A 277913-nucleotide genomic window follows, 5' to 3' on the forward strand; every position below is an offset into this window, starting at 1 on the left:
TGTGTGTGTGTGTGTGTGTGTGTATACACACATTCACGTACATACACATATACACAATGGAATATCACTCAGCCATAAAAAAGAATGAAATAATGCCATTTGCAGCAACATGGATGCAAGTAGAGATTATCACACTAAGTGAAGTAAGTCAGAAAGAGAAATACAAATACCATATGATATCACTTTTATGTGGAATCTAAAATATGACACGAACTTATCCATGAAACAGAAACAGACTCACAGACATAGAGAAGAGACTTGTGGTTGCCAAGGGGGATGGGGGAGGGCGGAGAGATGGAGTGGGAGTTTGGGATTAGCAGATGCAAACTATTATACATAGAATGGATAAACAACAAGGTCCTGTTGTATAGCACAGGGAATGATATTCAATATCCTGTGATAAACCATAATGGAAAAGAATATGAAAAAGAATGTATATATATGTATAACTGAATCACTTTGCTGTACAGGAGAAATTAACACAGCATTGTAAATCAACTATACTTCAATAAAATTAAAAAAAAAAAGCTCAGACCCTAAATCCTTCAGCAATCCCAAGCTGCTGTAATCATCCAAGCTTGCAATTATGATACTTTTTATTATTTTTTTTTGTTTTTGTGGATGTATTGTACAAATTAAGCACTGATAAATATTTACAAGGCACAGACTCACAAATAGTATTTTATCCTCTTTATTCTAGGTTATTATAATTTTACAATCATATCTTTATTTTTAGACTTCATGGGATAGTATAACAAAAATAAATTCTGGCAATGAAAATGAGCTGTGTTTCAAACCTCCATATGCCAACTACCATACCTCCTTCCAACTGTGAATAAGGAATGTTATATTATGCATAAAGCATTTCATATAATGTTTTGATATAGTTACAATTCAGGTATTCATAACTATGTAAAGCACTTGTTAAAATTGTGAGGGTCTCCTAGGAACTGAATCTGGGGAAGGATAGGATGGGGGGACACACACAGTGAGAAGATTTCCCCTTTTGGCATCACTACAATTATGATACTTTTGAATTCTTCTTTAGTCCATTTATTCCCAGCTACTACAGCACAATGGCATGACTCCTGTTCTTCATAGGAGAAATTTAGGCACCCAGCAAGCATCAGGCAGATGTGGGAACAGAGCAAACTTTGTGAATTGCAGGCTAACTTCTGTCTTGCCACCTCTGTGTGTGGATTAGGCCAATGGACCTCGGCAGAGATATTGAGACAGGGCTGGCTAATGTTGGACAAGCATTTGAAGAGAAGGTGGTGGTTGGTACATGCACCCCTCCTTGTGAGGTCCTCCCCCATTTTCCTGGGACTCCCTCCTTCTGTCTCCTGAAGCACCCCTGATACAATCCAACATGCCCTCAGGGCAGGAAATGACCTAACAAAATGAGCTGGATAAAGCTATAGCTGGAAAGCAATTGCTTAAGGATTTTCCCCACTGAGGGATATTTACAAGACCAAAAAGACTTTTTTGGGGATGTATTTCTTAAAGTTAAAAAAGTTATTTTGAAATAATTATATACTTAGAGGAAATTGCAAAAATAGTACAAGTTCATCCTTCACCCAGCTTCCCCCAATATCACAGCTGTAGAGTAATATCAAAATTAGGAAACTGACATTGGTACATTACTCTTAGACTACGGACCACATTCAGTTTTCACCATTAAAAAAACCCTGTGTGTGTGTGTGTGTGTGTGTGTGTGGTTCTATGCCACTACCACAAGCAAGATACAGAAGTGGTTCCCATCACCACAAAAGAACCCCCTAATATTACCTCTTTGTACATATTCACTCTACCCCCAACTCTTCTCCAGACTGGCTGCACCATTTTACATTCCCACTAACAATGTATAGAGATCCAATTTGTCTGTGTCCTCACCAGCATTTGTTATTTATCACTATTTTTTATTTCAACTGATATCTCATTGCAGTCTTAATTTACATTTCCCTAATGGCTAGTGGTGTTGAATATCTTTTCAGACACTTATTTGCCATCCGTATCTCCTCTTTGGTGAAATGAATGTTCATGTCTTTTGCCAAGTTTCTAGTTGGATTGTTTCCTCTTTTTTTATTGTTGAGTTCTGAGAGTTCTTTATATATTCTAGATATAAGGCCTTCACTGGGTATGTGGCTGACAAATATTTTCTCCCAGTCTGTAACTTGTCATTTCATCTTCTTAACAGTCTTTCAATGAAACAAATGTCTTTAATTTTGATAAAGTCCAATTCATCAATTTTTCCTTTTAAGGACTGTGCTTTTCATGTCAAGTCTAAGAACTCTTCACCTAGTCCTAGGTCCCAAAGAGTTTTTCCTATATTTTGTTTCTAAAAGTTTTAGAGTTTTACATTTTACATTCACTCCTTGATCCATTTTGAGTTGATTTTTGTAAGGTTTGAGGTTTAGGTCAAGGTTCGTTTTTTTGCTTATGAATATCCAATTGCTCCAGCACCATTTGTTGAAAAGGCTATCCTTCCTCCATTGGATTGCTTTTGCATCTTTGTCAAAAATCAGCTGGCTGTATTTGTGTGAGTCTATATGAGATTTTGATTTTGTTCCATTGATCTATGCCCATCTCCCTGCTAAGACAATAATTACCTTGATTACTGCAGCTATATAGTAAGCCATCAGGTAAGATCCCTCCCAATTTACTCTTCTTTTTAAAGATTATTTTAGTTTAATATTTTAAAAATTAAAAATTAGGTATGTCTTATTTAAAATTTTATTTTAATATTGCTATTCTAGGGCTTGTACCTTTCCATATACATTTTAGAATAAGCTTTTTTGTGTCTCCAAAAAAACTTCAGTAGGAATTGCATTAAACCTATAGATCTATTCGGAGAGAATTGACATCTACAATATTCTCAGTCTTCCAATCTATGTACATATGTTTCTCCATTTATTTAGGTCTTTGATTTCTCTCATCAGCGTTTTGTAATTTTCAGCATACAGATCCTGTACATGCTTTTAGGTTTATATCTATTTAATTTTCTTTAGCACACACCATAAATGGTATATTTTTTAATATATATATATATATATGTATTTATTTATGGCTGCATTGGGTCTTCGTTGCTGCCCGCAGGCTTTCTCTAATTGAGGCGATCAGGGGATACTCTTCGTTGTGGTGCACGGGCTTCTCATTGTGGTGGCTTCTCTTGTTGCGGAGCTCGGGCTCTAGGCACGCGGCCTTCAGTAGTTGTGGCATGCGGGCTTAGTTGCTCCGCGGCATGTGGGATCTTCCCGGACCAGGGATTGAACCCATGTCCCCTGCATTGGCAGGCAGATTCTTAACCACTGTGCCACCAGGGAAGTCCCTGGTATTGTGTTTTTAATTTTTCTTTCCACCAGTATGTTGTTAACATATAGAAATGTGATTGATTTTTAAGTGCTGATCTTGTATTCTGAAACCTTGCTGAATTCATAAGTTCTAGGAGGGTTTTGTTTTGTTTTAGATTCCTTGGGATTTCATACAGTATAGACATCTGCAAATAGGGACAGTTTTATTTTTTCTTTTAAAAAATATGTATCTCTTTTATTTATTCTATTTTTTGGGTCTTATTTCACTGGCTAGAACTTCCAGTAGAATGTTGAATGAGAGTGATGAGATGCATACATCCTTGCCTTGTTCCCGATCTTAGAGGGGAAGCATTCAGTCTTTCACAATTAAATACAATATTAACTGTAAGTTTTTGTAAGTACTGTTTACCAAGTTGAGGAAATTTCCTTCTATTTCTAGTTTTCTGAGGCTTTTTTTTTTTTAATCATGAATGAATGTTGGATTTTGCAGATGCTTTTTCTGCCTCAATATCTCTTCTTGGTGAACTGATCCTTTTATCATTATATAATGTCCCTCTTTGTTTCTAGTAATTTTCTTTGCTCTGGAGTCTAATGTTAATATAGTCAGTTCTGCTTTTTAAAAAGACATAATGTGTTGTACATATTTTTCCATTCTTTTACTTTTCTGTGGTTGTATTCGAAGTGAGTTTCTTGTAGACAGGATATGGTTTGATTAAATTTTTTAATCTACTTTGCTAATCTCTGTCTTTCAATTGGTGAACTTAAACTGTCTATATTTAAGGTAATTACTGATAGGTTAGGGCTTAAGTCTGCCATTTTATTATATTTACATAGTCATAAATATGTCAACACTGAATATTGCTTTAACCCCAAACCATGTTATAACTATGCTGGGAAGGTGGAAGGGAAACTTTTGTGTGCAGAATGCTGGAAGAGGAGAGGTAGATCATCGTCTTCTGTAGTAGGAAGTCAACTCACAATAAATAAAATTGAAAATAAATAAGGAATATCAGTATAATGATAAAAGATGTAAATAATTTAAGGGAATAGTTAAAAGGGTTGAATATGGGGCATCCATGGTGGCACAGTAGTTAAGAATCTGCCTGCCAATGCAGGGGACACAGGTTCAAGCCCTGGTCCGGGAAGATCCCACATGCTGTGGAGCAACTAAACCCGTGCCCAACAACTCCTGAGCCCGTGTGCCACAACTACTGAGGACCACGTGCCTAGAACCCATGCTCCACAACAAGAAAAGCCACCACAATGAGAAGCCCGCGCACCGCAATGAAGAGCAGCCCCTGCTTGCCTCAACTAGAGAAAGCCCGTGTGCAGCAACGAAGACCCAATGCAGCCAAAAATAAATAAATAAATAAATTTATTTTTTAAAAGAAGAGTTGAATGTGGTTGCCTCTGGGGAATGAGGATTAGGGATGGGAAGGGGTAGAGCAAGAAATTGCTTTCTTAAAAAGCTTTGTAGTAAGTACCATTTGTCTTTTAGAACTTTATATCTATATTGCTTGTTAAAAATATAATTAGTAAATCTAAATTTAAGAAATACTGAAGTCTTTCTTAGTGCAGTTTTCATCAACCCTGGCTGCCCACTGGAGTTGCCCAGGGGAACTTTTAAAAAATATCAATTTTCAGGCCCCAACCTATACCAATTAATTGGGTCTGGGGTTCAGGCATCAATATTCAAAAATTATTTCCCAGGTTATTTGAATGTGTATCTAGGGTTGAGGATGGCTGGTTTAGAACATATATTAACAGTAGACCTTTGGTAAAATGTTAGTGGCAGTGAGAAAGGTAAAACATGAAGCTCTTACCATCTTCAAGTCAACCCATTTATTGGAGATTGGTAGATCAGACAGTTTGGGGAAGCCTTGCTTGAGAGAAATCAAACACAAGCTACATATTTGTAGATGGTGAAGCAGAGAGAGCTAAAGGGCATTAGGAATGCAATTTTGGGCCTTCTGGGTTTACTTCATGGGATTAAAACTAACCAGAGGCTATGACAATTACATTTTCTCAGTCCATAGAGGAAAGCAGAAGAGAAGGAAAGAAGAAAACATAATTCCTAAATTTAGGGTATTTTGTAGTCATTACAATATGACCTGAAATAAGTTATTATACAAAGTGGCCCATGATACATTCTCAACTCCTCTATTTGGGCCTCCATCACCATTTGGCAGTCATAATTAATGGACTAAGATACCAAGATAGGAAACATTGAAGCTGTGTCTGCAGAAGAACATGGGACAAAGACAAGAAACACGAAGAAGGTCCATTTTGTACAGGTGTCCAGAAGCATATACATTCAGGAAGGCTTCAAAAGTTAAAAGATATGCTTCACTCATCACAAGAGGTAACTAGAAAATGTGCCCCTAAAGGGAATTATAGGATTTTTAAAAACTGTACAATTTAGTGGGTTTTTTTTTAGTATATTCACAAAGTTGTACTACCATCACTACTACCTAATTGTAGAATATTTTCATCCTCCTCTAAAGAAACCCAGTACCCATTAACAGTTATTTCCCCTTCTCCCCTCCTCCCAGGCCCTGGCAATCACTAATCTATCTTCTGTCTCTAAGGATTTGCTTATTTTGGCCATTTCATATAAATGGAATCATAAAATATGTAGTCCTTTGTGCCTGGCTTCTTTCACTTTGCATAATGTTTTCAAGGTTCACCCATGTTGTGCCATGTATTACTACTTCATTCTTCATTATGGCTGAATAATATAATGATATACGACATTCTGTTTATCCATTCATCAGCTGATGGATATTTAGGCTATTTCCACTTTTTTTTAAATGATTAATTGAAACGCATTTATTGGTTCTAAGGAAAAAATGTGATTTTTTTCTCCCTTTCAATAATCATTTTTGTTTCTGAGATGGTTTTTGTTACAGATGTATTTTTTTAAACATCTTTATTGGAGTATAATTGCTTTACATTGTTGTGTTTGTTGCTGCTGAATAACAAAGTGAGTCAGCTATATGTATACATATATCCCCATATCCCCTCCCTCTTGCGACCCCCTCCCACCCTACATATTCCACCCTTCTAGGTGGTCACGCAGCACTGAGCTGATCTCCCAATGCTATGCAGGTGCTTCCCACTAGCCATCTATTTTACATTTGGTAGTGTATATATGTTCATGCCACTCTCTCACTTCGTCTCAGCTTACCCTTACCCCTCCCTGTGTCTTCAAGTCCATTCTCTATGTCTGTGTCTTTATTCCTGTCCTGCCCCTAGGTTCTTCAGAACCCTTTTTTTTTTTTTTAGATTCCATATATATGTGTTAGCATATGGTATTTGTTTTTCTCTTTCTGATTTACTTCACTCATATGACAGATTCTACATCCATCCACCTCACTACAAATAACTCAATTTCGTTTCTTTTTAGGACTGAGTAATATTCCATTGTATATAAGTGCCACATCTTCTTTATACATTTATCTGTCAGTGAACACTTAGGTTGCTTCCATGTCCTGGCTATTGTAGATACAGCTGCAATGAACATTTTGGTACATGACTCTTTTTGAATTATGGTTTTCTCACGGTATATGTCCAGTAGTGGGATTGCTGGGTTGTATGGTAGTTCTATTTTTAGTTTTTAAGGAACCTCCATACTGTTCTCCATAGTGGCTATATCAGTTAACATTCCCACCAACAGTGCAAGATGGTTCCCTTTTCTCCACACCCTCTCCAGCATTTACTGTTTGTAGAAATTTTGATGATGGCCATTCTGACAGGTGTGAGGTGATACATCATTGTAGTTTTGATTTGCATTTCTCTAATGATTAGTGATGCTGAGCATCCTTTCATGTGTTTGTTGGCCATCTGTGTATCTTCTTTGGAGAAATGTCTATTTAGGTCTTCTGCCCATTTTTGGATTGGATTTGTTTTTTTGATATTGAGGTGCATGAGCTGCCTGTATATTTTGGAGATTAATCCTTGGTCAGTTGCTTCCTTTGCAACAATTTTCTCCGATTCTGAGGGTTGTCTCCTTGTCTTGTTTATGGTTTCCTTTGCTGTGCAAAAGCTTTTAAGCTTTTAAGGTTCATTAGGTCCCACTTGTTTATTTTTGTTTTTATTTCCATTTCTCTAGGAGGTGGGTCAAAAAGGATCTTGCTGTGATGTATGTCATACAGTGTTCTGCCTATGTTTTCCAATAAAAGTTGTATAGTGTCTGGCCTTACATTTAGGTCTTTAATCCATTTTGAGGTTATTTTTTTGTATGGTGTTACGGACTGTTGTAATTTCATTATTTTATATGTAGCTGTCCAGTATCCCAAGCACCACTTATTGAAGAGGCTGTCTTTTCTCCATTGTATATTCTTGCCTCCTTTATCAAAAATAAGGTGACCATATGTGCGTGGGTTTATCTCTGGGCTTTCTATCCTGTTCCATTGATCTATATTTCCGTTTTTTGCCAGTGTCATACTGTCGGGATTAATGTAGCTTTGTGGTATAGTTTGAAGTCAGGGAGCCTGATTCCTCCAGCTCCGATTTCCTTTCTCAAGATTGTTTTGGTTATTCAGAGTCTTTTGTGTTTCCATATAAATTCTGAAATTTTTTTCTACTTCTGTGAAAAATGCCATTGTTACTTTGATAGGGATTGCATTGAATCTGTGTATTGCTTTGGATACTATAGTCATTTTCACAATGTTGATTCTTCCAATCCAATAACACAGTATATCTCTCCATCAGTTTGTATCATCTTTAATATCTTTCATCAGTGTCTTTTTTTTTTACCATCTTTATTGGAGTATAATTTCTTTACAATAGTGTGTTAGTTTCTGCTTAATAACAAAGTGAATCAGTTATACATATACATATGTTCCCATAAGTCTTCCCTCTTGCGTCTCCCTCCCTCCCAACTTCCCTATCTCACCCCTCTAGGTGGTCACAAACCACCGGGCTGATCTCCCTGTGATATGCGGCTCCTTCCCACTAGCTATCTATTTTGAGTTTGGTAGTGTATATATGTCCATGCCACTCTCTCACTTTGTCACAGCTTCCCCGTCCCCTTCCCCATATCCTCAAGTTCATTCTCTAGTAGGTCTGCATCTTTATTCCTGCCTTGCCCCTAGGTTCTTCTGATCATTTTTTCTTCTTTTTTCTTCTTTTTTTTTTTGATTCCATATATATGTGTTAGCATACGGTATTTGTTTTTCTCTTTCTTACATACTTCATTCTGTATAACAGTCCATAGGTCCATCCATCTCACTACAAATAACTCAGTTTAATTCCTTTTTATGGCTGAGTAATATTCAATTTTATATATGTGCCACATCTTCTTTATCCATTCATCTGTTGATGGACACTTAGGTTGCTTCCATGTCCTGGCTATTGTAAATAGAGCTGCAGTGAACATTTTGGTACATAACTCTTTTTGAATTATGGTTTTCGCAGGGTATATGCCCAGAGGTGGGATAGCTGGGTCGTATCGTAGTTCTATTTTTAGTTTTCTAAGAAACCTCCATACTGTTCTCCATAGTGGCTGTATCAATTTACATTCCCACCAACAGTGCAAGAGGGTTCCCTTTTCTCCACACCCTCTCCAGCATTTATTGTTTCTAGATTTTTTGATGATGGCCATTCTGACTGGAGTGAGATGATATCTCATTGCAGTTTCGATTTGCCTTTCTCTAATGATTAATTGTGTTGAGCATTCTTTCATATGTTTGTTGGGAATCTGTATATCTTCTTTGGAGAAATGTCTACTTAGGTCTTCTGCCCATTTTTGGATTGGGTTCTTTGTTTTTTTTGTTATTGAGTTGCATGAGCTGCTTGTAAATCTTGGAGATTAATCCTTTGTCAGTTGCTTCATTTGCAAATATTTTCTCCCATTCTGAGGGTTGTCTTTTGGTCTTGTTTATGGTTTCCTTTGCTGTGCAAAAGCTTTTAAGTTTCATTAGGTCCCATTTGTTTATTTTTGTTTTTATTTCCATTTCTCTAGGAGGTGGGTCAAAGAGGATCTTGCTGTGATCTATGTCATAGAGTGTTCTGCCTATGTTTTCCTCTAAGAGATTGATAGTGTCTGGCCTTACATTTAGGTCTTTAATCCATTTTGAGCTTATTTTTGTGTATGGTGTTAAGGAGTGTTCTAATTTCATACTTTTACATGTACCTGTCCAATTTTCCCAGCACCACTTATTGAAGAGTCTGTCTTTTCTCCACTGTATATGCTTGCCTCCTTTATCGAAGATAAGGTGACCATATGTGCGTGGGTTTATCTCTGGGCTTTCTATCCTGTTCCATTGATCTATATTTCTGTTTTTGTGCAAGTACCATATTGTCTTGATTACTGTAGCTTTGTAGTATAGTCTGAAGTCAGGGAGCCTGATTCCTCCAGCTCCATTTTTCGTTCTCAAGATTGCTTTGGCTATTCGGGGTCTTTTGTGTTTCCATACAAAGTGTGAAGTTTTTTGTTCTAGTTCTGTGAAAAATACCAGTGGTAGTTTGATAGGTATTGCTTTGAAGCTGTATATTGCTTTGGGTAGTAGAGTCATTTTCACAATGTTGATTCTTCCAATCCAAGAACATGGTATATCTCTCCATCTATTTGTATCATTTTTAATCTCCTTCATCAGTGTGTTATAATTTTCTGTATACAGGTCTTTTGTGTCCTTAGTTAGGTTTATTCCTAGGTATTTTATTCTCTTTGTTGCAGTGGTAAATGGGAGTGTTTTCTTAATTTCACTTTCAGATTTTTCATCATTAGTGTATAGGAATGCCAAAGATTTCTGTGCATTAATTTTGTATCCTGCTACTTTACCAAATTCATAGATTAGCTCTGGTAGTTTTCTGGTAGCATCTTTAGGATTTTCTATGTATAGTGTCATTTCATCTGCAAACAGTGACATCTTTACTTCTTCTTTTCCGATTTGGATTCCTTTTATTTCTTTTTCTTCTCTGATTGCTGTGGCTAAAACTTCCAAAAGTATGTTGAATAATAGTGGGGAGAGTGGGCAACCTTGTCTTGTTCCTGATCTTAGTGGAAATGTTTTCAGTTTTTCACCATTGTGGACGATGTTGGCTGTGCGTTTATCCTATATGGCCTTTATTATGTTGAGAAAAGTTCCCTGTATGCCTACTTTCTGCAGGGATTTTATCATAACTGGGTGTTGAATTTTGTCAAGAGCTTTTCCTGCATCTATTGATATGATAATATGTTTCTTCTCCTTCAATTTGTTAATATGGTGTATCACGTTGATTGTTTTGCATATATTGAAGAATCTTTGCATTCATGGAATAAACCCCACTTTATCATGGTGTATGATCCTTTTAATGTGCTGTTGGGTTCTGTTTGCTAGTATTTTGTTGAGGATTTTTGCATCTATTTTCATCTGTGATATTGGCCTGTAGTTTTCTTTCTTTGTGACATCTTTGTCTGGTTTTGGTATCAGGGGGGTGATTGTAGCCTCATAGAATGAGTTTGGGAGTGTTCTTCCTTCTGCTATATTTTGGAAGAGTTTGAGAAGGATAGCTGTTAGCTCTTCTCTAAATGTTTCATAGAATTCACCTGTGAAGCCATCTGGTCCTTGGCTTTTGTTTGTTGGAAGATTCTTAATCACAGTTTCAATTTCAGTGCTTGTGATTGGTCTGTTCATATTTTCTGTTTCTTCCTGGTTCAGTCTTGAAAGGTTGTGCTTTTCTAAGAATTTGTCCATTTCTTCCAGGTTGTCCATTTTATTGGCATAGAGTTCTTTATAGTAATCTCTCATGATCCTTTGTGTTTCTGCAGTGTTAGTTGTTACTTCTCCTTTTTCATTTCTAATTCTATTAATTTGAGTCTTCTCCCTTTTTCTCTTGATGAGTCTGGCTAATGGTTTATCAATTTTGCTTATATTCTCAAAGAACCAGCTTTTAGTTTTATTGATCTTTGCTATCGTTTCCTTCATTTCTTTTTCATTTATTTCTGATCTGATCTTTATGATTTCTTTCCTTCTGCTAACTTTGGGGTTTTTTTTTTCTTCTTTCTCTAATTGCTTTAGGTGCAAGGTTAGGTTGTTTATTTGAGATGTTTCCTGTTTCTTGAGGTAGGCTTGTATTGCTATAAACTTTCCTCTTAGAACTGTTTTGCTGCATCCCATAGGTTTTGGGTCGTCGTGTCTCCATTGTCATTTGTTTCTAGGTATTTTTTGATTTCCCCTTTGATTTCTTCAGTGATCACTTGGTTATTAAGCAGTGTATTGTGTAGCCTCCATGTGTTTCTATTTTTTACAGATCTTTTCCTCTAATTGATATCTAGTCTCATAGCGTTGTGGTCGGAAAAGATACTTGATACGATTTCAATTTTCTTAAATTTACCAAGGCTTGATTTGTGACCCAAGATATGACCTATCCTGGAGAATGTTCCATGAGCACTTGAGAAAAATGTGTATTCTGTTGTTTTTGGGTGGAATGTCCGATAAATATCAATTAGGTCCATCTTGTTTAATGTATCACTTAAAGCTTGTGTTTCCTTAATGATTTTCATTTTGGATGATCTGTCCATTGGTGAAAGTGGGGTGTTAAAGTCCCCTACTATGATTGTGTTGCTGTCGATTTCCCCTTTTATGGCTGTTAGTATTTGCCTTATGTATTGAGGTGCTCCTATGTTGGGTGCATAAATATTTACAATTGTTATATATTCTTCTTGGATTGATCCCTTGGTCATTATGTAGTATCCTTCTTTGTCTCTTGTAATAGTCTTTATTTTAAAGTCTATTTTGTCTGATATGAGAATTGGTATTCCAGCTTTCTTTTGATTTCCATTTGCATGGAATATCTTTTTCCATCCCCTCACTTCCAGTCTGTATGTGTCCCTAGGTCTGAAGTGGGTCTCTTGTAGACAGCATATATACGGGTCTTGTTTTTGTATCCATTCAGCCAGTCTGTGTCTTTTGGTGGGAGTGTTTAATCCATTTACATTTAAGGTAATTATTGATATGTATTTTCCTATTCCCGTTTTCTTAAATGTTTTGGGTTTGTTATTGTAGGTCTTTTCCTTCTCTTGTGTTTCTTGCCTAGAGAAGTTCCTTTAGCATTTGTTGTAAAGCTGGTGTGGTGGTGCTGAACGCTCTCAGCTTTTGCTTGTTTGTAAATATTTTAATTTCTCCGGCAAATCTGAATGAGAATCTTGCTGGGTAGAGTAATCTTGGTTGTAGGTTTTTGTCCTTCATCACTTTAAATATGTACTGCCACTCCCTTCTGGCTTGCAGAGTTTCTGCTGAAAGATCAGCTGTTAACCTTATGGGGTTTCCTTGTGTGTTATTTGTTGTTTTTCCCTTGCTGCTTTTAATACGTTTTCTTTGTGTTTAATTTTTGATAGTGTGATTAATATGTGTCTTGTTGTGTTTCTCCTTGGATTTATACTGTATGGGACTCTCTGTGCTTCCTGGACTTGATTAACTATTTCCTTTCCCATATTAAGGAAGTTTTCATCTATAATGTCTTCAAATATTTTCTCAGTCCCTTTCTTTTTCTCTTCTTCTTCTGGGACCCCTATAATTCGAATGTTGGTGCATGTAATGTTGTCCCAGAGGTCTCTGAAAGTGTCCTCAGTTCTTTTCATTCTTTTTTGTTATTCTGCTCTACAGTGGTTATTTCCACTATTTTATCTTCCAGGTCACTTATCCGTTCTTCTGCCTCAGTTATTCTGCTATTGATCCCTTCTAGAGTGTTTTAAATTTCATTTATTGTGTTGTTCATCATTGCTTGTTTCCTCTTTAGTTCTTCTAGGTCCTTGTTAAATGTTTCTTGCATTTTCTCTATTCTATTTCCAAGATTTTGGATCATCTTTACTCTCATTATTCTGAATTATCTTTCAGGTAAACTGCCTATTTCCTCTTCATTTGTTAGGTCTGCTGGGTTTTTCCCTTGCTCCTTCATCTGCTGTGTGTTTTCTGTCTTCTCATTTTGCTTATCTTACTGTGTTTTGGGTCTCCTTTTTGCAGGCTGCAGGTTCGTAGTTCCCATTGTTTTTGGTGTCTGTCCCCAGTGGCTAAGGTTGTTTCAGTGGGTTGTGTAGGCTTCTTGGTGGAGGGGACTGGTGCCTGTGTTCTGGTGGATGCAGCTGGATCTTGTCTTTTTGGTGGGCAAGTCTACATCTTGTGGTGTGTTTTGGGGTGTCTGTGGCCTTATTAAGATTTTAGGCAGCCTCTCTGCTAATGGATGGGGCTGTGTTCCTGTCTTGCTAGTTGTTTGGCATAGTGTGTCCAGCACTGTAGGTTGCTGGTCGTTGAATGAAGCTGGGTCTTGGTGTTGAGATGGAGATCTCTGGGAGATTTTCGCCATTTGATATTACATGGAGCTAAGAGGTGTCTTGTGGACCAGTGTCCTGAAGTTGGCTCTCCCACCTCAGAGGCACAGCACTGACTCCTGGCTGGAGCACCAAGAGCCTTTCATCCACATGCCTCAGAATAAAATGGAGAGAAAATGAAAGAAAGAAAGGGAAAGAAAGAGATAAAAAAAAGAAACAAAGAAAGAAGATAACATAATATAAAGTAAGATAACATAAAATGAAGTTATAATAAAAAGTAAAAAATAATTATTAAGAAAAAATTTTTAAAAGTAAAAACCAAAAAAAAAAAAAAAAGAAAAAGAAAACAGATGCACAGAACCCTAGGACAAATGGTGAAAGCAAAGCTTTATGGACAAAATCTGACACAGAAGCATACACATAACACTCTCACAAAAAGAGGAAAAGGGTAAAAATTAATATATCTTGCTCCCAAAGTCCACCTCCTCAATTTGGGTTGATTCGTTGTCTATTCAGGTATTCCACAGATGCAGGGTACATCAAATTGATTGTGGAGATTTAATCTGCTGCTCCTGAGGCTGCTGGGAGAGAATTCCCTTTCTCTTCTTTGTTTGCACAGTTCCTGGGATTCAGCTTTGGATTTGGACCCGCCTCTGCTGGTAGGTGGCCTGAGGGCGTCTGTTCTTTGCTCAGACAGGACGGGGTTAAAGGAGCAGCTGATTCGAGGGCTCTGGCTCTCTCAGGCCGGGGGGAGGGAGGGGTACGGATGCAGGGCGAGCCTGCGGCGCCAGAGGCCAGCGTGATGTTGCAGCAGCCTGATACGCGCTGTGCCTTCTCCCGGGGACATTGTCCCTGGATCACGGGACCCTGGCAGTGGCGTGCTGCCCAGGCTCCTGGCAGGGGAGGTGTGGATAGTGACCTGTGCTTGCACACAGGATTCTTGGTGGCTGCAGCAGCAGCCTTAGCGTCCTATGCCCGTCTCTGTGGTCCGCGCTGGTAGCCGTGGCTCGCGCCTGTCTCTGTAGCTCCTTTAAGCAGCGCTCTGAATCCCCTCTCCTCGCGCTCTAGGAAACAAAGAGGCAAGAAAAAGTCTCTTGCCTCTTCGGCAGCTCCAGACTTTTTCTCGGACTCCCTCCCAGCTAGCCGTGGCGCACTAGCCCCCTTCAGGCTGTGTACACGCCGCCAACCCCAGTCCTCTCCCTGCGATCCCACCAACGCCCGAGCCTCAGCTCCCAGCCCCCGCCCATCCTGGCGGGTGAGCCGACAAGCCTCTCGGGCTGGTGAGTGCTGGTCGGCACCGATCCTTTATGCGGGAATCTCTCCGCTTTGCCCTCCGCACCCCTGTTGCTGCGCTGTCCTCCGTGGCTCCGAAACTTCCCCCCTCCTCCACCCGCAGTCTCTGCCTGGGAAGGGGCTTCCATTGTGTGGAAACCTTTCCTCCTTCACAGCTCCCTCCCACTGGTGCAGGTCCTGTCCCTATTCTTTTGTCCCTGTTTTTTCTTTTTTCTTTTGCCCTACCCAGGTACCTGGGGAGTTTCTTGCCTTTTGGGATGTCTGAGGTCTTCTGCCAGCAGTTCAGTGGGTGTTCTATAGGAGCAGTTCCACGTGTAGAGGTATTTCTGATGTATCTGTGGGGAGGAAGGTGATCTCCGCATCTTACTCTTCTGCCATCTTCCATCTCCTCCTCATCAGTGTCTTATAGTTTTCTGCATAGAGGTTTTTTGTCTCCTTAGGTTGGTTTATTCCTAGGAATTTTATTCTTTTTGTTGCAATGGTAAATGGGAGTGTTTCCTTAATTTCTCTTTCAGATTTTTCATCATTAGTGTATAGGAATGCAAGAGATTTCTGTGCATTAATTTTGTATCCTGCTACTTTACCAAATTCATTGATTAGCTCTAGTAGTTTTCTGGTAGCATTTTAGGATTCTCTATGTGTAGTATCATATCATCTGCAAACAGGGACAGTTTTACTTCTTCTTTTCCAATTTGTATTCCTTTTATTTCTATTTCTTCTCTGATTGCTGTGGCTAAAACTTCCAAAACTATGTTGAATAATACTGCTGCGAGTGGACAACCTTGTCTTGTTCCTGTCTTAGAGGAAATGTTTTCAGTTTTTCACCATTCAGAACAATGTTGCCTGTGGGTTTGTCATATATGGCCTTTATTATGTTGAGGCAAGTTCCCTCTATGCCTACTTTCTGGAGGGTTTTTATCATAAATGGGCGTTGAATTTTGTCAAAAGCTTTTTCTGCATCTATTGAGATTATCATATGATTTTTATCCTTCAATTTGTTAATATGGTATATCACATTGATTGATTTGCGCATTTTGAAGAATCCTTGCATTCCTGGGATAAAACCCCCTTGATCATGGTGTTTGATCCTTTAAATGTGCTGTTGGATGCTGTTTACTAGTATTATGTTGAGGATTTTGACATCTGTGGTCATCAATGATATTGGCCTGTAGTTTTCTTTTTTTGTGACATCTTTTTCTGCTTTTGGTATCAGGGTTATGGTGGACTTTTAGAATGAGTTTGGGGGTGTTCCTCACTCTGCTATATTTTGGAAGAGTTTGAGAAGGATAGATTTTAGCTCTTCTCTAAATGTTTGATACAATTCGCCTGAGCAGCCATCTGGTCCTGGGCTTTTATTTGTTGAAAGATTTTTAATCACAGTCTCAATTTCAGCACTTGTGTTTGGTCTGTTTATATTTTCTATTTCTTCCTGGTTCAGTCACAGAAGGTTGTGCTTTTCTAAGAATTTGTCCATTTCTTCCAGAATGTCCTTATTATTGGCACATAGTTGCTTATAGTAATCTCTCATGATCTTTTGTATTTCGGCAGTGTCAGTTGTTACTTCTTTTTCATTTCTAATTCTGTTGATTTGATTCTTTTCCCTTTTTTTCTTGATGAGTCTTGCTAATGGTTTATCAATTTTGTCTACCTTCTCCAAGAACCAGCTTTAATTTTATTGATCTTTGCTATTGTTTCCTTCATTTGTTTTTCATTTTTTCTCCTCTAATTTTTATGATTTCTTTCCTTCTGCTAATTTTGGGGTTTTTTTGTTCTCATTTCTCTAATTGCTTTAGGTTTAAGGTTAGGCTGTTTATTTGAGACTTTTCTTGTTTCTTGGGGTAGGATTGTATTGCTATAAACTTCCCTCTTATAACAGCTTTTGCTGCATCCCATAGTTTTGGGGTAGTTGTGTTTTCATTGTCATTTATTTCTAAGTTTTTTTTTTATTTCTTCAGTGACCTCTTTGTTACTTAGTAGCATATTGTTCAGCCATGACGTGTTTGTATTTTTTACATTTTTTTCCTTGTAATTGATATCTACTCTCATATTGCTGTGGTCAGAAAAGATACTTGATACAATTTCAATTTTCTTTAATTTACCAAGGCTTGATTTGTGACCCAGGATATGAGATATCCTGAAGAATATTCCATGAGGATTTGAGAAGAAAGTGTATTCTGTTGTTTATGGATGGAATGTCCTATAAATATCAATTAAGTCCATCTTGTTTAATGTGTCCATTAATGCTTCTGTTTCCTTATTTATTTTCATTTTGGATGATCTGTCCATTTGTGAAACTGGGGTGTTAAAATCCATTACTATTATTGTGCTACTGTTGATTTCCCCTTTTGTGGCTGTTAGCATTTGCCTTATGTATTGAGGCGCTCCAATGTTCAGTGCATAAATATTTACAATTGTTACATCTTCTTCTTGGATTGATCACTTGATCATTATGAAGTGTCCTTCTTTGTCTCTTGTAATATTCTTTATTTTAAAGTCTCTTTTGTCTTATATTAGAATTGCTACTCCAGCTTTATTTCGATTTCCATTTTCTTGCAATATCTTTTTCCATCCCCTCACTTTCAGTCTGTTTGTGTCCCTAGGTCTGAAGTGGGTCTCTTGTAGACAGCATATATACGGGTCTTGTTTTAGTATCCATTAAGCCAGTCTGTGTCTTTTGGTTGGAGCATCTAATCCTTTTACATTTAAGGTAATTATCGATATGTATGTTCCTGTTACCATTTTGTTAATTGTTTTGGGTTTGTTTTTGTAGGTTTTTTCCTTCTCTTGTGTTACCTGCCTAGAAAAGTTCCTTTAGCATTTGTTGTAAAGCTGGTTTGCTGGTGCTTCATTCTCTTAGCTTTTGCTTGTCTGTAAAATTTTTAAATTCTCCATCGAAGCTGAATGAGATCCTTGCTGGGTAGAGTAATCTTGGTTGTAGGTTTTTCCCTTTCATCACTTTAAATATATCCTGCCACTCCCTTCTGGCTTGCAGAATTTCTGCTGACAGATCAACTGTTAACGTTATGGGGATTCCCTTGTACGTCATTTGTTGCTCTTCCCTTGTTCCTTTTAATATTTTTTATTGTATTTAATTTTTGATAGTTTGATTATATATATCTTGGTGTGTTTCACCTTGGATTTATCCTCTATGGCTCTCTCTGTTCTTCCTGGACTTGACTGACCATTTCTTTTCCCATATTAGGAAAGTTTTCAACTATAATCTCTTCAAGTATTTTCTCAGTCCCTTTCTTTTTCTCTTCTTCTGGGACCCCTATAATTCGAATGTTGGTGCATTTAATGTTGTCCCAGAATTCTCTGAGACTGTCCTCATTTCTTTTTATTCTTTTTTCTTTATTCTGATCTGCGGTAGTTATTTCCACTCTTCTATCTTCCAGGTCATTTGTCCGTTCCTCTGCCTCAGTTATTCTGCTATTGATTCCTTCTAAAGAATTTTTATTTTCATTTATAGCATTGTTCATCATTATTTGTTTGCTCTTTAGTTCGTCTAAATCCTTCTTAAACACTTCTTGTATTTTCTCCATTCTATTTCCAGGATTTGGGATCATCTTTATTATTTACTCTGAATTCTTTTTAGGTATACTGCCTATTTTGTCTTCATTTGTTTAGTCTGGTGGGTTTTTAACCTTCTCCTTCATCTGCTGTGTATTTCTCTGTCTTCTCATTTTGCTTAACTTACTGTGTTTGGGGTTCCTTTTTCGCAGGCTGCAGGTTCGTAGTTCTCATTGTTTTTGGTGTCTGCCCCAAGTGGGTTAAGTTGGTACAGTGGGTTGTATAGTCTTCCTTTTTGAGAGGACTGGTGCCTGTTTTCTGGTGGATGAAGCTGGTCTTTTCTTTCTGGAGGTCAGGACCACATCTGGTAGTGTGTTTTAGGGTGTCTGTGACCTAATTATGATTTTAGGCAGCCACTGCTAATGTGTAGCATTATGTTCCTGTCTAGCTAGTTGTTTGGCATGGGGTGTACAGAACTGGATTTTGCTGATTATTGAGTGGAGCTGGGCCTTAGCTGATGGAGATCTCTGGCCAATTGATATTTCATGGGGCCAGGAGGTCTCTGGTGGTCCAGTGTCCTGAACTCTGCTCTCCCACCTTAGAGGCTCAGGCCTGACACCCAGGAAGAGCACCAAGACCCTGACAGCCACACGGCCAGGTACATGGGGAGTTTCCTGCCCTTTGGGAAGTCTGAGGTCTTCTGCCAGTGTTCAGTAGCTGTTCTGTAGGAGTTGTTACACATGGAGATGTATTTTTGATGTATTTGTGGGGAGGAAGGTGATCTCCACTTCTTACACCTCTGCCATCTTGAAGGTCCTCCATCTTTGATTTCTTTCATCAGTATCTTATACTTTTCTTAGTACAGGTCTTTTGCCTCCTTAGGTAGGTTTGTTCCTACGTATTTTATTCTTTTTGATGCAATGGTAAATGGGATTGGTTCCTTGATTTCTCTTTCTGATCTTTCATTGTTAGTGTATAGGAATGCAAGAGATTTCTGTGCATTAATTTTGTATCCTGAAACTTTACCAAATTCATTGATGAGCTCTAAGAGTTTTATGGTAGCATATTTAGGATTTTCTATGTATAGTATCATGTCATGTGCAAACAGTGACAATTTTACTTCTTTTCCAATTTGGATTCGTTTCTTTCTTTTTCTTCTCTGATAGCCATGGCTAGGACTTCTAAATCTATGTTGAGTAAAAGTGGAGAGAATGGGCATCCTTGTCTTGTTTCTGATCTTAGAGGAAATGCTTTCAGTTTTTCACCTTTGAGAATGATATCTTCTGTGGGTTTGTCATATATGGCCTTTAGTATGTTGAGGTATGTTCCTTCTATGCCCACTTTCTGGAGAATTTTTATCTTAAATGGGGTTTAATTTTGTCAAAAGATATTTCTGCATATATTGAGATGATCATACGGTTTTTATTCTTCAGTTTGTTAGTGTGGTGTTGCACATTGATTGATTTGCATATATTGAGGAATCCTTGCATCCCTGGGATAAATCCCACGTGATCAGTGTGTATGATCCTTTTAATGTGTTGTTGGACTTGGTTTGCTAATATTTTGTTGAGGATATTTTCATCTATGTTCATCAGTGATATTGGCCTGTAATTTGCTTTTTTTATGATATCTTTGTCTCATTTTGGTATCATGGTGATGGTGGCCTTGTAGAATGAGCTTGGGAGTATTCCACTTTCTGCAATTTTTGGAAGACTTTCAGAAGTATGGGTGTTAACTCTTCTCTAAATGTTTGATAGAATTCACCTGTGAAGTCATATGTTGCTGGACTTTTGTTTGTTGGATATCTTTTAATCAGAGTTTCCGTTTCGGTATTTGTGATTAGTCTGTTCATATTTTCTATTTCTTCTTGGTTCAGTCTTGGAAAGTTGTACTTTTCTAAGAATTTGTTCATTTCTTATATGTTGGCCATTTTATTGTCATATAGTTGATTGTAGTAGTCTCTTATGATCCTTTGTATTCCTGTGGTGTCAGTAACAATTCCGTCTTTAAGGCATGTTTCTCTTCTCACATTTTATTATAGCCAGAAGGAGCCAAGCCACTCTTTCAGAACTTTGCTTAGAAATTGCCTCAGCTAAATATCCAATTTTATTTCCTATGAGTTGTATCTTCCAAAAAACACTAGAACACAAACCCAATTTAGCCAAGTGCTTTGCCACTTTATAACAATGATTACCTTTCCTCCATTGTCCAGTAACATGTTCCTCATTTACAACTGAGACTTCATCAGAATGGTCTTTACCATCCATATTTCTACTAACATTCTGTTTAAGACTACTTAGGTATTCTCTAAGAAGACTGAGGCTTTTTCTAGAGCTCTCCTGTTTTTTTCTGAACCCTCACCAGAATGCCTTGAAAGTTCCCTTCACGAAAATGTAGGCTTTTTCTAGCATGCACCTCAAAACTCTTTCATCCTCTACCCAGTACACAGCTGCAAAGAAGCTTCCACATTTGTAGGTATATGTTATGATAGCACCCCAATTCTCAGTATTAGTTTCTGTCTTAATCTATTCTGGCTGCCATAACAAAAATACCATAGACTATATGGCTTAAACGACAAACCATAATTTCTCACAGTTCTGGAGGCTGAAAAGTCCAGGATCAAGGTGCTGGCAGATTTACTGTGTGGTAAGGGTCTGCTTCCTGTTTTATAGATAGCCACCTTCTCTCTGTATCCTTTCATAGTAGAAGGGGTGAAAGATCTCTCTGGGGTCCCTTTAATAAGGGCACTAATTCCATTCATGTGGTTTCTTCCTTCATGATTTAATCACTTCCTAAAGGTCCCCACCTCCAAATACTATCATGTTGGGGATTAGATTTCAACATACAAATTTGGCAGGGGATGGGGAAGACACAAACATTCAGTCTGTATCAACATCAACACTAGAAATATTCTCAGAGATAAAGAGACACATTATATAATGATGAAGAGATCAATTCTACAAGAAGACCTAACAATACTAAATGTATATGCCCTTAACAAAAGAACTTCCAAATACATGAAACAAAATTGATAGAACTATAAGAAGTAGACAAATCCACAATTATAGTTGGAGACCTCAACACTGCTCTCTCAATTTATAGAACAAATAAAGAGAAAATCAATAAGAATAGAGAAGTACTGAACAACACTATCAACTAACTGGATCTAACTGACATTTTTAGAACACTCTAACCTGCACCAGCAGAATATATGCTTTTCTTCAAGTGCACAGGGAATGTGCACCAGGATAAACCATATTCTGAGCCATAAAATAAACTTAACAAATCTAAACCAGTTGACAGCATGTAAAGTGTGTCCTATAGTATAATGGAATTGAGCTGGAAAACAATGACTGAAAACTATCTGAAAAACAGCCAAATATTTGATAATTAAACAACACCCATATTTGAAAGAGGAAATCACAAAGAAATATAAATACATTTTGAATTGAATTTAAAAAGCATATATATCAAAACTTATGGAAATCACCTAAACCAGTGCATCAAGGGAAATTTGTACCATAAATGCTTTTATATAAGATTTAAAAGATCTCATATTAATTATCTATGATTTAATCTTATGAAGGAAGAAAAAAAGAGCAAACTAAATGAGAAGAAAACCAGATAGGAAGAGACCTTCAAGACAGTGGAGGAGTAAGACGTGAAGATCACCTTACTCCCCATAAATACATCAAAAATACATCTACATGTGGAACAACTCCTACAGAATACCTACTGAACCCTGGCAGAAGTCCTCAGACTTCCCAAAGGCAAGAAAATCCCCACATACCTGAGTAGGGCAAAAGAAAAAACAGGGTCAAAGAATAGGGATGTGACCCACACCTCTGGGAGGGAGCTGTGAAGGAGAAGAAGTTTCCAAACACTAGGGAGCCGCTTCACTGGTGGGGGCAGGGGGTGGTTGCGGGAGAATGATCAGAGCCACAAAGGAGAGTGCAGCAACAGGGGTGCAAAGGGCAAAGCAGAGAGATTCTGGCACAGAGGATCGGTGCCGACCAGCACTCACCAGCCCAAGAGGCTTGTCTGCAAACTCACTGGGGCAGGCAGCTGCTGGGAGCTGAGGCTCGGGCTTCAGTCGGATCCCAGGGAGAGGACTGGGTTTTGCTGCGTGAACACAGCCTGAAGGGGGCTAGTGCATCACGGCTAGCTGGGAGGGAGTCCAGGAAAAAGTCTGGAGCTGCCGAAGAGGCAAGAGACTTTTTCTTGCCTCTTTGTTTCCTGGTGCGCGAGGATAGGGGATTAAGAGCACCACTTAAAGGAGCTCCAGAGATGGGCGCGAAGTGCGGCTATCAGCGCGGACCCCACAGGTGGGCATGAGACGCTAAGGCTGCTGCTGCTGCCACCAAGAAGCCTGTGAGCAAGCACAGGTCACTATCCACACCTGCCCTCCCAGGAGCCTGTGCAGCCCGCCACTGCCAGTGTCCCGTGATCCAGGGACAACTTCCCCAGGAGAATGCATGACGTGCCTCAGGCTGGTGCTATGTCATGGCGGCCTCTGCTGCCACAGGCTCGCCCTGTATCCGTACCCTTCCCCCACCCCGGCCTGAGTGAGCAGAGCCCCCAAATCAGCTGCTCCGTTAACCCCGTCCTGTCTGAGCAAAGAACAGACACCCTCAGGCGACCTACACACAGAGGTGGGTCCAAATCCAAAGCTGAACCCCAGGAGCTGTGTGAACAAAGAAGAGAAAGGGAAATTTCTCCCAGCAGCCTGAGGAGCAGTGGAGTAAATCTCCACAATCAACATGATGCATCTGTGGAATACCTGAATAGACAACGAATCATACCAAATTGAGTAGGTGGACTTTGGGAGCAAAGGTATATATATTTTTTTCCCGCTTTTTTCTGAGTGTGTATGTGTATGCTTCTGTGTGTGATTTTGTCTGTATAGCTTTGATTTTACCATTTGTCCTAGGGTTCTGTCTGTCCGCTTTTTTAGTGGTTTTTTTTTTGGTATAGTTTTTAGCATTTGTTATCATTGGTGTAATGGTATTTTGGTTTGCTTGCTGTCTTCTTTCTTTCTTTTATTTTTAAATTTTTTAAAATAATTCTTTATTAATTTCATTTTAATAACTTTATTTTATTTTAATTAATATTATTTTACTTTATTTTATTTTATTTTATCTTCTTCCTTCTTTCTTTCTTTTTTTTTCTAACTTTTATCCTAAGCCATGTGGATGACAGGCTCTTGGTGCTCCAGCCAGGAGTCAGCGCTGTGCCTCTGAGGTGAGAGAGCCAAGTTCAGGACATTGGTCCACAAGAGTCCTCCCAGCTCCACGTCATATCAAATGGCGAAAATCTCCCAGAGATCTCCATCTCAACGCCAAGACCCAGAACTATTCAATGACCAGCAAGCTCCAATGCTGGACACCCTATGCCAAACAACTAGCAAGACAAGAACAGAGGTACACCCATAGCAGAGAGGCCTAAGATCAAAATAAGGCCACAGACACACCAAAGCACACCACCAGACGTGGACCTGCCTACCAGAAAGACAAGATCCAGCCTCATCCACCAGAACACAGGCACTAGTCCCCTCCACCAGTAAACCTACAAAACCCACTGAACCAACCTTAGCCACTGGGGGCAGACACCAAAAAAAACGGGAAATGCCAACCTGCAGCCTGTGAAAAGGAGACCCCAAACACAGTAAGTTAAGCAAAGTGAGAAGACAGAGAAACACACAGCAAATGAAGGAACAAGGTAAAAACACACCAGACCAAACAAGTGAAGAGGAAATAGGCACTCTACCTGAAAAAGAATTCAGAATTATGATAGTAAAGATGATCCAAAATCTTGGAAATAGAATGGAGAATATTCAAGAAACGTTTAAAAAGGACCTAAAAGAACTAAAGAGCAAACAAACAGTGATGAACAACACAATAAATGAAATTAAAAATTCTCTAGAAGGGATCAAGAGCAGAAAAACTGAGGCAGAAGAACGGATAAGTGACCTGGAAGATAAAATAGTGGAAATAACTACTGCAGAGCAGAATAAAGAAAAAAGAATGAAAAGAATAGAGGACAGACTCAGAGACCTCTGGAACAACATTAAATGCACCAACATTCGAATTATAGGGGTCTCAGAAGAAGAAGAGAGAGAGAAAGTGTCTGAGAAAATATTTGAAGATATTATAGTTGAAAACTTCCATAATATGGGAAAAGAAATACTTAATCAAGTCCAGGAAGCACAGAAAGTCCCATAGAGGATGAATCCAAGGAGAAACACACCAAGACACATATTAATCAAACTATCAAAAATTAAATACAAAGAAAAAATAATAAAAACAACAAGGGAAAAACAACAAATAACTCACAAGGGAATTTCCATAAGGTTAGCAGCTGATCTTTCAGCAGAAACTCTGCAAGCCAGAAGGGAGTGGCAGGACATATTTAAAGTGATGAAGCAGAAAAACCTACAACCAAGATTACTCTACCCAGCAAGGATCTCATTCAGATTTGACAGAGAAATTAAAACATTTACAGTTAAGCAAAATGTAAGAGAATTCAACACCACCAAACCAGCTTTACAACAAATGCTAAAGGAACTTCTCTAGGCAGGAAGCACAAGAGAAGGAAAAGACCTACTATAACAAACCCAATTAAGAAGATGGTAATAGGAATATACATATTGATAATTACCTTAAATGTAAATGGATTAAATGCTCCAACAAAAATATGTAGACTGGCTGAGTGGATACCAAAACAAGACCCATATATATGCTGTCTACAAGAGACCCACTTCAGACCTAGGGACACATACAGACTGAAAGTGAGGGGATGGAAAAAAATTTTCCATGCAAATGGAAATCAAAAGAAAGCTGGAGTAGCAATTCTCATATCTGAAAAATAGACTTTAAAACAAAGACTATTACAAGAGACAAAGAATGGCACTACATAATGATCAAGGAATCAATCCAAGAAGAAGATATAACAATTGTAAATATATATGCACCCAACATAGGAGCACCTCAATACATAAAGCAAATGCTAAGAGCCATCAAAGGTGAAATTGAGAGTAACACAATCATAGTAGGGGACTTTAACACCCCACATTCACCAATGGACACATCATCCAAAATGAAAATCATTAAGGAAACACAAGCTTTAAGTGATACATTAAACAAGATGGACTTAATTGATATTTATAAGAAATTCCATCCAAAAACAACAGAATACACTTTCTTCTCAAGTGCTCACAGAACATTCTCCAGGATAGATCATATCTTGTGTCACAAATCAAGCCTTGGTAATTTTAGGAAAATTGAAATCATATCAAGTATCTTTTCTGAGAACAGCACTGTGAGACTGAATATCAATTACTGGAAAAAATCTGTAAAAAATACAAACACATGGAGGCCAAAAAATACACTCCTTAATAACCAAGAGATCACTGAAGAAATCAAAGGGGTAATGAAAAATTACCTAGAAACAAATGACAATAAGAACATGATGACACAAAACCTATGGGATGCAGCAAAAGACGTTATAAGAGGGAAGATTTTAGCAATACAATCCTACCTTAAGAAACAAGGAACACCTCAAATAAACAACCTAACCTTACACCTAAAGCAAATAGAGGAAGAAGAACAAAAAAACCCTAAAGTTAGCAGAAGGAAAGAAATCATAAAGATCAGATCAGAAAGAAATGAAAAAGAAATGAAGGAAGCAATAGCAAAGATCAGTAATAATAAAAGCTGGTTCTTTGAGAAGATAAACAAAATTGATAAACCATTAGCCAGACTCATCAAGAAAAAGAGGGAGAAAAGTCAAGTCAATACAATTACAAATGAAAAAGGAGAAGTAACAAATGGCACTGCAGAAATACAAAGGATCATGAGAGATTACTACAATCAACTATATGCCAATAAAATGAACAACCTGGAAAAAATGGACAAATTCTTAGAAATGCACAACCTTCCGAGACTGAACCAGGAAGAAACAGAAAATATGAACAGACCAATCACAATCACTGAAATTGAAACTGTGATTAAGAATCTTCCAATAAACAAAAGCCCAGGACCAGATGGCATCACAGGCGAATTCTATCAAACATTTAGAGAAGAGCTAACACCTATCCTTGTCAAACTCTTCTGAAATATAGCAGAGGGAGGAACTCTCCCAAACTCATTCTACGAGGCAACCATGACCCTGATACCAAAACCAGACAAAGATGTCACAAAGAAAGAAAACTACAGGCCAATATCACTGATGAACACACATGCAAAAATCCTCAACAAAATACTAGCAAACAGAATTCAACAGCACATTAAAAGGATCATACACCATGATCAAGTGGGGTTTATCCCAAGAATGCAAGGATTCTTCAATATATGCAAACCAATCAATGTGATACACCATATTAACAAACTGAAGGAGAGAAACCATATGATCATCTCAATCGATGCAGAGAAAGCTTTCAACAAAATTCAACACCATTTATGATAAAAACCCTGCAGAAAGTAGGCATAGAGGGAACTTTCCTCAACATAATAAAGGCCATATATGACAAACCCACAGCCAACATCATCCTCAATGGTGAAAAACTGAAACCATTTCCACTAAGATCAGAAACAAGACAAGGTTGCCCACTCTCACCACTATTATTCAACATAGTTTTGGAAGTTTTAGACACAGCAATCAGAGAAGAAAAAGAAATAATAAGAATCCAAATAGGAAAAGAAGAAGTAAAGCTGTCACTGTTTGCAGGTGACATGATACTCTAAATAGAGAATCCTAAAGATGCTACCAGAAAACTACTAGAGCTAATCAATGAATTTGGTAAAATAGCAGGATACAAAATTAATGCACAGAAATCTCTGGCATACCTATATACTAATGATGAAAAATCTGAAAGTGAAATTAAGAAAACACTCCCATTTACCATTGCAACAAAAAGAATAAAATATCTAGGAATAAACGTACTTAAGGAGACAAAAGTCCTGTAGGCAGAAAATTATAAGACACTGATGAAAGAAATTAAAGATTATACAAATAGATGGAGAGATATGCCATGTTCTTGGATTGGAAGAATCAACATTGTGAAAATGACTCTACTACCCACAGCAATCTACACATTCAATGAAATCCCTGCTCAAATTGCCTCCGGCATTTTTCACAGAACTAGAACAGAACATTTCACACTTTGTATGGAAGCACAAAAGACCCCGAATAGCCAAAGCAATCTTGAGAGCGAAAAATGGAGCTGGAGGGAGTACTCCAATTCCACGGAGGAGAGCAAATTTCATCACAATGCCAGCCACCAGGAAGAGAGGTCCAAACACTTCTGCCCACTGCATCTTGGTATAGGAATCGCCAAGGAAAACACAACACAGTCAAGCACTGGGTGGAAAAATGCTTTAAATAAGGAAGAGAAGAGTCAGAGCAAGATCAGCACCAATAGTGTGCATAAGTTTCTACATGGCTAGTGGGTCCTCTTGGCAGTGGAAACAGGGCAATTAGCTTAGCACCCCTCTCTTATGCAGTAGAAGGACCCCTTCTCCTCCTGCATGGAGTCTGAAATACAGAAGCCTGTGGGACACTGACACACATACTAAAGCAGAACAAAGGAGGGCTCACTGAGTCTGAAATAGAGAAAGATGTTCCCATTCAAGGTGATAAACCCTGCATAGTCTGTGTAGGCACTTTATCTCTAGGTAAAGAAGTGTTCCAGGCCGAAGATCTATTCTTCTGTGGTTGCATGGGTGTCTTAAAGACTGCCCATGAGACTGTGTTCTTTCCTAACAAATATGCAAAAAAAATTTTTCATTAGATCACTAGACAAAGGGGATCTCAATAAAGTAAACATATTTTTTGCTGTATGATATTGAAGTCCTTAATAGGCTATACATTTACTCTTTAACTTTGTAAGCAATATAATTTTTAGCAAGAAATCCAAGAAAAAAAGGTTTCAAAGTAGATTCCTGTGTAACTTAATAAATCAGTCCACTTTACAGGTTTATTGACTGTATGTCACTTAAATTATTATTTTTTAAATTTTAGGCAGTATGTAGATAGCATAATTGACTGTCTGCCAGTGGCATTCCAGTTTCACAGTAGTAAAACCAAATTGTCTTCACATAAAGAGAATGTTTAGCTTTTTGCTTTCTATAACTGGCAAGATGGACATAGGAAAAAAGAAATACATCAAGTATATCCACATGTGGCATTGTTATTAAACCATAAGTACTTTAGAAAAAACTTTCAATTTACAACTATGCTTTTCCCCCAATCAGTCAAGTGAATCTTCCTTGTGACTGACTCTCAAAATAGTAACTTTGACTTTCATTTTAGTAAATTCTGTCATTATTTAGCACAAATCAGACAAATATTCCACTATATTGCAGATCAATATTAACTTAATCTTTGTTATTTTTAAGATTATTTTTGACTGGAACTGTATATCTAACATATATAAGGTATAAATTTATGACCCTGAAAAGTAGTCAATTCCATAATCCCAGGACACTGTGAAAGCTTATTTAACCAACTGCAACATGACCATTGGCAGACATCTAGATGAAACCAGAAGCTTATATTTAGTGTTGGGACATAAAATAAATGCAGACTAGAATAAATCAATATGAGTAATCCAGTTTTCATTATTAAATCAGCAGTGGGAAAAAGCAAAAGGTTTAAATTCCACTCAAGTTTTTGGGTTCAAAATCATCTTGTAATAAGAGAAATCTCCTAACCTATTGGTTGGTCTAAACTTCCTTACCATTTTAAAAAACTGTTAAATCCTCTTAAAGATGAACTTGATTGGAGTGAACGTGAACACATTATTATTAAAGCCACTAATAGTAAAGTAAAATATCAAAAAAACAAAAAACAAAAAAAAATGGAGCTGGAAAAATCAGGCTCGCTGACTTCAGACTAAACTACAAAGCTACAGTAATCAAGACAGTATGGTTCTGGCACAAAAACAAAAATATAGATCAATGGAACAGGATAGAAAGCCCAGAGATAAACCCATGCACATATGGTCACCTTATCTTTGATAAAGGAGGCAAGACTATACAGTGGAGAAAAGACAGCCTCTTCAATAAGTGGTGCTGGGAAAACTGGACAGGTACATGTAAAAGTATAAAATTAGAACACTCCTTAACACCATACACAAAAGTAAGCTCAAAATGGATTAAAGACCTATATATAAGGCCAGACACTATAAAACTCTTAGAGGAAAACATAGGCAGAACACCCTATGACATAAATCACAGCAAGGTCCTTTTTGACCCACCTCCTAGAGGAATGGAAATAAAAACAGAAATAAACAAATGGGACCTAATGAAACTTAAAACCTTTTGCACAGCAAAGGAAACCATAAACAAGACCAAAAGACAACCCTCAGGATGGGAGAAAATATTTGCAAATGAAGCAACTGACAAAGGATTAATCTCCAAAATTTACAAGCAGCTCATGCAGCTCAATAACAAAAAAACAAAGAACCCAATCCAAAAATGGGCAGAAGACCTAAATAGACATTTCTCCAAAGAAGATATACAGATTGCCAACAAACACATGAAAGAATGCTCAACATCATTAATCATTAGAGAAATGCAAAACAAATCTACAATGAGATATAATCTCACTCCGGTCAGAATGGTTATCTTCAAAAAATCTAGAAACAATAAATGCTGGAGAGGGTGTGGAGAAAAGGGCACACTCTTGCACTGTTGGTGGGAAAGTAAATTGATGCAGCCACTGTGGAGAACAGTATGGAGGTTCCTTAAAAAACTAAAAATAGAACTACCATATGACTCAGCAATCCCACTACTGGGCATATACCCTGAGAAAACCATAATTCAAAAATAGTCATGTACCAAAATGTTCATTGCAGCTCTATTTACAATAGCCACGACATGGAAGCAACCAAGAGTCCATCAACAGATGAATGGATAAAGAAGATGTGGCGCATATATACAATGGAATATTACTCAGCCATAAAAGAAACGAAATTGAGTTATTTGTAGTGAGGTGGATGGACCTAGAGTCTGTCATACAGAGTGAAGTAAATCAGAAAGAGAAAAACAAATACCGTATGCTAACACATATATATGGAATCTAAGGGAAAAAAAGGGTCATGAAGAACATAGGGGAAAGACAGGAATAAAGACACAGACCTACTAGAGAATGGACTTGAGGATATGGGGAGGGCGAAGGGTAAGCTGTGACAAAGTGAGAAAGTGGCATGGACATATATACACTACTAAATGTAAAATAGATAGCTAACGGGAAGAAGCCGCATAGCACATGAGATATCAGCTGATCAGGGAGATCAGCTCGGTTTTTTGTGACCACCTAGAGGGGTGGGATAGGGAGGGTCAGAGGGAGGGAGACACAAGAGGGAAGAGATATGGGGATATATGTATATGTATAACTGATTCACTTTGTTATAAAGCAGAAACTAACACACCAGTGTAAAGCAATTATACTCCAATAAAGATGTTAAGAAAAAAAAAAAAGATGATCTAGATCTTGGAAATAGAATGGGGGCATGGATTGAGAAGATGCAAGAAATGTTTAACAAGGACCTAGAAGAACTAAATAACAAACAATCAGTGATGAACAACATAATAACTGAAATGAAAAATACACTACAAGGAATCAATAGCAGAATAACTGAGGCAGAAGAAAGGATAAGTGAGCTGGAAGATAGAATGGTGCCAATAACCGCCATGGAGCAGAAAAAACAAAAAAGAATGAAAAGAAATGAGGACAGTATCAGAGACTCTGGGACAACATTAAATGCACCAACATTTGAATTATAGGCGTCCCAGAAGAAGAAGGGAAAGAGAAAGTGTCTGAGAAAATATTTCAATAGATTATAGTCAAAAACTTCCCTAACATGGGACAGGAAATAGTGACCCAAGTCCAGGAAGTACAGACAGTCACATACAGGATAAACCCAAGGAGAAACACACAAAGACACATGTTAATCAAACAAACAAAAATAAAATACAAAGAAAAAATATTAAAAGCAACAAGGGGAAAGCAACAAATAACATACAAAGAATCCCCAAAAGGTTATCAGCTGATTTTTTCAGCAGAAACTCTGCAGGCCCGAAGGGAGTGGCAGGACATATTTAAAGTGATGAAAGTGAAAAGCATAAAGACATGATTACTCTACCTAACAAGGATCTCATTCAGATTCAGAGGAGAAATCAAAAGATTTACCAACAAGCAAAACCTAAGAGAATTCAGCACCACCAAACCAGTTTTACAAAAAATGCTAAAGGAAATTCTCTAGGCAGGAAACACAAGAGAAGAAAGAGACCTACAAAATCAAACATAAAACAATTAAGATAATGGTAACAGGAACATACCAATTGATAATTACCTTAAATGTAATGGATTAAATGCTCCAACTGGAAGACATAGACTCGTTGAATGGAAACAAAAAAAAATGCCTGTATATATGCTATCTACAAGAGACCTACTTCAGACCTATGGACACATACACAGTGAAAGTGAGGGGATGGAAAAAGATATTGCATGCAAATGGAAATCAAAAGAAAGCTGGAGTAGCAATACTCATATCAGATAAAATAGACTTTAACATAAACAATGTTACAAGAGACAAGGAAAGACACTACATAATGATCAAGGGATCAATCTAAGAAGATATAACAATTGTAAATATTTATACACCCAATATAGGAGCACCTCAATACATAAGGCAAATGCTAACAGCCATAAAAGGGAAAATTGACAGTAACACAGTAATAGTGGGGGATTTTAACACTCCACTTACAGCAATGGATAGATCATCCAGACAGAAAATTAATAAGGAAACCCAAGCCTTAAATGACACATTAGTCCAGACAGACAATTGATATTTATAGGGCATTCCATCAGAAAGCAGCAGAATACACTTTCTTCTCAAGTGCACACAGAATATTCTCCAGAATAGATCACATCTTTGGTCACAAATCAAGCCTCAGTAAGTTTAAGAAAGTTGAAATCGTATCAAGCATCTTTTCTGACCACAATGTTATGAGATTACAAATCAATTACAGGAAAAAAACCTATAAAAACACAAACACATGGAGGCTAAACAATATGCTACTAAATAACCAAGAGATCACTGAAGAAATGAAGGAGTAAATCAAAAAATACCTAGAAACAAATGCCAATCAAAACGCGAAGATACAAAACCTATGGGATTAAGCAAAAGCAATTCTAAGAGAGAAGTTTATAGCAATACAATCCTACCTCAAGAAACAAGAAAAATCTCAGATAAACAGCTTAAAGCAACTAGAGAAAGCAACCTAAAGCAACTAGAGAAAGGAGAAAGAACGAAACCCAAAGTTAGTAGAAAGAAAGAAATCATAAAGATCAGAGCAGAAATAAATGAAATAGAAATGAAGAAACAATAGCAAAGACTAATAAAACTAAAAGCTGGTTCTTTGAGAAGATAAAATTCATAAACCTTTAGCCAGATTCATCAGGAAAAAAGGGAGAGGACTCAAATCACACACTCAAACCTTGTGTGTTATTTGTTGTTTTTCCCTTGCTGCTTTTAATATGTTTTCTTTATATTTAATTTTTGATAGTTTGATTAATATGTGTCTTGGCGTGTTTCTCCTTGGATTTATCCTGTATGGGACTCTCTGTGCTTCCAGGACTTGATTAACTATTTCCTTTCCCATATTAGGGAAGTTTTCAACTATAATCTCTTCAAATATTTTCTCAGTCCCTTTCTTTTTCTCTTCTTCTTCTGGAACCCCTATAATTCGAATGTTGGTGCGTTTAATGTTGTGCCAGAGGTCTCTGAGACTGTCCTCAGTTCTTTTCATTCTTTTTTCTTTATTCTGCTCTGCAGTAGTTATTTCCACTATTTTATCTTCCAGGTCACTTACCCGTTCTTCTGCCTCAGTTATTCTGCTATTGATCCCTTCTAGAGTATTTTTAATTTCATTTATTGTGTTTTTCATCGTTGCTTGGTTCCTCTTTAGTTCTTCTAGATCCTTGTTAAATGTTTCTTGCATTTTGTCTATTCTATTTCCAAGATTTTGGATAATCTTTACTATCATTATTCTGAATTCTTTTTCAGGTAGACTGACTATTTCCTCTTCATTTGTTAGGTCTGATGTGTTTTACCTTGCTCCTTCATTTGCTGTGTGTTTTTCTGTCTTCTCATTTTGCTTATCTTACTGTATTTGGGGTATAAAATTAGAAATGAAAAAGAAGTTACAACTGACACCACAGAAATAGAGGATCATAAGAAAGTACTACAAGCAACTATATGCCCAAAAATGGACAACCTGGAAGAAATGGACAAGTTCTTAGAAAGGTACAACCTTCCAAGACTGAATCAGGAAGAAATAGAAAATATGAACAGCCCAATCACAAGTAATGAAATTGAAACTGTGATTAAAAATCTTCCAACAAACAAAAATCCAGGACCAGATGGCTTCACAGTTGAAGTTTGTCAGACGTTTAGCGAAGAGTTAAAACCTATTCTTCTGAAACTCTTCCCAAAAAATTGCAGCGGAAGGAACACTCCCAAGCTCATTCTACAAGGCCACCATCACCCAGATACCAAAACCAGACAAAGATACCACACAAAAAAAATTACAGGCCAATATCACTGATGAACATAGATGTAAAAATCCTCAACAAAATACTAGCAGTGTGAATCCAACAATACATTAAAAGGATCAGACAACATGATCAAGTGGGATTTATCCCAGGATGCAAGGATTTTTCAATATCCACAAATCAATCTGTGTGATACACCACATCAGCCAATTGAATAAAAACCATATGATCATCTCAGTAGATACAGAAAATACTTTTGACAAAATTCACCACCATTTATGATAAAAAAAACTCTCCAGAAAGTGGACATAGAGGGCACAATCCTCACCAAAATAAGGGCAATATGTGACAAAGCTACCGGTAACATCACACTCAAGGTTGAAAAGCTGAAAGCATTCCCTCTAAGATCAGGAACAAGACAAAGATGCCCACTCTCACCACTTTTATTCAACATAGTTTTGGAAGTCCTAGCCGTGACAATCAGAGAAGAAAAAGAAATAAGAGGAATCCAAATAGGAAAATAAATTAAACTATCACTGTTTGCAGATGACATGATGCTACACAGAAAATCCTAAAGACCTTACCAGAAAACTACTAGAGCTCATCGATGAATTCAATAAAGTTGCAGGTTACAAAATTAATATACAGAAACCTTTGCATTTCTATAGACTAACAATGAAAGATCAGAAAGAGAAATTAAAGAAACAATCACATTTACCATTGCATCAAAAAGAATAAAATACCTAGGAATAAACTTAACTAAGGAGACAAAAGACCTGTACTCCTAAAACTATAAGATGTTCATGAAAGAAATCAAACTTGACACAAACAGATGGAAAGACATACCTTGCTCTTAGATTGGAAGAATCAATATTGTGAAAATGACTCTACTACACAAGGCAATCTACAGATTCAGTGCAATCGCTAGCAAATTACCAGTGGCATCTTTCACAGAATTAGAACAAAAAAATCTTAAAATTTGTATGGAGACACAAAAGACCCCGAATAGCCAAAGCAATCTTGACAAAGAAAAGCGGAGCTGGAGGAATCAGGCTCCCTGACTTCAGACATTACTACAGAGCTACTGTCATCAAAACAGTATGGGACTGGCACAAAATCATAAATATAGATAAATGGAACAGGATAGAAAGCCCAGAAATAAACCCATGCAGATACAGTCGATCTATGACAAAGGAGGCAAGACTGTACAATCGAGAAAAGGAAGTCTCTTCAGTAAATGGTGCTGGGAAAACTGGACAGCTACATATAAAAAACTGAAATTAGAACATTCTTTAACACCATACTGAAAAATAAACCCAAAATGGATGAAAGATCTAAATGTAAGACTGGATACTATAAAACTCTTGGAGGAAAACATAGGCAGACCACACTTTCACATAAATTGTAGCAAGACCTTTTTTTCATCCACCTCCTAGATTAAAAACAAAAATAAACAAGTGGGACCTAATTAAACTTGAAAGCTTTTGCACAGCAAAGGATATAATACACAAGATGAAAAAACAACCCTCATAATGGGAGAAAATATTTGCAAATGAAGCAACTGACAAAGGATTAATCTATAAAATATACAAACAGCTCATGAAGCTCAATATCAAAAATCAAACAACCCAATCAAAAAAATGGGCAGAAGACCTAAAGAGACATTTCTCCAAAGAAGACATACAGATGGGAAACAAACACGTGAAAAGATGCTCAGTGTCAGTAATTATTAGAGAAATGCAAATCAAAACTACAGTGGAGTATCACCGCACACCGGTCAGATTGACCATCATCAAAAATTCTACAAACGATAAATGCTGGAGAGGTTGTGGAGAAAAGGGAACCCTCTTGCACTGTTGGTGGTAATGGATTGGGATGGAGGTTCCTTAAAAAACTAAAAATAGAGTTACCATATGATCCAGCAATCCCACTCCTGTGCATATATTTGGGGAAACCTCTAATTCAAAAAGATACATGCACCCCAATGTTCATAGCAGCACTATTTAAAGTAGCGAGGATATGGAATCAACCTAAATGTCCATCAACAGAGGAATGGGTAAAGAAGATGTGGTACATATATATATGATGGAATATTACTCAGCCATAAAAAGGAACGAAATTGGGTCATTTGTAGAGATGTGCATGGACCTAGAGACTGTCATACAGAGTGAAGTAAGTCAGAAAGAGAAAAACAAATATTGTATATTAATGCATATATGTGGAATCTAGAAAAATGGTACAGATGATCTTATTCGTAAAGCAGAAATAGAGACACGGACGTAGAGAACAAACATGGATACCAAGGGGAACAGGGGGTGGGATGAATTGGGAGATTGGGATTGACGTATATACACTTTTGATACTATGTATAAAATAGATAACTAATGAGAACCTACTGTATAGCGCAGGGAACTCTACTCAATTCTCAGTGGTGACCTAAATGGGAAGGAAATCCAGAAAAGAGGGGATATATGTATATGTATAGCTTATTCACTTTGCTATATAGTAGAAACTAACACAACATTGTAAAGCAACTATACTCCAAGAAGATTTTTTTAAAAATAAGAGGTAATGTAATATTTCATTCAGATGTCTATTCTGGGAATCAGGATATGAGTTCTGGGGTGTCAGAGATGAACCAGATCTGCATGATGGGACCCCAAGGAGCTCACAATCTAGCATGTAGGAAAGAGAGTAAACAGTAAGCCAGTAAACAGAGAGCTCTCACCCAGTTTGTTAAGTGCTCTGACAGAGCCATGCAAAAGAGCAAGGAGGAAGGAAAGACTAACTAAGCTTGGGGTGATCTAAGATGGTTTCTTGGGAAAAGCAGCATTTGTGCCAGTCTTTATAGGAAGGCAGGCCTTTTATTGGCAGGCATGGGGTGTGGGAGAGGAGAACAAAGACATTCCAGGTAGAGGACGAGTTTGAACAAAGGTATGGCATTGGCAGGAGGCAGAACATGAGTCATCCACTGTGACTGAGGCCTGTGAGGCTGTCAGGGGCTGACTGTGGAGGGCCTTGAATGATAGGCTAAGGAGCTTGGATTTAAACCTGCAGGCCAAGGGAACCCTTGGTGGCTATAGATATGGTCAGCTTTGCATTTGAAACATGGCTCTGAGGGCCTCTGTGCAAGTGGAGCAGGTGGGAAGCAGGTGCATTAGAGCAGAGACCCATCTGCCACCGTCCCATGTGCCCCTATGCTCAGCAGAGACTCCTCAGAGCCTGCAGTCCTACAAGAACTACTCCTTCTTCCCTTCTCTTCTGCCAATGTTCTACTCCTCCCACAGGACACACCCAGCTCAAATACACCCTATCTGGAAGCTTTCACTGCCTTCTAGAAGGTGATTTCCTCTGTGAGGCCCCTCAGTACCCTGCTCTGGGATTCTTCAGTGACATGTTGTATTCTTATGCATCCCAGCCAGATGGAGAAATCTTCAAGGACACGTTGTGAATCTCATCCAGTTTTGCATCTCCAGTGCATACACAGTATGGGTTTTGGCACATGGAAAACCACTGGGGAACTCTTCACCAGTGAATTAGAGAAAGAGAAAGTACATGAAGAGAAAGAAGAAATGGGAGAAGGGGAGGAGAATACTTGGAGAGAGGGAAGGAAGGGGGCAGAGAGATAGGGTGTTGGTATGGTCAAGGGAAATAAGAGGAAGAGCGTGGAGGAGAGTACAGGGCCAATGTGGGTTCTTTCTTCTTCCCATCAGTAGCACCAAGTATCAGACCTGCCACAGTGAGTGTCAGGCTTTGGAATCAACCAGATGTGGGTTCATATTCTGGTTCCATCACTTAGTGACCATGTGCCTTTAGACAAGACACGTCACCTCTTGGGCATTAATTTCATCAACTGTGGAATGATGATAATACTAGTCCTTCCTACATGGGTGTTTTAGAACTTAAGAATAGAGTCTGTCATACAGAGTGAAGTAAGTCAGAAAGAGAAAAACAAATACCGTATGCTAACACATATATATGGAATCTAAAAAACAAACAAAAAAAGGTTCTGAAGAACCTAGGGGCAGGACAGGAATAAAGACGCAGACGTATAGAATGGACTTGAGGACACGGGGAGGGGGAAGGGTAAGCTGGGACGAAGTGAGAGAGTGGCATTGACATATATACACTACCAAATATAAAATAGATAGCTAGTGGGAAGCCGCCGCATAGCACAGGGGGATCAGCTCTGTGCTTTGTGACCACCTAGAGGGGTGGGATAGGGAGGGTGGGAAGGAGATGCAAGAGGGAGGGGATATGGGGATATATGTATACTTATAGCTGATTCACTTTGTTTTACAGCAGAAACTAACACAGCATTGTAAAGCAATTATACTCCAATAAAGTTAAAAAAAAATAGATGTGAGTTCTTTGAGGGCAGGGATCCAACATCCAACAAGGGCCTTGGCACAACTGTGTGCTCAACAAATAATTACTGACTGAGTGAGTAAGTGATTGCCCAAGAAGAACTGTTTTCCACACTGCGGAGCAGTGCTCCATTCCACAAGAGAGAGAGGTTAAGCACCTGTGTACCAGTGTACCAGTAAAGGAGGAACACAGTCCCAGTAAAAATTTTCAGCTAAGTTGATATACGTTAAAAGCATCAATATAGTCATTGGGGGATAAATAAGAACTTTTGGTAGACTTTCTTACATTTACTGATTTTATTCTGAATTACATATGATGCAGGGGGCACCCTAACTTTTAGAGTTTAGAGACTCTAAATGTCTTAATTTGGTCCTACTTAAGCAATAGAAATTAATATGATTTAGTCCCCTACCCCAGAGCAGCTCCTGGGGAGAGAGACCCAGACACACAACACACTACAACAACACACTACGTAACTAAGGTTGGCATAGAGGGGTCTGTAGGAAGCATTGGTGTGGGAGCCCAGAGAAACACAGTCCTCCTACGGGGAACAGAGGAATCAAATAGGAATGGGGATACAGGGTGGGGGATAGAGAAATCAAATGGAGAATAGAAAAGAATGATTGCTGAATAAGAGGTAGTAAGCAGAAAAGAGATCACATTGGGGAGAAAGGAAAGCTGGACGTAGGGAGTGAGGGAGGAGGCTGACAGGCAGGGAAGGAGACCCCTCTGGAGGCGGAAAGAGGCAGGATCACTTCCGGCTAGGGAGGGGGAGCAGATAGGCTCAGACCTAAGGAGAGGCTTGGAGAGAGCGGACGCCTTCTGGACAGGAGAGGTGAGCTAAAGTGCCCTGCTTTACTGAAGACCTTGTGGGGGACTCCAGGCTGGGGCTTTGACGTGCTTGACTCCACACACCCCTAGGGTTTGAAGGAAACCTGCTAGAGGTTCAGGAGCTAACCGCATAGAAGTGGTCGGATTTAGAGGTGCCTGGACTCGGTTTGCAAGGGAGAAAGGAGGGGGCAGAATCCCCTTTGGGCAACGGGAAGAGAGATCTGGACTCTGTTCAGGCTGCAGAAAGGAGGCATGCAGACCCGGTTGGGACTACAGAAAAGAGAGATGGAGAAATAGTTCAGGCCGTAGAAAGAATGGAACACCATCCAATTAGGCAGGGAGATAGGCGATAGGAGGCTTCGTTTAAACTGGAGAGAGGTCGCAGGACCTGGTTTGGGCCACAGCAAGTAGAGATTGGGAGCTAGAAAAAGTAAGGGGCAGAATCCTTATTATACATCTGAAATGACCTGGCTCAGAGGGGAGAAAAGAGGGGCTAGGACCCGGTTGATACCGGTTTGAAAAGAAAAGGACAGAACCTGGTAGCGTTTGGGAAGGATTACACAAAAGCCTAATACCATAGGATTTGTGGGTGGGGTAACCATGTTGCAGTAAGGGCGGGATGGTCACTTGCAGACATGGAAGTAGGGGTGCGGTGTTGCGGAAGGGGCGGTGCAGGCACTTACTGCAGAGCGGAGGGAGGGGGCATATAAAGGGAAGAGGAGGTGCGGAGAAATACTGCAGAGCGGAGGGAGGGGGCGTTTCGGGAAGGGGCGGTGCGCTGCGTGGCTGTACTGCAGAGGAGAGGTGTATGGTGTTGGGGAAGGGGCGGAACGAAGAGGTGCTGCAGAGCGGTCTGAGAGGGACCGGTGTTGGGGGAAGGGTTGGAATGAGACGAGATGCAGTTAGAAAGAGTGGGTCAGGGGTGGCGTCAAGATGTTCTGCTGCTCTGAGGGCAGAGGGCTTATGTGAGATTGAGGTGGTCAGGCTGTCCAGTCCACCAAAGCACATGCGCGCTGAGCGCCTGCGGTTGCCCTCACGCCTCTGGTTGATGTGCATGCACACTACCGAGTTGTGAGTTGCGGTAAGGGTGTTTGTAGGGTAAAGGGGTGGGGTCGAGAGCTGACTTGCGGTTTCTTGGAGGCAAAGGGAGCTAGGATTTGGAAGCCAGATGGTCTGGGCTTCTAGGTATGAGAACTCAGTAGTTGAAGGGTTTGGGGCTCAAGGTTTGATCAGAACCCCCTCCTTCAGGATTGGCAGGAGACCTGATGAATGTCCACCTCCCTCTTATTCTTTCCTGACTCAGGCCCCTTCCCATCAGTCTCAGCTGTTTCTCGGCCTTCCAGAAAAATGGATAGGAGAAATGACTCCGATTATAAGATGACCCCGTTCCAGGTGAGGCCCCTCTGCATTCTTGTCAGGCCATCTGCCCTATTCTGAGTTCATTTAAGGCTGTTGAGCCCTTACCACTCTGTAGTCACATAATTTCCTGCCTAACCTGTTTCAGTCCTCCCCTGCATGGTGGAGGAGGAGGTGAAGAAAACCTGCCTATTTCTTGCTCCCTTCCTCTTCCTTCACCGTCCCCTTCAATCAGTCACCATTCAGAGGAGGGGGAGGTTTTATAGAAAGGGTGGGTTGTAGGGAGGCCAGATGGCTCAGCATGTTATAATCTTAAGTGTGTAGGGCCCTCTGCCTCCCCCTGGGAGCCTGGGGCTTCACTTCCCTCCAGATGTACAGGCTGAGACAACAGAAGAAGACAGTGTCTTGCTGATGCATACCCTCTTGTCATCAACCAAGGACCCCCTGGCTATGGACCCACCAGTTGCCAACCGGCCTAAGAAAAGCAAGACCAAGAAGGCCCCTATTAAGGCTATCACTAAGACAGTACGCGCTGCCCCTCCAGTTCCATCTGCCAATGTGATTACCACCAACAAGCCTAAAATAACTTTTCCGGCTTTAAACCTTCCAATCATCCCCCAGATCAACCAGGCTTCAGCTACCACTGAGGCAGCCAATACTCAGGCTTCTTCATTCACCGCTCAGCCTAAGAAAGCCAACAAGACAAAGAGAGTTACTGCTAAGGCAGCCCAAGGCTCCCAATTTCCAACTGGCAGTGAGAGTGTTACTACACAGATCAAGTTACCCTTGCAGGCCCTAAACGTGCCAGTCATCCCACAGACTATCCAGGCTCCAGTTGCCACTGAGTCAGCCAATTCTCAAGCCTTGTTAGCCTCCATCAAGCCTAAGAAAGCTCTCAAGGCTAAGAAGGCTAACAATAAGGCCATAGCTAGTGCCACTGAGATCTCACTGGCTCCATCCACCACCTACACAGCTACCACCCAAGGCCAAATTACCTCCATCCGAACTAAGAAAGCTCTCAAGGCTAAGAAGGCTAACAATAAGGCCATAGCTAGTGCCACTGAGATCTCACTGGCTCCATCCACCACCTACACAGCTACCACCCAAGGCCAAATTACCTCCATCCGAACTAAGAAAGCCTCCAAAGCCAAGAAAGCAACTGTTAAGCGCACAAATACTGACACTGAACTCCTAGAGGCCCCAGATGCCACTGAGACAGCTACCAGGCAGACTGAGGCCTCAGCAGCAGCTATCTGGCCCAAAAAATCCAAGGGCAAGAAGGCTGCCTATAAGGGCCCAAATTCTGCCTGTGAGATATCTGAGGCCCCACCTGCCAGTCAAATGGTCACAAAACAAGCCCTAGCAGCCACCGTCCGGGTCAAGAGAGGGTACAGGGCTTGGAAGGTTGACACTAAAGCCCGGACAACTGAAAGCCAGACTCAAATTGACGAAGGGGCCCAGGCCAAGATGTTTACCCCTCAGATCAACATAAGTGTCCTTGAGACTCAGGTTGTTGCTGCTGTCCAGGCCCTGGCAGATGACTACCTGGCTCAGTTGAGTCTGGAGCCCACAACCAGGACCCGGGACAAGAGGAACCGAAAGGTGAGATCTCTGACATCACCATCCTTAACTCTGTACTTCTTTTCCATTCCTCTCCTCCTGGTTTGTTCACTTGTTCTTTTAAGTTTACTGAGCCAGTCCCCACATTCACATTGGCTGTGAGAGATGCTGAGAAGAATGTGATATAGTTCCTGCTGCTTGGCAGTTCACAGATTGGTGGGGAAATAAGACATCCATACACTTAGCTACAAACTGGATATAAATCAACTTGTATTTATCAATACATAGTAGTTAGCATGCACCAGGCTTTGCATTGGGTATAGTCACACAGGTTATGCTTTTATGTTTTAAGGTAACTCTTACCAGCTAGGTCCCAGTGTTACAGATAAGAAAACCAAGTCCCAGAGAGGTGAAGTGACTTGTTGAAGGGGTACAGCTAGTAGAGCCAGTGGTGGCCAAAAGAAGAAGAACCAGACCCTGCCCTTGGGTTGCTCCTGTCTTGGTAGGGAAATGAAACTCCTGCCCGGAAGGCAGTGAAAGACAAATCTAGAACTCAGTGTGGCTAATGGTAAGGTAAGGACCCCTACAGGGAGGGTTTAGGGGACTTTCAGGAACAGTCAGCGTGAGGAGACAGAGCCATCTCTTTCACCTGGTGATTTTGGACCTTCCTTCTTTCTGATGATGCAGTCCAAGCATCTGAACGGGGATGAGAGAGGTGGTGGTAATTATAGGTGGATTCCATGGGGCCGGAGGCCTCCGCTATCCCGAGATGTGGCCATTTTGCAAGAAAGGGTAAGAATCCAATGCTGCCCAGTCTCTTCTCTTCTTCACCTGCCCTCTTCTCTGTCACTCTTCCAAGTTTTATGAAAACATATTGAGATGTCCCCATGTATTCCTCTTCTCCCAGGCAAATAAGTTGGTGAAATACCTGTTGGTTAAGGACCAGACAAAGATCCCCATCAAGCGCTCAGGTAGAGTCATACCAACCCTCCTCCCTGAGCTCTCCTTTCTACTCCCCTCTCCTCCCTGCCCTGGGGGTAACCATTTAGTTTTATGGCCTCTTCATTCTCTCATCTATCCTCCCCTGCCCTTTTCACACTCTGTCATGGCTGGCATCTCCCATTAACACAGTTCAGGACTCAGACCACACTAACCCCATAGGGCTGGCAAAAGGGCTGCAGCTCTGTGGCCCCTTCTCAGCCCAGCTGCTCCCACCTCTCCCTTCCTGCAGACATGCTGAAGGATGTCATCCAAGAATATGATGAATACTTCCCAGAGATCATTGAACGAGCAAGCTATGCTCTGGAGAAGGTGAAGGGACATCCTCTGTGGGATGGGGAAGTCTTGAATGGAACAAAGGTGTACACGTCCCTTTGGGGGGACCACAGAGACTCCCTAATCCAGCCCTATCACTGTGCAAATGAGCAGATGATGGCCTAGGGAGGGACGTAGACTAGCCTCGGGTCACACAGCAAGTACAACTAGGACCCAAGCCACCCAGCTTAGTCCTGGCTTCTGTCTACTGCTGGATATGTCCTGTAGTATATTTCAGATGCTCACCTCTCCCTTCCATCCCCCATTCTCTGTCTCCCTAGAGTCTCACTAAGCATAAAGACTATTTTGATAACAATAGTACATTTGTTACCTGTTTGCTGTGTTAGTTAAGTGCTTTACATGCATTATTTCACTGCCTAGGCTGAATTTTGTGACCTCACAGGCTATTCTTTTACTTGGCAGATGTTTCGAGTCAATCTGAAGGAAATTGATAAACAAAGTAGCTTGTATATTCTCATCAGCATTCAGGAATCCTCTGCAGGCATCCTGGGAACGTAAGCTGGGAAAGGGCTGGGATGGGAGGGAGGCTTCTGCTTTTGTCCATGGTACTACTCCATCCCTGTCCTCTCCCCACATCCCCTAGGAAGTCAGGAAAGACAGAGCCTAAAAACCCCTTTTCCATATCCCACACGTAGTTGGAGCCCTACACATAGTAGTGGTGCCTGATTATGATTGACTGGAGGTTGTAGAAGCCTGAGGCAGGTCATTCCTACTGTCAAGTTTTCTGTACCTCCAGAAGCTTCCCTGTTGTTGCTTGTCTCTTCCTATTGACCTTGGTAGAGTGGTTCTCAAGGGAGGGCTTCCTGGTATGGGTGAATCATGAGGGTTGAAGGGCAGGAACATCAGTGGGGCCGTGCCTAGAATTCTTTTGGAGCTGAGGGGTCTGGAAGAGAAAGAAGGGACTCACATTGGCTGGGTGTCCGGGTTGTACTGGGTTGACAAGTACAAGTACAATTCTATCCTCTCAGCAACGTGGGGAGAGGAGAATGTGATTTTCCCATTTTATGAATAGGAGAGTCTAAGTGCCTCCTTGCCCAGGGTCACATAGAGCTTGAAGCATAGACTGGGCAGAATTCTCTCATATCTGAAGAATCTGGGAGAAGCTAGCCTAGTAGGCTGGCTGGTGTGTATTTTTTTGCAGATGGCTGCTGGATGTAAACCTTCTCTCTGTCCCATTATTCCCCTAGGACCAAGGACACACCCAAACTGGGTCTTCTCATGGTTATTCTGAGTGTCATTTTTATGAATGGCAACAAGGCCAATGAGGGTGAGTTGCTGGGCTGGCAGCTGAATGGGGGGTCATGGTCGGAATTCCACATGTTCATTTTCTATCCCTGTTTCCTTTTGCCTCCCCTTGCAGCTGTCATCTGGGAGGTGCTGCGCAAGTTGGGGCTGCACCCTGGGTATGATTGGGCTCTGTCAGCACTTGCTGTCCGTGTTGTCCTTTGGGAAGAGAGGATGGTCCCAGGATTGCATCAGCCTGGTGGTCTGGTGGAGTGGGCGGGGTTGCTGGACTGGGTAGAGGGTCCATTGTTCTGACCTGAGTGGATGGGGAAATGGTCCTGAACTCTCTGCTTCCCCTTTCTCCTATGTCCTTTTTCTGTTCTAAGCTGATATATAAGATAGACCTTCAGGGCACCCCTGATAAAGAACCATCTAGCCTCAACTGCCTGCTTCTAGTGACCATGTGTTCATTACTTTCCTGAGTTCATTGAGATGGCCTCCTGTGCTAGAGAGGTCTCTTCCATGTTGGGAAATGCCTCTGCCCTCATGTGGGAAGTTCTGATCTTGGTTCATGGGTTATTTTTCCCATTGTCAGGGTAAGGCATTCGCTCTTTGGGGAAGTGAGGAAGCTCATCACAGACGAGTTTGTGAAGCAGAAGTAAGTGGTGTTTTGGGGCTTTGTCAGGCCATGAAGTGTTCTGAGCGTGCCGGTCTGGTCCAGAAAGTGCTCGATTGCCCTTTTCTTACACTACCTTTAGAGGTATGGGCATCCTGTTCCCTAGAACTGAGTCCATGGTGGACCATACCAGGGCTGGGCCAGACCAAACACAAGGCCCTTGCTATGGGGTGTGCTCAGAGCAGAATGCCCAAAGAATGGCTCCTCTGTTTACAACACACCCGATAGAAACTTGGGTTTACTCCTCACAGGTGGCAGGATACTTTGGCCTCCCTGTGACACCATGCCCTATACATGCGTCCCCTGCAACACCAAGTGACTACTTTGCACAGGGCCAATGGGAAATGGCTCAGTATTGGAGGTCAAGACCATGAACTGTGTTTTGGAGTGAGTCTAGGGAAGGAGGGCCTTGGAAATCCTTCTCCAGGAGCTGAGTTTAGTTTTTCTTTGGAGGAGGTCGCCACCTGGTCCCAAGTGGTTAGACAACAGGTTTGCTTGGTTAGAAGCAAGTTTCATTTCCTTTCTTCAAGGTACCTGGAATACAAGAGGGTCCCCAACAGCAGACCACCTGAATATGAGTTCTTCTGGGGCTTGCGCTCCTACCATGAGACTAGCAAGATGAAAGTTCTCAAGTTTGCATGCAAGGTAATAGGAGAGCTGCCCTGACTTGGCATATTAAGGGTACAGGATGTCCCTGGCTGGGGTAGGCAGTGTACAGGGATGGGCAGGTATAGGGCAGTCTGCAGTTCATATATAAGCATGTGGAACTTCATTTATGTCCCCGAATGCTGCTTGGCATAAAGTTTACATTGTTTCATTCATTGTTCATACTTCGTATTAGTCTCCTCAATTGCCATAACAAAATACTATAGACTGGGTGGCTTAAACAACAGAAATTTATTTTATCATAGTCCTGAAGGCTGGAAGTCCTGGATCAAGGTCCAGCAGGGTTAGTTTCTAGTGAAGCCTCTCCTCCTGGCTTGCAGATGAATACCTTCTTGCTGTGTTCATGGTGGAGAGAGGGTCTCTTCTTATAAGGACACTAATCCTATTGGATCAAGGACCCACCATTATGACCTCATTAAACTTTACTTCCATAAAGGCCTACCTCCAAATATGGTCACATTCGAGGTTGGTACTTCAAAATATGAATTTTGGGGGACACAAACATTCAATCCACAACATACTCTCTTATCGTTTCCCATATTACAGATGAAGACACTTAGGCTCAGTGAGATTAAGTAGCTTGTCCAAGGTCACACAGCACCTAAGTTATCGAACTGAAATTGGATCTCAGGACTGACCCATGATAGAGTCCCAACAGCTAAGACTTTTTTTTTAATGCTACTATTAGTTTTATACAAAGCCCATGGTAGGTATTTAATACATAATTACAAATGTTATTTTTCGTATAATGATTGTAATTCTCATTTCAGGTGCAGAAGAAAGACCCCAAGGACTGGGCCGTGCAGTATCGGGAGGCAGTGGAGATGGAAGTCCAAGCTGCAGCTGTGGCTGTAGCTGAGGCTGAGGCCAGGGCTGAGGCAAGAGCCCAAATGGGGATTGGAGAGGAAGCTGTGGCTGGGCCCTGGAATTGGGATGACATGAATATCGACTGCCTAACAAGGGAAGAGCTAGGCGATGATGCTCAGGCCTGGGGCAGATTTTCACTTGAAATTGAGGCCAGAGCCCAAGAAAATGCAAATGCCAGCACCAACATTGACTTCAGCAGAGGAGCTAGCACCGGGGCTAGCTATAGCGATGGTGCTAGTATTAGCTTCAGTGGTGTACCCAGCCCCAGTAATGGCTTTGGTGGCACATGCAGCACCAGTGCCAGCTTCAGCAGCGTAGCCAGCATTTGCTTTGGTGGCACACCCAGCACTTGCTCCACTTTCAGTGGTGGAGCCAGCATTAGCTTTGGTGGTGCAGCCAGCACCAGCTCTAGTTTCAGCAGTGAAGCCAGCATTAGCTTTGGTGGCACACCTTGCACCAGTACCAACTTCAGTGGTGGGGTCAGCTCTAGTTTCAGTGGCCCACTCAACACCAGTACAAGTTTCAGTGGTGGAGCCAGCTCTGGTTTTGGAGGCATGCTCAGTATCCCTGCTGGCTTCAGTGATGCACTCAGTATGAGCACCAGCTTTGGCAGTACACTCGGCACCAGTGCAGTCTTTAGTGGTGCACTTAGCACCAGCCCTGGCTTTGGTGGCACACTCAGCACTAGTGTCTACTTTGGTGGCTCTCCCAGTTCCAGTGCCAGCTTTGGTGGCACACTCAGTACCAGTATCTGCTTTGGTGGCTTTCCTAGCACCAGCACTGGTTTTGATGGGGTACTCAGTACCAGTGTCTCCTTTGGTAGCTCTTTCAGCAATAGCACTGACTTTGCTGGTACACTAAGCACGAGCTTCTGCTTTGGTGATTCTCTCAGCACTAGTGCCAGCTTTGGTGGTACACTCAGCACCAGTCTTGGCTTAGGTGGTGCACTCAACACCAGTGCTGGTTTTAGCAGTGCTGTCAGCATTAGCACTGGCTTCAGCAGTGCACCCAGCACCAACTCTGGCTTTGGCAGTGTGTTCAGCACCAGTACTGACTTCAGTGGGGCACTTAAAACCACTACTGACCTTGGCAGTGCTCCCAGCACCAGCATTGGCTTTGGTGGAGCCCCCAGCACCAGCTTCTGCTTTGGCAGTGTGTCTAACACCAACCTATGCTTTGGTGGCCCTCCTAGTACCAGCACCTGCTTTAGTGGTCCTACCAGTGCCAGTTTTGGTGATGGACTCAGCACCAGTGCTGGTTTCAGCTTTTGTGATGGGTTAAGCACCAGCCCTGGATTTGGTGGTGGACTGAGCACCAACTCTGGCTTTGGTGGTGGACTGAGCACCAACTCTGGCTTTGGTGGTGGACTGATCTCCGGTGATATCTTTGGTGGTGGGCTGGGCACCAATGCTGGTTTTGGCAGCACACTTGGCACCAGTGCTGACTTTAGTAGTGGCCTCAGCATCAGTGATGGCTTTGGCGGTGGGCCTAATACCAGCTTCGACGGAAGACTGAGCACCATCATTGGCTTTGGCAGTGGTTCCAACACCAGCACTGGCTTTACTGGTGAACCCCGCACCAGCACCGGCTTTATTGGTGGACCCACTTCTATTGTTGGCTTTGGCAGTGGACTGAGCACCAATGCTGACTTCAACGGTGGACCAAGCAGTAGTGTTGGCTATGGCGGTGGACCGAGCAATGCTGCTGGCTTTGGTGGTGTAGCCACCAGCCTTGGTGCCTGTAGCTTCTCCTATGGCTAGTGAGGTTTCAGGTAATTACAACACTTCCACAGCCAAGGCCGATGGGGATGGGTATAAGAGCTGGGAGATGTTATAAGAAACCCCCAGGTGGGAGGGCAGGGTGGGGAGATGAGTACAATGAAGGAAGTATGAGAAAATAGTATACTTGGTGCTAAAATGTGTTTCTGTTTGGTGTTTTGTTTTCAGATTTATTTCGCATGTTTACAGATACCGCTAATGAATTGCAGCAGTCCTTCCCATGGAGCCAAGGTACATCCTTGGAATCTTTGTCCACACAGCAATCTAAGCAGATATACCAATCAGCTGAGGGTGACACGCTATGAAAAATATCTGTTTGCCAATCCTGCTTTGTTGTTTGCTTTCTGTGTCCTGTCATATTTGATATGTTACATTAAATTTGAAAAATGAATTGCAGTTTGTTCTGTCTTTTAATGTGCCTAAGTTGTTGTGAGTGACATTTTGGGTTCATAGAAGAGCTAGAGATCAGCATAGCTCTTTGGGGAAGGTGGGCTCCAGCTTTAGGCTAAAAGGCAAGTATGACTTCAGTGGGGTAGAGACGTGGGGAAAGCATAGCAGGCAAGGGGATAATACCTTAAGTCAGGATCTAGAAGGGGAAATCCTGGAACAGAAGGCAAAGGGAGAGGGTTCTGGAGAGTAAGTATAGATTCATTTTGAGATATTTGTGTAAGAATGGGAGGGATATAGAGGGACGTAACTAAAGGTGGACATGGGAACAAGGGAGGATTTTCTTGGGATAGGAGAGAGACCTGGACATGTTGCATAGACTGTGGGGGCAAAAGCCAATAGAGAAGGACAGGATATAGATATGGAATAGTCAGGAACTGACTGAATCAACCCATCCTTGGGGAGGTGGGATGGATAGAATACCAGAGAATAGAGGGTGACCTTGACTTTGAACAGGATTTAAGGGTGGCTCTAGAAGGAGATAAATGTAGATTTGCTTCAAGCAGTGATCCCAATAAAAAAGGCGATATGGATTATACAAGGTTTGGGTCTTGCTGGCGGTTGTGATGGAAGGACAAACAAAGGCAGGGGGTGTATGAGTCTGTCTCTTCACAACTGGGTTGCTGCTATCTGCCCACAGTAGCTGCATGGAGATTGGCTGAAGAGATAGAATGTAGTATCCAAGCTGGCCAGGTATGGAAGAACAGTGAAGAGGAAGAGGACTGGTGGATTGGGAGATAATGGAGGAATCAAAGAACTATACTCTTGATGCAGTACAAGAACAAATATTGTTCATTCAAGATATACTACATACATGCCTGCTGTGTGGGAGGCATGCTGCTAGGGATCCTGTGGATGACACAGAGAGTTGTGAGGACTGGGGGGCCAGCGGTCAGATAGTGGGATGCTTGTATTTAAGAAGTCAGACTGGAGAGAAATCTAGATGGTGCCAACCAAGGAGTGAGTGGCTGAAGGGAAGATGATCACTGAAGTTGAGGGGGCAGGGCACTAGGAGACCAGGGTATTGTCTGAATCATTTATATGGACAGTGAAATCACTCAGGATGGGAACAAGAGTTGGAGAAGGAAGGAGAACTGTGGTCTGAGTGCAGATTCTTCTTTGAATGGAGGGATGAAGGTGTCATGTTCCCAGCCATGTTGCCCACGAAGGAACAAGGCCATAAGCACTCACATGGACCTATATCCACCCTCACATTTGGAGGTACTACTCCAAAGCGCTTCTCTCTAGGAAGTTCTCACCCAGTCCATACCCCGACAGCACCAGAGCCATTTCATAGGGTCAGGATCTTAAGAGGATCTTGTGGGAAAAGCCTCACAATGACCTCCTTTCCCCTTTTGTAGGCAGTAAGAGAAGTCTTTATTGATCAGGGAATAGGAATTAAGAAGGAAAAAGTTTCATCCTGACCTAGATAGCTCCTTGGTTGTAGCTAGAAATCAAGACCTGTTTTGGAGCTGATGAGGGTTTCTTCACTGGAAGCAGGTCTCTTCCAGTGAGGCCAACTCCAGAGTGTTCTCAGTGTAAGAGAAGAGCAACAATAGTAGCTCCTAAACGTGAAAGATAGCGAGGACAGAGGCAGTTTTATGTCTTAGAAAGGGCTCAGTAGTGGGCAGGGACAGTGTCCAGGGCTTCCTCAGGTTCCCGGCTGACGTCCACATTCTGAGAGGAGAGAACCCAGTATTAGCAGGAAGCAGCCAGCAGTGTGGAGCCCCCGCCCCTCCCTGCCTCTTGTCCTCACTGCCAGGCTCCCCTCTTTCAGCCAGGCCTGGATCCTGACCCTCTTCTCAGGCAAGCCTGGGGGAACCTCAGCCAGAGGCCTTTTAGGCAGGGTTGCTCTAGCTGTGCGTGTCTATGGTGCCTCGGGTCTGGGCTGCGGTTCCTGCATTTCTGGGTGCTGGTTATTCTACCTATTGGTGGAAACACCCAAGCTCTGTGGGACTGGGGCTGCCTTTCTGCAGGGGAGGGTGCTTTCACCACGTGCCAGCTTAGGCCACAGAGTCCCTCACCTACCTCAGGCTTCTCCCGATGTGTGTTTACAGCCTCCACGTTCAGGTAGATGGACTCCACTTTGCAGCCTCAGAAAAGAACAACCCATTCATCCATAAGCCACCCGGGTAAGCACAGGTCTTCCCTGAGGTGTCATTCCCTCCTCCACCCGTCACCACCGACACCCCCAGCTCCACGCTGTGTGCAGACTGTGACTGCCCTTTAGGGAGGGGAATTTAGACCACGTGTGTGATGTCAGGGGAAGACACTAGGCCTAAGAGACAGGAACGGGGCATCCCCCCAGCTCTGCCCCTAATAGTCTCAGATTTCTCTGAGCCTCCCTTGCCCAGTTGTCAGTGGGAATGAGAGATGACAAGAGATGATTTCTGCACCCTTCCCCAGCTCTTGTCTGTGAGACAGAAACCTAATAATAACAATGGAGCTCCGTGCATCCTCCCAGCTGTGTTAGGTGCTAAAGTGGTGGAAGAGTCCTGGGGCCTCTGCCTTGCGGCGACCAGTCCCAGGTAAAGTTTATTTCCAGAACTATGCGGTTATGGCAACATCAGAGGTGTGGAAGGTCACAAGGGAGTTCTAGGGAGTCTGAAGAAAGAGGAGGGTGGTATCATTGGGGCCTGGAGCTGGCAGAGGAGGCCCAATGCCTATGGAAGCCCCCTTAGCTCCATCCCTGTGGATTGAACCCTAATCCAGGCTTCAGTACACCATCTGCCCTGTTCATACCCCAGAAGAGATTTAATTCTTTCCCTTCACTGCTCATGAACATTCCAGAGCTGATTAATGCCCCCAAAGAGAGTCTCAACTGCCCGGGCTGGTCTTTGAACCCTTTCTTCAAATCTGGCCCCAACGTACGCTTATTCATCTGGTCCCTTTTGGGGACCCCCTCTTCTACAGTTTTGTGCTGTATGATTGGCCCTCTGGTAGAGACAGAGAAAGCTGGGGCCAGGTCCCAGATTTAGAGGCCACCTCAGTCCTTCCCCATTCTCATCTTGCTACCACCAGTCTTGCCTCTACCAAGACATCCAACTACCCACCCAGGAAATCTCTCTCAGGACTCTGCTGGGCAAATGCTAGGCACTGCAGGCATGCTCATGGTGTCTATGTGCTTTTCCCCAGATGAAGGTGGGGCACTCACCGTAAGCCACAGGTGTAAGTTTGAGCACTGTGTGCAGAGGGCACCTGAGATACGGCAGCTCATCTAGAAAGGAGGAGAGAGCAGCCCTCAGAGACAGGGTGCTGGGGAAGGCACCACCTCCCCAGGCCTCCAGGCTTGCAGCACTCTCCCCTTCCACCCCCTTCCCCATGGTTGTCTTCACCTGGGCCCTACTCCCCCACACTCTGCAGAGACAGTGCTGAGAGCAGGGTGGGGAGGGAGGAAGAGAGCAGAGAGGCGGCCTCAGGAGCAGGGAGGAAAGAGGGCCCTGGGGATCACGGACAGACCCTGGGTCCCCCAGAAGCTGAGGATGGTCACCTCGGAGGTGGCCGACCTCCTCACCCACAGGGCAAACATAAGACCAAGGCAGGCCTCCCTCCCGGCCCCAACCTCAGCCCTTCCACGGGCTCCCCCACCACAAAGGCCCACAACAGGCCTCAGCAAGTGTTTTCTGAGGCCCTACTATGCACCGGGGCCTTGGCTGAGGTGTGCGTGCACCTTGGCAACTCCCACAGCTTTCTCCCCAGCCCAGGCCTGTGCCCTTTGACTCCTGGGACACTTGTCGATGAACAAGCATTCACCAATTCACTTGTTTCCAGTTACTGAGGATTATGTATAAAGTCGTTCTGAATATTCGCATGCCACTACTCGTATGGCCTTGATGACATTCACCAGACAGCCCTGATGGGAGTGATGATCAGGCCCATTCCATGGATGAGGACACTGAGGCTCTGAGAGGGAGGACACTTGCCCCACATCCCACAGCCAGGAAGTGGCAGTGCTGGGACTCGAGCCCAGGATGTTTTGAGGCCAAATGTGTGCTCTGCCCACTGCAGTCTGCTGCCACTGCCTTCGAGGGGCTCACAGTGTTGTGGGGTGACACCCCCACCTCACTCCTCTCTGCAGACACCCACCCTCCTGACCACTCAGGCAACCTATACAGCTCCCCATCTCCCTTCATTGAGCCAGAACCCCACCCCTCACGGCCTCCCTGCCCCTGAGGTTCACCCTAGGCTTTTAAGGCCTGCCACTGCCCACTCAGCCTCCTGACACATAAGATTTGGCAATTTCCTGGGCAACCAGTCTGCTCCTCCTCCTTGCTTTTGTCACCATCATCTTCAGGTGCTGGGCCCAGTGTTTTTGGTGCACTATCTCATTCCACCCTCACTGATACTCTGCGGGAGTTACTGTTCCTCACTGCACACATGACAAAATAGACTCAGAGAAGGGAAGCGACTTTCCTGAGGTCTCTGACCCAGCTCTGCCACTGCCTGGACAAGTGACCTCAGCCTTGTCTTTTCTCTTTCTGGTCCCCGAAGTTCCTATCTTTCATAGCACAGGATTGGACCCAGCTCTGAGGTCTTATGGGTCTGAGTTCTCAGTCACACCATCTCTCTGGGTCTCAGTTTCCTCACCTGAGTGATAGAGGCAAGAGCATGTGCCCAGCCCTGCCTGGCCCAGCTCTTAGGACAGCTGTGAGAAGCTGGCATGACCTGTGCATGAAAGTGGGTAGTAAGTGGGTAAAGCAGTGTGCAAACGAGAGATGCATGTGTTTCCCATGCACCTCACATGTGTCTGAAGTGAGGGGCCTCTGGAATGCACCTGAGATTGGTACCTCTCCCTGCCCCCACTGAGCCCTGTGATCTTGGGCAATTCCTCCATCCCTCAGAGCTTCCATTTCCTCTTCTGCACAGTTGGGGTTACAGGGCTGGCCTCACAGTCTCAAAAATAGTACTGAGCAGTAGCGATGTGGACAGTATCAGAAATCTAGCAGCACCACCCCAACCCCTGTCATCTTTTTTCCATTGAAGAGATTGAGGACCAAGCAGAGGAAATTACTTGTCCAATGTCAAGTTTTCAAGTCCCAAGTGTTCCAATTCTAGATGACTCCATATTACAAGTGCCCTTTGTTTGGAAGCTAGCGTCATAGAGAAGATCCAAGTCTGCAGGATATTGTACACTTCAAATATGACTTTGCATTGTCCTCACACTCCCTCCCTCCAGTATCCTGGAGATGTCAATGCTTCAGCATCCATGTCAGAAATGGACTCTCCCACCTGAAGGTGACACAACAGTCCCTTGCCAGGCCAGCTGCCTTAGTTTGCAGTTCAGTATTTGTAGTCAGTGTAGATACTCGGTAAATTAAAATACCTAGATGTTTTTCTCCCACCTGAAGGTGACACAACAGTCCCTTGCCAGGCCAGCTGTCTTAGTTTGCATTTCAGTATTTGTAGTCAGTGTAGATACTCGGTAAATTAAAATACCTAGATGTTTTTTATAAAAAGAAATTATCATTTAAAAATTGTAAATGAAAACATCAATATCTTGGGGAAATCATCCCTATAGCAAAGACAGAAACCTATAATCAAAATCAAGCGGCCACAAGAGGTCCCATTCCACCTGAGAACAGCATGCCGCAGACAAATACTGGCTCAGCTTTTTCAGGTTGAGGCAGACTGTTAAGGTTGTCTTTGAAAATGTTATCTCAGAATAACACTGATATTAATAATAGCAGCTAACACTTATATGGCCCATACTTTGTGTCATGAACTGTTCTAAGCTATTTATGTTACATATGTTCATTTATTTAAACTTCATCATTATTCTCCCCATTTTACAGATAAGGAAACTGAGAACAGAGAGGTTAAAGTAATTTGCCAAAGGTATTATGTGACAGAGCAAGAACTTGAACACATGCACCCTCGTTCTAGATCCTGTGCTCTTAACTATTAAGATATAAACCACCAATTTCTGGTGTTAGGGTCTCAACTCACATGCAGCTCCCGTGCCAGGAACAGAGAGAACAGTGGTACCTGAGCTCTTGTCCAGGAAGTAGGCCAGGAGGCACCGCATGACAGCCTGGTGGCAGATCACCAATACATTTTCCTGCCGTTCTAGCTCCATTATAACTGGCTCCAGACGCTGGACCAGATCCTCATAGGACTAAAAGGGAGAGAAACACTTGGGTAAGAAGAGGAGATGAGGCACATTTGCCCAGAGGAGAAGAACTCTACACTAGGAATCAGGAAAACTTGGTTGTGGTGCCAGTTCAGTTGTTGGTCCAGCAGTATGACCTTAGGCAACTCACTTCCTTCTCAGAGCCTTAGTTTCTCATCTATTAAATGGGGCAACCAATATAGTGGAGTAAATAACAATAACAATAATAAAATTTCCACTGAAATTCCCTAGAAAATCTGGATAAAATAAATGTCTGCACTGCTGATCTTTCAAGAAAATGAAGGAAACATTATGAATATATGGTTCCAAAATGAAGAAAAACTGGAAAAAAGAGTGATAAATGGATATAGAAGCCACAACTCCCATGAGGGCATTTGCCAATCACAGTATCCAAGAGCTTTGAGCTTTTAAAACCTTTTAAAACACGAGACAAGGCCTTAGGTGTATACGAGGTGGGGATTTGGGACTGAGATTCTCACAAAAATCTGAGACCTTCAAAGGACTACATCCTCAGCAAAAGTATAAACTAAAAAATATATCCACAGGCAAAGGGAAACAGTAAGAAAATATATCTGTCTCTGCCTGACTCTTGGTGGAAAAAATTAGGAAAAGCCTCCTGTAAGAATGTATAACCACAAGCCTATCCTCAGGTAGATTTGTGGTTCAGAATTATACTACCTATGTGCTTTAGAAAATGCTAAGCTGAGAGTTTAATAAAAAGTGATTTCAAGTCATTAGCTGCCAAGAGTGTCTGGAAGAAGCAAATGGAAATTCTCTCTGGATTCTCTCAACTCAGACTGCATGAGATTCCCATGGATAAATTTTCATCAAGCTGAAGCTCACATAACATGCAAGGAAAATAAGCTATCATGAGTAAAAATAAGCAGAAACAACAAGAACCCTAACAACTTAAGATAAAGGATCCACAATATAAAATGAATATGCTTGAGATTTTGAAAGAAATAAAAGATTGAATCAAAACTGTAAGGAAGAAATAAGTTGCTATTGAATATATGATCTAGATTTGAAAAAGAACTAAGTAGAATTTCTATAAATGAAAGGCATAGTCATTAAAATGGAAAACTCAATGCATAGAGTAAACAGCAGATTAGACACAATTTAAGAAATACTGTTCTGGAAGATAGAGCTGAAGAAATTACTCAGAATGTAGCAAAGAGATTGAAAATAAGAAGAAGTTAGGAGACATAAAGGATAGAGACAGGACTAGCACACATCTAATTGCATTTCAAGGAGATAATAGAGAAAATATGAGCGAGGAATAGTTAAAGATATAATGTCTGGGAATTTTCTAGAATCGATGAAGAATCCTAGTCCTCAGATTCAGGAAGTCCAATTAACCCCAAGCAAGATAAATGAAAAGAAATTAATATCTAGACATATCAGAGTGGAACTTAAAAGCAATAGAGACCCAAAGACCCTAAAAGCAGCCAGAGAGAAAAGAAATGACAATTAGACTTGCAGGAGACTTCTTAACCATGTTAGAAGCCAGAAGACAGTGGGGATAATATCTCCAAAGTGCCGAGAGAAAACTGTCATCCTAGAGTTTTATACCTTGCCAAAATACCATCTAGGATTAAGGACCATCCCTCCCAAAGACATTTTTAGACAAAAAGAAAGGTGAGTCTACTACCAACAGATCCTCCTAAAGAAACTTCTAAAGGAAGATAGACATTGAACCCAGAAGGAAAACTTGAGCTGTAAGGAGAAAGAATGATCAAGGGAATTGGTAAATATGTGGTTAAATCTAAATAAACGCTGACTGTATACAATATTATTTTTTAGCTAATAAGAATTATATTTTAATTGGATAAGTGATTTTACCCCTTTTCCACTATATAAAATCCATCTAGAACAGTATGGAGGTTCCTTAAAGACTAAAAATAGAACAGTCATATGATCCAGCAATCCCACTCATAGGCATATATCCAGAGAAAACCATAATTCTAAAAGATATATGCACCTAATGTTCACTGCAGCACTATTTATAATAGCCAAGACATGGAAGCAAGCTAAATGTCCATCAACAGATGAATGGATAAAGAAGATGTGGTATACATATATGATGAACTATTACTCAGCCATAAAAAAGAATGAAATAATGTCATTTGCAGCAACATGGATGCTTCACTTCACTTACCATATTAAGTGAAGTAAGTCAGAGAAAGACAAATATATGATATCACACATATGTGGAATCTCATTTTTAAAAAATGATACAAATGAACTTATTTACAAAACAGAAACAGACCTACAGATATCAAAAACAAACTTATGGTTACCAAAGGGGAAAATTGGGGGGGGGGGGTGGGAGAATAAATCAGGAGCTTGGGATTAACAGACACACACTACTATATATAAGATAGATAACCAACAAGGACCAACTGTATAACACAGGGAACTCTACTCAATATTATGTGATAACCTTTATGAGAAAAGAATCTGAAAAAGAATGAATATATGTATATGTATAACTGAATCACTTTGCTGTATACCTGAAAGTAATACAACATTGTAAATCAACTGTAATCCAACAAAATTTTAAAAAAACAAAAAAATCCATCTATGTGGGTACAAAGTTTATTACTCGTTTGGAAGTAGCTCTATTTTGTCTAGCATTTATAATAATTCTACTCTGGTAATATTGATTTAACTTAAAAAATATAATATGTTGATATTATAGGAACAAATAGTGATATATTCTGATAGATTGTTGTAAATTGAAGTGCTTCAGTAAGCATTAATTCAGTCAACATCTACTTAGTAAGTTGTGCTTACAATAATAAATTTATTAATAACAATAATAATTCATTTGGGGGATAAGACACAAGTTTGAAGTAAAATACAAAACAACAATTAACATGTAAGTTAAGAGAGGGAGTGACCAGAGTTGTAACATTGTTATATCGTTTTAGGGGGTGGGTGGAGATATTGATTTTTAGATTTTGTCAATCACACATATTAAAATGTTAAGAGTAACTCTAAAAGAATGGAAAGAGATTGTGTAAGTCAAATATAGATGTAAAAACTCTATCAATTCTAAAGAAGGGAGGAAAAGAGAAAAGATAAACTAAGCCTAGAGAGCTCAAAATAAGAGAATAGAAAGAAGTTCAAATAAATCAGTAATTACAATAAAAGTAAGTGTACCAAATTTACCATTCAAAAGACATACGTTTTCAGTTTTTATTAAAACCAATAAAAGCCAACTATACGCTGTCTATAAGAAACAAAACAAAAATACACAGAGAAGTTGAAAGTAAATGACTAAAGATGAACTAGGCAAATACTGACCAGAAGAAATCTTATATAGCTATATAAATATCATATAAAATACACTTTTAGGCAAAAAGCATTATTAGCGGGAAAGAGGCTTGCTCACTATGTAATAATAAAATATACAATTCCCTAAGGAGATATAATTGCTTTAAATTTGTATGCCTCTAACAACATAGCTGCAAAATATATAAAGGAAAATGAGGGCAAAGTCAGACTGACTTCATAATGTCATTTTTGAGGATGAAAATACAAATGTGAAAGTGCTTTGTAACACAGGATATCTATTGTTTCTTCTTCTCTGATATCCTGCTTTCTGATAATTGTTCCCTGGGATCTGTATCAGAAATGGAGTATGACTAATAAATATTCTAACATGTGGAACTGGCTAAATGGAGACTGGGTTGAAAACAACGAGGATTTACCTCACATGGGAATAGGGAATTGATAGTCTGGTTCATGTGGTGGCAAAGAAGTTGGATAAACCGTTAGCCATTGTCCCTTGGGACTCCAACCCACAGTCCAGAGAGGCTGGAGCTTTAGGCAACTTGGCAATAAAATGTCAGGAAATTAGAGTATATTGAACTATTTCAAATACCTTTAGTGTAAGGATATCAAAGACAAAGTCTAGGACAAAGTGAGCCCTCCTGAAATAAGACAGGAAAATAATCAGGCAAATGTGTAGCTTTTAAAAAAAGAGGAATCTGTTGCCTATAGCTAAGAATGAGACAGCCAAGGGCCAGATAATCATGTGCCTTGTGGGATGGAAGATGCTGCAAAATTTGCTTTACCCTGTTTTTAAAGCTGTCTGGGAAAATATGGAATCCTGGTAGTTGGAATAGAGATACTGGGGAGGAGTCCTAAGAGTCTGGCCACCCCTCCAAACCTTACCTCTCCCTTGGGATAGCGGTAGCGATATTTATCTTGGTCTCGTAGTGCAAATTCTTCAGGGTAGTGTTCTTGGATTTCTTCGTAGGTCATCTCCTCACAGACACCCTGAGAAAAATTATTTGGGAACAAAAGTATTCACAAGTTGAAATCCCCACAGCCTTTACCATAGTTCTGAAGCCAATGATTGTGGAACGTTAGCACACAAGCACCTGGGTTTCTGTGAACACAGCTCTAGGTCTGCGTCTGTTGTCAATGTATGTGTGTATGTATGCACAAGGTGTGTAGCTGTGTGGATGTGAGAATGAGTGCCTGTGTATAGGTGTGTTCAGGCTGAGTGTATGGTGGGTATCTGTGGTGTTTCTCTATGGTTGTCCCAATAGGTTTATAGGTGTACACTGTATATATGAGTGTGTATTTTTATAAATTTGTGGGGATTTGTGACTGTGTTTATCTGTGTGTGTGCAGCATGCTTATGGTGTGTAGTTGTGGTATGTTTAAGGTCCTATGCTGTTGGTTGTGTATTTGTCTCAGCATATGTATAGTGTATTGGTGTGAGTGTGTGTGTATACAGACTGTCTGATCACCTAAGAATGTGCCTGCATGGGTGTCTCTGTGGTCTGTCTCTCCATGTGGGTCTCAGTGTGTCTGTGGTATGTGTATCTGTGAGTGTGTATGTCCCTGATTATATGTGTGAGTATCTGTGTACCTATGTCTGAGGTCTGCGTGAATCTGTGGTAATATGATTGAGGTTATGTGTCTGTACTGTTTATATGTCCCCGGTATGCCTCTATGTGTCTATGTGATGTAGATATATGCAAAGACTACATGTGTGTCTACAGTGAGTGTGATATGTATCTCTAGGTGTGTCTCTCTGTAAGTGTGTATGTGGGTGCATGAATGGTGCAAATATGATTGGTAGATGCATCTGAGAGGGAACCTGTGTTTGACTACTGGGTCCATGTGTCTGTGAAGTGCAGGTCTGTGAGTGTAAACATACCTATGGTGGATGTCTGTGACTGTGTAGGCAGGCGCACGTATGTGCACACATCCACAGCAGTGCTTTCTTGTGTTATAGCATTTCCCATCCCTCCTGCCCACACCTCTGCTCCAGGACCTCTGGCAGATAAAGAAACAGGTATCCACAAACTTCTCAGAAGGCAAGAATTAGTAAATTCCTAACAGTTTCAGAGTGGTCCTTGGGGAGATACACTCTCCACACCCAAAGAAGGAATCAAGGGCTCAGAGAATGAGTTCCCACTGAGAAATCCACAGAAGTGAGGTGGCTGCTGGTAGAGGTGGGAAGTGATGTTGGGTTTGTAAGATTTCCTTCTGGTTGTGTAGATTCCAAGTAGACCTTCCTGTAGGGGAGCAATGTGCTCTGGTTGTTGTCTTTTGAGCCATCAACCAAGCTTCCCTTAGGGTTTAGGTTCACCCCTGCCCCAACCTACAAGAAGACAGGCAGTGTCAAACCTGCAACTGACACTGTCCATAGGAGAAAGTACACTCTGTATATACACAAGGTCCTTCCAGATTGGCTTTGACTTTCTATTCTGAGGCATGCTGGGAGCCTGTTGCCTGTGGAAGTGGCCACTGACTCTTTATTGACTTAAGGAAAATTGCTTAACTTCTCTGAATTTTATTTTCCTCATCTGCAAAATAAGGATAATTATAACTACCTCACAACAGTAGTTTGAATATTAGAGATAATATATGTAAAAGAGACTAGTACAGAATGTACAAGGCACATTTTGAAAACTCAATCAATGGAATATATTATTATATTAATTAATATTATTTTGATTATATAGCAATTTAAATAGATTAATTTAATCTAATATTATTAGATTAATATATCTAATTATTAATATATTACTGAATGGAAAAGCAACCAGAAAATTAGACATCATTCTAAATTCTTCCTTCTTCCTTCCTTACCCATCCCCTCATAGCTAATTTCTGAGATTCTACCTCTTAAATTTCTCTCAGATCTATTCCTTTTTCTTCCCTCTCCATCTCCACTGCTATGACCTTAGTAGTTCTATACACACACACACACACACACAGAATTCCCTCTTTGCTTATGCTGCTTTCTCTGCGTGACATACTATCCCTGATCCTCTCTATCTGGCTCACTGTTACTCAGCCCTTAGGTTTTAGCTAGGCATCACTTCCTCTAGGCAGATCATGGCTGGGTCAGATGCCTTGCCCCAACATCTGTGTGCCCACATTCTAACTCATCAGAGCCTGTATCACACACGCTATTTTGCATTCCTCTGTCTACCCTGTTTTTTTCTGAAAACCCAGTGAAGACAGGAACCAATCTCTGTCTCCAGCACTACTCCAGAGCCTGAAATGGAGTAGGTATCCAATAAATGTTTACACCACATGTGGGCCAGAAACAAACAATAACTGAACAATTATGATGAACTGTTGCTTGCATGTATTTTATAACAAATATATGTGATATGTATAACAATGCTGTATATCCCTTTTCTAAATATGTGTGTCTCTGTACATCTACAGTTAAGCATATATGTATTATGTATACACAAACATACTTCTCTGTATTTATCTAGCAGGCAATCAGGTTAACCTACCTACACACAAGTTATCTACATCTGTGGTGAAGCTTTTACTTTAGTGTCTAACCTGAGATCAGTGTACCTATAGTGCAGGTGAGACAATGGAGAGGAAACACCTTCTCAAAAAGCTCATGGAAAAACCTGACTCTAAAGAGAGACTGCCATGTCACGAGGGTCAGGTGAAATATTTACCAAATTTTTCTTCTTCATTTCATCTCCAATATACATATTGGCCATCACACCCTCACCTCTTGCCTAGACTAATGCAGCCATCTCCATACTGGTATGCATTCTCATTCTGGCCTTCTTCTCACCTAGTCTCCACACATGACCAGAGTGGTCTTTTTTTTTAAGAAAATGTGAATCACATTCAGGCCACTCTTCCTTGACTTCGACCACATCAATGGCTTCCCATTTTTAGGGCAGCATCCAAATCCCTCAACATGGACTATAAAGCCCTATAAGCTGTCTTCCTTTCCAACCTCATCTCCCTTCTCTCCAGACCTCACACTCATTGTCCCAGACTCTCTGCTATTTTTCCTCAGTTCCCTAAACATGTCATGCTCTCTTCTCACCTCTGGGCTTTCACATGAACTGTTCCCTATTTCTCGAATTAAAATTATTCCCTCACCCCAGCCCATTTTGCCTGCTTCTTGTCTCATCTCCAGCTTCCTCTAGGAAGCTTTCCTTCTAAATCTTCCACCACTGTCTTGTCAAGAGTACGCTCACCTTCTGAGACTCTATAGTCCCTTGTACTTCCCCTCTCACAAACTTTTGTCACATGCAATGCAATGTCTTATTCACAGTCTGCCTTTGGGCTCCATGAGAGTAAATACCTTGTCTGTTCTGGCCTTCACTGGATCCCCAAGACACAGAACAGTGTTTAGCGTAAGAAATGTTTGTTGAATTAATTAGGTTCCCCATATGAGCCAGAGTAGAGGCAATCCAGGGGATAAGCCTAGAGTCAAGCCTCACCACCCACCAGGAAATCCATCCCCCTCCATCTCACCGCATCAATCTCATTCAGGGCCTTCCACTGCTCATAGGGAACACCCAGGGCTTCAGCTGTCTGGATAGTCCTCTTCATGTGGCTGGTCCACACCTTCAGGGAGCTGATGCCCTGGGACTGAATGAAGTTGGCCAGGGCATAGGCATACTGGGGAGTAGGGGTGCAAAGGAGGAGAGCAGGGGAGAAAGAGAGATGAAAGAAGACAGGGTGACCATGAGAAGAATTTCAGATCTGCCACAAATAATGGAGTGATGATGAACAAGCAAAAGTAGAGTTTAAATATTCCCAATTTATAAAAAGTCATACTCTTGTCCATGTGACTAAGGACCAAGGGAATAGAGAAGAATATGTGTATTTATGTGTGTATATGTGCATATGTGTGTGTGTGTGTGTGTGTGCTCACAGAACCCCCTACTTGATTGTTCATTCATTCAAACAACCCACCTCTAACATTTGTGGAGCCTGAGCCTGGGACAAAAGTACAAATGGAAGCACTCCACTCATAGTCTACTTCCCTCCTTTTCCCATTTCTGCTCCATCCTGCACTCCTAGGTGCCTTGAGTACACGCTTATGGATAATCCAGTCACAGGAACAAGTTCTGTCCATACCATTTCTCCACCAATCTCCATGACACACAAACAGTAACCCCTTGGCCACCCCTTTGCCTAGGGGTGAACACTTCTGTGACGTGGCCTTTTCTCAGGTGAACAGACTCTGGGATGTGCCCGTGTATGTAATGGAAGCAGACTCTGGGCAGGAAATTCTAGTGTTCTGGGTACTCTGAGTGTGGTCTGGAAATGTATGGGGGTGGGATGTGGGGTACATTTCTCTTTGACCCTGTGAATTCTCATTGTTTGAGCAGGGGACCTGGTACCCAGGTTCTAAGGGCGTTCAAACATTTACTGAGTGTGTGTGGCCATGTGCTGGGTACTGGGGTGTCCTGTTATTAAGACATGGCCAGTCCAGTGAGGGAAACAGTGACAGCATCAAAAGGAACCACTTTTAGGTTTGTGGGAGCCCAGATGAGCAAGTGGTTCGCTTTTCTTCTGCATATAGGCATGTTATTCATCACAGATGGTGTGTGAGGAACATCTGCACAAATGTACAGATATAGGCACACATTTTTATGTACAAATATAGGCATTGTGTACACACATTCTAATTATGGATTATGAGTCAGCAGTCAGTGTGCTCTGGTGGAAGGAGTGCTGACTGGGAGACAGGCGATGGGGTTTATGCCTGTGTGGCCTGGGACATGTCTCTGGCCGTCTCTGGCCTCATATCTCCTGCCTATAAAATGCAAACAGCATTAGCTCACTCAGCCTGGTCTCTGTGAGTGTCACGTTGGATAGTGGACGGGGAGAACCCAGAGCGCTCCCTGGCACATAGTAAGTGAGAGCTACTGTGATTGGTGGTGGGTGACAGTTGATGGGAAAGTGCTTTGTAAACAATGCATGGTGCACTGTGTCCTTTATCATGAAGGTTGGGGCCAGGCGTGTGCATGTACATGCGCACACTTGTGTTCAAGGAGGCATGTTGGATGGAGATGGCCATGTGTCCAAACTGGGTGCTAAATTGTGCAGGCAAAGCCACGGACAGCCCTAACCATGAGACCCCTGGCTGTAGGAGGTGCCACGGGCTAGGGTGGCTCCTCCAGTGGTCTCTGACTCTGCGAGAGAGGCGAGAGTCAGAGGTCAGAGTCTACCTCGAGGGGAGGCTACCAGTCTGAAGGTAAGAAAAAATGATCCAGGAGGACCAGGCCTTCCAGTGCGATGCCTTGCCTGTGACACTGCCAGCTCTGCAGTGGGGGAGGCTGAGGAGCAAGCATGAAGGCCTGGTTTTCAGTCCTGGCTCTGTCCTTTACTGGTTGTGTGACCAGGGGCCACTCTCTGTTCCTGTGTGGGCCTCAGCCTCCTCATCCATAAATCAGTGACGGTAATGACCACCCCACAGAGCTGTTGTGAAGATTAAATGAGGCCACACATGTGGAAGCAGATGGGTTCCATGAATGTGCAGAGGTGTCCAATAAAAGAGGACACTCCCTCCCTCCTGCACCTTATTTTCCCACTTGTTCCACCCCAAGCCATCCTCCCAGAAAGAACAATAACTGTGTTAACAAGCCCAGGGACAGGGCCAAACATGGGAAAATGTGTCTCTTTAATTGGCCAGCATCCATAATGTGTAGCTCACTATTCTCAGCTACAAAGAAGAGACTCCCACCGTGAGGGTCAGAGATGGGCCAGAACTGGGGGGGGGGGGGGATGGAGCCCAGGTGACCTGCCTAGGAGGGCAGGAAAGGACAGGGGGAGGGCTTCCTGGACCAGCTCATGGAGCAGGAGATGGGTCCTGGAAGGGGTGGAGGAGGGAGGGCAGAAAAGAAGCGGTAACTGGTGGGGGACAAGTGCTGACCCTGTGATGACCTGTAGTGGGGGATTGGGGGAGTAGCATCAGCCCTGAGTAATGGAGGAGAAGACGGATTCAAAGGTGGGGCACTTTAAGGCAGCTATCTGTGCAAATGATGGTCACCAGCTGACAGAGGGGACAGAGGAGGACAGCCTCGGTGGGGAATCTGCACAAGCAAAAGCACAGAGTTGTGAGAAAGATGAGGGGACCAGTCAGGCAAGAGAGAGGGTGCTTATTGTAATGGGGCTGGAGGACCAGCCAGATCTGGGAAGGCCTGGAGCACCAGAAACAAGCCATCGGACTTGCAGATGCTGTTGGCACTTGGGAGCTATTCAATGGGTCAAAACTGAGTGGCTGATGGGGTGGAAGAGCAAGAGTGACCAGAACCTGCTTTTATCCTGCCACTGAGTACCCCCATCCTCAGGACCCAGGCAGCAGCCACCCCACCAACCCGCAGCCCACCTGGACCAGCTCAGCCAACACCTCTGAGTGCATGGGGCCATCCCTACCTGCTTGCCCTGAGCTGAGAGGCCAGAGTCACCTCCGATGCGGCCTCTGAGGTTGAGTTCACTCTCACCGTGCCGGCATAGGTAGATGGAGCGGGGTGTGACGTGGATGTTCATGAGATAGTAGACTGTGCGGCTCTGGATGTGGTCCTGCACTCGGTTCACCATGTAGCGTGTGCCCACGTCGAAGATCTTGATGTAGGACAGGTGGCTGGGCCAGCCCAAGCAGGAGCAAGGGCAGCTCAGGGGCTGATGGTGGAGAGGCTGATCCCAAGAGAAAGCCCCAACCACACACCCTGCCTTCAAGCCTCCTCCATAACCCAGCTCTCACCTACCTTTCCTCTAACAAGGTGCTATGCCTTGCCCTGTTCTGGGTACCTGTTCTAGAGACTTGGTTCCTGGCCACTCTGAGGAGCTCACTGCCTGCTACCATCTCCTTTTGTCTCCTTTCCTCAATCTCAGTTTGAGCCAGACTGTCTTTTTACTTTCACTCCTCACACTTCAGTCATCTAGGGTTCCCTCTTTTGTGGTTCACACTGCTGACATACTCAGAGAGAAACAGTAATCCTTTGTGTCCCTGTCTCCAACATCTCACAGGCCACTTGCATTTGCTGACCATTTTGTGTGTGTGTGTGCATCTGGCAGGGGTGGGGGCTTCAAAGTGCATAAATCCTCATAACCATCCTAGGAAGCAGAGATTATTATCTCTGATAGGTGAGGCAACTGAAACACAGAGAGAGGAATTGATTTGCCTAATGTCAAACTCTCCAACCATCTCATCTATGACTCTCAGAACCTAAGTAGGAAATATCTGATGTAGCCTTGTTGTCTTGTTCCTGGCACTAGGTCCTGAGTGGCTCTAGGAGAACTTCCAAATTCCGTAGCTTAGTCTGACATTCTAGGTGCCTTCACACACTAGTCCTGCTTTGCCTCACCTCAGTGTTCCATGTCCATGCTCATAACTTCTCTGATTCATTCTAGCCTTAATATTTTTGCTTAAATATTCTCTGTACTCCTCTACTTTTATTCAGATTTAACTAGACCATTACAAGGTACTGTTCTCTTTCCTTGGAAAGATGTTATTTGCCTGATTTCCAAAGTTGAGCTCCTATGCATCCATCCTTCAAGAACCAGTACATTCACTCTCTTTAGACAGTTTTCTTTGAGCCCAGGATTATGTGAAGTCATTTAAATATACTTCACATCAAAAGTATTATAGTAGCTAATGCTTACCCCCATCATGTGTAATTTAAAATAAAAATTATAAGCTATATTATAACATGAAGAAATTCTACTGAGTTCTGGTTATATTTTTTTCTGTTTTGACTACCTTGATGCTGTTTTTGAAATACAAACTATTAAAAGCTTTCAAGAATATTTTTTCTTATTTTTGGTGGACTCTACTTTGCTGGTGCCCTAAACGCATGTCTAGTCTACCTACTGGGTAAATATGCTCTTCCAGACCTTTTCCTCCAAGTTGGACTGGGTCCCCTCTTCTGTGTTCCCCCACCCCACTTGCTTTACCATCCCCACAATTCTGGTCAACTGCATACTCATTGTCTTCCTCAACCAAGTGGGCATTCTATCAGAACAGAGATAGATAGCCCTTCCCTCTTTGGGTTCCTAGGGCACAGCTTAGGGGTGGGCCTTGATGCATGGATTGTAAATGTCTGTTGATGGAAAAACGATTAGATAAAACCAACTTTCAGAATCAGTTGTCTTCAGACCCAAACTGATTCATCAAACACCGAGTACCTGCAGCAGTCTAGGCCAAAGGCTAGGGGCTTTCTCAATGTTGTTCTTTCATTTTATCTCCCCTCCTTCAAACTTCTTCCACCATATGCTACTATTCATACAGTGTCTTTGTGGAAATTTGAAAAAGTTTCCCCCACTCCAGTACACGTGTTTTGGTGAGAAAAGTAAGTGTACCCATGACCTGGCACAGTGAACAATATTCACAATTGTACACAAGGTCCTGCCCCTTGCCCTGAGTGTCTAAGCCTCATGTGACACTTTTTATGATATAGGGATGTGGGAGGAGGATAACCACGATGGAAGTTTGAAGACAAGAATTTGAGTATATATTCTGCTACTCACTCATTGTGTGGCCTCAGGTAAGCCCTTGCCCTGCCCTGGGTCTGTTTCCCCATCTAAGAAGTGAGGCAGTAACAATGCTCACCTCTGGGGACTTTGGTTGGACAAAGTTGGAATGATGCTCTTTAAACGTCTTAGGGTGGTGATGACTGTTAGCAGCCTCCTTATACTTGTTACTTGGAGCCCAAAGGGTCTGAGTGACCAGGGTCTCTTCTCATCACAATCCATTTTGAAAGAAAGTGAGGTTCTGGGTATACCCTACGTCTAAAACTCACATCTTCCCTGTACTGCCAGCTAACACCTCTCCAATCTTTAGTTGGTATTATGAATGAAAGTTTCATATTTTTCATGTATCTTCCCATATGTCAAAGCACTATGGAAGCTACCTGAGGATAGAACCTACCTCTCTTTCCCTTATTTACACCCCGGATGTACACCATAGCCCAAAGAATCCAAATACTTATTGATTGAAGGTGCATGCATGTTGTGAAAACAGACATGATTAAGAGACAGAATATGTGGTTAGAATCCTAGCTCTACCCTCTGACTTGTGGTGGAAGCTTGAGCAAGCGGTTTCAGCTCTCTAAGATGCAATTTCCTCTTCTTGAAAATTTATGATCATAAGACCTATTTCAGCCTCCTTAACAGGGATGCCGAGGGGATTCAATGAAACAAAAAAGGTGAACATGTTTGGAAACTGAAATGTCATCCATGTGTGAAGAATACTTTTGAAAACATAATAGCAACAACCACAAGAGAGAGGCATTTCCCCCCCTGAGATCAGGGTCCTAATATGTCCATATTGTTCAGGAAAACACTACTTCAAGCCTCTTATGAACACCTTACACATCAAGGAATCACCACCTCATGGATAATTAGAGCTGGGAGGGCCCTTGAAGACAAATCAAGTACAGTTTCCTGATGTTACAAATAAAGTTGAGGCCCAGAGAAGGAAGGAATTCCTCCAGGTCCTACAGGACATCAAAACCGGGCTAAGGATCCTGACCTTTACTTTGGGGTTCTGGGTTCTTACCTGTCTAGTTCATCATCCAACGGTTGGTAGTTGACCTCATAGCACTCGATTCTCTTTAGAAAGTCTTCCAGAACCTTTTCATGGTCACAGTCTATGTAATCAGGGCTGCCAAGTTTCACTTGCTGAAGAAGGGAGAAAGACAGAAGAACCACGGGAGACAGAGACTCTGACAGTGCCCTTGGGAAGAGCCCTTAGAGATCACTGAGTACAACATTCCTCATCATAAAGATGAGGAAGTTGAGACTTGGAGAAAGGGTCTTGCCCAAGTTTACAAAATCAGTCATTTGAAGAGAATCTGAACTGTGTTAACTCCTCATTCCTTATCCGTGTGTGTTCAAACAAGGTCTGTTATAGTATATTCAGTTCACACACTGTTTAAGAGAAACATTTATAAGTGGCCTGCAAATTGTGGTGTGAGAAATGGTTGAAGAAGAGGAACAGGGGATCTTGGCCGGGGGTCATAATGGCTTACATGTATTGAGTGTTTACTGGGATAACATGGCATATATTGGCTTTAGATTTCTGAGGGGCTGGCAACTCCTAATCCCTTAATATATCTACCTTCTCCACCCACATTCCCCATCTCAGTGAATGTCACTATCATCTACTCAAGTCACCTGAGCCTAAAATGAATCTGGGAGTCATCCTAGATGTGTCTCTTGCTATCATCCCCTACCTCTTAGAAGGTACCAAATCTTCCCCACTGTATCTTCTAAATATCTCTCCAACTGGCCTCCATTCTCTCTTTCCTGGATGCTCACTCTAGCTTTGTGACTGGTTACTCTGTCTATAGTCTACTTTCCCATACTAGCAGCCAGAAGGATATTTCTAACATGCACATCTGAATACGGAATTCCTCTGCTTGAAACCCTTCACCATTTCCTCACATCTTTTAGGACAAAGTATGAAATATTTTAGCAGGTGACTCATGGCTTGTTATGATTGGGCCCCAAATGATTTCTTCATCCTCCTCTCCCATTGCTCCTCTAGACCTCCACACACTTTGCTTTAGACAACCTAAGCTATTTCTAGTTCCCCATAGATGCCATACTTAGTATATGCTATTCCCCTATTTTCCATTCTTTACTTGCCAAATTCCTATGCATTCTTCAAGATACAGGTCAGCTATTACCTTCATTGAGAAGCCTTCCCATGCAAGGTTAGGTCCTCAACACTGTGCTGCCACAGCCTCCTTTGTTTCTTCATCTCAGCACTGATCTCACAGAATTATGTCTATAAAATTGTCAGTCTCCCTCACTAGATTGTGAGCTCAAGGGCCAGGCTCTTCTCTATCTATTTCTGTCTCTAGTACCCAGAATGTTTCAGCCCAGGTGTATGTATTCACTTTATGTTTAATCAACAAATGGATGGATAGGTGGATGGATGAAAAGGAAAGAGAGGACTTGGACATATTCTATGCCTCAAGAGGCAAAATTAGGACCAATGAGTGGAAATTACAGGGAGGCAGATTTCAGCTTGATTGGACTGCACTTAATGAAGGGAATGAGCTTCCACACTGGAGGTACAAAGAGAAAATCTGCACAAACAATTAGCTAAGATTTCAAGTTTCTGATGAAGTGTTGAAGGATGTGACCTTTAAGGTCTCCTCTGTCCCTAAGATACAGTAATTTAATGAAATAGGGAACAATAAAATGTAGTGAGTGATCTAAATCTAGACCACATGCCTAGAAACTGTAGAAAAGAGCAGTGATAGCTCTGATATGAATTGTGGGGCAGGAAAAAGGAGCTTTCAAGGCAGACATCCAGGCTTGAGGTCCAGTCCCAGTTCCACCTCTTCCTGGCTGTATGAACCCTTGACAACTTACTTCTCCTCTTGGAACCTTAGTTTCCTCTCTAATACTTAAAGGAATTTCACAGAATCATTGTATGCCAGGGTGGTCAGGGAATACTTCCTATAGGAAGTGGGAGGAGAAGCTCAGGGAAGAATACCTCCTTTAACTGCACAGAGGTATTTCTAGGTATGATCCAAATCTGAGACAAAATAAGAAGGAAAGGTGACTGGTGCTCCTTACCCTGATGTTTTCTGCAATGACGTCAGGGTCATTACAAATGGACTCGATGAAAAAGACCTATAAAAGAAACAGAAGAAAGATTTCCAGCAAGGAATTATGTTTGGTAGGAGTCAAACATAGCTTGACCCCTTCTCAATGGCTCTGAGTCATCTTTAGAGGTATCTCTGACAACATAATTTTATACAGTGGTGCTTTCAGGATTCTGAGTTTTATGAGGCAGATTGGCCCTGAATTGTAGTGGTTCTCTCTCCTCCTTCCTCATACCCACCCCCACAGTGTCAGCTTGTCAGCAATTATCTTCCATTGCCTAATGTGGCACCTCTTCTTTCCTGTTCTGTTCTGTTTTGCTGCTTCTAACTGTGATCTGGAAAGCCCCACAACTAAATTAAAATGCTGACCCTATGATCGCTGATTTGACATCTCTGCATCCCCTGGTTTGCCTTTCTTTGGTGTTTGTTAAATGAGTAGGCTCTAGGTAAGAGTTGGAGAGTTACTCTACCTTGTAACCATGTTCTTTAGCAAACTGCAGAATCAGTGACCGTCGTTCTCTGGTAGTGTTGGTGGCATCAAAAACCTAGAGGCATACGATGAGATTGGTTTGCTCTGAATCTGGCTCTGATGGAATGCCTACTCTTTGACCATCTCTGTGCTAAGTGGAGGGCTTCCAGAAGGGGATAAAACTTGAACAGGGTTTTGAAGGATTTGGAAATGGCTTATATCAATTTCTCAAGCACTCATTGAGCCCTCACTGCCTGCCCAGAAATGTAGCAGACTCTGTAGACATAATAAAGCAAGAGGAAAATGGTGGGGTTTTATTAGGGTTATTTTACAGGTAAAGTAGCTGAGGCTTAGAGGAAGGGTTTGCCTTAACCAACCTCACAGAGAGAAAAACTGTCACAAACTCTGACAAAGCAGAGCTGGAACTGATTCTCTCAACTCCTAGGTGAAGCTTCCTCTTTCCCTATCACTTTGGAGCTCTTTGAAGCCCTTTTAGAATTTGCAAATCCCAAAGGTCTATGAGATTAAATTGATTAAATGTTTAGCTAAATCTCTAGAACTTAAAAATGTTTGTATTGCAGTCAAATTCTAGTGTAGTCCTGCTGAATTCTTGGGGATGGAGTGGTAGTGTATTCTGGTTAAGAGTGTAGATTCTGGGGACTTCCCTGGTGGTCCAGTGGTAAAGAATCAGCCTTCCAATGCAGGGGATGAAGATTCGATCCCTGGTCAGGGAACTAAGATCCCACATGCCGCGGGGCAACTAAGCCCATGTGTCACAACTACTGAGCTCGCGTGCCTCAACTAGAGAGACTGCGTGTCACAAACTACAGAGCCCACACTCTCTGGAACCCGCGTGCCACAACTACAGAGCCCATGCACCCTGGAGCCTGTGTGCCACAACTAGAGAAGAGAAAACCCGCATGCCACAATGAGAGAGAAGCCTGTGCACCGCAGTGAATAGCTCATGAACCTCAATGAAAGATCCCGCGTACTGCAACAAAAGATCCTGCATGCCTCAACGAAGATCTCATGTGCCGCAACTAAGACCTGACACAGCCAATAAACAAACAAACAAACAAACAAGCAAATAAATATTTTTTTTAAAAGAAAGAAAAAAGGAGTGTAGATTCTGGAGCTATACAACCTGTATTCCAGTTCTGGCCTGCCGCCTTGGTAAAATATTTAATTATTTAATCTCTCTGCACGACATTCTTCTGGGCTATAAAACGGAGTATAATAACAATACCTATCTCATGGGGGAGGGTGGAATTAAATAAATATGTGCACAGTGCTTAGAACAATGTTTAGAACATAGTAAATGCTCAATATATATTAGCTCTTCTCCATCCCAACAGAAACCTAAGAGAAAATGCAAATTTCTTTACCGCAACATGACCTTCCTCACAGCTGAGATAGTTATGGACATCTTTCAGGGCTGCTAGGGCACATTGCCTGAAAAAGATGAAGAAAGGAACAGAAACAGCCATTATACCCAAGATGGGTTCCTCTTTATTTTTCTGCATTATCTTTTGCACTATCTCTCAGATGTCCTACATTAAATTATTCATCTGTTGAATATCTACAAAGGGTGTCCTATATTCTAGGTACTATGACAAGCACAGAGAGGTCACACAGTTGAAAATGGCTCTGTGTAGACATCATAGGTGCAGGTATAAAGTAACATACCCAGGAAAAGTTGACTAATGACAGAGCCATAATATTAAGGGCTCCAAACCTTGAACTAATAGCGCTCAAGCTGAATTGGTTCTTGAACCCAAGAAGAGCCTGAATATATGGTCTGTGAAGGAGAAGGCATTCCTGGCATATGTAACAGGGCAAGCACAGGTAAGAATGTGGAAATGTATTTATGCTTTTGGCAAAAATCTGTTTAGTGATTACTCTTTGCTGAATTCTATTAAGAGGATATGGATCAAAAAATGAGACCCAGGCTCTGTTCTGGAAGTGCTCAGAGTCTTGTAGAGGAGAGACAACTTGAGGTTGAATGGATGAGACTGGAGTGGGCCAAGCTACTGAGACTCTTATTTTAAATTCTAGGCTAAGTTTCCACTCTCTCTTGTCTGAAGTAGGAAACTGTTAAAAGTTCTTAAGCAGGGGATGGATATGACCAGAAATAAGCTTCGGTTAAGATAGTAGAAGGGCTGTCCTAACCACCCTTTGAAAGTCTAGATGGACTCTTTTTTAACCCAAGTTGGTCTGTCCTACTCCCCCATCATTTGAACAAAGGCCTCCCTCAGCCAGGGGGCAGCACAGGTCTTTAAAATATTAGGTACTCACTTCCTGATAAGTAGGGCCTCCATGTTGTCGGGGAGAAAGAATTCGTAGTTCTTGTAGCTCACTGCCTCTCGTCGATACTGGCCTAAATTAAACACTGAAAGCAGGAGCCCTGGTGAAGAGGTTGGGAAGATCCCAGTGGCAAAATAATGTCCTTTCTGGGAGGTAGCTCAGAGGTAAAAGAAGGTATAGTTTGTAGCTATATAATGTGTTTACAAAGCTTCATATTATGGCTACCAGCTCATTTACTCCTTACAACAACCCTGAAAAGTAGGAATCATCATTCCCATTTATAAATGAGGAAATCAAGGGAGTAACTCTCATAGTTAATAAGTGGAGAGCTGGGATTCAAACCCAGGACTGTTTGCTTCCAAATCTGGTGATCTTTCCACTATTCAATTTTATCATAAACTCCAAAACTTTTAATGCCCATAGTATTACTATACATAATTACTGTGTTCTGTACATTACTGCATTGGAAAGATAAAAAAATTGGGACCCAGGGAGTAAAATCAGTCATCAAGGGACAAACATTGAGTCAGCTGGGGACATAACTAGACTGGGCCTCCTGAAACCTAGTCCAATGTTATTACATTTTCTGTATCAAGAGAGAGAATCTAGATTTATTGCCTTCTTTAGGCCACACTTTCTCATTTGTAATGGTGAAAAATCAGAGAGGAAGGAAGGAAAGGGGGAAAGAGGGAATAATAGGCAAAGAGGTAATGTAATATTTTCTTCACTCATCCAATAAATAGTTTCTCATGTCTATTCTGTGAATCAGGACATGAGTTCTGGGGTGTCAGAGATGAACCAGATCTGCATGATGGGACCCCAAGGAGCTCACAATCTAGCATGTAGGAAAGAGAGTAAACAGTAAGCCAGTAAACAGAGAGCTCTCACCCAGTTTGTTAAGTGCTCTGACAGAGCCATGCAAAAGAGCAAGGAGGAAGGAAAGACTAACTAAGCTTGGGGTGATCTAAGATGGTTTCTTGGGAAAAGCAGCATTTGTGCCAGTCTTTATAGGAAGGCAGGCCTTTTATTGGCAGGCATGGGGTGTGGGAGAGGAGAACAAAGACATTCCAGGTAGAGGACGAGTTTGAACAAAGGTATGGCATTGGCAGGAGGCAGAACATGAGTCATCCACTGTGACTGAGGCCTGTGAGGCTGTCAGGGGCTGACTGTGGAGGGCCTTGAATGATAGGCTAAAGAGCTTGGATTTAAACCTGCAGGCCAAGGGAACCCTTGGTGGCTATAGATATGGTCAGCTTTGCATTTGAAACATGGCTCTGAGGGCCTCTGTGCAAGTGGAGCAGGTGGGAAGCAGGTGCATTAGAGCAGAGACCCATCTGCCACCGTCCCATGTGCCCCTATGCTCAGCAGAGACTCCTCAGAGCCTGCAGTCCTACAAGAACTACTCCTTCTTCCCTTCTCTTCTGCCAATGTTCTACTCCTCCCACAGGACACACCCAGCTCAAATACACCCTATCTGGAAGCTTTCACTGCCTTCTAGAAGGTGATTTCCTCTGTGAGGCCCCTCAGTACCCTGCTCTGGGATTCTTCAGTGACATGTTGTATTCTTATGCATCCCAGCCAGATGGAGAAATCTTCAAGGACACGTTGTGAATCTCATCCAGTTTTGCATCTCCAGTGCATACACAGTATGGGTTTTGGCACATGGAAAACCACTGGGGAACTCTTCACCAGTGAATTAGAGAAAGAGAAAGTACATGAAGAGAAAGAAGAAATGGGAGAAGGGGAGGAGAATACTTGGAGAGAGGGAAGGAAGGGGGCAGAGAGATAGGGTGTTGGTATGGTCAAGGGAAATAAGAGGAAGAGCGTGGAGGAGAGTACAGGGCCAATGTGGGTTCTTTCTTCTTCCCATCAGTAGCACCAAGTATCAGACCTGCCACAGTGAGTGTCAGGCTTTGGAATCAACCAGATGTGGGTTCATATTCTGGTTCCATCACTTAGTGACCATGTGCCTTTAGACAAGACACGTCACCTCTTGGGCATTAATTTCATCAACTGTGGAATGATGATAATACTAGTCCTTCCTACATGGGTGTTTTAGAACTTAAGAATAGAGTCTGTCATACAGAGTGAAGTAAGTCAGAAAGAGAAAAACAAATACCGTATGCTAACACATATATATGGAATCTAAAAAACAAACAAAAAAAGGTTCTGAAGAACCTAGGGGCAGGACAGGAATAAAGACGCAGACGTATAGAATGGACTTGAGGACACGGGGAGGGGGAAGGGTAAGCTGGGACGAAGTGAGAGAGTGGCATTGACATATATACACTACCAAATATAAAATAGATAGCTAGTGGGAAGCCGCCGCATAGCACAGGGGGATCAGCTCTGTGCTTTGTGACCACCTAGAGGGGTGGGATAGGGAGGGTGGGAAGGAGATGCAAGAGGGAGGGGATATGGGGATATATGTATACTTATAGCTGATTCACTTTGTTTTACAGCAGAAACTAACACAGCATTGTAAAGCAATTATACTCCAATAAAGTTAAAAAAAAATAGATGTGAGTTCTTTGAGGGCAGGGATCCAACATCCAACAAGGGCCTTGGCACAACTGTGTGCTCAACAAATAATTACTGACTGAGTGAGTAAGTGATTGCCCAAGAAGAACTGTTTTCCACACTGCGGAGCAGTGCTCCATTCCACAAGAGAGAGAGGTTAAGCACCTGTGTACCAGTGTACCAGTAAAGGAGGAACACAGTCCCAGTAAAAATTTTCAGCTAAGTTGATATACGTTAAAAGCATCAATATAGTCATTGGGGGATAAATAAGAACTTTTGGTAGACTTTCTTACATTTACTGATTTTATTCTGAATTACATATGATGCAGGGGGCACCCTAACTTTTAGAGTTTAGAGACTCTAAATGTCTTAATTTGGTCCTACTTAAGCAATAGAAATTAATATGATTTAGTCCCCTACCCCAGAGCAGCTCCTGGGGAGAGAGACCCAGACACACAACACACTACAACAACACACTACGTAACTAAGGTTGGCATAGAGGGGTCTGTAGGAAGCATTGGTGTGGGAGCCCAGAGAAACACAGTCCTCCTACGGGGAACAGAGGAATCAAATAGGAATGGGGATACAGGGTGGGGGATAGAGAAATCAAATGGAGAATAGAAAAGAATGATTGCTGAATAAGAGGTAGTAAGCAGAAAAGAGATCACATTGGGGAGAAAGGAAAGCTGGACGTAGGGAGTGAGGGAGGAGGCTGACAGGCAGGGAAGGAGACCCCTCTGGAGGCGGAAAGAGGCAGGATCACTTCCGGCTAGGGAGGGGGAGCAGATAGGCTCAGACCTAAGGAGAGGCTTGGAGAGAGCGGACGCCTTCTGGACAGGAGAGGTGAGCTAAAGTGCCCTGCTTTACTGAAGACCTTGTGGGGGACTCCAGGCTGGGGCTTTGACGTGCTTGACTCCACACACCCCTCAAGTTTAAAGAAAACCTTAACGTTGTGAAGAAATGGTAATGCTAATAAGAATCGTATTATTGGTGTAGAAGTAATAATAAAGGTAATAAAAGTAGTATGTTACTCATAGGGTTTTTTTGAAGTCTTACAAAAATAGAGCTCCTTGAAAACAGATATTTAATCTTTCTAGTTTTCTTATGCTTAGCACCTATCACCGTATTGGGCACAGATTACGTACTTAAGAAATTGTAAAAATTTATGAGGTTAGTGGTGGTGGTGGTGGTGGTGGTGGTGGTGATGGTGGTGCTAGTAGTAGTAATAGTAAAGCAGCAGCAGCAGCAGTAATAGTATTAGTCCTAATACTGGTAATAATGGTTTGAGACATTCCTGTACTCGTGGTTTTGCCCTTTTGAGGTCAGCTACCTTACTGTATTTTCCATCATTGGCCTATAGAGGGCTGTAGAACAAAGGGTTTCAGGGACATACCTTTAGTTGGTGTTCCTATCCAGTTGAGATATCGTGTGAGCTTCGTGGAGATGTAGGTCTTTCCTCGAGCTGGTAAACCCACCATTATCACCATCGTGGGGGAATTTGTAAACTGGGGTATGGATGCTGGAAGACAAACAGAGCCTCAAATCTTATCCCCAGGTTCACATGATATTCTGGTATCAACTCAGAGATGTAGAATTGGAATGAACATCTCGCCCACCATTATAACAAGGAAAAAAAAACTGGAAAATTGCAAATTGTCCTCTCTTGAATTCATGAGCAAACTGAGATTGCAGTGCAAAAAGCTAACCCAAAATCTGTAGACACAGGCACCTACAGGGAGCAACAGGGCCCAGGTACTTGCTTATCTTTTGCAGACACTACTGAATAATATGTAAAGTCATAAGAAGATACAGCTAAAATTTGTTAATGAATTGCTAAAAGTTGGTTGTGTGTTAGTGTGAGATTGTGAAACCCCTGTGGGCTGCAGACATAGGTGGTTTTGAATCCTCTTGCAGACTTTCCCCCTAGGAACTCCACCAGGTGCTGGCAGGGAAGAATGAGAAGAACCCGCAGAAAGATATCCTATAGCTCTGGTTTGGGGAGGGAAACAGAACAGCATCCATTGCTGAAATTGTGCCCAAAGCATTCTGCCTTCATACACTGCCGAACAAAGGCCTTAACCTTCACAGGGAAAGGCAATAAAACTGTAGTCTGAGCGCACTGGTGGAAATTCACTGCAGCTAGCAGAGAGGAATACCCAACGCCACTAAAACTCTGCCCAGACCAATCTACTCTATCTCCCCTAGGGAAAACAAGCCTTGCTCTGCAGAAGGAATGGCAATAGGAACTGAGGGCACAGGTGGAAACTCATCACAGGTGAAGGAGAAAATTTGAAAAAATGCTCTAACCCAGGAGGGATAGGAATATGTGCTAGGCCCACAGTTATATTTAGAGGAGGGGCAGGAACATTTGGGAAAGTCACACCTCTATGACTCAGGATAAGCCTGCCTAAGACTGAGCCTTAATCAAAATAACATAGTATGTCCCTAGTCCCCTATTCTCCACTACAAGGCTAAAATAAATCAAGTAAAATAATAGCAGACTTTATTTTTAAAGAATGCAAGAGGCAAGTTGCCTCCAGAGGGCAGCACAAAGGGAAGAATCAAGGAAAGAAAAAAACATAGTCTGAAGAGACAAAAAAATCATCAGGACAAGACTCAGTTATGACACGTGTTGGAATTTCCGACAGGCAATTTAAAATAGCTGTGATTAATATGTTAAATACTTTTCTATATTGGAAAAGTTAGACAACATGCAAGATCAGATAAGATAGCAGCAGGGGATAAAATGTATAAGAAAGAATCATATGTAAATACAAGAGAAAACACACATTAACAGATCTGAAGAATGCCTTCAGTGTGCTTATCAGTGAACTAGACACAGCTGAGGAATAAGTGAAATTGAAGCTAGAACAATAGAAATTACATAAACTGAAATGCAGAGAAAAAATAAAGGGTAAAAAAAGAAAACAGAACAAAACATCCAAGAGCTTTGGGACACTATCAAGTTAGAATACTAGAAGGAGAAGAGAGAGAGAATGGAGAAAAAAATATTTGAAGAAATAATTGCTGAAAATTTTCAAAATTAGCAATTGATATAAATCCCAGATCCAAGTATCTTAGAGAACACAAAGCAGGGTAAATAAAAGTTTTAAAAGAGCCACACCACATCCAGACATATCAAATTCAAACTGCAGAAAATCAGGCAAAATAAAATATTGAAGGCAGTCAGGGAAAAAGGGTGGAGGGAACACCTTACTTACAGAGGAACAAGAAGAATTACATGAGACTTCGTATCAGAGTCAATAAGCCAAAAATAGTGGAATGAAACCTTTAAAATATTGAAAGTAAAAACCCTGCCAATCCAATTCTAAATTCAGCAAAAATGTCCTTCAAAAATAAAGACAAAATAGAGACTTTTTTTCAAACAAAAATGGGAAATTCATCATCAGCAGACATGTCTTATAAGAAATATTAAAGGACATTATTTAGGCAGAAGGGATATGATATAGGTCAGAAATTGGATCTACATAATTAAAGTAAGAGCATTGGAAAAGGAATACGTGAAGGCAAAATATATCTTTTTATTTTCCATATTTTTAATTGTTCTAAAAATAACTGACTGATGTGGAGGAAAGGGAACCCTTGTGTGCTGTTGGTGGGATTGTAAACTGGTTCAGCCACTATGGAAACAGTGAGGGTTTCCTCAAAAACTTAAAACTAGAACTACCATATGATCCAGCAATTCCACTTTTTGGTATTTATCTGAAGAAAACAAAAAACACTAATCACAAAAGATATATGTACCCCCCTGTTCATTGCAGCATTATTTAAAATAGCCAAGATATGGAAGCAGTCTAAGTGTCCATCAATAGATGAATGGATAAAGAAGGTCTGTCATATATATATATATATATATATATATATATATATATATATATACACATACATATATATATATAATTTATATTATATGTATACACACACAATGGAATATTATTCAGCCATAAAAAATGAAATCTTGACCTTTGCGACCACATGGATGGATCTACAAGGTATTATGTGAAGTGAAATAAGTCAGACAGAGAAAGACAAATACCATATGATCTCACTTATATGCAAAATCCAAAAAATAAAAAAAGCAAACAAAACAAAATGAAAACAGACCCATAGATGCAGAGAACAAATGGATGGTTGTCAGAGGGGAGGTGGGGGGTGAATAGGTAAAGAGGATTGAGAGGTACAAACCTCCAGTTATAAAATAAATAAGCCACAGGGATGTAATATGCAGCATAAGGAATATGGTTGATAATATTGTAATAATCATAATTTTGTATGGGGACAGATGGTTACTAGACTTATCATGGTGATCATTTCATAATATATGCAAATGTTAAGTCATTATGTAGTAAACCTGAAACATAATATTGTATGTCAACTATATTTCCAATTAAAACAACCTGACTGTTTAAAGCAATAATAGTAACAGTGTATTGGGTATTTATAGCAAATGTAAAAATTAAATGATTACAATAGTGACACAAGGGAAGGGAGTAAGATTGGGAATATTCTATCGTAAGGTACTTGGACTACATGCAAAACAATATAGTGTTATTTGAAGATGAACCCAACTATTTTAAACTGTACATTGTAAACCCTAAGGAACCACTAATTTTTTTTTAAAAAAGATATATAAATGATAAGTAAATAGAGGAGATAAAATGGGATCATAAAAATACTCAAATAAAATAAGAAAAGTCGAAAGAGAGAGAGAGAGAACAAACAAAGAACAAATGAAATGAATAGAAAAACAGCAAGATGGTAGATTTTAATCCAACTGTATTAATAATCACTTTGGAAAAGTTTTACTGAGCTCTGACCGCCACAGCAACAGTCAGCTCTACCCACCACCAGAGCCTCCCATCAAGCCTCTTAGATAGCCTCAACCACCAGAGGGCAGACAGCAGAAGCAAGAAAAACTACAATCCTGCAGCCTGTGGACCAAAAACCACAGTTACAGAAAGATAGACAAGATGAAAAGGCAGAGGGCTATGTACCAGATGAAGGAACACGAGAAAACCCAGGAAAAACAACTAAATGAAGTGGAGATAGGCAACCTTCCAGAAAAAGAATTCAGAATAATGATAGTCAAGATGATCCAGGACCTCGGAATAAGAATGGAGGCAAAGATTGAGAAGACGCAAGAAATGATTAACAAAGACCTAGAAGAATTAAAGAACAAACAAACAGAGATGAACAATACAATAACTGAAATGAAAACTACACTAGAAGGAATCAATAGCAGAATAACTGAGGCAGAAGAACGGATAAGTGACCTGGAAGGCAGAATGGTGGAATTCACTGCTGCGGAACAGAATAAAGAAAAAAGAATGAAAAGAAATGAAGACAGCCTAAGAGACCTCTGGGACAACATTAAACGCAACAACATTCGCATTATAGGGGTCCCAGAAGGAGAAGAGAGAGAGAAAGGACCAGAGAAAATATTTGAAGAGATTATAGTCGAAAACTTCCCTAACATGGGAAAGGAAATAGCCACCCAAGTCCAGGAAGCGCAGAGAGTCCCATACAGGATCAGCCCAAGGAGAAACACACCGAGACACATAGTAATCAAAGTGGCAAAAATTAAAGACAAAGAAAAATTATTGAAAGCAGCAAGGGAAAAACGACAAATAACATACAAGGGAACTCCCATGAGGTTAACAGCTGATTTCTCAGCAGAAACTCTACAAGCCAGAAGGGAGTGGCATGATATAATTCAAGTGATGAAAGGGAAGAACCTACAACCAAGATTACTCTACCCGGCAAGGATCTCATTTAGATTTGATGGAGAAATCAAAAGCTTTACAGACAAGCAAAAGCTACGAGAATTCAGCACCACCAAACCAGCTCTACAACAAATGCTAAAGGAACTTCTCTAAGTGGGAAACACAAGAGAAGAAAAGGACCTACAAAAACAAACCCAAAACAATTAAGAAAATGGTCACAGGAACATACATATCGATAATTACCTTAAACGTGAATGGATTAAATGCCCCAACCAAAAGACATAGACTGGCTGAATGGATACAAAAACAAGACCCATATATATGCTGTCTACAAGAGACCCACTTTAGACCTAGGGACACATACAGACTGAAAGTGAGGGGATGGAAAAAGATATTCCATGCAAATGGAAATCAAAAGGAAGCTGGAGTAGCTATACTCATATCAGATAAAATAGACTTTAAAATAAAGAATGTTACAAGAGACAAGGAAGGACACTGCATAATGATCAAGGGATCAATCCAAGAAGAAGATATAACGATTATAAATATATATGCACCCAACATAGGAGCACCTCGATACATAAGGCAACTGCTAACAGCTATAAAAGAGGAAATCGACAGTAACACAATAATAGTGGGGGACTTTAACACCTCACTTACACCATTGGACAGATCATCCAAAATGAAAATGAATAAGGAAACAGAAGCTTTAAATGACACAATAGACCAGTTAGATTTAATTGATATATATAGGACATTCCATCCAAAAACAGCAGATTACACGTTCTTCTCAAGTGCGCACGGAACATTCTCCAGGATAGATCACATCTTGGGTCACAAATCAAGCCTCAGTAAATTTAAGAAAATTGAAATCATATCAAGCATCTTTTCGGACCACAACGCTATGAGATTAGAAATGAATTACAGGGAAAAAAACGTAAAACAGACAAACACATGGAGGCTAAACAATACGTTACTAAATAACCAAGAGATCACTGAAGAAATCAAAGAGGAAATCAAAAAATACCTAGAGACAAATGACAATGAAAACACGACGACCCAAAACCTATGGGATGCAGCAAAAGCAGTTCTAAGAGGGAAGTTTATAGCTATACAAGCCTATCTCAAGAAACAAGAAAAATCTCAAGTAAACAATCTAACCTTACACCTAAAGAAACTAGAGAAAGAAGAACAAACAAAACCCAAAGTTAGCAGAAGGAAAGAAATCATAAAGATCAGAGCAGAAATAAATGAAATAGAGACAAAGAAAACAATAAAAAAAAATAATCACTTTGAATGTGAATTTTCTAAACACACCAGTTAAAAGACAGAGATTGTCAGAGTGGACAAAAAAGCAAGAATCAACTAGAAGCCATCTACAAAACACATGCAGCTGGGTCCAGTTCTGGGACCTTCTTTTATCTCTCACTAACTAACTCGAATATAAAACCTTGATAGAATTCATGGACACCTATTTGAAAACTGAAAAGTAAATATAGGCAGATGGATTGGGAAAAAATCAGAGTTTGAAATACTACCTAAACAGTTATGAGTTCAACATTATTTTTTTCCCTCCAGCATCCTAAGCCTGAATTGGACATGATATGAAACCCAGAGGTGAGCATTGTTTAACAGACAGAGTGCAATACAGGAGAAGCCTTGATGTTATGGCCTAAGGAGTGGAAAAGAGAACTCCTAAATGTGAGAATGTGAGAATGTGAGAAATTCCTCAGCTTTTTATTTACTCTACTTCTGTTTTGGTCCCACAGTGCGAGTAGTGACAGCAAAAGTAGTCCAGAAGCAAGAGTGGTCCATAAAGGGAACTTCCAGGAATCAAAAATCTCAGGGATAAGGTCCTTTCTCTAGGTGGAGCCATGTCATCAAGGGGACAAAACTAAACTTCATACTAATTTTTCCTCTCTCTCTCCTGCAACTTGTTTCTGGAAGTGATACTAACAAGAAAGTAGGTGGTTTCTGAACAGAGGACAGAAAATGGGAGCCTAGAGAAATGGAAAGTACTGAAAAACTATGGGAGAGGGAGCAGTTTAGAAAAGAAATTGCAAAAAGTGGTTTTGAACCGCTGGGTTCACGTTTGATCTGTGAGTGCTTTGATGTGACCCTAATTAGCCTACCAAAGATTTGGAAAGTGAATCATCCCAAGTCCCACACTGACCACTAGGTGGTGCACACACCGTACTGGTCTAAATAGTACTATGAAAGTTTCAAAAACTTAACTGATGTTGGAACCCCAATACACAGAAGGGTAAAACAAAAATATCAACCTCCATAGGATAAAAACAATACTCTTGTTCTCAAATGATATTAACAATGTCCACAATACAAACTAAAATCAATCAAGATACAAATAACTATGAAATCTCAACTCACATGAAAAAAGACCATCAAAAGACATGAATGATGAGATGACACAGATGATGGAATTGTCTAAAATTATCTATTATAAAAATTTTTGAATGAGAGAGCAGATCAAGATGGCAGAGCAGTAGAATATGAATCTCACCTCCTCCCACAAATACATCAAAAATACACCTTCATGTGGAATGATTCTCACAGAATATCTACCGAACGCTGGCAGACTCAGACCTCAGACTCCTGAAAGGGCAAGAAAATCTCCATGTAACAGGGTAGGACAAAAGAAAAAAAGAAAAAAAGAAAGAGGGAAAGAAATTGGGGCAGGACCTGCACACCTGGGAGGGAGCTGTGAAAGAGGAAAAGGTCCCACACCCTGGAAAGTCCCCTCACCTGCAGGGAGATCAGCCAGGACAGGGGGAGAGCTTCAGAGCCTTGGAGGAGAGTGCAGCAGCTAGTTTGCAGCAGCCAGAACAGAGAGAAACCTGCACAGATGGTATCGCAGCTACCTTGTCACATTATTCCAGGGTGCAGAGACAACAGAGGGAACACTGCCCATTGGGAACCCAAACAGGTATGAGCCAGGCAGAATTGGATGGTTCAACTGCAGGTATTCATTGACCTGCATTCACTAGTGCCTTCAACTACCCTCTAGGATATTTTCCATGATACCTTTCCTTTTCATGAAATGGGCCAGAAAAGGTATGCTGTGGAGAACCAAGAGAAGTGGTGAAGAGCAAGGGGTGTCACTGAACCTGGTAATGAGAACTCAGTGAACTGCTGGTCTGTTCCTGTCCCTCCAGAAAGCTGTACCTTAGAATTGCGTGAAACCACCTGTTCATACTTCAGGGTTCCTCCATAAAAGAAGATTGGTTATGGGGGTTGGAGACAAGATGGTGGAGTAGAAGGACTTGAGCTCACCACCTCTCACAGAAACACCAAAATCACCACTAACTGCTGAACAACCATTAAAAAAAAAAGATAGGAACCTACCAAAAAAGATATTCTACATCCAAAGACAAAGAAGAAGCCACAAAAAGATGGTAGGAGAGGCACATTCGCAATTCAGTCAAATCCCATATGCACCAGGTGGGTGACCCACAAACTGGAAAATAATTATATTGCAGAGGTTCTCCCACAGGAGTGAGAGTTCTGAGCCTTGCATAAAGCTTACAAGTCTGGGGGTCTGGCATTAGGAGGAGGAGCCCCCAGAACATTTGGCTGTGAAGGCCAGTGGGGCTTGATCACAAGAACTCCACAGGACTGGTGGAAACAGAAACTCTACTCTTAGAGGGTGCACACAAGTTCTCATGTGCCCCAGGACCCAGGGAAAAGCAGTGACTTCAGAGGGGAGCCTGGTTCAGACCTACATGCTGGTCTTTGAAGGTCTCCTGGGGAGTCAGGGGGTGGCTGAGGCTCACTGTGGGAACAAGGACAGTGGAGGCAAAGACTCTGGGGAGTATTCATTGGCATGAGCTCTCCTGGAAGCTGCCATTTTCGCAGCAAGACCTGGCTCTACCCAACATCCTGTAGGCTACAGAGCTGGGAGGCCTCAGGCCAAACAACCAACAGGGCAGTAACACAGCTCCACCCATCAGCAGACAGGCCGCCTAAAGTCTTCCTGAGCCCACAGCCACCTCTAAACACACCATTTGCCACAGCCCTGCCCACCTGAGGGACAAGATCCAGCTCCAACCAACAGTGGTCAGGCACTAGTCCCTCCCACCAGGAAGCCTGCACAAGCCTCTAGACCAGCCTCACCCAGCAGGAGGCAGACACCAGAAGCAAAAGAAGTGACAATCCTGCAGCCTGCAGAACAGAGATCACAAACACAGAAAGTTAGACAAAATGAGATAGCAGAGGAATATGTTCCTGACGAAAGAACAAGATAAAACCCCAGAAGAACAACTAAGTGAAGTGGAGATAGGCAAAATACCCAAACAAGAATTCAGAGTAATAATAGTAAAGATAATCCAAGATGTTGGAAAAAGAATGGAGGCACAGGCTGAGAAGTAGAAGAAATGTTTAACAGAGAGCTAGAAGATATAAAGAACAAACAGAGTTGAACAATACAATAACTGAAATAAAAAATACACTAGAAGGAATCAATAGCAGAATAAATGAGGCAGAAGAACAGATAAGTGAGCTGGAAGACAGAATGGTGGAAATCATTGCTGTGGAACAGAATAAAGAAAAAAGCATGAAAAGAAATGAGGACAGTCACAGAAACCTCTGGGATAACATTAAATGCACAACATTCACATTATAAGAGTCCCAGAAGGAGAAGAGAGAGAAAGGCCTGGGAAAATATTGGAAGAGATAATAGCTGAAAACTTCCCTAACATGGGAAAGGAAGCAGTCACCGAAGTCCAGGAAGCACAGAGTCCCATACAGGATAAACCCAAGGAAGAACACACCAAGACACATATTAATCAAACTGACAAAAATTAAAGACAATGAAAAAACATTAAAAGCAACAAATAGGGAGATTAACCAAGATGGCGGAGTAGAAGGACGTGCTCTCACTCCCTCTTGCGAGAGCACCAGAATCACAACTGGCTGCTGGACAATCATTGACAGGAAGACCCTGGACTTCACCAAGGAGGACACCCCACGTCCAAGGACAGAGGAGAAGCCACAGTGAGACGGTAGGAGGGGCGCAATCAGAGTAAAATCAAATCCCATAACTGCTGGGTGGGTGACTCACAGACTGGCGAACACTTATACCACAGAAGTCCACCCACTGGAGTGAAGGTTCTGAGCCCCACCTCAGGCTTCCCAACCTGGGGGTCCGGCAAAGGGAGGAGGAATTCCTAGAGAATCAGACTTTGAAGTCTAGTGGGAATTGATTGCAGGACTGTGACAGGACTGGGGGAAACAGAGACCCCACTCTTGGAGGGCACACACAAAGTAATGTGTGCATCGGGACCCAGGGGAAGGAGCAGTGACCCTGGGGGAGACTGAACCAGACGTACCTGCTGGTGTTGGGGGGTCTCCTGCAGAGGCGAGTGGTGGCTCTGTTTCACCGTGGGGATAAGGACACTGGCAGCAGAGGTCCTGGGAAGTTCTCCTTGGCGTGAGCCCTCCCAGAGTCTGCCATTAACCCCACCAAAGAGCACGGGTAGGCTCCAGTGTTGGGTTGCCTCAGGCAAAACAACCAACAGGGAGGGAACCCAGCCCCACCCATCAACAGTCAAGTGGATTAAGGTTTTACTGGGCTCTGATCGCCACAGCAACAGGGAGGGAACCCAGCCCCACCCATCAACAGTCAAGTGGATTAAGGTTTTACTGAGCTCTGACCGCCACAGCAACAGTCAGCTCTACCCACCACCAGAGCCTCCCATCAAGCCTCTTAGATAGCCTCAACCACCAGAGGGCAGACAACAGAAGCAAGAAAAACTACAATCCTGCAGCCTGTGGACCAAAAACCACAGTTACAGAAAGACAGAGAAGATGAAAAGGCAGAGGGCTATGTACCAGATGAAGGAACAAGAAAAAACCCCAGAAAAACAACTAAATGAAGTGGAGATAGGCAACCTTCCAGAAAAAGAATTCAGAATAATGATAGTGAAGATGATCCAGGACCTCGGAATAAGAATGGAGGCAAAGATTGAGAAGATGCAAGAAATGATTAACAAAGACCTAGAAGAATTAAAGAACAAACAAACAGAGATGACCAATACAATAACTGAAATGAAAACTACACTAGAAGGAATCAATAGCAGAATAACTGAGGCAGAAGAACGGATAAGTGACCTGGAAGACAGAATGGTGGAATTCACTGCTGCGGAACAGACTAAAGAAAAAAGAATAAAAAGAAATGAAGACAGCCTAAGAGACCTCTGGGACAACATTAAACGCAACAACATTCGCATTATAGGGGTCCCAGAAGGAGAAGAGAGAGAGAAAGGACCAGAGAAAATATTTGAAGAGATTATAATCGAAAACTTCCCTAACATGGGAAAGGAAATAGCCACCCAAGTCCAGGAAGCGCAGAGAGTCCCATACAGAATAAACCCAAGGAGAAACACGCCGAGACACATAGTAATCAAAGTGGCAAAAATTAAAGACAAAGAAAAATTATTGAAAGCAGCAAGGGAAAAACGACAAATAACATACAAGGGAACCCCCATAAGGTTAACAGCTGATTTCTCAGCAGAAACTCTGCAAGCCAGAAGGGAGTGGCATGAAATACTTAAAGTGATGAAAGGGAAGAACCTACAACCAAGATTACTCTACCCAGCAAGGATCTCATTTAGATTTGATGGAGAAATCAAAAGCTTTACAGACAAGCAAAAGCTAAGAGAATTCAGCACCACCAAACCAGCTCTACAACAAATGCTAAAGGAACTTCTCTAAGTGGGAAACACAAGAGAAGAAAAGGACCTACAAAAACAAACCCAAAACAATTAAGAAAATGGTCATAGGAACATACATATCGATAATTACCTTAAACGTGAATGGATTAAATGCCCCAACCAAAAGACATAGACTGGCTGAATGGATACAAAAACAAGACCCATATATATGCTGTCTACAAGAGACCCACTTCAGACCTAGGGACACATACAGACTGAAAGTGAGGGGATGGAAAAAGATATTCCATGCAAATGGAAATCAAAAGAAAGCTGGAGTAGCTATACTCATATCAGATAAAATAGACTTTAAAATAAAGAATGTTACAAGAGACAAGGAAGGACACTACATAATGATCCAGGGATCAATCCAAGAAGAAGATATAACAATTATAAATATATATGCTCCCAACATAGGAGCACCTCAATACATAAGGCAACTGCTAACAGCTATAAAAGAGGAAATCGACAGTAACACAATAATAGTGGGGGACTTTAACACCTCACTTACACCAATGGACAGATCATCCAAAATGAAAATAAATAAGGAAACAGAAGCTTTAAATGACACAATAGACCAGATAGATTTAATTGATATATATAGGACATTCCATCCAAAAACGGCAGATTACACGTTCTTCTCAAGTGCACACGGAACATTCTCCAGGATAGATCACATCTTGGGTCACAAATCAAGCCTCAGTAAATTTAAGAAAATTGAAATCATATCAAGCATCTTTTCTGACCACAACGCTATGAGATTAGAAATGAATTACAGGGAAAAAAACGTAAAAAAGACAAACACATGGAGGCTAAACAATATGTTACTAAATAACCAAGAGATCACTGAAGAAATCAAACAGGAAATAAAAAAATACCTAGAGACAAATGACAATGAAAACACGACGACCCAAAACCTATGGGATGCAGCAAAAGCGGTTCTAAGAGGGAAGTTTATAGCTATACAAGCCTACCTAAAGAAACAAGAAAAATCTCAAGTAAACAATCTAACTTTACACCTAAAGAAACTAGAGAAAGAAGAACAAACAAAACCCAAAGTTAGCAGAAGGAAAGAAATCATAAAGATCAGAGCAGAAATAAATGAAATAGAAACAAAGAAAACAATAGCAAAGATCAATAAAACTAAAAGTTGGTTCTTTGAGAAGATAAACAAAATTGATAAGCCATTAGCCAGACTCATCAAGAAAAAGAGGGAGAGGACTCAAATCAATAAAATCAGAAATGAAAAAGGAGAAGTTACAACAGACACCGCAGAAATACAAAACATCCTAAGAGACTACTACAAGCAACTTTATGCCAATAAAATGGACAACCTGGAAGAAATGGACAAATTCTTAGAAAGGTATAACCTTCCAAGACTGAACCAGGAAGAAACAGAAAATATCAACAGACCAATCACAAGTAATGAAATTGAAACTGTGATTAAAAATCTTCCAACAAACAAAAGTCCAGGACCAGATGGCTTCACAGGTGAATTCTATCAAACATTTAGAGAAGAGCTAACACCCATCCTTCTCAAACTCTTCCAAAAAATTGCAGAGGAAGGAACTCTCCCAAACTCATTCTATGAGGCCACCATCACCCTGATACCAAAACCAGACAAAGACACTACAAAAAAAGAAAATTACAGACCAATATCACTGATGAATATAGATGCAAAAATCCTCAACAAAATACTAGCAAACAGAATCCAACAACACATTAAAAGGATCATACACCACGATCAAGTGGGATTTATCCCAGGGATGCAAGGATTCTTCAATATACGCAAATCAATCAATGTGATACACCATATTAACAAATTGAAGAATAAAAACCATATGATCATCTCAATAGATGCAGAAAAAGCTTTTGACAAAATTCAACACCCATTTATGATAAAAACTCTCCAGAAAGTGGGCATAGAGGGAACCTACCTCAACATAATAAAGGCCATATATGACAAACCCACAGCAAACATCATTCTCAATGGTGAAAAACTGAAAGCATTTCCTCTAAGATCAGGAACGAGACAAGGATGTCCACTCTCACCACTATTATTCAACATAGTTCTGGAAGTCCTAGCCACGGCAATCAGAGAAGACAAAGAAATAAAAGGAATACAAATTGGAAAAGAAGAAGTAAAACTGTCACTGTTTGCGGATGACATGATACTATACATAGAGAATCCTAAAACTGCCACCAGAAAACTGCTAGAGCTAATTAATGAATATGGTAAAGTTGCAGGTTACAAAATTAATGCACAGAAATCTCTTGCATTCCTATACACTAATGATGAAAAATCTGAAAGAGAAATTATGGAAACACTCCCATTTACCATTGCAACAAAAAGAATAAAATACCTAGGAATAAACCTACCTAGGGATACAAAAGACCTGTATGCAGAAAACTATAAGACACTGATGAAAGAAATTAAAGATGATACCAACAGATGGAGAGCTATACCATGTTCTTGGATTGGAAGAATCAACATTGTGAAAATGAGTATACTACCCAAAGCAATCTACAGATTCAATGCAATCCCTATCAAATTACCAATGGCATTTTTTACGGAGCTAGAACAAATCATCTTAAAATTTGTATGGAGACACAAAAGACCCCGAATAGCCAAAGCAGTCTTGAGGCAAAAAAATGGAGCTGGAGGAATCAGACTCCCTGACTTCAGACTATACTACAAAGCTACAGTAATCAAGACAATATGGTACTGGCACAAAAACAGAAACATAGATCAATGGAACAAGATAGAAAGCCCAGAGATTAACCCACGCACCTATGGTCAACTAATCTATGACAAAGGAGGCAAAGATATACAATGGAGAAAAGACAGTCTCTTCAATAAGTGGTGCTGGGAAAACTGGACAGCCACATGTAAAAGAATGAAATTAGAATACTCCCTAACACCATACACAAAAATAAACTCAAAATGGATTAGAGACCTAAATATAAGACTGGACACTATAAAACTCTTAGAGGAAAACATAGGAAGAACACTCTTTGACATAAATCACAGCAAGATCTTTTTCGATCCACCTCCTAGAGTAATGGAAATAAAAACAAAAATAAACAAGTGGGACCTAATGAAACTTCAAAGCTTTTGCACAGCAAAGGAAACCATAAACAAGACGAAAAGACAACCCTCAGAATGGGAGAAAATATTTGCAAATGAATCAACGGACAAAGGATTAATCTCCAAAATATATAAACAGCTCATTCAGCTCAATATCAAAGAAACAAACACCCCAATCCAAAAATGGGCAGAAGACCTAAATAGACATTTCTCCAAAGAAGACATACAGACGGCCACGAAGCACATGAAAAGATGCTCAACATCACTAATTATTAGAGAAATGCAAATCAAAACTACAATGAGGTATCACCTCACTCCTGTTAGAATGGGCATCATCAGAAAATCTACAAACAACAAATGCTGGAGAGGGTGTGGAGAAAAGGGAACCCTCTTGCACTGTTGGTGGGAATGTAAATTGATACAGCCACTATGGAGAACAATATGGAGGTTCCTTAAAAAACTAAAAATAGAATTACCATATGACCCAGCAATCCCACTACTGGGCATATACCCAGAGAAAACCGTAATTCAAAAAGACACGTGCACCCGAATGTTCATTGCAGCACTATTTACAATAGCCAGGTCATGGAAGCAACCTAAATGCCCATCAACAGACGAATGGATAAAGAAGTTGTGGTACATATATACGATGGAATATTATTCAGCCATAAAAAGGAACGAAATTGAGTCATTTGTTGAGAAGTGGATGGATCTAGAGACTGTCATACAGAGTGAAGTAAGTCAGAAAGAGAAAAACAGATATCGTATGTTAATGCATGTATGTGGAACGTAGAAAAATGGTACAGATGAGCCAGTTTGCAGGGCAGAAGTTGAGACACAGATGTAGAGAATGGACATATGGACACCAAGGGGGGAAAACTGCGATGAGGTGGGGATGGTGATGTGCTGAATTGGGCGATTGGGATTGACATGTATACACTGATGTGTATAAAACTGATGCCTAATAAGAACCTGCAGTATAAAAAAACAAACAAAACAACTAATACTAAACTTTCATTGGGTTATTTGTATGGAAATATGTTAATATAAATGTTTCAGACATTACATGAAATTTCTAAAAATCTTATATTTGTATTTGTATGGAAATATGTATGGAAATATGTTAATATAAATGTTTCAGACAGTACATGAAATTTCTAAAAATCTTATATTTGTATTTGTATGGAAATATGTATGGAAATATGTTAATATAAATGTTTCAGACATTACATGAAATTTCTAAAAATCTTATATTTGTATTTGTATGGAAATATGTATGGAAATATGTTAATATAAATGTTTCAGACATTACATGAAATTTCTAAAAATCTTATATTTGTATTTGTATGGAAATATGTATGGAAATATGTTAATATAAATGTTTCAGACATTACATGAAATTTCTAAAAATCTTATATTTGTATTTGTATGGAAATATGTATGGAAATATGTTAATATAAATGTTTCAGACATTACAGGAAACGTCTAAAAATCTTATATGTTCTGGTATAATGTTATAAGTAATAATCCTAGTTATTACTTTAAAATGTATATCTCAGAAATAACTAATTTTCTTGTCAACTGCATTATTATGAACTTTCATCAAATCTTTAACCATGGTCATTTTTAAGTCTTTTGTCATTTACAGACAGTTCTGGGTGTACTCTGATGATTTTGCAAATATGTTCCTATAAAAGAGTTTCATCTTCAAGAAATTCATGGAAAAGACTCTGACAAGTACAGGTTTCTGGTAACTGACTGTACTGCTGAACTGAATGAATAAGCATTTTCAGAACTCTAATGAAAAACTGATGAACTCATAAAAGTGCTAACAAAAGATCAAGATGAAAAAAAAGAAATTAATTACATGGGACTGAGTGAACTGATGAGGATGAGTATAATTTTTGTGACTTTCTGTCTGAATTAAAAAAAAAAAAAATCCCACAAGGACTCAGAGGAAAAGAATATACAAATCAATTTTCACTGCAAAGTAAAGGAGCTGTTACAGTGGAGGATTACTGGACTGAATGTCAATGTTATGACATAGTATAAGTGTGTTTCATGTTTGGTAATTGCAATCATTGTTGCTTTTGTTGTGGTCATCCATGTACAATGCTTGGTGTCAGTCTATCTATCTCTTGTAAAAATAAAATACAGTGTGTGCGTGTGGAAAAAAAAAAAAAAAAAAAAAAAAAAAAAAAAAAAAAAAAAAGCAACAAATAGGGGCTTCCCTGGTGGCGCAGTGGTTGAGAATCTGCCTGCCAATGCAGGGGACACGGGTTCGAGCCCTGGTCTGGGAAGATCCCACATGCCATGGAGCAACTAGGCCCGTGAGCCACAATTACTGAGCCTGCGTGTCTGGAGCCTGTGCTCCGCAACAAGAGAGGCCGCGACAGTGAGAGGCCCGCGCACCGCGATGAAGAGTGGCCCCCACTCGCTGCAACTAGAGAAAGCCCTCGCACAGAAACGAAGACCCAACACAGCCAAAAATAAATTAATTAATTAATTAATAATAATTAAAAATAAATAAATAAATAAAAGTTAATTGCAATTGCCTAAAGAACCTTCAGAAAAAAAAGCAACAAATAATATGCAAGGGAATCTCCATAAACTTATCAGCTGATTTTTCAGCAGAAATCATGCAGGCCAGAAAGGAGTGGCAGGATATATTTAAAGTGATAAAAGGGAAAAACCTACAACCAAGTATATTCTACCCAGCAAGGCTCTCATTCAGATTCATCAGAGAAATCAAAAGTGTAAAGCAAAAGCTAAGAGAATTCAACACAACCAAACCAAGCTTTAACACAAATGCTAAATGAAATTCTCTAGGTGGAAAAGAAAAGGCCACAACTAGAAACAAGAAAATTACAAATGGAAAAGCTCAACAGTAAAGGCAAACATACAGTAAAGGTAGGAAATCATCTGCACACAAATGATATCAAAACCAGAAATTGTGAGGAGACTACAAATGCAGGATATTGGAAATGCATTTGAAATTAATAAGAGACCAGCAACTTAAAACAATCTTGTATATAGTATATATAGAGACTGCTATATCAAAACCTCATGATAACCACAAAACAAAAGTCTACAATAGATACATACACAAAAAAGAAAAAGGAATACAAACACAACACTAAGGATAACTATCAAACCAGAGAGAAGAGAACAAAAGAGGAAGGGAAGAAAAACACTAATAAAACAAATCCAAAACAATTAACAAAGTGGCAATAAGAATGTGCATATTGATAATTACCTTGAATTTAAACAGATTAAATGCTCCAACCAAAAGACATAGACTGGCTGAATGGATACCAAAAAAACAGACCCCTATATATGCTGTCTACAAGAGACCCACTTCAGATCTGGGGGGACACACAGACTGAAAGTGAGAGGATGGAAAAAGATATTCCATGCAAATGGAAATCAAAAGAAAGCTGGAGTAGCAATACTCATACCAGACAAAATAGACTTTAAAATAAAGAATGTTACAAGAGACAAAGAAGGAAACTACATAATGATCAAGGGATCAATCCAAGAAGACGATATAACAATTGTAAATATATATGCACCCAAAATAGGAGTACCTCAATTTATAAGGCAAATACTAACAGCCATAAAAGGAGAAATTGAAAGTAACACAATAATAGTGGGGGAATTTAACACCCCACTTTCATCAATGGACAGATCATCCAGACAGAAAATCAATAAGGAAACAGAGGTCTTAAATGACACATTAGACCAGATGGACTTAATTGATATTTATAGAGCATTCCATCCACAAGCAGCAGAATACACATTCTTTTCAAGTGCACATGGAACATTCTCCAGGACTGATCACATGCTCAGCCACAAAGCAAACCTTGGTAAATTTAAGAAAATTGAAATCATATCAAGCAACTTTTCCGACACAACTCTATGAGATTAGAAATTAACTACAATTTTAAAAAAAGCTGTAAAAAACACAAACACATGGAGGTTAAACAATATGTTACTAAACAACCGATGGATCACTGAAGAAATTGAAGAGGAAATCAATAAATACCTAGAGACAAATCAAAATGAAATCAAGAAGATCCGAAACCTATGGGACACAGCAAAAGCAGTTCTAAAAGGGAAGTTTACGGCAATACAATCTTCCCTCAGGAAACATGAAAAATCTCAAATAAACAATGTAATCTTATACTTAAAGCAACTAGATAAAGAAGAACAAACAAAACCCATAGTCAGTAGGAGAAAAGAAATCATAAAGATCAGAGTAGAAATAAATGACATAGTGAAAAAAAAAACAATAGAAAAAGTCAATGAAACTAAAAGCTGCTTCTTTGAAAAGATAAACAAAGTGATAAACATTTAGCCAGACTCAAGAAAAGCAGAGAGAGGGCTCAAATCAATAAAATTAGAAATGAAAAAGGAGAAGGTACAACTGACACCACAGAAATACAAAGGATCATAAGAGACTACTACTAGCAACTATATGCCAGTAAAATGGACAACCCAGAAGAAATGGACAAGTTCTTAGAAAGGTACAATCTCCCAAGACTGAACCAGGAAGAAATAGAAAATATGAACAGACCAATCACAAGTAATGAAATTGAAACTGTGATTTAAAAACTCCCAACAAACAAAAGCCCAGGACCATATGGCTTCACAGGCGAATTCTATCAAACATTTAGAGAAGAATTAATACCTATCCTTCTGAAACTATTCCAAAAAATTGCAGAAGAAAGAACACTCCCAAACTCATTCTATGAGGCCACCATCACTCTGATAATAAAACCAGACAAAAATACCACAGGAAAGAAAATTACAGGCCAATGTCACTGATGAACACTGACACAAAAATTCTCAACAAAATACTAGCAAACCAAATCCAACAACACATTAAAAGGATCATACACCATGATCGAGTGAGATTTATCCAAGGGATATAAGGATTTTTCAATATCTGCAAATCAATCCGTGCGATACATGACATCAGCAAATTGAAGAATAAAAACCATATGATCACCACAATAGATGCAAAAAAAGCTTTTGACAAAATTCAACAACAATTTATGATAAAAATTCTCCAGAAATTGGGCATAGAGGGAACCTACCTCAACATAATATAGGCCATATATGACAAACTTTCAGCTAACATCATACTCAACAGTGAAAAGCTGAAAGCATTTCCTTTAAGATCAGAAACAAGACAAGGATGTCCACTCTCACCACTTTTATTCAACATAGTTTTGGAAGTCCTAGCCATGGCTATCAGAGAAGAAAAAGAAATAAAAGGAATCCAAATCGGACAAGGAGTAAAACTGTCACTGTTTGCAGACTTGATACTATACATAGAAAATCCTGAAGATGCTACCTGAAAACTACTAGAGCTCATTAATGAATTCAGTAAAGTTGCAGGATATGAAATAAATATACAAAAATCTGTTGCGTTTCTGTACACTAACAGCAAAAGATCAGAAAGAGAAATTGAGGAAACAATCCCATTTACTATTGCATCAAAAATAATAAAATACCTAGGAATAAACCTACCTAAAGAGGAAAAATACCTGTACTCTGAAAATATGGAGAGTAAAAGGAGCTAGTTTGACTAAAATAATTGCAAGATAAGAACAATTTTGGAGGAAACTTCCTACTTGATTTTAAGATTTATTATAAAGGTACAGTGTAGTATGGGCAAATGATAGACATATAGATCAAAAGAATGGAATAGAGAAACCAGAAATAGATCCACTCAAATACAGTTAAGTTTTTTTGCCATGCAGAAGCTTTTTAGTTTGATGTAGTCCCACTTGTCTATTTTTGCTTTTGTTGCTAGTGCTTTTTGTGTCATATCCAAGAAATCTCTGCCTAGACTAATGTCATGAAGCTTTCTCCTTAAGTTTTCTTCTAAGAGTTGTACAGTTTCAGGTCTTATATTTAAATATTTAATGAATTTTGACTTGATTTTTTGTGTATGTTGTAAGATAAGGGTCCAATTTCATTCTTTTCCATGTGGATATCCAGTTTCCCCACTACCATTTGTTTAAGAGACTATCCTTGAAATCAGGATCATCAAGAAATTATCTGCACTACCATGTTCATTGAAGCATTATTCACAATAGCCAAGATATAGAAATAACCTAAATATCCATCAACTGGTGAATGCATTAAGAAAATATGGTAAAAAAAAAGAAAATATGGTATATACATATAATTGAATATTATTCATCCTTAAAAAATAAGGAAATCCTGTCATATGTGACAACATGGATGAACCTGGAGTACATTAGGTTAAGTGAAATAAGCCAGTTCCAGAAGTTCAAATACTGCATGATTACACTTATATGAGATATCTAAAATAGTCAAACTCAAAAGCAGAGAGTAGAATAGTTGTTGCCAGGAAATCAGGAGTTGCTATTCAATGGGTATAGAGTTTGAGTCATACAAGGTGAATAGTTCTAGAGATCTACTGTAATAGTGCCTATAATTAATAATACTTTATTATGCACTTAAAACATTGTTAAGAGGTTAGATCTCATGTTGTGTTCTTGCCACAATATAAAAAAGCAACTACCAATTGTCTAATTTTTATGTAATATCAAAGAAAAATACAATTATCTAAAAATAAAGGTTATTAGCATATTGCTGTTTTCCCAAGCTACGGTATAGGAGGACAAATTTTCTTCATATATTTCAACCAAGATAACACATTGCAACAGATTGAATGCAGAAGGTATGAAAATACATCTATCTTCTATTAAGCCAGACATAAAAGAGATTTGCAAATTCATAAAACAATTTTTCTTTACCTTCTTTGAGGGGAAATAAAGTTATTTTTATGAAAAATGTGCTATTTATGTTATCATGTAGTAGGTTTATTATTTTCATGTTTAAGTGGGTTAATAAATATATATTATAAAGAAAAAAGAATATACCATGAAATCATTAAATTTAAAAAAGCAAGAGTAGCTGTTACTATTCAGTTAATTAGACTTCAGTGCACAGAAAATTACTACATACAAAAGGGAATTACATAATGATAAAAGATCAATCCCTTAGGAATAGATAATAATCCAAAGTGTATGCATACCAGACAACAGAGCCTCAAAATAAATGAAGCAAAAACTAAAAGGAGAAATAGACAAATGCACAAGTATATCTGAGGACTCCAACATACACTCTCAGGAATTAATAGGATCATTAGACAGAAAATCAGCAACAGTATAGAAGAATTAAACAGCACAATAAATCAGCAGTATCTAATTGATATTTATAAAGCACTACACCCAGAAACAAGAGAATAAATATTTTGTTCTAGTGCCCATGGTATATTTCCATGTCCTGGGCCATTAAACAATACAGTAAATCAAAAGTGATTGACATTAAACATAGTGTATTCTCTGATCCTAATTGAATCAAAGTAAAAATCAACAGAAGAAGGAAGACAGCAAAGTCTCTAAACACTTGGAAATTAAAGAACATACTTCTAAATAATCCATGACTGAAAAAAGAAGTCTCAAAAGAAATTTTGAAAATACACATAGAACTGATTTAAAGTTAAAAAACAACTTCTCAAAATATGAGGGGTGCAGCTAAAGCAGTACTGATAGGCGCATTTATAGCACTACAATCCTTACATTGGAAAAAGGAAAAGTCTCAAATCAGTAATCTAAGTTACCACTTTAAAAAAACTAGAAAAATAAGACCAAAATAAACAAAAGCAAGAAGAAGGAAAGAAATATTAGAGAAGAGCAGAAATCAATGAAAACAGAAAAACAATAGAGAAAATGAATAAAATAAAAAGCTGATTCCTATAAAAGATAAAGGAAATGGATCAACCTTTAGCAAGACTGACAAATATAAAAAGAGAGAAGACACAAATGGCCATTATCAGAAATAAAATAGGTTATATCACTACATATCCTGCAGTCATTTAAAAGCCAGTAAGGGAATACTACAAACAATTGTACTCTTATAAATTTGACTACTTAGAATATATAGACCAATTCCTTGAAAACCACAACCTCCCACAACTCAACCAAGATGAAATAGGCAATCTGAATAGTCCTGTAATCATTAAAGTAATTGAACTAAAATTAAAATCTCCAGAAATAGAAATCTCTAGGCTCAGATATATTCATGTGAGAAATCTACCACCCATTTAAAGAAGAATTAACACAAATTTTACACAATAACTTCAAGAAAACAAAAAGAGAAGGGAGGATTCCCAGCTAATTTTATGAGGTCAGAATTACCCTGATACAAAAACAATACGAATAGAGTATCCAAAAAACCCCTATAGGTCAATGTCTCTCATGAACTTAAATATAAAAATCATCAAGAAAATGTTGGCAAATAGAATCCAACATTGCATAAAAAGAATTATATGCAATGACTAAGTGGGATTCAGTGCAAGTATGTAAGGCTAGATGAACATTCAAAAAAATCAATTAATGCAACCCACAATATTGATAAGCTAAAGAAGAAAAATATGTCAATGCATGTAGAAAAAACACTTCATATATTAAACACTAATTAGTGATAAAAATTATTGGCAAGTTAGGAATAGAAATGAATTACTTAAACTTGATAAGCAATCTTTACAACAAAAACCTATTGTCATTATTACCCTTAAAAGTGAAAGACTTGGACTTCCTGGGTGGCACAGTGGTTAAGAATCCACCTGCCAATTCAGGGGACATGGGTTCGATCCCTGGTCTGGGAAGATCCCACATGCCACGGAGTAACTAAGCCCGTGTGTCACAACTACTGAGCCTGCACTCTAGAGCCCACAAGCCACAACTACTGAAGCCCGTGTGAAGAGCCTGTGCTCCACAAGAAGAAAAGCCACTGAAATGAGAAGCCCATGCACCACAACGAAGAGTATACCCTGCTCTCTGCAACTAGAGAAAGCCTGCATGCAGCAATGAAGACCCAATGCAGCCAAAAATAAATAAAATAAAATAAATAAATTTTAAAAAAGTAAAAGACAATACTTTCCCCCTAAGATCAGAACCAATGTAAAGATGTTCACTCTCTCTACTCTTTTGACATAGTACTGGAAGTGTTAACCACTGCAATAAGGCAGTAAAAGGAAATAAAAGGCATACGGTTAAGAAAAGAATAAATAAAATATTTCCTATTTGTAGATGTCATGATTATCTATATAGAAATTCCCCAAAAGTATAAAAATTCTTAGAACTAACAAGTGAGTTCGACAAGGATGAAGGAACAAGATCAACACAAAAAAATCAATTGTGAGACTTTTACTTCCATCATTAGGAGTTCTGAGAACCCACTCCTCAGTGAAAAAAGCAAAACTGTCAAATATTATTTAAAAAAATAACCTTTTAAAGTCTCTGAAAATTATCCTAATGGGATACAGCACATGAAGCATTTATTCAAAAAAATCAACCAAAATTCAGTAAGAACAGTGAGAATCTGTGGCATTTTTGCCATGATCCTCACTCCTGCTCCCCAAGTTTAGTTTAATGGAACCTCCACTCCAGGTGTGTGTGTGACCAAAAAGATGGGGCTCCCTTCCCCCTGAGTTCACCCAATCAAATGATATGGTACCTCAGTGGGAGGGGCAGATAGTCAGCACCTCACATCCCTTCCAGCTCCAAGTTGCAGTAGCAAATGTAGCTCAGAGGTTGGAGATGCCCTTCCCTCATCCAGTCCCTACCCAGAGGATGAAGGTTATACCCCAGGTGCAGTAGGCTGAGAATACTGAGTTCCTGATCACCCTTACTCCAACTTGCTCAGAGGCCAGAAGTACTACACCAAGATAGGCAAACAGAGAAGACCAGAGGCCACTGCCCCACCCAGCACCCACAGCAGTGGATCAGAAGGTTTGCCCATGGAGAGAAGCAATCCATAAGACAAGAGCCTAAGGGTGCTCTTGAAAACAATAGGTCCACTTAATTAAGAACAACAAGCTAAACCATAGACCAGCTAGTTCACCAGAGAGAATCAGAGAAAGAGCCAATTAAGAAGAGCCCTCCTCGGGTCAGAGCTAACCTCAAAGACAACTTTTGCCAGAGTTTAATTAGATAACACTGCTGAGCAATGTACGCCTTGGGGCAATATAAAAAATAATAGCAATCAGCTAATAATTAGTGGATCCCAGAGTGTAATACCAGATGAGACTGACAGCTTAGTAATCAGGGAAAGAGATAGTCAAAGTGAGCCCAAAGTCTATGCCCTCCAAGAAGTAACACCAAAGGCTTCACACTGCAGAGAAATAGAATTCACTAAAATAGCCTAACCAAGTCACAAAGCAAAGAGTTATATTAGAGTAAGGAAATGACATAAGAAGTTAATTCAAACCCATAGAAAAAATGAACAGAATCAGACAGTAAATATAAAAAAAACTTTATAAATATATATGTGCTCTCCTTAATTTTCTCAGCTTCTTTAAAGCATAAAATTATATAAAATAACAATTATAAAAATATATTGTTGGGGGCTTCCCTGGTGGCGCAGTGGGTGAGAATCTGCCTGTCAAGGCAGGGGACATGGGTTCGAGCCCTGGTCTGGGAAGATTCCACATGCCGCGGAGCAGCTGGGCCCGTGAGCCACAACTACTGAGCCTGCACGGCTGGAGCCTGTGCTCCGCAACGAGAGAGGCCACGATAGTGAGAGGCCCGCGCACCGCAATGAAGAGTGGCCCCCGCTTGCCACAACTGGAGAAAGCCCTCACACAGAAACGAAGACCCAACAGAGCCAAAAATAAAAATAAATAAAATAAAGAATTACAAAAATATATTGTTGGGTTTTTAGCATGTAAAGATATGATATGTATGAAATAATATCACAAAAAAGAAAATGGAATAGAGATACATAGTGGTAACATTTCTATATCTTATTGGAATTAAGTTAGTATAAATCTAAAGTAGATTCTAATAGTTAAGATGTATATGGAAAGCCCTAGAGCAACCACTAAGGAAATATCTCAAAAATATACAGTGAAAAAATTATTAAAGGAATTAAATATTAAACTAGATAACATTAACTTAATGCAAAAGAAAGGAAGAATAGAAGGAAAAAGACATAATCTATATAGAAAATTTAAAAGTGGCACATTTAAATCCAACTACATCAATAATAACATTAAATGTTAATGGATCAAGCAATCCAATCAAAAGGTGGAAAATGTCTAACTGGATTAAAAACAAGATCCAAATATATGATGCCTACAGAAAATACACTTTAGATTCAAAGACACAGATAGATGAAAAGTAAAAGAATGTAAAAAATATATCATGCAAAGACCACCAGAAGAAAGTTGGAGTGGCTATACTAAGAACAGATGCTAAAAAACATTGCTAGAGATATGCAAGGACATTATATAATGACAAAAGGGTCAATCCGTAAGGAATATATTATAATTATGTCTAAGAAGAGGGCCCCACAATATGTGGAGCAAAAACTGACAATTGAAGCAAGCAATAGACAATTTGATGACAATATTTGGAGACATTAAGACGGAACTTTCAATAATGAATAGGACAACTACACAGAAGATAAAGAGAGAAACAGAAGACTTGAACAACACTGTACACAAACCAGTCCTAACAGACATCTATAAAACACTCCACCTCAAAACAGCAGAATATACATTCTTCCCAAGTGCACATCAAACATTCTCTAGGATACATCATAGTCTAAGTCATAAAATAAGCTACAGTAAACGTAAAAGTATTGAAATCATATAAAGTTTGTTCTCCAGTCATAATGGAGTGAAATTAGAAATTAACATCAGAGAGAACTTTGGGAAATTCACAAGTATGGGAACCATAAGGAGGGATATTATAATTTGATCCAGAATAGAAAAGCATTAAAGAAAATCAACAAACCCCAAATTGGTTCTTTGAAAAGATTAACAAACTCAACAAACTTTCAGCTAGATTGACCAAGAAAAAAAGAGAGAAAAAACTCAAATGAATAAATTCAGGACTGGGGAGGAGCTGCAAGATGACGGAAGAGTAAGACGCGGCAATCACCTTCTTCCCACAAATATATCAGAAATACATCTACATGTGGAACAGCTCCTACAGAACACCTACTGAACGCTGGCAGAAAACCTCAGACCTCCTAAAAGGCAAGAAACCCCCCACGTACCTGGGTAGGGCAAAAGAAAAAAGAAAAAACAGAGACAAAAGAATAGGGACGGGACCTGCACCAGTAGGAGGGAGCTGTGAAGGAGGAAAGGTTTCACACACTAGGAAGCCACTTCACAGGCAGAGATTGCGGGTGGCAGAGGGGGGAAGCTTCGGAGCCACGGAGGAGAGCGCAGCAACAGGGGTGCAGAGGGCAAAGCAGAGAGATTCCTGCACAGAGGATCGGTGCCAAACAGCACTTACCAGCCCGAGAGGCTTGTCTACTCACCCGCCGGGGTGGGCGGGGGCTGGGAGCTGAGGCTCCAGCTTCAGTCAGATCCCAGGGAGAGGACTGGGGTTGGCTGTGTAAACACAGCCTGAAGGGGGCTAGTGCACCACGGCTAGACAAAAGGGAGTCTGGGAAAAGGTCTGGAACTGCCGAAGAGGCAAGAGACTTTTTCTTGCCTCTTTGTTTCCTGGTGCACAAGGAGAGGGGATTAAGAACGCCGCTTAAAGGAGCTCCAGAGACGGACGTGAGCTGCGGCTATCAGCGCAGACCACAGAGATGGGCATGAGACGCTAAGGCTGCTGCTGCAGCCACCAAGAAGCCTGTGTGCAAGCACAGGTCACTAACCACACCTCCCCTCCCAGAAGCCTGTGCAGCCTGCCACTGCCAGGGTTGCATGGTCTAGGAACAACTTCCCCAGGAGAACACACAGTGTGCCTCAGGCTGTTGCAACGTCACTCTGGCCTCTGCCGCCACAGGCTCGTCCTGCACTCCGTACCCCTCCAGCCCCCTGGCCTGAGCGAGCCAGAGCCCCCTAATCACCTGCTCCTTTAACCGCATCCTGTCTGAGCGAAGAACAGAAGCCCTCAGGTGACCTACACGCAGAGGCAGGGCCAAATCCAAAGCTGAATCCCAGGAGCTGTATGAACAAAGAAGACAAAGGGAAATCTCTCCCAGCAGCCTCAGGAGAAGTGGATTAAATCTCCACAGTCAACTTGATTTACCCTGCATCTGTGGAATACGTGAATAGACAACGAATCATCCCAAATTGAGGAAGTGGACTTTGGGAGAAACAATAAATATATATATTTTCCTTTTTTCTCTTTTTGTGAGTGTGTATGTGTATGCTTCTGTGTGTGATTTTGGCTGTATAGCTTTGCTTTTACCATTTGTCCTAGGGTTCTGTCTGTCCGTTTTTTTTTTGTTTCTTTTTGTTTTTTTTTTGTTTCGTTTGTTTTTTTTTAGTATAGTTTTCAGCAGTTGATATCATTGGTGGATTTGCTTTCTGGTTTGCTTGTTCTCTTCTTTATTTCTTTCTCTTTAATTACTTAAAATTTTTTAAATAATTATTTTTTATCTTTTATTTTATCTTATTTTATTTTTTTCTTTCTTTCTTTCTTTCTTTCTTTCTTTCTTTCTTTCTTTCTTTCTCCCTTTTATTTTGAGCCATGTGGATAACAAGCTCTTGGTGCTCCAGCCAAGGGTCAGGGCTGTGCGTCTCAGGGGGGAAAGCCAAGTTCAAGACATTGGTCCACCAGAGACATCCCAGCTCCATGTAATATCAAATGGTGAAAATCTCCCAGAGATCTCCATCTCAATGCCAAGACCCAGTTCCACTCAACGACCAGCAAGCTACAATGCTGGACACCCCATGCCAAATAACTAGCAAGACAGGAACACAACCCCACCCATTAGCAGAGAGGCTTCCTGAAATCATAAGGTTACAAACGCCCCAAAACACACCACCAGACGTGGACCTGCCTACCAGAAAGACAAGACCCAGCCTCATCCACCAGAACACAGGCACTAGTCCCCTCCACCAGGAAGCCTACACAACCCACTGAACCAAACTTAGCCACTGGGGGCAGACACCAAAAACAACAGGAACTACCAACCTGCAGCCTGTGAAAAGGAGACCCCCAAAACAGTAAGTTAAGCAAAATGAGAAGACATGGAAATACACAGCAGATGAAGGAGCAAGGTAAATACCCACCAGACCTAACAAATGAAGAAGAAATAGGCAGTCTACCTGAAAAAGAATTCAGAATAATGATAGTAAAGATGATCCAAAATCTTGGAAATAGAATAGATAAAATAAAAGAAACGTTTAAAAAGGACCTAGAAGAACTAAAGAGCAAACAAACAATGATGAACAACACAATAAATGAAATTTAAAATTCTCTAGAAGGGATCAATAGCAGAATAACTGAGGCAGAAGAACGGGTAAGTGACCTGGAATATAAAATAGTGGAAATAACTACTGCAGAGCAGAATTTTAAAAAAAAAGAATGAAAAGAATTGAGGACAGTCTCAGAGACTTCTGGGACAATATTAAACGCACCAACATGCGAATAATAGGGGTCCCAGATGAAGAAGTGAAAAAGAAAGGGACTGAGAAAATATTTGAAGAGATTATAGTTGTAAACTTGCCTAATATGGGAAAGGAAATAGTTAAACAAGTCCAGGAAGCACAGAGAGTCACATACAGGATAAATCCTAGGAGAAACATGCCAAGACACATATTAATCAAACTATCAAAAATTAAATACAAAGAAAAAATATTAAAAGCAACAAGGGAAAAACAACAAATAGCATACAAGGGAATCCCCAAAAGGTTAACAGCTGATCGTTCAGTAGAAATTCTGCATGCCAGAAGGGACTGGCAGGACATATTTAAAGTGATGAAAGGGAAGAACCTACAATCAAGATTACTCTACCCAGCAAGGATCTCATTCAGATTTGATGGAGAAATTAAAACATTTACAGACAAGCAAAAGCTAAGAGAATTCAACACCACCAAAACAGCTTTACAAAAAATGCTAAAGGAACTTCTATAGGCAGGAAGCAGAAGAGAAGGAAAAGACCTACAATAACAAACCCAAAACAATTAAGAAAATGGTAATAGGAACATACATATCGATAATTACCTTAAATGTAAATGGATTAAGTGCTCCAATCAAAAGACATACACTGGCTGAATGGATACAAATACAAGACCTGTACATATGCTGTCTACAAGAGACCCACTTCAGACCTAGGGACACATACAGACTGAAAGAGAGGGGATGGAAAAAGATATTCCATGCAAATGGAAATCAAAAGAAAGCTGGAGTAGCAATTCTCATATCAGACAAAATAGACTTTAAAACAAAGACTATTACAACATACAAAGAAGGACACTACATAATGATCAAGGGATCAATCCAAGAGAACATATAACAATTTTAAATATTTATGCACCCAAAATAAGAGTACCTCAATACATAAGGCAAATACTAACAGCCATAAAAGGGGAAATTGACAGTAACACAATCATAGTAGGGGACTTTAACACCCCGCTTTCACCAATGGACAGATCATCCAAAATGAAAATAAATAAGGAAACACAAACTTTAAATGACACATTAAACAAGATGGACTTAATTGATATTTATAGGACATTCCATCCAAAAACAACAGAATACACTTTCTTCTTAAGTGCACATGGAACATTCTCCAGGATAGATCATATCTTGGGTAACACATCAAGCCTTGGTAAATTTAAAAAAATTGAAAGTATCTTTTCTGACCACAATGCTATGAGACTAGATATCAATTACAGGAAAAAATCTGTAAAAAATACAAACACATGGAGGCTAAACAATACACTGCTTAATAACCAAGAGATCATTGAAGAAATCAAAGAGAAAATCAAAAAATACCTAGAAACAAATGACAATGAAAACACGACAACCCAAAACCTATGGGATGCAGCAAAAGCAGTTCTAAGAGGGAATTTTATAGCAATACAATCCTACCTTAAGAAACAAGAAACATCTCAAATAAACAACCTAACATTACACTTAAAGCAATTAGAGAAAGAAGAACAAAAAGACCCCAAAGTTAGCAGAAGGAAACAAATCATAAAGATCAGATCAAAAATAAATGAAAAAGAAATGAAGGAAACGATAGCAAAGATCAATAAACCAAAAGCTTGTTATTTGAGAAGATAAACAAAGTCGATAAACCATTAGCCAGACTCATCAAGAAGAAAAGGGAGGAGACTCAAATCAATAGAATTAGAAATGAAAAAGTGGAAGTAACAGCTGACACTGCAGAAATACAAAGGATCATGAGAGATTACTACAAGCAACAATATGCCAATAAAATGGACAACCTGGAAGAAATGGATAAATTCTTAGAAATGCACAACCTTCCGAGACTGAACCAGGAAGAATTAGAAAATATGAACAGACCAATCACCAGCACTGAAATTGAAACTGTGATTAAAAATCTTCCGACAAACAAAAGCCCAGGACCAGATGGCTTCACAGTCGAATTCTATCAAACGTTTGGAGAAGAGCTAACACCTGTCCTTCTCAAACTCTTCCAAAGTATAACAGAGAAAGGAACACTCCCAAACTGATTCTACAAGGCCACCATCACCCTGATACCAAAACCAGACAAAGATCACACAAAAAAGAAAACTACAGGACAATATCACTGATGAACATAGATGCAAAAATCCTCAACGAAGTACTAGCAAACGGAATCCAACAGCACATTAAAAGGATCAGACACCATGATCAAGTGGAGTTTATCCCAGGAATGCAAGGATTCTTCAATAGCCACAAATCAATCAATGTGACACACCATATTAACAAATTGAAGAATTAAAACCATATGATCATCTCAATAGATGCAGAGAAAGCTTTCAACAAAATTCAACACCCATTTATGATAAAAACCCTCCACAGAGTAGGCATAGGGGGGACTTACCTCAACATAATAAAGACCATATATGATAAACCCATGGCCAACATCATCCTCAATAGTGAAAAACTGAAACCATTTCCACTAAGATCAGGAACAAAACAAGGTTGTCCACTCTCACCACTATTATTCAACATAGTTTTGGAAGTTTAAGCCACAGCAATCAGAGAAGAAAAAGAAATAAAAGGAATCCAAATTGGAAAAGAAGAAGTAAAGCTGTCACTGTTTGCAGATGTCATGGTACTATACATAGAGAATCCTAAAGATATTACCAGAAAACTACTAGAGCTAATCAATGAATCTGGTAAAGTAGCAGGATACAAAATTAATGCACAGAAATCTCTTGCATTCCTATACACTAATGATGAAAAATCTGAAATTGAAATTAAGAAAACACTCCCATTTACCATTGCAACAAAGAGAATAAAATATCTAGGAATAAACCTACCTAAAGACACAAAAGACCTGTATGCAGAAAACTATAAGACACTGGTGAAAGAAATTAAAGATGATACATAGATGGTGAGATATACCATGTTCTTTGATTGGAAGAATCAACATTGTGAAAATGACTGTACTACCCAAAGCAATCTACAGATTCAATGCAATCCCTATCAAACTACCACTGGCATTTTTCACAGAAGTAGAACAAAGAATTTCACAATTTGTATGGAAACACAAAAGACCCCGAATAGCCAAAGCAATCTTCAGAAAGAAAAACGGAGCTGAACGATTTAGGCTCCTGGACTTCAGACAATACTACAAAGCTACAGTAATCAAGACAGTATGGTACTGGCACAAAAACAGAAATATAGATCAATGGAACAGTTTAGAAAGCCCAAAGATAAACCCACACACATATGGTCACCTTATCTCTGATAAAGGAGGCAAGAATATACAATGGAGAAAAGACAGCCTCTTCAATATGTGGTGCTGGGAAAACTGGACAGCTACATATAAAAGAATGAAATTAGAACACTCCCTAACACCATACACAAAAATAAACTCAAAATGGACTAAAGACCTAAATGTAAGGCCAGACACTCTCAAACTCTAGAGGAAAACATAGGCAGAACGCTCTATGACATAAATCACAGCAAGATCCTTTTTGACCCACCTCCTAGAGAAATGAAATTAAAAGCAAAAAATTGAATGCGACTAAAGGAAACTTCAAAGCTTTTGCACAGCAAAGGAAACCATAAACAAGACGAAAAGACAACCCTCAGAATGGGAGAAAATTTTTGCAAATGAAGCAACTGACAAAGAATTAATCTCCAAAATTTACAAGCAGCTCATGCAGCTCAATATCAAAAGAATAAACCACCCAATCCAAAAATGGGCAGAAGCCCTAAGTAGATATTTCTCCAAAGAAGACATACAGATTGCCAACAAACACATGAAAGAATGCTCAACATCATTAATCATTAGAGAAATGCAGATCAAAACTATAATGCGATATCATCTCACACCAGTCAGAATGGCTATCATCAAAAAACCTACAAACAATAAATGCTGGAGAGGGTGTGGAGAAAAGGGAACCCTCCTACACTGTTGGTGGGAATGTAAATTGACACAGCCACTATGGAGAACAGTATGGAGGTTCCTCAAAACACTAAAAATAGAACTACCATACAAACCAGCAATCCCACTACTGGGCATATACCCTGAGAAAACCACAATTCAAAAAGAGTCATGTACCACAATATTCACTGAAGCTCTATTTACAATAGCCAGGGCATGGAAGCAACCCAAGTGTCCATTGACAGATGAATGGATAAAGAAGATGTGACACATATATACAATGGAGTATTACTCAGCCATAAAAAGGAACGAAATTGAGTTATTTGTAGTGAGGTGGATGGAGTTAGAGTCTGTCATACAGAGTGAAGTAAGTCAGAAAGAGAAAAACAAATACCGTATGCTAACACATATACATGGAATCTAAAAGAAATAAAAAATGGTCATGAAGAACCTAGGGGCAAGATGGGAATAAAGATGCAGACCTACTAGAAAATGGACTTGAGGACATGGGGTTGGGGAAGGGTAAGTTGGGACGAAGTGAGAGAGTGGTAGTGTATATATGGACATATATACATTTCCAAATGTAAAATAGATAGCTAGTGGGAAGCAGTCGCATAGCACAGGGAGATCAGCTCGGCGCTTTGTGACCAGCTAGAAGGGTGGGATAGGGAGGGTGGAAGGGAGGGAGACGCAAGAGGGAAGAGATATGGGGATATATGTATATGTATAGCTGATTCGCTTCGTTATAAAGCAGAAACTAACACACCATTGTGAAGCAATTATACTCCAATAAAAACGTTAAAGTAAATAAATAAATAAATTCAGGAATGAAAGATGGGTATTACTACTGACTTTATGGAAATAAAAATAATTATAATGGAGTGCTATGAGCAACGGTATGCCAACACAGTAGATGACTTATACGAAATGGACAAATTATTAAAGTAATACAAACTCCCAAAACTGACTCAAGAAGAAATCTAATTGATCTATAGCAAGTAAAGAGATTGATTAAGTAACCAAAATAACTTGCCACAAGGAAAAGTCCAGGATTTGATGGTTTTACTGGAGAATTTTACCAAACATTTAAAGAATTAACACCAATTCTTCAAAAGCTGTTTCATAAAATAGGAGGGAATATTTCCTAACTCATTCCTTGAGTATTTCTGTGATACCAAAGGCAGACAAAGATATCAGAGAGAAATAAAATTATAGCCCAATATTTTATGAATATAGATGCAAAAATCTTCAACAAGATATTAGCAAATTGAATCCAGAAAAATATAAAAGATTATACACTGTCACCAAGTTAGCTTTATTATAGGAATGCAGTGTTAATTAGACCTCTGAAAATCAAGTAGTGTAATACACCACATCGTTAGAATAAAGGACCAAAACCACATGATCATCTCAGTGCACATAGAAAAGGCAATTGAAATATTAAACACTCCTTCATAATAAAACCACACAACAAACTAAGAATACAAGAGAATTTCCTCAGTCAGATAAAGGACATCTATGAAAAACTCATGGCTAATATTGCACTTAATGGTGAAAGACTGTATGTTAATCCACTAAAATCAGAAACAAGAGAAGGATGTCTATTATCACTTCATCTTTTCAAAATTGTACTAGAAGTTCTAGTGAGGGTAATTAGGCAAGAAAAAGAAATAAAAGACCCCCAGATTGCGGAGGGAGACACAAGAGGGAGGAGATATTGGGATATATGTATATGTAAAGATGCTAAATAAATAAATAAATAAAATTAAAAAGAAAAAAAAGAAAAGAAATAAAACTATCTTTATTTGCAGATGACATGATTTTACATGTAGAAAATTCCAAGAAATCCACTAAAAATCTATTAGTACTAATAAATGAGTTCAGCGATGTTGCAGGATACATGATCAATATATAAAAAATTATATTTCCATAAAGAAGCAAGAACAAGCAAAATGAAATTAATAAAAACAATTCAATTTACAATAGCGTCAAAAATACTTAGGAATACTTAAAAGAAATGCAAAACTTATACTCTGAAAACTTACACTGTTGAAATTAAAGAGAACCTAAATAAATGGAACAACAACCCATGTTCATGGACCTAAGACTTAATGTTAAGATGTCAGTATTCTCTAACTGGTCTACAGATTCAACACAGCCCTATCAAAATCTCAGCTGACTTCTTTGCAGAAATTGACAAGTTGATCCTAAAGTTCATATGGAAATTCAAGGGGCCTAGAAGAGCCAAAATCATCCTGAAAAAGAACAAAGTTGGAGGACTCACACTTCCCAATTTCCAAACTTAATTTTTAAAAACTATAGTAATAAAGACAGTGTTGTACTGGCATAAGGATATATATATATAAACCATTGAAACAGAACTGAAAACTCAGACATAAACTCTCTAATTTATGGTCAATTGATTTTCATCAAGGCTGCCAAAACAAGTCAGTGGTAGAAAGAAGTCTTTTCAACAAATGGTGCTGGAACAACTGAAAATCCACATGCAGAGAATGCAGTTGGACTCCTACCTCACACCATATGCAAAAATTAACTCAAAATGGGTTAAAGACCTAAATGTAAGAGCTAAAACTATAAAAGTCTTAGAAGAAGAAAACCTAGGCATAAATTTTTGTGACCTTGGATTAGACAATGGCTTCAGGGACATGACACCTAAGGCACAAACAACAAAAGAAAAAATAAGTAAATTAGACTTCATTAAAATTAAGAACTTTTGTGCTTCAAAAGACACTATCAAGAAAGTGAAAAGATAGCTCGCAGAATGGGAATAAATATTTGCAAACCATATATTTGACAAGAGTCTAGTTCCAAGAATATAAAAAGGAAAAATCAACCCAAATAAAAAGACTAATAACCCAGTTTAAAAACGAGCAAAGAATCTGAATAGACTTTTCTCCAAAGAAGATATACAAATGGCCAGTAAGTACATGAAAAGATGCTCAACATCATTAGGCATTAATAAAATGTAAATGGGACTCACAGTGATATATCATTTCATACACACTTAGGATGACTATAATTTTAAAAATGTTAGTGAGGATATAGAGAAATTAGAATGTTCATATGTTGCTTTTGGGAATGTAAAATGTGAAGCCACTTTGAAAACCAGTTTAGCAGTTCCTCAAAACATTATAGATAGAATTACCAGAGGACTCAACATTTCCACTCCTAGGTATATATTCAAGAGAAATGAATACATATGTGCACACAAAAACTTGTGCAAGAATGTTCATGACAGCATTACTCATAATAGCCAAAAGCAGAAACAAACCAAATTTACATCAATTCATGAATGGATAAACAAAATGTGGTGTATCTAGATAATGGAATACTATTCAGCTATAAAAAGGAATGAAGTACCTACACATGCTACAACATAGGTTAACTTTGAAAATGTTATGCCCAATGGAAGAAGTCAGTTACAAAATGCCACATATTGTATGATTCCATTAATGTGAAATGTCCAGAATAGGCAAAACTATGGAAAAAATAAGTAGATTTTAGTGGTTGCCAGTGGCTGAGAGGACAGGGGAATCTGGAACGACACTAAAGGGGATGGGGTTTCTTTTGGGGGTGATGAAATGTTCTGGAATTAGTAATGATGGTATACAACCATGCAAATATACTAAAAACCACTAAGTTGTACACTTTAAAATGGTGAGTTTTATGGTATGTGAATTATGTCTCTATCAAGAACATTTTTCTTATACCAGTCAGAATGGCCATCATTAAAGAGTCTACAAATAATAAATGCTGGAGAGGATGTGGAGAAAAAGGAAACCTCCTATACTGTTGGTGGGAATGTAAATTGGTGCAGCTACTGTGGAGAACAGTATGGAGATTCTTTACAAAGTTAAAAATAGAGTTACCATATGATCCTGTAATCCCACTCTTGGGCATATATCCAGAGAAAAATCTAATTTGAAAATATACATGCATTCCAACGTTCATAGCAACACTATTTACAATAGCCAAGACATGGAAGCAACCTAAGTGTCCATCAGCAGATGAATGAATAAAGAAGATGTGGTACATATATACAATCGACTATTACTCTGCCATAAAAAAGAATGAAATAATGCCATTTGCAGCAACATGGATGAACTTAGAGATTATCATGTTAAGTGAAGTAAGTCAGACAGAGAAAGACAAATATCATATGATATCACTTATAAGTGGAATCTAAAAAAATGATACAAATGAACTTATTTACAAAACAGAAATAGACTCACAAACATAGAAAACAAACATGGTTACCAAAGGGGATAGCAGGGGTGAGGGGGAGAGATAAATTAGGAGTTTGGGATTAACATATACAAACATATATAAAATAGATAAACAACAAGGGCCTACTGTATAGCACAGGGAACTATATTCAATATCTTGTAATAACCTATAATGGAAAAGAATCTGAAAAAGAATACATATATACATATGCTGAATCACTTTGCTGTACAGTTGAAACTAAAACTAACACAACACTGTAAATTAACTTACTTCAATAAAAATGGTTAAAAACATTTTTAAAAAGTGTAAGAAAGATATACCAGGCAAATATAAAGCTAAATAAAGCAAATATATATACATATATATTAATATCAGGAAAAAATTGTAGGACAAAATGCCAATGATACTAGATTACCAGAAATAATTTCCTTACACATTGATAAGTATTCAATATACCAGAAATATGTAGCAATTCTAAATTTGGAACTATTTACAAAGCTTCAAAATTGACATAGTTACAAGGAGACATTAACAAATTTTCCATATCAACAAGCAGACAACATCCTGGAAGAATATAGAGCATTTGAGCCAGATTAACAAACATGACTTAATTGAAGTATATAGTACTCTGAACCCAGTTGTAAAATGTGCATTTTTTCAAGTTCTCATGGAATTTTTACCAAAAATTATCACACGTTGGTCCATAAAGCAAATCTCGATAGATTTCAAACAATTGAAATCATACAAAGTTTGTTCTCTAAGGAGAATGGAATTAAACTGGAAATGGCAAGGGCACTGATCTGTCAAAACAGAAGCTGGCCCAAGGGCTTGGCACCAATTGGTAGAGGCCTCCTTCTGTGTCAGGCATTAACCCTTTAGTTGCTAGATGATAATCTGTAGGTCTTAGCAGTCCTAGGAAAGGGACTGAGGTGGCCAGGGCAACTGAGTAAGTGATGGAGAAACTAAGAAAGCCTGGAGCAGTGCCTATTTACCAAATGGTCAGGAAATATTTTTAAAATTCATATGTCCATACAATTGTGCATCTGTGGAATATCAGCCCTGTTTAGTAGGCCAATAATAGAATCAGATGCTTATATTCAAAAGGAAGAAAGTCTGAAAATTAATAAGCTGTGCATCCAACTCCAGAAATTAAAAAAAGAACAACAGAATAAATCCAAGTAAAGTGAAAAGAAAAGAATAATGATAAGGAAAATAGCTAAATAAAAAACAAAGGACATCACAGAAAGAATCAGAAAGCCAAAAGTTGACTATTTTAAAAAACTTATAAAAGTGACAAACTTTTGGCAAGATTGATCAAGAGGAAGAAAGAGAAGGTACAAATAAACAAGGATAAGAGGATATAATGGCAAATGCAACAGAGGTTTTTTTTTAAAATACGGAGATAAGAAGTTTATGCAAATAAATTTGAAAAATGACATGAAATAGAAAAATTCCTAGAAAACCATAATTTAACAACACTGACAAGAAGAAATAACAAACTAGAATGATTCTATAGCTATTTAAAAGGCTGTATCCATTAAATTTTTTCTTACAAAGAAGACACCAAGCCCGGATGTTTTTACCTGGAAGTTGTGCTAAATATTTAAAGAAAAAATAGTTCCTTGGACAAACTCTGTGAGAAAATAGAATGAAAGGAAATAATTCCCACTTCATTTTATGACACAAAAGTCAAACAGGGAACTGGAACTATGAGAATGGAAAATGTACAGGTCACTCTCATTCATAAACAAAATGCCAAATTCCTGAACAAAATATTAATGAACTAAATCCAGCAGTTTTTATTTATCCTAGGATTGCAAGATAAGTTCCAAACAAGAAAAAATCTCTAATGTAATTCACATTAACAGATTAAAATAGAAAATCAACCTGTCATCTCAGTGGATACAGAAAACATGTTTATAAAATTCAACATCTACTCATCTTTAAAAAATCCTAATAGATAAGTAGGACTACATCAAATTAAAAACTTCTGTATAGCAGAGGAAACAACAAAATGAAAGCCAACCTGTGGAATGGTAGAAAATGTTTGCAAACCTTATATCTGATAAAGAGTTAATATCCAAAATATATAGGGAACTACTACAACCCAACAGCCAAAAACCAAATACCTACTTTAAAAATGGGCAAGAGCCTGAATAGATATTTCTTCTATCTATAAGGAAGACATACAGATGGACAACAGGTATATGAAAAGATGCTCAACATCACCAGTTATCAAGGAAATGCAAATCAAAACCACAGTGAGATATCATCTTACACTAGTTAGGATGGCTATCCTAAAAAAATGAAATACAACTATTGACATGGATGTGGAAATAAAGGAAAACCTCATACATTGTTGGTGGGAATGTTAATCGGTGTTGCTATGGAAAGCAGTATGATGAATCCTCCAAATGTTAAAAAGAGAACTATTATGTGATCCAGCAATCTCCCTTCTGGGTATATATCCAAAGAAATTGAAATCAGGATCTCAAAGAGATACCTACACTCTCATATTCACCGCAGCATTATTCACAATGGTCAAGATATGGAAGTAACCTAAGTGCCCACTGGTGAATGAATGGATAAAGAAAATGTACATATACATGCATATATGTAATGGAATATTATTTGGGCCTTAAAAAGAAAGAAATCCTGCCATTTGCAACACCATGGATGAAACTGGAGAATATTATACTAAGTGATATAAACCAAGAACAGAATGACAAATACTGCTTGATACCACATATGTGAAGGATCTAAAAATGTCAAACTCATAAAAGCAAAAAATAGAATGGTGGTTGCTAGGGGCTGGGATGGGGCAGGGGAAATGAGAAGGTATTAGTCAAATGGTACAAAGTTTTGGTTATGCAAGAAAAATACATCTTAGAAATCTACTGTACAGCATAGTGCCTATAGTTAATAATATTGTACACATTAAAAATTGCTAAGAAGGTAAATCTTTTGTTAAATAATTATTGTTGGATAATAATAATAGTAAATAAAGTAGATAGGAGAAAAAAAAATCCTATTGGCAAACTAAGAACAAATTGGAACTTTCTTAACCTGTTAATGGTATCTACAAAAAAAAAATTATACCAAACTTACTCAATGGTGAAACTTTAAAAGCATTACCTTTAAAATTAGGTTCAACATAAACATGCACAGTACTAACATTTCTATTCGACGTTGGTGTGCATGTATCGAAGGTAGGAGGTCCCAGCAGTGCAGTAATATAAGAAAAAGAGATTTAAAAAAATAAGGATTGGAAGGGAAAAAAGAAAACTGTCATTTACATATAAATTATCAAAAATAATAAGAAAGTTTACCAGGTTTGCTAGTTGCAAATGCAATATACAAAAACCCCACAATTATATTTGTACTCATTAGCAATAAATTGGTATAAAATGTAATTTTCTAAGAAGGTATACAATAGCAACAAAAATAAGCAAAAAAAGTCTTATAATGGTGTATAAGCCCTTTTAACTTATAAAACTTCACTCAAATAACATCAAAAAAGTCTAAATAGAGAGGCACACCATGTTTACAGAAGACTCGATATCATGAAATGTTAATTCTCCTTAAATTGATATACAGATTGACTGTAATTCCAATCAAAATCCCAAAAGTTGTGTGTGTGTGTGTGTGTGTGTGTGTAACTTGAAAAACTGATTCCAAAATTTATGGAGACAAAAATCCTCATTACATAATTGTTCATAACCCAAAATGAAACTACCTAAAGGTACATCAATAGTAAGATGGATAAGTAAATCATGGGATATTCACAAAATGTAATATTACACAGCAAGGAGAATAAACAAACTACAACTGCATGCAACAATATTATACATGGCACAAAAAAACATAACACTGAATGCAAAAATCCAAGTCACAGATGAATATACACAGCTGTTCAAGCACTTTACACACGTTAATGCATTTAATCCTCAAAACCCTCATTAAGTGATTGTGTGCCTCCCCTCCCCCACTGCCCACTGTGGGGGTGGGCAGGTCTTCTAGAGAGGATGCTCCAAGCAGGAGGTAATTCAGATCTTTCTGGGGTAAATAGCCTGGCCTCCTCAGCAAGGGAGGTGAGGCAGACATTGCCCAGGGCACTATCTAAGTTTATTATATCTGCGGTCTGACATAATTCAGTCAATCACTAATGAGTTACTGTCTTGTATACACAGAGCCCCATGCTTGGCTATGGTGAGGGGTAGAGTGGAAGTAGCACAGAGCGACCATTTACTGAGTATCTGCTATGTGCCAGGCTTCGGGCTTGATGCTGGGGATATGATGGGCAAAAAGACCACACACCCACCTTCTTGTTTAAATAATAATAATAATAATAATAATAATATTTATTGAGTATTTACTATGCACTGGACATTCTTCTAAGCATTTTATATGCTTTAGCTCTCTAATCTTCACAACAACACTATTACTAACTTCTTTTGACAGATGAGGAAATGGAAGGACAGGTAAGTTAAGAGAATTGTCCAAGGTCACAGAGGCAGGAGGTGGCAGAGCTGGGACTCAAAGCTAGGCAGTCTGAATCACTGAATCACCTCAACAATATGGGGAAGTAGGTATTAATTCTGTCTTACAGCTGAGGAAAGACGGGCTCAGAAATAAAGTGAGCACATATTTATTTTGCACCCTGTATATGACAAACACTATAATAGGTGATTTATATCTATTATTTCTCCAACCTGAAAGACAGAGTTCCCAGGAATATAAGGGTCCTAACAATGGAGGACCCAGGTATGCAGAGAGTGGCTTGCCTGCTTGCCAGCTAAACCCAACAGCCCCTTAGAAAGGATAAAGAGTGGCTTGGTGAGTGAGGGTGGGGTGTAATTCTCAGTCTCATCCAGGCTCCTAGATCACCAGATGAGAGATTGAAACTGCTGGGGGAGAGGAGGAGGAAGAAGAACAGGAGGTTGGTTTTTACCTCTCTCCCTCTATCCACACCCTCCATTCTACATAGTATATTTAACATCCTACATCTTCCTGGATCCTCCCCTCACTAGCCCTGAGCCTGGACCTCCTCTAGCATTAGCATAGTGGAAGCTTGGTCAGCTGGTCCTTGAGATGTCTGGGTCCCACACTCCACAGTTGTCTTATCTCTGCACACCTTATGGCTCCTCAGGCCAAAATTCTTGGGCTGGCAGCACCTTGATCCGCAACTGTACCCTGTTATCTATGGGAAATGGTATACTCTACTTAAAAAATATATTTTACAGGTTTTGTTTGCTTCCCCTTTGAACCTGCTCTTTCTTAAATTTTCAAAGTGAACATTACACCAGCAGGCTTTCCTTGAATGTTTTCTCCCTCAAATCCCCAGAGCAGCAGAAGTGTTCATATGTGCCAAGAAGGCAATGAAGGAGACAGGACACCCAGCCTTTCCCAACCCAGTCAGAGGCTTATTAGAAGAGGCCTGAGAAAGGGGAGGAGCAAAACCGACCAATGATACGGTACTGTTGTGTACCCAGCACCTGTCCTCTGACAAACAATGCCAGGAACCATCACCTTACTTCACCCAAGCACTATCAGACAGTACTAATTTTCAGACACTTCACTGAGGTCACCAAAATAAAACATTTAGGCTAACACTGAACTAGAAACGTCAAATTTCAAACAAGAAGTATTCCAAACAAGCTCTGGATAAGAAAGAAAAAATTACTAGTCAAAAATCCCTCTGATTAAGATGGTCTTTATATAATCCTCATTCTTTCTCTGTCTTCATCTCTCTCTTTCTGTCTTTCTTTCTCTACCTTTTTGACATTAGCCTCTTGTTATCTATCCTACAGCTATTTCATCCAGCTGCTCATCTATTCCAACTTTCAGGTTGGGGAGGGGGTGGTTGGGGGGCATATCCTTTGCTCTTCTACATCCACTCTACCACCACCACCTTGAAGCCCACGGAAGCAAACCCCACTTACAGCCCCTCCTGCGTTGCAGCCTGCTGTTGCCACCGTTGTGTGGAATCCAGATCTTCTGCAGTCTGGTTTGGGTGAGTTCTCCCATCTCTCGAGACATCTTAGGCGTCGCAGCTAATGACACCACTGTCCACAAGGTACCGGGCCTCACTTTGTCTTATTAGCTGTCTCTTCTGTTGCTGTGGTCACAGCAGGTGGTGGACAGAGTTGTGACAGGGAGGTGTGCTGGGGTTCTGAGCCCTCTAGCAGCCTGTCTCCAGCCCCTCTCCTGTCTCCTAGTCATTGCCTGCCTTGTCTGCCTCTGCTCCTGTATGTACCAGTGGGGGCTTGGGTGCAGAGGAGAGGTTGGACAGAGGTCAGCAGAGGCCTCTGAACTCCAAGGGCTGTGTACATAGGAGATAAGTTGGAGCCCAGCAAGGAAGGCAGCCAGCAAGACAGCCCAGGTCTTGCCAGTCACTTCCCTCCAATGAAGACAGGACTAGTAGAGTATGCAAATAAAAGACCGAAGATCATGTGCTTATATCCTGTGTGGGATGGGGAGGCAAAGGTGATGCAGGCAGATCTCAGCAGCTTTCATAGCTTCGAAATAAAAAACAGGCCCAAGTAGAATGTCAAGTTCCAACCCAGAAACAGAGATCCACATCAGAAATGCAAGATTCCCAAGTACAAACACACAAACACAAAGTCCCTACTGAAAAACGCAATGTTTTGAGCTAGCAATCCTAGGTCTGAACTGGAAGTGGAAGGTTTACTGCCTCAATGCCCTCCCCCGCAAATGGCATTGCAACCCTTGTCTTCCCTGAATTCTGCTACCTTTCCTACCGAAGGGCCTCTCTCTCCTAAAATGTGCTGCGCAGGACACTCTTGAAGAGATGGGCACTATCTGATCATCTTTATGCTCTCTCCAGCCAAAGCTAAATAAATCAGAGTAAATCGGACACCTTGGGAAGAGAAGTGAATGCAGCCATTGCTAGGGGGAGAGATGATAAGCACTGTTCACATGACTGCCGACTGCCATCAGGTCCCCTAGGGAGAAAGGCATTGTGATCTGACCCAGAACCAGACTAAAGTTCTTCATGCCAAGTCATGGGGATGGAGGCTTAGGGGGGAGGCTGCAGCAGGCAGAGTGTGGTGAGTTGGGAGCAATGGCCTCAAAGTAGGACAAGTCCATAGGCCAGAGCCATCCTACCCAGATGTCTCTGCTTTACCCTCCCCCATCCCCCTGGTTGTTTTGAAGCTTTTATGTGTAGTGCTCATCTAACATAGCTTACCTGGAAGACGTCCAAGTGTGCTCTTACTTCATTCTTTTGCAACCTTCCCACCCCTTGATGAACCTCCAGTGATTGGCTACAAGGGAGCTCAATTTCTTCCACTGAGCTGGGCAACACTGGGGCAATCTCATGGGGGTAGCAATCTCCAATCCCTGACCTCCAATGCTCTCAGCTCCACTTTGCCTTTTAAGAAGTTCCCTAAAATACATTCTCAGAATTCTAGTCTACGTAAGGGTTAGATTCCCTCCAGTTGTTGTGTATAAATCATACCAAACTTTCAATACATTTCAAAGCCTGCCCCTCTAGATGAATCTACTGAGGCAGTGGATCACAGTGGTTAAAAGCAATGGGCTCTGGAGTCACACTACTGGAGTGGAATCCCACCTCTGCCCCTTGCTATGAGACCCTGGGTAGAAGACTTTATTTTTCAGTGCCGTGGTGTTTTCATCTCATAAGAGTACCTACTCCCTTAGGGTTGTTGAAGATTCAATGTGTTAACACATATAAAGTAACATGGAAAATGTTCATTATATATTACCTAACACTTGATTCCCTTTGTGAAGTAAAAGGTCAGTTAGCTCTTTGGCTAATCTGCAACTTCTGGTGTAACGCTGAGCATTCAGGAAACTCTCAGTAAAGGAAACTTACAAAATTATGACAAAGGGTTAACATTTATAATAAATAAAGAGCTCATGCCAATCAATTAGAAAGATGAATTCACTTTTACTTTTTTGGTTTTGTGATACAGAAGTCCCCTAGAAATCATTGCATCCAACCCTCTCAGGTAAGAAGATGGAGGCCTAGAGAGGGAAGTATTTTCCTAAGGTCCTATAGTAAATTAAGTCACCAAGTCAGAAATAGAACACTGGGGATCTGATTTCTCCAGTCCAGGGTATTTCTTTGGTTAACTGATCAATCAAGCTTGATTTAAGAATGTGGTCTTCTAGATTAGCTCAGAACATTTAGAGTCTTAGAACTAGAGTTTGGAAGAGATGCAACTCTCTTAATCCTAATAAGTCTCCTAACTGGTATCACTCTGCTAAGGCTAATAATCTGAATAATAACCCTTTACATGTATGTTTTCCATGGCCCACAAAGAAACATATTCCTTATCATAGTTGCTCCTTCCAAACATTCTCACTAGACTCACAGGGAAACTGAGGTCTAGGGAGGGGAAGTGGCTTGTCCGAGGTAATCAATCCAGTCACGTGAACCCCTCTTCTATGTTTACAGTTTTGCCCTCATGACCCTGCCAAGAGGCAGAAAGATAAATTTAGCAGCAGGAAATCTGAGATAGGAGCTTAGCGGGTTTTTGACAAGGTCTGAAAGGGTAAACTTGGGGTCCAGGCTTGAAAACCCAACTTAAAACTACCTGAAACTAGCTGTGTGTGTGTGTGTGTGTGTGTGTGTGTGTGTGTATGTTTTAACCACTGTTATCAATTCTGATCCCCAGAAGTAGGAAAACTAAACAAGCTTTATGGAAAGGCCTCAGCCCTGGCTCTTCTCAATCAAACCTGTCTCTCCAGTCATGTCTCTCTTTAGACCCCTGTGGTTAAATTGTGCCAGCTGACTCACTAGGCCCCCAAACTTACTGTGTATTTTTTTGCCTCTGGGCCTTTGCTCAGCCTGGAATGCCTTCTCTTCCCTTCCATTCTCAGTGAAATCTGACTCACTCTTCAAGGCCAGGCTCAATGCTCACCTCCTCTGAGAAGCCTTGGCTTTGGTTCCCACATTGCCTATATGCTTCTGCTTATCTGAGCAAGTATCCATCTTTTACCAGTCTACTTTCCTACTAGACTGTGAGCTCCTTAAGGATGGGGACTGGATCTCAGTTATCTGTGATCTGTTTCCAGGTGTCCAGCTCAGGCCCTGGCACAGAGGAGACTTGCTCAATCTACATCTCTCTGCCCTAGATGAGATGAATATGTGTACAAATAATCCCCATTCAACAAGGTAAATTTTATAAAAGAGAGCTATGCAGGGAACTGGGTGGGGGAACTAACTTGGTCTGAAGGTAGAAGGTGGTAGTAGGATCTAGAAAGTTTCTCAACCCTGAATGGGGCAGAACAGAAAGACCAAAAGAATGAAGTCCCCACCCCCCAAAAAAAGTTCCAATTAACTGGTTACAGAAAAAATTGTTCACTCAGTATCAGAGACTCACTCAAGACCAAGAGCTGAGTCACAAATTCTAATTTGGGGTTAGCTCTATGGAGGAAAAGCATAAAGTGTGACTACCTGAGGCCCACAGATCCTGACCATCCTCCCAAAGTATGGAGTGTATGGGAGAATCTCATTAAAAGCAGTATCAAGACAGTACTGATGGGTATCAAAATCACAAGTGGGGTCTTCTTATTGGTAATTCTTGGAGTGTGTGGGTGTGAATGCATTTGTGTTAGGGTGAGGAGGGGAGATTGCATGCTTACAGGTCAGGTGCCTATATGTGAATATCAGGCCTTCTGCGGCAGCAGCCTAGGATCCACTTCCTTCTTGGCCACTGCCCTGGCCCACCATCCCCCCACTACTTTCAGCCCCATGCCTGGGGCCGAAGGTTTGCTCTATCCTAGTCCTAGGAGTAGCCCTCCACAGACCATAGTCACTCAGGGAGAAGAGCAGCTAGATGGTTATGGGTGGTATTGCCTGTGGAGGCTACAGAAAAAGTAGGATCACTAAGACAGAGCATGGAAGTCCTGAAATATTTCAGAAGAGCTTTAGTTTCTGTCATCCCACTCCTCTTCACCTTGTGACAGTCCTCTGAGGGAAATAGGAGGGACTTCAATTTCATTTTGGTGAGGAGGCTATTGAAGCCCAGAGGAGCTAAAAGCCTTGTTCAAAGTGCCACAGCAAACCAGCCCTACTTTATACACCAGTTGGGAGGTAAGAGGTACAATCTCTATCATCCAGTTCATTCAAAACTGGACTAGACCACGTTAGAGAGACTTCTAAAGTGCTAGGGAACTGCCCTTTGGGCCAGTGTTCCACAAAGACAGGTCAGAATGGATGATAGATAATGAGATATAGAAATCATGTTATCCCCAACTTCCCATACACTTTAGTGAACAGTTTGAGTGACCACCTATTCCAAGAAAACTTTACAGAGAGCCTAAAGAATGGATTTGGGCTTGTGTTAACTCCTATCTATTTTTCCTTCTGTTTCACCTACCTGTTCTCCTAGAGATTTTTTCTTCCATCGCTAGTTATCCAACACACGACACACGGCTCTCTTGCATTTAGACCCCCAAAGCAGGTCCAGAGAGTGGCATCAAGCAGGGAGCCTGGAGGCACTCGTTGCTTCCCTGGGAAGGCTGGGGAAGTACCCTTGGTAAGAGGGTGTGTGTGCCCGCTGTTGAAATATCAGCTGCCAAAGAAGTTCCTGAGTCACCCAGAGCCTTTTCTCTTCAGGCCAACCATGTGTTCGCCTTGCCCCAAGGGTCAGAACTAATATTAACAAGCTACTGCAGAATGGGGAAATGAAAACCAGCAATGTAAACAGGCAAGATCTGGATTTCCTTAGGGCTGGTTCAGATTGGTCTTCAGTGTAAATCAGCATGATCCCCTACTGGAAAGTGATTTGGCAGTATGAAGCAAGAGCAATAAAAATGTTCATTTCCTTTGTCCTAATTATTCCACTCTGGGGACTCAATCCTAAGCCAATAACCACCAAAACATGGAAAAGCTTAAAGCACCAACATCTTAATTTTAATTGCAGGGCTATTTTCTGATGGCAACAACTGGAATGTAACCTTTAAGTCCTCCAGGAGGAAAAGCGTCTCTTTGGGCCTTTTTTGCAGACACTGAGAATGATGGTTTTAAGGCTATGGAATTCTGGGGGAAAAGTAATTATGCCACAGTTCTGGGTGAGGAACCTAAGGATGCGAAGTTATGCTTTTCCCTGGACATTGGGCATGTCTATTATTTCTATTTTTATGTTATCAAAAACAAGTCACTAACCTGTTGATGCTCTTGCTATTGCCCTTTATTTGTTCATTCATTCAACAAATATTTATTAACTCCTAATATGTGTTATGCACTATATTAGGGGATGGGGCTAACAAGATGAATCAGATATGGTCATTGCTCTCAAGCTGTTAGCAGTCTAGTGACAGAAATAGAAATCAGTGGTAGCTGTGCATTGTAAGTGCTGTGACAGAATGGACCACAGGGTGGTGTGGGGGCCCAGAGGAAAAGATCTAACTGGGGAGGTTAGAAAAAACTTACTCAGGAAAGTATTCCTTGAGCTGATTAAGACAGGGGTTGAATCCTGGCTCTACTGCTTCTGTGATACTGGGGTGAATTCACTGAACCTCTCTTACTTAGCCTCAATGCCCCTTACAGTGTTGCCCTGATAATGAAATGAGATAATGCATATGGAAGAGCCATGGGTTATATTGGAAGACAGTGCTGCTCTGGAACTTGGGTAGCCCACTTAAACTCTCTTGGCCTTGACTTTAATCATCTGAGAAATGGAGCAAAGAGAAAGCACCTGTCAGGCCACATCCTAAGGGATGCTATAAGGCCCAAGACAAATAATGACTACAGGGTGGGCTTGATACAGCTTCCCCCTCCCCCTCCCCCAGCCCAATAAAGCCAGAGGCCCTCTTCTAAATCTTACTCCGTTAGAGTGCTTCTTTTTTTCCCTCATTTTCCCCGTGGTTTATTGAAAAGGTTCAATACTCACTATTCTGCAGCCTGCCACCGCCCAATATGTTTTGGGATCTTTCCATATCACTACACATAGAACATTTCATTATCCCCCCCCTTTTTTAAAAAAAAATATTTTATATTGGAGTATAGTTGATCTACAATGTTGTGTTAGTTTCAGGTGTACAGCAAAATACATCATATACTGTTTATTCTTTTTCAGATTTTTCCCATATAGGTTATTACAGAGTATTAAGTTCCCTGTGTTGTATAGTAGGTCCTTGTTGTTTCTCTATTTTATATATTGTAGTGTGTATATGCATTAAAAAATTGAGGTAAATTTGAACATAAAATTAACAATTTTAAAGTGTACGATTAAGTGGTATTTAGTACATTTTGCAAAGATTTCATTTATATGAAATATCAAAAATAGGTAAACCCACAGGAACAGAAAGCAAATTGATGCCATAAAGGTGCTGGCAGTGGAGGGCATAGGGACTAACTGCTTAATGCATAATGGGTATGTGTTTCCCTTTGGGGTGATGTTTTGGAACTAGGTAGAGGTGATGGTTCCTCATTCCTTTTATTATTATTATTTTTAATTATGGTAAAATATACATAACATAAAAATTTACCATTTTAAACATTTTTAATTAAGATTCTTTTGGCACAAAAGCATATAGATCAATGGAACAGAATAGAAAGCCTGGATATAAACCCACACACCTACTTTCAATTAATCTTGGACAAAGGAGGCAAGAACTTACAACGGAGAAAAGACAGTCTCTACAGCAAGTGGTGCTGGGAAAGCTGGACAGCCTTATGTAAATCAATGAAGTTAGAAGACTCACACCATACATGAAAATACATTCAAAATGGTTTAAAGACTTTCAGACATAACTCCTGGTAATATCGTCTTAGATCAGTCTCCCAAGGCAAAAGCAATAAAGCAAATAAACAAATGGGACCTAATCAAACTTAAAAGCTTTTGCACAACAAAGGAAACCATAAACAAAACGAAAAGATAACCTAAGGACTGAGAGAAAGTATTTGTAAACGATGACCGACGACCAGCAAGATCTTAATTTCCAAAATGGAGTGCGTTTCTTATTGCTCCCTCCTCCGGCCGCAAAGTTCCCTTCGCGCATTCCCCCTCCCACATTTACAAGCGGGGTCACGCCAGCCACTCCCTAGTCGCTGAGTGCCGCAGCCCTCCTCGTACTCAGGGTTGCAGTCTGAACACTGGGGGCGGGGCTTCGGTCGCTGCGAGGTTCCGCTTAAGGTTCCGCCACTTAAAAAGTGGTAAAATCTCGTTTGTAAGTAATCGAAAGCACCAAGGGGACTTTTCAGCAGAGCAGAAACGCACTCAGACTCAGGCACGTAATCCATTGTTGGGTGGTAGGGACAGGAACCCAACCACTGGCCTTCCTCCCACTATTCATTGCCCCTAAGCGACCACACCGCCCCCTGCAGCTTCCGCTTCTCCCGCCAATGAAAACTGAAGGGCTTGAATCCCCGCCCCATGTGTGTCCGACGCTTTTGCGGCACGCACAAGAGCGCCTGCGCAAGTGCGCGCGCAGAAGGCCAGGCCTGGCGGACTTCGTTTTCGGTTTTTTGCTCGCGCCTACGTGGGGCGAGGGCTTAAAGGCATTGCAGTTAGCGGTCAGCATGTTGCGCGTGGTGAGCTGGAACATCAATGGGATTCGGAGCCCCGTGCAAGGGGTGGGATACGAGGAACCCAGCAATTGTACCGCCATGGCCATGGGGCGCATTTTGGACAAGCTGGATGCTGACATCGTCTGTCTTCAGGAGACCAAAGTAACCAGTGAGCGCTCAAGAATTCAGGATCCCTACCACACTTTCCCTTTTCCGCTAACTTTTGCTCTCTGCTCCATATCATTTCACTTTCCCATTTCTCTATCCTTAGAGTCCTCCCCTTAGAGCCCGTCTGGAATCCCGATCCCCCCTCTGTATTTCGCGCTCCAGCTAGATCTCCTAATTCCGACATCATCTCCTGGCCTCAGCAGAACCATAATTCCCTCCCCCTTGCAATCTCCATCTTCTTTCAGATCCTCTAATTCCTGCTCATTCTCCTGACACAGCTCAGTCCCCCAAATTTCCTCCCGCCACACACTTTCCATTTCCCACTCCCAAGTCAGACACCCCCAATTCCCCTTTTCTGACCCCAGTTCATATCCTTTAATTCTCACACCATCTTTGCCCCCAGTTTAGACTCCCTAATTTCCTCCTTTTTAAACTTCTGTCTCAGATCCCCAGTTCCCCTTATCTCTACCGCCATCTCTCCTCCCCAGCTGAGAGCTTCTCATCATTTCCACCTCATGTCCTACCCCAAACTTAGACCCTCTAATTCCCTCTCCCCCACAGCTCAATCCCCTGATTCCTTCCCTCTCCCACCCATCTCCCTCTAAGACCCATTACCTACTTTCCCTCCATCCTCAGTTCAAATCCTTGAATTCCCTCTCCTACCTCCTACTCCCAGCTCAGATTCCCAGTTCTCTCTCCCATATGTCCATTTCCCACCCCCAACTTCCTCCAGCCACCTAGTCACCTAGCCTCCTCCCACGTAATTCTTCACCTCCCATTCAGTAGTCTTCCCCTTTCTCGTAATTCTGATAACAATTCCCTCTGTAGTCCCCACTCTTTTAGCTTCTCTTCTTATCATAGATACTTGATATTCCCTTCTACCCTGGCTCTGATGTGTGCAAGAAATTAGCCTATAGCTGTAATTCCAAGCCTTTCTGTGTCCTGGGTCCTAGTTTTATCTCTGATGTAATCTTACATGTTTTTTTTTTCCAGGGGATGTGCTGACAGAGCCCCTGGCTATCATTGAGGGCTGTAACTCCTATTTCAGCTTCAGCCGCAACCGTAGTGGCTATTCTGGTAAATGGGGCTTTCTGGGGACTTTAAAGTGATGGAGACAGGTGGGAAAGGGTTTTCAATATTTAATGAGAAGGTAATAAGAAATGTAGGCTTTTCATCCACAGAGCTAAAGCCATATCAGGTTGTATGAAGGATAGTTTTTATGTATAATATTGGATCTCAGAAACACAGTAGTGTGATGGTTAGTTGTATGAGCTCTGGAGCCAGACTGCCTGAGTTTGGATCCTAACTCACTTCCTAGCTGCGTACCCTCTGGCAAGCTACTTAACCTCTTTATGCCTCAAATTCCTCAGTTGGAAAATGGGGATAATGTGTACTTCTTAGGGCTATTACAAGGACTAAACTAATTAATCCATGTGATAATAATAATAGCTAACATTTTCTGAGCACCTACCATGTAAAGCACTTAGAATATTAGCTGTTATTAATCTGCAGCTTTTCTAGATGAAGGAACTGAAACTCCAGGGTTTGAGTAGAGTTGCCTCAGGCATCCATGGCCCTTGAGTTGGGGGAGTCATCAAGAGAGCTACACTTGATGAAGATGAGTCGGGTGACCTGTGCAGGGGCAGTAGGCTGTTGGCTGCCAGGCCTGCTCAGAGTACCCTCTCTGTCTCCAGGTGTAGCCACCTTCTGTAAGGACAGTGCTACCCCAGTGGCTGCTGAAGAAGGCCTGAGTGGCCTACTTGCCACTCAGAATGGGGACGTGGGTTGCTACGGAAACATGGATGACTTCACCCAAGAGGAGCTTCGAGCTCTGGATAGTGAGGGCCGGGCCCTCCTCACACAACACAAGATCTGGTAATAGCCCACATCCGCCTGTCACCGAGCATCGCTGGTTCAACTCTGTGAATGTGGTGATTCTAAGGCTTGCCTTATAAACATGCATTCACCATGGAAAACTTCCCAAACTTGCCTTTCCTAGACTTCAGTCCTGGCAAGGCAACCTGCTATGTGACCCTAAACAAATCATATTCTCTTCTGAGCCTTGAGTTCTCTATTTCTATGGCGGGGCGGGGGGAGAGGGAGCCTGGCCGGGAGGACTAGCTCTCTTTTTTACCACAGGTGCCTCAGAAGCAAGTTAACCAACTTTACTGCCCCAGGTTGCTCTCTTTCTGTGTCCTATCTTTGTGAATGGCAGGACCATCACCTGGTTTACCTGAGTGTCATCCTAGATGTAGTCAGTCCTCAAGTCCTGTGTATGCCAGCTTGTTCATGTCTCTCTATCCCTTTCTTTCACTTCCATCCCACAGACAATCATTAAGTGGAAGCCACATGGTGTGGGGAGGGGAAGGGTGGCTTGAAAGTGACCCCTTTTTTGGGGGCCGGTTCTATTCTCCCCAGCACATGGGAAGGGAAGGAGAAGACCTTGACCCTAATCAACGTGTACTGCCCCCATGCGGACCCTGGGAAGCCTGAGCGGCTCGCCTTTAAGATGCGCTTCTATCGCTTGCTGCAGATCCGAGCAGAAGCCCTCCTGGCAGCTGGCAGGTACTGCAAACCTGGGCAGCAAGGCTTCCTTGAGCTTGTCCCGGGTGCCCAGCCCCATGTCAAGGTCCACTGAGAGGGATATGGGATCTTTGTCTTTTGAGTTCATTTACAGCCTAGTTGTAGACACCAGCATGCCCACCAGAATAGGCCCTGCTGTCTATAAGAGCTGTGGGGACCAGGTAAAGTAACACAAATATGGGTTTTGTACTCAGATACCTCTGAGCACCTATCCCAGCTCCTCCTTTTACTCACTGTGAGCCCGAAGGCTAGTGTTGCCTCTATTTTCTCTTTTGTAAAATAAGTGTATGAATCCCTACCTCAGAGTATAGTTTTAAGGATGAAATGAGATGAGGAAGGTAACGTACTTGGGAACAAATGAAAAGTCTTATCCCAGGGAGGGACAGGAAAGTGAGGGTAGGTTGGCGTAATCGAGGGATGCTTCCTAGAGGGAGTGGTACCTGAGCTCATCTTTGAAGGACCAGAAAGATGCCATTAGGTAGAGATAAGTGAGACAATCATGTCAAACAGGGAACAGGGTTACCTTTGGAGATCAGAATTGGGTTGGTCAGTTGTAAAAGGCGTCAAGGTTATACTGAAATTGGAGAGGCAGGCTATTATGACTTGCCGTTGGATCCCACCTTGACCTCTATATGGCAGGTGGCCTATCTGAGATCTTGGGCCCAGGAGAAAGTAGATGGGCCAGGACTACTGCTTCCCTTTCTGGACATTCATTTTATGTTTTTCAGCCATGTTATCATTCTGGGGGACCTGAATACAGCTCACCGCCCCATTGACCACTGGGATGCAGTCAACCTGGTAAGGCTCCCTCTAGGCCTTTGACCTCACTCCTGACTATGGTTCTGTTTAGCCAGCCAATCAATGCTGGTTTTTTGGCCCAGGGGCAAGCTTCCTTCATGGAAAAGCAGAGCTTAGTTTGAAATTCTATTCTCAAAGCACTGAGGATTGTGCTGTGGACTCAGCTAGTAGTCAGTTCTGGCTCGACCCCTCAGAGCTTTCAGCATGGTGGTGGGGTATGGACACATGACCAGTCAATTATAGAATGGTGTTTTCAGGGCTGAGGCAGAGACAGCAGCCCAGGAGGTTAGGAGAGCCCGGAAATAGGATTCGGGCCAGCCAGGACATCGGGGGAGATATCTTAAAATGGCTGAATCTTAAAAGATGAGTAGAACAGAGCTTTGGGGTAGGGAGCAAAGAATTCTAGCATGATGAGCAAAGGCTGCAAGGTGAGAATTCGGCTGGTGTGCATTGGGAACTACAAGTCCCATTCTTGTTAGGGGGTGACAGAGAAGGAAGGTGAGTAGCAGGAGATGGGGCTGGAGAGTTTCAGTCAGATTTCAAGGGCCTGGAACTCCACATTGCCTTGATCATTTCCCTAATATACTATGTTTCCTGCTCATGGACCTTCAACACCTCCCTATTACCTTTGTGATGCAGAGAAAACACACAGGCCTGGCATTCAAAACTCTTTCTTGTCTGTGCCCAGTCTCCGTTTCCATCCTCAGCACCGCTACACACTCCATCCACTCCAGCCAGGTCGTCTCCTCTGCCCATTGCAAAAGTTATTCTCATTTTGGCTTTTCTCACTGTCCCCTGAATTGGTAGGCATCCCCTCCCTCTGTTTTCTTTTCTTGTATGAACCTCTCATCTCTGAGTCCCTCTAGGCCAATGGTTCTCAACCCCTGAAAGTACATTAGTACAAGGAGCTTTTACAAAAATGTCAATACCTTGGTACAACCCTAGACCAATTAAATCAGAATCTATTGGGTGTGGGGCCAGGGTAGCAGTATGTTTTAAAAGCTCCCAGGCTGATTTATTGTATATTCAGGCTTGAGGACCACTGCCCTAGAATCTCCAAGTCAGTTCTCATCATAGCTTGCCTCATAAGGGGAGGGATAAGTAACTTATACTGGCACAGTCCAACTCAGCAGTAGGCTTGGCTCAAAGAAGAGGCTGTAGGAAGATTCCTTGATTAGTTTGCAGAAGAGCCACAGGAACATAGATGTGTCTCCCAGCTGGGAAAATGAGCAGAAATGGGATAATGGGAGATGTGGTGGTGGGGGGGAGGGGGGAAGGGAGTGTACACTACAGACTGCAAGCCTTCAATCCTCCCTACCTTATTCCTTATCCGTGTTTACTTAGTCTGTTTTTGCTGCTTCCTGTGATAGTGTTATATACCTTTATGCCTTCTCTTCTTAGTTTAGAAATATCTTAGATATCTCGAGTGCACTTCCTACATTCTTTTTTTCCCAAGGAAAGAGAACTAATAATACCAGATCACATGAGAAACACAATCTTTCCAAAATAACAGAATATGTCTGCTTCCCACAAGACCGGCTCTTCTAGTCTCATCTCCCTAAATAGTACCATCGTCCTCTTGGTTGCTCCAACCAGAAGCTAGGGAATTGTGTTAGTGTTCTCCTTCTCTACCCACCTCTCCCATTCAATTGGTCAGTGAGTACTGTTGATTCTAGCTCCAAATCATCTCTTAATTTCATTTTGTCTCCTCTGGCACCACCCTAGTCTAAGTGACCATCATCTCTTGATAGTCAGTCCGGTTGCCCCTCAAGTCTTTTGGGTATACTGTCCCCTCCCTCCACAGACCCATCACAGGAGTAGTTCTCTCAATTTGTAACACCCTCTGCCTGGATTACTCTTGCTCAGCCTTCACTTCTCAGCTCCAGATCACTTCCTGAAAGGAAGCCTTGTTGGTCCCCAAGACGAGATCATGGTCCCACTTTGTCTCTAGTATCATGCCTGGCACATAATCAGTGTTCTTTGAACATTTGTTGCATTGAATGAGTGGGCGAGTGGATTGCATGGATGATGAATTAGGGATCAGAGCCAAAGGAAGTATTCAGACCTGAAACCCTGGAGTCCCTCAGCTCAGGAAGGGGGGGTGGTCAGTGAAGGCTTTAACACACACAACAAGAGAAGCCAAATAGTACCAGAGGGTTTACATGAAAAGGCAACAGGCTTCTTAACTCCTAACCTCAGCCCTACTTCCTGGAGGTAACCACTTTTAACTTGCTGTTTTCCATTCTCTTGGTGAGCAGTTCTGAGAATTGCTTTGATTAATTAACAGCAAGCTTTCAGATCTGGAATTTATGGCCCAGTGCAAGGTAGAGGTAGCCTGATGCAGAGGGGAAAAAGAAGCATGGCCTTTTAAATCAGTAAGGGTGGAAAGTGAATCTCAGCTCAGCCAGTTCTGGACTGTATGACCTTGAGCATTCTTCTTTGAAACAACCACATTTTCTTGTCTGTAAAATGAAGCAGTTAATCTAAGTCCCTTCCAGTTCTAGGCATCTAGTTCTGCCTCTTTCTTTGTCTCCTTCCCCTTTCCCCAGGAATGCTTTGAAGAGGACCCAGGTCGCAAGTGGATGGACCACTTGCTCAGTAACCTGGGGTGCCAGGCTGGTTCCCATACGGGACCCTTCATTGATAGCTACCGATACTTCCACCCAAAGCAGAAGGGGGCCTTCACCTGCTGGTCCACAGTCAGTGGCGCCCGCCATCTGAACTATGGTTCTCGGCTTGACTACGTGCTGGGGGACAGGACCCTGGTCATGGACACCTTTCAGGCCTCCTTCTTGCTGCCTGAGGTGATGGGCTCTGACCACTGCCCCGTGGGTGCAGTCTTAAGCGTGTCCTCTGTGCCGGCAAAACAGTGCCCACCTCTGTGCACCCGCTTCCTCCCTGAGTTTGCAGGCACCCAGCTCAAGATCCTTAGATTCCTAGTTCGTCTCGAACAAGATCCTGTGTTCAGGCAGTCAGCGCTGCAGCTCAGCAATCAAACACCGGTACAGATGCGCCAAAACAAAGCCCGTGTGCGCTCGACCAGGTCTCGGCCAAGTCAAGCTGGTTCCAGTAGAGGCCAAAAAAACCTGATGAGCTACTTCCAGCCATCCTCCAGTCGTCCACAAGCTTCTCCTAACTTGGAGCTTCCTAGCCTGGGCACCCTCGTGACCCCAAAGACCTCAGAAGAGGACGTGATGGCCAGTGTGGTGGAGGGGCGGGCCAAGGCTTCAGAGGCCAAGAATGAAAAGGAGGTACGGACCTCATTCTGGAAGTCTCTGCTGGGGGGGCCCTTGCCCATGCCCCTGTGTGGGGGCCACAGGGAGCCGTGTGTAATGCGAACTGTGAAGAAGCCAGGACCCAACCTGGGCCGCCACTTCTACATGTGTGCCAGGCCCCAGGGTCCTCCCACTGACCCCTCCTCCCGCTGCAGCTTCTTCCTCTGGAGCAGGCCCAACTGAACCAACCCAGGCCTAGGGATGTCTGGCATGGTTAACCTTGTACATGGTCTGAGGCCAGCTTCCTCCTAAGCTACCTCCTCCTTCCTCAAGACCTCCTCTTCCTCCTCCACCTCCTCAGGGACCCTTCCCTTTCCTCTTTTTCTTCTTCCTCCAAGGCCTCCCTTCCTCTCTTTTCTTCCTGCCTAGCTCCTCCTCACTGGTGAGCTTCTTTTGCCTTAATGCTGTGACCCAGTCCCCCACCCCACTTCCCACCTTCCTCTCAGAATTACAGAAGAACCAGTTGCCCCAGGAAGTTGTGATTTTAAACCCCTTCCTTCCTTGCTGGGAAATGTATCTGTGCCTAAATAAAGTCCGTGTCTTTGTTGTAGTGCACCATGTTATGTGGACATTTTGGATGTGCTCCATAAAGCTGAGTCAGAGACGTTATCTCAGTCCCGGGTTTGCCAGCTGCCTGTAACCTGATGATATAACTTCCAGGGAGAGGGGAGGAAGGAGGAGTGGTGCTCACCATTAAGGTGCTCTGTTGAGTTGTTGGGGTTCCCCGCACTGCTGAGGTTGGATCAGCAAGGGAGGTGGGTGTGGTGGGGCAGAAAGCTCAGGTGGGCTGTGTAGCTTTAAACCAATGTTTCTCAACTGATGTGTCTCACAGCTGCCACAAATGGGTTACAGGGTGGAAAGAAATGGGTCCCTCAACCCTAGAGTTGCCAGGCAGGACCAGGAATTGCACAAGTGTCAGGAAAGATTGCCTCCTAGACAAGTAATACCATTAATTCACCCAAGCGTGCCATGCAAATGTTTTCAGTGTGTTATGACCTAGAAAGTTTGGGAGCATTGCCTTGAACAAGTTGCTTGCTATAGCCAAGCCTCTTTCTCACCTTGGGAAACAGAACTGATAAGTCTTGTTCTGTAAGGTGCTGTAAGAAGCAAAAAGGATAATGGATTGAGGAGGACATCCATTCTCTCTGTTGGAAAATACCTCCAGAGTTTTGGGGAACCAGTCCTTTCCTCCAGGCAGATTGGTTTGGGCTGATTCCACCTCCTGGCTTCAGAGGCTACCTGGGGCCTGAGTTTCTGGGCCTACGCATGAAGAGTCAATCCCTGGATTTTTGTTGAAACCATGGGGAAAGAGCCATTTGATATAAACCTGCCAAATATCCTGGATCTTTGTGTAACTCACTGTGTAGTTTTTGGCCTCTTCCTCTTTCTGGATCTCAGTTTCGCTATCAGTAAAATGGGACGGTCAGACCAACAGGTGATCAGTGGTTTCCTCATGGCTCTGCCACTTGTCTGAAGGGGTCAGGTATAATGTAGTTGTCTGTTCTCTGTCAAACAAAGGGCTACAAATGCTACACTTTGCTCTTTATTTTCAGGCTCAAGTCAGGTAGAGGCACACAACAAAGCAGAGGACAGGAGGCGGCCCAGCCCCAAGAGAGGTGCAGGTGTGGTGGGGATCCAAGGCAGCTTGTTTCTCAGGCATAGGTGGTGACATACTGGGGCCCCATGTTCCCAAAGTAGGAACGTTCCCACTCACTCATGAGCTCGAAGTGCACAGGACGGCGACAGAAGTTGCAGGCAGCTATAGATACATCCTGGAGGGGCAGCCCCACCTCAGTCCAGGCTGCCAGCAGCTTCTCTGAAGGTAGTGAGGGGAAGGGAGGGAAATAATTGGTTAGAGTAGGTCTTAATCCCTGTGTCACATTACAGATGTGCCAAGATATTGATCCCCTCAACCCTTTGAGATGTCTTGGAACCAGAAGTATCCTCCTCAGTTTGCTCCACTGTGTGCTATGAATGTTAGCATTTGTGTATGGGTGCTGTGTTGTATAAAAGTTTGAGAAGCACTCATGTGACATAATTTGAAGCTATACTGGCCTGGCCTGAACCAAGCCCTAAGTACAGGACATGCTGTGGCTCAAGAAGTGAATCCATCTAGTTGGAAACTCCTAGCCTGGTGAGGAAGATGACACTGACACTACCCACACAGTGTCGTCAGTATTGTGACCTGGGAGCCTGGGGCAAGGGTTTTTCCTAGAGGGAGTGGGAGCCCAGAGGACAGAACCTGACCTTGCTGTCAGAAGTACCTCAGTTGTGTCTCTGTTCCTGGCTTTTTTTCATGCCTACTCCCTGTGTGATCTCATCTAGTTTTATGGCTTTAAATACCATCTGTATGCTGAATGATTCTGAAATTTTCATCTCTAGCCCAAAGCTATATCCTGAATTCTAGACTTGTATATCCAATTGCCTTTCTATATCTCCACCTGGATATCTAGTAGGCATCTGTAACTTAACATGAGCACAACTGAGCTACTGATCTCCATACTCTCCACCAAGTCTACCCTACTTTCAGCCTTACCCATCTCAGTTGATGGCAATTCCAGTTGCTCAGTACAAAAATGTTTGAGCCATCCTTTATTTTTCCCTTTCTCTCCTACCATACATCCAGTCTATCAACAAATACCATTGGCTCTACCTTCAAAATCTGACCACGTCTCATCACCTACAGTGCTATTTTCAGGTCTGAGCCACCATCATTTCTTAACCCAGAATATTACAGTAGCCCCCTAATGGATCTCCCTGCTCCCAGTCTTTCTTTCAGTCTATTCTCGACATAGAAGTCAGAGAAATTCTTTTAAAACCTGAATCAGATATGTTACTCCTCTGCTTAAATCCTTCAGAAGGCTCTCCATTTCGGAGTTAAAGCCATAACCCTTCCAGTGGCCTATAAAACCCTACACAGTCTAGCCCACATTGCCCCTCCTCAGTTTTCTGTCTCTTTCCCTCTTGCTCACACCACTCCATCCACACTCATCTACTTATTGTTCTTCAAATACAGAAGGAATACTGCTGTGTTAGGGTCTTCCTTGTCTTAGGCTGTTCTCTCTGCCTGGCATGCCCTTCTCTTAGATTTCTACCCAGCTAACTCCTTCACCTCCTTCATATCTTTGCTCAAGTGTCACTTTGGTGGTCTCTACCCATAACACTCCATTTAATGCTACAACCCTCCTCCAAGCTAGCCCATGTACCCCCCCAACCAGCACGTTCTATCCCCTTTTTCCTGCTCTATTTTTTTCCATAGTGCTTAAAATTACCATGCTATTTAATTTGCACTTACTTTTTAAAGTGTTTTTTGACTATCTCCTTCCACTAGAATGTAAGTTCCAGAAGGATAGGGAACTTGTGTCTGTTTTGTTTACTACTGGATCCCCAGCACGTAGAACAGTGTCTAGCACACAGTAGATACTCAATAAATATGTGTCGAAAGAATGAATGAAAGGATGCCTGATTAAGTCTAGAAGATGAAAAGAAGTAAACCAGAGTAAAGGGTGAGGGAGGGCATTCCAATCAGAAGGGAGCATCATTAGCAAAATCTCAGAGGTAAGAGGCTAGAGCAAAATGAGGGAACTATAAATCATTCAGTGTAGCTGGAGAAATAAAATGAATGTGGGCAAGAAGTGAGGGCATAGAGATCACCATGTTGAAGGCACTGAATGCCATGCCAAGGAGCTTTGACTGTTCTCCAGGCCAGTTGTCTCCAATTTGGGGGCTTATACATCCTATTAGTATAAAAGTTGTAGTATGTACCTCCAATGTATGTATTTTTATATACTATATACATATATCATTGTCACTCTATATATTAGAGATCAATATCAGTCATGCTTAATTTCCTATTTTTTAAGATAAAAAGTAAACATAAAATTCTAATAAATCCCCTTACCCTATGGATCATCTTGCATACCTCACCTTGGAGACCACTGCTCTAGTCTAGACAATAGGGAAAAATGAAGAGGTTTAGGCAAGAGAGCTATATGGTCAGATTTTTAGAAAAATCCCTCTAGTGGTCAATATGGATAAGGGATTAGAAGGAAGCAAGAGAGAAGCAGGAAAATTAGTTAGGAAGAAATCACGTTGACATGGCTTAAAGAAGTGGCAGTGGAGAAAAGACATTTGAGAGCGATTGTAGAGAACATTTGCAAGATTTCATGATGGGTTGGCTATGACATTGAAGGACTGACTGGTGGAGTCATGGTGGATGCCTCTCATATTTCTTTTCTGCAAAAGCCCAGCATAAATGGACACTTGGAGAACTGAGAGTACTGAGAGGTCTATAATTGAAGCCTGGAGCAAGTGAGAGGACTGAGCAAAAGGTCCAGAAGTCTAGATCATTAGCTCACAGAGGTAGTATATAGATCTAGTGGTATGAGCATGGATGTAGAAACAGACTCTCCAGTTCAAATCTAATAGCTGTGTGACTTTGGACCAGTTATTATATATTTTTATGCCTCAATTTCTACATGTATAAAATGGAAATACTAATAATACCATCTCTACCCCATGAGGATTAGATGAGTTAATACATGTAAAGTGTTTAGAACAGTTCTTGGCACATGGTAAGTACTTAATAAATGTTGGCTAGCATTATTTGATGTTTTTAAATGAATGAATGAATGGCGCCTACCTGTCTTGTCTTCCCGGGACTCATTCTGCCTATGCTCCAGACAAACAGAATGACTGTTGCACATGCATGCCCTCTGTTTTCCTATCTCTAGGTCCATGCTCGTGGAATTCCCTTATTCTGGAATGTCCTTACACCATACCACATGTACTTCAAGGTGCAGCAGGACTTCCTTACCAATAAAGCCTCTTTAATTTCACCCTTCCTATACCCTCTCTAGCCATAAAGGAGCACTCTCCTTCCAGTTCCCAGAGTACTGGAATCATCACACTGGACCAGTACGATCCATGTTTATGTCTGTCTCCTTTGCTATACCATCAACTGCCTATGTGTCTTTGACCCAACAGACCTAGAATGAGAACCTGCTCTATGCCAGGCCCTGCACCCAACAGGAATCCAGTAAACTTTAGGTGAATTGACTAAACTGACATCTTTCAGAGAGCACCGAATCCTAACCACTAGACCACCAGGGAGCGTCTAAACTGGCATCTTTCAGGATAAAACCCAAGCTACTCAGCTCTACAAGCCTCTAAATCTTGTGTTGTCTTTGCAGGTTCATAGATAAACACTCCCCTCCACCACTCCATTCTTACTACCCTACATTCCAGTAACACCTGCTTATTGTTCTTGATAAGTCCCAGGCTACTTCTCACCCTCCTCCTTGCCTTTCTTCATGCTCTTCCTTCTGCTAGGAATACCCCTTCTACACCTTCTTTCTTCTCTTGGTCCAATACCACACAGCTTTGCAAGACTCAGCTCAGGTGTCACCTCCACTAGGAAGCCTGTCTTGAATCCCACAGGTTGGGTCAGGCCGCTCCTCTCTGCTCCCACAACTCCCCCATACATTGTCTTTGTTGAACTTTGATCAGCCCTTGAAGTCATTGTTTGGATCTGCTGTGATCTCCTCAACCAAACTGAAGCCCTATGAGTATAAGGACTGTTTCATTCATTTATGACCCTAGTATAGGGTCTGGCACATAATAGATGTTCCAGGAATATATTTTTAAACTGAATGGCATCCATTCTCAACTTCTTCACATACTGGGGCTGAAGGGAAGGAGAGTACTGTAGGCACCCATGTTGAGGACTTACCCACAAAGTCTTCCATCATCTGAGGACTGTGGTGGGGGGAGGGTGCCAAGCGCAGCAGCTCCTCACCCCGGGGGACAGTTGGGTAGTTGATGGCTTGCACATAGATGCCATGCTTGGAGAGCAGGAGATCACAGATCCTGCTGTTCAGCGCTGCATCACCCACCTGGGCTCAGGAGAAAAGGCTGTCAGTATCTGCCACCCTGGCATCACTATCACTAGCTCCATAAAGTAGGTGGAGGGAGCCAGATCAAGGAACACCACTGAATTTTGGGACATATTTTTTCATAAGAGGCTTAGTCAGTGGCAGGTCTAGAATTTCCATCAAGGAGTTGCTCAGAGGCAGCAAATTTGAGATACATGTACCTCAATGTTCATAGCAGCACATACACACACACACAGTGGAATATTACTCAGCCATAAAAAAGAGTGAAATATTGCCATTTGTAGCAACATGTATGGACCTAGAGAATATTATACTAAATGAAGTAAGACAGAGAAAGACAAATATTGTATGATATCACTTATATGTGGAGTCTAAAAGATAATACAAATGAATCTATAAAGAAAACAGACTCACAGAAAACAAACTTATGGATGCCTAAGGGGAAAGGGAGGAGGGGAGGGATAAATTAGGAGTATGGGATTAACAGATACAAACTACTATACATAAAATACATAAGCAACAAGGATTTACTACATAACACAAGGAACTATAGTCACAGGGAACTATTAAATATATAATACAGGGAACTATTACTATCTTGTAATAACCTATAATGGAAAATAATCTGAAATATATATATATATATAACTGAATCACTTTTCTGTACACCTGAATCTAACACAATATTGTAAGTCAACTATACTGCAATTTAAAAAAAAAAGAAAAGAAAGGACGTGGAGGTGGCACTAGGGACCTTGTCTTTGAAGCTGTTGGCAGAGCAAGCATACTTAGCTAGTATGTTAATTTGGGGTGGTTCTGGGTAAGAAGATAAACCCCCCTCCCTAGCCACCTCTGGGGTGCTGTCACTGGGTTAATTAAAGAAACATATTTACAAAAGCAGTCTTTCAAGGGAACATTGAGTTAGCCCAAGAACAGTGACCATTCTCATCCATAAAGGTCACAAAAAATTGTCCTTACCATACCCCAGCTTACCGACACACACAAATAGATGTCGTTTAAGAAAGAATTAGCGGTCCATTTTTTTGGTTAACATTTTTATTGGAGTATAATTGCTTTACACTGGTGTGTTAGTTTCTGCTGTATAACAAAGTGAATCCGCTATACATATACATACATCCCCATATCTCCTCCCTCTTGCATCTCCCTCCCACCCTCCCTATCCCACCCCTCTAGGTGGTCACAAAGCACCGAGCTGATCTCCCTGTGCTATGCGGCTGCTTCCCACTAGCTATATATTTTACGTTTGGTAATGTATATATGTCTATGCTACTCTTTCACTTCATCCCAGCTTACCCTTCCCCCTCCCCATGTCCTCAAGTGCATTCTCAACGTCTGCGTCTTTATTCCTGTCCTGCCCGTAGGTTCTTCAGAACAACTTTTTTTTTTTTTTTTTTTAGATTCCACATATATGTGTTAGCATACGGTATTTGTTTTCCTCTTTCTGACTTACTTCACTCTGTATGACAGTCTCTAGGTCCATCAAAAGAGTCATGTACCACAATGTTCATTGCAGCTGTATTTACAATAGCCAGGACATGGAAGCAACCTAAGTGTCCATCGACAGATGAATGGATAAAGAAGATGTGGCACATACATACAATAGCGGTTCATTTTTAAAGGCAGTAAACACACACATAGTTGGGAATCCAAAGCAGCAGCTAGCCCCATGGCTTTTGATTCTCTATTTTCTGACTTCAGTTCTCCGTTAAGAAATACATTTCACACCATGACCGTACTATACACACATACACATAAACGTGCATATACGCAACTGAAACAAATTTCTTATAAAATGATACCCTTACTATGTGTGATGTGCTCCAACATTTCCTATTCTATTTCTTCTATTTTTTAATGCTAATCATAATCCACCAAACTGACTTTGTGACCCATTAATGGTCTTGATCCACAGTTTGAAAAAACTGAGGGTCAGGACAGTCTAATAAGCATGAGATAATAGCTAATGCAAAATAAGCATGAGATAATGCAAACAAAAAAAAGGACTGGCTAATCCAGAATGACTGAGAATTTTTCAAAAAGGGTAACAAAACTGGCAATAAGGAGGATGGTTAACAAGAAAGCAGAATTGACAGGGACAGGTGTCGGCTTGCTGGGTGTGAGAAGGCTCCCAGAAGAGATAGGTGAAGAAGGCAATGGGCAGTGTGGGGCTCTCACCCGAATGGGGATGATGTGACTGGGGCATGGGATGACAGGAAGGCCTCTGTCCATTAGTAGCTGACGCATGTGCTTGACATTGCGCTGGTGGGCCCGCCTCAGGGCTTGGCCCTCCTCTCCCTTGAGCAGCCGCACGGATTCCAGAGCCCCAGAGAGCACCATGGGAGGCAGTGAAGTGGTGAAGATGAAGCCAGCAGCATAGGAGCGCACCATATCCACCAAGTCACGGGTGCTGGCGATGTAGCCGCCCACACAGCCAAAGGCCTTGCCTGGAGACAAGGAGGAGAATGAGGAGGATATGCACAGACCCCATTATCAATCCCCCAAGGAACAGAGTCATGCACCAGGTAACACAAGGAGGTACACCAAAAGCTGGAGCTCCAGACTCCCTTCACAAGACTCTGTTCATCTCCCCTGTCCATGACAAGGCAGACAGAGCTGATAATTCTGCTGCTTTGAGATAGGACTTTCAAGGCCTGCCATATGCAATGACTAGATACGCAGGAGCTGGGTGGGGACCATCAACTGGTTAGGCCCAAAAGTGGAGCTAAAATGAAGCTTAGGGCTGGGGTGGGGGAGGAGTTTAGAACCACAACTCTCCACTCACTGAGTTGAACTTGGCTATTTGGCCTGGCTCAGGGGTCTTCTCAGAAAACCCTCCCAGACTTTCTCAGCAACTCTGCAGTGGGGTGGGAGTGGGAGGAGAGAATCCAGGAGTTCCATAGCCTGGGGCTGTGGAATAGCTCCTGCAGTTGTGGGGAGGAGGAAGAAAAGGGTCTTCTAGGGGCTTCCTTTCTGGATTGTATATAAGGCCAACCCAAGGGACTCACTCACCAAGAGTTCCAGAGATGATGTCAATCTTGTGCATAATTCCATCACGCTCCCCAATTCCAGCACCCCGGGACCCATACAGTCCTACAGCATGAACCTCATCCACGAAGGTCAGAGCCCCATACTGGTGGGCCACATCACACAACTCCTCAAGGGGACAGATGGCACCTGAGCAAAGCCAACAAATAGAGGTAGATCATAACCCTTCCGCAGCTCCATCTCCAGCACGGAATTTGTGACCCATGACTACTTTAGGTTGGGAAAGGAGGTGGGTGTGCACTGTCAGTTGGGGTTATGCCAAACCTCTTTATATGTGTTGACTAATTTCACCCCACTCCCACCCAAGCTGTGTGTGTGTGTGTTTTCCCCAGCCTGTGATTAAGGCTTGCCTCTCTTTCTATTTTTACTTCATTCTGATATCTGTCATCTTGTTTATGCTATTTGCCAGCCTCTCTCTGCTTCTTTTTTTTTCCATACAAGTCTGTGTATTTCCATCTAGGATTGGCACTAGCCTATATGATGCCTTTGTTTAAATAAATTGAAAAACAGTAACCTTTTGCTCCAAGTTAATGTAGTCCTGATTTTAGATCCTGCTCACCCCCTCAGCCAAGTACTGTTGGCAGCCCTGTCAATATTGTTATTCTTCACTGGTCCTCCCTATTTCTGTCTTTCTGGCTTTTTGTCACTCTCTCTCTTTTTGTGGCTATTTCCATCTTTGTTTCTGTGTCTCTATTTTTCTATCTCTGCCTTTGTTTTTCTCTCTCCTCTCCCCTTCCTCCCTCTGTCTCTTTGTCAGTGTCTCTCTCACTCCCTCCCTCACCTTCCTCTCTCACTTCTCTCTTTCTTACTGTTTGTGTCCCTTTTTTATCTACCTTTCTGACTTCAGACTTTTTTTCTCTATATCTTTGTCTCTTTCTGAGTTTCTTTGTGCCTCTGTTTCTGTCTTTTCTGTGTCTCTGTGGGAATATATTTCTTTCTCATCTCTGTCAATGTTGTTACCTGAGGGCCCCCACCCACAGACTCAGTCTCAGTATACTGAATGAAAGTGAATTAGAAGTAATCTGTATGTTCCTGTACATTTTCCATGCAGATTTACCATTTTTCCCTGTTATTCTAGACATCTTCTATGCTGATAGTCGTTTATAAGGTCTTCAAATGGCTGTGAATCTCATGTATAGACTTTTTGGCCAGTCTACATATACAAGAACCACACTTCTGCCATTCCCCATCCCTGGAAACTAATGGTACAGGGAGTTGGAATACAGAAGAAACTTCTTCTGGTGGGAACAGGGACTCCAGGCCTGGATTAAAGTATATGAGCTGGGACAACAGGAGGGGAGAAAACCACAGGAGTTGGAGCCCAAGACAAAGAGGACAGTGTGATGGCTCAAGCATCATTTCAGTGGGAGGAATTCAGCCCTATGGTTGACAGTTTAGGCAGGGTTTCCACCAAAAGAATAAGGAACTATTCATTTGCAAATGTAAGGAAGTAGAATGGTTCCAACATGGCTTTCACTACAGAAATAATGAATTAGAGGGAATTCCCTACTGGTCAAGTGGTTAGGACTCTGTGCTCTCACTGCTGAGGGCGCAGGTTTGATCCCTGGTCGGGGAGCTAAGATCCCACAAGCCGTGCAGTGTGGCCGAAAAAAAAAAAAAAAAAAAAAGAATGAATTAGAGTAGTCTCAGTGGTAGAAATATAATCATTGTTAGTTGTAGAACTGTGAAAGAGGGCATGACAATAAGTTCATTATATAAATTAACTTACTTAAATTCTCGCAGCTACTCTATTATTATCATCTCCATTTTTAAAGGTAAGGCAACTGAGACACAGAGCAATTAAGAAACTTGCACAAGCTAGTAAGTTGTCATGCTGGGACTTGAACATGGATAGTTTGGTTCAACAGCCTGTGCATCACCATTGCTTGATGTGACGGCACTTACATTGGCTAAATCAGAGAATACAGTGGACTCTCCTTTGTTTCACTTGGAAAAGTGACAAGTTGAAATGAAATGAGGACCTCTTCCTTTTAATAAATCCAGAAGGTTATGCCTAAAACCCATGATTTCTGCTTAAAAGGGACAACAATAGAATGATTTGAGCACTGTTTCAGTTGGGGAAAGAAAAGAGGTAGGAAGATATTGGACCCTGAAAAATCTCCCAGGCAATGGTTTGTGAAATTTTCTGTTGCAGAAACCAGACACTGGGATGACTGATTTGCACTTCTAATGGAGGGAGTGTCATGTGAAGGAATTGGAATCGTACATCCTAGGGTTCAGGTACTCACTTTGGCACCAATTTACTGAGCCAACCAAGACAAATTGTGTACTGTCTCTGCACTTTAGTTTCTTAACCTTTGAGATCAGTGTAATAGCTGCCTCCATCCTTTGGCATTTACTGGCTGCGTGACCTAGGGCAAGTCACTGCACTTGTTTATGTCTCAGTTTCCTCTTATAAATAAACAGAAATAATGATAGCACCTACCTCATAGAATCATGGTGAAGATTAAGTGAATTAATACATGTAAAATACTAATAATTTTGCTTGGCACATAATAAGCACTCTATAAATGTTAGCTGTTATCATTATCATCATAGTTTTTGTGAGACCAACTTTAGTAAACATACACTCACACATATACATACCATCCATGGAGTGAACAGTCTCAAAGGCCACAATTTTGGGTGTTTCAGGGTTGGATTTCTTTAGAAGTTTCTTCAGGTGGTCAGGGTCATTGTGCCGGAAGACAAACTTCGCTGCTCCACTATTGCGGATACCTTGGATCATTGAAGCATGGTTGCCTGCATCTGAGTAAATCTCGCACCCTGAAGAACCAGATGCATAATGCTTAAGCTTCTGTCCCAGTGTTCACACTTCAACCTCAGGATTGACCTGGCAGGGACAGAGAGCCAACCCTTTCCTCCCGTTAAAGACTCTGCTCTGCTTCTCCATCCTCTGGAAGCCTTTGTAACACCTCTTCCTCTCTTGGAAGAACTCCTCTGCCCTGAAATTCTGACCCCTACACTCTTCCCTCCAGGCATTTCTAACTCTGGTCTGGCCTTTGACTATCTTGAGGTGGAGGAAATTTGAATTTCCCAAGAAGCTCCAGAGTTTCCTGAGGACAGGGCCTATGTTCCTTCTCCTAGACACCAAGATTAAGCCTTGGAAAGGAGTTTATCCCAGGGAATGTTTGCTGATTTGGACTGATGCTAGATTCTTCCTGATCTAGATGAAATCCCACCTCTTCCAGGTATCATCCCTCTGCTTATAGTTACAGGGTAGACACTCATCAGACTTTCACAATTTGAATCATAAGCTCATGACAAGTCAGAGCTGGAAGGGCCATTGGTGACCATGGAATCTAATCCCTTTACTGTACAAGTGAGGAAGCTAAGGTCCAGAGAGGTCTCTAGGACCTGAGGAATGCAGGGCTTTTTACTGGACAATGCTGGGAGAACAGGTAGAGATGGGACGTTGGTGGATGGAGTTGATTCCTGGGCCCCAAAAACTGCACTGACATCAAGGAACTGTGGCCTTTCATTAGAGTAAGGGATCACTTCTACCTGTGGAAATCAGGCATGACTTCCTGGAGGACCTGCTGTGAAAGATAAGTAGACTGGGAGTTTCTAGGGAGCAGGAGCCACATCTTTTTATCTTTCTGTCTCTGGTACCCAGATTAAGGCTAAGTGTACTTTAGATGCTAAGCAAACCTTTCCTGAATGAATAGATAAAAAACCAAATTCCTGATTTTTAAGTGAGTGAATGAATATATGAATTAATATATTACTGAATGAAAGAGTGAGAGGAGGGGTGTCAAAAGATGAGCCTGAAGAGATAGGTAGAGGCCAGATTTTGAGGGCTTTAGAAAGCATTATAAAGAGTTTGGATTTGGTCCTAAGGGCAGTGGGGATCTATTAAAGGGTTTGGGGCAGGAGAGTAACAAAGATAGGTTTGCATTTTAAAAATATGATCTGATTGTTGTGAAGAATATATTGTAGGAGGGCAAAGGTGAAATCAAGAAAATGATGTTGGTCTAGGTGAGGATGGTTGCAGAGGAAATGGAAAGAAGTTGAATTCTAATGGCTGAAGAGGGGGTTCACTGAAAACATTCCCAAAGATGTTGGCTTTAGCTGGGATTATGTGTGATCTCGGAAAAAGTTTCTGAGAAGCAGTGGAGGTGTTTACAGTGTGCTGAAAAATCGACAGGAAGTGAGGAAGTGGATAACAAGTGTGGAGACTTCTCTCAAGCAGTTTGCCTGTTATAAGGAGGAGAGAGAAGGGCAGTATCTAGAGAGTGATGAGGGAATTTTTTTTTTTGATGCAAAAGACTTCAACATTTTTAAAGAGAGGGAGAGGCTAAAGATACAGGAGGGAGAGAGAGAACTCATAGATCAAGGTTCCTGAAGAGGTAGAGGACACAGAGCACCAATGTAAGAATTAGTCAACAAGAAAAAGGGCACCTCTTCTACTGTGACAGGAGAGAAGGAGAGAGGAGAGGACATGGGGGAATGCTCATGAGTCTATAAGTAGTTTGAGGCAAGAAGTTGAGGACTTACTGCGTGGGGTCTTCTATTTTCCGTGTGGTAGGAGGTGAAGTCATTTGCTGTGGTTGAAGGTGAGGTGGAGGTGTAAGAAGGCTGAGGAGAGCGGGGTTTGGCAAAGTTACCTTGGAGACTTGGAGAGCTGACTATGAAAACAGGATTGCCAGGCAGCATAGAGGACCTGGTAGAGGTTGGGGATCATGAATTTTTAGTGGCTCCCATCTGAGCAATTATATAAGACCAGGATTGACATAAGGAAGGTAGAGAGTTATATTCATCCAGGGTTGGGCTATGATGGAAGGATGACAGGCATATTAGTTGAAGACATTATTGGCTAGAGAATGGGGGAGTGGGAAGATGGGATTCAGAGGGAATCTAGTGTATAAGTGAAGGGATTGGCTTTAGGCAGAAGGAGAGATGCGCTTTCAATTTGTAGAAGGAAAGAATGAAAGAAGGGTACATGAACAGTCAGATGAATTTGTGGATTTGGTGGCTATAAGTTAAAGGAGCTCCTGTCTGGTGGCTTCTGTTTTCTTTGTGTTGTAAGATGTGAGGTTATTTGCTAAGAGTGAAGGAGGAGGTAGCTACAGGTTTTAGAAGGGGGAAGAAAGTTTGAAAAAGTTGATGTAGGGACATAAAAGGACTGTTTATAAGTGTTAAGAGTGCAGTTGAGTTGGGAAATGATAAATTTATGATGTTACCCTTCTGTGACGTTGGGATATAGTCATCCAGTGTTGAGGAGATGCAAGGTTGGTTAGAAGGAAGGGCAATGGGAGCAAGTGAACTCAGAAGACAGGGAAGGAGTGATGGAAGCAGTAAACCTGGATGCTGTAGTGCAGGATACCACCCACTGAACAAAGCTCAGGCCCCAGGCTTACCTGGCAAGATCTTGGCCAAGGTGAAGAGAGTAGAGTCATTGGCCACAAAGCATGAAGAGAAGAGCAGGGCTGAGTCCTTCTGGTGAAGCTCAGCCAGCTCTTGCTCCAGCTCAACATGAAACCTGCTGGTACCCGAGATGTTGCGGGTGCCACCAGCTCCAGCTCCATGACGCTGCAGGGTCTCTCTGACCAGGAGAAAACAGAGGGGGGACAAGGAGAAGAAACTCTTGTCAGATTCTGAGGAACTGGGGAGGTTTCTCTTCCTTGAAGGGGGTCAGTATTGACTTAGTGATTCTCTATGAGCTGTGTCCTATATGACCAAGTAGAGGGGAGGCTGGGGACAATGGGGAGAAATGGACCTTCCCTCTCAGGCTGAAAGCACTCAGGGATGGAGGGAGAAGCCAGGTTGAGCTTGATTAGCTTGGAAGACCTTCTAGAGGAGTTCGCACATCATCTCTGGTAATACTCATTCTGCAGCCAGAGTAAGAACTCATAGAGAGTGGGCCTTGCTCGGTTTCTCATCCTTTCCTTTGTAGCACTGGACACCAAAGAGTTTGGAAAACATGGCTTGTTGACTTAGTCCATGTCTGAGGATTAGATTTGCTGGAGGACCTTGGACAAAAGGGGTGTTGCGTGGAAACAAGGTTTCCACTGTCAGCTCTGCCTTTTCCTTCCATGCGTGGCTTTGGCTCTTCTCTGGATGTCTCCCCACAGCTCATGGCTCAGACCCTACTACTCACTGTGTGGCTTGCAAGACCCGAGGGTGCCGGCTCATGCCCAGGTAGTCATTACTGCACCAGACAGACACATCCTTTGAAGCCACAGATGCCTCAAAGAAGTGTTCAGCAAAGGGGTATGCATCAGCCCAGCGGTTCACAGTCTTGAAAACACGGTAGGTGTGGTCCTGTTTCTTCTCCATGATCTTGTTCCTAAAAAACTGGTCATAACCAAAGACATGGTTTCCTGCAGGAGTAGAAATGGGGATGAGAAGAATTCATTTTAAATTACTTCCTGGCTAGTCCATATTTTATTCATGCTGTTGATTTGGTGTTCTCCAATTCTCTTTCCATTTATTCATTTATTTGATCAGTCATTAACTTACTGGGTCACATTAACTCTCTACTATTTCATTCAACCATCCCTTTGCTTACTCACTGGCTCATTCACTTAGTAATTTATTTATACATTCACTCAGGCTTCCTACACTTGGCATGGCCTCATCTCTTTTCCCAAGGTTAGTATGGCACCCTCCTTACTAGAATCACTACTTCTAGTTTCAGTGGAAGAATATTGATAGGTCTAGTTTCTAGTCATAGCTCTGGCACTTCCTAGTTGTGTGATCTTGAGCAAGTCATGAATCCTCTTAGTTTTAATTTCCTCATCTGTAGAATGGGATTAATAATATCTTCCATGCAGAATTGTGACCATCTGATGACAAACAGAATGTAGTACACCCAAACTAGTGTCTGGCACATAGTAGTAGTATTGTGATTATTGTAATATAGTAGTAGTAGTAATAATAATAATAATAATTTAAAATAATATTATTATAGCCAACATTTAATAAGTGCCTATTACATCTAATACCCTCTCTTAGGAACGTATAAATATTATTTTATTTATTCCTCATAACAACCCTATATGGAAAGTTCTATTAGTATCTCCATTTTACAAGTGCAGAAACAGAGGCTTATGGAGGTTAGGTAACTTGACCAAGATCATACAGCACATAAGTGGCCTACAAATAAGTGACCTAGAGTCTACTTCTTTAACCATTACCACTACAAAATGGAGCAACCCTACTTTTAGGATAAATTGAAATAATGTATGCCAGTGGGCTTGTTGAACTCCAGAACTCTATCCATGAGACAAAAATCATGATTGTTTCAGATGGCAACTTATATGGTAGGGGTGTAAACTGGAAACATCTTTGCTGCGGGGATGTTTGGAAATATGTACCAAAAGTTTTTAAAATGCACATGCTGACATACCTAGGGGAATATTTGCAGCATGTTTAACAGAAAAATTGATATCCAGAATTTATTTTTTAGAAACTCTGAACAATTACTATGGAAAGTTTTAACCCAATAGAAAAGTGGGCAAAGAATATAAACAGACAATTCAATAAATGTAGAAAAAGATGCTTAATCGGGGAAAATCAAACTGCAAAAACAAATTTTCACTCATCAAATTGATAAAGATTTTAAAATGTGATAATACTAAGTGCTGGAGAGCGTGTGAGAATATGGATTCTCTTTGATAACTGGTACACCACTTTGGAGGACTAATTGGCAATATTTATTAATATTGAAAATGTACACACCCCTATGTCCTGAGAATTGTCACCTCTTAGTGTCTATTCTAGAGGAACACTTACCTATGTACATGAAAAGGTACATTCAAGGATGTTTGTTGCACCTCTGTTTGTAATAGGAAAAATTGGAAGCAACCCAATATAGGAATAGCTAAATACTCTCTAGTACAGCCACACTAAGTCTAAGATAATACTATATATTATCTTTGGATACATTTATATGTATGTAAAACCAACATACAATGCAGAGTGGAAGAATACACACAAAAAATTGGAAACAATTACCTGAAATATAGGTGCTTGGTTAACTAAATGATGTTGCATTCATGCTACAGAACACATTTCAACCATTAATAATTATTATGCAGCTCTATGTTTAGGGACATGGAATAATGCCCATGAGATATTGTTAAATGAACAAAGCGTAATAACAAACTCCAGGTGGAATAAGATCACATTTCTAATAAAAACATGTGTGTGGAGGGAAGTGTAGTTTTGTGTGTGTGTGTGTGTGTGTGTGTTTAGTCATAGGAAAATATCTGGAAAAAGTATGACAAAAAGCTAATGGTGGATGGTGGAACTCTGAGTGCTTTAAATTTCCCTTTTTATATTATTTTTATATTGGGAAAATAAAACAAATTCTATTATGAAAAATGAATAAAAACACATATAAGAGAGGGGAAAAAGGCTCTCTGCGAAGGATGAGAGGTTTTGAGGGAAACATGGAGAAGAAATAATAGGAATACACCTAATATTTAATGAAGCTTCATAACAAGTTAGAAGCACTTCCATAAGTGTAATTTTATTTCCTTCTCATAATAACTTGCGTTATTAAAATCTCACTGGAGGTAAGTGACTTACTTTCTAACGCATGCAGATACAACAAGTGCCAGCATTAAAACTTAAACTCAGACTCCCTTTGGCTCTAAAGTGCTTCCTTGCCATTGCCTCTACTGTGTCAGAAGCCCTTTCAGCATTCCTTCCATATTCCTACCCCTTTTACTTCCTCCTCAGCGAACTCACCAGCCATGTTGTTCTGAATCAGGTGCGTGACCTTCTCTGAATTTTTCTCTGACTCCTGGGGACTGAAGAATGGCTTCCTCAGGCTGGTTGAGGCCAGGAAGATGGGCAGGTCTGAGAAGGAGTATGGGATTCATTGGCCATGAAAAAAGGGGGGAAAAGGAAAGCATGTGATATCTTCTTTAAACGCAATACAACATATAAAAATTCAAGGTTAGGAAGTAGGGAAGCCTTGTGCAGAGAGAAGAAATATTCTGCAAAGTGAGCCCTTTCTCATCTCCCCAAGTGGAGACTTATATGTCAGAAAACCATCCATAGGCTGAATTACACTTCTCTTCACTAGGACTTTCCCTTGGGTGAGATAACTGGAGCAGCAATGCTGAGTCTTGCACATGGAAGGTAGATGCAGGACAGTGTACCTTACTCTTCGTTTCTGAAAGTCATTAAAATTCAATTTTGAAATTTTTACTCTTAATTATATCCCAAAAGGGTCTATGAAAGATGTTGACTGTATGGCCAACTCTCAAGTGTGGCCAGCTCTCAAGTGTGGCCTTCAGTGGTCTGCACCAATTGAGTTCACCTGGGCTCCATACCCTTCTAAAGAATGTACCTGCTTCCAAAACTCACTCTTTTATGCAAATCCAGATTGTCATAGAGTGGTATTGCTTAAATCTGGGAGCCCAGCCTGTTGGAATCCATTTAGCCACTTGGGAGAGAGGAGGCAGAACTCTAGAAGGCTCATTTTAGACTAATAGCTAAAAGTTACAGAAGCATGTATGTGTGTTGGGGAGGGTGCATTTCAGTGCACAGTCTATGCTATTGAGTACCATGGTTCCCCTGGAAAAGACTGGACTTCCATCATGAAATGTATACTAGCTGCCCTGAGCTGCCTAGCTCAGGATCGTAATAAAGTGAAATCAAGCATTAGGTGTAGAGGTTACATGAGGTGGAACTTAACTCCAACCTGTCTTGAAAGTCTTCACATCCTCCTGGACTTCTGGGGCTGCTTTCTGCACAATTTTACTCTTCCCATCCTGGAGTTCCAACAGCATGAAGGGACAGTGGCTCTTGGCCCAAGATGGAGAGTCTATGCAAAGTTAAGAGAGTAAGTGGCAGTGAGCTTCTAGCTGTAAGTTTAACAGTGGTCACTAAGAAGTACTATATCTCAAAGCTCTATCTCAGGCTATGGTAGAGACACAGAGATGGTTGTATCTGGTCCCTAGGGGAGTTCCTGAGTTGTTGGGAATGGCACATACTGAAGACACATTATGAACAGTGCTGGGATGGGAGGGAGGACATGGGCTAGAAGAGGAAAGGGACATGACCCAGAATTGGATTTGGACAGGCTGGAAGTCTAGCTAGACTTCATAGAGGAGATGATGCCCAAGTTAAATGTTGCATGAGAAGTATGAGATACTCTAGTAAAGATAATGGGAGAGAGTCATTTGACAGGTGCAAAGACACAGAAACTTAAGAAAACAGAGTTAATCCAGACAACTTTAAGTAGTTTCAGCATGACTGGAGTATATAGAATGTGAGGGGCATGAGAGTGAAACTCCTTTTAGAGATACTGCCAGAAGTCAGAGGCCAGTGTATTTTTAGGCAAGCTCATTCTTCCTTGATACTTTTCACATGAACCCTTCCAATTATTAGGTAATGATGACCAGTATGACTTGGAAACTTATCTCTAGGACCCAGACATTCTCCCCCATTTACCAGCAGTGACTTCTTACCCCCTCCAGCCTTGGTTGCCTTAAGGTGGATTTGAGAACAGGTTGTTCCTTGGATGGCCAGGATGGGACAGCGTCCAATACCAAACAGGAACTGGTGAGTCTTAATCATCTTGCCCAGGAGGGCTGTGGGGCTCCGGATAAGCACTGGGCAACGCTGTAGCAACATGGCTGCTGCCACCCTCTTGAGCCCGAAGTTCTGCATAAGATGTGGAAGAGATGAGATTCTACCATGAAGACCTGGCTGAAAGCCAAGGGTCATTCTTGTGTTTGATCCTTTGCCTTTAGCTTCTCACCCAGCTTGCCTCCCTCCCCAGAGATGCCTTTATTGTCATTTCAGGGTAAGAACTTTCCAAATATTAAAATGTACTAATAAGGCATCAGAGAGGAAGAAACAGGAAACTGATCATTAGACAAAAGAGGTGAAGAAAAGAGTTCCCACTGGAGGGCAGAAAGCATGAATTCTGATTCAGACTCTGCCACTGACCCCCTCTGTGATAATAAGGATCATTGAAGTGTGATTATGTGTGGCAGGATGAGAGTTGACAACCCACCAACCCTTTGATCAACACTTAAGGCTAAGACTCTCTCTAAGAATATTGGCCTCAGCCAAATGAAGATTCAACTTGCTAATGCAGACAGATGCCATTGACCAGGGCTCATGAGGCTTCACTCAGTGTTTCCTGAGCAGGCCCAGTCAGAGAGACAAGGAGCTTGAGGCCATAGGTACCAGCTTAAGTAGATTCAGGGAATAGGACAAAAGGGCACCATGTGCCACCAGACAGGTATTTTACTGCCTTTGGATTTTCTCCTGGATTTTGGAAAAGCAGATAGAGATGTAGGTGAAAGCAAGACCCAAGGAATCTGGGAAACAAGTCTATGGGTGAATGAAAGAGGCAGAGGCTAAGACAGAGGAGAGAATCAGGGTGGGGAGAATATAATAAAAAAAAAATACACATAGTAGGTATTCAATAAATATTTATTGAATTTGGGAGTAAATTAATGAATGAGCAGGGACTCAAATGGAGGAAAGAGAATAGAGGAAGAGTCATAAAGAAAGAAAAATTAGGAAAGATAAAAGGAGGAAAGTAATAGAGAACAAAGGTGCAATGGTAGTAGTGGAGTTACAACAGAAATTGCGGGAGAGAGAAAGATCAAAGCCAGAGGAAAGGGGACAGGTAGAGATAAGAACAGGGAGAAGAGGACTGATCCAGAAAAGCAGAGGACAAGAGGATTATGGGAAATACAGAAGGTAGGGAAAGAGACTGAGATGAGAGAAAGAGAGAATGAAAGAGAGAAGATGAGAGAAGAGAGAGAGAGAAACAGAGCAGAGGTAGAGTTAGAGACAGATAGACAGAGGGACCAAAAAGGGATATGAGGCGAAATCAAGGAGCATGGAGGAATATACAAAGACTCAGAATACTGAGAGCAGGAGAGGAGAGAATCCAGCAGAGGCAGAGTCAGTCAGGCACAAAGGTAAAGGAGAAATTCTATCAGAGATTGTGTGGGTGGGGGAGAACAACAAAGAAGAGTTAGGGGAAGAGGATCTTGGCCCTCCCTACTGAAGGAGATGAGAGTGAGACTGAGTTAGAGCTAAGATCAAAGGATAGAGACAGAGAGATGGCTATTGTGGGTTGGGGGTTGGGATGAGGGAGGGCTGAGACATATAAAGACAAAGAGAGCTAGAGATAGCAAGAGGGAGAAATAGATTAAAAGAAAAAGGACAAACTAGAGATCCAGCATCAGAGGGTGAGACAAGATATGGGACAGGATAATGGGAGAGAGATGGAGGAATGTGGCAAGACTAAGGCCCTCCCACCACCAGGAGAGCTACTTAGTAGAACCTAACAGCACCTCTAGTATTTAAGGCTTTATGTTGTGGGGGGAAAAGTGAACAGGAGGAGCTCGTGGCCATGTCATCATATGACAACCTCCTTCACCTCTTACAGAGCAACACCCCTCCCTTCTAGATCTCATAGAGCAAACACCCTCCTCCTAACTCACAAAGCAACCTCTTCCCCTTGTTCCACCCCAGAGCAACCTCCCTCCAACTCTCACAGGCTGTCATAAGAGCATAGGTTGGTATGTGGGGTAGGGTGTGTGGGTCCTGAAATTGGAAAAGGCCAAGGGGTGTTGAAAGGACTAATGAAACTCATGTTAAGACTTTAGGAAAGTGCCTAAAAGAAAATCTTAGCTTTTCTTATTTCAATTCCAGCTCCCCAGCTCCTTGTTGGACGTTCTTGGAAAGTCACTTCCCCTCTTTGGGTCTCAGCTTTCATCAACTGTCAAATGTAAGGTATTTATGTCTACCTCATATGATAGGTAATGAATTGGATTTGATGCCTACCTTATATCTGGAGATATGAGTTTCCCTTCTCCTGCCTTCCTGCAAAAGCTAAAGTGCTTGGGACTGAGCCTGCAGACCACAGATAAGGCTCCCAGAGTTTATCACGTTTAGGGTCTGACCACTCCCCAAGCTGAGACCAGGGTGTGGAAGAGGAGAGGAGTTCCTTTCTAGAATCATGTCTGTGCATCTGGCTGGGGCTGACCCTAGCTATTGGTGGTGAGGGGGTGGATGGCCCAGGGAGAGGAGGCAAAGCAGATGGTCAGGTTCCAGGCTCCTGCAAATTCCTTTCCCCAACATTAACAACAATAATGACAACATTGGGGTATGTAATGTGAAGAAAAACCCCCAAGATTGGAAGCAAAGTCCAGTCCTGCCTTGGGATGATGGTGAATCCCACCCCCAGGTATAAAAACAGAAGTTCAGTACACACATCATCTCTAAGGGGCTTTTAGCCATGATATTCTCAGGGACCTGGGAAAATATAGGCTACTTCTTGGAATTTGTTGAATTATCAAGTTCTTTCAAGCTTCAGTTCCAGTTTCTCTGTTCTGACACTCCTTTCCTGGAATTTGCCCTGCCTCACTCTGCCTGCCCATCTTGGGTTCTGTTTCCATTCTATCTTACTACCTATCATGAGACTGGAGTGAGTAAAATCGAATCAAAGGAGTATTTTAGGCAATTTAGGGTATTAAGAGCACAGCTTCTGGAGCCAGACTACTTGCATTTGAATCCTGGCTCTACCACTCACTAGCTCTGGGACATTAGAAAAGTCATGTCTCTGCTCTATGTCTTATATCTTTAAAATGTAGATAATAACAAGGACAATCTACTTCACAGGGATGTTGTGAAGATTCAGTAAGATAATCTATATAAAGTATATAGAAGAGTGCCTATCCTAGAGTAAATGCTGAAAAAGTGTTATCTGTTATTTTTTTATATTCTACATTTTCTATGTAGGGAAAGTGAAGGTATAGCCAAGGGAAGTAACATCATGAATACACCAGACCAGGTCTGGAAAGCTGATTCTTGTCTCAATCTTGATTCTTGTCCTGATTCTGTTACAACTTACTATATGAACTTGGGCTCTGTATTTTCCCTCTCTGGGCCTCAGTTTCTCCAAAATCATTGGACTAGATAGCTCCATAGATTCCGTCTGGTTCTAACAGTCAAACACTCACAGAGTTCTCACTGTGCCATACCCCTTTGTAAATGCTTCACATACATTGACTTATTTAATCTTCATGACAACCCTGTGAGTTATATACTAATATCAACTTTATTTCAAAGATGAGGAAACTGAGGGCCCAAAAGATTAAGTAACCTGTTCAGGTCACAGAGCTACTAAGTAGGAGAACCAGGATTTGAACCTAGTCAATCTGGTTCCAGAGCCTACTAAATTAACCACTGTGGATCTATGATTCTAATATTACTACACATTATCCTGATTGAGAGCCTGACTCCAGGCCTAAATCTACTCTCCTACACTAACAGGTCCCTTTCTGGGACACTTGATTTTGAGTTGTAACCAATGCCTTTACCACAGGAACAGATTTCTAACTGAAGCGGAAGTTCAGGCACTGGTGAACATTCATTCATTCGTACATTCATTCATTCCATTATTTAACAACTTATGCACCAATCTTTGCCAGGGTCTTCTTAAAACAATGCTTTTACCCAAGGAGAAAACTGTGAAATTTTGGGCCAAGTGATAGAACATTACTAGAAGATTTTCCCTACACCTTAAAATCCTCTCTCGTGTCAGCAGCCAATCTGCAGTCCCAGAGATCAGAGGGGCCAACCACAACTCTACCCCAGCAGAGAGCCAGAAACCACTCATTGCAGCATTCCTCGATCCCTCTCTCCCCTTTGTGGCCTGCTTTGAAAGAATCAGTTAAGTCTGGAGGGGATGTGGTCACTTCTCTTCAGGAGTTGGAAGCATCAGGATTTACTTCCCTTCCTAGCACCCTCTCCCCATCATGGAAGAATCATAAAGAATTTTAGATTCCTGGAATCAGAATCAGAAATTCTTAGAAACAAAAATTTAGAAGACCATGAAATCAAACTTAGAAGAGGTTGTGGAAATCATAGGCCAAGCCCTTTTTTTTCAAAGGGTGAATGATTTGCCTCACAGTGAATTAGGATGAGAAAACAAATCAATTGACTTTCAGCATAGGGCCCCATTCTTCTCCCACCGTCTCTCCTTATTTCTGCTAATTATTCATCTCTCAATTCCCTCAAATCTCTCCCTTCCCAATTCATCATTCCCACCACCCCACATTCACTTTGTTTTCTCTCCCTACCTCTGGCCCTCTGGGGTCTGACCCATTGAGCTCTGCTGTCAGCCAAGGAGAGAGAAGGAGTCAAAGTGAGAGAGGAATGGAGAATTGCCAAAAAAAAAAAAATACCAAGACCTCTTCCTGGGAGACAGAGAAGGAATGGAAGAGATAGAAAACAGCGAGACTGAGAGATACAGAGTAGAAGAAAGAGATGGAAAGGGAGAGAGAGATTTAGAGGAAAAGATACATATAGACCTCAGACGAAGGAAAAATAAGAGAAAGCTAGAGTGTCAGAGAATGATGAAGTAAAGTGAGTGATCTTGAAAACTAACAGAGGAGAGGAAACAAGGAGGAAAAAAGACAAAGGAAAGCTGAAAACTGGGAAAGACAGGAAGAGACATAGGGGGGGAACAGAAAATGACAGAGTGACAGATTCTAAGGAACATACAAAGTCAGATCTAGTCAAGCCAGAGAGTCAGCATATACAGCCTTGAGGTGGGCAAGCAGACCAAGAAAGAGGGCACCAAGCTGAAAGCAACACTTACCTGTTGCCCTGCACTGAGGACGAACGAACGACGGGTTGAGTGCTGTGGGTCAGGACCTGGTTTTTATCCCTTCTCCCTTGGCTTAGCTCCACCCACCCCGCCTTCTGCTGGCCTGGCCCTGCATTGGCCCCAAAGGTATCTCAGGCCCTTGCTAGAGATAAAACCCAATGTAGTCCCCTCTTGTCTCCCCCCTCACCCAGCACCGGCTCTCCCCTCTCTATTTTCTTTCCCTTCTCCCTCTGGAGTAGTAAAATGAGTTTGCTGGGCTTTGGAATTAGACCATCCCTATATGGCTATGGCACCTTGAGCAAAACCATCTATCTCTCTGACCCTCATTTTCCTCAACTATAAAAGGAGGGCAGTAAAAGTCAGAAGCAACTGTAGCACAAGAGGGAAGGGCTCTGTAACAGTTAGCTTCCATAGATGACATCCAGGTCATTGTAACAATTCAATAACATCATGTACAGAAAACACAACACAGTGCCTGGTCCAAAGAAATAACAGCTAATGTTGATTGAGTGCTTACTATGCACCTTTGTTAAGTGCTTTACATGGATTAATTTAGCCCATCCTCATAAGGACCTTATGAGAAAGGTACTATTATTCCCATGTTACAGATGAAGAAACTAGGGCTCAGAGAAGTGAGACAACTAACTGATAATTACCCAGATAGTAAGTTCAGAGTCCAACTATGAACTCAGGCAGTCTGGTTCCAGAACCTATACTCTTTAAGCACTATTCTCCCTTTCAGGATATACAGTTAAAAATTTGAAGTTCTCTATTTCCTCTTTTTATTACCAACTCCTTATCCCTTTGTAATTTTCTTCTCCTCACTATCTTCTCTTTTCCTTCTCAATCCTAAGGCAGTAGGACTATGTCGTAACCAGGCAATTTCATCTGTGGAGCAGATTATCATCATTAATAGTATATTAACATAAATGGAATCATACTCTATAATGATCTGCAATTTCCTTTTTTTCCATTTGACCACATGGCAATATGCCATGTAGGTCTTTCCATATAAATTCTTTCTTTTTCGTGGAGTCATACTATTCAAGAATCTGAATGTTAACATAATTTATTTAAACACTCACTTATTAATGGAAATTTAAGTGACTTCCAGGGATTTCCCCCCTCCATTATGAATAATGTTGCAATAAATATCTTTGGGCTTATGTGAGGATATTTTTTATATAGTAGCACCAAAAAAAAATTCCTGGGTCAAAGGATATATAGACATTAAAATTTTTGATACTGCTAATTTGCCCTATACATTTGCTATACATCCCCATTAATGGTGCATAAGAGTATGTGTGTCTGCACCGGTCAGAATGGCCATCATCAAAAAATCTAGAAACAATAAATGCTGGAGAGGGTGTGGAGAAAAGGGAACACTCTTGCACTGTTGGTGGGAATGTAAATTGATACAGCCACTATGGAGAACAGTATGGAGGTTCCTTAAAAAACTAAAAATAGAACAACCATACGACCCAGCAATCCCACTACTGGGCATATACCCTGAGAAAACCATAATTCAAAAAGAGTCATGTACCAAAATGTTCATTGCAGCTCTATTTACAATAGCCAGGACATGGAAGCAACCTAAGTGTCCATCATCGGATGAATAGATAAAGAAGATGTGACACATATATACAATGGAATATTACTCAGCCATAAAACGAAACGAAATGGAGGTATTTGTAGTGAGGTGGATGGAGTTAGAGTCTGTCATACAGAGTGAAGTACGTCAGAAAGAGAAAAACAAATACAGTATGCTAACACATATATATGGAATCTAAGGGAAAAATAAAAGGTCATGAAGAACCTAGTGGCAAGATGGGAATAAAGACACAGACCTACTAGAGAATGGACTTGAGGATATGGGGAGGGGGAAGGGTAAGATGTGACAGGGTGAGAGAGTGGCATGGACATATATACACTACCAAATGTAAAATAGATAGCTAGTGGGAAGCAGCCGCATAGCACAGGGAGATCAGCTCGGTGCTTTGTGACCACCTAGAGGGGTGGGATAGGGAGGGTGGGAGGGAGGGAGACACAAGACGGAAGAGATATGGGAACATATGTATATGTATAACTGATTCACTTTGTTATAAAGCAGAAACTAACACACCATTGTAAAGCAATTATACTCCAATAAAGATGTTAAAAAAAAAAAAAAAAAGAAGTCTACAGGGACTTCCCTGGTGGTCCAGTGCATCCAATGCAGGGAGTATGGGTTTAATCCCTGGTTGGGGAGCTAGGATTCCACATGCCTCTTGGCCAAAAAAAAAAACATAAAAAAACCCAGAAGCAATATTGTAAAAAATTCAATAAAGACTTAAAAAAAAATGGTCCACATCAAAAAAAAAATCTTCAAAAAAAAAGAAGTCTACAAATTACAAATGCTGGAGAGGGGTGGAGAAAAGGGAACCCTCCTACACTACTGGTGGGAATGTAAGTTGGTACAGCCACTATGGAAAACAGTATGGAGGTTCTTCAGAAAACTAAAAATAGAACTACCATATGATCCAGCAATCCCACTCCTGGGCATACATCTGGACAAAAATATAATTCAAGAAGATACATACACTCCAGTGTTCATAGCAGCACTATTCACAATGGCCAAGACATGGAAACAACCTAAATGTCCATCGACAGATGAATGGATAAAGAAGATGTGGTACATATATACAATGGCATACAACTCAGCCATAAAAAAAGAACAAAATAATGCCATTTGCAGCCATGTGGATGGAACTAGAGATTATCATACTAAGTGAAGTAAGTCAGACACAGAAAGACAAAACCATATGATATCACTTATATGTACAATCTAAAATATGACACAAATGAACTTTTATTGAAAGAGAAACATACAGACATAGAGAACAGACTTGTGGCTGCCAAGTGGGGGAGGGTGGGAGAGAGATGGAGTGGGAGTTTGGGATTAGCAGATGCAGTAAACCACTAGGTCCTACTATTCAGCACAGGGAATTATAATCAATATTCTATGATAAACCATAATGGAAAAGAATATGAAAAAAAAACATATATATAACTGAATCACTTTGCTGTACAGCAGAAATTAACACAACATTGTAAATCTACTGTATTTCAATAAAACTAAATAAAAATTGTAAAACTAAAAAAAAAGAGTATGTGTGTCTGTTCTCTCATAGACTTGCCAACACCATTTAAAAAATTTAATTAATTACTTAACTGAAGTATACTTAATTTACAATATTATAACTAATATTTATTATTTCCTTCCCTCTGCTAACTTTGGATTTAGTTTGCTATTTTAATTTCCTATTTCCTTAAGGTGTAAAGTTAGGTTATTGGTTTGATATATTGTTTCTTTTTAAAAATATGTTTTTATAACTATAAATCTCTGTTTGAGCACTGCCTTGCTGCATCCCATATGTTTTGATAGGTTGTATTTTCATTTTAATCCAGTTCTAAGTATTTTCTAATTTCCCTTGTGATGTATTCTTAGACCTACTGATCGTTTAATAGTGTGTTGCTCCATTTCCACATATTTGTGAATTTTCCAGTTTCACTTGTTATTGATTTTCAGTTTCATTCCTTTGTCACCACAGAAGATATTTTGTATGATTTTATTCTTTTTAAATTAACTGAGACTTGAGGCTCAATTTATGGTGTATCCTGGAGAATGCTCCGTGTGCACTTGAGAAAAATATGTATTCTGCTATTGCCAGCAGAGCATTCTGTATATGTTATTTGTTCTAGTTGGTTTATAGTGTTTTGCAAGTTCTCTATTATTGATCTTCTGTTTATGGGTTGTTGTTCTACCCATTACTGACAGTGGAGTATTGAAGTATAGAACTATTATTGTAGAACTATTTCTCCCTTCTGTTTTGCCTGTTTTTGCTTCATATATTTTGTGATGGTCTTGTTAGTTGTGTGTATGTTTATAATTACAGCTCCTTGGTGAATTGACCTTTTAATCAATATGTAATGTCCTTCTTTGTACCTTGAAACACATTTTGAATTAAAGTCTGTTTATTATGATATTTGTATAACTACCCCAGTTCTCTTTTGGTTACTATTTGCGTGGAGTATTCTTTCCATAATTTCACTTTCAACCTACCAGTTTCTTTTGATTAAAATGAGTCTCTTGTAGGCAGCATATAGTTTGATAATAATTTTTTCATCCATTCTGTCAATCTATGCCTTTTGATTACAGAGTTTACTCTATTTACATTTAAACTTATTACTGATAAGGAAGAATTTGCTTCAGCCATTTTGCTATTTTTTTCTATATGTCTTATAGCTTTTCCTTCCTCATTACCTCCATTACTGCCTTCATTTGTGTTTAATTGATTTTTTGTTGTTGTGTTCCATTTTGGTTCCTTTCTCATTTTCCTTTTTGTATATTTTTGAGTTATTTTCTTCGTGGTTATCCTGGGGATTATAAGTAACATATTGAATTCATAACATTTTAGTTTGAATTAATACTAACAGCTTCAGTAGCATGCAAAACTCTGCTCTTATACTCCTAGACACCTCTGTCCTTTCCCCTTTATGATGTTATTGTCATAACTTGCATCTTTATACAATGTGTATCCACTAGCATTGACTTATAATTATTGTTTTATGAATTTGTCTTTCAAATCATGTAGTAAAAAAGAAAAGTTACAAACCAATAATAAAATAATACTGAATTTTATATTTACCTATTTAATTACCTTTACCAGTGTTCTTTATTTCTGTGTATGGCTATCTAGCATCCTTCCCTTTCAGCCTGAAGGACTCCCTTTTGCATTTCTTGTAGGGCAAGTCTACTGGTGACAAATTCTTCTGATTTTGTTTGTTTGGGGCTGTCTTGATTTCTCCTTCAGTTCTGATGAACAGTTTTGGCAGATACAGAATTCTTAGTTGACTATTTTTTTCTTTTCACACTTTAAGTATGCCTTCTGGCCTCCATGGTTTTTGATGAAAAATCAGCCATTAGTTTCTGGGGAAAACTGAAATGCAGGAGAACCCTGCTTCCCCAACACACCCCCCAAAAAGTTCAATGATTGAACAGCTATCCATGAATAAAAACAGCTCTGGAAAACATCTAGAGTCCACCTAGGAATTTTAGCAACACAGTGGAACAAAAAACTGAGAATTTTTGAGAACCACACAAGCAGAGATAGAAGACAACTTCATTCCACCTGCAACATCCCATCTCCCAAAGCAGCATTGTTCAGCACCAAGAAAGAACTTCCACCAAGAAAGAGTTCCTCTCTCTAGGAAATGAAGAGTAGGGGTGAGCAAACAGCTTATCCAGCCTCTTGAGGCATTGCAGAAAGTTCCCACTTTGGTTCACCCCACCTAGACCAGAAAAGCTGAAATGTATAGAGCCAGCTAAGAACAAGGAAGAAAAGCAGAGGCTATTATTAGCAGACATGCAGCAGGAGCAATCATAGTTCACAAAGACCTACTCTGCAGACGAATTCAGCAAATTTCACCACTGAGGAAACCAACAGCCAGCACAGTTGCTGTGGATTGCCTGCATATTTCACCAGCTTTCACTCCACAGGTATTTGCATTTGCTGATGCCAGCCATCTGAGTTCCTTCCCACTCCTTTCCTCCTCCCACCCCTGCCAGAGCCCAGGAACCATACCAACAGCCATCCAGGATCCTGAAGCTATGCAAGTATAAGTTGCCAGCTGCCTGAGTCCCTCCCTGCTACTGCCAGAGCCCAGGAGCCACACCCATAGCCGTGTTGAGCCTCTGCATCTGCATGAGTGCAAAATGCCAGCCTAAGCACCCTGGATGACTTTCACCACTGTGCTTCTGCTTGGGGCCTCCAGCTGTGCATCTACATGGAACTAGCCTGATGCCTCCACTGTAGCTTTCATACCCTGAGGAAGAGCGTGCAGCCACAGTGGGCACACCAAAAACCAGGGCTTGTGGAGCAGCTTCTGAGCCCAGATCAGACCCTGTCTTCTGTCACTGTCCAGCACTACCACACCCACCCGTAGCTAACCTCTTCAGCTGTGCGCCTGCATGCTCCCAGCCTGGATCCTGTCATCAGCCATCAGCTTCCACTGCAGTACACATGTCCAGGGTGAGAGGGGCAGGGAGAGTTGGAGCCACAGGTGATCACATGGAACGCCACAGCCCCTGCAGCTGTTTGTGGGCCTAGATTAATCACTGGCTGGCAACATCACACCTACCCATAGCTAGCCCTTCTAGCTGTGTACCTTCATGTCCCTAGCCCAACTCCCACCATCAGCCTCCAATGAAGCACACATGCTTAAGGAAAAAATGTGCAGGCACAGATGTCTGCAGCTAGCCTCTGCAGCTGAGTGTGTGCACACCACTGGCTCTGACCAGCACCACTGCCTGCCCTGGTCCCTAGCTGCTAGATCTGGAGGTGCCACTAAGGAGTCCAATAGTCCTTGCATCCACTGCGTACCCTCCCCACACACTGTTCTGTGCTCACCAAGGACCACATAGTTGTCAGTGCTGTGGACCAAATTGGCCTAAACTGAAGAGACATCATGCTTCCCAGATGCAGTGCCACCACAAACCCCCATACTTGGCAACCTGGACCACTAGACCCAAGTCACAGCATGATACAGTGTGCCTCTATTCATAGGTGAAATGCTTCTGTTACTGAAGTCAGTCCATAAAGTCTAGAAGAGTTGACTACTCCTTCAAATGTGCAGATACATAGTCAAGGTTACAGGAATCATGAAAAAAATCAGGAAAATACATCTCTACCAAAGGAATACAGTAAACCACCAACAACTGCCCCCAGAGAAATAGAGCTCAAGGAAGTGTTCAACAAAGAATTCAGAATAATTATTCTACAGATGCTCAGAAAGCTACAAGAGAACACAGATAAACAATTTAATGATGTCAGGGAAACAGTGCAAGAACAAAAGGAGAAGTTCAATCAAGAGATAGAAAACATAAAAAAATAAACAAACAGAAATTTTGGAGCTAAATACAATCGCTGAATGGAAGAATCCAATAGAGAGCTCCAACAGCACACTTTAACAAACAGAAGAGAGAATCAGTGAGCTAGAAGGCAGATCAATTGAAATTATCCAATCAGAGAAGAAAAAAAAATGAATGAAAAGGAATGAAGAAAGCCTATGGAAATTATGAAATACCATCAAAAGAAATGTTATACTTAACTGGAGTCCCAGAAGAAGAGATGGAGAGAGGGCTGAAGGCTTATTTAAAGAAATAATGGCTGAGAACTTCACAAACCTGGGAAGGGATATAGATATTCAGGTTCATGAAGCTAATAGGTCACCTCAAAATTTCAGTCCAAAACAATGTTCTCCAAGATACATAATAATAAAATTGTTTAAAACCAAAGACAAAGAGAGAATTTTACAAGCAACAGGAAAAAAAAAAATTTCTCCGATGAGGGAACACCCATAAGGCTATCAGTGGATTTCTCAGCAGTGAACTTACAGGTTAGGAGAGAGTGGGATGATATACTCAAAGTGCTAAAAGAAACTGCCAACCAAGAATACTTTAGCCAGCAAAGTTGTCCTTCAGAAATGAAAGAGAGATAAAGAGTTTCCCGGGCAAAAGCTGAGGGATTTCATCACCACTAAAGCTACCTTACAAGAAATGCTGAAAGGAGTTCTTGAAGCCAAAACAAAAGAATGCTAATTACTAACATGAAAACATAAGAAAATAAGCAACACATTGGCAAAAGTGAACATATAATTAGACTCGAAACAGCTTGATACTGTAATATGGTGATGTGTTAACTAGTTAACTCTAGCATAAAGGTTAAAAAACAAAAGTACCCAAAATAGCTATAGCTTCAACAATTTGTTAATGGATACACAATAAAAAAAGATTAAAATAGTGACATAAAAAGTATAAAAGGAAAGGGGATTAAAGTATATAGTTTTTGCATGCAATCAAAGTTAAATTGTTATCAGTATAAAATAGACTGTTATATATATAAGAAGATTTATGTAAGCCTCCTTGTTAACTGCAAAGCAGTTACAAAAAAAGATAGAAAGAGGGGAATCAAATGATATCACTTTGGAAAAGTATCAATCCTCAATGATAGACAGCAAGAAAGGAAGAAAAGAACAATCAAGCTACAAAACAGCCAGAAAACAATTAATAGGATGGCATTAGTCAGTCTTTACCTATCGTTTACCTATTAAGAATTACTCTAAATGTAAATGGATTGAATTCTCTAATAAAATGGCAAAGTGTGGTTGTATGGATGAAAAAATAGGACCCAACTGTATGATGCCTATGGAGACTCACTTCAACTTTAAGGACACACATAGGCTCAAAGTAAAGGGATGACAAAAGTTATTCCATGCAAGTGGAGACCAAAAGGGAGGAGGGGTAGCTATATGTATATCAGACAAAATAGCCTTTAAGCAAAAAATAGTAACAGAAGGCAAATATGGTAATTATGTAATGATAAAGGGATCAAGAAGATATAACGATTGTAAAGGATGCATGAACCCTGATGTTCATTGCAGCACTATTTACAATAGCCAGGACATGGAAGCAACCTAAATGTCCATTGACAGAGGAATGGATAAAGAAAATGTGGTACATATATACAAGGGAATATTACTCAGACATAAAAAGGAATGAAATAGTGCCATTTGCAGAGATGTGGATGGACCTAGAGATTGTCATACAGAATGAAGTAAGTCAGAAAGAGAAAAACAAATATTGTATAATATAGCTTATATGTGGAATCTAGAAAAATACTACAGATGAACTTATTTGCAATGCAGGAATAGAGTCACAGATGTAGAGAACAAACTTATGGTTACCAAGGTGGGAAGGGAGAGTGGGACAAATTCGGAGATTGGGATTGACATATATATGCTACTATGTATAAAATAGATAACTAATGAGAACCTACTGTATAGCACAAGGAACTCTACTCAATGATCTGTGGTGACCTAAATGGGAAGGAAATCTTAAAAAGAGTGGATATATGTATATGTATAACTGATTCACTTTGCTGTACAGTAGAAATTAACACAATATTGTAAAGCAACTATACTCCAATAAAAAATAAAATAAAATAAATTAAATTAAAAAGAAGATATAACAATTGTAAATATATATGCATCTACATATATTAAGCAAATACTAACAGTTCTGAAAAGAGAAATAGACAGCAATACAATAATAGTAGGAGACATCAATGCCCCACTTTCAACAACAGATAGGACATCTGTACAGAAAATAAATAAGGAAACATTGGATTTGAACCATACTACAGAATAAATGGTACTAACAGACATGTACAGAATATTCCATCCAAGAGCAGCAGAATATTCTTCTTAAGCACACACAGAACATTCTCCAGGATAGATTATATAATATGTCACAAAACAAGTCTTACCAAATTTTAAAAAAGATTGAAATTATAGCTAGTATATTTTCTGACTACAATGGTATGAAATTAGAAATCAATGGCAGGAGGAAAACTGGAAAATTAACAGATAGTTGGGAATTAAACAACATGCTCAGTGGGCATATATACACTACCAAATGTAAAATAGATAGCTAGTGGGAAGCAGCTGCATAGCACAGGGAGATCAGCTCGGTGCTTTGTGACCATCTAGAGGGGTGGGATAGGGAGGGTGGGAGGGAGATGCAAGAGGGAGGGGATATGGGGATATATGTATACGTATAGCTGATTCACTTTGTTATACAGCGGAAACACAATATTGTAAAGCAATTATACTCTAATAAAGATGTTAAAAACAACAACAAAAACAACAACATGCTCAGCAACAATTGATGGGTCAAAGAAGAAATTAAAAGTGAGGTCAAGAAATATCTTGAAACTAAAATTGAAGCACATCAAAACCCATGTGTTTCTACGAAAACTGTTATAAGAGGGAAATTTATACTGATAAATGCCTACATCAAGAAACAAGAGAGGGGAGGAGTCAAGATGGTGGAATAGGAGGATGCGGAATTCGTCGCTCCTCAAGTATATCAAGAATACATCTACAAACGGAACAGTTCTCATAGAGCACCTGCTGAACATTAGTGGAAGACTTTGGACACCTAAAAGGACAAGAAACATCCCCTCACAACTGACTAGGATGAAAGAAAGAAGAAAAAAAGAAAAGAGGAATCAAAAAAGGGACCAACAACCCTGGTGGGAAGCTGAAGGTGAGGGGAGGTCCTCACACTCAGAAAAACTCTCTCATGGTGGGGAAATCAGCTGGGACAGAAAAGGACCTTCAGGGAATCAAAGGAGAATGCAGTGGACAATCTGTGGAAGGCAGGAAAAAGTAAGAACTGCATGGTCTACACTGCAGCTCTGCACATTCCAGCTTGAGTCATGAGTCACCTGTTGCGAAGGGAGGCTGGGTGCTGGAAATTGGGGTTTGGAGCACGGACCCAGGGAGGGGACAGCTGTTGGCTGTGAAAAGATAGCCTGAAGGGACAAGAGTAAGGAGCTGCACAACCGGGAAAGTCTGCAGAAAAAACCTGGGACACCATAAAAGAAAGGTGTCATTTTCGAGTGGCGTACAAGGGGCAGAACTGCCATTATAACCCCTTTCCCCACCTACCAGCTTCTTCAGCCTCCATGGGCATTGGGAAGGGCTCCCATCTGAGCGGGCACGCTCATCCCTCAGGCCAGGGTCTCCTCTGCCCATGTGGGCTCCAGGGGCCTGAGTGCTGCCCATCCCAAAGCCTCCTTGGGAATCAGCCCTGGGCTCCCCTGCCTGGGATGAGAGTCTGCCGATGCTGGCTGGGGCTGAGTGCTAAAGTGTGGGGTTGGGAGAACAGATCCGGGCAGAGGAGTGTTGTAAGCTGCACGTATATAGCAGTGGGGACAGGAGTGAGGGGATGCGCAGCTGGGAATGCCCCTAGAGGAAGCATGCACTGCCTGGAAAGTGGGGCACCATTGCTGAGAGGCGTGAGGGGGACGGGGCCACCACTGTCCCCACATGCCAGCTCCTGCCTCTGCAGGCACTGCCAGGCACTCCCACCAGAGTGAGCATGCCCCAGTCTGTTGCAACTGCCTGCTGGTCCCTGCTGCTGCAGGCAACTCATGAACACCCCAGTTATGGCTGCCATACCCCTCCCTGGCCTGAGTAAGTGTGCCCCAAGCAGCTACTGTTTCACTCACTCACACCTGGGCAAGGAACAGATGCCTGAGGGTGGCACACATGCAGAGGTGGGGTCAAAACGAGAACTGAGTCCCAGGGGCCATGCGACTAAAGAAGAGGAATGGAAATCTTTCCATGCAGCTGCACAAGCCATGGATTAAATCCCCAAGATTGGCTTGGTAAATCCAGCCTCTGTGGAATACCTGAATAGACAATGAGTGTTCCCACAATTGAGACTGATCTAGCCTTCACAGCACTGGAGTTTGAGGGAACATACATGTGGGAGTCAAGCCAGGTCAGAGTCTGAGCTGGCCCCACAGTGCCCACAGCAGGTCCAGAGACCTACCTAGAGGTATTGGAGGTCCTCATGGGAAGGTGGGGATTGGCTGTGGCTCACTGAGGGAGCAAGGACACTGACAGAGGAGGGCCCAGGAAAATATTCTTAATTCTATTATTCTTTTTTTGTTTGTTTCATTTTGTTCAGTTGTTGGTATTGTTCCTTTTATTATTTTTTATCATTTATTTTTATTTTTTAAATATATATATATTTTCTATTTTTACTTGTTTTGTTCTTTGCTTTTTCATTTTATTTTTTCTTTATTTTTTTGATTGTTTATATGTGTATATTTTGTTTTCTTCACTTTTCTTGATGTTTGTTTGCTATCTGTTTTTGTTTTATTTTTCATTTTTTATTTTTGTTGGTTAAGGCCTTATTGACTGTTCTCATGTTTGAATTCTTTTGTTTGTTCTCTTGTTTTTTTTAATTTTTTTATTTTATTTTATTCTGTGTGTGTGTGTTGTGTTGTTGTTGCTGCTGTTTGTTTGCTGTTCTTTTTGCTCTTTGCCTTGGGTTTCTTTTCTGTTCTTTCTTTTATCTCTGGCTACATTGGGCAGCTTGTGGGCACTTGGTTCCCCATCCAGGGGTCAGGCCTGGGCCTCTGGGGTGGTAGTGCCAAGTCCAGGACACTGGACCACCAGAGAATACCTGGGCCCAGGGAATATTAATCGGTGTGCGTACTTCCAGAGGTAACCATATCAACACCAAGACACAGCCCCACACAACAGCCTGCAGGCTCCAGTGCTGGACACCTCACACCAAGCAACCAGCAAGACAGGAACACAGCCTCACCCATCATCAGACAGGCTGCCTAAAGTCATACTAAGATCACAGACACCCCAAAACACACCACCTGATGTGGCCCTGTCTTTCAGAGGGAAAAGACTCAGCTCCACACCCCCAAGCACAGACACCAGTCCCTCCCACTGGGAAGCCTACACAAGCCCCTGGACCAACCTCACTGACTGGGGGCAGACAACAAAAGCAAGAGGAACTACAGACACTGCAGCCTGAGGAAAGGAGACCATAACAGTAGGTTAGACAAAATGAGATGACAGAGAAATATATTACAGAAGAAGGAGCAAGGTAAAACCCCACAAGACCAAATAAATGAAGAGGAAATAGGCAATCTACCTGAAAAAGAATTCAGAGTAATCATAGTAAAGATGAACCAAGACCTCGAAAATAGAATGGAGGCACAGATTGAGAAGATACAAGAAATATTTAACAAAGACCTAGAAGGACTAAAGAACAATCAGTGATGGAGAACACAAAACTGAAATGGAAAATACACTAGAAGGAATCAATAGGAGAATAACTGAGGCAGAAGAACGAATAAGTGACATGGAAGATAGAATGGTGGAAATAACTACTGCAGAGCAGAATAAAGAAATAAGAAGGAAAAGAATTGAGGACAGTCTCAGAGACCTCTGGGACAACATTAAATGCACCAATATTCGAACTATAGGGGTCCCAGAAGAAGAAGAGAAAAGGAAAGGTACTGAAAAATATTTGAAGAGATTATAGTTGAAAACTTCCCTAATATGGGAAAGGAAACAGTCAACCAAGTCCAGGAAGCACAGAGAGTCCCATTCCTACAGGAAAAATTCAGGGAGAAACACACTAAGACACATATTAATCAAACTATCAAAAATTAAATACAAAGAAAAATCCAAGATTTTGGATCATTTTTACTATCATTACTCAGAATTCTTTTTCAAGTAGACTGCCTATTTCCTCTTCATTTGTTTGGTCTGGTGGGTTTTTACGTTGCTCCTTCATCTGCTGTGTGTTTGTCTGTCTTCTCATTTTGCTTAACTTACTGTGTTTGGGGTCTCCTTTTCCCAGGCTGCAGGTTGGTAGTTCCCGTTGTTTTTGGTGTCTGCCCCCAGTGGCTAAGGTTGGTTCAGTGGGTTGTGTAGGCTTTCTGGTGGAGGGGACTAGTGCCTGTGTTCTGGTGGATAAGGCTGGATCTTGTCTTTCTGGTGGGCAGGTCCGCTTCTGGTAGTGTGTTTTGGGGTGTCTGTGACCTTATGATTTTAGGCAGCCTTTCTGCTAGTGGGTGGGGTTGTGTTCCTGTCTTGCTAGTTGTTTGGCATAGGGTGTCCAGCACTGTAGCTTGCTGGTTGTTGAGTGGAGATGGGTCTTAGCGTTGAGATGGAGATCTCTGGGAGATTTTCACTGTTTGATATTACGTGGAGCCGGGAGATCTCTGGTGGACCAATGTCCTGAACTCAGCTCTCCCACCTATGAGGCTCAGGCCTGACACCCAGATGGAGCACCAAGACCCTGTCAGCCACATGACTCAGAAGAAAAGGGAGAAATAAAAGAAAGAAAATAAATAAAGTTATTAAAACTAAAAAAGTATTATTAAAAATTTTTTAAAGTAAAAAATAAAAATGAGAGCAACCAAACCAATAAACAAATCCACCAATGATAAGAAGCGCTAAATCTATGCTAAGATAAACATAAAAATCAGAAACCAGTCAGTTGCATACAGCAAACCCCAAGTCTACAGTTGCTCCCCAAGTCCACCACCTCAATTTTGGCATGATTCATTGTCTATTCAGTTATTCCACAGATGCAGGGTACATCAACTTGCTGTGGGGATTTAATCCGCTGCTCATGAGGCTGCATGGAGAAAGTTCCCTTTCTCTTCTTTGTTTGCACAGCTCCTGGGGTTCAGCATTGGATTTGGCCCCGCTTCTGCATGTAGGTCTCCTGAGGGCGTCTGTTTTTCACCCAGAAAGGAGGGGGTTAAAGAAGCGGCTGATTAGTGGGCTCTGGCTCACTCAGGCTGGGGGGAGGGAGGGGTACGGAATGTGGAGCGAGCCTGTGAGGGCAGAGGCCCGTGTGCCGTTGCAACAGTCTGAGGCATGCCATGTGTTCTCCCAGAGAAGTTGTCCCTGGATCACGGGACCCTGGCAGTGGTGGGTTGCACAGGCTCCAGGGAGGGAGGTGTGGATAGTGACCTATGCTTGCACACAGGATTCTTGGTGGCTGCAGCAGCAGCCTTAGCATTTCGTGCCCGTCTCTGGTGTTTACGCTGATAGCCATGGCTCAAGCCCATCTCTGAAGCTCATTTAGGTGGTGTTCTGAATCTCCTCTCCTCGTGCACCCCGAAACAATGGTCTCTTAACTCTTAGGCAGTTCCAAACGTTTTCCTGCACTCCCTCCCAGTTAGCTGTGGTGCACTAGCCCCCTCCAGGCTGTGTTCACACAGCCAACTCCAGTCCTCTCCCTGGGATTTGACCTCAGAAGCCCGAGCCTCAGCTCCCAGCCCCCACCCACCCCAGTGGCTGAGCAGACAAGCTTCTCAGGCTGGTGAGTGCTGTTCGGCACCGATCCTCTGTGCAGGAATCTCTCCACTTTGCCCTCTGCACCCCTGTTGCTGTGCTCTCCTCCATGGCTCTGAAGCTTCCCCCCCACGCCCATCCCCCCATCTCTGCCAGTGAAGGGGCTTCTTAGTTTGTGGAAACTTTTCCTCCTTCACAGCTCCCTCCTAGAGGGGCAGGTCCAGTCCGCATTCTTTTGTCTCTGTGTTTTCTTTTTTCTTTTGCCCTACCCAGGTACGGGGGGAGTTTCTTGCCTTTTGGGAAGTCTGAGATCTTCTGCCAGTGTTCAGGAGGTGTTCTGTAGGAGTTGTTCCACATGTAGATGTACTTTTGATGTATTTGTGGGGAGGAAGGTGATCTCCACGTCTTACTCCTCCACCATCTTGAAGGTCCTCCCAGCATAGTTATTTTTAATTCTTTTGTTTTTATAACCTTTACACTCGAGTTAAATGTGATTTACACACCACCATTAAAGTTTTGTAGTATTTTGAGTTTGACTACAAACTTACATTTACCAGTGAGTTTTATACTTTTAGTTTTATACTTTTATAGGTTTACATGTTACTAATTAGCATCATTTTGGTTCAGCTTGAAGAACTTCCTGTAGAATTTCTTGTAAAGGCAGGTTTAGTTGTGATTAATTACCTCACTTTTTGTTTGGCTGGCAGTTTTATCTCTTCTTTATTTCCACAGGACAGCTTTACTGGGTAAAGTATTCTTGGTAGGCTTTTTTTTTTTTCTTTCAGCATTTTGAACGTATCATCTCACTCTCTCCTGGACTGCAAGGTTTCTACTGAGAAATCTAGAATCTTATGGAGTTTCTTTTGTATGGAATGAATCACTTTTCTGTTGGTGAATTCAAAATTCTGTTTGTCTTTGATTATTTACAGTTTGATTGTAATGTGTCTTCGTGAAATTCAATTTGAGTTGAACCTCTTTGGGCACCTTTGACCTTCATGTTCCTGGATATCCATAAATAGCTCTTTCAAGATTTGGAATTTTTCAGCCATTATTTCTTTAAGTAAGCTTTACATCTCTTTCTTGCTCTCTTCTGCTTCTGGGACTCTCATAATCTGTATATTAGTTCCCTCGTGGTGTCTGATGAATCCTGTAGGCTATCTTTGATCCTTTCACTCTTTGTTGTCCTCTGACATGATAATTTCAAATGACCTGTCTTTGAGTTCACAGATTTTTCTTCTACATGATGAAGTCTGCTTTTGGTGTTCTCTATGGAATTTTTCTTTATTCGATGTTTTCTTCAGCTCTAGAATTTCTCTTTGGTTCTTTTTCATTATTTCTATTTCTTTATTGAAATTCTAATTTTGTTCATGTATGGTTTTCCTGATTTTGCTGAGTTATCTATCTGTGTTCTTTTGTAGCTCACCAGCTTCCTTAAAACAACTATTTTGAATTTTTGTCAGACAGTTCATAGCTCTTCATTTCTTTGGGGTCAGTTACTGGAATATTATTATGTTCCTTCGGTAGTATCATGCTTTCTTGATTTTCCATTAACCTTGAAGTCCTGTGTTGCTGTTTTCACATTTGAAGATGCAGTCACCTCCTACAGTTCTTATTGACTGGCTATAGGAGAGAAACACCTTCACCAGTCAGCCCAGCTATGGATTTTGAGGCACTTTCAGACCATTTCTATGGATGCATCAACTCTGCACTTCTTGTTCCCTCTTAGGAGGAGGGAATTCTTAAGATTTTATGCCTCTCTTGATCCCACAATACCAGGCAAGGTGCTGAGAGCCTCCTGTTTGTTTTCTATAGTGCAGTGCCCTGAAATGTTCAAGTTTGTGTGCCTTCTCCCAATTCTGCAGAGTTGAGATGGCCGTTGACATGTTTTCTCAAGCTGTCTGCAGAGGATCACACTTGCCATCTGTGGAGTCAAGCAATGGGAGCTGGACACAGGGGAGGCTGAATAGAGCTGTGTTTTGGGAATTCCTGTGGGCCAGTTGGGAGAGGGAGTGTTCTGAAGGTGAGGCATACCAAGTGACTCATGGGTATGCCTCCTGTTGCAGTCTGTGAAGCTGACAATAGGATCTATGGCCCATTATTGAATTCTGAGTGCTGGTTGTTGTGAGTCCCCACTTCTTTTCCCTGCACCCAAACTCTTCCACCTACCTCAGTATTCTGGGTGGGGTAAGAAAGAAGTGGACTTCTTGCTGGGGAAGCCATGAGTTCACTCACTATGTTTTCACTCTCCCTTGTGGGAGAAATTGTGTTGACGGGATCTCTCTTGGCACTGAGCTGTGCTGCCTTGGGGGAGGGGTGATGTGGGTCAGGTGAAACTGTGCTTCTTACCCTCTTCAGTGTGTCTATTCTTGGATTTTTTTTGCTCCATTGGTGTGCTGGAACTTCTCTGGACTCCAGGACTTCCACAAAGGTACTCTTATGCTGGGGTGATTATGAAAATCTATACCTCTGTGAGAAGAGAATGGTAGAAAGGATGGTATTCCACCATCTTGCTGAATGTGATATTAACTGTAGGTTTTTGTAGATGAACTTGTCAAATTGAGGAAGTTCCCATGTTCCTACTTTGCTGAATGGGCATTGGATTTTGTTCAATACAATTACTGCATATATATATATATATTCATATATATTCATGCAATTATCTTCTTCAGACTGTTGATAGGACAGATTACATCAATTGATTTTCAAATTTTGAACCACTCTTGCATACCTGAATAAATTCAAGACCAGCATGTAGGTCTGGCCCAGGCTCCTACAAAGTCACTGCTTTTGCCCTGGGTCCCAGTGCAAATGAGACCTTGTGTTCATCCTCCAATATTGGAGTCTCTGTTTCCCCCACTCTTCTGGAGCTCCTGCGAACAAGACCTGGTGACCTTCAAAGCCAAATGCTTTTAGGGCTCCTCCTCCTGTAGCCAGACCCCCAGCCTGGGGAGCATGACATGGGGTTCAGAACTCACACTCCCATGGGAGAACTTCTGTGATATAATTATTCTCCAGTTTGTGGGTCACCCACCAGGGGGTATGAGATTTGATTATATTGTGAGTGCACCCCTCCTACCATCTCATTGTGATTTCTTCTTTGTCTTCGGTAGGTTCCAGTCTTCTTTATTGTTGATTGTTCAGCAGTTTGTTGTGATTTTGATGTTCTTGTGGGAGGAGGTGAACTCAAGATCTTCTACTCCACCATCTTGTCTTCTCTCCTCTGAAACAGAGTCATTCCAGACACCCCTGCCAACATGGCACTGTGAGCTGTGTGGCAATAACAATTTAATTTTGATTGCATACAAAAACTCTATACTTTTACTTTACCATCACGTTTATGTTTCTGATGTCACGATTTATATTGTTTTACTTAGTGTATCCATTATCAAATTATTTAGCTAAAGTTATTTTTAATTTATTTTTGTGTGTGTGTCTTTTAACCTTTACACTCGAGTTAAATGTGATTTACACACTGTCATTACAGTTTTGGAGTATTTTGAGTTTGACTATATAGTTACATTTACCAGTGAGTTTTATACTTTTACAGGTTTACATGTTACTAATTAGCAAAATTTTGGTTCAGCTTGAAGACTCCCTTTAGGATTTCTTGTAAAGGCAGGTTTAGTGGTGATTAATTACCTCGTTTTTTGTTTGGCTAGCAAAGTTTTATCTCTCCTTTATACGCAAAGGACAGCTTTGCTGAGTAAAGTATTCTTGGTAGGCATTTTTTTTTCTTTCAGCATTTTGAATACATCATTCTCTCTCCTGACCTGTAAGGTTTCTACTGAGAAACCCAGTCTTATGGAGTTTCTCTTGTAGGGAATGAGTCACTTTTCTCTTGGTAAATTCAAAATCTCACATGTTCATGATATATGCACTGTTCTTATAAATTATAGTATTTGATTTACTACTATTTTATTGAGGATTTTGCATTTGTGTTAATGAAAGATATTGATGTGTATATTTTTTATAATGTTTTTGCCTGGGCTTGGTATTAGAACAAGGCTGGCCTCATAGAATGAGTTAGGAAGTATTCTACCTTGTTCTATCTCCTGGAGTAGCTTTTACAGAACTGGTATAATTCCTTCTTCAAATATTTGTTAGAATTCAATGGCCAACCCATCTTGGCCTGTGGTTTTCTGCTTTGGAAAGTATTAATAATTAATTTAACTCCTTTAATAAATAGAAGCCTATTCAGATTGTCTATTTCTTCTTGTGGATAATTGTGTCTTTTTAGGAATTGGTCAGGGTTATCAAGTTTGTGGGCATAGAGTTGTTCACTATATACTGTTACCCTTTCAGTGCCTATGGGATCTGTAGTGATCTCCTCTCTTTCATTTCTTATATTAGCAACTTATATCCTCTTTTTTTCTTAGCTAGCCTGGATAGAGGCTTGTCAATTATATTGGTCTTTTCAAAGTATTTGCTTTTGGTTTTCAGATTTTCTCCAATGATTTCTTATGATGTCTTTTTACAGTAAATTGTAAACTGAGAATTAGAAAGGTTAGATTTTTCACCAAATTAAGCAACAATATTACAACTCTTTGGGCCTTGTGTTACATCTCAATGCCTGAATATTAATTTTCAAACATAAATTTCCTTTGAGGCTAGGTCCATATTGCAATATTCTGATGAATGACAACATGAAATGACTTGTTATTTCTCCTGTACAGTCAGTGCAATTTGGCAGTTTATTTAATGAAATTAGCTATTTAGTGCTGGACTTTCATAGTGGAGGCTGAGAACATAGCAGCCCTAATCCTCATTATCATTGTTAGTTTAAATATTAGTCTAAATATTAGTTGAGCACATGTCTGCTAGCAATTGAACATATGTCATACCACTATACCTTCAGAACTTTCCTAGAATGTAGATATTCTTGTTCCCATTTTACAATGAAGAAACTGAAGGGTCAAGAAGTTGACTTGTCCCAAATTGAGTGACAAACCTAATTTTGCTAGATTTTCTCCTTTTGATATTGTGTCAGTGGCTAATCCTCAGTTTCTTATTCAATAAAATAGGGAACGTTCCTATATGATCTGCCTCTTCTGTTCTTACGTTAAATAGAACATATTGCTTCAGTGTCTGTGTGGATCAAAGAAGATCACACATGTGAGGCAATTTGGGCATCAATTGCACAGAGTAAAATGCTCAACAAATCATATTAATTCTAGTCAGTACTATGGTTATGAGTAAGTCCACTACTGTAAAAATTTCCAGACTGTGGTCAACTGATGGTGAAAAATACACTGCATTCTATGGAGAATAAGCTTTCTTTTAAAAACATTCTTTTTTTAAAAAAAAATGTTCCTTAAAATGCATCTTGATAGTAGTGACATCAACAAAAATGCCAGAGTAGGGAGTTCCAAAGGACCATCCCTCTACAAAAACACTGGTAAAATGAACGTCAAAATCAACTTTTCAGATGTCTGGAAAACAGTCAAAGGTTTATAGCAACCAATCAAATGCTTAAACGAGAAAAAGGTGACTAAAACCTGGTAGGAGTGCATTGTGACATTTTAACTTACTTTTGTCCCACCCCACCTCCCGGGTTTGATGTCAACCCATGTTCCCAGTGTGGTTTCCTGGTGCTGGTGAAAGCAGCAGATCCTTGTTCTCAAAGAATTGTGATTGTCCATTTGGAAATGTCTGGTGGCTCCCTGAAGGTCTAATGCAAAGGACTTACCTTTTTTTCACCTAATTCTGATCTCTCTCATGTCAGAGAAGTGACTTTGGGGACAGTGTTCCTCAAAAACATTTACATGCAAATTGTGATAGTTAATATTTTTTGTCAACATGCCTGGCTATGGTGCCCAGTTGTTTGGCCAAACACCAGTCTGGATGTTGCTGTGAAGATATTTTTAGATGTGATTAATATTTACAGTTAGTAGACTTGGAGTAAAGCAGATTACTCTTCATTATTTGGGTGGGTATCATCCAAAGCGAAGCTCGAAGGGCAAAGTCTAAGGTTTCCTGAACAAGCTTTTTTTTTTTCCCTCAAGTCTGCTGCATAGAAATCCTGCCTGAGTTTCCTACCTGATGGCCTTTCCTGCACATTTCAGACTCAAGACTGTAAAATCATCTTTCACCTGAATTTTCAGCCTGCTGTTCTGTCTTACAAGTTATATGCTTCAATTCCTTATACTAAATTCTTCTCTCTCTTCCTCTCTTTTTATGTATGTGCAGTGTGTGTGTGTGTGTGTGTGTGTGTGTGTGTGTATAAACAAGAAATGAAGGTGAACGCAGAGTTGTAATCTGCCTAGGTAAATGTTGAAGTTGTGCCCAAATACACACACATAGCCTACCTGAAAAGACTGAGTGTTTTTTTTTTATCCAGACATTTAAGGGGTTCTATGTGAAAACACTGGCTAATGAAATAAAAGCTAATGAACAAATAAATGAACTAATAAAAGCTAATGAACAAAGGTAATGAGATAGAGTCTTCAATGACCACATATGGCAAAGGGTAGAGTCTCTCAAAAATAATTTTAAAAGTTCCTAAAAATACAAACAACAATAAACTCAAGAAAGGGAGGAGAATCTCATCTCCAGAGTTGCCTCTTTATAACATTCCAAATGTGGTTTTCAACAAAAATTTCAAAGCATGAGAAGAGATAAGAACCTATGTACTGTCAACTGAAAAAAAATGCACAAGCTAACAGTTGAGAAATATGTTTTATTCAGCAGACATAATGAGGACTTAAGCCTGGGAGACAGCCTCTCAGCTCTCAGGGACTACTCCAGTGAGGTAAGGAAGGAGCCAGGATATATAGGAGTTTCTGCCAAAAAACACTAGGTAGTTGGAAGGAAAAACCAGACATCTCAAGTTAATGAATTAGGCACTTTTCTATGTATGGGAAGATGCAAGAGTTGGGGCTCATTGAAATCATTCCTTTGATGTGCACCTTAACTGTCTAGGAGCAGTATCCTGTTTTCTCCATCCTGAATCCCCTCAGGGTACACCTTCAGGGTGGGGGGCATCTGCAGTGGTTGATGGCTTGATGGCTGCAACATCCTTTGTTTACTGATATGGCAGGTGACATTCTTTCTCCACAGTACCATTTACAAAATAAATAATTAGTGGAAACGGTCCCTGAGGAAGAACAGATATTGGAATTACTAGAAAAGGCATTTAAATACGTGCTTTAAATATGCTCAAAAAGATAAAGGAAACTATGAATAAAGAATTAAAGGAAATCAGGAGAACAATGTCTCACAAAATAGAAAATTGTAACAAATTTTGAAAATTTGAAAACAAATTTTGAAAAACAAATATCGTATATTAATGCATGTATGTGGAACCTAGAAAAATGGTACAGATGAGCCGGTTTGCAGGGCAGAAGTTGAGACACAGATGTAGAGAATGGACATATGGACACCAAGGGGGGAAAACTGCGGTGGGCTGGGGATGGTGGTGTGCTGAATTGGGCGATTGGGATTGACATGTAAACACTGATGTGTATAAAATTGATGCCTAATAAGAACCTGCAGTATAAAACAAACAAACAAACAAAACAACTAATACTAAACTTTCATTGGGTTATTTGTATGGAAATATGTTAATATAAATGTTTCAGACATTACATGAAATTTCTAAAAATCTTATATTTGTATTTGTATGGAAATATGTTAATATAAATGTTTCAGACATTACATGAAATTTCTAAAAATCTTAAAAAGAAAAAGAAAGAAAATTGTAATAAATAGATTGAAACTGTGAAAAGGAACCAATAAAAATCTGGAGGTGGAATGTCAGATAACAAATGAAAAATTCACTACATCACAGAAATTAACTAAAATAGATTGTAGGCCTAAATGTAAAATGTAAAACTGTAAAACTCATAGAAAATAATGTAAGAAAAAAAGTCTAGAAGACTTTAGATATGGCAGTGACTTTTTAGATACAACAGCAAAGGCACAATCCATTAAAAACAATTGATAAGTTGGACCTAATTAAAATTTAAAACATCTTCTCTGCAATAGACACTATCAGGAGAATGATAACACAAACCATAGACTGAGAGAATATATTTACAAAAGCATATCTGATAAAGGACTGTTATCCAAAATATACAAACACTTAAAACCCAACAATAAAAAACCAAAAAACTCAATCAAAAAAATGGGCCAGGGCTTCCCTGGTGGCGCAGTGGTTGAGAATCTGCCTGCCAATGCAGGGGACACGGGTTCGAGCCCTGGTCTGGGAGGATCCCACATGCCGCGGAGCAACTGGGCCCGTGAGCCACAACTACTGAGCCTGCGCGTCTGGAGCCTGTGCTCCGCAACAAGAGAGGCCACGATAGTGAGAGGCCAGCGCACCGCGATGAAGAGTGGCCCCCGCTTGCCGCAACTAGAGGAAGCCCTCGCACAGAAACGAAGACCCAACACAGCCAAAATAAATAAATAAATAAATAGTAATTAAAGGTGCTAATAATTAAAAAAAAAAAATGGGCCAAAGACCTTCACAGACATCTCATCTCAGAAGATATGCAGATGGAAAATAAAGGTAGGAAGAGATGCTCCGCATCATATGTTATCAGGAAAATTCCAATTAAAACAATGAAATACCACTATACACCTATTAGAATGGGCAAAATCTGGAATACTGACAAGAACAAATGCTGGTGAGAATGTACAGCAACGGGACCTCTCATTCATTGCTGGTGGAAATACAAATGGTATAGCCAACTTTTGAAGACAGTTTGGCAATCTCTTATGAAACTAAACACACTCTAACATATTATCCAGGAATCACACCCCTTGGTATTTACCCAAAGAATTTAAAAACTTATGTCCACAAAAAAATCATGCACATGTATGTTCATAGCAGCTTTATTCATGTTTGCCAAAATTTGGAGGCAACCTTCAAGTTCAACCTTCAGTAGGTATAATGGAAACATAAACTGTGGTACATCCAGACAATGGAATATTATTCAGTGCTTAAAAGAAATGAATTGTCAAGCCATGAGAAGACAATGAGGAACCTTAAGTGCATATTACTAAGTGAAAGAAACCAATCTGAAAAAGCTACACACCTGTAAGATTCCATCTTCATGATATTTTGGAAAAGGCAAAACTATGGAGACAATAAGAAGATCAGTGGTTGCCAGGGTTTCAGGTGGGGAGGCATGAATAGGTGGAGCACAGAGGAATTTTAGGGCAGTGAAAACACTCTATATGGTTCTATAATGATGGATACATGTCATTTATACATTTTTCCAAACCCATAGAATGCACAGTACCAAGTGAACCCTCATACAAACTATGGACTTTGGGTGCTTATGATGGATGTGACAATGCGAGTTCACCAACCATAACAGATGTACTACTCTGGTTAGGGATGTTGATAATGCAGGAAGCTATGCATATGTAGAGGCAGGGAGTAATTGGGAAATTTCTGTACCTTTCTCTTAATTTTGCTGTGAAGCCAAAATTGCTCTTAAAAATAAATAAACATGCACACCACACACACACACACACACACAGGAACATATAACATGAGCCACATAGGTAATTTTAAATGTTCTTGTGGCCACATTAAGTAAAAAGAGGTGAAAGAATTTTTTTTTTAATTCAGTAGAGGTTTTCAATAGCAGATTTAAAATCGCAGAAGAATCAGTAAATATGAAGGTCAGGCACTTGAGATCATCCATTCTGACTAGCAGAAGGAGAAAATAATGAAGCAAAATGAAAAGAGACCAAGAGAACTATGGTGCACCATCGTTAGCACCAATGCATGCATTACAGAAATCCCAGAAGGAGGAGAGAGAGAAAGTGGCAGAAAGAATATTTGAAGAAATAATGGAAAGAGCTGTGTAGGAGCTGTATTTTGTACACTATTGAAGCTAAGTAGGTATTAATTAATTTGTCCTAGCAAATTGACCCTCAGCCCTGGTACCATCCAGACCTGCTGTCTACCTGAACAGCTTCCCCAAGAGCAGAAAAGAGAGAAGAGTCATCAAGGGAGAATTAGACAAATCAAAGTCCTCTGAGCAACTGATAAAACAACTGTTGATAAATAGAATATCAAAAGGAATATTGTAGATCTGAAAAAACAGTCAACTAAAACACGATCTAATTGACATATATAGAACACTCCAGTCAATAAAAGGCAGGATACATTTTTTTCAAGTTCCCGCAGAACATTAACCAACATAGACATTTATCCTGGGCCATGAAACAAACCTTAACAAGTTGAAAAGAAATGATATCATTCATACAGAATGTGTCCTCTGACCATAATGGAACAAAATGGGAAATCAATAATGGAAAGACAACAGGAAAAATCTCTGAACACATTGAAATGAAACAACATATTTATAAATAGTCCATGGCTCAAGAAGGAGATCACAAAGGAAATAAAATATACATGGAACAGAATAAAAATGAAGTCGCTGGAACAGTGCCGACAGGGAAATTTATAGCACTAAATGCTTATATTAGAAAAGAGAAAAGGTCTCAAGTAAACGTTTCTATCCCAAGAAACTAGGAAAAAAGAGAAAAATAAACCAAAAGAAATCACAAAAAAAGAAATAATAAACATCAGAATGGAAATCAAATTGAAAATAGGAAAACAACAGAGACTATCAAAGAAATTGTTATTTTTTCAAAACTGTCACTGAAATTGACGACCCTCTAGCAAGACTGACAAAAATACCAGACAGATGACACAAATCACCAGTGCCAAGAGTTAAACAGAGGATATGGTTCCAGAGTCTGCAGCTATTACAAAGTATAATATGGGAAAACTATGAATACGCTCATAAACTCAACAATTTAGAAGAAAAGGACCAATTCCTCGAAAACCAAAAAGTATCAAAACTCAAATAAGACTAAATAAATAGACATCTGAATAGCACTAAAACTATTCAAGAACTTGAATTTTTAATTAACAAAAAAATTTCCAAAAAAAATTCCAGGCCGAGGGATTAACCAAGATGGCGGAGTAGAAGGACGTGCTCTCACTCCCTCTTGCGAGAGCACCAGAATCACAACTGGCTGCTGGACAATCATCGAGAGGAAGACACTGGACTTCACCAAGGAGGATACCCCACGTCCAAGGACAGAGGAGAAGCCACAGTGAGACGGTAGGAGGGGCACAATCAGAGTAAAATCAAATCCCATAACTGCTGGGTGGGAGACTCACAGACTGGCAAACACTTATACCACAGAAGTCCACCCACTGGAGTGAAGGTTCTGAGCCCCACGTCAGGCTTCCCAACCTGGGGGTCCGGCAATGGGAGGAGGAATTCCTAGAGAATCAGACTTTGAAGCCTAGTGTGAATTGATTGCAGGACTTCGACAGGACTGGGGGAAACAGAGACCCCACTCTTGGAGGGCACACACAAAGTAGTGTGTGCATTGGGACCCAGGGGAAGGAGCAGTGACCCTGGGGGAGACTGAACCAGACCTACTTGCTGGTGTTGGGGGGTCTTCTGCAGAGGCAGGGGGTGGCTCTGTTTCACCGTGGGGACAAGGACACTGGCAGTGGAGGTTCTGGGAAGTGCTCCTTGGCGTGAGCCCTCCCAGAGTCTGCCATTAACCCCACCAAAGAGCCCAGGTAGGCTCCAGGTTTGGGTTGCCTCAGGCAAAACAACCAACAGGGAGGGAACCCAGCCCCACCCATCAACATTCAAGTGGATTAAATTGTTACGGAGGTCTGACCGCCACAGCAACAGTCAGCTCTACCCACCACCAGAGCCTCCCATCAAGCCTCCTAGATAGCCTCAACCACCAGAGGACAGACATAAGAAACAAGAAAAACTACAATCCTGCAGCATGTGGACCAAAACCCACAGTTAAAGAAAGATAGACAAGATGAAAAGGCAGAGGGCTATATACCAGATGAAGGAACAAGAAAAAACCACAGAAAAACAACTAAATGAAGTGGAGATAGGCAATCTTCCAGAAAAAGAATTCAGAATAATGATAGTGAAGATGATCCAGGACCTCGGAATAAGAATGGAGGCAAAGATCGAGAAGATGCAAGAAATGATTAACAAAGACCTAGAAGAATTAAAGAACAAACAAACAGAGATGACCAATACAATAACTGAAATGAAAACTACACTAGAAGGAATCAATAGCAGAATAACTGAGGCAGAAGAACGGATAAATGACCTGGAAGACAGAATGGTGGAATTCACTGCTGCAGAACAGAATAAAGAAAAAAGAATGAAAATAAATGAAGACAGCCTAAGAGACCTCTGGGACAACATTAAACGCGACAACATTCGCATTATAGGGGTCCCAGAAGGAGAAGAGAGAGAGAAAGGACCAGAGAAAATATTTGAAGAGATTATAGTCGAAAACTTCCCTAACATGGGAAAGGAAATAGCCACCCAAGTCCAGGAAGCGCAGAGAGTCCCATACAGGATAAACCCAAGGAGAAACACACCGAGACACATAGTAATCAAAGTGGCAAAAATTAAAAACAAAGAAAAATTATTGAAAGCAGCAAGGGAAAAACGACAAATAACATACAAGGGAATTCCCCTAAGGTTAACAGCTGATTTCTCAGCAGAAACTCTACAAGCCAGAAGGGAGTGGCATGATATACTTAAAGTGATGAAAGGGAAGAACCTACAACCAAGATTACTCTACCCGGCAAGGATCTCATTTAGATTTGATGGAGAAATCAAAAGCTTTACAGACAAGCAAAAGCTAAGAGAATTCAGCACCAGCAAACCAGCTCTACAACAAATGCTAAAGGAACTTCTCTAAGTGGGAAACACAAGAGAAGAAAAGGATCTACAAAAACAAACCCAAAACAATTAAGAAAATGGTCATAGGAACATACATATCAATAATTACCTTAAACGTGAATGGATTAAATGCTCCAACCAAAAGACACAGGCTTGCTGAATGGATACAAAAACAAGACCCATATATATGCTGTCTACAAGAGAGCCACTTTAGACCTAGGGACACATACAGACTGAAAGTGAGGGGATGGAAAAAGATATTCAATGCAAATGGAAATCAAAAGAAAGCTGGAGTAGCTATACTCATATCAGATAAAATAGACTTTAAAATAAAGAATGTTACAAGAGACAAGGAAAGACACTACATAATGATCAAGGGATCAATCCAAGAAGAAGATATAACAATTATAAATATATATACACAAACACAGTAGCACCTCAATACATAAGGCAACTGTTAACAGCTATAAAAGAGGAAATCAACAGTAACACAATAATAGTGGGGGACTTTAACACCTCACTTACACCAATAGACAGATCATCCAAAATGAAAATAAATAAGGAAACAGAAGCTTTAAATAACACAATAGACCAGATAGATTTAATTGATATTTATAGGGCATTCCATCCAAAAACAGCAGATTACACGTTCTTCTCAAGTGCACACGGAACATTCTCCAGGATAGATCACATCTTGGGTCACAAGTCAAGCCTCAGTAAATTTAAGAAAATTGAAATCATATCAAGCATCTTTTCTGACCACAAAGCTATGAGATTAGAAATGAATTACAGGGAAAAAAACGTGAAAAGCACAATCACATGGAGGCTAAACAATACGTTACTAAATAACCAACAGATCACTGAAGAAATCAAACAGGAAATCAAAAAATACCTAGAGACAAATGACAATGAAAACACGATGGCCCAAAACCTATGGGATGCAGCAAAAGCAGTTCTAAGAGGGAAGTTTATAGCTATACAAGACTACCTAAGAAACAAGGAAAATCTCAAGTAAACAATCTAACCTTACACCTAAAGAAACTAGAGAAAGAAGAACAAACAAAACCCAAAGTTAGTAGAAGGAAATAAATCATAAAGATCAGAGCAGAAATAAATGAAATAGAAACAAAGAAAACAATAGCAAAGATCAATAAAACTAAAAGCTGGTTCTTTGAGAAGATAAACAAAATTGATAAGCCATTAGCCAGACTCATCAAGAAAAAGAGGGAGAGGACTCAAATCAATAAAATCAGAAATGAAAAAGGAGAAGTTACAACAGACAGCACAGAAATACAAAGCATCCTAAGAGACTACTACAAGCAACTTTATGCCAATAAAATGGACAACCTGGAAGAAATGGACAAATTCTCAGAATGGTATAACCTTCCAAGACTGAACCAGGAAGAAACAGAAAATATGAACAGACCAATCACAAGTAATGAAATTGAAACTGTGATTAAAAATCTTCCAACAAACAAAAGTCCAGGACCAGATGGCTTCACAGGTGAATTCTATCAAACATTTAGAGAGAGCTAACACCTATCCTTCTCAAACTCTTCCAAAAAATTGCAGAGGAAGGAACACTCCCAAACTCATTCTATGAGGCCACCATTACCCTGATACCAAAACCAGACAAAGACACTACAAAGAAAGAAAATTACAGACCAATATCACTGATGAATATAGATGCAAAAATCCTCAACAAAATACTAGCAAACAGAATCCAACAACACATTAAAAGGATCATACACCACGATCAAGTGGGATTTATCCCAGGGATGCAAGGATTCTTCAATGTACGCAAATCAATCAATGTGATACACCATATTAACAAATTGAAGAAGAAAAACCATATGATCATCTCAATAGATGCAGAAAAAGCTTTTGACAAAATTCAACACCCATTTCTGATAAAAACTCTCCAGAAAGTGGGCATAGAGGGAACCTACCGCAACATAATAAAGGCCATATATGACAAACCCACAGCAAACATCATTCTCAATGGTGAAAACTGAAAGCATTTCCTCTAAGATCAGGAACGAGACAAGGATGTCCGCTCTCACCACTATTATTCAACATAGTTCTGGAAGTCCTAGCCACGGCAATCAGAGAAGAAAAAGAAACAAAAGGAATACAAATTGGAAAAGAAGAAGTAAAACTGTCACTGTTTGCGGATGACATGATACTATACATAGAGAATCCTAAAACTGCCACCAGAAAACTGCTAGAGCTAATTAATGAATATGGTAAAGTTGCAGGATACAAAATTAATGCACAGAAATCTCTTGCATTCCTATACACGAATGATGAAAAATCTGAAAGAGAAATTATGGAAACACTCACATTTACCATTGCAGCAAAAAGGATAAAATACCTAGGAATAAACCTACCTAGGGAGACAAAAGACCTGTATGCAGAAAACTATAAGACACTGATGAAAGAAATTAAAGATGATACCAACAGATGGAGAGATATAACATGTTCTTGGATTGGAAGAATCAACATTGTGAAAATGAGTCTACTACCCAAAGCAATCTACAGATTCAATGCAATCCGTATCAAATTACCAATGGCATTTTTTACGGAGCTAGACCAAATCATCTTAAAATTTGTATGGAGACACACAAGACCCCGAATAGCCAAAGCAGTCTTGAGGGAAAGAAACGGAGCTGGAGGAATCAGATTCCCTGACTTCAGACTATACTACAAAGCTACAGTAATCAAGACAATATGGTACTGGCACAAAAACAGAAATATAGATCAATGGAGCAGGATAGAAAGCCCAGAGATAAACCCACGCACCTATGACCAACTAATCTATGACAAAGGAGGCAAAGATATACAATGGAGAAAAGACAGTCTCTTCAATAAGTGGTGCTGGGAAAACTGGACAGCTACATGTAAAAGAATGAAATTAGAATACTCCCTAACACCATACACAAAAACAAACTCAAATTGGATTAGAGACCTAAATGTAAGACTGGACACTATAAAACTCTTAGAGGAAAACATAGGAAGAACACACTTTGACATAAATCACAGCAAGATCTTTTTTTTTTAAACTATTCACTATTTTTTTTAATTTATTTATTTTATTTATTTTTGGCTGCATTGGGTCTTCGTTGCTACACACAGGCTTACTCTAATTGCGATGAGCGGGCTTCTCATTGTGGTGGCTTCTCTTGTTGCGGAGCACGGGCTCTCGGCACGCAGGCTTCAGTAGTTATGGCTCAAGGGCTCTAGAGCGCAGGCTCAGTAGTTGTGGTGCACGGGCTTAGTTGCTCCACGGCATGTGGGATCTTCCCGGGCCAGGGCTCAAACCCGTGTCCTCTGCATTGGCAGGCGGATTCTTAACCACTGCGCCACCAGGGAAGCCCGCAAGATCATTTTTGATCCACCTCCTAGAGTAATGGAAATAAAAACAAAAATAAACAAATGGGACCTAATGAAACTTCAAAGCTTTTGCACAGCAAAGGAAATCATAAACAAGACAAAAAGACAACCCTCAGAATGGGAGAAAATATTTGCAAATGAATCAACAGACAAAGGATTAATCTCCAAGATATATAAACAGCTCATTCAGGTCAATATTAAAGAAACAAACACCCCAATCCAAAAATGGGCAAAAGACCTAAATAGACATTTCTCCAAAGAAGACATACAGACGGCCATGAAGCACATGAAAAGGTGCTCAACATCACTAATTATTAGAGAAATGCAAATCAAAACTACAATGAGGTATCACCTCACACCAGTTAGAATGGGCGCCATCAGAAAATCTACAAACAACAAATGCTGGAGAGGGTGTGGAGAAAAGGGAACCCTCTTGCACTGTTGGTGGGAATGTAAATTGATACAACCACTATGGAGAACAATATGGAGGTTCCTTAAAAAACTAAAAATAGAATTACCATATGACCCAGCAATCCCACTACTGGGCATATACCCAGAGAAAACCATAATTCAAAAAGACACATGCACGCGAATGTTCATTGCAGCACTATTTACAATAGCCAGGTCATGGAAGCAACCTAAATGCCCATCAACAGACAAATGGATAAAGAAGATGTGGTACATATATACAATGGAATATTACTCAGCCATAAAAAGGAATGAAATTGAGTCATTTGTTGAGACGTGGATGGATCTAGAGACTGTCATACAGAGTGAAGTAAGTCAGAAAGAGAAAAACAAATATCGTATATTAACGCATGTATGTGGAACCTAGAAAAATGGTACAGATGAGCTGGTTTGCAGGGCAGAAGTTGAGCCACAGATGTAGAGAACGGACATATGGACACCAAGGGGGGAAAACTGTGGTGGGGTGGAGATGGTGGTGTGCTGAATTGGGCGATTGGGATTGACATGTATACACTGATGTGTATAAAATTGATGACTATTAAGAAACTGCAGTATAAAAAAACAAACAAAACAACTAATACTAAACTTTCATTGGGTTATTTGTATGGAAATATGTTAATATAAATGTTTTAGACATTACATGAAATTTCTAAAAATCTTATATGTTCTGGTATAATGTTATAAGTCATAATCCTAGTTATTACTTTAAAATGTATATCTCAGAAATAACTAATTTTCTTGTCAACTGCATTATTATGAACTTTCATCAAATCTTTAACGGTGGTCATTTTTAAGTCTTTTGTCATTTACAGACAGTTCTGGTTGTACTCTGATGCTTTTGCAAATATGTTCCTATAAAAGGGTTTCATCTTCAAGAAATTCATGGAAAAGACTCTGACAAGTACAGGTTTCTGGTAACTGACTGTACTGCTGAATTGAATGAATAAGCATTTTCAGAACTCTAATGAAAAACTGATGAACTCATAAAAGTGCTAACAAATGATCAAGATGAAAAAAAAATTAATTACATGGGACTGAGTGAACTGATGAGGATGAGTATAATTTTTGTGACTTTCTGTCTGAATTAAAAAAAAAATCCCACAAGGACTCAGAGGCAAAGAATATACAAATCAATTTTCACTGCAAAGTAAAGGAGCTGTTACAGTGGAGGATTACTGGACTGAATGTCAATATTATGACATAGTATGAGTGTGTTTCATGTTTGGTAATTGCAATCATTGTTGCTTTTATTGTGGTCATCCATGTACAATGCTTGGTGTCAGTCTATTCATCTCTTGTAAAAATAAAATACAGTGTGTGTATGTGAAAAAAAAAATTTCCAGGCCCAGATGATTTAAATAGAAAATTATATGAATCAGTTAAAGAAGTCACACCAATCCACACAACCTCTTTCAAAAATTAAAAGGAGGAAAATCTTCCCAACTCATTTGATGAGGCCAATATTAACCTGACACCAAAACCAAAGACAATACCAAAAAAGCCATTATGTATCAAATCTCTCATGAATATAAGCACAAAAATTGTTAACAAAATATTAGCAAGCCAAATCTAACACTGTATAAAAAAATTATACATCATGACCAAGTGAGAGTTTTTCCAGGTTTGCAGTGTTGTTTCAACATTCAAAAAATCAATTAATGTAGTCCACAAAGGCTAAAGAACAAAAATAATATGATTACATCCAGGAACAGAGAAGATTATTGACAAAATCCAACACCAATTCATGATAACAAATTTTCAGAACATTAGGGATAGTGATGAATTACCTAAGCTTGGTAAAGAACATTGACAAAAACCCTACAGCTAACTTCATACTTAATAGTGAGAGACTGAATGGTTACCACTAAGATTGGGAACAAGGAAAGGATGACCAACCTCTCCACTCTTATTCAAAAAAAGGAAGTTCTAGCCCCTAAAATAAGTAAGATAAGAAAAAGAAATGAAAAACATATAGATGGGAAATGAAGAAATAAAACTGCCCATATCTGCAGATGACATTGTCTACATAGAAAATAGCAAGAAAACTACAAAAAAGAACCTAAACAAAAAAAAACACTCCCAAGCACCTACAAACCCCCAAAACAAAAAGCAAAAACAAAAATTGAGTTAAATCAGGTCTGTGGATATAAAATCAGCACTCAGAAGTCAATTGTGGCTTGGAGCCTAGGCCTGCACTTCCTGGTCAAGAGCCCTAAGAACCCTCAGAACTTGGACAGGATTGTAACTGGTCCTAGTGGCCCTGCTCCCTGGCCCACACCTTTGCCTCTGCTCCAGGGCACTGCACGGGGTGGGTAGGACAGAGCCAAGAGGGTGTGAGGGGTTCCTGCCCCTCCCTGGGGCAGTCACCTGGGGTCCAGGGCTGCTGGTGCTGGGGCAGTGACCTCATGGCACATCTGGTCAGGCCCCCAGCGCCTGGGAAGCCCAGCACCAGCCAGAGAAGCTATGTCTGGGGTGGTGCCCAGAGGTGGCTGCAGGGCCATTCCTCCACATTCAGGGGGATGCAACCAGGTGGAGCTGGCCTGCTGGGAAAAGTATAGCTAAGAGGAAATGCACTGCCTTCCTCCACACTTGTGCAAGTGACTCGGAACTTATTCACCGGGCATTGTGGTGTAGCAAAATGAAATGCAAGGAATCAAAAGTAAGATAATTGAAGGCAGTAAAGCTGAAATAAAACATAAACATCATCAGAAAGACCCACTGGAGAAAGCAAAGGATGGAAAATAAAATAAAGCAGTGTTTTATCATATGTATTTCAGCAGGCCTTTTGAAATTTAAAAAACATGACTACTTTTTCTTTAGAGGACTGCTCTTTTCACTGCCACTTCAATCAAACCAACCAGACCCTAGATGTCAGCTGTTTGTTATTCTTGATTATACTTGGGAACATATTATTAAATATCTTCCAGCTAGGAATGAGAAGAAAAAAACACATAACAGAATTTTACAGGTTTTTTGGTTTGTTTGTTTTCTTTTCTTTTTTTGCATCTCACTAGCATTCGTCTTTTATTTTTGGTAAACATTTCCATGCTATCGTACTTCATGGAGTCTTGTACTTTTAGATATTAGGTTTACTAAATACCACATCTGCCTATTTTCTCAAATTATTTCCTTTACTTATGGCTTTTTCTATTATACAGTTTTCCTGAGAGTTTGTACAAGTTATTACCTGAATCTCTCCAAAACTGCCAAGCTTCCATTTAATCGTCAAAAATGATTTTATTTCTTCACAGTAATTTGAATTTATATTTCAGTCCTTGCTTATCTTTTGGGAGATGCAGCTATCTACCAAAGCCTGAAGGCACAGAATGTTTATTCTTTTCAATGTCCTTTCTACTTCAGTGTTCAGTTACTGTCTGTCATTTTCCATGGTGATGATTTTACCTGTGGCTTTTATAACCTCTTGGTCAGAAGTCATTACCTTGGTACAGGCTATTAGGATAACTTCCTATATGAATGAGACTATCCTATATTTTCCCTTTCATTCTGCTAGTTACACTGTGAGCTCTAAACAAGTATTCCTGACCAAGCTAGTATCTGTTTTCTTGGTACCCGGTTGCCATTTGCACTACTTCAAGTAACCATCCTTTTACCTAAAGTACACATTCCAGCCTACACTAAGATGAACATACCCTGGCTGTATTTTCTCAATAGTTTTCTCATTGCTGCAGTTTATTGGTTTGATTGCCACAAGCTTACTTTGGGAGATACCGCATTACCTGTAGATCCACTTATCAACTGGAAATGCTGCTTCATTCCACTTACAATTCATAATCTTGAGCAAACTGAAAAGCCTACACCAAAAATAATTTATTATATGCCGTTCATATTTCAGTAAAGCTGGGAAAAATTAATTTGTTAATATGTTGTCATGTTAAAATGAATCAAAACTTACAACTACAATAAAAATCATACTTTAACAAACAGGAAAGAATGACGACTGAGACATGTGAAAAAATGGAACTGAATCTTCCTCTCCCCTAATTTTCATAACTTTTCAGAATGTACCTTTTGGGGCTATGATATTATTTATTAAATAGTGATTTTAAAAGCAAAACAAAATAATTCCAGTGTTTATAACTGCTCAGTAACACTTTATATTACAAATATTAGTTTGTTATTAACACTAAAGTGAAAAGAATTAACCTTTTGGCCATGTTGATATTTCTGTTACCCAAAACACTGCTGGTTGCAAACTGTTCTGTAAATCTGAGATTCACTGCTATCTTTAAAATATGACTTTAAATAAACATTTTTATCAAGGTTAAAAAATAATTGCATTTCTATACGCTAAAAATGATTAGTGAAAACCAAAATTAAACCCACATTACCATTTAAAATCACTCCAAAAAAAATGAAACACTTACCTATACACTTGATAAAACATATGCAGGATCCACATGATGACAATCATAACATATTGACGAATGACACTAAAGAAGACCTAAACAGAGAGACCTACCATGTTCATGGATTGGAAGGTTCTACTAGAAAAGAAGTCAAGGCTCTCCAAACAGACTTATAGGTTTGATGTGATTCCTATCGAAATCCCAGGAAGGATGTTTTGTAGATATAGATGAATCTATTCTAAAATTTATATGGAAATTCAGAGGCCCAAGGACAGCTAAAATAATCTTGATTAAGAGTAAAACAGGCGTTATATTAAGACTTACTATTTAACTACAGTAATCCAGACAGTGTGACACTTGCTGAGGGATAGATACATATGTGAGTGGAATAGATAGAGAGCCCAGAAATAGAACCACACAAATACACTGAATTGAATTTTGAGAAGGGTACAAAAGGAATCCAATGGAAGAAGAATAGCTTTTTCAATAAATGATTCTAGAGCAATCAGATGTCCATAGGCTCAAGAAATGAATCTGGACCTAAACTTCACACAATATATAAAAGTTAATTCAAAATAGATTATGGATATAAAAGTAAAACATAAAACAATAAAAATATTTCAAATACATAGAAAAATCTTTGAGGTCTAGGGCTAGGAAAAGAGTTCTTAGGCTTGACACCAAAAGCATGATACATAAAAGGAAAAATGATAAATTGAACCTCATCAAAATTAAAAACTTTTGCTCTGAGAAAACTCATGTGAATATGATGAAAAGACAAGCTACAGACTGGGAGAAAATATTTGCAAGCCACATATTTGAAGAAGGATTAGTATTTAGAATACATAAAGAATTCTTTAACAAACAAAGTTAAAAAATAAACCAAATAGAAAATAGACAAAAGATATGAATGGCTATTTCACTGTAGAGGATATAAAATGGCAAAAAAAAAAAAACCCACACACACACACATGAAAATATATTACACACTGTTAGCCACGAGAAAAGCAAATGAAAATGACAAAAAGATAGCCCTACACACTTATCGGACTGGCCAAAATAAAAACTAGTGACAATCCAAACACTGGTAAAGATGTGGATAATCTGGATCGCTCATTCTCATACATTTTCCATAGGAGTGTAAAATGATACTGCCACTCTGCAATACAGGTTGGCTGTTTCTTCAAAACTAATTATGCAATTTCCAGAGGTCCTAGCAATTTTATTCTCAGGCATTTACCCCAGAGAAATAAAAATATATGTTTACACAAAAATCTGTTATACAAATGTTCATAGCAGTGTTATTTGGAATAGCCCCAAACTAGAAACAACCCAGATGTCCTTCAACAGGTGAATGGTTAAACAAACTGTGATACATCTATTTCACAGTGTACTACTCAGAAATAAAAAAGAACAAACTCTTGATACACTCAACAACTTGGATTAATCTTTGGGGAATTATGCTGAAGGAAAAAAAGAAAGACAACCCCAAAGGTTACACACTGTATGATTTCATTATTGCATCATTTTTGAAATGACGAAATTTTAGAAACGTAAAACATATTTGTAGCTGCCAGGTTAAGGGGTTTAAGGTTGGTAGGGTGGGGAAATATGTGTCATTATCAAAGAATCATAGGTGGAATCCTTGTGATGAAGGAACACTTCAGTATCTTTATTGTGGTGTTGGATACACAAACCTACACATGTGATAAGATTGTATAGCACGAAGTACACACACACACACACACACGCACAAATGAGTACAACTGGGAAATTTGAATAAGATCAGTGGACTCCACCCATATCAATTTGTGACGTTGTACTGTAGTTTTACAAAATCTTCTCGGTATTACTTCTTCCAACTGCATGTGGATTTACAACTGTTGCAATAAAATCTCAAAATAAAAAATAGGAAGGCAAGAATCAAAGGAAAAGCAGGACCAAGTTGAAGTAGAGGTGGTGAATGTGGATTGAAAAAGAGGATAATAATCAGAGGGAAGGGAACTTCCCTGGTGGTGCAGTGGTTAAGAATCCGCCTGCTAATACAGGGGACACGGGTTTGAGCCCTGGTCCGGGAATACGCCACATGCCGCAGAGCAACAAAGCCCGTGTGCCACAACGGGCCACAACTACTGAGCCTGCACTCTAGAGCCCGCGAGACACAACTATTGAGCCCGCGTGCCATGACTACTGAAGCCTGGGTGCCTAGAGCCCGTGCTCAGCAACAGGAGAAGCCACCGCAATGAGAAGCCTGCGCACCGCAATGAAGAGTGGCCCCGCTCGCTGCAACTAGAGAGGGCCCACACGCAGCAACAAAGACCCAATTCAGCCAAACATAAATAAATAAATAAATATTTTTTTTTTAAAAGAGGGAAGGATTCTTGTAATGTATGGTGCATTTTCATAGTACTTTGCGTTTAAACAGGCTTAGGTGGATAACCGTCTCCATCACTGTCTGGGTATATAATGCTGAGTGAATGAATTAACCTCTCTGATCCTCAGTTATCTCATCTGTAAATGTGAGTAGTAACATTATATTACTCCCTCTGTGAAGCTGTTCCAGACCACCTGGATTACATGGTTCTTATCTGTGTTCTGAGAGTCCCTAGCTCACTCCTGCCACAGCTCTCATCACATTTATTTTTCAACTATTTAATTTGTGGCTGTCTGCTTACTAGACTATGAGCTATTCAAATACTGTTTCCCTGCAAGAATCATCACTGTGTCTCCAGGTCCTGCTTGACCCAGTGCCTGGAGCCTGGTACCCAGCAGATGAGTGATGGTGACACATGTTACTCACCCAAAACACTATAGCTATTATTATAGGTTCAGTTTGTTCATAAGAAATAATATATTGAAAATGAGTGAACATAGAAAGTCTCTGCTTAAATTTATGTTCATGAGAATGTGGTTAGGGGTGGTAGTGATTGGTGATGGCTTGTATCCCCATATTTTGTCCAGAATACTCTGATACCATTGTATTCTCCACTTTTTCCCTTTCATAAACCTAAATACAAAATGACTGATGAACAGAGTTGGGCTTCAATAAATACTTGTTTGATGAATATAACACTGCCATCAGGTTACTTTAGTTCTTCAGTGAGTGGTTGTAGATGTCACTCAGGCTTACAACAGCATAATCAAGGACATGACCTCAGTGCTCAGTGACCTTGGATGAGTGCAGGTGAGCTCTTTCAAACTCAAAACGAAACTTCACTCTTTGCCTTCCTCCTGCTTCTTTGGCCACAACTTCTGTGTGTGTTTTCTTACAGGGTCCCCTTCCCCTGTGTCCTTTCTTTGCACTTCCACTGCTTTTCTGTTTATATGTCTATCTGCCCCAAGTGATTGTTAGATCCCAGATGCCAGGGACTAGGATCTATTCTTCTTTCATTTCCCACTTCTAGAATATCCCTGGAACATGGTGGGCATAACTATTTGCTTACATTACAAAGACAAATTTATCTTTGTGATGGCTCTGATAGAAGGAATACCCGATTTTTTCTGTAAATTCTAATGTAGATATTATCTGTGTAGGTCCTAGGTGCTAGAGAGGCTCCTGTATTGAGTTGTGAATACCTTGCATGGCTACAACTTTGACCTTTTTTGGCCATCTCACACAGAGAGAATCACAGTTTTCAGTACCCAGAATAGCTTAGGGCCGCATATACCAGGCTTTGGTAATTTAAAATCCACCTTCACTCATAAGCAACTGCAAAACCTTTCTGCTCAGAAAAACTGTGCTTTGTTTTAACAATGTACAATGTCATTACAGACGACTTCCCAGGTCAACCGTAGGCTTATTGAAGACAGTGACCACAATGCATCACTCTTATGTACCTCTGACATCCAGTTAAGTGGATGTAGGCACATTGTAGGTACTCAAGTAGCACTGATTGACTCACTTATCTGGGCTTTCTGTTTGTCTTTAAAAATCGACCCTGTGGAGATTCTCCTTCCAGGAATGATGGTGTGAGGAGTTTGCACAATTCATGTTCACAGAACACAAGTAAAAACCTGGGCAAAATTATTGAAAACAACTATTTCATGGCACTGACAGACAATAACCTGAGAAGTGTTTCTTTATGAAACACTGCTACTGTGTTGGGTAAGAAGATGACTTTGTGGCCTTTTTCCTGGGGGTGGTCTCATCCTTACACTCCAGCTCAGAAGGTAAAAATCCACACCTTTACTGTATAAAGGTGGTGGACTCAATCTGGGGATGTTGGCAGGCCAGATAGAAATTTTACAGGGAGAGTTTGGAAGTGAAGAGTCATGAAAGGGCCAAGAAGTTAAATTCTCCACCCCTCTGACTGCTAAAATATGCATGCATGCGGGAGACCCCAGGGGGCCAGGCAAAAATTGAAAGTCTGGGACAGCTTGTGAGGGGTGGATGTTGCTGTGCATTTGGATGTATTCCTCAACCCACATGCCACTTGTGTGGCAGAGAGAGGCGACCTTATGGCTTGAGTAGGGTTGCAAGATTTAGCAAATAAAAATAGAGAATGCCCAGTTAAATTTGAATTTTAAAGATATTAAAATAGTATTCATTGCTTATCTGAAATCCAAATTTAATGGGGCATCTGGTATGTTAATCTGGCAACCCTAGGATTGAGGTGTATGAACATAAACTCTACCCAGATGATTAGCTGAATACAAAACTACACAGGTGAAGGGGAGACTGCCAAAGTTCTAGGCAAAAAAAAAAAAAAAAAAAAAGCCAAGTGGAGATATCACTACCTACACAGGATGTGGGAGACAGTTTTAGCAGTATGAGTCCAGGTGAGGTCACGACGATAATTATCTGTTAATACAAAACAAAAAAAGCCAACAACGTTCAGAAACACAAAACAAAGTCACTAGAACATTTTATCTATAACGTTCATCTTTCAAAAAATTAACAATAGTGAAAAAAACTGGAAGGTATAACCCATTGTCAAGAAAATAAATGAGTCAATAGAATCTGACTCTATGTGAGACTAGATTTTGAATTTAGCAGATAGCGTGTTCAATGCAGTTATTATAAATATGTCAAACCAATTTAAGAAATAAATGTTTAAAAATTCAAGGAAAACAATTGTGGATCTGGGTCAAAAATCGGGAATATCAACAAAGAAATAAAAATCTATGAGAGAAAAACAATTGAAATTCTAGAGGTGTACAGTGTAATAACTGAAATAAAAAAAAAACAAACACTAGATTTGCTCAGGAGCATAATTGAGATGGCAAAAGAAACAATCACAATCACTTTGCTGTACACCTGAAACTAACACAACATTGTAAATCAACTATACTTCAATAAAACAAACAAACAAAAGAAACAATCACAAAACTTGAAGATAGATCAATAGAAATTATTCAATCTGAAGAACAGAGATTAAAGAGTGAACAAGGCCTCAGAGATCTGTTGGAAAATATCAGACATCCCAACATATGTGCAATTGTAATACAGGAAGGACAGGAGAAACAGAAGGGGCAGAAGAGATTTTTTGAAAAAAAATGGCCAAAAAATTCCCAAATTTGGTAAAATGATTAAATTACTGATCAAGGAAATAAATAACTCTAAGCAGGAGAAACAAAGAAAAGCACAAGCTGAAAGTCAAAGCCTGAAAGGAAAATTTGAAAGCATCAATAGAAAAATAACACATCAGAGAAACAGAAAATTGAAAATCCTTATGAAGGAAACAAGTTTGGAATGATGAAGGAACAGTTAAAGACCAGTGTGGCTAGATTGTACTGAATGAGCGGAGAGGTTGGAGAGGTAGGCAGAAGCCAGAAAGTGTAGGGTTTGGCAGGCCGCGCTAAGGAGAATGGATTTCATTCAAAGGAAAATGGGAATTCCTTGTAGAATGGTGGTAGTAATAGCTGCCCTCAGGATATATTTTGAATATAGAATCAATAGGACTTGCTGATGGATATTAGTAAAAAACAAACAATATACAACAAACCCAAGAGATCTGTTTCAGACATGTTGAGTCATCCAAACAGGGAAGTCAGGTAGGTTAGACAAGTCTGGGTCATTTGGATGGATTCCATGTTTTGATTCTTTACCACAGTTCATCTATTTTGCCTACTTTTCTGATTCCTCAGGTACATACATGCTTTGTGTATTTGTCTAGAGTCTTTAGTTGTAATCAGCAGGAGAGATAGGCTGTACTGGGCTTACTCCATGGTAGCCAGAAGCAGAATCTCCTCATGGGAGTTTATGGAGGATAAAGCTCAATTGAAAGTTGTGTCAAGCTGGTGGTCTGAATACATTTTTGGATTCTAGATTCTATTTGAAGTTATAAAATACTAAGATGGTGAGTGGATTATTTTAAATTAGTGTGTCCTAAAACTCACTAAAACCCTCCTGGGTTCCACTGAAGGTCAGAACTTAGGAGCAGTGACTCAAACATGGGAAAAAAAGATATAATCTGAGTGAATGACTAAACCAAACCCAAAACCAGGCATTGGACAGAAGAAGTGCCTTCAGAGACAGGCAGGTGGTACACTCTCCCCGCAGTGGGAATCAGAGATTCCTCCCCACAGTGGTGAACCCTGGCATGTTGTGGCTCCTGCTCTTAGCTGGGAAGCTTCAGACGCCAGTCCTTGTGCCTGGGTGTTCCCCTGTGGGATGAAAGGAATAGAATTGTCACGCTGGCTTCATAGATACTAGAGCATGTGCATATACATTAGCTTATAGATGTGTATCTCTACTTTTCATGATGCATGACGGATTATATTGATTAACTGGTTTTCTGTAGCGTCCTCTGATAGGCACTCAGCCCAGATCACAATATTCTTCTGATGGGCAACTAGATTGGCACAGAGAACTTCTTCCTGGTGAACACCAATGATTATTACTTTAAGCCTAAAAGCAAATATAAAACATGTAAATTAACAGGGACTGGAAAGCACCCTTGTGACCTCATCAGAGAAGCTAGGAATTTAAGTGTCCAGCGATCCATCCATGCCTGCATGATATCATGACTCCATCCATCTATCCATCCAAAAACTATGTTTTGAGATCCTCCATAGGCCATGAACTGAACTACAGTCCGCATGGCACTAAAAAGCTTCAGCATCATCCTATGAGGGACCCTTTGAAAAGACTTTTTCCCTAATTTTGAAATTCTGATCCTCTGTGGTCTCTTCTGGGCCCATTGCCTCCTTTGAGTTTTCTGTGACATATTTGTCTCCAGCTCATAAACAAAAGATTTCAGATGCAACCAGGCTTTTTACACATCTTTCCAGGTGGTAGATCATTGGGCTTCCTCCTACTGACCAAGAGCAAATAACTAGAAAGTCCCTAGTACCACATGACCTAAGAGCCACATATCCACGTGAATGATGCTTTTCAACTCATATGCATCCTGGAGCAGGAAGTGCAACATCTAAAGCCGTGTTCAAAAAGGTACAATTTGGGGGTCAGTTTTTTTTTTTTTTGGAAGTGTAGGTTAAGTCTGCTGCTGTATTGAACAACCGTCTCACCATCAATTTGCTCATTCGGTTTATCACTAGGTAAATTTCCAGCCTGATTTATCTGAAGAGAGGATATGTTTGCTTTTTCTGTTCCTAAGCTGTTTGGAAGAGGGCTGCACTTTCTTTTAGATGAAGTTGGTTTAGTGTAGAGTTTTCTCTAAATAAATAGTTGTAAATAATTGTAGATAAGACTCTGAACCTAATGCAACGTCAACGTAAGTCTTGGTGGACATCACATGCCAAAAAAAAAAAAAATCTAGACACAGACTTTACAACTTTCACAAGAATTAACTTTAAATGGATCACAGACCTAAATGTAAAATGCAAATCTATAAAACTCCTAGAAGACAACGTAGGAGAAAATGTAGGTGACTTTGTGTTCGCAATGAATGACCTTTTAAAAACACCACCAAGGGGGCTTCCCTGGTGGCGCAGTGGTTGGGAGTCTGCCTGCTGATGCAGGGGACACGGGTTCGAGCCCTGGTCTGGGAAGATCCCACATGCCACGGAGCAGCTGGGCCCGTGAGCCACAATTGCTGAGCCTGCGCGTCTGGAGCCTGTGCCCCGCGACGGGAGGGGCCGCGGTAGAGAAAGGCCCGCGCACCGCGATGAAGGGCGGTCCCCGCACCGCGATGAAGAGTGGCCCCCGCTTGCCGCAGCTGGAGAAAGCCCTCGCACGAACCGAGGACCCAACACAGCCAGAAGTGGATGAATAAATAAATAAATAAATAAGAAAATCCTTTAAAAAAAAAAAAAAAAAAACCACCAAAAGCACAACCCACAAAAGAAAAAAATTGATAAATTGGACTTTGTTAAAATTAAACATTTCTGTTCTGTGAAGGACACTGTTCAGAGGATGAAGTGACAAGTCACAGACTGGAGAAAATATTTGTAAAAAATACGTGATAAAGGACTGGTATCCCAAAATATACAAAGAACTCTTAAAACTCAAAAATGAGAAAACAACACGATTTTAAAATGGGCAAAAGATCTGAACAGACACCTCACCAAATAAGATGTACAGATGGCAATTAAGCCTATGCAATGATATTCAATATCATGTATCATTAGGGAACTACAAATTAAGACGACAGTGAGATACCACTACACACCTATTTGAATGGCTAAATCCAACACACTGAATATATCAAATGGTGGTTGAAGATGTGGGTTAACAGGAACTCTCATTCATTGCTTGTGGCAATGCAAAATGGTACAGCCACTTTGGAAGACAGTTTGGAAGTTTCTTACAACATTAAACATCCACTTACCATATGATCCAATAGTTGTGCTCCTCGATATTTACTCAAATGATATTTACTCACCAGCTATGATGGTGGATACACGTCATTATACATTATACATTTGTCAAAACCCAGAGAGTGCAAGTCAAAGAGTGAAACCGAATATAAAATATACACTTTAGCTAGTAATAAGGTATCAACATTGGCTCATCCCTTGTAACAGGTGTACCACACTAATGCAAGCTGTTCCTAATAGAGGAAACTGGATATGGAGGTGAGGGTGGGAGGATTTGGGAATCATCTGTACTTCTTGCTCATTTTTCTGTAACTCTAAAACCACTAAAAGAAATAAAGTCTATTATTTTTTTTAAAACGTTGAGATAAATGATAGGCAATAATATCAAAGGATAGGTAGTGCCTCCTCCTCCTCTCTCAAGATCTGGCTTTTGCCTCCATTCCTGCCTCATTGCCTCCCCCTTGTGAACCTTATGCCACAGTCACTGTGCTGCTCTGGGCTGGAAGGGGTGCTCGTGAGTACACATGTTTGTGCATGCACAGGACACTTGGGAGAAGCGCATCTATTGAGAATCACAATTCCATGTCTGTGCGTGGCCTCCCACAATACATCCTGTGTCTTAGTTTCCACTCTTTTGTTGGTTTCTTTTTCTCTTGAGTCAGATGGATTAAGCTTCAGTTTCCCTGGTAACTAACACCGGTATTTTATCTCAGCCTCTGGTCACAGAAAGACAGCAAGATGGAGAGAAGAATCTCCCATCGGTCCTGGCCCTTCCAGCTGGGCTGTCGCCTGAGATGAGTGATCCAGTGAGGATGAGCAGAAGAATGTTGCCAAGACAACAGAATCCCACACTCCTGTCCAGCACTGAGGCACTTCTCCCTCCCCCTCCCTGCACGCTTGGCTCTCACCTGAGAATGGGAATGTGCTTTGGCTAAGAGTGAAGAGATAGATGCATGGTAGAGAATTTAAGGAGGGAGGTGAAATCTTGGGAGCCTTCAGAAGGGACTGGGGGAGGTGCGGGAGTCACAAAGAAAGCATTGTGTACAGCACTGCGATCTCGGGAGACAATGAAGACTATGAAAGCACAGTGGCTCTAACGTGTGGTTCCGTGATTTTCTCCAGCAGTACACAGTGCTACAACCATTTTCTGAAGCCAAGCTCCATGCCTCAGGCCTCGGAAAATGGGGCCTGTGTTGTTTGTTAAAGGAGAATGGAGCCTGACATCGCTTATGGAGGGCAAGGATGGCCTTGAGGAGGCCCTGCTCACCTCAGTGACAACTCTCATCTGTTACTCCACTCTGTGTGTCTGTCTGGTCCGTTCTTCCTTCTGTGCTCCCTTTTTTTTGGGGGGGGGTCTCTTTATGGGATGTGAAACGTTGTCCTCAGTTAAAGGGGAGGATGAGGCGAGGATGCCCCAATCTCCTCAAACATGGACCGATGAGATGGTGGGCAGAGGAGGAGTTGGTGGGGATGGTGTGCTGAAATCACAGACTCACTCGCACTCCTCAGACGGCATGGGCACTTTGGTTAACCTATTCTCTCTGGCCGATCTGATCTGATCTTTATCATGAGTGCCCGCTCTCTGGAGTGGATAGTAAGTGGCAAAAAAAAAAAACCCACTGAATTTATATCTAATCTGGTAAGTGCAATCTGATGCTATCATGTGAATGGTTCATTTAAAACAATGCTGTCTGTTTTGGTGAAATGTTCAGTCTCTCAGATTTCCACCCCACTTCCCTGCTCCTTTCCAAGGTGGAGAAGGCGTATGTATGGTTTACAAATCTCCTGGGTGATGTGGGAAGGGGTGGGGGTTCTATGAAATTCTTAACGCTGCTCACAGTATCCTTGGTGGTTTCTGAGGGAAGGATGACTCCCGGGTCCAGCTGGTGATGCTGACCTGCACCGCCCATTGGTGGGGCTGGTGAAAATTGCATTTTTGTCTCTCTCCTCTTGGTCGGGTCCTGGTGCTCCCTGGCCAACTCAGCCTCAGCTCACTCTGCTGGCATCTGCAGACCCCTCTGAATCTGGGTCGCATCCTCCATCCCACCCCTGCGCAGGGTGTTGACTCCACAGCCTCAGCTGCAGGGTCATCTAAGCCCCTTAGACAGGTTAGGTTTCCTTCATGGTAGAACCCCTGGCTCTGGACTCAACCAATTTCCACATTCCCGCTACAGGGAATGAAGGCCCTAGGGGTCTCACCACCACAGCAGGAACCAGGATCAGTTCCAGAAGGCTAAATTCCTAAACTGCAGCCATCCTTCTGCCCACTTTGTAGATGATGGAATGATCCAGAAGAAATGGGGAACGTGACGATTCAAGAAAAAGGGATGATCATTGCAAAGGCCCACTCCTCGAGAAGGAGAAAGGATATGGGATCCAGGTGAAGGGCTTGGCCTCACATGGGATCTGGTCACTTCCTTCAGAGGGGCAGCAGAGTGCCAGGGTAGAAACAGGCAGAATGGGAATGGGAAGCTTGAAAAATCCACGGGACTGCTTCTGTCTTCTCCACGAATTATTGGGGGTTGGGGGGGACTGGTGGTCATTAGAATGGAGGAGGGTTGCTAGTGTGTAATGTAGTATTGTAGGTGAGAGTGAAAATGAAAAGCAATTCTCCCCTGGTCATGGATTTAAGATAAAACAATTCCGTAAAGTTTCAAAGTTTCGTCCTCAATGCTGAGGTGCTCAGATACAGGCAGGGGGTGAGTGGGGAGGAGGGTGCAAGGAGCACAGGAGGTGTGTTTGTGGGGGACAGTTTCCAGCCCTGGGTCAGCGGAGTAAGGAGGGGCCTGGCGGATGGTGTGGAAGGATGTGTGGTCGGTGAGCTGGCGGTTTCCAGGAGGTTGGGGCTATCAATGCAGGAGCACTAGAGCGAGGGAGCTGGAGGACAGGACGTCGTGTTGGGGGTGATGAGAGGGAGGAATGCTATACACCATGAGGGCCGCGGTCTTCCTGATACCCAGGGCGTGACCGTGGGCAGGGGGATGCTCGGGTGGGGAGGAGAAGAACATCGCTGAGGTCGGAGAGGCTCCGGGGTGACCGGCTGAGCCTCGCGGGCACTGAGGTCGCCAGGACGGATCAGAAGAGTGAGGGCTGCCAGGAGCACAGTTCAGTGTGCCACGGGACGAGGGCGTTCACAGGCCGGGGGTGGGCGGGAGGAGAATGACCAGGGGATTGGTACCGGTCCCGCACGTGGGGGGCTGGGGCAATGGGCGATGGGACCCGGACACCACCGGTCAGGTCCCTTAGCCGAGAGTTCGAAACAGGGCCCGGGAGCAAACTTCTAGCGGACCCGGGCGGGGAGACTAGCACTGACGTTACTGGGCACAGGCGCGCAGGCCCAGAACCCGCCCCCCGGCGCGCAGCCCCGCCCCCCGGGCTCGCGACTTTCCGGGGCACCAGGACTTCCTGCCCCTGTTGCTATGGTTCCGGGAGGCCGGACTAAGGAAGGCTGCAGTGCCGGGAAGGTTTGTCAGGGCAACTGTGGCCTGTACCGGTCCATCTCTGGTCCTCACCATCATCCCGCTTTGCTTCTTCGGCCAATATCGCCACGCTTCGGCTGGTACTAGTGTGTTCTCTGGTCCTAAATATGAACGTAGGGGCCCAATTACGGACATGCTTTTGGAATTAGGAACACAGTCACTGGACAATAAGCAGTATGTACGAATGAAGTCTGAACTGATTGCAATGGTCTTTCTCTTACCAAGTCCAGCTAACATTTCTGAAGGTTCCTTGGCATGCTCATACATCTGAAAAAATAGCACATATTTTCTACCAAAAAAAAAGTTTTCTTAACAGCACTGCACACAAATTATCTGAATTAATTTATCCTGACAAATTCTTTATCATAAAGACATCGTTTGATTGGACGTGCAGTTCTTTACTAAAGTTTTCCTCCTATAGGGCTTTGTGGAGGTCCTTGGGCCAGGGCTCAAGAGAACTTCCCTTGCAGTTCCAGCCCTACCAGCCTTTTATTTTACTCTGAGTCACTTTGCTTCTTTGGGCCTCCTGTTTCCTCAGTTTTAAGAAATCAGGCTAAGCTAATGGGTAGCGCAGGGAGGGGGATCCAGGGGAGGGTGTGGTTAAAGAGCCTGTGTTCTCGATGCAGTGACTCCTCTTTTTTCTCTTATTTATTGCTGCTTTTTTTGTTTGTATGTTTGTTTTGTTAAGAAAGGAATTTCTTTTACTTTAACAAAGAGTTTGAAATCACTGGTTTATGGTATCAGTACTCAGTCTCCCAGAGATGGGAGAAATATTGAAGAGAAATGAAATTATAAAAATGGGTAGACTCAGCCATCCTTAGGGGTACCATAAACTTAAAAGTACTCTCTAAGTAGATGGCTTGGAAGAATGTCTGTTCAATTATAGGGTGTCTGCAAGAACTGTACTGTCAAATGCTGCAATCTGATTACTTTCTGAGAGGGGAATTGGGGCTGAAGATGTAATCTTACCAACCATTAAAAACATTTTTGAGAGGCCGTATTTCAAGTTAGTAATCAGTCACAATCTCATGATGACAATCTAGTGAAGTAACCATTATGTCATAATAGTAGTTGGTACGGCAACAATAATTGGCTAACAGCACACTTGGAGCATCTCTCCATTGTCTGTCCCTATACCACTTTCACAGGAGCATTAACAGTAAATAGACACAGGCAGCCACACCTGTCTTAAGTGTTATGTAGAAGGGGTTAAAAATCACTTAACCTGGGGGCTTCCCTGGTGGTGCAGTGGTTGGGAATCTGCCTGCCAGTGCAGGGGACACGGGTTCGAGCCCTGGTCCGGGAAGATCCCACATGCCGCGGAGCAAATGGGCCCATGAGCCACAATTACTGAGCCTGCCCGTCTGGAGCCTGTGCTCCGCAACAGGAGAGGCTGCAATAGTGAGAGGCCCGCGTACCGCGATGAAGAGTGGCCCCCGCTTGCCGCAACTGGAGAAAGCCCTTGCACAGAAACGAAGATCCAACACAGCCATAAATAAATAAATAAAATTTTTAAAAATTCACTTAACAGGGAATTGTAACTTCAGGAAATGAGTCATTTAAAATTATGAAGCTAATGTTTAGAAATGAAATTTACAGCTTGACTTTTCAACTTAGAGTTCCTGTTTCATATTTTCCTTCTTCATGCCGGGTGAAGTGTGCTTCCGACTTTAAACTATTGGAGTAGCAGATGATGACTTGTATTTTCTCTGACAATATTTCACATATATATATGCCACTGGCTCGCAAATTAAGTGTCCAAAAGATCAATTGTTGGGTGATATTTTCTCCTCTCTCTTGTGGTTTATTTTCAGGAAAAGAAGAAGGAATCATAATAAAGAGGACAATCACCATTCTCCCCAGTCCAAAAGGAGTAAGAGAAACCCTGTCTTTCAGGAGTCTCAGGATGCAGAGGTAGGAATATGGTCAGATAGCCTCTCTCTAGTTCATCCACTGCCTAAGTTACATTATCCAATTGGTGCCCTGCAATTAAAAGAAATGTATCATTCCAGGAAACCTTCAAAAAAATATTCTTACTTGATTGCAGTGGCTTTTGAGCTGGAGCCCTTAGCCATGGTATGCAGTATCTCACAAAAGGTGGTAAGGAAGCACAGAAAAAGACTTAGTGAAAATGTAATCAGGAAAAGCTAGGTCTTAGACGTTTCTCTAGTCATAGGAGCAGGGAATAATCATCTTACCCCCCTCCCTTATTTTTAGATGGAGAATAAATTTTCAGGAGTATAATGATGTGTTATTGGCTAGAAGGAGATTCTTGATTTCTGGCTAGGAAAAGTGAAAATGAAATTGAGGATGGGGGAGTCTGGTGATTTTGCAAAGCTTTAATGGTGCTTGAATGGAAGAGCTTGAATTTTAATGACTTGTGGCATTAGCATAGTATTGTTTTAATTGAGGTATAGTTTACTAGGAGAGGATTAAAGGAACCTTGTTAAGTCTTTATGTATGAATCCTATTAGTTAATGACTAAGTAGTGCTCACTTGTCCCTTTTGTGAGCAAAAAGTGAAATGATTATCGATCCCTGTCCTCCTCCTGGAACCTGTACGCAGGTGGTGATAGTCCCAGATCCTGGGCAGCTACTTGGATGGGTAAATTGTAGCTAGGTATAACTCATGTAACTTGCTCTCTTAGATGCTGGCCTTTTTCGTTGAATATCTTTGCATGTTCAGGAGTACTGCTCTTTTTTGCTCAACCTTACATCTTTACAAATTACATCACCACTTTTCCTGTAATTCTGTGCCCTTGTACATAAGTATAAACCTTCTAGAAAGTGCAAACACAAAGACACTAATGTTTTTTGTATTAGTCTCTCTTACTTGCCAAGACCATTCATTTTATATTTCAGATTGCCAAGTAGTAGCAAGAAATTGAGAGTGAAAAAATGTGTAGATATGAACAGAATTGGCTTATCGGGAACATATCTCTGCCTTTTTCTCTTCTGTACCTGAATTGGAAAAGATTTGATATCCTAATGCTAGAATTCCAAGGGAGCATCAGAAGCGAGACTAATGAGAGAGAAACAGAACCAGGAGCCCCACCTATGTTTAAAAATTAGAATTCTATAAAATCTACTCCACCCCCTTTTTTAAGCTGGTAGGAGCTGTCTCTTTGTCAGGTCATTGTTTAAAGTAGTGTCAATTCATAAGACAACTAGAACATTTGGCATAATTTTTGAAAAATGTTTTCTCTTAGGTTGACTGTAGATTTGGGTCATTCACATCGCCTTTAATTATATACATTCTAAGACACAGAACTGCTTTGGGAGACCTTATTTCGGATGAAACTGTCATTGAACAAAATAATGGTTGTTAGTCCTGTTTTTATAACCCATGGCAAAATGTTAACTTCTGAAATTATCCTCCATTTAAAAGATACATTCAAAAATGCAGGGACAACCCTTTCCAAAAATGGCCTAATCTGTTGCATGCATTTTACGAAACTTTGCTCGTGTTGTATACCAAGCAATCCCGAGCAGTTTTATATTCCAACTGGATGTTAAAATCTAAGCTGTTTTAAAGAATTGAAGATACACATGCACTCATGTTTTTCTACAGATGATGGTTACCTATCAATCTTTTGTCTGTTCAAATCCCATTAACTGAGTTGAAACAAAGTGAAGTTGTTTAAATTGTTTTATACTTATATAGATTCTATTATAAATATAAATTTTGACCTGGAAAACAACTTAGAGCTCAATGTCTAGTTCAACTTCATTTTATGAGGGAAACTGAGCTACAGAAAAGTGTAGATTATTTATCCCATTGACACAGAGAAGTTAACACATGAGTACCTTTGCCTTGCTAATTTGGAAAGTAATTGTAATTCAGCAGCCAAATTGATTTGGTATCCTATGGCTCATAAGATTCTACAGTGTTTCATTTGTTTTAGCGAACATGAACAAGCCTTTCATTTCAAATGTGTTGGAACTTTGGGAGCACATACTTTAAGTGCTTGGGTGGACTTGCTTAATTTAGTTTCTGCAGCTGCCTTAGAATAAACATCATATTACAATTCTAGGTATGGGATATGTACTAGGGGTGAAAACTTTTGTTGTTGTTGAGGTTCACATAAATGAAAAGCTCTAAGGCATGGAGGGATGGAGTTGAGAGGGAAGCTAGGGCTTAAGAGAATATAAAATACCAGCTTAATCTGCTTTTACAATTAAGGAGAATTACATAATTCTCTGTTGTAAATATACACATGCATTCCCATTCTGTTTTGTTGAAGATGCTCTGTAATTAATATTCCTCCTCATCTCTTCAGATTCTATTTATTCACTTGTTCTTTCATTAGCCTGATAAGGTGCTCTTTCTCTCTCCTAACTAATTTTCTGTCTACCTTATTCTTCTCTCAAGTTAATGGATCGTTTCTCCCCCTTTACCTCCAAGCTGCAATCTGCTTTCACTGCCTGTTATTTCTCATCCCCTTCATGCAACTATTCACTAAAACTTGGCTCCTCAGACCCCACCTGTCCTGGGTGCTTGGGGTAAACTTAAATGTCTCTGTCATTTCCTCCATGACTCCTCCTATCCTACTTCTGATGTGTATCGCATATATGCCTTCCTTTACATTTCCACCATCCTAATTCAGGCCTGCATTACCTCTTGCTAAATGTATTGCAGAAATTCCCTCCATGGTCTCTGTGCTCTCATTCTCCTCCTACTCCATTCATCCATTAGAATCCTTTTCCTAAATGTAGATCCGAGCATGAGCATGTCTCTTAGGCTCAAGTACCTATTCCAACAGACTTCTCAGCATAACATTCAAGGCCCTTGATAACCTAGCTCTACCTTCTCATGCATATTTTGTCTCCCACAAACTCCTCTCCAGGAGGCCCCAGCCACATTGTATTACTAGCTTTGTCTCCTTGAAGACTCCTCTTCACCCTGCTTGTGCTCTTGTTGTTCTCTCCCTTTGTCACACCCATCCTATTAATATTCTCCCCATCCTCCAAGGCCCAGTTCAGATGCCATTCATTTTAAGGAGCCTCTTCTATTTTCCTGGTCCGCATTCATTGCTACATTCCTGTCACTGCAATAGCTTAACACTGTCATCCTCAAAGAGGATGGGTTCTTGATTGGGCTCGGGAATTACCTGTTGGTTGAGTCCCTAAGTATCCTTGGCAAAGTACCTGCTTGTACATAGAAGGCACACAAGTAATTGTTTGGATAGTGGTTGGGTATCAGAACAACCTGTGCCTACCTGAGATAACCTCTCAGGATGGGGACCTGGCATGTGCATGTGAATCAAACTAACAAAAACCCCACAGGTGGTCCTGATGCCTATCTCCAAATAGAATGTGCTATGGAAAATCTCTGCTGGACTCAACTGAAACTTCTTTGGTTACAGTGTAAGCAGGCAGATTTCATTATGGCCCGAACTAATCTAAAATCCTGCCTTTTCACACAGACCTAGACCCTAGGACTTTTGTGTGGTGCTTTTGTGAATGTCATTTAGTGAGAGACCCTTGGTCAGAGTCTTTTATAAATGTAATTTTATTTTGCCATGTACTTGAACGTGCAAGGTTTCACTTTTGCAGAGCATGGGCCTGTTCTCATTTGTCTTCCACAGGTATCAGCACTAAGCTTATATCGAATGGTCAGAGGAAAAAGAATGAGCTTTGTAACTGGTAAATAGGATAAGCATTCTGATGAGAAGTTTCTTTCAGGTATCAGGAGGATGGTGAAAATGATTTATATTTTATGGGTCTTTCTCAATCCTGAAGCGTTTAAAATCTCATTTCTCTTCTGATGAAAGAATTTGCTCTCTTTCTAAAATCAAGTGCAGTAAGGAAAAAGCTTCTGTAGTAAGATAGCAGTTTCAAGTGTCAAAACCATACACTATCAAGGAGAGACCTTTTCATCCCAAGCACTCTGACAATAATAGAACTCATTAAGTGGGATATCTTATACGAAGTACATTCAAAAGGGTGAGATGAGACAAGGCCCAGGGTTGTATAACTTAGGCTATGTTTATTAGCTAATCAGCTCTATTGGCCTAGAAAATGGTAGTGGATACGACGTTTTAGATGTTCTTTAGTAGTTTAAAGGCAATCTCATTTACAGCATCACAGTCCATTTCAAGTCTTTGTTTTGAAGTCAGAAGTAACTGAATGCAAAAGCAGGAGATGTGCCTTGGTCTCGTAGTAGCATTCTCTAGGTTACTTACTTGCAAATAAAATAGTTGTTTTCCACAAAATATACATTTCTTGTGAATGCTTTAGAAAGTGAAAATATAAAAAATAAATAAAAATTAAAAAATAAAAAAGGATCCAAAGTCTCAAATTTTAAATAAATAAATAAATAAACAAACAAACATGATGTCAGGGACATCCTTCTATATCAGTATAAATACAACTATATCATCATTGTTAATGGCTGACAAAATCGCATTGTATGAATGGATGCACTATAACTTAACCACTTTCCTGCTTTTGGACATTTAATTGTTTCTGATTTTCAGCTATTAACAACAATGCTGATATTATAAGCAGTGTCACAATGAACATTTGCACTTATGTCTCTACACGACTGGGTTTGAAAACACTTTAAATGAACTAGAAATTGGAAGGAGATCTATTTTTTCTTAACAATTATTCTACAGAAAACTCTTCTAGCTTGTTAATTTTAATGTACCATTTCATAGTCTAGCATGACCTAGTGTTACACTATAGTATAAAATGGATATGTTGTCATATGAGATGAAATTTGATTCACCAGAAACTGATTACAGTTCTTACCTTGTTTTTCAGACAGTACATGTGATGAAAAACGATCAGGAAAGACAACTAAGAGAAACCAAAGTGTGGGCGGTGGGTTTCTTATCCAACGTAATACCTACTTATTTTTAAATATTCATAACTTCACTATTTTATGCCACTCGGGTTTTCAGACTTTTACCCTTGAGCTAGGAAAATCATCTTTTTGGATATTTTTTATTATTTTTTATTTTTTTTTATTTTTAACATCTTTATTGGAGTATACTTGCTTTACAATGGTGTGTTAGTTTCTGCTTTATAAAAAAGTGAATCAGTTATACATATACATATGTTCCCATATCTCTTCCCTCTTGCATCTCCCGCCCTCCCACCCTCCCTCTCCCACCCCTCTAGGTGGTCACAAAGCACAGAGCTGATCTCCCTGTGCTATGCGGTTGCTTCCCACTAGCTATCTATTTTACGTTTGGTAGTGTATATATGTCCATGCCACTCTCTCACTTTGTCACAGCTTACCCTTCCCCCTACCCATATCCTCCAGTCCATTCTCTAGTAGGTCTGTGTCTTTATGCCCGCCTTGCCACTAGGTTCTTCATGACCATTTTTTTTCCCTTAGATTCCATATATATGTGTTAGCATACTGTATTTGTTTTTCTCTTTCTGACTTACTTCACTCTGTATGACAGACTCTAACTCCATCCACCTCACTACAAATAACTCCATTTCGTTTCTTTTTATGGCTGAGTAATATTCCATTGTATATATGTGCCACATCTTCTTTATCCATTCATCCAATGATGGACATTTAGGTTGCTTCCACGTCCTGGCTATTGTAAATAGAGCTGCAATGAAGATTTTGGTACATGACTCTTTTTGAATTATGGTTTTCTCAGGGTATATGCCCAGTAGTGGGATTGCTGGGTCACATGGTTGTTCTATTTTTAGTTTTTTAAGGAACCTCCATACTGTTCTCCATAGTGGCTGTATCAATTTACATTCCCACCCACAGTGCAAGAGTGTTCCCTTTTCTCCACACCCTCTCCAGCATTTGTTGTTTCTAGATTTTTTTTTAATATTTATTTATTTATTTATTTATGGCTGTGTTGGGTCTTCGTTTCTGTGTGAGGGCTTTCTCTAGTTGTGGCAAGTGGGGGCCACTCTTCATCGTGGTGCGCGGGCCTCTCACTATCGTGGCCTCTCTTGTTGCGGAGCACAGGCTCCAGATGCGCAGGCTCAGTAATTGTGGCTCACGGGCCTAGTTGCTCCGTGGCATGTGGGATCCTGCCAGACCAGGGCTCGAACCCGTGTCCCCTGCATTGGCAGGCGGACTCTCAACCACTGCGCCACCAGGGAAGCCCTAGATTTTTTGATGATGGCCATTCTGACTGGTGTGAGATGATATCTCACTGTAGTTTTGATTTGCATTTCTCTAATGATTAATGATGTTGAGCATTCTTTCATGTGTTTGTTGGCAATCTGTATATCTTCCTTGGAGAAATGGCTATTTAGGTCTTCTGCCCATTTATTGGATTGGGTTGTTTGGTTTTTTGTTATTGAGCTGCTTGTAAATCTTGGAGATTAATCCTTTGTCAGTGCTTCATTTGCAAATATTTTCTCCCATTCTGAGGGTTGTCTTTTGGTCTTCTTTATGGTTTCCTTTGCTGTGCAAAAGCTTTTAAGTTTCATTAGGTCCCATTTGTTTATTTGTGTTTTTATTTCCATTTCTCTAGGAGCTGGGTCAAAAAGGATCCTGCTGTGATTTATGTCATAGAGTGTTCTGCCTATGTTTTCCTCTAAGAGTTTGATAGTGTCTGGCCTTACATTTAGGTCTTTAATCAATTTTGAGTTTATTTTTGTGTATGGTGTTAGGGGGTGTTCCAATTTCATACATTTACATGTACCTGTCCAGTTTTCCCCGCAGCACTTATTGAAGAGGCTGTCTTTTCTCCACTGTATATGCTTGCCTCCTTTATCAAAGATAAGGTGACCATATGTGTGTGGGTTTATCTTTGGGCTTTCTATCCTGTTCCATTGATCTATGTTTCTGTTTTTGTGCCAGTACCAAACTGTCTTGATTACTGTAGCTTTGTAATACAGTCTGAAGTCAGGGAGCCTGATTCCTCCAGCTCCATTTTTCATTCTCAAGATTGCTTTGGCTATTCGGGGTCTTTTGTGTTTCCATACAAATTGTGAAATTTTTTGTTCTAGTTCTGTGAAAAATGCCAGTGGTAGTTTGATAGGGATTGTATTGAATCTGTAGATTGCTTTGGGTAGTAGAGTCATTTTCACAATGTTGATTCTTCCAATCCAAGAACATGGTATATCTCTCCATCTATTTCTATCATCTTTAATTTATTTAATCAGTGTCTTATAATTTTCTGCATACAGGTCTTTTGTCTCCTTAGGTAGGTTTATTCCTAAATATTTTATTCTTTTTGTTGCAATGGTAAATGGGAGAGTTTTCTTAATTTCACTTTCAGATTTTTCATCATTGGTGTATAGGAATGCAAGAGATTTCTGTGCATTAATTTTGTATCCTGCTACTTTACCAAATTCATTGATTAGCTCTTGTAGTTTTCTGGTAGCATATTTAGGATTCTCTGTGTATAGTATCATCTCATCTGCAAACAGTGACAGCTTTGCTTCTTCTTTTCCAATTTGGATTCCTTTTATTTCTTTTTCTTCTCTGATGGCTGTGGCTAAAACTTCCAAAACTATGTTGAATAATAGTGGTGAGAGTGGGCAACCTTGTCTTGTTCCTGATCTTAGTGGAAATGGTTTCAGTTTTTCACCATTGAGGATGATGTTGGCTGTGGGTTTGTCATATATAGCCTTTATTATGTTGAGGAAAGTTCCCTCTATGCCTACTTTCTACAGGGCTTTTATCATAAATGGGTGTTGAATTTTGTCGAAAGCTTTCTCTGCATCTACTGAGATGATCATCTGGTTTTTCTCCTTCAATTTGTTAATATGGTGTATCCCGTTGATTGATTTGCGTATATTGAAGACTCCTTGCATTCCTGGGATAAACCCCACTTGATCATGGTGTATGATCCTTTTAATGTGCTGTTGGATTCTGTTTGCTAGTATTTTGTTGACGATTTTTGCATCTATGTTCATCAGTGATATTGGCCTGTAGTTTTCTTTCTTTGTGACATCTTTGTCTGGTTTTGGTATCAGGGTGATGGTGGCCTTGTAGAATGAGTTGGGGAGTGTTCCTCCCTCTGCAGTATTTTGGAAGAGTTTGAGAAGGATAGGTGTTAGCTCTTCTCTAAATGTTTGATAGAATTCACCTGTGAAGCCATCTGGTTCTGGGCTTTTGTTTGTTGGAAGATTTTTAATCACAGTTTCAATTTCAGTGCTTGTGATTGGTCTGTTCATATTTTCTATTTCTTCCTGGTTCAGTCTCAGCAGGTTGTGCATTTCTAAGAACTTGTCCATTTCTTCCAGGTTGTCCATTTTATTGGCATAGAGTTGCTTGTAGTAATCTCTCATGATCCTTTGTATTTCTGCAGTGTCAGTTGTTACTTCTCCTTTTTCATTTCTAATTCTATTGATGTGAGTCTTCTCCCTTTTTTTCTTGATGAGTCTGGCTAATGGTTTGTCAATTTTGTTTATCTTCTCAAAGAACCAGCTTTTAGTTTTATAGATCTTTGCTACTGTATCCTTCATTTCTTTTTCATTTATTTCTGATCTGATCTTTATGAGTTGTTTCCTCCTGCTAACTTTGGGGTTTCTTTGTCCTTCTTTCTCTAATTGCTTTAGGTGTATGGTTAGGTTGTTTATTTGAGATATTTCTTGTTTCTTGAGGTAGGATTGTATTGCTATAAACTTCCCTCTTAGAACTGCTTTTGCTGCATCCCATAAGTTTTGGGTCGTCGCATTTTCATTGTCATTTGTTTCTCGGTAATTTTTGATTTCCACTTTGATTTCTTTAGTGATCCCTTGGTTATGTAGTAGTGTATTGTTTAGCCTCCATGTGTTTGTATTTTTTACAAATTTTTTCCTGTAATTGATATCTAGTCTCACAGAGTTGTGGTCGGAAAAGATACTTGATATGATTTCAATATTCTTTAATATCCGAAGTCTTGATTTGTGACCCAAGATATGATCTATCCTCGAAAATATTCCATGAGCACTTGAGAACAAAGTGTATCCTGTTGTTTTTGGATGAAATGTCCTATAAATATCAATTAAGTCCATCTTGTTTAATGTATCATTTAAAGTTTGTGTTTCCTTATTTATTTTCATTTTGGATGATCTGTCTATTGGTGAAAGTGGTGTGTTAAAGTCCCCTATTTTGATTGTGTTACTCTCGATTGCCCCTTTTATGGCTCTTACCATTTGCCTTATGTATTGAGGTGCTCCTATGTTGGGTGCATGAATATTTACAATTGTTATATCTTCCTCTTGGATTTATCCCTTGATCATTATGTAGTGTCCTTCTTTGTCTCTTGTAATAGTCTTTATTTTAATGTCTATTTTGTCTGTTTTTAGAATTTTTACTCCACTCTTCTTTTGATTTCCATTTGCATGGAATATCTTTTCCATCCTCTCACTTTCAGTCTGTATGTGTCCCTAGGTCTGACGTGGGTCTCTTGTAGATAGCATATATACGGGTCTTGTTTTTTTATTAATTCAGCCAGTCTGTGTCTTTTGGTTGGAGCATTTAACCCATTTACATTTAAGGTAGTGATCAATTTGTATGTTCTTATTACCATTTTCTTAATTGTTTTGGGTTTGTTATTGTAGCTCTTTTCCTTCTCTTGTGTTTCCTGCATAGAGAAGTTCCTTTAGAATTTGTTGTAAAGCTGGTTTGGTAGTGCTGATTTCTCTTAGCTTTTGCTTGTCTCTAAATGTTTTAATTTGTCTGTCGAATATGAATGAAATCCTTTCTGAGTAGAGCAATCTTGGTTGTAGCTTTTTACCTTTCATCACTTTAAATATGTCCTGCCAGTCCCTTCTGGCTTGCAGAGTTTCTGCTGAAAGATCAGCTGTTAACCTTATGGGGATTCCCATGTATGTTGTTTGTTGTTTTTCCCTTGCTGCTTTTAATATTTTTTCTTTGTATTTAATTTTTGATTGTTTGATTAATATGTATCTTTGCATGTTTCTCCTTGGATTTATTCTATATGGGACTCTCTGCACTTCCTGTACTTGACCATTTCCTTTCCCATATTAGGGAAGTTTTCAACTAAAATCTCTTCAAATATTTTCTCAGTCCCTTTCTTTTTCTCTTCTTCTTCTGGGACCCCTATAATTCGAATGTTGGTGCATTTAATGTTGTCCCAGAGTTCTTGGAGACTCTCCTCAATTCTTTTCATTATTTTTGCTGTATTCTACTCTGTGGTAGTTATTTCCACTATTTTATCTTCCAGGTCACTTACACCTTCTTCTGACTCAGTTATTCTGCTATTGATTCCTTCTAGAGAATTTTTAAGTTCATTTATTGTTTTGTTCATCATTGTTTGTTTGTTCTTTAGTTCTTCTAGGTCCTTGTTAAATGCTTCTTGTATTTTCTTCCTTCTATTTTCAATATTTTGTATAATCTTTACTATCGTTACCCTGAATTCTTTTTCAGGTAGACTGCCTATTTCCTCTACATTTGTTTGGTCTCGTGGGTTGTTACCTTGGTCCTTTATCTGCTGTGTTTCTCTGTCTTCTCATTTTGCTTAACTTACTGTGTTTGGAGTCTCCTTTTCGCATGCTGCAGGTTTGTAGTTCCCATTGTTTCTGGTATCTGTCCCCAGTGGCTAAGGTTGGTTCAGTCAGTTGTGTAGGCTTCCTGGTGGAGGGGACTAGTGTCTGTGTTCTGGTGGATGAGCCTGGATCTTGTCTTTCTGGTAGGCAGGACCATGTGTGGTGGCGTGTTTTGGGGTGTCTGTGACTTTATTATGATTTTAGGCAGCCTCTCCACTAATGGGTGGTGTTTTGTTCCTGTCTTGGTAGTTGTTTGGCCTAGGGTGTCCAGCACTGTAGCTTGCTGGTCATTGAGTGAAGCTGGGTCTTAACATTGAGATGGAGATGTCTGGGAGAGCTTTCGCAGTTTGATAGTATGTGGAGCCAGGAGGTCTCTGGTGGACCAATGTCCTGAACTCGGCTCTCCCACCTCAGAATCTCAGGCCTGACACCCGGCCAGAGTACCAAGACCCTGTCAGCCACACGGTCAGGTACATGGAGAGTTTCTTGCCCTTTGTGAAGTCTGAGGTCTTCTGTCAGTGTTCAGTAAGTGTTCTGTAGGAGTTGTTCCACATGTAGATGTATTTTTGATGTATTTTTGGGGAGGAAGGTGATCTCCACGTCTTACTCCTCTGCCATCTGACATGTCCTCCATCTTTGATTTCTTTCATCAGTATCTTATACTTTTCTGAGTACAGGTCTTCTCCTACTTAGGTAGGTTTGTTCCTAGGTATTTTTTTCTTTTTGATGCAATGGTAAATGGGATTGTTTCCTTGATTTCTCTTTCTGATATTTCATTGCTAGTGTATAGGAATGCAAGAGATTTCTGTGCATTAATTTTGTATCCTGCAATCTTACCAAATTCTTTTGTGAGCTCCAATAATTTTCTGGTAGCATATTTAGGATATTCTATGTATACTATCATATCATATGCAAACAGTGACAGTTTTACTTCTTTTGCAATTTGGATTCTTTTGTTTCTTTTTCTTCTCTGAGTGCCATGGCTAGGACTTACAAATCTATGTTGAGTAAAAGTGAAGGGAGTGGATATCCTTGTCTTCTTTCAGATCTTAGAGGAAATGCTCTCAGTTTTTCACTTTTGAGAATGATATTTTCTGTGGGTTTGTCGTATATGGCCTTTATTATGTTGAGGTATGTTCCTTCTATGCCCACTTTCTGGAGAATTTTTATCTTAAATGGGGTTTAATTTTGTCAAAAGATATTTCTGCATATATTGAGATGATTGTATGGTTTTTATTCTTCAATTTGTTAATGTAGTGTACCACATTGGTTGATTTGCATATATTGAGGAATCCTTTCATCCCTGGGATAAATCCCACTTGTTCAGAGTTTGTGATCCTTTTAATGTGTTGTTGGGCTTGGTTTGCTAATATTTTGTTGAGGATTTTTTCATCTATGTTCATCAGTGATATTGGCCTGTAATTTTCTTTTTTTGTGATATCTTTGTCTCATTTTGGTATCATGGTGATGGTGGCCTTGTAGAATGAGCTTGGGAGTATTCCTCCCTCTGCAGTTTTTTGGAAGACTTTCAGAAGTATGGGTGTTAAATCTTCTCTAAATATTTGGTAGAATTCACCTGTGAAGCCATCTGGTGCTGGACTTTTGTTTGTTGGATATTTTTTTTATCAGAGTTTCAGTTTCATATTTGTGATTAGTCTGCTCATATTTTCTATTTCTTCCTGGTTCAGTCTCAGAAAGTTGCACTTTTCTAAGAATTTGTTCATTTCTTCTAGGTTGGCCATTTTATTTTCATAGAGTTGATTGTAGTAGTCTCTTATGATCCTTTGTTTTTCTGTGGTTTCAGTAACAATTCCATCTTTAAGGCATTTCTCTCTTCTCACACTTTATTATAGCCAGAAGGAGCCAAGCCACTCTTTCAGCAGTTTGCTTAGAAATTGCCTCAGCTAAATATCCAATTTTATTTCCTATGAGTTGTATCTTCCAGAAAACACTAGAACACAAACCCAATTTAGCCAAGTGCTTTGCCACTTTATAACAATGATTACCTTTCCTCCATTGTCCAGTAACATGTTCCTCATTTACAGCTGAGACCTCATCAGAATGGTCTTTACCATCCATATTTCTACCAGCATTCTGTTTAGGACTACTTAGGTATTCTCTAAGAAGACTGAGGCTTTTTCTACCACTCTCCTAACTTTTCCTGAGCCCTCACCAGAATTGCCTTGAAAGTTCCTTTCACAAAGATGTAGGCTTTTTCTAGCATGCACCTCAAAACTCTTTCATCCTCTACCCAGTACACAGCTACAAAGAAGTTTCCACATTTGTAGGTATATGTTACAATAACACCCCACTTCTCAGTATTAATTTCTGTCTTAGTCTATTCTGGCTGCTATAACAAAAACACCATACACTATCTGTCTTAAATGACAAGCAATTATTTCTCACAGTTCTGGAGGCTGAAAAGTCCAGATCAAGGTACTGGCAGATTTGCTGTGTTGTGAGGGTCTGCTTCCTGGTTTATAGATAGCCACCTTCTCTCTGTATCTTTTCATGGTAGAAGGAATGAAGGATCTCTCTGGGGTCCCTTTTATAAGGGCACTAATTCCATTCATGTGGTCTCTGCCTTCATGATTTAATCACCTCCTAAAGGCCTCCACCTCCAAATACTATCACACTGGGATTAGATTTCAACATACGAATTTGGCGGGGGATGGGAGAGACACAAACATTCAGTCTGTATCAGCATGAACACCAGAAATATTCTCAGAGATAAAGAGACACAATTATATAATGATGAAGAGATCAACTCTCCAAGAAGACCTAACAATACTAAATGTATATGCCCTTAAAAAATACTTCCAAATACATGAAACAAATAGAACTATAAGAAGTAGACAAATCCACAATTAGAGCTGGACACCTCAACACTCCTCTCTCAATTTATACAACAAGTAAAGAGAAAATCAGTAAGAATAGAGAAATACTGAACACTGTCAACTAACTGTATCTAATTGACATTTTTAGAACACGCTAACCTGCAACAGCAGAATATATGCTTTTCTTCAAGTGCACAGGGAATGTGCACCAAGATTAACCATATTCTGAGCCATAAAATAAACTTAACAAATCTAAACCAATTGACAGTATGTAATGTGTGTCCTATAGTATAATGGAATTGAGCTGGAAAACAATGACTGAAGAGTGTCTGAAAAACAGCCAAATATTTGATAATTAAACAACACCCATATTTGAAAGAGGAAATCACAAAGAAATATGAATACATTTTGAATTGAATTTTAAAAGCATATATGTCAAAAGTTATGGAATTCAGCTAAACCAGTGCATCAAGCGAAATTTGTATCATAAATGCTTTTATATAAGAAGATTAAGAAGATGTCAAATTAATTATCTTTGATTTAATCTTATGAAGGAAGAAAAAAAAGAGCAAACTAAATGAGAAGAAAACCAAAGATTGGAAGAGACTTTCAAGACGGCAGAGGAGTAAGATATGGAGATCACCTTCCTCCCCATAAATACATCAAAAATACATCTACATGTGGAACAACTCCTACAGAACACCTACTGGACCCTGGCAGAAGTCCTCAGACTTCCCAAAAGGCAAGAAAATCCCCACGTACCTGGGTAGGGCAAAAGAAAAAACAGAGACAAAAGAATAGGGATGGGAGCTGTGAAGGTGGAAAAGTTTCCACACACTAGGGAGCCCCTTCACTGGCAGGGACGGGGGTGTTTGGGGGAAAAGCTTCAGAGCCACAAAGGAGAGTGCAGCAACAGGGGTGCAAAGGGCAAAGTGGAGAGATTCCTGCACAAAAAAATTGGTGCTGACCAGCACTCACCAGCCTGAGAGGCTTGCCTGCTCACCTGCTGGGGTGGGTGGGGGCCGGGAGCTGAGGCTCAGGCTTTGGAAGTCAGACTCCAGGGAGAAGACTGGGGTTGGCTGTGTAAAGACAGCCTGAAGTGGGCTAGTACACCACAGCCAGCTGGGACAAAGTCCAGGAAAAAGTCTGGACCTGCCGGAGAGGCAAGAAACCTTTGTTTTGCAGTTCGCAAGGAGACAGGATTCCTTCCCAGGGTGTCCACAGAAGGCAGAGCACCGCCTAAGCGAGCTCCAGGGATGGGTGTGAGCCGTGGCTATCAGCTCAGACCCCAGAGAATAACACTGCTGCCACTGCCACTAAGAAGCCTGTGTGCAAGTACAGGTCACTATCCACACACACCCCCCAGGAGCCTGTGCTGCATGCCACTGCCAAGGTCCCATGATCCAGGGACAAGTTCCCTGGGAGAACACATGGTGCACCTCAGGCTGTTGTAATGTCATGGCAGCCTCTGCTGCCTCAGGCTCATCCCGCATTCCAATTATGACTACCATACCCCTTCCTACCCCCAGCCTGACTGAGCAAGAGAGCCTTAATCAGCCTCTGCTTTAACCCCCTCCTGTCTGGGTGGGGAACAGACTCCTGAGGGCAGCCTGTAGGCAGAGGCAGAGACAAAACCAAAACTGAATGCCAGGAGCTATGAGAAATAAGAAGAGAAAGGGAAATTTCTCCATGCAGCCTCAGGAGCAGCAGATTAAATCTCCACAGTGAACTTGATAAACCCTACATCTGAAGAATACCTGAATAGAAAATGAATGTTCCCAAAATGGAGGAGGCGGACTTTGGGAGCAACTGTAGACTTTCGGATTGCTTTCTGCATCTAGTTTTTTTCTGGTTTTATGTTTATTTTAGTTTAGTATTTAGCGCTTATTATCACTGGTGGATTTGTTTATTGGTTGGATTGCTCACGTCCTTTTTTATATATACATTTTTTCCCTTTTTCTCTTTTTGTGAGTGTGTATGTGTATGCTTCTTGGTGAGATTTTGTCTGCATAGGTTTGCTTTTACCATTTGTCCTATGGTTCTGTCTGTTCGTTTTTACGTTTTTGTTTTCTTTCTTTTCTTTTCTTTTCTTTCCCTTCCTTTTCTTCTAAGCGGTGTGCCTGGCAGCATCTTGATGCTCTGGCTGGCTGTCAGGCCGGAGACTCTGAGGTGTGAGGGACGAGTCCAGGATATTGGACCATCAGAAAACTCCTGACCCCACATAATATCACTTGGCAAGAGTTCTCCCAGAGATCTTTGTCTCAACACTAAGACCCAGCTCCACCCAACAGCCAGCAAGCTCCAATGCTGGACTCCCCATGGCAAACAAGTAGCAAGACAGGCACACATACCCACCCATTAGAAGAGAAGCTGCCTAAAGTCATACTAAGTTCACAGACAAACCAAAACACACCAATAGATGCAACCCTGCCCACCAGAAAGACAAGACCCAGCCCCACCCACCAGAACAAGGGTCCAGACCCCTCTACCAGGAAGCCTACACAACCCACTGAACCAAACTTAGCCGCTGGGGGCTGACACCAGAAACAACGGGAACTAGGAAACTGCAGTCTGTGAAAAGGAGACACCAAACAGAGTAAGTTAAACAAAATGAGAAGACAGAGAAATATGCAGCAGATGAAGGAGCAAGGTAAACACCCAGCAGACCAAAAAATGAAGAGGAAATAATCAGTCTACCCGAAAAAGAATTCAGAGTAATGATAGTTAAGATGATCCAAGATATCGGAAATAGAATGGAGAAAACACAAGAAACGTTTAACAAGGACAAACAGTGATAAAAAAAAACACAATAAATGAAATTAAAAATACTCTAGAAGGAATAAATACCAGAATAACTGAGACAAAAGAATGGATAGGTGAGCTGGAAGATAGAATGGCCAAAATAACTGCTGTGGAGCAGAATAAAGAAAAAAGAATAAAAAGAATTGAGGACAGTCTCAGAGACCTCTGAGACAACATTAAACACACCAACATTCGAATTATACGAATCCCAGAAGGAGAAGAGAAAAAGAAAGGGTCTGACAAAATATTTGAAGAGACTATAGTTGAAAACTTCCCTAACATAGGAAAGGAAATAGTCTGTCAAGTCCAGGAAGCATAGAGAGTCCCACACAGGATAAACCCAAGGAGAAACACACCGAGACACATAGTAATAAAATTGGCAAAAATTAAAGACACAGAAAAATATTACAAGCAACAAGGAAAAAGCAATAAATAACATGCAAGGGAAAGCCCATAAGGTGAACTGGTGATCATTCAGCAGAAACTCTGCAAGCCAGAAGGGAGTGGCAGGACATATTTAAAGTGATGAAAGGGAAAATCCTATAACCAAGATTACTCTACCCAGCAGAGATCTCATTCAGATTCGATGGAGAAATTAAAACCTTTACAGACAGCAAAAGTTAACAGAATTCAGCACCACCAAACCAGCTTGACAACAAATGCTAAAAGAACTGCTCTGAGAGGGAAACACATGAGTAAGAAAAGACCTACAATAACAAACACAAAACAATTAAGAAAATGGTAATAGGAACATACATATCGATAATTACCTTAAATGTAAAAGGATTAGATGCTCCAACCAAAAGACACAGACAGGCTTAATGGATACAAAAACAACACCCATATATATGCTGTCTGAAAGAGACCCACTTCAGACCTAGGGACACATAGAGACTGAAAGTGAGAGGATGGGAAAAGTTATTCCATGCAAATGGAAATCAAAAGAAGGGTGGAGTAGCAATGCTCATATCAGACAAAATAGACTTAAAATAAAGAATATTACAAGAGAGAAAGAAGGACACTACATAATGATCGAGGGATCAATCCAAGAGGAAGATATAACAATTGTGAATATGTATGCACCCAACATAAGAGCACCTCAATACCTAAGGCAAATTTTAACAGCCATAAAAGGGGAAATCGACAGTAACAAAATAATAGTAGAGGACTTTAGCACCCCACTTTCAACAATGGACAGATCATCCACAATGAAAATCAATAAGGAAACACAAGCTTTAAATGACACATTAGACCAGATAGGCTTAATTGATATTATAGGACACTCCATCCAAAACCAACAGGATACACTTTCTTCTCACGTGTTCATGGAACATTCTCCATGATACAACATATCTTGGGTCACAAATCAAGCCTCGGTAAATGTAAGAAAATTGAAATTGTATCAAGTATCTTTGCCGACCACAACGCTATGAGACTAGATATCAATTACAGGAAAAAAACTGGAAAAAATACAAACACAAGGAGGCTAAAAATTATGCTACCAAATAACCAAGAGATCACTGAAGAAATCAAAGAGGAAATCAAAAAATACCTAGGAACAAATGACAATGAATACACGATAACCCAAAGCCCATGGGATGCAGCTAAAACTTTTCTAAGTAGGAAATTTATAGCAATACCAGAAAAAGAAACAAGAAAAATAGCAAATAAACAACTAACCTTAAACCTAAAGCAATTAGAGAAAGAAGGACCAAAAAAAAAAAAAAACCCAAAGTTAGCAGAAGGAAAGAAATCATAAAGATCAGATCAGAAATAAATGAAAAAGAAATGAAGTAAACAATAGCAAAGATCAATAAAACTAAAAGTTGGTTCTTTGAGAAGGTAAACAAAATTGATAACCCACTTGACAGACTCATCAAGAAAAAAAGGGAAAATACTCAAATCAACAGAATTAGAAATGAAAAAGGAGAAGTAACAGCTAACAGTGCAGAAATACATACGATCATAAGAGAGTACTACAAGCAACTATATGCCACGAAAATGGACAACCTGGAAGAAATGGGCAAATTCTTAGAAAAGTACAAACTTCCAAGACTGAAACAGGAAGAAATAGAAGATAAAAACAGACCAATCACAAGCACAGAAATTGAAACTGTGATTAAAAAACTTCCAACAAAGAGCAGCCCACGACCAGATGGCTTCACAGGTGAATTCCATCAAACATTTAGAGAAGAGCTAACACCTATCCTTCTCAAACTCTTCCAAAATATAGCAGAGGGAGGAACACTCCCAAACTCATTCTACAAGGCCACCATCACCCTGATACCAAAACCAGACAAAGATGTCACAAAGAAAGAAAACTACAGGCCAATATCACTGATGAACATAGATGCAAAAATCGTCAACAAAATACTAGCAAACAGAATCCAACAGCACATCAAAAGGATCATACACCATGATCACATAGTATTTATCCCAGGGATGCAAGGATTCTTCAATACACGCAAATCAATCAATGTGATACACCACATTAACAAACTGAAGAAAAAAACTATTTGATCATCTCAGTAGACACAGAAAAAGTGTCTCACAAAATTCAACACCTAGTTATGATAAAAACTCTCCAGAAACTGGGCATAGAGGGAACTTACCTCAACATAATAAAGGTCATATATGACAAACCCATAGCCAACATCGTCCTCAATGGTGAAGAACTGAAACCATTTCCTCTAAGATCAGGAACAAGACAAGGTTGCCCACTCTCACCACTATTATTCAACATAGTTTTGGAAGTGTTAGCCACAGCCATCAGAGAAGAAAAAGAAATAAAATGAATCCAAATGGGAAAAGAAGAATTAAAACATTCACTGTTTGCAGATGACATGGTACTATACATAGAGAATCCTAAAGATGCTACCAGAAAACAACTAGAGCTAATCAATGGATTTGGTAAAGTAGCAGGATACAAAATTAATACACAGAAATCTCTTGCATTCCTATACACTAATGATGAAAAATCAGAAAGAGAAATTACAGAAAACCATCCCATTTACCATTGCAACTAAAAGGATATAATACCTAGGATTAAACCTTCCAAAGTAGTCCAAAGACCGTATGTAGAAAATTATAAGACACTGATGAAAGAAATTAAAGACAATACAAACAGATGGAGAGATATACCATGTTCTTGGATTGGAAGAATCAACATTGTGAAACTGACTATACTACCCAAAGCAATCTACAGAGTCAATGCAATCCCTATCAAACTACCAATGGCATTTTTCACAGAACTAGAACAAAACATTTCACAATTTGTGTGGAAACACAAAAGACCCTGAATAGTGAGAGCAATCTTGAGAAAGAAAAACGGAGCTGGAGGAATCAGGCTCCCTGACGTGAGACTATACCACAAATCTACAGTAATCAAGACAGTATGGTACTGGCACAAAAACAGAAATATAGACCAATGGAACAGGATAGAAAGCCCAGAGATAAACTCACACACATATGGTCATCTTATCTTTGATAAAGGAGGCAAGAATATACACTGGAGAAAAGGCAGCCTCTTCAATAAGTGGTGCTGGGAAAACTGGACAGCTACATGTAAAGGAATGAAATTAGAATGCTCCCTAACACCATACACAGAAAGAAACTCAAAATGGATTAAAAACCTAAATGTAAGGCCAGACACTATAAAACTCTTGAGGAAAACATAGGCAAAACAATCTATGACATAAATCACAGCAAGATCCTTTTTGACCCACCTCCTAGAGAAATGGAAATAAAAACAAAAATAAACAAATGGGACCTAATGAAACTTAAAAGCTTTTGTAGAGCAAAGGAAACCATAAACATGACAAAAAGAGAAACCTCAGAATGGGAGAAAATAGTTGCAAACGAAGCAACTGACAAAGGTTTAATCTCCAAAATATACAAGCAGCTCATGCAGCTCAATGTCAAATAAACAAACAACCCAATCCAAAAATGGGCCGATAACATAAGTAGACATTTCTCCCAAGAAGATATACAGATTGCCAACAAACACATGAAAGGATGCTCAACATCACTAATCATTAGAGAAATGCAATTCAAAACCATAATGAGGTATCACCTCACACTGGTCAAAATGGCCAACATCAAAATATCTACAAACAATAAATGCTGGAGAGGGTGTGGAGAAAAGGGAACCCTCTTGCACTGTTGGTGGAAATGTAAATTGATACAGCCACCATGGGGAAAAGTATGGAGGTTCCTTAAGAAATTAAAAATAGAACTACCATATGACCCAGCAATCCCACTACTGGGCATATACTGAGGAAACCATGATTCAAAAAGAAGCATGGGAGAAGACCTTCAAGATGGTGGAGGAGTAAGACGTGGAGGTCACCTTCCTCCCCACAAGTACATCAGAAATACATCTACATGTGGAACAACTGCTACAGAACACCTACTGAACGCTGGCACAAAACCTCAGACTTCCCCAAAGGCAAGGAACTCCACACGTACCTGGGTAGGTCAAATGAAAAAAGAAAAAAACAGAGACAAAAGAATAGGGACAGGACCTGTACCTCTGGGAGGGAGCTGTGAAAGGGAAAATTTTCCACAGACTAGGAAGCCCCTTCACTGGTGGAGACAGGGGTTTGCAGGGGGAAAGCTTTGGAGACACAGAGGAGAGCACAGCAATAGGGGGGCAGAGGGCAAAGCAGAAGAGATTCCCACACAGAGGATCAGTGCCAACCAGCACTCACCAGCCTGAGAGTTTTGTCTGCTCACCCACTGGGGCGGGTGGGGGCTGGGAGCTAAGGCTCTGGATTCAGAGGTCAGGTCCCAGGGAGAGGACTGGGGTTGGCTGCGTGAACACAGCCTGAAGGGGGCTAGTGCACCACAAATAGCCAGGAGGGAGTCCAGGAAAAAGTCTGGAACTGCCTAAGAGGCCAAAGACCATTGTTTCAGGGTGCCTGAGGAGACGGGATTCACAGCACTGCCTAAACGAGTTCCAGAGACAGGAGTGAGCTGCAATTATCAGCACGGGCACCAGAGACAGGCATGAAATGCTAAGGATGCTGCTGCAGCCACCAAGAAGCCTGTGTACAAGCACAGGTCACTATCCACACCTCCCCTCTGTGGACCCTGTGCAGCCCGCAGCTGCCAGGGTCCCGTGATCCAGGGACAACTTCCTGGGAGAACACATGGTGTGCCTCAGGCTGTTGCAATGTCACGCCGGACTCTGCCACCTCAGGCTCACCCCACATTCCGTACCCCTCCCTCACCGCAGCCTGAGTGAGCCAGAGCCCCCAAATCAGCTGCTACTTTAACCTGCCCATCCTGTCTGGGTGGGGAACAGATGCCCTCAGGTGGCCTACATGCAGAGGCAGGGCCTAATCCATAGCTGAACCACAGGAACTGTGCAAACAAAGAAGAGAAAGGGAAATCTCACCCAGAAGCCTCAGGAGCAGTGGATTAAATCTCCACAATCAACTTGATGTACCCAGCATATCTGGAATACCTGAATAGACAATGAATCATCCCAAAATTGAGGCAGGGGACTTTGGGAGCAACTGTAGACTTGGGGTTTGCTTTCTGCATCTAATTTGTTTCTGGTCTTATGTTTATCTTAGTTTAGTATCTAGAGTTTATTATCATTGGTAGATTTGTTTATTGATTTGGTTGTTCTCTTCCTTTTTATATATATATATATATATTTTTTTTTCTTTCCTTTTTCTCTTTTTGGGAGTGTGTATGTGTATGCTTTTTTCTGTGATTTTGTCTGTATAGCTTTGCTTTTACCATTTGTCCTAGGGTTCTGTCTGTCCGTTATTTTTTTCTTTTCTCTTTTCTCTTTTCTCTTTTTTTATTACTTTTTTAACTTTTTAAATTTTTTTTGATTTTAATAACTTTCTTTTATTTTATTTATTTATTTATTTATTTATTTATTTTCTCTCTTTTCTTCTGAGCCATGTGGCTGAAAGGGTCTTCGTGCTCCAGCCAGGAGTCAGACCTGTGCCTCTGAGGGGGGCGAGACGTGTTCAGCACATTGGTTAACCAGAGACATCCCGGCTCCATGTACTATCAAATGGCAAAAGCTCTCCCAGAGGTCTCCATCTCTATGCTAAAACCCAGCTCCACTCAATGACCAGCAAGCTACAGTGCTGGACACCCCATACCAAGCAACTAGCAAGGAACACAAACCCACCCATTAGCAGAGAGGCTGCCTAAAATCATAATAAGGTCACAGACACCCCATAACACACTAATAGACACAGTCCTGCCCACCACAAAGACAAGACCCAGCCTCATCCTAGAGAACACAAGCAGCAGTCCCCTCCACCAGGAAGCCTGCACACCCACTGAACCAACCTTAACCACTGGGGGCAGACACCAGAAACAACAGGAACTACGAACCTGCAGCTTGCAAAAAGGAGAGCCAAAACACAGTAAATTAAACAAAATTAGAAGACAGAGAAACACACAGAGATGAAGTAGCAAGGTAAAAACCCAACAGACCAAACAAATGAAAAGGAAATAGGCAGTATACTTCAAAAAGAATTCAGAGTACTGATAGTAAGGATGATCCAAAATCTTGGAAATAGAATGGAGAAAATACAAGAACCGTTTAACAACGACCTAGAAGAACTAAAGAGCAAACAAACAATGATGAAAAACACGATAAATGAAGCTAAATATTCTCTAGAATGAATCAATAGGAGAATAACTGAGGCAGAAGAACGGATAAGGGACCAGGAAGACAAAATAGTGGAAATAATTACTGCAAAGCAGAATAAAGAAAAAAGAATGAAAAGAATTGAGGACAGGCTCAGAGACCTCTAGGACAACATTAAATGCACCAACATTCGAATTATAGGGGTCCTAGAAGAAGAAGAGGAAAAGAAAGGGAGTGAGAAAATATTTGAAGAGATTATAGTTGAAAACTTCCCTAATATGGGAAAGGAAATCGTCAATCAAGTCTAGGAAGTGCAGAGAGTCCCATACAGAATAAATCCAAGGAGAAACATGCCAAGACACATATTAATCAAACTATCAAAAATTAAATAAAAAGAAAAAATAATAAAAGCAGCAGGGGAAGAACAACAAATAACATACAAGGGAATCCCCGTAAGGTTAACAGCTGATCTTTCAGCAGAAACTCTGCAAGCCAGAAGGGAGGGGCAGGGCATATTTAAAGTGATGAAAGGGAAGAGCCTACAACCAAGATTACTCTACCCAGCAAGGATCTCATTCAGATTCGACAGAGAAATTAAAATCTTGGCAGACAAGCAAAAGATAAGAGAATTCAGCACCACCAAACCAGCTTGACAACAAATGCTAAAGGAACTTCTCCAGTCAGGAAACACAAAAGAAGGAAATGACCTACAATAATAAACCCGAAACAATTAAGAAAATGGTAATAAGAACATACATATTAATAACTACTTAAATGTAAATGGATTAAATGCCCCAACCGAAAGACTAGCTGAATGGATACAAAAACAAGACCAGTATACATGCTGTCTATAAGAGACCCACTTCAGACCTAAGGACACATACAGACTGAAAGTGAGGGGATGGAAAAAGATATTCCATGCAAATGGAAATCAAAAGAAAGCTGGAGTAGCAATTCTCATATCAGACAAAATAGACTTTAAAATAAAGACTATTACAAGAGACAAAGAAGGACACTACATAATGATCAAGGGATCAAACCAAGAAGAAGATATAACAATTCTAACTATTTATGCACCCAACATAGGAGCACCTCAACACATAAGGCAAATGCTAACAGCCATAAATGGGGAACTTGACAGTAACACAATAATATTAGGGGACTTTAACACCCCACTTTCACCAATGCACAGATCATCCAAAATGAAAATAAATAAGGAAACAGAAGCTTTAAATGATACATTAATCAAGACGGACTTAATTGATATTTATACAACATTCCACCCAAAAACAACAGTACAGTGTTCAAGATGGTGGAGTAGAAGGACATGCTCTCATGCCCTCTTGTGAAAGCACCAGAATCACAACTAACTGCTGAACACTCATAAACAGGAAGACACTGGAACTCACCAAAAAAGATACCCCACATCCAAAGACAAAGGAGAAGCCACAATGAGATGGTAGGAGGGGCGCAATCACAATAAAATCAAATCCCATAACTGCTGGGTGGGTGACTCACAAACTGGAGAACACGTAGACCACAGAAGTCCACCCACTGGAGTGAAGGTTCTGAGCCTCACATCAGGCTTCGCAACCTGGGGGTCCAGCAACCGGAGGAGAAATTCCTAGAGAATCAGACTTTTAAGGCTAGCAGGATATGATTGCAGGATTTCGACAGGACAGGGGAAAACAGAGACTCCACTCTTGTAGGGCACACACAAAGCATTGTGCGCATCGGGATGCAGGGGAAGGAGCAGTGACCCCATAGGAGACTGAACTACACCTACCAGCTAGTGTTGGAGGGTCTCCTGCAGAGGTGGGGGATGGCTGTGGTTCACCGTGAGGACAAGGACACTGGTAGCAGAAGTTCTGGGAAGTACTCCTTAGCCTGAGTCCTCCCAGAGCCCGCCTTTAGCCCCACCAAAGAGCCCAGGTAGGTTCCAGTGTTGCGTCGCCTCAGGCCAAACAACCCAGCTCGACCCATCAGCAGACAAGTGAATTAAAGTTTTACTGAGCTCTGCTCACCAGAGCAACACCCATCTCTACCCACCACCAGTCCCTCCCATCAGGAAACTTACAAAAGCCTCTTAGATAGCCTCATCCACCAGAAGGCAGAGAGCAGAAGCAAGAAGAACTACAGTCCTGGAGACTGTGCAACAAAAAACCACATTTACAGAAAGATAAACAGGATGAAAAGGCAGAGGGCTATGTACCAGATGAAGGGACAAGATAAAACCCAGGAAAAACAACTAAATGCAGTGGAGATAGGCAACCTTCCAGAAAAAGAATTCAGAATAATGATAGTCAAGATGATCCAGGACCTCAGAAAAAGAATGGAGGCAAAGATCGAGAAGATGCAAGAAATGTTAAACAAACACCTAGAAGAATTAAAGAACAAACAAACAGAGATGAACAATACAATAACTGAAATGAAAACTACACTAGAAGGAATCAATAGCAAAATAACTGAGGCAGAAGAACGGATAAGTGACCTGGAAGACAGAATGGTGGAATTCACTGCTGCGGAAGAGAAAAAAGAAAAAAGAATGAAAATAAATGAAGACAGCATAAGAGGCTGCTGGGACAAAATTAAATGCAACAACATTCGCATTATAGGGGTCCCAGAAGGAGAAGAGAGAAAGGACCAGAGAAAATATTTGAAGAGATTATAGTCGAAAACTTCCCTAACATGGGAAAGGAAATAGCCACCCAAGTCCAGGAAGTGCAAATAGTCCCATACAGGATAAAGCCAAGGAGAAACACGCCGAGACACAAAGTAATCAAATTGGCAAAAATTAACGGCAAAGAAAAATTATTGAAAGCAGCAAGGGAAAAATGACAAATAACGTACAAGGGAACTAACATAAGGTTAAGAGCTGGTTTCTCAGCAGAAACTCTACAAGCCAGAAGGGAGTGGCATGATATACTTAAAGTGATGAAAGGGAAGAACCTACAACCAAGATTAATCTACCCGGCAAGGATGTAATTCAGATTCGATGGAGAAATCAAAAACTTTACAGACAAGCAAAAGCTAAGAGAATTCAGCACCACCAAACCAGCTCTACAACAAATGGTAAAGGAACTTCTCTAAGTAGGAAACACAAGAGAAGAAAAGGACCTACAAAAACAAACCTAAAACAATTAAGAAAATGGTAATAGGAACATACATATCAATCATTACCTGAAACTTGAATGGATTAGACGCTCCAACAAAAGACACAGGCTCGCTGGATGGATACAAGAACAAGACCCATATATATGCTGTCCACAAGAGACCCACTTCAGACCTAGGGACACATACAGACTGAAAGTGAGGGGATGGAAAAAGATATTCCATGCAAATGGAAATCAAAACAAAACTGGAGTAGCAATTCTCATATCGCACAAAATAGACTTTAAAATAAAGACTATTACAAGAGATAAAGAAGGACACTACATAATGATCAAGGGATCAATCCAAGAAGAAGATATAACAATTATAAATATATATGCACCCAACATAGGAGCACCTCAATACATAAGGCAACTGCTAACATCTATGAAAGAGTAAATCGAGAGTAACACAATAATAGTGGGGGACTTTAACACCTTACTTACACCAATGGACAGATCATCCAAAATGAAAATTAATAAGGAAAAACAAGCTTTAAATGACACAGTTGACCAGATAGATATAATTGATATTTATAGGACATTCCATCCAAAAACAGCAGATTAAACTTTCTTCTCAAGTGCGCACGGAACATTCTCCAGGATAGATCACATCTTGGGTCACAAATCAAGCCTCAGTAAATTTAGGAAAATTGAAATCATATCAAGCATCTTTTCTGACCACAAGGCTATGAGATTACAAATCAATAACAGGGAAAAAACGTAACAAACACAAGGAGGCTAAACCATACTTTACTAAATAACAAAGAGATCACTGAAGAAATCAAAGAGGAATTCAAAAATTACCTAGGGACAAATGACAATGAAAACACGATGTTCTAAAACCTATGGGATGCAGCAAAAGCAGTTCAAAGAGGGAATTTTATAGCAATACAAGCCTACCTCAAGAAACAAGAAAAATCCCAAATAAACAATCTAAACTTACACCTAAAGGAACGAGAGAAAGAAGAACAAACAAAACCCAAAGTTAGCAGAAGGAAAGAAATCATTAGGATCAGAGCAGAAATAAATGAAATAGAAAAAAACCAATAGCAAAGATCAATAAAACTAAAAGCTGGTTCTTTAAGAAGATAAACAAAATTGATAAACCATTAGCCAGACTCATCAAGAAAAAGAGGGAGAGGAGTCAAATCAGTAAAATTACAAATGAAAAAGGAGAAGTTACAACAGACACTGCAGAAATACAAAGCATCCTGAGAGACTACTACAAGCAACTCTATGCCAATAAAATGGACAACCTGGAAGAAATGGACAGATTCTTAGAAATGCACATGCTTCCAAGACTGAACCAGGAAGAAATAGAAAATATGAACAGACCAATCACAAGCACTGAAATTGAAACTGTGATTAAAAATCTTCCAACAAACAAAAGCCCAGGACCAGATGGATTCACAGGTGAATTCTATCAAACACTTAGAGAAGAGCTAACACTTATCCTTCTCAAACTCTTCCAAAATATAGCAGAGGGAGGAACACTCCCAAACTCATTCTACGTGGCCACCATCACCCTGATACCAAACCTTACAAAGATGTCACAAAGAAAGAAATCTACAGGCCAATAACACTGAGGAACATAGATGCAAAAGTCCTCAAGAAAATACTAGCAAACAGAATCCAACAACACATTTAAAGGATCGTATACCATGATCAAGTGGAATTTATCCCAGGGATGCAAGGATTCTTCAGTATACGCAAATCAATCAATGTGATACACCATATTACCAAATTGAAGAAGAAAAACCATATGATCATCTCAATAGATGCAGAAAAAGCTTTTGACAAAATTCAACACCCATTTCTGATAAAAACTCTCCAGAAAGTGGGCATAGACGGAACCTACCTCAACATAATTAAGGCCATATATGACAAACCCACAGCAAACATCATTCTCAATGTTGAAAAACAGAAAATATTTCCTCTAAGATCAGCAACAAGACAAGGATGTCCATTCTCACCACTATTATTCAACATAGTTTTGGAAGTGTTAGCCACAGCAATCAGAGAAGACAAAGAAATAAAAGGAATCCAAATCGGAAAAGAAGAAGTAAAGCTGTCACTGTTTGCAGATGACATGATACTATACATAGAGAATCCTAAAGATGCTACCAGAAAACTACTAGAACTAATCAATGAAATTGGTAAAGTAGCAGGACACAAAATTAATGCACAGAAATCTCTTGCATTCCTATACACTAATGATGAAAAATCTGAAAGTGAAATTAAGAAAATACTCCCGTTTACCATTGCAACAGAAAGAGTAAAATATCTAGGAATAAACCTACCTAAGGAGAAAAAAGACCTGTATGCAGAAAATTATAAGACACTGATGAAAGAAATTAAAGATGATACAAATAGATGGAGAGATATACCATGTTCTTGGATTGGAAGGATCAACATTGTGAAAATGACTCTACTACCCAAAGCAATCTACAGATTCAATGCAATCCCTATCAAACTACCACTGGCATTTTTCACAGAACTAGAACAAAATATTTCACAATTTGTATGGAAACACAAAAGACCCCGAATAGCCAAAGCAATCTTGAGAAAGAAAAATGGAGCTGTAGGAATCAGGCTCCCTTACTTCAGACTATATTACAAAGCTACAGTAATCAAGACAGTTTGGTACTGGCACAAAAACAGAAATATAGATCAATGGAACAGGATAGAAAGCCCAGAGATAAACCCACGCACATATGGTCACCTTATCTTTGATAAAGGAGGCAAGCATATACAGTGGAGAAAAGACAGCCTCTTCAATAAGTGCTGCAGGGAAAACTGGACAGGTACATGTAAATGTATGAAATTAGAACACTCCCTAACACCGCACACAAAAATAAACTCAAAATGGATTAAACACCTAAATGTAAGGCCAGACACTATCAAACTCTTAGAGGAAAACACAGGCAGAACACTCTATGACATAAATCACAGCAAGATCCTTTTTGACCCAACTCCTAGAGAAATGGAAATAAAAACACAAATAAACAAATGGGACCTAATGAAACTTAAAAGCTTTTGCACAGCAAAGGAAACCATAAAGAAGACCAAAAGACAACCCTCAGAATGGAAGAAAATATTTGCAAATGAAGCAACTGACAAAGGATTAATCTCCAAGATTTGCAAGCAGCTCATGCAACTCAATAACAAAAAAACAAACAACCCAATCCAAAAATGGGCTGAAGATATAAATAGACATTTCTCCAAAGAAGATATACAGATTGCCAACAGACACATGAAAGAATGCTCAACATCATTAATCATTAGAGAAATGCAAATCAAAACTACAATGAGATATCATCTCACACCAGTCAGAATGGCCATCATCAAAAAATCTAGAAACAATAAATGCTGGAGAGGATGTAGAGAAAAGGGAACCCTCTTGCACTGTTGGTGGGAATGTAAATTGATACAGCCACTATGGAGAACAGTATGGAGGTTCCTTAAAAAACTAAAAATAGAACTACCATGTGACCCAGCAATCCCACTACTGGACATATACCCTGAGAAAACCATAATTCAAAAAGAGATATGTACCAAAATGTTCATTGCAGCTCTATTTACAATAGCCAGGACATGGAAGCAACCTACGTGTCCATCATTGGATGAATGGATAAAGAAGATGTGGCACATATATACAATGGAATATTACTCAGCCATAAAACGAAACGAAATGGAGGTATTTGTAGTGAGGTGGATGGAGTTAGAGTCTGTCATACAGAGTGAAGTACGTCAGAAAGAGAAAAACAAATACAGTATGCTAACACATATATATGGGATCTAAGGGGGAAAAAAAAAGGCCATGAAGAACCTAGTGGCAAGATGGGAATAAAGACACAGACCTACCTGAGAATGGACTTGAGGATATGGGGAGGGGGAGGGGTAAGATGTGACAGGATGAGAGAGTGGCATGGACATATATACACTACCAAATGTAAAATAGATAACTAGTGGGAAGCAGCCGCATAGCACAGGGAGATCAGCTTGGTGCTTTGTGACCACCTAGAGGGTGGGAGGGAGGGAGATGCAAGAGGGAAGAGATATGGGAACATATGTATATGTGTAACTGATTCACTTTGTTATAAAGCAGAAACTAACACACCATTGTAAAGCAATTATACTCCAATAAAGATGTTTTTAAAAATCCTAAGAAAGGCACTGATCTTCCCCCAATACCGTTTACATGAATATTATAGGAAAGTTGCTCCAGTGAAGTCAGAGAGTGAGAACATTAAGACATAATAAAAGTGGGAGACTGGGAGAAAAAAAAAAAGAAGCATGTACCACAATACTCATTGCAACACTATTTACAATAGCCAAACCTTGGAAGCAACCTAAGGGTCCATCGACAGATGAATGGATAAAGAAAATGTGGTACATATATACAATGGAATATTACTCAGCCATAAAAGGAAACGAAATTGAGTTATTTGTAGTGAGTTCAATGGACCTAGAGTCTGTCATACAGAGTGAAGTAAGTCAGAAAGAGAAAAACAAATACCATATGCTAACACCTATATATGGAATCTAAAAAAAAAAAAAAAAAGAAACATTGTTCTGATGAACCTAGGGGCAGGACAGGAATAAAGACGCAGAGGTAGAGAATGGACTTGAGGACACTGGGAGGGGGAAGGGTAAGCTGGGACGAAGTGAGAGAATGTCAGGGACATATATACAGTACCAAATATAAAATAGATAGCTAGTGGCAAGCAGCTGCATAGCACAGGGAGATCAGCTCCGTGCTTTGTGACCACCTAGAGGGGTGGGAAAGGGAGGATGGGAGGGAGATGCAAGAGGTAGGAGATATGGGGATATATGTACATGTATAGGTACTTCACTTTGTTATAAAGCAGAAAGTAACACGCCATTGTAAAGTAATTATACTCCAATAAAGATGTTTTAAAAAAAATCCTAAGAAAGGCACTGATCTTCCCCCAATACCGTTTACATGAATATTATAGGAAAGTCGCTCCAGTGAAGTCAGAGGGTGAGAACATTAAGACTATAATAAAAGTGGGAGACTGTGAAAAAAAAAAAAAAGAAGCATGTACCACAATACTCATTTCAACACTATTTACAATAGCCAGGCCATGGAAGCAACCTAAGGGTCTGTCGACAGATGAATGGATAAAGAAAATGTGGTACACATATACAATGGAATATTACTCAGCCATAAAAAGAAATGAAATTGAGTTATTTGTAGTGAGGTCAATGGACCTAGAGTCTGTCATACAGGGTGAAGTAAGTCAGAAAGAGAAAAACAATACCATATGCTAACACATATATATGGAATCTGAAAAAAAAAACATGGTTCTGATGAATATAGGGGCAGGACAGGAATAAAGACACAGAAGTAGAGAATGGACTTGAGGACACAGGGAGGGGGAAGGGTAAGCTGGGACGAAGTGAGAGAGTGGCATGGACATATACACACTACCAAATGTAAAATAGATAGCTAGTGGGAAGCAGCCACATAGCACAGGGAGATCAGCTCGGTGCTTTGTGACCACCCAGAGGGGTGGGATAGGGAGTGTGGGAGGGAGACGCAAGAGGGAGGAGATATGGTGATATATGTATATGTATAGCTGATTCACTTGTTATAAAGTAGAATCTAACACACCATTGTAACGCAATTATACTCCAATAAAGATGTTTAAAAAAAACAAAGATTGGAAATAATAAAAACAAAATCAGAAAATAATTAAGCAAGAATAATAAAATTTCAATAAAACAAAAAATTGATTTATTAGAAATTAATAAAAGTTATAAATTACTACACAGATTGACCTCAAAAAAGAGAACACCCAAACTGCCAATATCAAAAATTGAAAAAGAGAAATTGACTCAGCTACTCTAAACATTAAAAGATAAAGAACAGATGTCATGATAACTTTATCCTAAAATTCAATTACTTTGATAAAATGCACAAATTCTTTAAAAGGTACAAGTTACCAAACCTCACTCTCAAAAATATGTAACCTGCATAGTACTACATCTATTAAAGAAATTGAATTTTTAGTTTCTTTTAAGAAAACAAAACCACAAAAACCTCCAAACGGAGAAAACCCCAGGCTCAGATGGCTTCACTGATTAATTCTACCAAATATTTAAGGAAGAAATGACACCAACTCCATTGAAATTCTTCCAGAATATAGAAAGAAAGGGTAACTTCCAGGGTTATCTTCTGAGGCCAGAACTATCCTGATACTAAAGTTAGACATTAAATTTACAAAAACATAATAATACACACTTATGATCCTCATAAACAGAGACCCAAAAATTCTCAACAAAATATGAGCAAATCAAATTCAACAATACAAAAAAGGGTAATACATCATGGCTAACTGAGGTTTATCCTAACAATGCAAGAATCATTCATCATTTGCAAATCAATCTATATAATTCACCACATCAACAGACTAAAGGTGAAAAATATTTCTTTTCATATCTGTAATGTAGTGTAGTATGGTAGGCAGAATTCTAAAATGGTTCCAAAGATTTCTAGCACACCTCCACATATACAAGCCCTCCATAGTCCCTTAAATGGTCAATTTGATGGATTTTACTCCCATAATTTGGTTATGTTATATGGCACAGTTGACTTGAATAAAAGATTACCCAAGTGGGTTTGACTTAATCACAAGAACCCTTTAAAAACGGAGCATTTTCTCTGGCTGGTCCAAGAAGAGAAAGTCAGATATTCATAGCATATGAAGGACTTGACACACTGTCACTGGCTTGAACGTAGAGTGGTATATGTGGAAAGGACCTGAGAGTGGCCTCTAGGAGCTGAAAGCAATCCCCAGCCTACAGCCAACAAGAAAATAGGAACCTCAGTCCTATAAGCTCAAGGGACTGAAATCTGTCAATAACAAGAAAGAGCTGAGAAGTGACTTTTTCTTCAAATCCTCCAGATGAGAACTGAGTTGACTGACAAATTGATTTCAGGCTTGCAGGATTTTGAGCAGAGAACCTAGCTGCAGTGTGCCAGACTTCTGACCTACAAAACTGTGAACTAATAAATAGGTGTTGTTTTAAGTTGCTAAGTCTGTGGTAATTTGTTATGCAGCAATAGAAAACTAATGCAATGTAGAAAAAGTCTTCATCAAAACTGAACCATTAACGATTTTTTTAAAAAACACCCTCAGCAAGTTAGGAATAGGAGAAAACTACCTCAGTCTGATGAAGGTCATCTACAAAAAAAAACTAGAGTTAACATCAAAGTTTATGATGAAGGACTGAATACTTTCTCCCATACATCAGGGCAAATCCTCAACCCAACAGTCACTGGACACAAGGTCAATACCCAAAAAACAGTTAAATTTTGATATACTAGCAAGGAACAATTGAAAATGTACTGAAAACAATTGAAATTTATAAAACATTACCACTCATAATAACACCAAAAACATAAATTACTTAGGTATAAATATTTTAAAATATAGGTTCTGTGTACCGAACACTACAACTACCTAAACAATTGGAAAGATATATTATGGTCACCAATTGGAATACTCAAAAATTTTAGGATATCAATTCATGGTAAACTGATCTACATGTTTAATGCAGTTCCAATAAAAATCCCAGCAAGATTTTTTGTAGAATTTGGCAAGCTTCTCCTAAAATTTATGTAGAAAGACAAAGAAACTAGAGTAGCCAACAGGGTTTTGAAAATACGAGAACCATCACTACCTGATCTCCAGAATTACTATAAAGCTATAGGAATCAAGACATCATGGTGTTAGAGAAAGCACAAACATAAAGATCAATGAAACAGAATACAGAGTCCAGAAATAGACCCACACAACTATGGTCAATTAGTTTTCAACAAAGTTTCTTGTACAAAATGTAACTCAAAATGGATCATAAATCCAAAAGTAAACATAAAATTTCTAGAAGAAAACACAGTAGAAATTCCTTGTGATCTCGGTTGGATAAAGATTGCTTAGATAATGACATCAAAGTGTGAGCCAAGGAAAGCAAGGAATATAGCTCTAGAAGCTGGGAAAGGGAAGGAAACAGATTCTTCTCTAGAGCCTCTGAAGGGGCCACAGCCTTGCTCATACCTTGATTTCAGCCCAGTGAAACTTCCAGTTTATGACATCCAGAGCTGTGAAAGAATACATTTCTGTCCTTTGAAGGCAACAAGTTTGTGGTAATTTGTTACAATAGCAGTAGGAAATGGATACATCCACTTTCACTAAACCGTTTCAGGTCTATTGTAAAAGCTGTGCCTGGGTACTGACCTCAGAGGGTCAGCAAGGAGGTAAACTACGGGGAAATCCAGAAGTACAACCCTGGGGGTTTGCCCTTTGGAACCACTCCCCCTATTATCGCTATCAAAGCATTATCACTGTCCCCCAAATAAACAATAAACCAGGATGTTACATGCCCTTGGGCTGCAAAGGACCTGAATATCCCCAGAAATCCAGGGGAATTATACAAAACCACACCTATAATTGCCAGCCTGTCCGAAGTAGCTTCCCATTGCTCCTGAGCTCCGCCATTACAGTTCCATCCCTATGAAACAAGTCAAATGCACCTGGGAAGGGTATAAGTGAGTTTATGTAATCACCTTTTGGGAGCACCTTTTGATGTAATCACCTTTTGTGACAGAGAAAGAGTAGGAATAGAAAGGGCTGAGCTGAGTTGATCCTCAGCAGCTAAATACCAGTTTAGTTCAGTATGTGGGGAGGGGTCATCATGGCTCACTTCTCCACTCAGCCTATCAGGATCCCTCCAACTGTCTCTTAATGTGTCATGCTTTAACAACTGCTTCATGGGATTGAGGTCCTGCTTATAGTGAGGCAATGATAGTTATCCTAGGAAAACAGCCCTGCATACTCTAGAGTTCACGTTAAACACCCAGCTTTGGGATTTTCCCGGTGATGTTGCTCCTTAAAATTTTAGTCAGTTTCCTGTGAGCTCATTTGAGGGAATTCAGTCCTACCCTTTGAATTCCTCAGTCTATGAAAAAGGACATCCAGAATGAGACCATCCACTTAAAGCTTCTTTTTCTTTGTAATATTTCCTTTAGAAATGGCTCTCCCTTAGCTCTCAATTTAACATTATATGCCTTAGGATATAATGCCTTAGGATGTGAATCAAAAGCAATTAGCTGGGTGGTACTTTTAAAATTTGGGACCAGATTATGTATGCATTTCTCTGATAATTTCAATATTCTGTGTCACCCCAGAGATGATAACTCTTGTCTTTTCCCTTGTGAGATGTTGAGATTATCCTTCAAGTAATTTTGGATTGAATCCTGGACATTTTTAATAGTATGTTATAAGATTCTAGGTCTTGTTTAAATCCTATGAAGAATGTTGATTTTTGTTTATGTTTTAACACAAGATTGACCCAATTAGTTTCAGGTGGCAAGTTTCTACTTGCATTCTGTGATGCTATGGACTGCAATTTTGTGTCCTCCCAAATTTTATGTGTTGAAATCTTAATCACCAATGTGATGGTATCTGAAGGTGGGGGCTTTAGGAGGTGACTAGGCCACAAAAGTGGAGCCCTCATGAATAGAATTAATACCCTTATTAAAGACACCCCAGAGAGCTCTCTCACCCCCTTCTACCACATGAGGATACAGAGCGAGAGAGAAGATGGCCACCTATGAACAAGGAAGCAGGCCCTCACCACACACCAAGTCTTCCAGCACCTTGATCTTGGACTTTCCAGCCTCCAGAACTGGGAGAAATAAATGTTTGTCATTTAAGACACCCAGTCTATGCTATTTTTGTTATATCAGCCCATAAATGGACTATGATATGTGAGCTGTGCTTCCAATATAATTTAACTTTTAAAGCCTTTGTAGTGTTATTCCAATCTGTCATGCATGTGTGCCATCCAACAGCTTTTCTAGGCTGTGGGTAGTGGTCTACCCCATAGTTTGGTGCTCAAAGCCTTTGGTAAGTTGCTTAAGGTCAGAAGCTCATACACAAATTTATGAGATGGTTTTATTGAGCTCTCTCATCTCCATTATCTCTGTGACTCTTTATGGTTCTCAGGAGAACACTCCCCCCAACAATGGCCCTCTGACTAGAAAGCCAGGGCTTTAATTTCTCCCACTCTGCTATGAACTTCCCATCTACTACATCTGCCTCTGGGATCAAGCATCAAGAGAAAAGAGAAAAATTAAAAGCAACAGGGATTACCCCCATGTTCTTTGGACAATTGTTATTCTGGTCAAAGAGAAGGGTTTACCTCCCTTGGAGTTTTGTTGCCTGGCTAGACATTGCTACTATTGCTGCTACTGATGCCACAAAATTCCCTAGGAAATAGAGTGGGAGTTTATGGAAAAATAAACAGAGGATATCACCTACTGTTTCTGACCCATAGGGTTTCCCTTTCCTGCTCTTCAGACCAGAAACAGTAACCTTTCCTTCAGCCCTTTATTTCCACACCGGTGCACAATTTTAGGCTGTGTTTGAGTCCAGACTGGGAGATACTGAAGGAAAAAAATTGGAAACCCACCACCAGTCCAGTTATACTTTGAGTTCTGGTTTTCTTCCCCAATTGTAAGTGGCAGGCTTACTATTTATTTAAAGAGTCCTTAGATAACTGTTAGTTGCATTCAGTGGGAAAGAAAGGGTGAAGTGTGCTTACTCTTTCTTAGTTGGAATAAAAACATTTTTCCTTCCTTTTCAATCTTCTGAGACAATTTATAGAGAATTTGACCTGACTGGTCTTTGAAATTTTCATTGAATTCCCTTGTGAAACCATGTGACCTGGTGCTTTTTGCTTTGATATCTTTTTCTATTTCCTGTATGAAAATTCAATGCTTAAACATTATATCCCTAATGAAGTCAATTTTAATAATCCATATTTCCTTAGGAAATTATACATTTCATCTCAGTTTTCTAATTTATTTGCATAAATATATGTAGTCTCCTATAATTTTTGAGGTAAAATTCACATAATATAAAATTAATCATTTTAAAGTATATGATACAATAACATATAGTATATTCACATTGTGCAACCATCACCTCTATCTAGTTCCACAAATTCATTACCTCAAAAGAGACACCCTGAATTCATTTAGCAGTCACACTCCAATCCTTCTCCCACAGCTTCTGGTAACAACTAAACTGCTTTCTATATCTAAGGCTTTATCTTTTCTGGATGTTTCATATAAAAGGAATCATACAACATGTGACTTTTTGTGTCTGTCATCTTTTATGTAGCAAAATGATTACAAGGTTCATACACTTTATGTCATATATCAGTACATCATTCATATTTATGACTGAATAATATTCCATTGAATGAATATACCACATTTTGATGAACACTTGTGTTGTTTCCACATTTTGGCTATTATAAATAGTGCTGTTATGAACCTACATGTACACGTTTTTGTTTGAACACCTGTTTTCAATTGTTTGGGGTATATATCTAGGTGTGGATTTGCTGGGTCATGTGATAATTCTACACTTAATTTTTTTAGGTCAACCAAACTGTTTCCCACATCAGCTGTACCATTCTACATTTGCACTAGCTATGTACAAAACTTCCAATTTCTTCATATCCTTGCCAACAATTGTTATTTCTCATCATAGCAATCCTAGTAGATATGAGGTGATATCATTGAAGTTTTGATTTGCATTTCCCTAATATCAGTGATGTTAAGCATCTTTTCATATGCTTGTTGGCCATTTGTATATCTTCTTCAGAGAAATTTATATTGAAGTCATTTGCTCATTATTTATTTGTTTTTTGTTGTTGAGTTGTTCTCATAATCCTTTTTACCTCTGTAAGGTTGGTAGTAATGTTCTCATTTTCATTTTTTAGTTTACTTTTTTTTTATCTTCTCTCTTTTACTCTAAAGGTTTATCAATTTTGTTCACCTTTTCAAAGAACAAACTTCCAGTTTCATCAATTTTCTCTATTGTTTTTCTGTTCTCTATTTTGTTTATCTTTGCTGTTATGTTTAGTATTTCCTTCCTTTTGTTAGCTTTGGATTTATTTTTCTCTTCTATTCCTAGTTCCTTAAGGTGTAAAGTAAGGTTATTGATTTGACATCCTTTTTTAATGTAGACATTTGCCACTATAAATTTTCCTCTTATGATTGCTTTTGCTACATCGCATACATTTTGGTATATTGTGTTTTTGTTTTTACTTCTATCTAAGTATTTTCTAATTTCTCTTATAATTTCCTAATGGTTAATTAGGACTGTGTTCTTTAATTTCCACATATTTGAAGATGGCAGATTAGGAAGACCCTGAGCTCACTTCCTCCCATAGGCACACCAAAATTACTATTTACAGAGAAAATATTGATGAGAACGACCTGAAGATTAGCAGAAAAATCTTCTACAACTAAAGATATAAAGAAGGAACCACAAGGAGATGGGTAGGAGGGACAGAGACACAATATACTCAAGACCTCAAGACCATACCACTGGGTAGGTGACCCACAAATGGGAGGATAATTACAATTGAAGAGGTTCTCCCAAAACAGCAAGGGATCTGACCTCCACATTGTACTCCTGAGCCCAGAGGTCCTGCACTGGGAAAATGAACCCCCAGAACTTTTGACTTTGAAGGTCAGTGAGGCTTAGTTTTGGGAGGACCAGAGGGCTGCAGAAAATAGAGATTCTGTACTTAAAGGGTATACACAAAATCTCACATGCTCTGAGACCCAGTGCAAAAGCAGTAATTTGGAGGGAGCTTGGGTCAGACAAACTTAAGATCTTAGAGAGCTCCTGTAGAGGCAGGAGGCCACTAGGACTATTTCTGGAGACATAGACACTGGCAGTAGCCATTTTGAGGGGCTCATTCTACCAGGAGGGAACTGCTGCTGGCAAAACCCCTTTTGAAATCCCTTCTCTAGCATATTAGGGCCAAGACCCAGCCATGACAACCAGCCAATCAGCACTAGTTCTGGGATGCCCCAGGCCAAGCAGCTAGCCAGGTGGGGAAACAGCTCCAACCACCATCAGACTGGCTGTTGTAGGAACCCCTGAGGTCCCAGCTGCCTCAGGACATGGCCCTATCCACTAGAGGGCTCAGGACCTGGCCCCTCCCACCAGTGACCTGACACTAGCCCCAGGATCCTGGGGCCCCACAGCCAGCCATTGGGACACAGCCCTGACCACCAGCAGGCTGACACCAGCTCTGGGACCTAGGCTCACACACCAGTGGGTGGGCATCTGCCATGGGATGCCATGGGCCACAGCCCCTTTCATCATCAAGCCTACTTCAGCTCCAGGACCCCAGGGCCCCACAGCCACAGACTCCAGGACGCGTTCTACCTATCAGCAGGTCAGCATTAGCCCTGGGACTGGCCTCACACACCAGAGGGCAGGCAGCAGCCCCAAGACTCCCTGGGCCCTGGCCCTGCCAACCAGTGGGCTGAAACCAGGTCTGGAACCCCCTGTAGTAAGATCCTCAAGACTTATCTCCACCCACTAGTGGGCCAACACTAGTGCCAGAACATGGCCTCACCCACTGGTGGGTTGCTACCAGCCACAGGACCTCCTGGGCTATGGCACCACACATCAGCAGGCAGACAACAGACCCAGGAGCACCAGGGTCCCACAGGGAGCAGTGTCAGGACCAGGCACACCCACCAGTGGGCCAGCACTAGCCCTAAGACCACCAGGGTTTCACAACCAGCAGCCTTGTGACCCAGGTCTGCCCACCAGTTGGCTGACACTAGAACAAGAACTCTCTCAGATGTGCAACCAGCTGTGCCAGGACCCAGCCCTGCCCAACAGCAGCCAGCAGCCTCCACACTAGGCAGAGCCTGGCAACCAACCAAACCATAGGTCAACAATACCTACCAGTGCACCCACAGTTGTCAGCTCACCACAACAGAGGAGATAACACAGCTCACATAGAGGGCACCCCTAGAGCATATAGCTCTGGTAACCATAGGGGAGTGTGATGCTGGACCCCATAGGACATTTCCTACATAAGGCTACTTCTCTAAGATTGGGGAATGGAACCAACTTATCAAATATATAGAAATAAAAACAGAAAATTAGACAAAGTGAGGTGACAGAATATGTTGCAAAAGAAAGAACAAGATAAAACCTCAGAAGAAAAACTATGTGAAGTGGAGATAAGCAATCTACCTGATAAACATTTCAAGGTAATGATCATAAAGATACTCAGACAACTCAGGAGAAGAATGGACGAACACAGTGAGAAGTTAGGAAAGAGAAAATATAAAGAAGAACCAAACAGAGCTGAAGAATACAATAACTGAAATAAAACATACACTAGAAGGAGTCAACAGTGGATTAGATGATACAGAGTCATGGATTAGTGAACTGAAAGACAGAGTAGGGGAAAGCACTCAAGCTGAACAGAAAAAAAAATTTAATAAGGACAGTTTAAGAGAACTCTGGGAAAATTTCAAGTGTACTAAAATTCACATTATAGGGGTTTCTGAAGGAAAAGACAGAAAGGGGCAGAAAATATATTTGAAGACATAATAGCTGAAAACATCTCTAATCTGAGAAAGGAAACAGACATCCAGGTCCAGGAAGCACAGAGTGTCCCAAATAAGATCAATCAAAAGAGGACCACACCAAGATACATTGTAATTTAAATGGCAAAAGTTAAGATAAAAAGAAAATATTAAAAGCAGCAGGGGAAAAGCAACTAGTTAGGTACAAGGGAACTCCCATAAGACATTGAGCTGACTTTTCAGCAGAAACTCTGCAGGCCAGAAGAGTGGCATGATATATTCAGTGTTGAAAGGATTTTGAAGGAGAGGTAAAGAGTTTCACAGAAAATCAAAAACTAAACAAGTTAGGCAACACAAACCAAATTTACAAGAAATGTTAAAGGGACTTCTCTAAGCAAAACAAAGGAAAGGCCACAACTAGAAATATAAAAATTATGAAAGGAAAAATCTCACTAGTAAAGGCAAACACACAGTAAAAGTAGTAGATCAACCACTTATAAAGCTAGTAGGAAGGTTAAAACACAAGAGTAGTAAAATTAACTATATCCACAATAAGTATATAAGGGATACACAAAGCAAAAATATATAAAATACAACATAAAAAACATTAAAAGTGAGAGATAGGGTGGTTAGAATGCATTTGAACTTAAAAGACCATCAATATAAAATTATTATTATTATATTTCTATTGATTAAATATACAATAATTCTATATATGAAAGGAACCAAAAAGAACTACAACAAAAAACAGAAAACAATTAACAGTATTATAGCACATTTTACATTGAAAAAAGAGGCCCATTCTAAGCTGTCTTTAAAAGTTTTGCAACATTATATAATTAAAAAATAAAATATTCTTAAGATAAATAAAATTTTTTTCTTATAAAAAAACAATTAACAAAATGGCAATAAGTATATAACCGTCAATAGTTACTTTAAATGTAAATGGAATAAATGTTCCAATCAAAACATATACAATGGATATAGAGGACCTACAAGATGGCGGAGGAGTAAGACATGGAGATCACCTTCCTCCCCACAAATACATCAAAAATATATCTACATGTCGAACAATTCCTACAGAACACCTACTGAATGCTGGCAGAAGACCTCAGACTTCCCAAAAGGCAAGAAACTCCCCACGTAACTGGTTAGGGCAAAAAAAACAGAGAGAAAAGAATAGGGATGGACCCTGCACCTCTGGAAGGGAGCTGTGAAGGAGGAAAAGTTTCCACACACTAGGAAGCCCCTTCACTGGAGGAGACAGGGTGTGGGCGGGGGGGAAGCTTTGGAGCCACAGAGGAGAGCACAGCAACAGGGGTGCAGAGGGCAAAGTGGAGAGATTCCTACACAGGGGATCGGTGCCGACCAGCACTCAGCAGCCTGAGAGACTTGTCTGCTCACCTGCCAGGGTGGGTGGGGGCTGGGACCTGAGGCTCGGGCTTTGGAGGTCAGATCCCAGGGAGAGGACTGGGGTTGGCTGCGTGAACACAGTCTGAAGGGGACTAGTGCACCACACCTAACGGGGAGGGAGTCTGGGAAAAATCTGAAACTGCCTAAGAGTCAAGAGACCATTGTCTTGAGGTGCGCAAGTAGAGGAGATTCAGAACACCACCTAAAGAAGCATCAGAGATGGACGTGAGCCGCGGCTATCAGCACAGACACAAGAAACGGGCATGAAATGCTAATGCTGCTACTGCAGCCACCAAGAATCCTGTGTGCAAGCACAGATCACTATCCACACCTCCCTTTCCAGGAGCCTGTGCAGCCCACCACTGCCAGGGTCCCATGATCCAGGGACAAGGGAGAACACACGGCACACCTCAGGCTGTTGCAAAATCACACCGGCCTCTGCCACCACAGGCTCACCCCACATTCCGTACTCCTCCCTCCCCCTAGCCTGAGTGAGTCAGAGCCCCCTAATCAGCTGCTCCTTTAACCCCCTCGTTTCAGGGTGAAGAACAGACGCCAGAGGGCGACCTACATGCAGAGATGGGGCCAAATCCAAAGGTGACTGCCAGGAGCTGTGCGAACAAAGAAGAGAAAGGGAAATTTCTCCATGCAGCCTCAGGAGCAGCGGATTAAATCTCCACAATCAACTTGATGCACGCTGCATCTGTGGAATACCTGAATAGACAACAAATCATCCCAAAATTGAGGTGGTGGACATGGGGAGCAACTGTAGGCTTGGGGTATGCTGTATGCGACTGACTAGTTTCTGATTTTTAAGTTTATCTTAGTATAGTTTATAGCACATATTATCATTGGTGGATTTCTTTATTGCTTTGGTTGCTCTTTTCTTTTTTTTACATAATTTTAAATTTTAATAATATTTTTAAATTTTTTATTTTAATAACTTTATTTTATTTTCTATTTTTTTCTCCCTTTTCTTCTGAGCTGTGTGGCTGACAGGGTCTTGGTGCTCTGGCTGGGTGTCAACCTGAGCCTCTGAGGGGGGAGAGCCGAGTTCAGGACATTGGTCCACCAGTGACCTCCCAGTCCCATGTAATATCAATCACCGAGAGCTCTCCCAGAGATCACCGTCTCAACGCTAAGACCCAGTTCAACTCAACGACCAGCAAGCTCCAGTGCTGGACACCCCATGACAAACAACTAGCAAGACAGGAACACAACCCCACCCATTAGCAGAGAGGCTGCCTAAAATCATAATAAGTTCACAGACACCACAAAACATAACACCAGACGTGGTCCTGCCCACCAGAAAGACAAGATCCAGCTTCATCCACCAGAATACAGGCATGAGTCCCCTCCACCAGGAAGCCTACACAACCCACTGAACCAAACTTACCCACTGGGGGCAGACACCAAAAACAACCAGAACTACGAACCTGCAGCCTGAAAAAAGGAGAATCCAAACACAGTAACTTAAGAAAAATGAGAAGACAGAGAATTAAACAGCAGATGAAAGAGCAAAGTAAAACCCCACCAGACCAAACAAATGAATAGGAAATAGGGGGTCTACCTGAAAAAGAATTCAGAGTAATGATAGTAAAGATGATCCAAAATCCTGGAAATAGAATGGAGAAAATACAAGAAACGTTTAACAAGGACCCAGAAGAACTAAAGAGCAAACAAACGATGATGAACAACACAATAAATGAAATTTAAAATTCCCTAGAAGGAATCAATAGCAGAATAACTGAGACATAAGAACAGATAAGTGACCTGGAAGATAAAATAAATGGAAATGTGGAATAAATGTCTCTGTGGAAATGACTACCACAGAGAAGAATAAAGAAAAAAGAATGAAAAGAATTGAGGATAGTCTCAGAGACCTCTGGGACAACATTAAACACGCCAACATTAGAATTATAGGGATCCCAGAAGAAGAAGAGAAAAAGAAATGGACTGAGAAAATATTTGAAGAGTTTATAGTTGAAAACTTCCCTAATAAGGGAAAGGAAATAGTCAATCAAGTCTAGGAAGTGCAGAGAGTCCCATACAGGCTAAATCGAAGAAGAAACATGCCAAGACACATATTAATCAAACTATCAAAAATTAAATACAAACAACAAATATTAAAAGCATCAAAGGAAAAGCAACAAATAACATACAAGGGAATCCCCAAAAGGTTAACAGCTGATCTTTCAGCAAAAACACTGCAAGCCAGAAGGGAGGGGCAGGACATATTTAAAGTGATGAAAGGGAAAAACCTACAACCAAGATTATTCTACATGGCAAGGATCTCATTCAGATTCGATGGAGAAATGAAAATCTTTACAGACAAGCAAAAGCTAAGAGAATTCAGCACCACCAAACCAGCTTAACAACAAATGCTAAAGGAACTTCTCTAGGCAGGAAACACAAGAGAAGGAAAAGACCTACAATAACAAACCCAAAACAATTAGGAAAATTGTAATAGGAACATACATATCAATAACTACCTTAAATGTAAATGGATTAAATGCTCCAATCAAAAGACATACACTGGCTGAATGGATACAAAAACAAGACCCATATATATGCTGTCTACAAGAGACCCACTTCAGATCTAGGGACATATACAGACTGAAAGTGAGGGGATGGAAAAATATTCCATGCAAATGGAAATCAAAAGAAAGCTGGAGTAGCAATTCTCATATCAGACAAAATAGACTTTAAAATAAAGACTATTACAAGAGACAAAGAAGGACACTACATAATGATCAAGGGATCAATCCAAGAAGAAGATATAACAATTGTAAATATTTATACACCCAACATAGGAGCACCTCAATACATGAGGCAAATGCTAACAGCCTTAAAAGGGCAACTCAACAATAACACAATCACAGTAGGCGACTTCAACACCCCACTTTCACCAATAGACAGATCATCCAAAATGAAAATAAATAAGGAAACACAAGTTTTAAATGACACATTCAAAAAGATGCACTTATTTGGTATTTATAGGACATTCCATCCAAAAACAACACAATACACTTTCCTCTCAACTGTTCATGGAACATTCTCCAGGATAGATCATATCTTGGGTCACAAATCAAGCCTTGGTAAATTTAACAAAACTGAAATCATACTAAGTATCTTTTCCAAACATAACGCTATGAGAATAGATATCAATAACAGGAAAAAAAACTGTAAAAAATACAAACACATGAAGGCTAAACAATACACTACTAAATAAGCAAGAAATCACTGAAGAAATCAAAGATGAAGTCAAAAAATACCTGGAAACAACTGACAATGAAAACATGATGACCCAAAACTTATGGGATGAAGCAAAAGCAATTTTAAGAGGGAAGTATATAGCAATACAGTCCTACCTCAAGAAACAAGAAATATCTCAAATAAACAACATAACCTTACACCTAAAGCAATTAGAGAAAGAAGAACAAAATCAACCCAAAATTAGCAGAAGGAAAGAAATCATAAAAATCAGATCAGAAATAAATGAAAAAGAAATGAAGGAAACAATAGCAAAGAGCAATAAAACTAAAAGCTGGTTCTTTGAGAAGATAAGCAAAATTGATAATCCATTAGCCAGACTCATCAAGAAAAAAAGGGAAAATACTCAAATCAACAGAATTAGAAATGAAAAAGAAGTAACAACTGACACTGCAGAAATACAAAGGATCATGAGAGATTACTAAAGGCAACTATATGTCAATAAAATGGACAACCTGGAAGAAATGGACAAATTCTTAGAAAAGCACAACCTTCTGAAACTGAACCAGGAAGATATAGAAAATATAAATAGACCAATCACAAGCACTGAAATTGAGACTGTGATTAAAAATCTTCCAACAAATAAAAGCCCAGGACCAGATGGCTTCACAGGCGAATTCTATCAAACATTTAGAGAAGAGCTAACACCTATCCTTCTCAAACTCTTCCAAAATGCAGCAGAGGGAGGAACACTCCCAAACTCAATCTATGAGGCCACCATCACCCTGTTACAAACACCAGACAAAGATGTCACAAAGAAAGAAAACTACAGGCCAATATCACTGATGAACATAGATGCAAAAATCCTCAACAAAATACTAGCCAACAGAATCTGACAGCCCATTAAAAGGATCTTACACCATGATCAAGTGGGGTTTATCCCAGGAATGCAAGGATTCTTCAATATACACAAATCAATCCATGTGATAATAACAAATTGAAGGATAAAAACTATATGATCATCTCAAAAGATGCAGAAAAAGCTTTCGACAAAATTCAACACCAATTTATGATAAAAGCTCTCCAGGAAGAAGGCATAGAGGAAACTCACCTCAACATAATAAAGGCCATATATGACAAACCCACAGCCCACATCGTTCTCAATGTTGGAAAAACTGAAACCTTTTCCTCTAAGATCAGGAAAAGACAAGGTTGCCCAGTCTCGCCACTATTATTCAACATAATTTTGGAAGTTTTAGCCACAGTAATCAGAGAAGAAAAAGAAATAAAAGGAATCCAAATGGGAAAAGAATTAAAATTGTCACTGTTTGCAGGTGACATGTTACTATACATAGAGAATCCTAAAGATGCTACCAGAAAACTACTTGAGCTAATCAATGAATTTGGTAAAGTAGCAGGATATAAAATTAATGTGCAGAAATACCTTCCATTCCTATATACTAATGATGAAAATTTGAAAGAGAAATTAAGGAAACACTCCCATTTACCACTGCAACAAAAAGAATAAAATACTTAGGAATAAAACCTACCTCAGGAGACAAAAGACCTGTATGCAGAAAACTATAAGACACTGATGAAAGAAATTGAAGGTGATACAAATAGATGGAGAGATATACCATGTCCTTGGATTGGAAGAATCAACATTGTGAAAATGACTATAATACCCAAAGCAATCTACAGATTCAATGCAATCCTTGTCAAACTACCAATGCCATTTTCCACAGAACTAGAACAAAAAATTTCACAATTTATATGGAAATACAAAAGACCCGGAATACCTAAAGCAATATTGAGAAAGAAAAACGGAGCTGGAGGAATCAGGCTCCCTGACGTGAGACTATACCACAAATCTACAGTAATCAAGACAGTATGGTACTGGCACAAAAACAGAAATATAGACCAATGGAACAGGATAGAAAGCCCAGAGATAAACCCACACACATATGGTCACCTTATCTTTGATAAAGGAGACAAAAATGTACAATGGAGAAAGACAGCCTCTTCAGTATGTGGTGCTGGGAAAACTGGACAGCTACATGTAAAAGAATGAAATTAAAACACTCCCTAATGCCATACACAAAAGGAAACTCAAAATGGATTAAAGACCTAAATGTAAGTCCAGACACTAGAAAACTCTTGAGGAAAACATAGGCAGAACATTCTATGACATGAATCACAGCAAGATCCTTTTTTTACCCACCTCCTAGAGAAATGGAAATAAAAACAACAATAAACAAATGGGACCTAATGAAACTTAAAAGCTTTTTCACAGCAAAGGAAACCATAAACAAGACGAAAAGACAACCCTCAGAATGGGGAAAATATTTGCAAACGAAGTAACTGACAAAGGATTAATCTCCAAAATATGCAAGCAGCTCATGCAGCTCAATATCAAAAAAAACCCAAACAACCCAATCCAAAAATGGGCAGAAGACCTACATAGACAGTTTTCCAAAGAGGATATACTGATTGGCAACAAACACATGAAAGGATGCTCAACATCACTAATCATTACAGAAATGCAAATCAAAACTACAATGAGGTATCACCTCACACCAGTCAGAATGGCTGTCATCAAAAAATCTACAAACGATAAATGCTGGAGAGAGTGTGGAGAAAACGGAACCCTGTTGCACTGTTGGTGGGAATGTAAATTGATACAGCCACTATGGAGAACAGTATGGAGGTTCCTTAAAAAACTAAAAATAGAACTACCATATGACCCAGCAATCCCACTCCTGGGCATATACCCTGAGAAAACCATAATTCCAAAAGAGATATGTACCACAATGTTTATTGCAGCACTACTTACAATATCCAGGACATGGAAGCAACCTAAGTGTCCATCGACAGATGAATGGATAAAGAAGATGTGGCATATATATACAATCGAATATTAGCCATAAAAAGAAATGAAATTAAGTTATGTGTAATGAGGTGGGTGGTCCAAAGTCTGTCTTACAGAGTGAAGTAAGTCAGAAGGAGAAAAACAAATATCATATGCTAACACATGTATATGGAATGTAAAAAAAAAATGGTTCTTATGAACCTAGGGGCAGGACAGGATTAAAGTTGCAGGCGTAGAGAATGGACTTGAGGACTCGGGGAGGGGGAAGTGCAAGCTGGGACAAAGTGAGAGAGTAGCATTGACATACATACCACATATTCTTAAGCCAATCATCTGTGGGTGGACACTGGGTTGGTGGCATGTCTTGGCTATTGTAAGTAGTGCTCATATGAACATTGGGATGCATGTATCTTTTCAAATTAGAGTTTTTGTTATTTCTCGTTATATACACAGGAGTAGAAATGCTGGATCATATGGTAGCTCTATTTTCAGTTTTTTTAAGGAACTTCCATACAGTTTTCCATAGTAGCTGCACCAATGTACATTACCACCAAGAGTTTAGAGAGGTTTCCTTTTCTCCATATGCTCTCCAGCATTTATTATTTGTAGACGTTTTAATGATGGCCATTCTGCCTGTTGTGAGGTGATACCTCATCGTGGTTTCGATTTGCAGTTCTCTAATAATTAGCGATGTTGAGCATCTTTTCAGTTGCCTGTTAGCCATCTGTATGTCTCCTTTGGAAAACTGTCTATGTAGGTCTTCTGCCCATTTTTTATTGTGCTGTTTGTGGGTTTTTTTGTTTTTTTGTGTTTTTTTTTTTTGGGTATTGAATCATATGAGCTGTTTTTATATTTTGGATATTAACCCAATATCAGTGATATCATTTCCAAATATTTTCTCCCATTCCATGCATTGTCTTTTCATTTTGTTGATGGTTTCCTTTGTTGTGCAAAAGTTTTTAAGTTTAATTAAGTCCCATTTGTTTACTTTTGTTTTTATTTCTTTGCATTGGGAGACAGATCTAAGAGAATATTGTTATGATTTATGTTACAGAAGGATTTATCTATGTTCCCTTCCAAGAGTTTTATGGTGTCATGACTTACATTTAGGTCTTTACACCATTTTGAGTTTATTTTTGTATGATGTGAAGGAGTGTTCTAATTTCATTAATTTACATGACTTACATGTCTACCTTTCCCAACACCACTTGTTGAAGAGATGGTCTTCTCTACATTGTGCATTCTTGCCTACTTTGTTGTAGATTAATTGACCATAGTTACGTGGGGTTATTTCTGAGCTCTCTATTCTGTTGCATTGATCTATATTTCTGTTTTTGTGCCTATACCATGCTGTTTTGATTACTGTACCTTTGTAGTATTGTCTGAAGCCTGGAAGACTTATGACTCCAGCTTTGTTTGTTTTTTCTCGTGATTGTTTTAGCAATTCTAGGTCTTTTGTGGTTCCATATAAATTTTAGGATGATTTCTTCTAGGTATGTGGAAAATGTCATGGGTATTTTGATTAGGATTACATTAGATCTGTAGATTGCTTTGGGTAGTATGGCTATTTTAACATTATTAATTCTTCCAATCCAAGAGCATGGGATATCATTCCATTTCTTTGAGTTATATTCAATTTCGTTTATCAATGTTTTATAGTTTTCAGAGTATAGTTCTTTCACTTCATGCTTAAGTTTATGCCCAGATATTTTATTTTTTGACATGATTTTAAACAAGATTTTTTAAACTTTCTCTTTCTGATATTTCATTGTTAGTATAAAGAAATCCAACAGATCTCTGTATATTAATCTTGTATCCTGCTACCTTGCTTAATTCATTTGTTAGTTCTAATAGTTTTTGTGTGGAGACATTAGGGTTCTCTATATAGAGTATCATGTGATCAGCAGATAGTGACAGTTATACATCTTCCCTTCCAATTTGGATATTTTTATTTCTTTTTCTGGTCTGACAGCTGGGGCTAGAACTTAAATACTATGTTGAATAGAAGTTGTGAGAGTGGACATTCTTGACTTGTTCCTGAATTTAGTGGGAATGCTTTCAGCTTTTCACCATTGAGGATTATGCTGACTGTAGGTTTGTCATAAATGGCTTTTATTATGTTGAGATATGTTCCCTCTATACCCACTTTGGTGAGAGTTTTTATCATGAATGGATATTGAATTCTTTCAGATGCTTTTTTGCATTTATTGAGATGATCATGTGGTTTTTGTCTTTCCTTCTGTTAATATGGTGTATCACATTAATTGGTTTGCATATGTTGAACCATCTTTGTGACCCTGGAATAAACCCAACTTGATCATAGTGTATGGTCCTTTTTATGTATTGTTGGATTCATTTTCCTAATATTGTGTCGAGGATTTTTGCATCTATATTCATCAAAGATATTGGCCTATAATTTTTTATTTAATTTTTATCAGAGTATAATTGATTTACTATGTTGTGTTAGTTTCAGGTGTACAGCAAAGTGAATCAGTTATACCTATACTTATATCCACTCTTTTTTTTTAGATTCTTTTCCTATATAGGCCATTACAGAGTATTAAGTAGAGTTCCCTGTGCTATACAGCAGGTTTTTATTAGTTATCTATTTTATATATAGTAGTGTGTATATGTCAATCCCAATCTCCCAATTTATCCCTCCCCCTCCCCATCCCCTGGTAACCATAAGTTTGTTTTCTACATCCATTACTCTACTTATGTTTTGTACATAAGTTCATTTGTACCCATTGTTTTAGATTCCACATTAAGTGATATCATTTGATATTTGTCTTTCTCTGTCTGACCTACTTCACGTAGTATGACAATCTCTAGATCCATCCATATTGCTGCAAATGGCATTATTTTGTTCTTTTTTATGGCTGAGTAATATTCCATGGTATATGTAATTTTTTTTTTGTAGTTTCTTTGTCTGGCTTTGGTATAAGGGTGATGATGGTTTCATAGAATTTGGGAGTGTTCCCTCCTTTCAATGTGTTGGAATAGTTTGAGAAGGATAGATATAAGTTCTTCCTTGTATGTTTGGTAGAATTCCCCAGTGAAGCCATCCAGTCCTGGATTTTTGTTTGCAACGAGTTATTTTTATTAGAGATTTTATTTTGCTTTGAGTGATCAGTCTGTTCAAATTATCTGTTTCTTCTTGAATCAGTTTTGGGAGGCTGCCTGTTTCTAGAAACTTGTCCATTTCTTCTAGGTTGTGCAGTTTGTTGGCATATAACTGCTCATAGTATTCTTTCTTTCTTTTTTTTTCTTCTTTGTATTTCTGTGGTATCAGATGTTATTTCTCCTTTTTCATTTCTTATTTTGTTTATTTGGATCCTCTTTTCTTCTTGGTGATCCTAGCTAGAGGTTTGTCAATTTTGTTTATCCTTTAAAAAAGAACAGCTCTTGGTTTTATTGAACTTTTCTATTGTTTTTATCTCTATTTTATTTATTTCCTCTCTGATCTTTATTATTTCCTTCCTCCTGCTGACTTTGGATTTTGTGTGCTGTTTTTTCTAAGTCTTTTAGGTGGTAGGTTAGGTTGTTTATTTGAAAATTTTCTTTATTCTTGAGGAAGGCCTGTATCACTATGAACTTTCCCCTTAGAACAGCTTTTACCCCATAAATTTTGTAAGGTTGTGTTTTCATTGTCATTTGTCTCAAGGTATTTTCTGATTTCTTCTTTGATTTTATAATTGACCCATTTTTAGTAGCATGTTGTTTAGTCTCCCTGCGTTAGTTCTTTTTCCTGTTTTTCTTTCTGTTGTTGATTTCTAGTTTCATACTGTTGTGGTCAGAAAAGATGCTTGAAATAATGACAACCCTCTTAAATTTAAAATTGCTGTTCTGTGATCTAGTATGTGGTTTACCTTAGAGAATGTTCTATCAACACTTGAAAAGACTGTGTTTTCTGTTTTGTTTTGTTTTGTTGATGTAGTGTCCTGTAGATATCAGTTAAGTCCAACTGGTCTATTGTGTTATTTAGGACTTCTGTTGCCCTATTGATTTTTCTGTCTGAATGGCCTGTCTATTGATGTCAGTGGGGTGCAAAGTCTCCTACAATTATTGAATTCCTGTCAATTTCTCCCTTTATGTCTGTTAGCATTTGTTTTATATATTTATGAGCTCCTGTATTGGGTGCATGTGTGTATATATATATATATATGCTTCTATCTCCTGTTCTGTTTAATTTCCATTATTCTATCTTCCAGACCACTTATTTGTTCTTCTGTATTATTTAGTTTTTCATTTGTTGCCTTTTGTTCGGTTTTCATCTTGGCAATAGAGTTGTCTAATTTTGATTGGCTCCTCTTTATAAGTTCTAGTTCCTTGTCACAGTGATCTGCATTTCTAACAATAGACTTTCTTAATTCCTTCAGCATTTTTATTACAGCCTTTTTGAACTCGGGTCTGGTAGACTGGAGAGGTCTGCTTCATTGTTCTTTTAGGGGCTTTCTCTTGTTCTTTTAATTGGGAGTGGTTCCTCTGCCTTTTCATTTTACTTATATTCCTCTGACTCTATGAATTTAGGAGATACATTTACCTACTGTGGTCTTGAAGGACTGTTTTTATGTAGGAACATCCTTGTGTAGACTGTGAGTTCAATATTTTGGTGCAAGGGCTGTATTTGGTATGGATGCCTGCCAGGTCCTTTCTCAGAATGTGTTGTTCATTAGTCCCTTGCTAGTGGTGTGATTGGCGTTGTGGTGACCAAAGCCTCCAGTGGATGTTGGGTGGGACCTCCTCTTTGCTCTGTCAGGAGCAGGGTTTGCTCCCCAGTTGTTGGAGTAGAGGTCCCACCTCTACACTATGGTGTGAGATAAGTGGGACTGGAGCACTCCCACTGGAAAAGGAGCTGCTGTGTTTTCCTCCCCAGGAGCTGCCCCTCAGGACATAAAACTCTATGACATCACCTGTCACCCAGTGTGTTTGCTCACAAAGTACACTGTTGTTGGCACTGCCCTCGGCCCCTCCTAAACTGTGGGGATGCTGGTAATCAGCTCAGATTTCAGCCTCGCTTCTGCCTGTGTGCCCGCAAAGCCTGCTGCTGCTAGCACCCAACACAACCCAGCCATGAGAGCACAGTAATCAGCTCAGATTTTCCCAGGTGCTGCACTCACAAAGCCACCAGCATGAATCTGCTGAAGTCACACACCCACCAGGAATCCGCTTAGATTTCAGCTCTGCTTCCACATGTGGGTAACCCTCTGGTGCTTGCACAATCCCAGAGCTCTGCTGTATCCCCTATGAACATGCTAAGAATGAGGCTGTTATGGCAGGGCCACACCCCACACTTCACAGGCACATTAACGGTGGGGCTCCTACAGTGGACCTAGGCTCCATAAAGTGAAACTCATAGAAACAGGGGGTAAAATGGTGATTAATGGGGGCTGGGAGGCTAGTAAAATGGGGATATGCTGGTCAATGGATACAAGTTTTCAGTTATAAGATTAATAAACTCTGGGTGTCTAATGTACAGCATGGTGGCTATAGTTAATAACATTTAATGTATACTTGAAATTTGCTAAGAGAGTAGATCTTAAACATTCTCACCACACACACAAAAAAATATGTGAAGTGATGGATGTGTTAATTAATGATTGTGTTAATCATTTCACAATGTTTATGTTTATCAACTCATCAAGTTGTGCACTTTACATATATATGATTTTCTTTGTCAATTATACCTCAATAAAGTGGTGGTGGGAGAATAAAGTCCATTTAAACACGAAAAAGAAAGGATTCTCAGTTGACAGTTCTTTCAGCATCTTAAATATGTTATTCCACTGTCTTCTGGTCTCTGAGTTTTCTACTGATAAATTGGCTGATGATCTTATTGAGGACTCATAAGTTATGTGTTGCTTCTCACTTGCTATATTCAAAATTCTCTCTTTGTCTTTAGCTTTCAACAATTGAATTATATTTTTTGGTATGTATTTTTTTGTGTTTATCTTGCTTGACATTTATTGAGTTCTTGGACTTGTAGAGTCATATCTTTCCTTTCACTTGGCAGATTTCTAGCCATTATTTCTTCAAAAAATCTCTTTGTCACCTTCTCGTGTCTCTTTCTGGGACTCCCATAATTCGTATATTGTCCTGCTTTATTGTGTCCCATAAGTCCCTTAGGCTCTCTTCATTGTTTTCATTCTATTTTTAATTTCTGCTCCTCAGACTCACTAATTTCAAATGTCCTATCTTCAAGCTCACTGATTTTTCCTTTTGCCTGCTCAAGTCTGTTGATCTTCCCTAGTGAATGCTTCTATTCTGTTGTTATAGTTTTCAACTCCAGAATTTTTGTTTCCTTCTTATAATTTCTCTTTGTTGATATTCTTATTTTGATCATATATCATTGTCCTGATTTCCTTTAGTTCTTCTCTTTGTTGTTGTTGTTGTTTTAGCTTTTTGAGCATATTTAATTCAGTTGTTTTAAAGTCTTTGTCTAATAAGTCTGAAGCCTGCATGTCTTCAGGGATGGTTTCTGGTTCCATCTTTACTTTTCTCCCTTAGAATGAGCCATGTTTTCCTGTTTCTTTGTGTGCCTTTTAATTTTGTTGTTGTTATTGTTGTTGTTGTTGTTGAAAATTGGGCATTTGAAAAAAAACTGACAACTCTCTCAATCTTTGCAGACTGGCTCTGTGCTGGGGAAGTCTTTCACTAATCAGCTGAGCCTTGGTTCTGAGGCTTCTGATAAGCATGAGGAAAAAGCTTAATATCTCCTTGGACCTTTTTTGAGCATGTGTCTTGACTCAGCCTCTGTGTAGCTTTTTAAAATTTCTCCACATACTTGGTTGCTTTTAAATATCATAACTTCTGAAAGAGTTTTTTCTTGAAGACTTTGATGGTCTGGTGTATGTTTCACTTGTCAATGTTCCTGCAGCATTCCCAAGGTGTCCCCACTGCTTCTCCTGCCTGAGAACAAAGTTGAGCAAAATAGAGAACAGTCCATTAGACAGCCCTCAGACTAGTTAAATTGTGGCAAATAAAGTCTGCTCTGCTCCCTCTAATTTAAAAGAGGATATTGGGATGTGGGCTGCTGCTTCCTCCAGACCAGGACATGCCAAGCCTGGGAGGGTGTGGCATAAAAGCAAACAAATATATCATGGAATTTTCTACCATTTTGAATGTGGCATTTTCTTGACTGGGCAATCTCTTGGGTATTGTAGATCTTTTATTGTCTTCCAGAACTCCTATAAAGACATTTTTTGTCATTATCTAGGGTTTTTTTTTTAATGTTTCTATGGAGAACCAGGGCCTGGAGTTTCCCAATACATCATTTTGTTGATGTCACTCAGGCTTATCTCTATTAAGGAAATTGGATGAATAACTAATAACCTTCCAAATCAGAAAGCACCAGACCCAGAGGAGTTCACTGGTGTATTCTACTAAACATTTAAGAAGAAAGTATATTAATTCTCTAAAATCTGTTCCAGAAAATAAAAGTATAGGAAATACTTCCTAATTTATTCTGTGAAGGCAGCATCACCCTAATACCAAACAAGTCAAAGACATTATAAGAAAGAAAGCTACAGACCAATATATATCATGAGCATAGATTCAAAAATCCTCAACAAAATACTAGCAAATAGAATCCAACAATGTATAAAAAGAATTACACACCAAGTGGAATTTATTCTAGGTATGCAAGGCTGCTTCAACTAATGAAATCAATTGATGTGATCCATCATATCAGCTGGCTAAAGAAGAAAAGTCAATCAATAGATGCAAAAAATGCATTTGACAAAACTCAACACCTATTTGTGATAAAAACTCTAAGCAAACTGGGAATAGAGAGAAATTTTCTCAACTCGGTAAAGAACATCTACAAAAACACCTACAGTTAACGTCATACTTAATGGCAAGAAACTAGAGATGCTTTCCCACAATCAGGAACAAGGAAAGGATATCCTCACTCACCACTCCTATTCAACATCATACTGCAAGTCCTAGCTAATACAATAAGACAAGAAAAGTAAATAAAGGCATACATAGTTGGATGGAAGATCTAAAATTGGCTTTGTTTGTTTGTTGTTTTTGTAGATAGCATAATTGTCTATGTAAAAAAATCCAAATAATCAGCAGAAAATCATCCTGGAAATAATGATTATAGCAAGACTGTAGACAAGGTTAATATACGAAACTCAATTGCTTTCCTATGCACCTGCAATGAACAACGGGAATTTGAAATTAGAGCAGAATGCCATTTACATTAGCACGAAAAGAATTAAACACTCAGGTGTAAGCCTAACAAAATATGTGCAAGATCTATATGTGGAAAACTAAAATACTCTGATGAAAGAAATAATAGTGAGAAATTAAGATAAAAATGCAAAGTAAGATACAAATTAAGTAAGATGCGAATACCCTTTATCAGATTGAAATTAAGCTTGCCAAGAGTTTTAATCCTGAACAGGTATTGACTTTATCCATTCTCTTGGTACATCTACTGAGATGGCCATTTTTTGCTTTATTATGGTAATGCAAAGAATAACAATCATTTCGTTTTTAAGATCAAATTTATTGAGGCATGATTTGTATACAGGATAATGCAGCCATTTTACATTTACAGTTTAATGAGTTCGACAATGTATACACCCATGAAACAGCCTCTGCAATCAAGATATAGAATATTTCCATCACCCAAAAAAGGTTCCCTCATGCTCCAATGTCTAGGCAACAACTTATCTTCTTTCTGTCAAAAAAAGATTATTTTGTCACATAAATAGAATTTATAAAAGAATTTACAAAAGGAATTTATAAAAGGATATCATATAAATGGAATTATATACTATATACTCTTTTGAGAGTGGCTTTTTTAACTCATCATAATGTATTTGAGATTTCTCCATGATTTTGCATACATAAGTTTATTCTGTTTATTGCTGAGTTGTTTTACATTATATAAAGATACCATTATGTTTATCCATTTGCCCATCAAAAAGTGTTAGGCTCTTTTCCAGATTGGAGGCTCTTATGAATAAAGCTTCTATGAACATTTCTGTGCAAGTCATTTATGGACATGAGTTTATTTCTCTTGAGTGAATACTTAAGAATGAGATTGTTGAGTCATATGGTAAGTGTATATTTAAACTTATGATTTTTTCCAAATTGTTTGCCAATGTAGCCACAACATTTTGCACTCCCACCAGCAATGCATGAGAGTTTCACTTGTTCTACATCCTCATAAGCACTTGGAATTTTCAGTCTTTTAATTTTATTCATCCAGTGGTTGTGTAGTGGTCTGTTAGTGTGGTTTTAATTCTCATTTACCTGAGAGGTGGTGATATTAAACATCTTTCACATGCTTGCTGCATATTTGTACATCTTCTTTTGTGAAGCATTTGTTCAAATATTTAGCCCAATATTTAATTTGTTTTTAATTTACATGTGGTAAATTTTATATTTTGGTGTACGTTCTATGGATTCTAACAAATGCACAGATGCATATTATTACCCTTATGATAAAAAGAAACAAAACAGTTCCATGACCCCCCAAAATTCCACCATATTAAACCTTTGTAGTCAAACCCTCCAAACAACTTTAATTCCTAGGAACCTCTAATCTGTTCTCCAACCTATAGTTTTGCTTTCCCAAAATGTCATATTGTATGATTTGGAAGCCGGCTTCTTTCACTTAGCATTGCTTATCCTAGTTCTTAATTGGTTTTGTGTGTTCTTATTGTTGACTTTTAAGAGATCTTTATTTATTCTGGATTTTTCTTTCTAACATACATTGCAAATATATACTCCCAGTCTGTGGTTTGCCTTTTCATTTTATTGATAGTGTCTTTCAAAGGGCAGAAGTTTGTAATATTGACAAAGTCCATTTCATAAAGTTTACCCTTTATGATTCATGCTTTGTTTTTTGCATTGATAAACACTTTAGGTTGTTTCCACATCGTGGCTATTGTGAATAGTGTTGCAATGAACTTGGGAGTGAAGATATCTCTTCAAGATAGTGTTATTGGGGCTTCCCTGGTGGTGCAGTGGTTGAGAATCTGCCTGCCAATGCAGGGGACACGGGTTCGAGCCCTGGTCTGGGAAGATCCCACATGCCGTGGAGCAACTAGTCCCGTGAGCCACAACTACTGAGCCTGTGCATCTGGAGCCTGTGCCCTGCAACAAGAGAGGCCGTGACAGTGAAAGGCCTGTGCACCGCGATGAAGAGTGGCCCCCACTTGCCACAACTAGAGAAAGCCCTCGCACAGAAACGAAGACCCAACACAGCCATAAATAAATAAATAAATAAATAAATAAATAAATAAATAAATTTATTTATTTATTTTAAAAAAAACCCAAACATATTTGGCCAAGTTTGTATTAGGACCAGAGATAAAATGTATAAAATGTTTGACATATGGTAGGCACTCACTAAATAGGAAGTATTTTTAAAAAGCATTAAAAAAAAGATAGTGATATTGTTTCCTTCAGATATATACCCAGCAGTGGAAATTCTTAACTTTTGAGGAATCTCCATACTCTTTTCCATAAAGGTTGCACCATTTTGCATTCCCAAGAGTGTGCAAGGGTTTCAGTTTCTCCACATCTTCACCAACACTTGCTCTCTCTCTCTCTCTCTCTCTCTCTCCCTCCCTCCATAACACACACACACACACACACACACACACACACACACACACACACACTAGCCATCCTGACAGGTGTGAGGTGATATCTCACTGTGGGTTTGATTTACATTTCCCTGACAATTACTGATGTTGAGCATATTTTTTTCATGAATCTGTTGGTCATTTGATGTCTTCTTTGGAAAAATGTCTATTTAACTCCTTAGCCCACTTTTAAATCAGGTTGTTAGTTTGCTTTTTATTTTGTTTTGTTTTGTTTTCTGTTGAGTTGTAGGAGTAGTTTGTATATTTTGGATATTAACCCCCTATTAGATATAAGGTTTCCCATTCTGTAGATTGCCTCTTCACTCTGTTGACTGTTTCATTAACTTCCATTCCTGAAATAAATCTCTCTTGGTCATGATGTATTAGCCTTTTCATGTGTCGTAGGGTTCAATTTACAAATAGTTTGCTTGCAATTTTTACACATTCATGAAAGTCAATGACATATTTTTCTTATAGTTTCTTTGTCAGGTTTTGGTATCAGGGTAAGTCTGGTCTCATAACACAATTTGCAAAATGTTTCATCTTTATTATATTCTCTGACAGAGTTTATGTAACATTGGTAAATATTTCTTTCTTAAATGTTCCAAGAATTTGCCAGTGCATCCACCTACATCTGAGTTTTCTTGGTAGAAAGGAATTCAATTACAGATTCGATTTATTTAACATATAGAGAGTTATTCACACTTTTGATTTGATCTTGTGTCTATTTTGGTAAGTTGTATTCTTTTTAGGAAATTTTATCTTTTTACTGAAGTTATAAGCTTTACAAGCATAAAGTTTCTCATAATAAGTACTTCTTATTACTTCTGTTATTTGAATTGGGTAGAAGTTACTATTTTTGGTCTGCAATTTTATGATTTTGGTAAATACATATAGTCACATAATCTAAAACAAAAGAAAGATACAGAACAATTCCATACGTCAAAAAAAACTCTCTCATATTGTCCCTTTGTAGTCAACTCCTCCACCCCTCCTAGGTCCTAACAACAACAGATCTGCTTTTCAATAACACTGCCTTTTCCAGAAGGTCTTATGTATGGAATTACACAGTATGTAGCCTTTGGAATCTGTAGTTTTTCTTTTTTCTCTTACCACAACACATTGGAGATTCATCCATGTCATTGCATGTATAAGTAGTTTGTTTATTTTGCTGCTGAGTAGTATTCTATTGTATGAATGCATCAAAGCTTTTTTTTTTAATTCACCAATTGAAGAACATTAGAGTTGTATCCAGGTTTCGGCAATCATAAATAAATCTGCTATATTTGTATACGGATTTTCATGTGAACATGAGTTTTCATTTCTCTAGGGTAAATACCTGGCATTCCACTGTATGGGTGTAGCACTGTTTATTTAACCATTCACTAGTTGAAGGACATTTGAGTTGTTTCCTTTTAATTGGTAAGTATGAATAGAGCCACTAAAACATTTCTTTACAAAGTTTATGTGAATTTAAGTTTTGTGTTCTATTGGAAAAAATATAGGCTAGGAATAGGATTTCTAGGTTATATGGTAAGGTTTTTTTTCGAAATTTATGTGAAATTCCCAAACCACTCTCCGTAGTGGCTGTACTATTTTGCATTCCCACCAGAAATATTTGAGAGTTTCTTTTTGTATCCTCACCAGCACTTAGTATTATGAGTTTTTGGTTTGCCTTAGTTTGGTTTTGTTTTTTAAGACATTCCAATAGGTGTAGTGTATCTCGTTGTGATTTTAATGTGTATTCTAAAATTTTTTGAAAAATGACATACCCCAGAGTGTTGTCTCTTTTGGAAATTGTTTCATGCACACTTAAAAGGAATGTGTATTCTGCTATCATTTGGGGTAGTGCTTTATAGATGTCATTTATGTCAAAACTGGTTAATATTGTTGTTCAAATCACCCATATCCTTACATATTTGTTAACTAATTGTCATCAGTTACTAAGAGAAGCATGCTAAAATCTCTACTTATGATTGTGAATTTATGCCTCCTTTTATTTCTATCAATTTTTTGGTGGGGGGAGTTTAACATTTATTGAGGATAAAGTTTATTTTTTTCCTCTTTTTATTTTTTTCTAATTTTTTATATATATCAAGCCTGTGATAATTGGTGCATACAAATTTATAAATGTTATATCTTACAATTGAATATCATTACAAAATGATTATCATTACAAAATGTTCCTCTTTATCTTTGCCTTGATTCAAAGCCTGTTTGGTCTGACATTAATACAAGACACCAGCCATCCTTTTAGTTTCAGCCTGTGTCCTTATATTTAAGGTCTATCTATTGTTTAATAAAACATATAATTGAATTCTATCTTTTTAAGTCTTTTCACTGAAGTGTGAGGTGTATTTATATTTAATGTAATGAGGACACAGTTCAGTTTGACCCTAATATCTTTTTTAAAAAAATTGTATTGAAGTATAGTTGATCTACAATGTTGTGTTAGTTTCAGGTGTACAGCCAAATGATTCAGTTTTATATATATATATATGTATATATATATATATATATATGATTAATGATTCAGTTATATATATGTATGTATATATATATATGTATATACAGTCTTTTATATATGTAGTCATATATATACATAATTTTCCAGATTCTTTTCCCTTATAGGTTATTACAAAATATTTCAAATATCCTGCATTTGAACTCACCTCCTCTCATGATTACTGGTTTAGATATCATATTTGTGTGAGGATGATTTCCTACCTTTACTATATGTTTGCCTTTACTGGTGAGTTTTGCTATTTTGTAATTTTCTTCTTTCCTGTTGTGGCCTTTTCTTTTCTGCCTAGAGAAGTTCCTTTAGCATTTGTTGTAAAGGTGGTATGGTGGTGCTGAATTCTTTTAGCTTTTGCTTGTCTGTAAAGATTTTGATTTCTCTGTCAAATCTGAACAAGAGTCTTGCTGGGTAGAGTATTCTTGGTTGTAGGTTTTTCCCTTTCATCACTGTAAATATATCATGCCATTCCCTTCTGGCCTACAGAGTTTCTGCTGAAAAATCAGCTGATAACCTAATGGGGATTCCCTTGTATGTTATTTGTTGCTTTTCCCTTGTTGCTTTTAATATTTTCTCTTCGTCTTTAATTGTTTTTCAATTTGAGTAATATGTGTCTCAACAAGTTCCTCCTTGGGTTAATCCTGTATGGGACTCTCTGTGCTTCCTGGACTTGTGTGACTGTTTCATTTCCCATGTTAGGGAATTTTTCAGCTATTATCTCTTCCAATATTTTCACAGGCCCTTTCTGTCTCTCTTCTCCTTCTGGGACCCATATAATGCAAATGTTGGTGCATTTGATGTTGTCTCAGAGGTCTTTTAAACTGTTCTCACTTCTTTTCATTCTTTTTTCTTTATTCTGTTCCACAGCAGTAATTTCCACCACTCTGTCTTCCAGCTCCCTTATCCACTCTTCTGCCTCATTTATTCTGCTATTGATTACTTCTAGTGTGATTTTTATTTCAGTTATGGTATTCTTCAACTTTGGTTTTCTCTATATTTCCTAATTCTTTGTTAAAAACTTCTTGTACCTTCTCACTCTGTGCATCCATTCTTTTCCTGAGTTCTTGGATCATCTTTATGATCATTACCCTGAATTCTTTCTTGGGTAGATTGCTTATCTCCATTTCACTTAGTTGTTCTTTAGGGATTTTATCTTGTTCCTTTGCCTGGAACATATTCCTCTGCTGTCTCATTTTGTCTAAATTGTATTTATATTTTTATGTATGTGGAAAGTTAGATATGTTTCTCAACCTTGGAGAAGTGGCCCTCTGTAGGGGATGTCCTACACATCCCAGGAGTACACTCCCCTCTCTTCACCCATGTGCCAGGCACCAACTGGTCCCAGGGTAGGTCCTGACCTGTTTGAGGACTCAGTTCCACTGGCTGAGGAATTGTAGGGTTTTGTTTTTGTTTTTTGGGGTGTTTTGTTTTGTTTTGTTTTGCTTCTGGTGTCTGTCGCCTGGTGTGTGACGCTGGTCTAGAGACTTGTACAGGCTTCCTGGTGGGAGGGGCCAGTGCCTGCCCACTGGTGGGTGGAGCTGGATCTTGGCCATCTGGTGGGCAGAGCCATCTCAAGGGGCATGTCTAGAGGCAGCTGTGGGTTCAGAAAGTCTTTAGGCAGCCTGTCTGCTGATGGATGGTGTTGTGTTCCTGCCTTGTTGGTTGTTTGACCTGACTCATACCAGCACTGGAGCCTACAGGCTGTTGGGTGGAGCCAGGTCTTGGTGCTAATTACCCAAGCAACATGTCTGTCTCCAGCAAGAGTTCAAGTAGATGAACACTCCCTTATATTTCTGCCACTAGCTTTTATGACCCCATAGAGGGACACACCCACCCCCAATTCCCCAGGAGAATCTCTAAGAGCAGCAGGTAGGTCTGGCCCAGGTTCCTATGAAGTCACTGCTTTTGCCCTGGGTCCCTGTGCACATGAGACCTTGTGTGTGCCCTGCAAGAGTGGAGTCTCTGTCTCCCACAGTCCTGTGGTGGTCCTGCAATCAAGCCCCACTGGCCTTCACAGCCAAATGCTCTGGGAGCTCCTCCTCCTGATGCCAGGCACCCAGGCTGGGGAGCCTGACATGGGTCTCAGAATTCTCACTCTTGTGGGAAAACTTCTGCAATATAATTATTCTCCAGTTTGTGGGTGGACCACCCAGGGAGTATGGGATTTAATTATATCACGAGTGTGTCCCTCCTACCATCATGTTGGGTTTCTTCTTTATGTCTTTGGATGTAGAATATCTTTCTTGGTAGGTTCCAGTCTTTTTCTTATTGGTTGTTCAGCAATTAGCTGTAATTTTGGTGTTCTTGTAAGAGGAGGTAAGCTCAAGGTCCTTCTACTCCACCATCTTGTCTCCTCCCATAAACCTAATATCTTAATACTACTTTTCTATTTGTCCCATCTGTTCTTTGTATCTTTAGTTCTCCTCCCCTGACTTCTTTTGGATTAATTAGTACGCATTGTTCCATTTTATCTCGTTTATTAAATTTTTAGTTATATAATGTTGTATTGTTGTCATGTTTACCCTAAATACTACACTATGCATTCTTGCCTTATTATAGTCTACCTTAACTTAGTGGTTTAACCACTACTCAAAGAATGAAAGAACCATAAAACCATTTAACTCCATTTATTTCCTTTATGCACTTTACTTTAAAAATATTTTTAGTTCTACCTACTATAAATCCTATAGCAAGTAATTAACATTGTTGCAAAAAACAGTCAGTATTCTTTTACATTTACTCATATGTGTATCTTTTCCAAGGGAACTTCAACCCATTCTACAATTCTGTTTGTCCATCTAGGTTCATTTTACTTTAACTTAAAGAACATCCTCTACTACTTATTGTAGCTTGAGTTTGCTGGAAATAAATTCTATCAGTACTTGTCCAAAAATGTCATAATTTTATCTTAATTTTTTTTCTCTTTTTATTTATTTATTTTTTTGATGGTTCTTTTTTGTTGTTATTATTGAGAAATACTGACATACAACATTTTCAGTTTTAGGTGTACAACATAATGATTCGATACATGTATATATTGTGAAATGATCACCAAACTAAGTCCAGTCAACACCCATTACCACATATAATTACAATTTTTTTCCCTTGTGATTAGATCCCTCAAGATCTACTCTCCTAGCAACCTTCAAATATACAATACAGTACTATTAACTACAGTTGTCATGCTGTCATTACATCTGCAACACTCATTTATTTTATAACTGGAAGTTTACCCTTTGTCCACATTTACCCATTTCACTCATACCCCAGCAGTGTCTAAACTAGAATACCAGTACCCCTGGAAATGCATGAAAACATCCATACATCACTGAAGGATTTTTTGAGAAGTCAATTTCAAGAATCTCAAGAAGCCTTTTTCACAATTGATCTGTGTAAGAATGAGCTTATGTTCATAATAATAATTATCCTACTTTACAAAAGAAGTACATATTCCTCATCCAACCCAAATATTAGCATGATACTTTCCCCTGGGTTATATTTCCAGAGCATCAAACAAGAGCATAAATGAAAATGCTAGTTTGGGAGAAATCTCCTTTAACAATAAATCAAAGCACACTAACCCATAGGTCTTCCTATCTTGCTTATTAAGACTTAGCATTAGATATTGGATATTTTGGCCCGCATTAGGATATTCTGAATTCAGAACAGATGAATCAATATAAATTAGTGAGGATTTTTCTTTTCAATATAAATAGAATACATATTTAATATATGTTATATATTTATGTGTAATGGAATATTTGGGAGACTCCCAAATTTTTTGAGATACACTGACTGAAACCTACAGATAAATGATGTGTTTTATTCAATTAAGTATTAAAACCAAATTTGTCAAATCATATAATTAAATATTCCTGTTAGTTAATTCTCATCTTATAAATGTTTACTATTCTTACCTAATTTTATCAAAAAATAAGTGTATTCAGATATAGAGAACAAACCAGTGGTTACCAGTGGGGAGAGGGGGGAGGGGCAAGGTAGGTAGGGGTAAGGGAGTGGGAGGTAAACACTACTGGGTGTAAGGTAGGCTACAAGGATGTATTGTTCAACACAGGGAATATAGCCAATATTTTGTAATAACTGTAAATGGAGTATAACCTCTAAACATTTTATAAAAAATTAAAAATTCAAAAAAGTCATAAAAAAGTATATTTATATTTATGGTGAAAAATCACAAACAACTTAAAAACTGTAAGTAGGTTGATTTTTTTTCAAAATTCTTGTAGAGAATATACTAACACAAATGTATAAAGAAAGGGTTGTGCTCATCTTTAAGTGAGTGTGAGCAGTGACCATAGTTTTATTTGGCAAGCACTATATTTAAAAAATTTTTCAACCTGAATGTATTTAGGTAGGGTTGGGGGGAGGCATACTCTCTTGAATTCTTCACCACAGAGCCTTCCACTCCCTATTATTAGCACTTAGCTCAGTTAACTCATTTACTATTCCTGTATGGCCCCTCTTGGGCTTTGAGTTTACAATTCCTATAAAGATATAGTATGTGTTTGGAATAATACTAGGAGGTAGTTGTTGAGAGTCAATTCTCCAAGGGTCTCTAACATTTATGCACATCTTGCAACTGATGCACATTTTCCCTTTATTCATACTATCTTTTTTTTTCACACACACACACTGTATTTTATTTTTACAAGAGATAAATAGACTGACACCAAGCATTGTACATGGATGACCACAACAAAAGCAACAATGATTGCAATTACCAAACATGAAACACACTCATACTATGTCATAATATTGACATTCAGTCCAGTAATCCTCCACTGTAACAGCTCCTTTACTTTGCAGTGAAAATTGATTTGTATATTCTTTGCCTCTGAGTCCTTGTTGGATTTTTTTTTTTAATTCAGACAAAAAGTCACAAAAATTATACTCATCCTCATCAGTTCACTCAGTCCCATGTAATTAATTTTTTTTTCATCTTGATCTTTTGTTAGCACTTTTATGAGTTCATCAGTTTTTCATTAGAGTTCTGAAAATGCTTATTCATTCAGTTCAGCAGTACAGTCAGTTACCAGAAACCTGTACTTGTCAGAGTCTTTTCCATGAATTTCTTAAAGATGAAACCCTTTTATAGGAACATATTTGCAAAAGCATCATAGTACACACAGAACTGTCTGTAAATGACAAAAGACTTAAAAATGACCACCGTTAAAAATTTGATGAAAGTTCATAATAATGCAGTTGACAAGAAAATTAGTTATTTCTGAGATATACATTTTAAGGTAATAACTAGGATTATGACTTATAACATTATACCAGAACATATAAGATTTTTAGAAATTTCATGTAATGTCTAAATCATTTATATTAACATATTTCCATACAAATAACCCAATGAAAGTTTAGTATTAGTTGTTTTGTTTCTTTGTTTTTTTATACTGCAGGTTCTTATTAGGCATCAATTTTATACACATCAGTGTATACATGTCAATCCCAATCGCCCAATTCAGCACACCACCATCCCCACCCCACCGCAGTTTTCCCCCCTTGGTGTCCATATGTCCATTCTCTACATCTGTGTCTCAACTTCTGCCCTGCAAACCGGTTCATCTGTACCATATTTCTAGGTTCCATATACATGCGTTAATATACGATATTTGTTTTTCTCTTTCTGACTTACTTCACTCTGTATGACAGTCTCTAGATCCATCCACGTCTCAACAAATGACTCAATTTCGTTCCTTTTTATGGCTGAGTAATATTCCATTGTATATATGTACCAAAACTTCTTTATCCATTCGTCTGTTGATGGGCATTTAGGTTGCTTCCATGACCTGGCTATTGTAAATAGTGCTGCAATGAACATTCGGGTGCATGTGTCTTTTTGAATTACGGTTTTCTCTGGGTATATGCCCAGTAGGGGGATTGCTGGGTCATATGGTAATTCTATTTTTAGTTTTTTAAGGAACCTCCATATTGTTCTCCATAGTGGCTGTATCAATTTACATTCCCACCAAAAGTGCAAGAGGGTTCCCTTTTCTCCACACCCTCTCCAGCATTTGTTGTTTGTAGATTTTCTGATGGCGCCCATTCTAACCGGTGTGAGGTGATACCTCATTGTAGTTTTGATTTGCATTTCTCTAATATTTAGTGATGTTGAGCATCTTTTCATGTGCTTCGTGGCCGTCTGTATGTCTTCTTTGGAGAAACGTCTATTTAGGTGTTCTGCCCATTTTTGAATTGGGGTGTTTGTTTCTTTAATATTGAGCTGAATGAGCTGTTTATATATCTTGGAGATTAATCCTTTGTCCGTTGATTCGTTTGCAAATATTTTCTCCCATTCTGAGGGTTGTCTTTTTGTCTTGTTTATGGTTTCCTTTGCTGTGCAAAAGCTTTGAAGTTTCATTAGGTCCCATTTGTTTATTTTTGTTTTTATTTCTATTACTCTAGGACATGGATCCAAAAAGATCTTGCTGTGATTTACGTCAAAGAGTGTTCTTCCTATGTTTTCCTCTAAGAGTTTTATAGTGTCCAGTCTTATATTTAGGTCTCTAATCCATTTTGAGTTTATTTTTGTGTATGGTGTTAGGGAGTATTCTAATTTCATTCTTTTACATGTAGCTGTCCAGTTTTCCCAGCACCACTTATTGAAGAGACTGTCTTTTCTCCATTGTATATCTTTGCCTCCTTTGTCATAGATTAGTTGACCATAGGTGCGAGGGTTTATCTCTGGGCTTTCTATCTTGTTCCATTGATCTATGTTTCTGTTTTTGTGCCCGTACCATATTGTCTTGATTACTGTAGCTTTGTAGTATAGTCTGAAGTCAGGGAGTCTGATTCCTCCAGCTCCGTTTCTTTCCCTCAAGACTGCTTTGGTTATTCGGGGTCTTTTGTGTCTCCATACAAATTTTAAGATGATTTGCTCTAGTTCCGTAAAAAATGCCATTGGTAGTTTGATAGGGATTGCATTGAATCTGTAGATTGCTTTGGGTAGTAGAGTCATTCTCACAATGTTGATTCTTCCAATCCAAGAACATGGTATATCTCTCCATCTGTTGGTATCATCTTTAATTTCTTTCATCAGTGTCTTATAGTTTTCTGCATACAGGTCTTTTGTCTCCCTAGGTAGGTTTATTACTAGGCATTTTATTCTTTTTGTTGCAATTTGTCAATGGGAGTGTTTCCATAATTTCTCTTTCAGATTTTTCATCATTAGTGTATAGGAATGCAAGAGATTTCTGTGCATTAATTTTGTATCCTGCAACTTTACCATATTCATTAATTAGCTCTAGCAGTTTTCCGGTGGCATTTTTAGGATTCTCTATGTATAGTATCATGTCATCCACAAACAGTGACAGTTTTACTTCTTCCTTTCCAATTTGTATTCCTTTTATTTCTTTTTCTTCTCTGATTGCCATGGCTAGGACTTCCAGAACTATGTTGAATAACAGTGGTGAGAGCGGAAATCCTTGTCTCATTCCTGATCTTAGAGGAAATGCTTTCAGTTTTTCACCATTGAGAATGATGTTGGCTGTGGGTTTGTCATATATGGCCTTTACTATGTTGAGGTAGATTCCCTCTATGCCCACTTTCTGGAGAGTTTTTATCATAAATGGGTGTTGAATTTTGTCGAAAGCTTTTTCTGCATCTATTGAGATGATCATATGGTTTTTCTTCTTCAATTTGTTAATATGGTGTATCACATTGATTGATTTGCGTATATTGAAGAATCCTTGCATCCCTGGGATAAATCC

General features: G+C 40.1%; 4 protein-coding genes, 1 long non-coding RNA gene, 1 other non-coding gene and 1 pseudogene across 20 annotated transcripts; 4 read left to right on the forward strand and 3 right to left on the reverse strand.

Annotated features, from left to right (window-relative positions):
- Positions 1-36516: 36516 nt before the first annotated feature.
- TRO (trophinin) lies at positions 36517-50281 on the forward strand. 10 transcript variants are annotated; one of them, XM_057537580.1, is made up of 13 exons: positions 36517-39127; positions 40427-40515; positions 40804-42081; positions 42727-42831; positions 42947-43010; positions 43271-43350; positions 43777-43868; positions 44562-44641; positions 44735-44777; positions 45194-45256; positions 45805-45919; positions 46711-46818; positions 48754-50281. In XM_057537580.1, exons 2-13 carry the CDS (start codon positions 40471-40473, stop codon positions 48973-48975), a joined length of 2295 nt encoding a protein of 764 aa, XP_057393563.1. In that variant the 5' UTR covers positions 36517-39127; positions 40427-40470; the 3' UTR covers positions 48976-50281. The 10 variants fall into 10 exon arrangements, with proteins under 10 accessions (XP_057393563.1, XP_057393555.1, XP_057393560.1 ...); XM_057537572.1 differs by having other exon boundaries at positions 46711-48578; positions 48754-48886; XM_057537577.1 differs by lacking the exon at positions 48754-50281 and having other exon boundaries at positions 40850-42081; positions 46711-48729.
- LOC130706235 (uncharacterized) lies at positions 42884-44103 on the reverse strand. The gene is made up of 3 exons (XR_009006597.1): positions 44022-44103; positions 43685-43791; positions 42884-42967 (listed from the first exon to the last, which is right to left on the reverse strand). It is a non-coding gene; the product is annotated as an uncharacterized LOC130706235 (long non-coding RNA).
- Positions 44171-125059, reverse strand: PFKFB1 (6-phosphofructo-2-kinase/fructose-2,6-biphosphatase 1). 5 transcript variants are annotated; one of them, XM_057537584.1, is made up of 15 exons: positions 124869-125059; positions 120441-121016; positions 77721-77846; positions 73799-73907; positions 72889-72955; positions 71505-71579; positions 71006-71062; positions 68973-69094; positions 65849-66056; positions 62936-63082; positions 59345-59449; positions 55018-55147; positions 52187-52249; positions 51061-51125; positions 44171-44257 (listed from the first exon to the last, which is right to left on the reverse strand). In XM_057537584.1, exons 2-15 carry the CDS (start codon positions 120535-120537, stop codon positions 44192-44194), a joined length of 1437 nt encoding a protein of 478 aa, XP_057393567.1. In that variant the 5' UTR covers positions 120538-121016; positions 124869-125059; the 3' UTR covers positions 44171-44191. The 5 variants fall into 5 exon arrangements, with proteins under 5 accessions (XP_057393567.1, XP_057393571.1, XP_057393570.1 ...); XM_057537587.1 differs by lacking the exon at positions 44171-44257 and adding an exon at positions 46153-46322 and having other exon boundaries at positions 124869-125058; XM_057537586.1 differs by lacking the exon at positions 44171-44257 and adding an exon at positions 50612-50709 and having other exon boundaries at positions 73799-73892; positions 124869-125056.
- LOC114239089 (small nucleolar RNA SNORA11) lies at positions 45442-45570 on the forward strand. The gene has a single exon (XR_003624273.1). It is a non-coding gene; the product is annotated as a small nucleolar RNA SNORA11 (small nucleolar RNA).
- Positions 125060-127906: 2847 nt separating the features above from the next.
- On the forward strand, positions 127907-135384 carry APEX2 (apurinic/apyrimidinic endodeoxyribonuclease 2). Of its 2 annotated transcripts, none has more exons than XM_007187809.3 (6): positions 127907-128171; positions 129164-129247; positions 129865-130045; positions 130589-130735; positions 131482-131551; positions 134101-135384. In XM_007187809.3, the coding sequence occupies exons 1-6, from the start codon at positions 128015-128017 to the stop codon at positions 135007-135009; spliced, it is 1548 nt and encodes a 515-aa protein (XP_007187871.2). In that variant the 5' UTR covers positions 127907-128014; the 3' UTR covers positions 135010-135384. The 2 variants fall into 2 exon arrangements, with proteins under 2 accessions (XP_007187871.2, XP_028023695.2); XM_028167894.2 differs by having other exon boundaries at positions 128035-128164.
- Positions 135385-136356: 972 nt separating this feature from the next.
- On the reverse strand, positions 136357-159457 carry ALAS2 (5'-aminolevulinate synthase 2). Its single transcript, XM_007187808.3, has 11 exons — positions 159400-159457; positions 154235-154430; positions 153466-153588; positions 152505-152615; positions 149908-150130; positions 149168-149352; positions 146394-146573; positions 143751-143915; positions 142917-143185; positions 140558-140720; positions 136357-136642 (listed from the first exon to the last, which is right to left on the reverse strand). The coding sequence occupies exons 2-11, from the start codon at positions 154398-154400 to the stop codon at positions 136479-136481; spliced, it is 1749 nt and encodes a 582-aa protein (XP_007187870.2). The 5' UTR covers positions 154401-154430; positions 159400-159457; the 3' UTR covers positions 136357-136478.
- Positions 159458-193501: 34044 nt separating this feature from the next.
- LOC103014519 (probable G-protein coupled receptor 160) lies at positions 193502-194556 on the forward strand (annotated as a pseudogene).
- The last annotated feature ends 83357 nt before the right edge of the window (positions 194557-277913 follow it).

Source organism: Balaenoptera acutorostrata, chromosome X (assembly GCF_949987535.1).
Source record: "Balaenoptera acutorostrata chromosome X, mBalAcu1.1, whole genome shotgun sequence".
Lineage (NCBI taxonomy): Eukaryota > Metazoa > Chordata > Mammalia > Artiodactyla > Balaenopteridae > Balaenoptera > Balaenoptera acutorostrata.

What these genes read in the sequence shown, in the direction of transcription:
- TRO (XM_057537572.1), top strand. Translation starts at nt 40,471, where the DNA reads ATGGATAGGAGAAATGACTCCGATTATAAGATGACCCCGTTCCAG. An exon ending in GGGACAAGAGGAACCGAAAG is followed by an intron (nt 42,082 to 42,726) that starts GTGAGATCTCTG and finishes CTGATGATGCAG; the next exon opens with TCCAAGCATCTGAACGGGGA. An exon ending in GATCCCCATCAAGCGCTCAG is followed by an intron (nt 43,011 to 43,270) that starts GTAGAGTCATAC and finishes CCCTTCCTGCAG; the next exon opens with ACATGCTGAAGGATGTCATC.
- PFKFB1 (XM_057537584.1), bottom strand. Translation starts at nt 120,537, where the DNA reads ATGTCTCGAGAGATGGGAGAACTCACCCAAACCAGACTGCAGAAGATC. An exon ending in GATAGGAACACCAACTAAAG is followed by an intron (nt 73,908 to 77,720) that starts GTATGTCCCTGA and finishes CCTCTTCACCAG; the next exon opens with GGCTCCTGCTTTCAGTGTTT. An exon ending in GAGGCCCTACTTATCAGGAA is followed by an intron (nt 72,956 to 73,798) that starts GTGAGTACCTAA and finishes CATCTTTTTCAG; the next exon opens with GCAATGTGCCCTAGCAGCCC.
- APEX2 (XM_007187809.3), top strand. Translation starts at nt 128,015, where the DNA reads ATGTTGCGCGTGGTGAGCTGGAACATCAATGGGATTCGGAGCCCCGTG. An exon ending in TCAGGAGACCAAAGTAACCA is followed by an intron (nt 128,172 to 129,163) that starts GTGAGCGCTCAA and finishes TTTTTTTTCCAG; the next exon opens with GGGATGTGCTGACAGAGCCC. An exon ending in ACTGGGATGCAGTCAACCTG is followed by an intron (nt 131,552 to 134,100) that starts GTAAGGCTCCCT and finishes CCCTTTCCCCAG; the next exon opens with GAATGCTTTGAAGAGGACCC.
- ALAS2 (XM_007187808.3), bottom strand. Translation starts at nt 154,400, where the DNA reads ATGTTGCTACAGCGTTGCCCAGTGCTTATCCGGAGCCCCACAGCCCTC. An exon ending in CGGGTCTTGCAAGCCACACA is followed by an intron (nt 149,353 to 149,907) that starts GTGAGTAGTAGG and finishes TCTCCTGGTCAG; the next exon opens with AGAGACCCTGCAGCGTCATG. An exon ending in GTCACATCATCCCCATTCGG is followed by an intron (nt 140,721 to 142,916) that starts GTGAGAGCCCCA and finishes TCCTGAGCCCAG; the next exon opens with GTGGGTGATGCAGCGCTGAA.